The following is a 288358-nucleotide window of genomic DNA, read 5'->3' as shown; positions in this document are numbered from 1 at the left end:
GAGTTCTGAAGGTTTCTTGTGAGTCAAATAAAAATAGATCAGAGAATTTATCATCTATTCAGAAATAAATAAAAATAATAAAAATGATAAAAAATCAAAACCAAAGAGACAATCTGATGGCCTCATTTACAAGAAAAACTTAGAATAAAATGAGAACAGAGTTAACCAATAATATTTGTCTCTGATCTGTATTTTCAAAGTGAACCTCCAATAGACATTTGAAAAAATTCATTTTCATGCAACACAGGTCTGAAAATGACATTAATAATGTCATAATAATAAATTTTATTAAATTTCAGGTCTTTACGGGTTTTTTTCTACATTGGAATTTTCTGTTCTGTCCACCCATTTTGGCAAATTTTTATGCGACTGTCAGGGAAAAGGGCCCACTCCTTAACTTTACCCCATCAAAGAGAGGAATCTTAAAACTTCATGAGGGGACATATCTGCTGATAAATTCTATTCCAAATTGTCCACTCCTACAGAATCTTAGATATTATGAAAATGAGATAACTACTACTACTTCAACAAATTAATTTCTAATTTATATGTCAGAGCCTTAAATTTTCTGGGTTTTCCCAACTTGATCTATCTTTAATGATCGACATTTAAGCAAAATCAAACTAATCCTACCTTAGTATGTGTTCTAATTATCAGGGAAGTCTAGATGCTCCTTGTTTAGGTGGAAGTGGTCTTCAAAATCATTATGCAAATAAAATGCACAAGAAAGGGAATAAAACCAAAAAGATGCTCTATTTAGAGAGTTATCTGCAGCTGGGTACTGGACTTTGCAAGATGGAGAGAGAGAAGGTTGAGAAGTTGTCAGTTCATTCACTTCCAGGCTCACTTGAACAGATGTAACTCTAAAACTGCCTTACTGAATTCAATATGGATTTTAGTTACTAGGAAAATTCCTACTCCTCCCTCCATCTTCATTTTCTCATAGATATAATTGATACTCTGAAGTGTGCTTTGTGCACTGATCATTCCTTTCACATGCTGCAACCAGTGCAATGCTTATAGAGCCTGATAAAGGCCAATGAAGAGTGACATTTAGTTGCCCTCTGAGAGCATTAAACATTTTTATCTCATACACTGAATTCTTTGTTATGGTCAAAACCTAGAAAACAAAAGATTTTTTTTTTCAACTTGAAATTGGTACTCTTAAGTCATTCCTCAAAAATAGCATTATTTTGCTGTTCCTCATGCAGATTACCTGGAAGTTACATCAGGATGATAACAGAAAGTCTAAGTGGCTTTTAGAAATCAAATAAGAAAAATAGGAAGCATACTGCAAGAGTAGATCTAGATAAGAAACCACTAATAAATGTTTATAAAGTCACTGGATCCTCACTTGACCTGCTCTAAAAATATTTACTAATATTAAATGCTATTTCCACTTTTGTGAGGTCAGGCTAACAAAAATAACTTGCTATTCATAGGAGCAGAGCAGGGGAAGTAGCTACTTTGTTCAGTTATATAAAGAACACTATGGGGAGAAATGTCATCTCATAAAAAAGGCAAGGGGTGCTAAATACCCTAATGTTTGGAAAACCCCGTTAAACTGAAGAAACTGGGGGCAAAACAGAGCTCTCTCCACAGGTGGTTATAGATTTCAAGGTTACAGGTGGTTCTTCTCAGTTTGTCATAGGACTTCTCCTACAGCTGTTCCCACTGTACCCAGAGCTGTCTGACAGACAGAACCCCATCTCCAGCATCTACCACCCAGTCTCACAGCAGATCCTTCAATTTATATCACTTTATAATTTTTCTAAATCAAATGCAAGATTTCAATACAGTTCAATGCAGTTAAATTTCAAAATGTCTTTTCTAGAGCATGGTAACACTTTTTGCTTGAAAATACGACCTTTGTTTACAGCAGTAAAATTAAAAATAAGCATTTAGAAATTGGAATTCTTATTTTCAGTTAGCTGAGGAATTCAGCAAGTACTAGCATTTTCCGTGAAAGGACCTAGAATTAAAAGGGAAGTTGACATACTGACATAATAGTCTCGTTTCTGTATATGCCAGAAGACTGAAGCAAGCTTTTAGTTAACAGCCTTGAAAAATGCTGCTAAACACAAATGCTTCTATTGTAATACTCCAGCTATTTTAATTACAGCAACTAACAGAGGTTTTGTGTTTTATGTGCAGCCACACAGTTCATAGTTTGAGCAGAAGACATTTCAGTTCTGAAAAAGTTCACTTGATACTATGACTTTTGAAAAAGTTCTGCAGTTATGAAGATTCCTTATGACTTCTTCACATTTCCAATATTTATTAGAAAAGCCTGTGCCTTCATAGTTGTAAAAGTTTAAGAGTATTTGAACACCTGTTATCAAAAAACTATAAATTTCTCTCAATATAATTTCAAATGCTTCTCTGTAATAATTAGTATATAATGTTTTCTTCTGGATGTGGATATGAAGTCGAGCCAGCTTTCCTCTTTTGTTAGTATTTAATGTCCACTTAGGACTGAACTCATAACTCTATATTCAGCATTCTAATTTACGAAGTCATATTTTTGAAACATCAAAAGATATAGAAAATTTTAAATTCCAGGGAACAAATAAAAGAGGGTCAGTGGGAGCTGTAGAGGGGTTTGATAAAACGAGACAGAAGCCATGGAGCTAGGTGTCTGAAAACCATTCAGGTTGCTAATTTAGGCCCCTCGATTTTTTGAAGTTTATTTTAGGCTCCTCCTTTTTTAAAAAAAGTTTGTATCCACAACTATGAAAAAAACCCCAATCATGTAAAGTATTTCCCAAACATCCAGTCTTACACCAAGAATATAATTCATTAAGTAATTTGAAATTATGTCTTTAATCTTCATTCAATGTTGATAAGTAATAACTATTGTTCTTTTGAGCTTTTCATTTTGCTTTAAGTGACTTTTTTATGATACATTTCCATCTATCATTTCACTTCTAAGACAATGGACTAAACTATGTAAAGGAACCATTGCAGGAGGTTATGAAAACCTATCTAGTAAGAAAACTGAACTAGACTGAGATCTTGGGCATGTAGTAAAATAAATCATGAGCAAATAGATTCCAGCTCTTTTTTACATGACAATCTTTCTCTTAATGATTGGGAGTTATTTTAGGCATGTGGTATTTAGAGCTAAGGAATTTATAAATCCAAGTATCTTGAAAACTGCAGTGAGAGAAAAAGCACTGAGAGATCTTTCCTTTACAGAGAGTAAAAGACCCCACATTTCTAACTCTCCAGCTTCCTATTATCCAAAAAAACATTTTCCTCATTAGCACTGACATTAATTCTCCAGCAGCTGTGGAAGGATAGGTAAAATGTATATTTATCTTCAAAACCTTATTGCTGCTGTTCTCATGAAGCATTCTCTGACAGGCACTTGTTTGAACATCTAGCAAATGATGGGTCATGGCAAATTGGTCGTTAATCAGAAGCAAACGATAACAGTGACAACACTTGGCTCTTGTGTGTTACTTCTACCTCTTTCACCTCTTCCTGCAGCTACTAGAATTCCTGTAGCTTTCTTTGGCATACACAACAGACACTTCATTATTTTCTGTTCTTTATTCCCCATCAGACTTTGGGAAAAGCTGCCATTTGCATTTCATGGGTACAAAACACATGAGCAGACAGGCAGGTATCACCTGCAACCACCTGCCTCTATGGGTTGAAATTTATACATCTATATGAATTATAAAATTGTCCTTACTGACAAGAAAAGGTTTTTATTCCAATTTCTGGGAGCACCTTGCAATGAATCACAAAAAATTTCTTTGATTAGATAAATGTGAAGTTGCTACAATGCTACATATCACATTTACTACAAAGCCCATTTATTCAATATAAGGGAGATAATTCATTTCAGAGAAAGTGAAAAAGATATCATAAGTCATGAATAACACAAAATATGAAACATATTTCTGAGCTGAGATTATATAGAAATATAGCATATGTTTGCCAAACTCAATCCTATAATGATAATCTTTTGGAAACTTCTTTAGAAGATAGTTATTTTTGAATCAAGCATTCTGAGAAATTAGAGGGAGTTGCTACCTTTTTAGAACTTCTTTAAAGTCTTTTCCCTTTAAAACTGCCTTAAAATACATCCACTTAATGAAATCTCGTAAGTTCACTTGCCTGTACTTGATACTTAGGGAAAAAGATAGAAACCAGCTGTATCTAAAACAATCTTGTACACCCTCCTCTTTTCTAAACACCACTGATTTACAGGCTTCTTGAATCAGAGGCCACATGCACACCACAGCTTCCCAAAGAGTCCGCCCTATGCAAGTGCACCAAACCCTTCAGCCACTTGTGTGGACTAGCTGGGCTCAGAAAAGGAGGCAGAGAACACTGGAAGGGGAGTGTACTACAGGACTGTTTCACAACGAGACACAGCTGAACCTGGCAGGAGCTGCTGGAGCACTTCACTGATGTGAGAATTGGGAGCTACACAAAGTCTCATTAGCCTTTAGTCCCTGCCAGCTTCACTTCACAGCTGGCGTGTATCTTCTGCACATGTGTGGTGTGTGGCAGCCAGAGGGGAGCTATCAAAGGCTCTGAATCAAGGGTTATGCTGCTATAAACACAAAACCAGCAGGATTTAGGGCTCTCCACTGAGCTGCATTCAGGCCAGATGGAAGCATACAGGAAGGAAAATCCCAAAGGAATAGGATGTGGGTGCTTTGTTGATCATCAAATCCTCACATTATATTTTATCACCAGATTCTGCCCCACTACTAGGCATTTTCAGGGCTGTGGCATCTTCTAAGACAGTCTCATTTTCAGCCTCATAAACCTATAAAAATTCAGACCTTTCCAGTGTCACAAGTAAGCCCAGTCAGTGAATAATAGCACTGTTGTATCTGAGTCAACTGATCTAATTATTTCTCATGGCTTAGAAGGGATTTCAGACATTCACAGCTGCTTAACACAAAGCATCACCTTTTTAGTATGAGAAAACAGGGTACTAAAATTTCACATGATTATTTCAGCTCAGGCTGAAATGTTGCTGGTTTAAGAATGGTCACATATTTGCAATTCACTAAGTCGTGCTCCTGTCCTCCTCATCCTAACCACTGCTTTTATAATTCATGTTGGTGTTCTCTATAAGGCTCAAAACACATCCAATTCCATGTAAAGTACATCTCTCAAATGTCTCTGGTTACAACTAGCTTTTCTTTTACTTCAAACTTGAGGTAATCCTGAAACATTAAATAATAGCAAATATTGATGTGCAAAATCCTGAAATGTTGATATTATCCAATCACAGCAGTTAGAGATTATACATAGTTCATCTATCACCTCTGCAACAGATTTTGATCTATTTTATGAAAATTTAGGGTTTACCTTTTGCTCACATGATCTACTCTTGCCAAATATGGTGTCTGTAGCTGCAGGAGCATCTAAGCCCATTCTGAGTCTGTGCCTAACCATGCCATTGTGCAGGAAAGAAAATGGTGTCTATTTCCCCTCCCCTGCTGTATACAATCTAGAAATAGGATCCAATATTGAAATTCGTAATAAACATTCACTGATTAGAGTCACAGCTCCATGTCCTTCTCTACGGCAATTCTTGCCCAGAGCACGTTTCCTGCCCGAGGACCCTGTGCTGGAAGAAGGTAGGGGGTTGGCATTGGGATATGTACCACAGGGAAGCTGCCTCCACCTGGACATCATGGGACACAAAAGCCAGGTCTGGTGGAGCCTGGAAATACTGTGACTTAGCTGCCAGCCATAGCTTTGGTACTTGGAAGAGGCCAGAGCTGGCTCCTGCCACAGTTTGGGTTAGGTGGTGGCAGAAACTGGGACCAGGGACTAGTTTCTGTCACATACCAAGCTAATGTGGTAGGTGTGCCATGAATTGAGAAGCTCTGACTTTCAGTGCCAGGGGCTTTTTTTTTTATTATTTGTTCCATAGCCACCATTGGTGCCATCCTGTTCTTCCCAGTCACATTCTTAGATGCATACAGGTTCACTGTCTCCCAGACATCACAGGCTGAGACCACATATTTTGTTCTCAGTATGAATAAGGAATGCTGCTCCGGGCTTGTTTCCCATATCTTTTCTTTCTCTTACTCCAGATCCTAGCTCTCCACTCAGTTTTGCTGCTTTTCTGAAGCTTTTCCAGCTTATCAATGCCTTCCCTATAACGTAGTGCTCTGAACTAAGTGTGATTCTTTAAGTTAGGTGGAATTAAATCAACATGAAGAAACACAGGCCCCATCTTGTTTTCACAGCTGGAATTCTGATAAAAGCAATTCCGAAAAGATTTGCAACTATATTTTGTACCAGGCATAGTGTTCTTCAAACTCAGTTCAACTCAGTTTTGGTGTTCTCCCTCAGATTTAGATTTTTTCCTTCCACTGTCATTAGCATAATTATTTTCTTCCTATTCATACAGACAAATTCCTTACAGAACTCCCTTTTCCTCCAGAGACTTGATTTTAAAAATTCATAACTTTTAGAAATACATTAGCCTAATTCTTTGCCACATAGTACCATTGTTTGCTGTTTACACTTTTTAGTTTTAGATCCTCTGTGCATCTTTATTGCTATTTTCATTGCCTCCAATACTCATTTACATTTTAATTAATTCGTTTCATTTTATATCTTAATTGAGATACCTCATTAAAAATCCATTACATTTCAGAATTAACATTAAATTAATAGAATGGAATAGAAACATCTGGGAAGAATATAAAGCACATATAAATTATCTCCTAATGCCTGACAGTTTTCAAAAGGGAAAACTGATGGGGAAATTCTCAGAGAAAGAACTTTGAAGAACAGGATTGCACTTTGCTCTAAACATATTATCTCTGAATTTGTTCCTGAGATATTTAGGATCTGTGAAAAAAAAAATCCTAAAGTTTAAACAACAGACTTGCCATTCTTTTCCTATGCCTGCAACAGCTGTATTTTAGGATAGTAACAACATTTACTATAAACCCATTGCAGAAAAGGGAAGTGAATGTTACAGATGAGCAGCCTGAAGTAGAATGAGATACAGAAAAAGAGACTTCTGTTTATCTTGGGAGAAGCACTGCTCCATCTAAGTATGTGCAGTAGGAAATAAGGAGTTGAATAGAATAAAAATGGTGGAGATTCATGTATGTATGTATATATATGTATATATATGTATATTTATATTTATATGAGACAGATAGAGAGAGAGAGTTTCCCTGACTCAAAAGGACATTCAGAGATTGGGAACTGATTCTGGGATATCAGCACCCCACCATTTGCACTAGAAAAATTAATCTCTCTCGAAGCAAACATACTGTGAACAACTGTAGGTCGCTGAAGGTATTTATAAATGCTACTACATTTATTTTATTTCGAAAACAACTAATAGGTTGTGTCTTCAAGCAAAATCTATAGATCTTGAAAGATGTGGAAAAGTTACAATAAAAGATTTAGTCTTGACTGTGTGGGAAAGTCTCTTCAGTACATGACTTGATGCCAAAAAATTAAGGCAGGAAAGCCCTGTGGCTTGTGGCATTAACTGCTGTATTTTGCTCCGGCTTACCCTATGTCACTGTAAGAGGAGTTTTAGTACGCACAGCTGTGCACCTTGGCTCCAGGGGAAATTATGCTGGTGTAACCAACAAAGTCTCCCTTGCAGGCAAACCCCTGGTTTTCTGAGGTCTAATGCATGGAGAATAGACATGGCTTCAGGAACATCCTGAACAGATCTTGCCTAAACAGCAGTGTCAAATATCTGCTGGGACATATTAAACTACCTTTTGAATGGCGCACTGTGATCATCTCAATCAAACCCAACTAAGGCAATTAAGTGAATGGCACTGGTCTGACGGCCTTTCAATTTTACATTCCTACCCTTCTTACAGGCAAAGGATTGTGCCTGCTTCCATGAGCAGCGACAGAGAAAATTCTTCTTTCCATTTTCTCGGGCAAATAAATGCTTCTGTGCACTCTTCTTTCACATGTGATATACATCCTTCAGCTTATCCAGGCTTTCCAATGTATCACACATATTTCACTGAAACAGCCACTGCTCTACTGCTCTTAAAATTTCAGCATAAAGAAAACATTAATCATCAGTCTTAACTTGCCTGTAATTTTTTCTTCCCTGTGAGCAAGTCATTACAGTATGTCTGATTATTAGGAACAAGGAATAAACATTTCCCCTCTATGAAGAACAGGAAACAATGTTTGGAGAACAATCAAGTCTATTCTCCATGGAAAAAAAAATGTAGCAATGGGGGAGAGAGGCTTGACCTTTTTCCAAATTAAAAAAAAAAAAAAAAAAAAGAAAGAATTCCACTTTCAACTGAAGAAAAAAAAATTAGCTTATTTATTCATCCAGACTGACCTCTTTTCTAAACATGTATTTCACTGTAAAGTACACTTAAATATCAAGTATAACTAGGAAAAGAAACCAAAACACTAAGAGTTTTGGACTATGTATTTTGCTTTCATCTTGTGAAATTCTTGTTTATATCTGTCTGACATTGTAAATTATGTTTTCAGCTGAACATGAAAAAAAAATGCACAAGATTCAAAGAGAGGCCATTCCCTTACATGAAGCACACATGAACATGCACTGCCACCTGCTCACAGCTGTGGTTTACATGGGAAAGTCAGCCTGAGAAATAATACCAGCAAAAGCAAAGCAACTGCTCTGACCACAGTCCAGCTGAGGTCTTGTAAACATCAACAGATCTCTGTGGTTTGCATTTCGTTCTGCACTTTATTTCAATATTTATTAAATATCAGGGGAAACAACCAAAAAAACAAAACAAAACAAAAAAAACCACACCACAACACCCCAAAAAAGACAAAAAATTAGTCTGGCAGCACTATGTGCAGGGGTACATCCATTACTTAATCAGACCCAGTTCAAAGCCATCTCTTGTGTGTCTCCTGTCACCTATCTCATCCCATTGCATTTGGTACTACACATTTCTGTTCTATTGCACAATCCTTCCCTTTGTACTAATAACTAATTCTTCAGTGTGGGGCAATATGTAATTTTGTTGCCAGAGCACCTAAGGAGCCACAATATGGTTCCCAGTTTGGCCCAAAGGGAGGAAGTAACAGATGCCAATTTTTAACTGATGAACAATGCTTCCCTGTGTGTCAGCTCAGACATGTGGTTTGTGCATCTGGGAGCTAAACACGAGGTTTAAATGTTCCCACTTGCACCCCACACAGCAGAAATCCAGTGGAAATTTTTCTCCTCACCATGCAGTCCAGCAGCTGCACTGACTGCTGCAATATCGCCATTAAAACCCCTGGGCCGGTGCTCCTTCTCTGGCCCCACAAACAGTGCCATAAGATACTGCCACCCCAGTATTCTTCTTCTGCATTTCAGAACAAAAAGCAAATCTGTCAGTCATATGCAGCAATGATGTTGCCAGAGATGACAGTTTTTGTATTAGTTTTGCCCTTTTGGGTGATAATTCCCAACTTACAACAACAGAATCTCAGGGAAGGGAGACAATTTTATTCCTCTTTTTAAAGGGTATTTCTCGATCTTTTGGTTTGGGGGTAAGAAAAGTCTTAGGAAAAAATGAAACATACACAATTGTTGGGGCACAGAAGGCAAGGGGCCACAGCAAGGAAGCTAATAGTTAATTTTCATATTTTTAATTCATTATTTTACATGTGAACTCATTTTTACAAACAAAATCCTGGGGTTCAGACACCTGCGTTGTGGAGACAGTATGCATGCTTAAAGCTGTCACATTTCCATCTCTGAGCTCCCCGCCCTCACGGCTGCTTGACAGGAACAGTGTGGCTGCTCTGATCTTACCTTGACCACAACCAAGATGACAAGAAAGGGCAGCAAGAAGATCTGAACTGTTTATTCAAAGAGGAGAAAAACATGTTGCAAAGGAAAATACAATGAGTGATGCCTGTCAGGTACAAATTCCTACTTGGAGCTCACAAGAGACATGAAACATTGTTCTTTAAAAGGCTTCACACTTAAAAATTACCATGAACTGTGCAACCCTGAAACTCATTGCCATCACACTACAGAGCTTAAAATACAAGAAGATTGATGCATGTAGGAAAATTCAGACACTGATATGCACAAGGATATCAAGATGCTGCAGAGAATTTGAGCTAGTGAGCAGGAAAGGTGTGATGCAGTACCTGCAGCATGTAAAGATTATGGGTGTTTTATCCCAGAAAATAATACTCCATTTGTGCTTGCCAAAGCACTCAGCCTCCATCTGACATCAGACTGAGAGCTTTTTGATTAATATGTGTAGGCTAACCTTTCTGGCACATTTCTCTAAAATTACTGGTTACACTGTAGCCACGTTTCAGATTTTACTCCCTCTAGAACCAGACAGTCTGTTGAATGCACTCAGCAAATAATATGTTTACTGAATTTCATGTTGTATTAAAAAGCTATTATTCAAAGGAATGTTCTTAATGGTTCATTCAGCTCTGGGCAAGGCTCTGCCATATGGGCTGCTGTTGACTGAATTTTCAAATCCTCCTACGCATGCAGCAAAATACCAAGGCATCACAAGAACAAGTTAACTATAAATCTCAGTCACCTTTTCCATTTGCTTGAAACAATGCCGCTATTGGGTTATTTGTAAAATTCCACTTGGGATATAATGATCTTTAGTTCCAACACACCACTGCACTGTCACATATTAACTTTCACTTAAGAAATTAATCTTGCAAACTCAAAACATTTTTTCTATTTGTCTAAGAAATCTCACATCTGGAGGCTACTTTAAAAATATAAGGAGCAAATCCGCCAGTAGTTGTCTCAACACTGAGTACAGAGCAAAAGGCTGATAACCATATCTTAGAGACTTAGCTGAACATTTATCATAAACAGTGGGAATATTAGCATTCATTCATCAATCACAAAATTTGATTAATTATATTTTGACTTTCCATGCAGGTTTTAATGCATATCATGGACTAGATTCCACCTACCTTGTGTGTATTTTCTATTTTTACTCAGTTTTTAAACTGGCTTGTTTGTTTTGACTGTCCTCTACTTGGTACCTCATTTGTAGAGTTAGAGTTACACAAGAAACCAGACCAGAAGCTGGCAGTTGTACTCTTTGTTATTTTTTAATCATACTAAAGAAATTACATGTTATCCAAAAAGTTTACTTTCCATTTTTATTTTTGAGTGATACAAAATTAGGGCTATCTGTGGACTTGTATTAGAGGTGATCCTCCCGGAAAACAATAGCACAGTGGTAGTGACACCATTTCTACTCTGGCAATGTCCAGTTCAGAGCCTGTTTGGTTTGGCACCAACATATGAAGGATTTTTCCATAGAGACCTGCCATAAAGTTCTTGACAGGAAAGACAATGATGGCAGTTGGTGTGTTTGGGAATTGAAAGCTACCAGAAAGAGAGATGCCGTGGTCATAAACTTTTCTAGTTTCATAGGATCATAAAATACCATGGGTTAGAAGGGATCATTGAGTTCAACTCCTGGCCCTGCACAGGACAGCTCCAAGAATCACACTGGGATGTGATGCCTGAGAGCATTGTCCAAATGCTTTTTGAACTCTGTCAGACCACTTCCCTGAGGAGTCTATTCCAGTGCCCAACCACTCTCAGGGTGAGGAACCTTGTTGTAGCATCTAGGCTAAGCCCCTCCTGACACAGCTTTATGCCATTCCCTCAGGTCCCATGGTTGGTCATGACAGAGAAGAGATCAGTGCCTGCTCATGAGGAAGCTGAGGGCTGGAGTGAGGTCTCCCCACAATCTCTTGCAGGCCGAACAGACCAAGTGACCTCAGCCATTCACCACAAGGCTTCCCCCACATTCACACCTCTCTTTTGGACATTCTCTAATACCTTGATACCTTTTTTCTATTGTGCCACCCAAAACTGCCCCCAGCACTCGAGGCTGCCCCAGTGCAGAGCAGATCAGGACAATCCCCTCCCTTGCCTGGCTGGCCGTGCTGTGCCTGATGCCCCCCAGGACACACCTGCCCCTCCTGGCTGCCAGGGCACAATGACTCACATTCAACTTGCCATGACCAGGACTCCCAGGCCCCTTTCCTCAGCACTGCTGCCCATCCCCTTGTCCCCTAGTCTGTCCCTACACCCATATGGGACAGGCCCCTTTCCTCAGCACTGTGGGCTGCCCCATACCCACAGTGATAACATGAATGGCTGCATGTATGCCAAAATCACGATCAGCAAGCACAGCCCAGATTCAAGACATGACTCCAGGCGTGACATGAGATCTGTATGAAACTGTCAGCTGTGGGTGGAAGAGAGAAAGCTGCATCCTGTAGAAACTGCACAGAACTTCGAAGCCGAATTTGACAGTGATGTTGCAGGTCTGAGTGACAGTTGTCACTGTTGTCCCCAGTGACAGGGGACATGGCTGCAAGGATTTGAGAAAAAAGATTAGTATCTTCATTAGACTGGCAAAAATCCCATAAGATGATATCAGGCAGAGGCCAGTCAAAACAAACTGGAGGTTTGATGTTTCAAGCCAGTTTTAAAAATACAGACAATGAGGAACTGTTTGAAACAATGGTGAACTTTCAAGTTCCTTTTATAGTTTGTCTTGAATTTCTCCCAAAAGAATTCTATATTGGTGTGAAAAAATGGCATACAAGAGGGAAAAAAATCTTCCTCGGTTACTGCATTTTCAAAGAACAGCAAAGGATAAAGAATTAATATATATTTCATGCAAACTCCCCTCCTCTCCTCCAAAGTGATCCTCAGCAGCTGTCCATTTCACTGTTGTCTCCCAAAAATTTCATGTGTTCCTATTCTCGCTTCTTTGGAGAAAATCTGACCTTGTCTGAGCTGCAGATGTCCATATGCCATATTGCATATGGGCTGTGCCTGGCCCTGCACCTGCTGGCGAGTACATGGACTTGCCTGGTGGTCACCACATTGTTGGCTTGGTTTCACTGGGCCCACTCTGTCCCTCTGGCTAGGGAAGGGTGACAGTCTCTGCCTGCCTCAGTTGCCAGTCTGCTGCACTCCCGTAGATTCCTGAGATAAATGCATGTGGACAAGCTCATCTTCCAGTGTTCTCCTCCTTGCTCTCCCCACTCCTAGAAATGCAATTCTTTCTCTGTAGCTGGTGCTGGAAACCTGCCTTTCCATGCAAGGATTTCAGCTGAATTGTACTGAGATATGCTTACTCTTGCTCTTGTCTTCTCTGCTTGGTTCCATTTTCAAGCTAACTATATGACAATTAGCCCAGCCTAGACAAACAATCCCACACCTCAACACAAAGAATACAATTGTTTCCCAGTTCCCATGCGGCTGAAAGGTGTCGACATCCCTTTGCATGAAGATTTTGGCTCTGGCAATGTCTGTTTCACAACTGAATGCTCCCTCGCCTCACAGTGTCTCCTTCATTAACACTAAGTTGCTCAGAGAATTTACCTAGCCTTGCATTCACTTCCCAGAGGAGGACGAGGCTCTGATCACTTCTTCCAAAGTGAGCACAAGTTTTCAAGGAGATGCTTTATGGTATTCATTTTCCAGTGGCTGACTTGACTTGCCATGCTCCATTAAGACAGCCTTGTGTACCAAGAGTGCCTCAGAAATGGAAAATCATGTCTTACAGTAAATTAGATGCCATCCCCCCAAAAAACCAAGATTAATTCTTACAGGGTATGTGCTGGCACAGTTCCAAGCAGCTGGGTTTGCACAAAGCAGCCTTTTTTTTCTTTAATAGATTCTGGTGAAGTTTTGTCCCTGCCTGTAAAAATTGCCTATATTATCCTGAAAATAGAAGCAATTGAGCTTTCCCTGACCTGATCTGGAGGAAACATAAGAAGTTCATTTAGTTATGAAATCTATTTAATTTATGCTCTCAAAGTTCATCACAAAAACTTCGTTGAAAATTATTAGGGACAGCAAACCGTGCCTCAAACACGCTGCTAATTACCATCCATTTTGTAGCTATCACCCATTCCAGTTCCTGGGGAGTGCTCTAGAAGCTTTCTGTTGTGCAACAATTGCACAGCAGTATCCAAACCAGACAAAAGATTTCCTAATATACTCCAGTTTCATGCTGGAGAACTACTAAAAACATCTATTTGAATGGCTTTCTGGGATGCAAGGTCAGGTCCCCAGCATCATCATATTGCTTTTTCAAATGCTAGAACACAAGCAAAGCTGTGCCCTAAACAGAGATCCTCATCTTGCATGAAGGTTTTATTCTACAAGGAATATCTTTCAAACAATCACACCATGTTGTGTAGTCAAAAGACATTTAAGGATTTTTTTCAATTGTTAATTAAATTGTTTTCAGTCAGATCAGCTTTAAAATGTTTACAAAGTGAGATTGAAAAGCTCAACCAATGAATTCTGCATGACTGAATTATACAAAAATAAAAAAAACTATAATTCTAATACCGTAATTATCTAGATGTCCTTTTGGATTTTTCATTTGCTGTGGGGTTTTGTTGTCTGGTATTCCTTTTTCCTTTTTTAAAGCCTGTCTTCAAAGTATTGCTCTATTTTTTGATCTTACCTCTTGCTTTTAAACAATTTCAAATATGTCTATAAAACATATGATTTTTAAGGGTACAATTAATTTTATTCTCAAAATTACATGTATTTCAAACCCCCACCAGATCTCTTTATTTGTTGAAAGTGTGATCAAGCCTGGATTAAGGAACTGAGACTAAGGAAGCATTTAACTAGAATATAGAAAAAAGTCTATGTATCCAATGTATGCCTCCCTTTATTTTACTAAGCATCTTAATTTTTGAGCAAAGAAAGACATAGGTGATAGTTTTTGAGGCATTATTTGATACACTTGGAAAAAATAGGCAAATTTTCAGGCTCAGAACCCTAATGAATTGAAATTCAATGATACATCTGTTTCAATTTCTAATGCAGTTATTATTACAGGACAGTACACCAGACAAGAGTCACCATTTTCCCAGGTGAATCAAAGTGCTATCCATATTATATTCAATCAGAGACTTAGCTACACGTACAAACCCGTGCTCTAGCTGTTTGCAGAGAGACATGCAGAGCACCTGAAGTGCAAGAGACGTGACAACTTGTACCTGAACTGGACACCCATTGCCACACAATGTAATTAGGTCTTTCTGCCAATGCTTTTTATATGTAATTAGGTTTTCTGACTACTTGCATTCTACTTTCAGGCAGAAAGAAAATTACACAGAACAATAACTGTGTAAAACCCGAAGCAAGATCTCAGACAAACCCTGCATGCAAACTGAATCTGAATTTGAGTCCTTCCAAATAAACAAGTGTTTCCAAGACTTAAATAAAAAACCACCTGAATGCCTGTAATTTTTAGAGTGCTCTGCTCTTTTCAATCCATCATATTTCCCAAATGTTCTTTTATATATAACTGAAATGTCTTAGATGTGTGAAAAGTTTCATACATTTGAAGTTCTGAACTACATCCAAGCTCCAGGAAATAGGCCCATTTAACAAGAGGTAGATCTGTGTAGGTGTAGATAAACTACTTGACAGACAAAATGCCTACAGCTCTGATGCTAGGCTCTAACACTGATATTGCTAACTACTGAAACAGACTTTTGTCTGCTCTCAGAGCTACAACAAAAAATTATCACTACAAGAAAGCAGCTGCCTGTAGAGATACAGAAGAAACCCACAGGAAAGTAGGAGATGAAAAGGAAATATGTGTTAACAAGAGCCAATGGAAGCACACAGGACCTCACTAAAAGCCTTCTGGTCCTTTAGGGGCTTTGCTTCACAGCCCAACATCCCCTTCTGAGCCACCCAGCTGGCAAGTGTCACCCCTTCCAGGACTTGGCTCCAAATCAGAATGGCCTAATTAAAGATTAATGCTCTCTGACAAAAATAAGTAATTCCTTCCCATGCTTCAGAGAATTCATAAAAATATTTTCATACATTTTCAAGAAAATTAAAGCTGTCTGATTGGACTGCAGCATCAGGAACTGCAGGTATTCACCTGGACATAATCTTGTGATAGTTTCAAAGCTGATTTGAAGCTGTACTGTCATGCATTGTCAATCACTCACTTGACGGGCTTCCAAAGCTGCTATCAGATCCTAAGTCAGCTGTAATTCACAGCATTTTAGGAAATATCTTTCAATAGTAACATCAGGTTCATGCGTAATTTTCTAATTGGAGTTTAAAATCACCCATCACATCATCAAAGTGAAAACTGAAAGGGAAGCCAACCGTTTCAGTGTGCCATACTGTTACCAGAGTACATCTAAAATGGTAAGTAATGAATGTCTTTTTTAAGAACTGTTTGATTGCATTATTTTGTAACTAATTATTTAATTTGATGCAGCATTGAAGACTACATCTTTAATGAAATAGAAATCAAACAAATTACATGAATGAGCCCAGAAAAAGGTATTATGAGCAGGCACTATCAGAATCAATACACAGTTCTATCCTTTGATAGCTTTTCCTCTGTGGTGTCGAGCAGAAACAACTCCCACTTAGTGATTAGAAGTTTTCCTCTCAGAATTCATTGTGATGCCCACACACTTCTTGACCAGAGATTTTGTAACAAGCAGGATATTTTTTCAGATGGATACACTGAAAAATGTCAAATGTTCACAAAGTTTTCCAGCATTTGTGTATTGTAAGAAAATTCACCCACACAAAACTGAGCATTCTCCAAGAAAACTTTCTTGGTTTTAAGCCTGTTTCGTTTATTCATCTTTTCCGTTTTATTTAGACTTAGTTTGCTGCTTTATTTTACTTCTTTGGGTTTTGATTTTGATTGTCTCCTTGGAGCAAAGTGCTTGATGATCCATTTTGTGAATCATAGATCTAACCCACCTTGCTGGGAAGAACAGATTAGCCTGACTCTCAACTGATTGTGTACCATCATTATCAGAAGCCTGAGCCAATGGTTAACACATTCTCTGGGACTGCTGCCATTAGGTCTTCAGGAAATGTTCCACCAGATTTTAAATAAAGAATGACCTTCAGATAAAATGGCTGCACCCAAAAGGTTTAGACATCCTGTTTTAGATAGAAATGTATGTGGATCCGAAATTAACTTAAGATTTCTTTTCTGATGTAAATATTCTGCTATACTTGATCCATACTACTTTGCAATTTGAAACTGCAGCATTATGTAAAATGCAGCATACAGGTTAGCAGCTTTTGAATTGATCTCGAAACCTGAACAAGAACAGAGCTTTAAATGGACAAAAATTTAAGATACTGAATATTTGTATTAATTCAAAGGTGAAAGATGTTTCAGAAAGCACTAATGTCCTTCCCTGTGAACCACATTCACAATCTTTAATTTATCATATCCTTCTACATCGGAGGCTGTTAAATTGGTTTCAATGAAAAATCACTCTGAACTTTATTGCAAAATGTGTAGAATAACATTTGGATTCACAGACCCATAGAATGGCTTGGGTTGGAAAGGACCTTAAAGATCATGGCCCTCCTGCCACTGGCAGTTACACTTTGTTCCAGATCAAGTTGACCAAAGCCCAATCCAACCTGGCCTTGAATGCTTCCATGGGTGGGGCATCCACAGTTTCTCTGGGCAACCTGTTCCAGTATCTTACCACACTCATGCTGAAGAATTTCTTCCTAGTATCTAATCTAAATCTACTCTTTTTCAGTTGGAATCTACTCTTTTTCCATTGCTTTAGCACTACATGCTTTTTGTAAGAAATCCTTCACAGGTGAAAACTTCATGTGTAGACAAGAATATATTCATTTTTCATGTGTTCTTGTGAGACTCCTGGAGAGCATTCACAGGATATCTCTGTGACACATTTTTTCCATTAACTCCACACACAAAATTTTGTATCTGGAGTTAATGAAAAGATGTGTCACACCATGCCTAATCTAGAAATTCAATGTTATCTACTTTGCTTCTGAAAAGTTGATACTAATTTTAGCAAGTATGGAATATATTTGAGGATCATTTAACTTGCTGAAGCACCTTACATTAAAGTTACGTAAAGAATTCTCAAATAAATATCTGCCAGCATAAATGAGAATCAGAACCTCATTAGGAACACATAAAGATCTAATGTGGATAATTTGAAGTTTCCATTTTTGTGAAATCATGCCCAGGGGTGTATTTAAAGGTTGCAAATGTTTAGGGAGGAGCTGGGTAAATTGTGAGAGAATCTAGATACAACCCACCACTACCTAATGTTCCATTAGCTATCTTCCTTCCAAATTATCTTGCTAGCCCCTTTATTGCCTGTGACTCATGATGTGAGAGACATACCACAAAACACAGAACTCTGACTGGGCAATCTCCTAATTTAGCCAGAAGAATATGGTAACAGCTGGATGTCTACATCTAGGCTGGAGGAAATCACCTATTTTCATTGGGAATTAACAGCTGCAAACTTGGCGAAAAGGGTCCTTTACTGGAGGATCCTAGTGGTTTTTCTCCACTGAAAAATAGGAAAATTGCATAATCCATTTCACTCCAGAATGCTTGAAAGGATCTTGGTGACATCTGTTTGCCAAGTGAGAAACAGGAAACAATTGCAGAAGTTTCCCTAGAACTAGAGGTTCAGACTTGAGCCTTAAAGAATTCAGCCTTTGCTTTCACTAATGCAAGGACTTAATTATGGACTTGAAACATATGCATGAGAAGAAAGAAATCTAGCAAAGCTGACCATACAGTGTGTTGTAACACAAACCTGTTGTGGCTCCAAGAGGTTGTAAGAGTGGCCCCCAGGGATGGGGGCTGGAGGAAAGCAGATTACAGGCAGCTACATGAGAAATTATGGCTTCCCTTTATCTGGCTCCCACAGTGAAAGTCATCCAAAGTGCAGGACTTTTCCAGGCTTTAGTCAACGTATAGTGACAGGAAGGCAGGCACTTTATAAAAAAATTTGGTCAAGGAGATTCTCTTAGTTTTCTTAAATATTCATCCAGTCCTTAAAAAATAGAGTAGCCATAATATTGAGCTCCACAAGTTGTTTTTTCAAAACTAAATGAGTATCAAACGACATTTTCAGATCTACAATTCTGAAGTACGCTTTCCTCTGATGATCTGCAGTATCTTCTTACAAGGCTTATTTACACAGTTTTTGGCAGGACTTATCCCCAGACCAAGAGAAAAAATTACTTATTTTGGTTTGCTAATTATACCATTACCTATGCTTAAAATCAGGGAAAGCAAATAGGTTGAAAATTTGACCCTAAACTATATGTGGGAGGCAGGCTGCCAAGAAGTACTGAAAGACATGTAAGTTTTGTTTTCTTAGCAGGAAAGAGAGCAATTGTGAAAGCCTGGGGATATCTACACTGGGTGGTAAAGCTAACAGCAGAAAATCAAAGAAACCTTAGCACTAAGCCAACAGTGTAACAAAAAATAGGAGTCAGCTCTTCATGGCCATGCAGATTATCACTCCGATAAGACTGTGATAGAGGGTAAGAATTCTTTCCCAGTATGGTGTTGACACTGCATAAGCTTTAATCTGTTGTTCTTTGGCTTTTGGATCTCTTGCTTGGCAACACAAACACTAACAAATTGACAAAAGCTGTGTTTGCACATTAGAGCTACTTGCAAACTAGCATTTCAAGTTCAAGTTTGGACATACAAGCACACAAAGCAAAATGAAGTGGAAAGCTGTGATTTTAATGAGGATTTAATCTCTTTTGTTCTTTGACCTTTTGCGGCTCTCAGAATACATCAACGCTTCTGTCGCATGAGTTGCCTTATTGGCTTAGTTCATGCTGATACAGCCAAGCAAGCATTCAAGTGTGACTGCAGTGCAGGGTTTGATGCTATATTGCACTCTGTCTAACAGCAAGTACAAGAGTCTTATCAGCACTACCCAATGGGGTACAAATCCTGTGAATCAGCCCAGGAGGCCCAGCTGTGATCCCTGCAGTAACTCCTGCAGCTGGACAGAAAGAGCCTCAGAGCTCAGTCAGAAAGTAACTTTAGAAGGAATGGCTCAGGCAGCTGGCAGTGCACTGACTCTGGGGGAACCACCAAGCCAGCTGAGTATCTGTCCTACAGAAGGTCTGAGCAAGGCAGAACAGAACTGAAACAGGACTATAACACAATTCTATCAAGTCTGCTTATTAAGAAAACAGAATACTGCATTTTAATGTATCTAATAGGGAAGGTTTTTTTCCCCTTCCCTTTTAGGACACAAAGCCTTCTCATCTAAAAATCCTGCAATGAAAGTCTCCCAGTCAAAAGTGCAGCAGGAACTGAATAACTACAAAAGAAACCTGCTGGAGAAAAAGCCCACGGCAGGAGAAATAAGAGCCACAACAGTGATCAGTCAGGATGGACTCAGCAATATTTTGTGGATTACCTGTGTTAGAAAAGGTCCAACATTATTTCACCAAACTATTAAAGAAAAGAAAAAAAACCCAGTGACTAAGCTTCTGACATTTCTCATAACCATCTCACCTCTCACCTGAGCCCTCTTTTCAAAAATTCAGATGTGTACACTCTAGTAATTATTAAAAAAAATAAATTGGGAGATTCTTTCCAAGCATTTTTCCATCCAAGCTGCAACTGAAATTCTGGATAGTAGTGGTGATATCTGCTATAACATGACCTTATATGGACCTTATATGGAAGAAAAAGTTCTGGTAAGGGAAAAGGATGTCACCTTTGTAGCTGAAATCTGAGAAATTACTGGTATCAATGCTTAATATTGTTAGAGACCACCAAGAGAAAAATTCCTGGTTATTGATCAGCTGCAAAAGAGATTTACATTCTGTAGGGATAAAATGCAACATAAAAACAGCAGGTGTAGTGCTCAGAGTTTTTCATGTAAGTGATTTAGCCCCTGAGGGAGAAAAAGTTAATCCTATTACATTGAAAAAATCAGCAAGATTTAGGAGTATACTGAGTATTCAAACATATAGAGCTATCTAAGTTGAAAAACCTTCATGTTACTGAGTTGTGGCCAGTGAGTTGTGATGGAAGAATTGTCCATGTGATCATGAAAAGAAGTAGAATGAGCAAATGGGAGTTTGGGAAGAGAGCTGCTGCTGTCATTTGGGCCTGATCATATCTCAGATCAAAAGCCTCAGATATCTTCCTCACATAATGAGGGTTTTTTTAAGTCTTGTCATATATAATAGGAGGAATCTTTTAATCTTCCTTTAGAATGATGTTTTCATAAGGCAAGTCTAGCTTTTGTTTGGGTATCACCTCCTTACTGCAACTATGCAACAGCTGTATTCAGAGTATGCTTCAGCCAGTTCTCACTTTCGCTTTTTGACTGCATATTTCTGTTTCAGGAGACCTGACATAGGGGAAAGATGCCAGGTGACCAGAAAAACCCTGTCTTAAATATGGGATACATCCACTTATATCTGAAAATTAAGTTGTGTGACCTGCAGTTGTTTCAGAATTTCCAAAGCATAGGAGCACGTTGGACTGCCAGCCTGTACCATCTGTCAGACATAATCCTCACACTTCAGAAGGCTGGATTTCACACAGTTAATAAATTCCATCCAAATCTCAAAGTGTTTCAAATAGCCAGATGAAGAATATCTCTGATAAGGCGTGCTTGTACAGCTTTACAGACCACCATGGAATGCCATGCCAGCTTTTCCATTGAAGGAAATAGAGATAATGTTCCTGAACAGTGAATGCTGAAACCAAATGATTAAACAAGAAGCAAATTATTAAAATAAGAAGCAGAAGATTAAAAATTAAATAACTACTGAAACTGACATTTTTAAAGGCCCTTATTTCAGTCACATAATGGTACTGATATACCCAGTGCCAGATATAGAAAGGACAATGCATCATAGTAAGAAAAAAAATGTTTCTGCATTTTTGTTCATTTTGCTTTTCCCAAAAGAACAAAACCCATGGAAGTGCTTTTGGAAAACTATCTTCAGGCATTAGAAGGTTGCCATCTGTTTTCCTTCTCTTCTTTCATCAAAGACAAAGCAGACTCACAATATCCCAAGCATCCCCATACTTGCAGATAAAGATAATTCTATATAGTCTTATTTATAAGGGGAAGCCTGAAGAGCTTACAACATTGCATCTGGCTAAATAGCCCTCAAATACTAAATATGTGGAATTCCTTGCTGGATGCCACCCAGCCCAATAGTACATCTCAGACTGTGAGCTGAGCACATGAGCTTGGCGCATTATCTGTGGCCCCTTTCCCTTATATTCTCGAGCAGGCAGAACTGTTGTATTAGAACTTTAGAGGATAAAAGCTTACCTAATTCTTACAAAGTCCATATATAAACTTGCTGTCCTTGAATTTGTCTAATCCTCCTTGAAAGTCATGGTGCACAGAAATACAGGTGGAACAAGCTGGAAGTCTTCTAAGAACACTTGTAGATCCTTCTTGGATCCCATGGATAATGTTTAGAGAACTTACATTCTAAGTTCTATATTCATGCTGCATTTCAGAAAACTCTCCTTATTAATATGTCACTCTCCTAAGGTCTCCCTTTGACCTGAGGGTTCAGTTCTCCAGCCTTTGAGAACACAGATTATCCTAATTGACTTAAATTGTTTTATCTGGAAATGGGATAATTCAGTGAAATTGAAATTAATTCATGCAAAGGTTTCTGTCAGAATTTAGCCTAAAGCATGCAGTAATGTGCAAAAATAAGTATTATTTTAATAAAACAAAACAAACTACTTTGTGTGGGAAAGAGAATATTTAAAAATATTTCAGTATCACTGTGTTTCTCATTAGTCTCTCTTGGATCATGGCAAAAATCATAAACTTCAGAGGCCAAATTTTTTAGGCTACTTTAACTCTGTGTATTTCTCTATTCCACAGGGAGTCCAGTGTCTCTCTCTATTCCTGTGTTTGCTCTCATGGCATGTTAGAAAGTTTAGGAGTCATTGACCAATACTTCTGATCTGCCATAATAAATGGGCATGGCCTTTTCTGCTCAATGTTTGTGTAAGTAGGTGCTGTCAGAATGGCTAAAGAAGGTAGTAAATACCAATGCTGCAGTAACCAGAACATTCACAGCTATGCTGAATCAGTTTAGTGAGAAGCAGTTGCAAGTCTCATGAGTAAATTGCTAGAAAATATTTCTACAGAAAGATTCCTATGATCTGTTTTGGATTGTTTCTATGAAGAAGCAGTTCTTTCTACACAATAATTAATGATCCACATATAACAATAATATGTATTAGTGTTTTTTTAATAGCAACTTGGAGATCTGAACTGAAAATCTGATAAAGATATCTCTTTATTTTGTATATTCCTACACATTACCTGATAATAGCAGCAGAGATTCAAATGAGTCATTACTTGTGAAAACACTGTTACTAATTAAATGACAAATTGACATTTAAAATTCACAAATTCCAAAATAAAATGGAAATTCAATATCTAGTATAAAACTTAAAAAAACATCTGAGTTGTATCACTCTGGAAGTTTAGCACAGATACAAACATATTGCTGTTTTTCTCTACAATTGTCAGTAAAAAACTTTAAAGATTATATAAACACGTTAGCAAAAGAAGAGTTAATCCTTTGAGAACAAAAGTTTCATCTATTATAATATTTTATTTAAACTTCAACTTGTGTATACCCAGAATTGGACTTAGGCTCACAAATAAAATTCTACATGTAAACAGTAAATTATATAAACAGCTCACTCTATATTAGCAAAATTGACCATTTTTAAGAAACAACCCAAAAGTATAAATACACATACATGATTTTCATGTCTGCATACACACACATGAAAGTGTTCCCAGGTTTGCTGCAGGAACCTTGTCCCTTAATGTACCCTGAATCTGCATTTGTAAGTTTGAAACCATGGAATTAATCTGCTTCTTATTTATTTATTTTAATATGGTGTATTATAGAATACCCACACAAAAAAAGAAGGAAACTGCTCTCACAGTTCTCCACAGTTTTCATGTCCTCAGCTTCTGAAACATTTGAGACTATTAACTTGCTGGCAGGCTCCCAAGGAATTTTAAGGCATCTGTGCCTGTGCTACTTATTTTAAGCTCTGTCTTCCAGTGTTACGAAATCTCAAACTCTTTTGAGAGCAAACTCTTTTGACTTTCTTAGGAATTCCATTTCATGTGGTTCTGGCTTTCTGGCAGATTCAAGAATGACATAATCTCATTTTCCCACCCACAGGTTTTGCCCTGTTGCTGTTGGTTACACCCTTCCACGTAATGTGCAACATAAACCTTTGTCTGATTCTATATGTCCAGAAATGGAAGACAGCCCAGCAAAGAGGACTAAAGCACAGTATCTTGGCTTTCTATCAATCACCATAAGTTGAATAAGGCTTCTTTAAGATTTTTCCTCTCAGTTAATATTAGTTTAGCTACAGTGCAGTTCCTGTCAGTCCAAAGTCATGCTACTTCCAAAGGATATGAAGCAATTTCCTAATAAACTTTACCCCTGCTACTGAAGCAGGTATCTTAAATGTAGTAGCAGAGAATAAGCAAACTTAAAGCGGTCCTTTTGTATCTTACTATAGCATTTATGCAAATACACTCAAAAAAAATTACAGAATTCTTCTTTTTCATTTAAAAAAATGCTAGACCTTGGCTAGTATGCATTCATAAGAGCTACTGCAATCATATTTTGCATTATTAACAGTTCTGGATTATGTACCAAGCTCCACAGCAGCAGGATAAAAGCACTTTCTGGAGAGAGAACTAGAAGCAATCTGCAATCCTGTCTCACTGTCCAATCTCACTAAGAGTCTCCTGGCTTATCTGAAGACTATGAGTGTTCACACATGAAATATTGCATGCTAACACAGCATAGGGAGTATTTCTTCACCCTTTGAAAATCTCCAGAAATTTTGCTTTTACAGTTATGCTTTTCATACTTGGTCAGATTTTTATGTACTGCACATCATTGTGGCTACTCAGGTCTCTTGAATCCAGGACTACTGAGAGGCACTGGTTCAGGCCAGCTTCAGGGCAATTTCATAGACAATTACATTGGTTCTTTAAGAGCTGGCACTGCACTGCCAGGCAAAAAAAACCCCATGTATCATGCTCAAAGGAACATTAGTCCATGTCCAGAAGAAATGGTGAAGAATGCATCAAGTTACCACCATAAATGATTAATGATCCAGCCTGGAAAGATAACACATTTCCTTGTCTTTTTTGGCAGTGAGCCAATTCTGGAAAAAAATTACAACAGGGCAAAGTGAGGCACTGACTCGGCATCAGGATGTGCAGTCTAAAGATAGAAAACAGAGTTCTCATGGAACCTTGTCATAAACAGCTACATTCAGAACTCTGCTGGGCCCTCTCCTAAGTTCAGTGTAGCTGAGTGTCGTGCCTTTCTCTCACTCCCAGCAGTGAGGGATAATCTATTTGAACAGGTATCTAGCAGGAAGAAATCTGTGGGATAGGCTAGAAAATGAGACAAACTGATTGTGATGGCCATCATAGAGTAAAATTCACTGCAACAGGAATACCATGTGAAATGTATCCGGATGATTATTTCTTTCTCTAGACTCTGTTCAGAGTTCAAGCCAAAGTAACATTTTTGTTTCTTTAATAATAAGTTACATAAGTAACATAATTTTGTGATGAAAATTATCTGGCTAATCAGTTACAACACTTTTAAGAAAGGGATAAATTGAAAATCCTGTAAAATTCTACCTTGGTGTTAAAAAGTCCAAGGCACTCTAAAACACATCCTCTTAAGGCAATAGTTAAGTTCTAGGAAGTTTAAACAAATTGATCTGTCCTTTGCTGACAAAATAAAATAAAATATTATTTAGCTGGCTAAGGTCTTAAAATTTTACTAAGTCTTTCTAAATCTGCTATAATGAGATCTATTTCTTCTAGTAATGCAATTATTGTTAATGGGTTTTCTGATACTAAAAAAACTGATTTTAGCTGCAGTGGAATTGCAGTTACTTAAAACATTAAATTGGCTCATCCACATTAACAGTGACATGAGACATTTTAGTTTGTCATTAATAACCTTACACAAGCAGTTTCAAAATTCTTTCACACCCTATATATTTTTACAATAGATAAAAACAATAGCAGCTATGAAAGTATCTGACTTCTGCCATTACCTCATGGCAAAAAGATGATATTTTTCTAGAAAGATGGTAGGAGTTTTTCTAAACAGACAGGTAGAATGCGTATGTGATGATAGGCTGTGTCAATTGATATTTTCTTTCTGGAGCATTTCAAGATTAAATTTCTGAAGTGCTTATCCAATCTTCCCTAACAACCACACCAGTGGAACACTTGGGGCAAGTTCTTAGTTTACGACCATCACCCCACAGTGGTCAATCTTAATGGAAATCCAAGCTTGAATTGCTGGCTAGAGCTGAGGACACAGAATAAACCTTTCCTCTGCTGCATTTAACAACTCTGTTGTTAGGAGGTCTGCTTTTTGATAGTACTCTCAGAAAATACTGTCAAGAATTTTGCAAAAAGAAAACGTACTTATTTAGCAGCATATTCACACAAAGCTAAAGCTATTTTTAAAAAAATACCCAGTTAATCAATAGAGAGAAAATATCAGATCATCACCCACACATCAGAACAACTTGCATTGAAAAAAATACATTTCAATGAGTGACTCATGATGAATTGTATACTCCATATTGAACAAGTAAAAACTGCATTTGTCAAAATAATTACTATTGTTAAAGCCATGTTCTCCTCACTCTGTTTAAAATTCCCCCATGTCCAGTGCAAACACTCCTGCATTTAAATGAGCTGAATTTAGTTCTCAGATTTCAAAAGATCAAAATAAAGTAAAAGAAGCTGTTGGAAATGTTGGTGTTTTAGTATACCTAATAAAAGAACAAATTCCTGTACTAGATATGTTTCAGAATATGTCATCAATGTTTCAAGTACTTACACATCTCTTTTCCCATTTAAACTTGCAATAAAATCTTCTACTGACTTCCATGAGGGAAGTAAGAGCAATCCAGCCTAATGTACTGAAAATCCTGTTGCTAATTTCCAAACAGTTTAACAGAAAGAGTGTTCATGGTACCTACATATTACCATATATTATCATTTGGTTATTTTTCATTTTACTGAAATAGAAGAGACTACACTGTGTTGAGCTGCAGCTGACATTTAAATGTTGCTTTTAAACCATGTAAAATTTCTTACTTAAAAGTAAACTTGAAAGTTTTGGGGGAAAAAATGCTATAAATTAAATCAATTTTACCATCAGTTTCTGTTCCATAAAACATTTTTAAAGACTTTCTTTCAGATGGAAACAAGACTGTTTCATTCATTCATGGGCAATACTTTGGCTCCATGTGCATTTATATAAGTAAGAAGAATTTTGGACCTCCTTTCTATTACATCAATAAGCTTTTCAATTCCTTTTCTGCCTCCTTGGCTCTCCCAGTATATCTTGTCAAGGAACAAAGACTGGAGCAACTTCTCACGTAAATGCTGGCTCCTCAGAACTGAAATTGCAGATGCAGGGAATCTGGAAAGGCACAAAGAAATTCATCAGGTTTTGCCATTACCCTGAATTTCAGTATTTATGTTGTGGTTTAGCAATCAATTGTGCAAATATAGGCTGCAACTCAGACAGGAAATCCATGCATGCCTAATCATACGTATGTTAATTGTACCTTTTACAGCTGTGGGATTACTCATACATTTTTAGATACATCCTGTCAATGTCTTGGGCCAATGATATATATTCCAGTTGCTTAGTGTCTCATACTCAAACTGGGAAGAAATTATCAATCCTTTAAAAAAAATAATTTAAAACTTACTCATTGATTCCTTGTAGTATTTTGAAGTCAAGATTGTCCTCATTTCTGTCAAAGAAACCCTTATTGTCTATAAAGGCCAAGTGCCTTTGGTCATGCCTTCTCTGAATGACGTGTGTCAGGTTAATGGCATCCTGATCATTGCATTTCAGCTTCAGTCCTTGCTGCATGCAGGAATCCTCCTTGAGAGGTTTAAATCCACAACAATTTCTGTCTAGTCGATTATAGATCTAAAACAAAGAACAGCAGAGTGCCAAGTGAAAACAATACCAAAGTACTTGGGGCAAAGTGTCACTCTAAGACATTGCTCTCTAACCCAGCTGACAGGAAAGCAAGCTTAGGACAAGTGTAACTGAAGACAGTGAAACAGCATTGAAGACCTGGTCATCATACCTCAAGTACTGCTAAAAGCAATTTCTCAGAGTGTGTATTTTATCCATTTTATAGCCATGATCTGTTATGTCAGTAAAAATTCTTTGATTATAATCAAACAATATTACTGTGTAACTGGAATAACAGGATGGTGAGAACAATTCTATTTTCTTTGTTAGAAGCTGTTTGTTAGGGGGGTTTTTTTACATTTTCTCTGCTGGAGAACAATAGAAATAGCAATGTCTGACACACACAGAGGATCTTCATTTTGTGGAATCTATTAGGCTAACAGTATGCAAAATAACTGAAAAGACCAGCGAGGGGCATAACAAAACCATCAAAAGCTAGGAAATGTAAGAACAGTTTATTTATAATCACAGAGCAGCCTCCCTGTGGTATATACTTTCATGCCATGATGGTCTAGACTATTTTTTCCCATGCAAAACCTCGATTATTCAGCACTCAGCACTCAGCTGGAAAGAATACATAAATCTGGCCTGACTTTGGTGGTGTAAATATTAGGCATCCCTTTTGACTTGGTTGTTTCTGTTCCCTCTCATGAACAATGACAAGAACAAGGCTCATCCAGAGCAATGGATGCCATTTTAGGATAACCATCTAATACAGGAAGGATAAATCAGTCCTTGAAAGTGCTTCTACCCCTTGAGAATAGATGAGAGTAAATATTCAACATTGCTCAGCTCTCCTCTGAGCCCTTCAGAGGAGGGGCTGTGTGGTGGTGTTTTGTGCAGCTTGTTCCTGGGTTGTTGGTTGAGGTTCCTGCCTGTCAGTCTCAGAGCTGCCTTGTCTATGCTTGATGCTCACTGGGCTACAAATGGGGCCTGTAGATTTCACCATCCTTCCTGCTGGCCTGCCTCTCCTCCTGCTGGTCCTGCCTGTCCTAGAGCAGCCTTTGGCTCCAACTTATTTTCCCAGAGAGCAGACCTGCTCCTGCTAACAGGTGTTTAGAGAGTGGAAGTCTGGTCTAGTGCATATAAGACTCAATGAGTAGCTCATCAAAGGTAAATAATTTTCTCTGTCCTTTTCTGTTTACTGTTAACTCTTCAAACTGCTCTAGCAACAAAAGCATTACTGGTCACATAAGCCTTCTAAAATTACAATTTTATTTTTATAACATCCCAGCAAAATGAACCGTTAGAATCCCACCTGATGCAGAACTTTGATGCATGTTGAAATGAAAAGGCCACCTCTTTAATCAAATGAAAGCTTGACAATTGGGGTTGTTTTGATTTTGTTTGGGGTTTTTTATATGTAATTCTATTTCTAGTTGTATTTATGAAGGTATTTGTTTCCAAATATCAAAATTCTTTTCCTGAGGAAAGGAACAGACTTCTCTTCCTCTTTCTCCTTTCATGAGCAGCATTCATTATGTGAAGGCTGTAGAGCCCTTCTTGCTTCCAGTGTTCTCTCTCCTAGGATCTCTTATTCAATCCATCAAAAAAAAAAGTAAAGCAGTCTTTCTTGAAAGACTCCCTTGATGTAAAGACCCCATTCCTTTGCACTTCTCTACATGCATTAAATAGACAAGGAGATGTTGTTCTTACAGACAACCTTTTCATAATATCTTGCACCATTTCAGTGCTAAGACTTAATGATGAAACACTCTGGAATTGATGCATATAGTTTAGCAGAATTTTCTGTCATACCTTTATGTACATAAGAGGTCCAAACCCCCAAAATTAAAGAATCCATTTTGCTTGAGTTCTTGCAGGGGGCAAGTAAAGGTCAAATACTAGCATTTTATATCCTGCTCCTATGTTTTACAGCATTTGAAACCAGAGATTAGGAAGATCTATTAGAGATGCTAAACCTATGCTTCTGAGGGAATTATGCTTAATAGAGAATACTTTTCACATTATTCTTTATTTCTGAATGATTCTTGAACTGCAGATTTTATTTTTTTTAATACAGAACCCTTCCTTGGCAATTTTTTTTTTTTCAAGTTTTCACGTTCTGCTGCTAATAAACTTTGAGAGCACACAGATAAAATTGTAGTCTTTAAGAACAATAAGAGTCACTTTCACTCATTTTTTGGAAAGCATGTTCTTGTCTGTAGGCAACTGGAGATATAAATCACTCTGATACCAGCTATTAGTACAAGAGTAATTTGTCTCCTGTCATGCAAAGTTAAATCCTGTTGTATCTTATTTTAACCAACCACTCCTTCTGAATAATAGAACAGCAGATTTATCGTTCATCAGTTGCTACTCTACTACTTCTTTACTAACTCACTGTGTAGGGATTTCTTTTAAAAAAAGGAAAAATTATCCACTACAACTGTTACCTTGATCCAGATTGCAGCTCACCAAAACCACTTCAGTCACCTCTTGGGGCTGGGGAGGTGCAGGAAGGACCACAGAGTAAACAGAGATTTACAGCTGTGAACACAGTCAAGATCTCTGTTTGGAGAAACAAGGAGTGAAGGAGAAACAGTACGCCTTCCTCAAGGTGAAATAAATCAAGGCAAAAGCCTTTGCTTCCTCTTTAAAAAGAAATGAGTCAGTTAGGTTTCCTGCCTGATTATAAGCTGCATTTTGGATATTTTAATCACAAGAAATAACCAGAAATAATTTCAAACTATGCAAACATCTTTCTTCCCCACTTTAAAAAATGAAATACACTAAAATTACTTCTTCTAAAAATCCTGTGTTTGCTCACATGACTTATGAAGCAGATAGTTGTGTTCAGTAAACATTTTACCTGCAACAGAAAATCAAAGAGTGCCATCTTGGACCATTCATGATGATGAATTCCAGTACAGCCCCACTCAGCTTTGGGAACTTTACCATTCTGCCAGCATTTCTTCTTCAACAGCTGCTGATACTGTCCCCATGTTAGCCTCACTGAAGAATGGGTACTATTATCTGTTGGACTCAGTGAGGAATCCCAGAGAATAACAGGACAGGCTTGACCACCTGAAAAAAGGAAAATTTATCATTATTGTAGCACAATACCGTCAGTTTTATCTGAATGTTCTTTAGACATTGCCTAAATATTAGTAATTATAACATTTTACAAATCTGGCAGGAGAACCAGCCAAAGACTAGTATCTTGACATTCTTTGGTTAATGTTATGCTACATCCATAACCAGCCACCACAGGAATGCAAGCATAGGCATAAATGCCTTCAATATATGGAAAACTTCCTTTGTTTGAAGCAAGAGATTAATGTACAACATCATTTACTAAACCAAACTACTAAAAACTTTCTAGGTAGGTGAAAAGCCTACAATGCCACTGTGAATCAACAATATCATTTCCCTCTGATTCCAGTGAACTGCTGATTTTCAAAAGCTGGAAACTTATGCCAAAGGGGTTTTCTTTGCATAACAGACATATAGACACCACAAATCCTATATTCAAAGGGGATTTATTCTGTTATTTTTAGTATTTTAAACCTATAATGTAAGACTCCACAGCTCTGAAAGGATATCTGAGGATACTAGAGACTGTGAGCTTAGCATGAATAAAAAGCTTGACAAATTTGGGGGTTTTTACCTAGATATGAGATCTGTTTAGTATAGTTGATATTTTAGCCAAATTCTTTAGTTCCTCTGTGTAACGAATATTCTTCTCTTTCCTGAAACTAAGACAGTGGACTTGCCTTTGGGGAATTCTAGTGTTCAGCTTCACTGTGAGAATAAACCTCACTAAAGAACTTAAAATGAGCTTTTCCAGTATAAGAACTGCTAAATATATTTCATATAACATCAAGAAACAGACATATACATCTTATTAGGAAACTCTCCTTTCATTTCTGATGCAATGCTACTGCTGCTTAAACGGCTAAGGACCCATGACTGACTGTGGCTTGTACACATTAAAACAATGAAATCCTTCATATTTGAGGGTGTGTAGACAGAAGATCAAAATATATCTTAGTACAAAGAGGAAGAACCATTTAACTTCAAAGTTTAACTGCTGTTTATTAAAAAGTGTTGGAATACATATAAAGCTTTAAAAATTATTCATATTTATCTTGAAGTTCATCGAACTTAGTCTACACTATTGCACAATTTATTGCATAGTTAAGTGCAGCCTAAATTGTCTCTTTGGCTTCCATGTGCCCTTGGTGACAGAGACAGATCTGCAAAAAAGCTTTTAGAAACACATGAAGGCAAGAGGTCCAGGCCACCTTCTTCAGAAGCAAACCAGACAGAAAATAGCCCATGGAAAACAGGTATCAGTGCCAACAGTGAGGTAAAAGCTGCCAATTGTTAATGCTCCATTTGTAAGCAGCCAGGACTGTGAAAAACAATCTCCACACAGCTGAATCAAAAAGCAACTTGTTCAAAGGATGCTGACTGTTGTAAAACAACAGGTAAGAAGTTATCTTTGCCTGTACCTAGCACTGAAACATGTGCAAAGTTCCATCTCCCATTCACTAAACAAGCACGACAGACCAGCCCCACATGCATCCAGCCCAAGGCCAACTCCTTTCCAAACCAGAATCCTGATCTTCTCTCTGCCATGGCTTGCACACACAAGGCAGTCCTTTCAAAGCCAAGTCAACCCAACAACCCACCACCTCTTTAACTTCCATCCCAGTTGCCCAGTGTTTCCTTGGAAACACAGAATGTGTCTTTCCATTAGGAACATCAATTGCTCTTTCTTTATGATTAGTATTACCTTTATCAGCACACTCCAATCTCTCCTCACTGAAAAAATGAGCTGAGCACTCCTGAAAATCAGTCTTCTGTTCTACTGAGGCAGAGCAGAATACTCTACTGAATAAGTATTTAGGTAACTTATTTGGGAAATCCTACCTGTTTCTTCATCTCTCTCACTCTGGCTCTATCACCTACATTGTAGATGACTTTACCCAAGTTAGATCAGCTATGGACCAGATTTCTCTTCCAAGAAAGTTGGAGAAAGTCTATCTAAGCATTGGAAATTCTCATACACACACAAAAAAGGACAGCTTTCCTCAGGACCTAATCTGAGCTATTATTTTTATATCTCCAGTAACAACTTATGTAACTATTCATGAATTCTTCCACAAATCAAATACATCAACAGTTTTCGAAGAAAACAAACATCTTCTGTCTACCCAAAAAGGACATGATAAACAATAGTAATATAAATACTTGAAAACTATGAATAATATCATGCCAGCTTCCATTAAGATACAAAAACATTTTTAATAGACTAAGGTTAAACACAGGAAATGTTTGAATTTCAAAGGAAATGGGAGCAGAAAAGATGATCCAAAAAAAAAAAACCTTTCAACTCTGTAATATAAATTGGATTACAGGAATATGAAACAGCAGCTTCAGTAAAGAGCTGTGACTCAAATTTTTGACATTTGCAGGAAAAACATGAAGAGGATGAATTAAAGCAGATAGACTGGTCTGATTCATAGCTGCATGAATTGGCATGACCCCAATGAAATCCATGGAGCTTTTCTGATTCAAGCTTCATGAGGATGGGGATGAAGTTGCCTGAACAGTGAAGGGGCTGAAGGTTGTACCTGAACTATAACCACAACCGGGAAGGCTGAGTACATTTCAGAAAAAGCCCAGTGTACTTTGTATACGCTTCTTTCCCAGTTAGCTTTATGTATTAAGACAGAGGGTTACTGCATTTCTGTTTCTGCAGCTGCACCGCACTGAATCTCATCCAGAGTTGACTGGCTTAATTTTATTTTTATCTGCCATTTTAGATCTATATATCTACTTAACTATCCAAAGGCAATCTTCAAAACTGCATTGGAAAGATTTTTCAAAACTCATGCTGGAACCATCTTCCTAGTAATTCATACATATTTTTGAACATCAAAACATTTCTAAAAATGTCTTAGCTAAGTCAAATAAGCTAACACAGATGAAACCTCAGGTTGCTGAGATTAGATCACCTCAAAGTACCCAAACTTCTTCATGTGCTGCTCAGTGATGTATCACTGCATGGCTTCTTCAATACAGGCATCATCTTAGATTTCCACACCCCACATCACTTTGAAAATAAACTGTGTGCTTCTAAACCTCATATGGTTAGGAACAATATTTTGCTATTGCAAACACTACTCTCATCTTGTACTCTGAATTATAGCCTACAGCACTTTCTAACTTCCTCAAAAGAAAATGTTCTCAAACATGCCCAGAAGATCAACACTAAAACCATAAAATGAGGTAGCCAAAGCCCTTTCTCAAACTCACCATTGTTCACTGTAAGGCAGTATATCTCACCACTGTCACACTTGCAGGAAGAGTTTTGTTGTCCATGCATTAGCAAGAAAGGAAAATTTAGTGTGAAAAATGAGAGGGACCAGCATACAAAGCACAATTTTGAGAGTTTAAGTTTCTAGGGAAAATATAAGGAACAGAAACCGAAAGCAGAGAGAAGTTAGACTATTTATTTTTCTTTTGTCCCCATGCACCTCATTGCAATGTTCTGTAGTGTGCTTGTACAAATGTCAGTATTAAGGAATGCATGAAATGTGCATTAGTCTCTCTCTAGAATATGGACTGCATTCTTGCTTGTACATGAACTTCTCTACCCAACAGAATACGGAAAATATGCCTCTCCTACCCCTTTGAGAAGTACAACGCTATGTGGAGGTATTTTAGAGCACTCTGAACGCAAAAACAGTGTTAGGCTTTTATTTTTTTTCCTGACATTGGTGATTCATGTTGCATAATTTTTGATAGGATGGCAAGAGCAGGCTGATAGCACAGAGTATAACACAGAAAAAACTAGGACACCTTTTATGATCATGCAGAGGCCAGTAAAGCAAAACAAGTGCAACCAGTGGAGTTATCACATCATTTGCCTATTTGCACTAAACCAAACCATTAAAGGTGTTACCCAAAGGAAGAGTTTCTTGCATGTTTGGGGACAAAAGTAGGTTCTGGACAAGTAGTGGATTGAGCACACAAGTGCTTATTATTCTCAGTTTAGTCAGACTCAGGACATCAGAAAACCAGAGGGGAAGAGAAGTAGCCATCAGCACACAGTAGGTTCAGTCTCTCAGCAAGCAGTGCAACAAAACTGCATAGCAACAGCTACAGCACCAAAAGCTGAACAAAGAGCCCAGCCTCGTTGCTACTGTCCAAGGAGCCAGAGCACTATCCTAACAGCTGTCAGCTGAGACAGAGAAGCCAGACCACAAACTCCAGCTGTAGCTCAAGCCTGACAAATACTGCCACTGTCCCACCCCACAAAGGCAGTTGCTGAGCTGGAGGCCACACGTGCACTCATTTGACTTAGCTCCTGTGCAAAGGTCATTAAGGTAGGGCTGTGACAAGCAAACAAGGTCACTTATGTCTCTTCTATTCCTCATGTTAAGGTTATGAAATAATGAAGTTTCTTAGTGCTGTAGTATTGATGTGACCATCCCAAAACTCAAGACACATAAGGGTCAGCTCTCATTTAATCCACAATAGACACAACTTTATGATTATTTCTTAGTGTTTTACAGGCTTGTCCTTTTTTTTAAAGGTGTTTGGAGACATTTTTCACATCTCATAGGTAGCAATGCAAGTAATGAATGAGGACTTGTGTAGGCACAAAATCATTCTCTTTTAGACTCCTATGCCCAGCTCAAAGGGCTTTTCCTACCTATACTACTCAGGCTTTTTACATTCAGTCAATTCACTGTAAAAGTATGAGAGAAACAGTACCGTACCTGATTTTTCCACCCAGGATGGAAGATGGAAAAATTAGACAAGTCACAAAAAAATCAGTTAACATTTAAAAAGGTTCACAATTAACTAGGGAAGGGGAGGGCAGCAGACAGGGAACTTGAATACAGTATTTTGCTAGACTTTAAAAAAAATCAGTGTCACATCTGTGGGAATAAGGGAAATAGAACCTGTACAGGGATTTACTAAGCAGTTCTTTGAAACTGCTTTTGACAAAATGAATGACAGTTTTGAAAAGCCTATTTTTTAAGATTTTAATGCTACATCAAACATGTCTTGTTGGATCACATCACAACTGAGGCAAGCTAAAGGGATGTGTCGGGGAGAGAGATATGTCAGCCCAGAAATAGTGTACATTCATACACACATGCACAGTCTCTAATCCTGCATTGCTTGCTTTCCCATGTGAATAACTGATTCACAAAAGCCACTCTAAAAAACTTTACAGAGCCCACCTATCTTTACTTAAACACATATAGGTCCTTTAAATGAGCTAATTGCTCACATTATTTTTAAGAACTATATTTTTGGTCATTTTCCTAACACAGATATTTTCACATTATGCCAGATACAGGCACATAAATAGTAAAGACTCAAGTAGTTATTAGGCATCTGAGTTCCAGCATATTTCCAGGCTAAAGAAATCATGAGAGACAAGGTGCAGCCACTGTTCCAAGTGCTCTGCTCAGCCTTTAGCTGGAAAAAATGAAGTGAGACCAAAATAGTGTTATTTTTCTTCTCATCACCTAGCAACACTCCTCTTGCAATAGGAACCTAGCCAGTTATGAGGAAAAGAAAATTAGAGGGCAGAATGACACACTCTGTCCCAGACAGTCCAAAACATACTGTAAAGTGACAGACAGACACTGAGCAACACAATGCAAATTAGCCTAATAGCAGTTTTCTGAGGTTTGCAGTCCGTCATCTCTGCAGCCACACTGTGCAGAGTTCCCCCAATCGAACTACCTTAATGCCTCATGACAGCTCTGTAGCAATAGAGCTTGCTCCTAAAAATAAAATAGGCATAATCTATCTTCCATGCTCTGCAACTATGAATAATATTCAGAAGCCTCTAAACTGTTGTTCCTAGAGATTCATTCCCATTGTTGTACAGGCTGCCAAGGGGAAGGTTTGCAAAGCAGGAAGACACTGGAGATCACGAGGTTGTCTTCCTGCTGTCAAGACTTAAGAAAATCATTCTAGCATTACTTTTCTTTGTAAGAAATGCAGACTGATATAAAAATATTTGGGATAAGCTGATTTCAAAGAAAAAAATTAACAGAAAAACACAGCTAGATACTTCTGCAACAATTTACTAAAATGCAACATAGGCCTTTTGGATTTGTGACTGTACAAAAATAGGACTTATGCTGCAGACATATTTAAGAAGGCAGCAATTTTAAAGTAGATTTCTAGTTTATATTATATGTCTGAATTCTATCTTTAATTTCACTAGGGGTCAAAAATCAAATTTTTAATTGGAAACTCTATACTAATCATGTAACATATTGAGACATTTACTATATGTGTTCCTTTGGATGATATATAGATGTGTGTAGTGAACCTCAAAATGTACAGCAGAATTCACTGAAATGTAGCTTATTTGGGTTTAACTACCAGAGGAAAGGGAGGTACTTTTTAAAAAAAATTTCTGTTCCCAAGGGGATTAGTGCCATGAAAGAAGATTTAAGCTTCTGCAGGCAGGTTCCTCACCTCACCGAGTAGGTTATCTGACCCTGTTCCTACCACCTGAGAGATTAATTTTTGTGACAAGTTCGAACAGTATTTTGTTAAAGTCGACTCTAAAAGATATGAAGTTTATTTTTAAAAAATCAGAAATACCTATTGATCCAAAGATTCTGGAACCTCTTTCACCAGAGTCACTGCAGACAGTCTGTACAACGTCATGCAATCTACAGATTGTTCTTTCTCTTTTTTTCTAGTTCCAGACTCATATGAAGAAACTGCTACTGCCTCAGCAACTCTACGATATTTGCTGCAAACTTTGGGGTAGTCATCCTTTGGACAGGATAGCTGCACTGCAGAAGTTACACACAGACACTGGTTTTATTTCCCTGACTAACAAAGGGGTTAGTCCTCAGGCTCACAGGAGTTAAAGGGGATGGCTGCTGCCCCATGGCTAACACGGAGCAGGAAGGAAACCTCTGCACCCCACCTGCAAGCTGAAAACCACATGAATGTGTTACCTTGGAAGAACTCTGATCTCCTGCTTACACAAGGTAAGCTCCTGTTTAGCCCCAAGATCCTGTCCAAATGAAAGGCAAACACCTCACTCATGTCGAGAGGTCTTTTGACAATTCCACAGCGTCCTTGGTTACAAGCAGTTCCCGTAGGACTGAGACCTCTTGCAAATACAACCAGGACTGCTTTGCGCGAAGGGACCTCTTGAATGCTCTCTATGGGAGAATCTGCCAGCATGCGCATGTTTAGGATGTCGTCTTTGCTCATCCATGAGGGAGGGCTCTCGCTGTAAATCCTGATATTGCTTTCCTCAGGCTGGAGCTGTGCCTTTACAGCTCCAGAAATCTTCCCAGGTCTCTGGGGACCTCTCTCCCTGATAGCCATTCCTTTCTGCCTGTGTTCATCCAGTCGGTGCTTTCTTGCCTCCAGAGCGATCGCCGCTCCCATTGTGCCCGCGGCATGTGTGGCCCTCCCTGGCTGGTGGGCAAAGGCCTCTTCCCAGCCCATAAAAGCGGCTTTTGGAAAGTGCTGCCCATAGGACAAAGGGGTTGCAGTTTTCTTCCTGCGCTTTGGCTTCACTGTGCCTCTGATGTTGGCAGGCTTGCTGCGCTTGGACCGCAGGGTGATATAAACTACATTGGGTGGCAGCAAGGTCCCATTGCTACCAAGCTGGGGTTCCTGGAAATTGGGTGGTGACAGGGTGCCATCCAGTGGGATGCCCAGAAAAGGAGTTTGAGCTGCATCTTGGAGACTCCTGGAACTGATCTTCTGACGTCCTCCTTTGAGTTGAGGTAAAACATGACCCACCTGACTGACAAGGAATCCCAGGTAAATCACACAGGCAGTGCCCACTAGCAGATTCCTCCTTGTCCTTGGGCGCCTGCAAGTCCAGAGCCTCAGAACCCGTGAGGGCCACAGGCAGCAAATAAATAAGTTTTTGATTTTACTTGGCTGATCAAAAGGGGTCATTTCTCTGGCGAATTCACATGATGAAAACAGCATAAAGTCTTCTGTACATTCCAGCCAGGATGATGATGCATGATTTCCCTTCCCCAATTTCTGTTTCTCCTTTTCCAAGTAGTTTCCAGCATGGGTGATGGACAGAGGCTACTGATATGCCTGGGAAAGTGGTCAGCACTAAGGATGCTGACACTCCACCTTCTCAAACTGTTAAATTCTTATCAGCCACCATAGGGGAAGTGATTGGCTTCAGAGAATGAATGGAGCCAGCTGCGTAAGCAAAGTTTACTGACTTGTAGTGTAAAAGATCTATGTATCTTCTTTGCAAACTGCAAAAAGAAAATAGTAGCATTTCCTTCCATTACTCACACATAGCATCTGTGGCTCTATATCTTTCAGAGAAAAGTTCTAGATGAGACAGTAGTATGCATGCGGGAATTTGTCAGGATACATATTTTACTTTCTCATTACAGTATAAATCAAACACCAAAACTATTAAATACAGGCTCAATTTTCAATCTCAGCTGGATATATTCCAGCATTAGAAGGAATGCCTGTCAAATCCAGATCATTATCTTTTTCTTAAAAGAAAAAGTCTTCACTAAACCTCATGTTATGGAAATGCTGTAAATGATCCAAATATGAATCAGTGACTAGTAGTTAAATATGCACATATTCACTAACATAAAAGTATATTAGCAGTGTCAAATTTCCCTAGTTGACTATGAATATAGTTCCCATAATTCATAAATACACAATAAAATTGAAAGATGGTTAATCCTCTTCACATTTGTGAAGACATAAAAAGAATCTAGCTTTAGTTTTTAAAATAAAATGACAGTGGCTTATATATCCTTTCCAAGAAACAAATAATAAGCTCACATTGTATATATATTGCTATAAAAATAAAATTTCTTACCTATTCAGCTTGACACATCCTTTGTCCTGGTAAACTCCTTAGAGTAATAAAAGTAACTGAGTAAAAGCTGGCATCTAGAACATATTTCCCTTTTAAGTATGGTTCACATCTAGGTATTTCATTGCAAGCTAAGAACTGTTGAGAAGTTAACTTTACTGAGAAGTGCTTGCATATGAACTGCTATAAACTTAGATGAACATCACGTTATAAAAAACCCCAAACCAAACAAACTCCACACACAAAACCACAGCAACTTCTATTTTAAATTCTGCAATGAAAAGTCCTGTGAGGTATGTGCCTTTCAAAAGTGCATTCCATCTATTTCTAACTCCTGAGGGCCCTCTAGTGCACTGCATCCAAATGCACTGCAGAAATTCCCTTTCTTGCATTTAGTTTTTCGGGGTTTTTTGGAGTTTGAAATACTGTCCACCCCCTGGATTTTAGAACTTTTGGGAATCATATATTGTTGTGATGAGAAGTGAAAAAACACATAGCAACTTTTAAAATGCTATTAATCTGCTACTAAACAGCTCAGGAATGTCTGAGTTTGTCTGTCTGAATGTTTGTGCTTTTGGAGAGAGGCATAGCATAGTCCCCGTACAGCTGGAAAAGGGGCAGACAGAAGTTAAGGGCAAACCTCTGACATCTGACTCCTTTCCTAGTCTAAGTATAAAATAATAAAAGGTATATGTTCACTGTAATTCAAAGAATGGAGATATTCTCTTCTCCATAGCTAATACTAAAGGTTAAGAAGTTAGTTTATGCTTCAAAACGGTCCAATATGAATTTATAAAACTTTGTGGGTGTATTTTTTTTTACAAGCCATCACTTATCCTTACTTTTTGTCTAAGTATAGACTGTCAAGTTAAAATTTCAGTATCCGTGCCCATTACCGGTAAAAGAGCCTTCCTGTCACCTGTTTTTTTCCAAATCTCATTCTTTGGAGGAATTGGATTGTAAGAAATCTCTTCATCCACTTCAGTTCTTCTCTCTGTCGTTTTCTTAGTTCAAATTTGACTGATGGGACATATCCCAAACAAAGAGAATTTATTCCAAAAGCTCCAGACAAGTTGCTTGAATTGGAAATGCATCACACTGCAAGAGTTGTTCTCAAATACCCAGCTCCTGCATGTAGACAGCACCTCTCTATTGTTATCATTTACAAATAAGCAGCACCAAAGCACTATACATCCCAGTTACTAACAGCTCTCTCTTCTGCTATAACAATTCTCTGAAATTCTCTGTAATCTATGTAATATTTCTACTGCTTCTCTTTAAAGATTATCTGGAGGAAATTATAAAAGGATATATTCACTTCTCATTTCCTTTGTAGCCTTGAAATCGTAATGTGGTGTACACACTGATGTACAGCGTTAACTGTTGGGTTTTTTTGAGGCTTTCTAAATGTGATAATAGCAATGGTATTTCTTTTATTTTTTATTTTTTAATTTATGTTCAAAAGAGAGAATTCATGCAGTAGTATATTCTTTGGAATAGATGGTGGTAGAAAATCAACTAAAAAGAATACACTATCTTGTTAGTTTAACAGATGTTTTGAGTTTTTAGAAGGCAAAATATCAAGTGACTTTTGTTATTTCAGCCCTTGTGGTGTACAGCTCCAGTGCCCTAGCAGATACCATAAACAAGGACGGCTGAAATGGCTATGGATTTGTCTGGGAAAAAAAAAAAAATCTTTAATCGTGTTTCATAAGAAACAAAGGCAATGGGTTTTGTCCAGGTGAGTACTATTCTTCTTTCTGGAATCATTGTAACCCAAAGCTGCAGCAAAGCACTAAAGGGCACTACTAACCTGAAACAGTACTTTCTCTGTGGTCATAAAATATTTAAGACAAACTTTCAGAATAGCAGTTGTTGTCTGGTCAAAATCTGGCCTAAATTATTTCAGTTTGCTATCCACAGCTAGCCTGTAATGTCTGTCAGATTTTGTATTTGTTCCTTGCTCTAAAATATAACCGTGATATTGCCATCTGCACCCATTAAATTCAGCTTTTCATGTAATTTCTTCATATATCCATATGTCATGGTCAGTGTTGTACCTTCCTAAGGTTAGGAATACAGGAATAAAAAAACTAATATATGAAAATAGCAATGAATGGAAAAGGGGAATTAAAGAAGTATTTTCTAGTCCCTAGGTATAGTTTTTAAATGTGAATGAGTAGATGGATTAACTATTTGCAATTATTTTCTTCCCTTCTTTTGTTTGTTTTGTTTTTTGTTTAACTTTGAAGTTCACCTCCATCTGTACCTGCATTTGAAGAGGTTTTCTGCTGGTGCTAGACAAGCTGCAAAATCTGAAGCAGCTGGTGGCCTGCACTGCTCCTAGCATGAGGTCTCTGGCCAATTTGCAGCGACAGGTGGAGTGTGCCAATGCCCACCAGTCACAAGGTCCTGCATCCTGACTTCTCTTTATCCCTGAGCACCTGAAAGGATGTGGTTATAGACTAGGATCCTTAATGTGTGGGGCTCTTGCTTTCTATGTGTAGGCACTTCAATGTAAAATGTTAACGTTTTTCCTACCACTTTTTTTTCTGAATAAAATAATGCAACACATATACTTGCACTACCTTTAGAATTCTTTTTTTCTGTGGGATATATAAGATTATGATATGGAACATTAGTTTTCTTGGATATACTACAGCTGTACTGCTTCCATAGAGACATTCTGCTGTTCATCTCTAAATGACACATGGACAGACATTTATGCTAAAATGATTGATAAATGGTGCATTCCTAGCTCTACTGAATCCATACAACTGATAACTTATTCTCCAGAAAAAAAAATAAGCCCTTATTATGGATAATGTAGATTTGATTTGGAAAATATGAAGCATTACTTTAGAAGGCTTGTGCTGTGTTTGTAAGATCAATTTGGGCTGCCATCTGGAAACTGTACTTCAAGAGTACAGAGAGAAATATTTGCTTCGTGACTAAACATGCTGACTAATAGTCTGTGCTTTAACTGGTCCGGATCAAATCCTTACAGGGAAATCTGCAAAGATCTCTTCCTGACATCATATGAAAGATTTTTTTTTTCCTTCTTGATTTTGGTTGTCAAACGACACAATGGCTTCCAAACCAATGGTGCTAATTTTTGTGCTTAAGAAAAATAAAGACCTGGATGCCCTGACCAGGCTGTGGAACCCATGTCTGTGCTCCTGGGCAAGTGCTGCCAAAACTTGGGTGCCTTTTCTGGAACACAAGTGCTGTGAGGAGCAGCTGAGGGAGCTGGGGGTGTTTAACCTACAGGAGGCTCAGAGGAGACCTTACTGCTCTCTACAAGCGCCTGAACAGATGTTGTAGGCAGATGGGGGTTGGCCTCCTCTCCCAAGCAACCAGCAACAGAATGAGTGAATATGGCCTCAAGCTCAGCTTGGGGAGGTTTAGGTTGGACATTAGGAAGAATTTCTTCACAGAAAACATTGCAGTATACTGCCTAGGGAGATGGTGGAGTCACCGGCCCTGGAGGCATTGAAGACTGGATGTGACAGCAGGTGACTAACATTGGAATGGACTGTCCAGGGAGGTGGTGGAGTCACTGCTCCTGGAGGTGCGTAAGACGGGATGTGGCACCTGGTACACTCCATGGTCTAGCTGACATGGGTCACTCCACTATCTCCAGAGGTCTTTTCCGGACTAATTGATTCTGCGATTCTTCAGTTACGCTCACAGCACTGAATCCATAGCCGCACTTCCACTAGGGGAGGGAACTGTCTCATCCCCCCGCTTACGGCCGGCAGGACCAAAGGTGCTTTTACCACGACATGAGTGCATTCATTTAATTTTTCTCTTAGTGATTCTTCCCGCCAGACGGGAAGCCAGCACCCCTGGACATCCCCTCAGGCATGGCGAGAGAAAGGCAGTCGAACACCGCCCGGCCCCGCTGCCGGACGGGGAGGCGAGGCCCGCGGGGAGAGGCGGCCGGCAGCGGGCGGAGGGAGGCGGGCCGGGGCGGCGCAGGCGCGGGCGGGAGGCCGCGGTGAGCGGCGGGGCGGGCCGGCGGGAGCGCGGCGGAGTGGGCGCGGAGGGGCGCGGGCCGCGGGGCTGTGAGCGCACGGAGGGACGGGAGCGGGGATCTGTCGGTACGGGCCCGTCCAGGCCGCCTTCCGCCCCGGAGCGGGGTGCCCTAAAACTCGCCGCGGCGCTGAGCCGGGCACGGGGCGCTGGGGGAAGGAAGACGTCCGGCCGGAGCGGGGTCTCGGGTATCCCCTCGGGACGCGGTGCCGAGCAGCCGGGCTGCCCTGCCGGGGCCTCCGGGGCCGAGGGCTGGCCCGGGTCCCGCCCGCTGCAGGGGCCTGCCCCGCTGCAGCTCCGGCGCGGCGGCCTCAGTGGAGCCGCAGCTGCCCAGTGGAGCCCTCAGCTGAGCGTTTTCCTGGTTCCGGGATAGCACTCGGTGAAAACAGTGCCCGAAGAATGTCTTGTGAAAGAGTTCACCTCAGGGAGGCAAAGATACGTTTCTAGAGTTGATCTGAGCCGCCTCAGAACTTACAGGACTGTCCTAAGTTAAGGGTGAAACTATCCACCCTTAATGGTAAATGTGTAATAGGAGAAACGTGCAAGTAAACAGTCAGTGCGACATGCAGTATTTAGAGATACCTACTCAATTAGCAAAGAGGTTCTTTGGAGCCTTAGCAACAATTTGGGCCACCATTGAGGTGGAAGCTCTCAAAGACAGGGCCTCTTGATTTTGTCCTGTCTGCAGAGGTCAGAGTGATGAGTTGCTGTTGCAGTAAGTGAGAGTCGTGATTTGTTGTTGTGGGTGTCATATTTCTGAGGCAAGTGTGGAAATGCAGACCACAACACTCGAATGGGGTGAACCAGTGAACGTAGTAGTAATAGAGCAATGGCTGTTAACAAAATTCCAACATCAAAATTGTACTTTTTCTGCTGCTTGGGAATCCTGAAGTGCCCTTCAGCTAGGGCAAGGTAGTGGAAAAAAGCCTTCAGTAACAGTGTCAATTGCAGTTGTATCTGCTTGAGTTTCAGATAGCACCACTATGCCCTAAGAGTGTAGCAGCTTCAACAAATGTTCTGGTTTGGCATTTCTTACCTCTTAAGTTTTTGGAGGCACATATGCAAGTCCATCTGGCAATAACATAGCATTGAAGAGAAGAAGCTTTTAGTGAATTCTCAGAAGCTCTCTGATGTGGAATGTAGAAAAATATAGTCAACATAATGCTGTCTGGCAATTTATTATTTGCTCTTGACATTTGATCATGCAGTGGTAGAATTACTTAGCTTGGAAGGGAGCTCTGGAGGTCATTGGCTCAATTCCCTGCTTAAAGCAGTGCTGTCATCAAAGTTACAGCAGGTTGCTTCAGGCCTTGTCTGATTAAGCTTTCTCCTGAAGGATTTGAAATCAAGTTGAAAGTTTGGTGTGAAATTTAGCCAAATTTGCCATGAAGTGTCCCAGGTTTTAGAAAGTTACAGAGTTCTAAGCAGGGTGAATAAAGCATACCCTTAGTTAAGTGGAAGTTGTGTTTCCTCTCCACATTTGTGGTGGAGGTGATGATTCTGGTTCTCCGATTGTGCAGAAGTCCTTACTGTGCACAATATAGAGATTTTTGGAAGATGGGAAACAAGCAGAAAAATATATTGCTCTGCAGCACAGTTCTTTTAGTAGATACAAAACTGAAATATTTTTAAAGTAACATTTCTCTGTGCAAAACTAAAAAGACTGATAAACCACTTCAAATAAATAAGTCATTATGCAGGTAAGATACTAACAACCTTTAACATTTGAAGGCAAAAGTGGTGATTCCTGCATTCACTGAGCTGCAGTGTAATCAGCTTTATTTCTACATCCCTAACAGCATGAAAGTCTTCTGTGCATAACCCAACTCCTGTGTCCTACTTGTCCACTAGATGACTTAAATGTATTCACCTAGGGAGTGAAGTTTGATGGAATGAAGAAAGCTGATGTCAGCCTCAGCCCTTTTGTGTATTAATCTGTTCACAGCATGTCACGGTGTATCCTGTGAAGTCAAGTCTTCGAAGAAGTCGTAGCATTATTATTTGCACTGCTCAGTGTCTACAGGTCCTGGGTAAGACACACTTTGTAGAAGAGTCTTAAATACAGTGAAAAGTTATTGGAGAAGCTTGTCTTCTAATTAGGAAAGAAAGATGAAGAGTGAGGGAGAAAAAGATAATATTAATGGAAACAGCTGTGCCATTGTAATGATGTGTCTTTTAAATGTCATCACTTTTTCTCTTAAATACTCAAGTTAAAAATATATCCACATCTTTAAAGGGGAAGAATTCCAGAGGTTAAATTGCCACATTAGTTGTGCAATCAAACTTCTCATCTGCTAATGTAAATAGTTTCAGCAGTCACTGATAGCCCTGCTGATGCTGTGGATAAAAGCATAACCCCAGCAGATACAGTTCTCATTGTCCTAAGGAGTGTGGAGAAGGTAAGACTAGGTAAAATAAGACAAAAGAATGTTCAGCAGCTCATTTCTTGTGCAGAGAGTGCAGTCACAACACCTTTTATAAGACTGGGCAAAATTTCCACCATCCTATTTCAGCTTTTTTTTCTCCAGGCAGTAGCTAGTCCTCTTACAATGGAGGAAGACAAACTGCACTGAGATGGTTTTTGATTCAGTGTAATTACTTTGACCAGAAGATTTTATGTGTGTTGCTATAACAGCATATTAAGTATCCTGTTGCCATTTGAGTTTAAATTTCCAAATGCTTTTCTTATATGTAGTCTTTTAAGTGTTGTAATATGTACACAAAGTTCACATCATTACAGTAGTCCTCAGAGACAACTTTTCTGTCAAAGTTATACTCCATATCAAAAGTGTATGTGTGGCACCTCTGTTGAGTGTAACCTCAAGATGACTATCCTACTTTAGAAAAAGTCAGAGGTATTCTGGGATTAAAACAGTCTTTGCCTTTCTTATTATATGTATGTGGAATGAACAAAGAAATTTTAGAGGCAGCTTTTCCCTTTGCTCCCCACAGAAAAAAGGAACTTTTATTCATATTTAGTATCAGCTAGAGCAATCCTTGTGGTTACCTTATGATTCCATTTTGATCCCACCTGTGGCACCTGTTCCTGATTTCTTGACAATGGGTCTGTTGTAACTGCTTCTGCCAATTAAGAGTTTGTCTAACCTCCTTTTTTGACACACCCCAGTGTGACTCCCCCTGCCCATCGTTGACTACAGCAATAAGGAATATTCTGATTGAGCATCTCACTAAAGCATCAGTGCTTCCTGTAACCCTCCCAGATTCACATTGTCATAACCTTTGAGTGCAACTCTACATTCACTTCTTGTGTCTTCAGACAAAACATACAATGTTGGGGGTGGTTGTAAATCTATTCCTATGTAACTTCATGTTTTATGGCAGATTTTTGTGGACTTCTGCAGTACACTTTGTAGTTCGTTTCGGCTTTTGAGAGGTTGATAAGTCGGGTCCTTTAAGTTTTAGATTTCTGAACTAGGTTGGGATTATTTAATAATCCACATACCTAATTCCACTCTTTGATTTCAGATTCTGCCAGGACCTGCAGCAAAACAACACAAAAAGAGGCACCTTCAGAACAAAGATGAATATCGGGAAAACTTACAGTGCTGTTAACAGCACTAATGGAACAGATCTAGCTATTGGCTTTGCTTCTTCCACAGTAGCTGTCCTTCTATTTGGGACAAACTATGTGCCCATCAAGAAATTTGATACTGGTGATGGTAAACTTAATTATATTCTTTTCTTTGGTTTGTTGTTTTTGCTAACAGGAATATTTTACCAGCAAATACTAGAGTTGCAATGTTAGTTGTAAAAAAAATCATCACTATATTAATCCAGAAATGTTTCATTTTGTCTGCTGTTGTTAGGGTATAAAGCAATAATAGTGCTTCAGGATGGGGTATATCTTTACAAGAGCCTTTTTATAAGTTGTCCACTTTGACAGCGATGGTGTACATGAGAATTTCACAATGGAAATTGAAATGTCCTTTGTTCTGCCTTTATGGGGATCCTTGGATACATAAGGTATTATTTTAAAATAAGGTAAAAGGTGTTGGACTTTGGAACATTGTCTTTCCGTTGTGGACCTAATATAAAAACAAAACTTGAAATTTTAATAGTTTTATTTGGTGACTTGGTAATAGGAAACAATCATTCCTATTTCCTACTTGGAATATTGTCACTTTACTAGGTTTATGTTAAATTTCCATGTGTATATGAAGCATAACCAATTACCAGATCCCTAGATGAATAAATCTGCCATTATGTTATTGCAATATAGTACCTGCATTGCAAGCTGGATATAGCATCTGCTCTTTGTGCCAAGTATGACCCTAATAAGACAAGCTTAGACTTTCAGTGGACAGTCTTAGCACAGCTGGCATAAAATTATCTGGTCTGCCTAATTGACCCTTCAAGAATCTACAGAGATAGAAGAGATCTGTCACTGGCCATCCTTAGTGTCCAGGATTACTGGAAAAGCTTGAGCTTTGAAGTTTCATCCTGTTAAAGTCATCTGTGTTAGCAGCTACTGAGGTGATGGGAGAACTTTGCAGCTACTGAATATCATCTTTGTCAGAAGTCCATTAAAATTTTCCTGTATTTAAGAATCAGGGTTTGTGTAAACTTAGGCCAGCAAAGTGTCTTCAGCAGCTCTGTAGGAAGAATGCATGATAATGAAAAGGTTAACCAAATTATAACCCACCCTAAAAATACATCTCTTGGATAAATTGTGATAAGGTTCCCTGCCATTCACAAAGGTAGTGGCTACCTTTTTGATTTTTTTCTCTACTACTGTTTCAGAGATAAACGTACTCTATTAAGAGATTCACGCATGCAGTGTTCTATAAATTCCCTATTATGTGCATTTGATTTTTCCCCAGGCATGTTCTTCCAGTGGATTCTCTGTGCCTCCATATGGATAGTTTCTTTGGTGGTCAATTTGATCCAGAATTGCCCCCGGTTTTGGCCTCTGGCTATGGTTGGAGGTTTTGTGTGGGCTACAGGTGAGGATAAAGAGATTCCAATTCTTGAAACTTTTCCATATATAAGATAGTAGTTATTTAGTTCTTTAAAGCCTCACCGTTAATGGAACTGTACCCTTATAATAAATACTTATAGTTCTATTATGCTTATTTTGTAAGAGGCAAGTTCACACCAAAAGTAACATTTAAAATTATATGCAGAAAAAGTTAATGTTCAGTTTATTTATTTTTTACTGTATTTATATTTTACTGTTTCTTACTACCTTGCAGCTTCCTAAATTTCTTTGCCTTCCAACCAGGCACAGAACCTAAAGCAAACATATACAAGATCCCATTCTATTTTTTAACTGATTTCAGTTTTGATTTTTGTGTTTCAGGCAATGTTACAGTTGTCCCTATTGTTAAAACTATTGGCTTAGCTCTTGGTCTTTTGATATGGGCTTCTTTCAATTTGCTGACTGGTTGGGCAAGTTCAAGGTAAGTATGTTTTAAATACTAAATCATTAATTAAATAATAACGTAACTAATATTGCCAAGTCTTCATTAATAACTGCAGTGAAAAACTCAGCTGTCAAATCATAGTCATTCAGGTTGGAAAAGACATTTAAGATCATCAGCTCCAGCCATTAACATAACACTGCCGAGTTTACTACTAAAGAGGATTTATCCTATGTATTAAAACTTTTTCCTTATCACTGGAAAGTACTTAAGGTAACTATTTTAGCTTTTTGTATTTTCTCTGTTTTAATAGAAAGAAGAATGCCCAGTGAAGTTACTGAGTTGATAAATAATGTATTTCTTAACGTAAAACTAGTACATATTTGTACTTTTTTCTTCTGCAATCTAGTCTGATAAAATAATTTAGCTTCAGTTTTTAAAAATATTTTTTTTAAATGTACATTAAATTAATAGTTGTTTTTGTAAAGTAGACATAGCTTTTTTGCAAGTCAACTGAAGCACCGATCTAATACTGAAAATATATACTTAAGCAGAATTATTTACATGAGTCAAGACTTCAAAGGCTAGGTTATAATTTAACTATTTGTATGAAGTCAGTGCATCTAAGTGAAACTGGTTAAAATTCCAGGTTTGGTTGGTTTGGAATTGACCCAGAAGAGGTATCAAGACCAATCTTAAATTATATTGGAGCTGGACTTTCACTTATAAGGTAAAAATTGATACTTGTAATGAATTTCTATTATGTAAAATATATATTTAATAACCAACCACCAGGATGATTTAGCAAGAGAATGAATATATGGAAGGTTTTTTGGCAAATCAATTTATACCAAATTTGTGAGCTATCCATACCTGGCTGGTCAGTGTTCATGTAGATACAGACAGTACAGGAGTGAAATGGTTATCCATGAAATTTGGAAGTACATTTTTTTTGCTGGTAGGCATGTTCAAGACAAAGCAGAGATGCACAGATTGCCTCTCTAGCTAGTTTGTTCTAGTGGTCCCCTCTTCTCAAATCCTGTCAGACGACAGACTGACTAGATGAATCTTGTTGAGAAAACCTCAGATTTCTCATCACGCTCCACTCAGTCAAGGGTACAAATCTTAATCTCATAACAACAAAATATGCCACAGAATCCCTTCCCTGGTACCTTGGGGTCCACAAAATGCCAGAGGCTTTGGATGTTTTCCTGTCTGTAATAGCTCTGTCAAGTAAGTCTTAAGGCACACTTCCAAATCCCATGCAGTGTCTTCTTTCAGGATCTTTGGAAGGGCTCTATTCTTTTGGCATGTTTGTTCTTTGTGTGAATGCATAAGTTTTGGTTCAAACACAGAGGAAGGAGGATCTTTGTTATGTAGCAGTGTTCTTGCTTTCCAACTGAGTGGCTGGGAAGATGGCCCCAAATCCTCAGGGCTTTCTGTGAGCATGCTGACAGAATATGAACATAATGCTTTCAGAAAAGGAGGGTGTTAAGAACCTGGAGATAAGCCATTTCTGATTGGTAAGAGAGAGCTTCTGCTTTAGATTCATGATTTTTGTTTCCTCTTTTCTTCTTTTCTAAGAGTCTGCAACTTTGTGTCCATTCCTGTTATATGTGGCACATGATTTTGGGTGGTACTGAGAAAATTGTAGCAGTACTGCTATTCCTGCCTCATGAATTCATGCAGCTCACCACCTGCTTCCTGTTTCTGAGATAGGGTGGAGTGACCAACAGGGAAAGAGATAGTGAGCAAACACGTTTTCCTGGCAAACTGCACAAAGCCTGTGTATGTTGCTCTGTGGAGCTCAGAAGCAGGCTTTTCCTTTTAGCCTCCTGTGTGGAACCTATGTGCATCCTCTGGAGGAAACTCACATCCTTTTATACCTATGTTTACTCCATCAGTAAGAGATTAATCCTCCTTCAAATGGAAACGTTCTGTTTACAGCTAAGAGAAGAAATTCCTAGATCATTAAAATGTTTTCCATAAAAGTAAAAATCAGTAAAAAAAAAAATTAAGAGGCAGATCCTTCTGGTTCTAATTGAATGTATTTACCTGATCTCCTAGAGGCAGGATTAGGAGTTGTAATATTACCCTTTCTTCTCCATTTTATTCACTTGAGGCACTGAGCAGCACTGATCAATGTCCCTTTTCCTTCTGCATGCTCAGTAAGCCCTTTAGCAGCAGTATTCCATCCCTCACATATGATGCAGGACTAAAATTTAACATTTTTCCATGCATATAGTGGCAATTCTGTGCAGGTTTAAGCTGTTCCATGTAGAATTTTCAAGCATGTGTTCCATTTATGTGTGGCTTGGTACAAAAGGGCACTGTTAGCTAAAGCATCTGTTGTTAATGTGATTGTAACTACACACTGTTAAAAGAAGATGTTTCAGTCACATTTCATTAGAAGAAAGATGCATAAAGTGATAGAAACACAGATTTATTTAGTCTACTTTCACTTAAGGTGTTTGTTAACTAACTTAAATTAAGAACTAAAAATTATTACATTTTTATTTTTAATATGTATAATCATAATAAGTTATGCAATTGCATTTTTTAAATACACTGCAGTGACTCTAGGGTAATAATTAAAACAAAGGAATATGCCTCCAAATGAAACTTTTGTCTCTGGACACTAAATGTTATGTCTTTATAAATTGACATGGTATTTATTGGTGTATTTTTCTCTTCTAAGTGCTGTCATATTTCTTTTTATAAAAACTGAAGCCCAGAGTTCTTCAGCTTCATTAGAAAGCACACCTTTACTGAGAGAAAGTGTAAGTACTCTACAGTTGTTATTTTACAGCAGTGAAAATACATATCCATTTTAAAACAAAAAATGTGTTAGTCAGGTTTGCTAGGATTTCTTGTAGACTACATAAAACAACATAAATATGTACTGATTGTATCTTCATCTGTGGATCTTGGAAATAATTTTGAATATTAGCAACAGAAGAGGTATTCTCACATGTTTTTTTCTTGTTTGTCAGCTTTAGATAGCTTAGAAAGTCCTTCTTTATTATGATGGAGTTTATATAAAAGTGTATTACTTTCTTATATGACAAGAGGAAGCAATTTCAATGAAATGTTAGCTGTAAAGCTGTGAGGTGCTTAGGTGAAAGGCCGGGTGTTTGCCACGTTGTAGAACCAGGAGACTGTCAAGAATTGCTGACTGTCATCATCAGCTGTGGCACAGGCTGGAGGCCAGTGAGGGGTACCAGATTGGCTCCTTAGGGAGCCCAAAGTATAGAAGAGAGATAGAGAACCACAGGCTCCTCCTACCATTGTACCTCACTGTTAAGAGGTCAGTGCTCAGTGGCTACCTGAACAGAGAGCCCTGAGAGTTTTCTAGCTGTTCTCAATTCTCCCTAGAGGTTCCAGTCTACCAGACTGAATCACAGAAGACGCTTTAAGAAATTGCACGTTTTAAGAAATTAAACTAAACTGAATTTGCATGAAAACTCTTCGGTTTTTTTGCAGTCTATTAATGTTTCTGAAGATACCACTGAGGACTCATGGGTGAACAAACTTTCTCCAGCAAAAAGGAGACTCATGTAAGTTGCTAACAGTTATTTTGCTGGTGGATAGAAAGTAGCCAGAGAAGATAGTTGAACACAGTGTAAGAGCAGAATTTGTGTCCTGTGGTTTCCTAGCAAAATCACACACAATAAATAACAGGTTTTTACATACTAGTGTAGTGTGCAAGTCTATATATGAATAGTTGCACAGCTATTTGAATTATTCCTTTGGCACTGTTGAATGTGTCTAACCTTACCAATTAAGTATTAGGTACTACTGTGAAAAATATCGTTTGGCAAAGTAAACAGTATCTCAGTAATTACAGAGCTGGGTTTTAGCACACAGTTGATTAGCACCACAGCATAGAAGAAGCCTGTGCTAATGACATGCTTCCAGGTGTGGTTTCCAAGCGAATACAGCTGGAGAAGGCGTGGCAGTATGGTAAGGAGACAGTAAAAGTGCTCCCAAGTGGAAGCAAGCTAAGAAGAAGCCAGTGTGGGGAGTGGACACTGCCAAGAACACAGCAATCTGTGGAGAAGGGGACTGAAGAGGCAATGAACCTGGGAAGTTACAAAGAATATATAGATTGCAACAACAAAGGTGAGGGTGGGAGCATTTTAAATAGAATTTTTGTTTGTTGTCCTCTAGCTCTGCTTTTAAGAAATCCTAGTTAGTTAATGTCCCATGTCATTAATCTGGATTACTGGCTTTTTCAGCAGGAATTGTCTGCACTGCTTGGCTACAAAGTAGAGGGAAACTATGTGAACTATTTCTTTACTAGAAAATAAAAATGTCCTAAAGTAAACTATTTTAATAGCTAGCAATTTTTATATGATGGACAGTTTTTACCTGCGGTGCTGGGCTTACATGTGTTGTCTATTTCCTTATTCATGCAAGGCTATTTTCTCCAATTTTTGTTCTTTTTGAAGAGGCTGTAGCCTGGCTGTAGTAGCTGGAATACTCTACGGTTCCAGTTTTGTACCAGTACTTTACATCAAGGACCACGGAAGAAGAAATGAAACTGTATACACAGGAGCAAGTCAGTTTGGTAAAGGCTAATAGATCACTTCTACTTCATTTTTTCATTGTGTTCTCCTGCTTTTTTGGAGGTATAGGGTGAAATTCTATATTTCCCAATTCTATTCTATGCCTGAAACTATACAATGATAATTCGTCAGTACTTCAGTACTTTACAAATTGTCATAGTCATAGCCACAGCACTCCCTTTTTCTCAGAGGTGAATTACACCACAAAAAACCACTGAGAAACACCCTAAGGGCTACCATACTTAACTCACAGGTATGTTTCTGAAGGCATTAAATACTAGCATTCTCAAAATACTGAGTTTGTATGAGTGGAGAATCAGTTAAACAAGGGCATGAGCTTGCCGATTGCCAACAGCAATAAAAGAAGAGAAGATTGATCATAACTGATGAGGAGAGCAGATATGTAACAACATAAGTAATTAAAACCATGTTGTTTTTTTAAATTTAAGCTGTTTAACATAAGCCTGATTGCCATTTTCAAACAACATTCCCCCAGAAACATTTTTCTCAAGATTCAGGCTATACTCTTTATTAGGTAATGCATGCAGCACCTTGAGAGCAAAGTGCTGCTGAGAACACATAATGTTGCCATTGTCATATACAATTTCTCCTGAATTCTGCAATGTGTATATTCCCCAGCCAGGCAAAACAGATGTTGTCATTACCATAGCTGCCTTTCCTGTTGAGTACTTACAGCTTCAAGGAGACAAGGATCACCCACATGCCAAAGGCTTCTGCTTTACCATGTTGGAAATACTCTCTTAGCACATACAAAGTCTATAAAGGATTTATTATTGTTCATAATTATAGTTATCAAAATTATGATACATCCTTCTAGATTAAAAAAGGATAAAACTGAGCTATATTTAGCTTACATAGTCGGTGCAGTTGTCTCGCCCTTAGATGTACAGAACAAAACAAGAACACAGGAATACAGGAACATAATGACAACTTCTCTTGACCATCTACAATTATGTAAAATCCCCACCCCAGTTTTGTAGCCTCCCCTGAGAATTTTCTCAAGGTTTTATTAAATTAGTTGAGGAATATGTAATAGAGTTCTGAAAATAACAGCATAGAAATACTTAGAAGCCTGTAATAAGGCAACACAGCATTTAGTTGATGTTTAATACGTGTCATTGATTGTATGCATCCACAGTCAGACTGCCAGCTGAGTTCAGCACAATGAAATTTGAATTCTTAGGAGTAGCACCTTTCTGTGTTAGAGTCTATAAGAATGTTATCAGTGAAAATAATTTTGTTAAAATTAATAACTGGTGTTTTTACTAATATTTTGTGATTTCTGTTTCAGATTTAGATTATGTTTTTGCACACTTCAGTGGAATATTTCTTACGAGTACCATCTACTTTTTGATCTACTGTGCAGTCAGGAAAAATAAACCTTACGTTTATCCCCAAGCCATATTGCCAGGTATGACTGGTTTTTAAAGTAGCAATTAATTTCAGCTACTTCTTTGGACCATTTTGCAGTGATTAGTTCAAAAGTTGTCAGTTGGAATTGTGGTTCACCTCTCAAGTATTTTCGTTTGAATTCTTGTCTCTTTTGAAAGAGCACTTCTATTAGTCCTCCTAATTATTTAATGTTAGGAGATAGTGATAACTTTGTTCTAATCTGAAACTAGAACAAAGTGACATTGCACATTTTCAAAAACTGATTGCCGGAGTAGAGAGCACATTGCCCAGAAAATAATGAACTTTAACTAATTTGCTACTTCAGTTGGAGTAGCTGATTTTTATCCTTTGAGCTTTGGTTTAGTTTGCCAAAGCCAGCTTGTTAAAGTAGCTAAGATACTAAAATACATATATACAATTGCTGTATTATGCTAAAAGCATAAAACTTTCATGTGCTGCTGCCTGTACCTTGCTATGCATGTTTTTGATTTGGATTTATTTTTCTAGGGTTTGTTTCTGGTGTGCTTTGGGCAATAGCCAATTGCTGCTGGTTCATGGCCAATCACTATCTCAGTGCTGTTGTCAGCTTTCCAATAATTACTGCAGTAAGTAAATAAAAAATAAGATCTCTAACTAGATTAAAAACGAATAGGTTTTTTACCCTTATTTTTTTTGGAATTGAGTTGAAATTATGATGGGTCTTGAGCATTTTTAGTCAAAAGTATACAGCGCCTCCTCTGCTTGTCTGCCCTAGTCTTTGGATTTTCAGGAACCTGAATGACTGTGACAAGCTTGTCAATGTCAACCAGAAGAATCGAGAGTGTAAGTCTTTAGGTTATGTAAAGCCAAAGCTTTGTAAACAGAATTATATCAATATTAACTATTTGATTGGAATGTTTAAAAGAAGAATTACTTTATGTTTTCATCCCAGGAAGTATATTTTTGTCTGGATGTTTTTGAATTTGTGACTTTTATGCCCTAGTAGTAATTTTGCTTGATACAGTCTAAGGCATTTTTTCTTTTTACAGTTCTTGAACAAACAGAACACATTATGTACTACTGAAAATAATGTTCTTATTCAAATGTGTGAAAATAGATTGGCCTGTTCTGTCTCTGCTTTATTCCTGTTTATGATGTACCTTTAAAGCATAAATTCCAATTGCTAAGTAAAAGTAAACTTTGCATTCACTCTCTTGACACTGCACTGGGTTGGTGATGTGAGGGTGGCAAATGAGAGTTAATAAATATTGAAATCAAAGTTTTTCTGAACAGCTGTATTTTGAAAGCAAACTAATGAAACAGCTTTATCGGTGATTAAGCTTTGTCTCAAGATGCAGTAAGTCAGAATATACTCTGCAGCATGCAATGAAAAAAAAAACAACTTGGGATCATTCTAATTAGAAATTGAAGGATTAATGGAAAGCAGCTTTAGTAATTTAGTTATCAGTATGCCTAAAGGGCAGGGATGTAAAATCACAAAATGAAAAATGTAAGGACAGCACTGATGAGAAACTGCCTTTCTGGACTACAGGTTCAGAACTGCTGCTTTATTTCACCCTAGAGAAAATTTTTAGAGAGGTATTCATCACATCCGTTTAACACTTTGTTCCATTTTTTTGAAGTGCATTCCTCTTACAGTGCACATTATCTAGAAAGTGAAATAACCTCTCAAATAATAGTTGGCAATATCACTAGGAGACACATGTATTCACCCACACATATATTCAGCATGAGACACTGTTTGCTGTCTGTATCTGTGTCGCATCAGCTGCATTGAGGATGAAGAGAGGAAGGTCACTGGCCAAACATCTTTCAAGTGTTTCTCAGAACAGCTCTAATGGGAAGCATTAACAGAGCCAGTTTTTGCTTTATATTCAGATATTTCTCATCAGAGATGAAAATCCAGATCATTGCTCCCTCAGGGGAAAAATTGTATTACCAAGAGTGCCTGGAAGTTGCTGTTGTGTATCACTGTTTGCTGTTAGCCAGGAGACCTCTACAACATTATCACGGAAAATCAGGAGTTTCCCTGAACTGTCTCCCTGGCTGGCTTTGTACTTTGTCCAGATGCCAGCTATACAGGAAATATATCTATGTTTCAGTCTCTTGATACCATACTGAACAATAAAATCAAACTTTGTCCAATAATTAGTCATGCTAATAAAGGAAATGTTAGGAAACATTGTGGACTCTAATTTGGACTAAAGTGAGGTGTGTTATTTGGAGTCTACTGAAAGAACATGTAACAGCTGGAGCAGACTCCACAGTGTCATTTAGAAAGGAGTTTTGCCTACTGAAAAAAAAAAAAAAAGAAAAAAAAAACACGAACAAAACCCACAGTTTCTTGACTCTTTAGCCCTTCCTGAAGGTTTTATTGTATCTTAGTTAGTAAATGTTTCAGTGATGTTCATGCATTTGTCATTAGTGCTTTATTTATACAGGATGGAAAGACCTAAATGTGTTATCCAGACAAAATTCAACCAAGCTGAGAGCAGTAATGAGAAGGAGTAAATTTTATTGAAATGCTATAATATACAAATTAATCTTATTCTTTAGGGTCCTGGCCTTGTTGCTGCAATGTGGGGAGTCCTGGTTTTTAAGGAAATCAAGGTAATGTAATTAGGCCTCTTACCTAATATTTCTAGCTTGCCTCTAGCTCTAGAAACAGCATGACTTGGCATACAGCTGTATCTTGCAAGTATTGCATTATGAAACTGAAAGTGATATTATGCAATACTAAGTTTTCCAAGAAACCTGAAGAACTGTCAACAGTTTTTACAGGAGTGAAGATTTTAGTTCCATAGCTGTATGAGGAGCAGTGGATGTAAATGAAGACTGTGGCACAGCCAGGAGGCAGGAGGCCAGGCACTGCCTGAAGTCAGTTTTCATTGGAGCCAGTTCTTTCAGTAGGACAGGGAAATGAGCAGTTGGCCCAATAACATGTCAGCAAGTAGATTACATTTTTTTAGAGTCAGGTTCAACAAAGGATGTAAAAATGCAACAGGTTAATTAACCTTTGTAATTACAGTGTGATGTAAAGATCCTAAATTGATACAGCAGTGATTGTCTGCAACTGGGTAATTTACTGGATTTTAACATATAGGCAGAAAATAGTTTTCTAGTGGAACTCAAAGCACTGAAGGCTACCAGTTCAATACCAGGTTCTTTTTGCCAATCTATCCAGGATCTATTAGTACCTAACTTATTATTGGAGATTATCTTTCCCAGTATTTTTTGTGACTTTTCATCAGGCATCATTGGATCTAGAAATAGAAGTTCTGTGTCTCCCACTGCAAATTAGCGTTGCACCACAATAGAAGATAATAATGTTCATTATCCAAATCTTTGTAACTCTCTAAGCCTTCGTCCTTTTCATATAATCTCTGCCTAAATGAAACTTAGCACTTTGTTCTACCTTTTTTTTCAAGTGGTATCAATAATGAAAAGATTATATTTACCTTTTTCTCTTCTTTTGCCTGTACAGGGACTGAAAAACTACGTGTTACTGTCAATATCATTTTGCATCATTTTGGCTGGATCACTTTCCACAGCTTTTTCTAAAGTTTGAAAAGGCCTCTGGACCAGTAGATGGTGCTAGCGTTTAACACAAATAGACAGTGTTGGTAGCTCACAATGCATAATTTTCAAAATGTGTGTCCAACATTTACCCTAACTTGCTTCAGCCCAGTGCAAAATGAAAACATTTGGCATGAAGGAAAATCTGGAAATATTTGTTTCTGTTTTTCTTGGAACAGTAAGAAAATCAAAGGACTTTATTAATGAAACCTAAATGATTTTATTGTTACTAATTATTATCTTTTTTCATTCAGGTGCTAAAATTTATGTCATCATAAATTGCAGTTTACTGTTGTGATGTTGGATACTGATTTTTAGTCTATAAAACTGTATGTGTTTGCAAGCTGATTTGTTTATTAAAACATTCTCTTACAAACTTAAATATAAGATACGTCTTGAAATATTCCTTATGAAACTGATAAACATGAAGGTAACAAAGCTTTTATTTAGAAGCATTATTCTTAAAACTCATTAGTTTACATAAAAATGTTGTCTTCCAGTCACTTCAGACTTGTGAAGGAAATAGAGTTCAAAGGGTGCTGGAAAATAAATTACTTTTGTTTCACAACAATTTCCATAACCACCACTAACAGGGACTGTTTATTTTCTTACTTGTGGCAGCTAATATATGCAGAGATGTTGTCTGAATCTCCCCTTACTCTTTTCTTCAGTGCATTAGACAACAGCTTCTGCAGTCTTCCCTTGCTCATAACTTGCTTCTTATTTCTCTTTGTCTTTCCTGATAATAGAATGGTCTGGCTGGAAGGGACCTTAAAGATCATCTAGGTCCAACCCCTCTGCCAAGGACAGGGATGCAATTCACTAGACCAGGTTGATGAGGGCCCCATCCAACCAGGCCTTGAATGCTTCCAGAAGTGAGGCAGCAGCAGCTTCTCTGGAGAGCTTATTCCAGTCTTTTACCACCATCTGAGTAAAGAATTTCCCGTTAACATGTAATCTAAACCCAACCTCTTTCAGTGTAAAACCATTGTCATTTGCCCTGTCACTGTCTGCCTGTATAAAAAGTCTCCCTCCCTTTTATACATCACCTTAAACTTCTGGAAGGCTGCAGTGAGGTTTTGTTGAAAAAAACCATGCTGGTCTCACAGTAAGTGGCTTAGGTCTGTGTTGAACACCAAAACATGGCAGTCGGGCTACAATCTTTCAAAAAACAAGAAGAGGAGCTGTAAGATTATGGGTGTTTTTCTCGATGCAATTTGCAAGCTCTGTTCATAGTTACATATCACAGCTTTTTGCCATCATGTCTTGATATTGTTTATGTGTTTAGATTGCAAACATTTCTTTCTCCCTTCCACCTTTCTTTGTCTGCTCTGCACCAGATTTGTTCTTTGAACTTCTACTGAACCTGCTTTTTCCCATCTTGTGTTGTTTATTCCTGCCTAGGTGTCAGAACTTGCTGCCTGACAGATTTTTCCTCCTCTAAGGCATTTCTCTAATTTTGGTCTCTATGTTAACCTTGTTCTCAACAAGGCAGTAGTGTTTTTCAGCCAGATGTCATCTGCAAATTTAATAAATGTACTCTCTAATTGCTATAAATAAATAATGAAAATGCTGTATGATATTGGCCTTTACTTACATTTTGGTATCTGATACTTCTTTTTACATTTTGGGAACAATTGATTAACCTTTGAGTACAATTTTCCTGTGTCTTGCAGTGCTTTTGTTTAGACAGCGTTCTCAGAGCTTTTACATAACATCTGATAGAACTGTTCAAGTTCAAGGTACATGATGTGTTCTACCCTGATACCTGATATTGAACTGAAAACTGATATTTTTTTCTGTCCAGTACCCAGGTCAGGCACAATTTCTCCTTAACAGACACTTGACTGCTACTTACCTAGCTATTATTCTATTGACTCAGACAAGGAAAAGTAATATATTCACTGTGCTTTTGAAATAACTTGAATTAAATGAGACATTTATTAATTTTCTTGGTTCGGTTTAATATCTTAAAGATCACAGTCTTAAGCATTTTCTTCTTAAATATTCCAGGAATATAGTTCATGCCAGAAACTTGCTGATAGACAAAGAATTGGCAAAACCAAAATACAATATCCTCGGGCTGCTCAGATTTACATATATGCTTTAATGTGGCATACATTAAAGTATGTGAGGTACATACTTTTGACTTATGTATAGTAAATTACTGATGCCTCAGTCCTGCTCTGCAGGAGGTGCAAAGGCAGCAGCAGGACAACCTGCCTTGGGCAAGCAGGTGACAGCAGAGGGGCAGGTCCCTGCCCTGCACAGCTCCTGTTGCCCCCCCCCCCCAGCCCCTCTCCTGTCCAGGGAGAAGCTGCACTCTCAGTAAGCACTGAGCTCTGCAAGAAATGTCCCTCCTGCTTCAGGCAAGTGCTCTGGGCCCTGCACAGGCTGTTCCAGTGCCCCTGCATGGAGGATGGCCAGAGGGTGCGGGTTTTCCAACCACACTTGCCTGTGCCTGGTCCACCTCAGGAGCAACATGGATGCAGGCATGCTGTCAGAGTTTTGAAACTCAAGGCTTCATGGTGTCTGGAATTATGATCACTTTAGGTAAAGAAATGTCACTTTTAGATAAGGAGAAGAAACTTGGATGCAATATTCCGTGCTGAATTAACATATGGTATATGTTATAAACGTTACATTCTGTTCATCATCTCTGTAACAGCAATGGTTTTAAACGCTTAGGATATTAGATTTACTACTGGAAAAAATCCCAACCAAGCCAGTGACGAGTGGGATTTTCTTCTTCACAAAAAAACATGGACCCAGCTCAGCTGTGGAGAAAGTACATGGTCCTGTGGCTGCCATTATTTCCATGATCATGAGAGGCAGAACTACAGAACTTCCACCCTTTCTGCTTTCCGTTTCCCCAATCCTCCAATATATTCTCTGGGATAGATGATCTTACTTCCTCTGCTGTGTCTCTTGAGGGATGCTGTTAGCTTCTAATACGGGCACAGCATCCATCTACTGCACATGATTATAGGAAGCAGTTAAATCTTCCAGGGCAGGAACACCTTTGCGTTTCCTAGTTTTTGTACAAGATCACTGGCCTTCTGGAGAAAAAAAAAAAAAAAAAAACACACAAACTGATGCAAAAACCTGAGCTCCTGTCCATAGCAGTTGCCATGTAAATAAATGTTTGTAGTCTGATGCAGTTCTACAGTTTATGTTGCAAAGCTATCAGATGTGCAGACTTAATTGCTGACTGCTACGGTGTTAATTAAAATTCTTGCTTGTGACAGCTCAAGTATGACCTTTATTAAAATGTTTTTAGAAGCTATCTTATTGGATTTGACTTGTTGATTGCAAGAAAAAAATCCCACCTCTTCCAGTACTTTTCTGAGAAAAATCCCATGTGGTTTTCCAGAACAGTTTTTGTGATGTTCATTTGGAATATGTTGTATAAATATTCCCGTCATTTCTGAGATTTTCTTGGTCTTGATATATCCAGTTAGAAATAACACTGTTACTTCTTTCATGTGAGGATGCTGGATTAACAGCATGTTTATAGAGCTCTTTGTACAAAACAGTCTGGCAGTAACTGAGTTTAGTAAGAGAAAATTCTACAGCTAATATAAATTATCATGGTTCTGTTTATATCAACATGTTTTTGTATAAATGTAAGAATCACATCTCCTGGAGAAAATTAAACTTTCAGATATTTGCTTATGCCTGTTTAACAGCTTTTAAGAATATATTTGAGTTTGCTTAAAGATTTTTTTCTGGTAATACTTTGAGGCAAAGTAGCCTTAAAAATATAGGCAAACTGAGAGTTCCTTTAGGTTTTTGTGCAGTCTTGTGAACCAGAGAACTCAGTGTATCTTTTTTTAGATTTCTCTTACCTGTTTATTTCTTTCCCTGTGTTTATTAACAATGAATATTTTGAAGCTCACTGCCCTTCCAGAGTTTTATTCCTTCATATTCTTAGTAAAAATTATTGTACCTGGATAAATAATTTAAATACAGTTGTTCAAATGTAAACAGTGAAAACTATTTTTTATTTCTATATAAATTTTATATTTTATTTATATCATAATTTTCTTTTTCAATTGATAATCAGGGTTGATTAAATACTATTTCAGCTGTCTGACCTGATTGTTGAGCATACTTGCATCTGGCCTGAAATGAAATGTAAATTAAGATGATGCATGCTAACAATTAGTGTCTGTTTTCTTTTGACCTTGTTTTCAAATTGAAAACTGATGTTTAATGCCCTATTCCATAATTACTGAATGGCTAATGGATTCCACTTTCCTTTAGCTATATGTAATGCTGATAGTGACTGACTATGGAGCACTTTATTTTAATTGCTGAAGTAGTGATTCTTACATTCTTCATGCTTATCATAAAACATTTTTTAAAATCTAAAATATATTCAAATTTTAATGTAAATACCAAACAGTTACTGTGTCTCTTACTGCACCAAAGGGCTTGTTTGAAAGTCTAACCTGAGCGAGGAAATAAAGGGAACAGGACCTGCATTAGTCCTGCTGCTAGCAGTGATTCAGGCAGTCCCCATGCAAGTAACTTGGCATGACCTCAGGTTTTGGTATTCATATTGGAATCAATTCACTGGTATGACATAAACCATACCTAGACACATGCAAGTTACTTCCCACATTTTAGCATTTTTCATGCTGCAGATCTTCTCAAACCATCTCCTGCAGAACTGGAAAACAAACCACACATCTTCCAGGGCCAAAGCAGGGAAGAGGTGGAGAGGAAGAGGTTTTTCACCTCACTACTTAATAAAATGAGAGAAATGGTGGCAGCAATTTTTTTGTTCCCCTTGCTTTGCTGCAGTGAGGGAAACTGTCACAGCACTCTGAGCTAGTCTCATTGAGCCTGTAGGCAAACCCCAAAGGGCATTGTTCATTGACACCATTCAGGGATCAGAATAAAAATGCTGCTGTTTATGGATAGTGGCTGGAGAGAGGAGCACTTGTTCAGAGGATTTGCAGAATGGTGACTGCTCCCCAAAATGGTATTTGTACACCTGAGCTTTGATCCCAGCCAAAGAAGAGCCCTGGGAATACAAAGGCCATAGGTTCTTTGCAGATCCATCCTAGGAGAAAAGCTGATCTATTCCTTAACTGGATGGCAGTATTTCACATCAGGTGATACTCTGACTCTGCAGTTGGTTTTGTGCACAGTTAGTTTTGTGCACAGTTAGTTTTGTGCACAGTTGAAAGGTTGGAACTTGTATAAAAGCATATCATGCCTTGTGTTCCTTGCAGCATACTGTGCTTGTCAAATTCAAAGGAAATGGTTTAGACTGTTGGCTTGTCTTACTTCCAGATGTACTTGCAGTGAGCATGCATGACATCATCAATTGCTGCTTCAGATGTTTGTGTCAAGCATTTTCAAGTGAAGGGGTTGAAATTTAGTCCATAAATCAAAAAACTTGCATTTCTATCTAACTAAAGCTTTATGTGATTAAAAAAAAGATCTTGTTTGGATGTTTCTAGAAGTTGGCAGCATAACACATTATGGTAATTTTTGGTAATGTGAACAATGATATATTTGTTACAGATAAATTAAACACTTGCAGCTTGTGACTTGCAACATACATTGTGTTTTCTTGACTTTCAAGAGGCAAGTCACCACGAAGGTTCTGTTTGTACTCTTCTAACTTTGCAGACATTGAAGTAAAATGCTTGTCTTTTTTTCTTCTTGGTTGATAAGATTGATTGTAGTTTAGAGCCAGATAGATTCTTTTTAACTTAGTGGGCAACAGTTAATTCAATAAAGCAGTAGAGAATTTCACAGAAAGGAGGATAAGCTGAACTATGTAGAAGTATTCCTTTATGGGGTTGCTGATATCATGCCACGCTATTCTTTAGTAGATCACACCTTTTCATGCTTTTATTTAGTAATTGTCATGTCCCTGGCATTTCCTTTTCTTACAGGAAATAGTAGTAATCCAGTCAGACTGATCCAATTAATAAACTTCTGCTATTGAATCTGGATTTCACTCATTGCTCTCATTAAGTGGGTCAAGTTGATTAAGTTATGCCACTACCCAGCTGTTTAATGCTAACAGAAACTTTGCAGTGAAACCAATGGATAGGATTGTGAGGGAGGTTGTGAACTTACAGGCAAAAAATCAGCTACATTAACTTTCTTCATTGTGAAGAGGTCACCTGAGGAAACGGGGGTGGCAGGGGGAATAGCACTCTAACCTGGCACGTTAAGAGCATGTCCCTCTTACTTTTTACCTGATTGTTGGGACAGAACTGCTCTTTTCTAAAACCTTTTATTTTCCTGTTTGTTTGACTTTGGTGAGAAGATTTAGCTTTTTAGCTTTTTTTTTTTTTTTTTTACCTGAAGCTAAACAGTTTGCAAAAATCTGTGAATTTACTGTGCCCTTCTAGGCTTGCAAAGTTATTTGCTGCTTGTCCTATTCAGTATAATTTCCATGCCTTTACAGATAACATATTGATTTTACTAGAAATTCAGAATCCTGGCTGCTTTAAACTCAGTTTTGCATATGAGTTGTTTTTATCAGCTATGCTTTACACATTGCATATAATAATTTTTTGCTGTTTATGACTGGAACTGTTTAAGGATGAGCTGTGTAAAGTTCCATAGTCTCTTTCAGTTTTAAGTTTTAATAAAGTGTCATTGTGGTAACTTCAACATAAAACACAAGAAAATGTTTACTGGGCCTCCATGAAATATGCCCTGACCAGGATTTGGTGATCTCTTGTGTTTCTTTCATGAGGAGGATCAAAAGGAGCATGGTTAGACTCCAGCAAATGGATTTCCGTGTGGTTGGAAGGCACAAAGAGCTGCCATGCCATGAAATTGCTTCAGAATATTTAAAAGAATAAAGCACTTGAGCAAAACTGTTCCCCTCTGTCTTACATTAGTTATGTCTATGTATATGTTGTTAGAAACATTAGTTTTCAGATTAATGGCAACTTGCTGATGGAAAATTAGTCAGAATATCGAATTTTATGGTTACCATCAAAGCATTGCAAGGAATATCACAGATTCAAGTGACCAAGTTACGTGTATCTGCAAATACCTAAAGGTGTAAATATCAATATATGTGTCTAGACATGTAGAGCTACACTCTGAATTAGGTCCTTTTAGTTCAAAAAGATCTGGGAGTTTTTGCATGTAGATACCTGAAAATGTCAATTCAGTGATTAACAGCAGTTGAAAAATGCTAGCATGTTTGAAATTATTAAACAGTAAGTGGGGAAATATCATTGTGCCAGTGTATAGTTTTAATTCACTGATCACTGAAATACATGTTTAATGGATTTTTAAAAGTCATGCAGAAACAATACAATTTTCCTCTTTACAGAATAATTCCTATTTTAAGTGGCACAAGACCCAGCCTGAATTACTGAACCCAAATATGATAACATGTCCATTCATTAATAAGAAGAAACATATTAATAGGGATTGATTAGTCACTATGGCTTATGCAAGAAAAGCTGAACAAGCAATAAGGTTATTAGAAATGAGGTTTGAAAGAAAAAATATTAACTTTTTCAAATAAAGCACAATTAGTGTTTTGAAACTTATTCTCAGAAGATTTAGTACCTATTGGTATTATAAATGGGTTCTGAGGCAACTAGTGAAAAATAAGGCCATTTCTGGCTGTCAGTCACTGCAGTTGATCTGAATTGAATATCTGGCTCAAGCCTTTAAGCCACCTGATTTTCTGAAAGAGCTATTTCACAAGAGAAATGTTTTAGTTCCAGACATAATCATTTGAAAACCAATATTTGCAGACTTCAGCTATTCTACTATGTATACAGAGCATATGATATTAATTTCATTAAGATGATCATATAAAGTCCATGGCCAGTTAAGCACATAAGCACCTTTTCAGTGTAGTTTTTCAACACCTCTCATTATTTGGATATTCCCAAACAGTGCAAATGTCATCGGTAGTACTGACACCCAATGCTTAAATTAGAACCTAAACTTAATCATTTAAAATCTGTTTACAAAGACCAAGAGCATTAAACTAAAAGTCAAAACTTCAGTAAAAATTCTCAAGTATTCCTTCTAACACAGAACTTTGCACTAAGCAGAGAATGTTTCTGACAGGTATCATTCAAACTGTACTGGGCCTATGAAAGGTTACACTGTTTGCTTTGTATCTGCTGTGGCTTCTTTCATGCTACTCACTGCACAGAAATTCTCTGTGGAATTATGTGATCTCTTAGTACTGGTGGGGACTACTTTTGATTAGGGGTAGTTGTATATTTTTTTTCAACATCTGTCCAAATTTGTCACCATGGTTTGTGTTCATTGTGATGACGTGCACAAGGAAGAGGAAGTCAAAAGGCAAAACTCCAGAAGACAGTAAAACAAAAAATGTTAGAGAAATTATTGAGAAAAGCAGAAGGAACAAGCTAGTAGAAATTTCTGTGATGAGAAATAGAACATTTATATAGGACTCCAACTAGAAGTACAATGAGCTTTTAATTAAGATGTGGCAAACAGGCAGAAATTCCATCTGTACAGAAAGTACAGATGACAGATCAAACAAGGGGGAAGATGATTGTCTTTCCAGTGCAGTAATAAAATTAAGAAGCACTGAAGTTGCAATAACAGTTTCTGATTATCTGAATTAAGAGGACTCTGAGCAACTCACTTTGGCATATTGAGCCGATTATGCTTTTAATTTAGGGACTGTGGAGTGTTTTAGCATAGCCTTGCTCAAATAACGACTTGGAATCTATCTCTTGCCGCCTTATACAGTGTAGTACCAGAGGCTGAAAAGAACAGTGTACAATTTTACCTGAGAATGCTTTCAGTATTTCTCCCCAATCATTGCAATGTGTCAGCAGTATAACTTATTTTCCTAGTCACTCAAGTAATTATTCCATTATTTCTCTGTGTGTTTTCTCTCAAAATAAACATGACTTGGCAAAAGTTTCCATTGTGTATTCATTTTGAAATCTGTAGGCACTAAAGCTGGCTTAAAATATTTGAACCTATTAGAGAAAGGACACAGTAGAAAAGAAAAATGGTTTAGTCTCCTTATGACTACTTGAATGACTATTAGAAGCAAATTAATTTAGAAAAAGTTTCCTTGTATGCCACTAAAAATATGAGTCCATAGTTAGGTCATATTTCTATCAGTTTCATAAGGGAAATAAATGCTATACTACTTTAACAGGAAAATAATCTTTCAGTTTAAAGTATAGTTCATAACAATTAGTATTGAACCGAGCAACATGCTATGATTTTATTGATAAATCAGTGTCCTAACATTATCATTTATAATATATTTTAATATATGTTAATATGTTTTTAATTATAATATCATATTATCATTTAAAAAAATATATAGCTTCAGGGAAGAAAATACTTCTACTCGTGTTGTGATGAAAAATCTGCTGGGTTTTGTTTTTTTAAATATTTGAGCCTAGGCCCAGAGCCAGGACCTGGAAACAGGAAGTATGCATCTATATACCCTATTGATGCCAGTTTGAAGGGATTATCTTATTTTCCAGAATCTTGCCTTCCACTTTAAAATGAGATTTGAGAGATTTGAGAGCATGTCCTTCTGCTGGAGAAGTGTCACAAGAGGATCTGAATGAGCTGTGTAACAAGCTCAGCAGTGGGTGGAATTGCAGCTGTCCAATGGTGTGCCCACAGAAACTTGAATAAGGGTAGCTAAACTATGCCAGTCTTTACTGGAGAGTGAGTCAGGTGGACAAAATGTGTGTGCCCAACCTGTTCCTGCATTATGGATTGAAGTGCAAGAGGAAGAAAAATAATTTAAGAAAGGATATTCTCAAAGGCATCTTCACTGACATGAAGCAAGGGCAAGGTAATTTTAAGGAGTAACAATGTGCTTTGATCAGGAAATTATAAAAAATGTCTTTTAGTAGCCAGGATGCTTTGAACTATTCTGTAAAAGGTTCTTACTTTGACCATACTGATGTCTGTAAACTTGGGCAGCTGCAAGGGTGGGTGCTTTCTCTCTCTGTAACCATGCCCCTGTGCAGCAATGACTTGTACAGGAGAGAGGAAAGAAAATCTGAGCTGCTCCTAGAATCACTGCCTGTTTCTGAGATAAATATTAAAGACAATTTTTTTATCATATTGCAGCAGGTATCAGAATAAACCAGTTTTTCCCTTTTAAACATGGATAGAAAAAACTCCACTGATTATATAGCAACATCATCATCATTGCTTTTTTATACTCCCCTTTAATCTTCTATACTTCTACATTTTACAAGACCAAATAAATGTGGTTATCTCCTGCAACACTGATTTGATATTTATAATATGGTATAAATTTATAGTGTAAAAATTTTTTGATCAATTGCAAATACTGAAGATTCAGAGAAATTGTCATCACCTGAGCCAAGCTGTCAAATTGTTTAATAAGAACGATCCAAAACACCAGCATGAAATGTTTGGTTCAGGGTGTATTTTGCATTTTTTTACATTTCCCATTTTTATTTATCTCCCTATGGAATAAGATCTAAGAAAAAATATAGATCTATATGTAGACTTGAAGAATAAATATACATATATAAAGAAGATTAACCTATTTTCCTGCATTAAAATTCACAGCAGTGAAAATATGCATAGCAGTGTTACAAATTCACGGCTGTCAGTTGTCATGAGCAGAGATTGCTGATGAAAGTTTCTCAAAAATAAAGGTAAAAATCAAAGATGTCTTATGGCAAACAGCCGTTGCAGATTAACATCCTGTGATGCCGTATCATACTGAGGAAGAAAAATTATTCTGGTTATTCTAGTAAGATAGAAAATTGACCTAAGAAAGGTATGGTTGGACTGTTCAGGTGCTAGGAAGAGGAAAACTTTGGGCACTGTCCAAAGAAATGTATGTAGGAATTCATTTTTTAAATGCTTCTTCAGAAGAGTTTTATGTACCTACCAGAAGACATTTCATCTGAACTTTCTCCTTTTCAGCAGCATGATCTATGAGCAAGTCAAACAAATAGAGAAAGGAGTGTTGCTCCTGGATGGTTTTGCTTTTCAGTCAGATTGGATCAAGGTATCACTGCCTTGTAATGGGTTTGTGACATCTGCAAAATACTGGGAAAGAGATACAAACATGCTATGAAACTTCAGTTTGAACAGAGTAATAAGAGTTTGGCTTGGAGTTTTTTTGCATTTGATATTGTGGATGGGTGTGTGTATATGAATAAAACCTCTTCTAGCCCATAAAGAAATCCCCAATTTAAGTTACTTATGTATAATTTTCATATTTTATTTTTTCATGCCAGAATATCTCCTTACAGCAAAGAATCAAAATAGAGGAAGAAGTAGGGAGGAAACTCATGTGCTGTAAAGATTTGCTGAAACTTCTAAAATGCCTAAACTTAAATGCAAATTTAAGTTGTTTTCATTATATGTTAAAAAAAAAAAAAAAAAAAAAAAAAAAAAAAAAAAAAAAAAAACACCACCACCACCAAGAAAATCCCACCAAATTTATTTAGATACAAAAATTTTTGTGCTTAACTTATTCCAAAATGCTGCTGCAACTAGGAAAGTGTCATGGTGATAAGAGAAAAAATGTTACTGTAGCACAGAAGATACAAATATTATTCTTACATCAAAGCATAACAGAGGCTGTAGATGAGTACAATAGTTCCATATTATAGTTTTATAAATAATATGTATTTATTATTTTATTTATGTAGGAATCCAACCACTGGCTGATAATTCTCCTTCTTGGATGTTTTTCCTGATGGAAAACTGGTTCACAGCAGTGCAAAAGGGTCAAGTGTCAGAACACACAGGAATAGATCTGATGTTATGAAAGCTGTGCAATATACTATGATGTACTTTAGGCAAATCTTGATAAGACTAATAGGGAGAAGAAAAGCCTATTGTTCTGCAGAAATGTTCAGTGCCATTCACCTTGGAGTCTAGGAGATCCACAATGTTGGTTTGGTAAGGTGTTTATCCATACCACCTGGACAGAACTGAGAGTGTATCTTAAGATTTTGACTGATTTTCCTTCTAGGAAACATGGAGGGAAAAGAAAGAAAGAAAAGGAAAAACACTTTCCTACTTTTTTAGACAGAACATATTCGAAACCAACAGAAAAAATAGTGTTATTTCTGCTATTGGCTAACTACTGAAACTGAAACAAATGAAAGCTAACACATGAAAGAGAACACTGTTTACATTTTTTTCTTTAGAAAAGAGAGGCAGCTGCAAAACAAAAGACATTCCCAGGTAAAAGATGAGCTAAAACTCAAAATGCCATCAGAAGAAGGACGTCCAACTATTAAGCTCTAAAATGCCCTTTCTCACCCAAAAAGCATCTCAAGAAATGTATACATTAATCTTGCTTCTAAACTTTTCAAAGTCATAGATTCCCAGACGTGTTTCTCTGCAGGATTTTCCAGTTCATTAGCTTTCAAATTGTTTCGTTCCATATAAAACATGAATTTTAAATATGTGTAAATTAAAAGTGCTCTTACAGTGAAAAACATTTACTTCAGCAGATTCTCATGAATGGAACATGAGCAATTATCAGAGCAACATCATTTGTGCCGAAAGTCTTCCTTAAACATACGTATTTCTGATTTCCTCCTCCATTCATCTTCACCCAAAATTCACTTCTATCATGAGCTAATCTTTTTGTTTGCTTGGTTTCATTTCTAGGCATGGAGTTTGGATTAAGATCATTTAAGAAGATCTAAGCATTTAGGAGGACAAAAAAATGTGCTGGGGAAGTATGTGGGGTTTATTTAACTTCAGTAGAAATAGGGCTTTTAAAACAAAGTGTTGTTTGTTGAGCTTCTAACCAATTGTTTGATAGGAAAGCATGGCAAAATCATCTGTTAAGGAAACAGCATTTTAAAGATGAAAGCTCATAAAACAAGTATTAACAAAGAGGAAAACATGTGAGATCAGCCTTCTTATATGATTCAGGAGAAAGGAGATGTTTGCTGGGGAAGTTTAAAGTGTTGCAGGCTCAGAGGCCAAGGCAATTTGGGATTTAATCTTTGAGAACAGTTGACTTTCCTCTCCTCTCATGGTTTAAATCAATTAAATGAAAGGATATAAAATGAATGGGCATAGTCTTTTTCAAAGATTTCAAATAATTTGTCCTGTTTAGGTGACACTCCCTTCAGTTTCTTTTACTTCTGGCCCTACCTCACTTTCTCATTTGCACAGTATATGAGGATCCATTTTTAGACTATCATAGAAGACATCCTTACATACACACTCAAAATTCAGAGGTTTCTTTTTGCTCTATACTTTTCAGATGTTTCTTACATGAAAAGTTCCTTTATTGTAAAATATAAAAACACTTGTGTCTTTATGGTAAGAGAATAAAGATCAGTATCCTTAATATTATTTGCTTAGAATAATTTATCTAATGATTATTACGAAGATAAGTTCTTATAGGTCTCACTCATTTCTTTTTAAAGGAATGCTTGAATTTTTGGTTGGGGTATAGAATAGCTATGCTATAAGGCTTTAAAAAGGTATAAAATTGCAAATACAGATTCAAAATTCTAAATTTTTGCAAATCAGGGACAAGTCCATCTAAGAATCTTCTTATCTAATACCTCTTTCATTTAATTAATAAAATCAAAACAGTAAATCTAAACTATCACCTCGAAATCCAACTCTCTCTAGATGTATAACACCTGGGTCTATGTATTAGCAAATTACAGTAAAAGTGATAACATTTCAAGTAAAAGAAATGGGAAGACACTTTTAAAAGGACCATCTCTCTGTTGATGGCTGAACATCATGTTCTTAAGCATGTTAATGGGGGCGCACTGAGGAATATTCAGTGATTTTGTCGTCACCAAAACTACCAATAAAAAGTAAATAAGACATCATCTGCAATATAAAACAACAACAACAAAAAAAAATAGACATGTGCTTTGTGCACATTTTAGTCTTATTCAAGATCTAATATAATCTTTTTAATTTTACCACCCACCACCCCTCTAAAGTAAACAGTTACAGATCCTGAGGTAAATAGAATTCCCTATAGAACTCTAATATTTTATATTAATGCTAATGTACCTTACCTGTGGGCTGGAAAGGTAGAAAGCCAGGTATTTTATTGCTTTTATGCAATTTTGTATTTTGAAAGAGTTTATTTTGAAGGGATGAATAATTCCCAAATATTTTGTACGGGTTATTTTTAAGGTGGGATGACCTGATAAAGAGGAGGAGGATTACTTGAACCCAACATAAAGAAAAAATTCCTGGCACATCACATTCTTTTCTAATGTGACATTTAACAATGTTTGATTGCTGTGCTTAAATGGCCAAAGTTATTTATATAGCTAATTATTATTATTATTATTATTATTATTATTATTATTATTATTAATTTTGGCTTCAAATTTAAAAATTAATTCAAAGACATCATTACTGCATAGCCCTTTGAATATAGTCTAAGGTCTTCCAGCTGCCTAAGCTTTAGCATTCTACTCCAGCACCTGTCACAAAGCATCAGTCTCTGAACTGCACTTTATTTAGACACTTTATTTCAGAAATGGATTTTTGTTTGTGGCTGTTTGAATTCAGCTCACAAACTGGGATTCTGTTACACCTTGTGCTCAGGCAAATTAACATCTGAACAATCTTTGTTTGTTGATCTACAGAGTGATTCATTACAAGCTAGGAATCACAGTTACTTCTGGCAAGGCTCCATATTGTTAAAGTGTGCCTTGCAGTAAGTAGAACTGCGGAGATAATTACAATTTGAAACTTGAAACTTTAAGGTTACTTTAGTACAAAATACAAGGAGCTAGCTGAGGTTTGGAGGCATTTATTTGAATCCATGAATAATTAGGAATGCTCACGTGCTTATGCAATTGAACTTATTCAAAAAAAGGGTAAATATCATCAGGAAAGTAACTGGGAAGTAATTTTGTCTCCATTATGCTAGGTAAGTAATGAACTAATAATCTCGTTCTCCCAGGCCATTATATGTGTCTGTCTCAAAACATGTTTGCACCTGTACAAATATTGTTCTGAATATACCTTGGGTCATCAGAAAAATGAAAAAAAAAAGAAAAAAGAAAAAAGAAGACATTTCCTAAGATGGAAAATGGTATAACTATTACTAGGTGAGATTTTTTATTTCAGGAAAAAAATTCTTTTTCCTGCTTTTAATATGTTCACATCATAAATACAGTAGAATTTTCTTAATTGGTTTTGAGAGTTTTAGAAAACTCTTTCTAATGATGGAATTTCTTAGATTTTAGTCTTCTATTGAAAGGTATTCTGATAAAACTGTTAGATGCTAAGATGAAGTTATGTTAAGAAATTCATAAGCTAGAGTTACACAAATGTCTTTGTATTTTTTTTCCAGGTCTCTAAAATAATTTCAAATTTAAAAAATAGGGTAGCTACTCCCCCATAATAAAGGAAAACAAATTCTTTACAAAACTAATCTGGAAAATAATTCAAGCCTAGGTTTTAATTGTAAAATTAATGTCTGATTCCTATCTGTTTAAATTCCATATTGTGTCACACAAAATGATTTGCAGACAAGGTTATTTAAGATGCTGAATTAGGATGCACAAAGAGCAGCGTGATGGGCTCCAAACTCCTCCTCCATCCCTGGAGCAGGGTTTGTAAGGGAGCCCTGTGGTTCATCTCTCAGGAGCCAGCAATGGAGAAAACTTTCTCAGCAGGTTATTTGACCCTTTCTGGAGAATTTTCTTTCCTCAATGTGTTACTGACTTGCTTATTTCTACTGGCAAATCCTGTGCCTGTAAATGTTTCACTGGATGAATATTCTAGGTACTAAAAGTTGTTCTCTCTAAATAACTATAAATTTTATGTGCAAGAAGCAATAGTGAATCGTCTCAAAATAATTCTTATTTTACCCTCTTTGATGTATCCTTCCACCAAGAATCTCATTCGGAAATGATGGGGAACTGAGCCTGCATTACCATAGTAGGTAGTTCCTAAATTGCTGTTTTGGGGATCTCTTCTTCCACTACATAGCCAAATGGTGCATTTTCAGGAGATTAAATAGACCCATCCTACCCTTTCCAACATTAAAAAAAAAAAAAAAAAAAAAAAAAAAAAAAAAAAAAAAAAAGAGAGAGAGAGAGAGAGAGATTTTCCACTATTGTTATAAATATGTTGCTGTTAGGAAGCATGTATTACTTAGTTTCAAATGCTGCTGGTAGAATTGGCAGTTTAATAAAATGTTTGTGCAGCTTACTAGACTAAAGAACACAGTATTTAATTTCACTCTGCGAGACAGAAAAATACTTTATTTAATCATTGCACCAGAAAGTGTAGCCCACTGGGAAGGTAAACTTGCAAGAGATATTAAAGACTTTACTGCAATTCTGTGAAAATACAGTGCTTCAGTCCACAGATAGAGATTGTAGATTTTTCCGAGAAAACTTAGTATAAATTCTATATGTCGATTATGAGTTTATTCATTACTAATTTATTTCTATAAGGTAATGCACTATGAATAAGCAGAACTGGACTAGAAGCTATTCTTCTACCTAGCAGACATGATGGGACCATACAGGAGAAGAGGAACAAAACTAGAGATAATGAACAGAGACCTTTAATGTGCACATAAAGTGCTAAACAAGCTGAATAAATCTAAAAATAACAGAGGGCTGACAAGAAGATCCTAAACAATTTAACTTGAATTTATGCTCAAAGTTGTTCAAATATCAGTTTATTGATCTGGAAAACTAAGACCTTCTCAGATAGAAGGAGGAATGTGACCACATATTTTTGTAACAGCAGATTATTTTATTTGTGATAATGTCTTCAGTTAAAAACGGGAATTAACAGTAACATGTTAGCATTAAATTCAGGAAAAGTTAATAACATTAGCAGACTACTGCTGCATTTTGCCAAGTGTAGGAAAATCTGCATGTTCATGGACTTTTTTCTCTTCTCAAATTAAAAATGTTTTGGCAACTTGACCAACCCTTTTTCTAGTTTCTTTCTTGTCCTAAATCCTACATTCTTCTCAAACCATTCTCCTGACTTTCCTTTAATAAACTAAATTCTTTGATGCAATTTCCTTATGTTACCACATCTTTTTAACCCCCTAGATCCAACCTAAATTACCCTAAATGCTCCTGAGTGAGCTTTCTGCTGCAGTCACCAGGAAACTGAGAGTATGAAGCTGTCATGAACGCAAAATGAATTTGCTCAGTTTGGTCAAAATACAGTAGAACAGTGCATGTGTGCAGGAGTGTTTGGCAACAAGGATAAAATGAAGTAATTGACACACTTTGCTCATAGAGTTGATCTGCTTAAATATCTTAGACATTTTCAAAATGAAAGAAAAAAGTTAGAGTACATGAGAAACCATAAGCAGAGTTTTGGATGTGTTAGAAGACCCAGGTAAGCCCTGGCCAGCCCTTGTTCCATACAGTGCCAGCAGATATTCCTTGTCTGTGAGATCTGGAGTCTCCAAAACCTTTTAGGTTCACTCTCTGCAGCAATCTATGCAAGGGGATAAAAAGAGCAGAAAAATGCAAAACAAACAAACAAAAAAACATATCAGAAGCCTGTTTTTGCAGGTCTCACATTATGTAATTAGGACAAGGTTATTTCTGTGGATGGGGACAGAAGGGGAAAATGGCCTGGAATGGGCAGCTGTGAACACTTCTCAGAGAATTCCATTGAGAAAGGGTCAAGCCTCAGTGGGCCCTGTGTTTCCTGATGGTTGGTTTCAATGTTTCTCTGTGGTTACCACAGTGACATCATTGTTTTGATGTGGTTTACTAGGGAAAGTGACTTGTTCTTGATCCCAATTATTCATATTGTATTCGTTTCTGTGTTGTCATCTCTTTCCTTTGTTTATTTAAAATTAAATTGAATAAATTAATATTTCACAAACATTTAAATTTAACTGTGCAAAGAAATACAGAAAGCAAGAACCAAAAAAATGTATATCAAACAACAACTTTGAATTGCTTTTCCAGAATATGAGGGAAATTCAAAACTCAGAATTATAAATGGTCCGTTTGCAGGTTTTTATAATGCAAAATAGAGGAGAAAAGCAAATGTTGGTAGATGTGCTTGTCCAAGTCTCTGCAGCCTGCATTAGTTTAGTACTTCTTTACTGACAGCTAAGTTAATGCAGCAGCATTAGACTGCTGTGGGGTTTAAAATGTTGTGGTGCTTGTTCAATTGAATTACATCAGCAGAAGTCCTTAAAGTTGAGAAGCTGTACCAGCAAAACTACATTTTTCTCAGTAGGGCTCACAAAAGTCATTTACCAGATTGGTACAGTGTGATCTTTTTAATACACCCTCATTTATACCAAGAATGTTTTGTTTCTTCCATACCTGACTATGCTGGCATGGTAAAGCACAACTGAATTGAAAACATTTAAGAATACAAATGCATACTATTTCTCAACCTTAAAAACTCCTGTGCAGGCAGAACAATACATTCCATCAAGAGCAATTTAAGCAAGAGGCATGTCTCCCCATATATTTTTTTTATTTCTATTTGCTATCCCCAGCTCAGCTTACAGGTTTTTTTTATTTGTGATAGTTCCCTTCAAATATTATTATCATTTGGCTTGTTGATATTTATATTTTTAAAGACAATTTTGTTTCTCTAAAGGAGATGCCTGTAAAAGAGATTTTATCTACAGAAAGATAAGGACAGAAGGAATGTTTCTTCTTCTTGGTCCTTTGAAAGGAAGTTAGCTTTGAAAAGTCTTATTGCTGTATTAAAGATAACGATGCAGACTGTTAAATCACAATTTGATTCCTCAAGGAAAGTTAATTAATCTTCAAATGCATTTTAATCACACATCCTATGCATCTCAGCATAGCTCAAGCATTAAGTACATGAGACATTAACTTTTCAATAAAAGGTGAAATGAACAAAATTTAACATTTGAGAAGTAGGAATTTTAATCAAAACTACGTTAAAAGGATATAGTGCTGGACCTCCAGATGACCGGGTTTGTTTCAGATCAGTGTTGCTGAACATTATTATTACCTGACAGCTGCTCTGCACCAGCTGTACTGAGCTACTGGTTACAGTTCACACCCAGTGGACAAGGCCCTGGGCAGTAATTAACGAAGTGCCACAAGTCCCTAATTTACCTGGCCAGTGGGGCTACAGGTCAAAGATCAAACTAATACCAGAGGGGCAAGACCCATAGGCAGGATAATCTGTGCTGCCTTTCCCTGGGATGCATTTTCTCCTTCACAGCTAATATCTTGGATTTTTTTTTTTTTTGAAAATTTGCACAGAAACCTTTCCAAGGAACTTTGAAAACTTTCAAGTTAGATTCAATTCCCTTGAGAAAAGTACATTCAATTTGATGTCCATTACAAATAGACCCATTAACTAAATTCATTTGCTCTAAACAGGGACATTTCTACTAATGCTTGCTCTTTTGTTGCTTCTTATGATCTTTCAACTATTTTAAAGACATGCTATCAGTATATTCTTGTTAAAAGAAGCAATTTCTGAACCCTGAATTTGGTTAATACCATGTCTCTGTTTTAAAATGTCACTTACAATGTACTTTCTTTCCCCTTGCCAGTTTTTTTTTCCCAGTGTAACAATTTTCTCTGACATTTTTAACTCAATAGCAGGAATTTTCAACTTTGAGGTCAGTGACCTCCTCCTTTGTAAAAAGTCAGCTTTCAACTACTTTGCATTTTAGTGAAATAACCTCATAACATTTTCCATAGCAAGATGCTATGATGTAATTGCTGTTGAATTATGATCACTGCAAGATATTATGAACAAGAAAAGCTAAACAAGCATAGTGAAGTAATAGCTAAGCATATTTTCTTTATATAAACAGTCTATTACAAAATTTCTCTGTGTGCAGGTTTTCCTTTAATAGGTATTGTACTACAAATGCATGATGTTGGTGGAAGATATGTTCATTCTGACAAGACATGGGATTATTTAAATTGATTATTTATTAACACTGCTGTTCCTTTAACATATGGTTAAAACTTTGTCTCCATTAACAGCTGGAAAACAGTTAATTACTTTCTCATCCACATATAGAGACAATTAAACTAATGGCTATAAATAAGGTGCCTGACAAACATGAGGCTTCATCTCTTCACCTGTGCCCTGCCAAGACATTTTTTTGTAGGCTAATGCTGTGCTTAGGAAGGTTGTTTTTCACAAATGCCCCTTCACGCAGGTTGTTTGGTTGCAGCTCTTGGAGATTTCACGAGCCATCTGATGATTGGTAGGTATTATTTTGAGTATTATATTAATGATTTGGGGTTTACTGTACCGTTGCTTTTGCTTAGCTGGAATACTGAGAGATTTCAGTTGTAACATTATGCCTAACATTCAGCTAGGAGCCTCCTATATTTTGCATACGTAGTGCGAAGAGCTTGAGAACTGTTTGCTGTGCACCTACAATAAAAAAAAATATTGACAGCCATTATTGGCTTTCTACTGTTCCTTCAAGAAAAAAGATCAGGTATTTCAGGCTACAAGCTAAGAATGCATTTAGTATGAAAGCTACTTAAGTTGGGAAATTAAGTGCCATTAGACACATACAGTGGTTCCTTAAAAACAGAAACAAAACAAAAAACACCTTATATTTTAGTGAAAGAGAATTCTGCTGATAATTAATAATTATAAAGCCACTCTATATCTTGAATCTCGTGGTTCTGCTGAATTTAAATCCTGAGAAAGATATGATGGAATAAAATACTTGTCTCAAAGAGGACAGTCTTTGAGAAGAATGAATTAAAAAGAAGTTATCCAAGATGCTTTCCATTTGTGCTGCTTGTCATGCAACATCTTTTTTTGCAGATTGCTCTTTCGTAGTTTTAAAGAGGTGGGGAATGCTAATCCTGTTTGGCCAGAGTTTCCCAGAATGTGCTTTCTAGGACTGCTTTAAACAACTTCTGATATGTACCATTTAACAAAAGGTAAACACAGTGATTGTCTTAGACTGAGATTCCTAGGGCATGTTATGGCTAAATAGGTGAAGGAGAAGGAAATATCAACATTAGAGGAGATCCTTCTGCAAGGGCTTTTGTTTTTTTTCTTTTTAATCTGATGGGAAATGTAAAATAAACTGTGCTAGGCTTGAATTCCCAAATTCTGTGGATATCAACAAGAAATTATGCAGCATTATTGATTTCAATGGCTTTGCTGCAGAGGAAAAATTATTTTTTTGCAAATACAACAGCGAAATGCTTATCTCCTGAAGGAAGCCTTGCAGTATATAGAAAACATCATGGTGTTTGAGGATTTTATAAGACTATCATTTTATTCTTTGTGAGTGAATTTTCATTTTTGGTAGATAAATATCTACCAGTCAGATTCACATAGGAGAGAAATTCCAAATTTTATTTTCATGTCTTTGATATGAGGGTTGGCTTAAGGCTACTCTGATGCCATTCCAGTTATTTCATTCAATGACAAGCTACAGAAAGGTTGTTCCAAAAGTGAAGACAGCTATAATTCAGTGATACAGTCATATGAGAGGGTCCACAAGCAAAACTGAAAGACCAAGGCATAGCACTGCTTGTGTTGATTGCCAGCGTTAGTAGTCCCCTAAACCATGAAAAAATTCAACAAACAGAATAAATTTCTTCTGTTTTCCACCTGCCAGTTTATTAATTTTAGGAGGAAAAAAAAATTAGTGGTTTGTGATCTGAAATATATGATGTGGAGAAAAGCTTTCATTCTACAGACATCTTCAAAGACAAATATGAAAGATAACTGCTTGACAGAATGCTTAAATTAGCTGCACATAATCTAAAACTTCATTAGTTAGTATTCCACAAATCAAACACTGTTGAATGCTTCCACAGAAAGATTTTGTGATGCAGGGAAGGGGCAAGCTATAGAAAATGTTTTGATCCTCAATTAAAACAGTATTGCTTTGCAGCATGTGATTTGGGCATAGATATGTGAACAAATATGTTATTTTGAACAGCTATGGCAGAACAGTTTGAAAAGAAAAATAATCTAAAAGTTGGACAATATTGCAAATATTCATCTCTTGAAAAATAAGGCAAGAATAAAGGATTAAAACAATGAGAAATAGATTTTTTTTAGGTTCTTTTTTATTTATTCCATTTTCTAAGCAGAAGCAAACAATTTGTTCTCTAGAGCTCTGAAAGGTTAATCACTTGCAGGAAAATAAGGATGTGAAGAATATCTAAGTCATAACAGCTAAAAATGTCAGATGCCTGGGGATAAAGCAAATATTTCAATGTTTTTCAAATCACTGGCTATTGTGATTTTTTTGAACAAAATGAAGGATATTATTTTAAATAAAACATTAGCTTCTGCATAAAGGGTACTGTCAATGGATACAAAGAAAACAAATCAGTTTGGAAGTGGTGAAAGACTGTGACTAATATTCAGCTTTTTAGTGAATGAGTGCAGCAGGCAGGGACCTGCTCTGCTGTTGGAAAGCACACTACCATGCATGCCCAGCAACAGGCAAGCACCAACTGATTTTTTTCAGAGCTGCCAAGCTGTGAGGCTAGGTTCTGTAGGAAAAGGCACTCATAAAGTTCATGGTTGAGTGCATTCAAAGGGTGTTATAGGGGTTACCATCCCTTTCCTAATCATCTTTCTGAGCAAGGAAAAATAACTGGATCATTGCACATAGAAATCTATTTTCAAAAGGTAATTTCTCCATAGCAGGTTTTTCTGGGTCTTCCTCAAGATATTTAAAGGAGTGGTTTTCAAAACTTGCTCAGAAATCCAAATTTCTGAAGTGAGTTTGCATCTGAACACTTCATTCAGGATGTAATATTTCACCTCTAACTTAGGGGCAAGGGGCAAATGAAGAAATTTTCGAAGTTTATAAAATTCCTGATATATAGTCTCTCATTACCCTTTTCAGCGGATTACTGTAGTTGCTTAAGCTTGTCCTGGTGCTGAAGTCAGAGAATCAGTACCATATTTTAAATATTTTGGGTTTAGGGCTCAAGGATGGAACAGTATTTAAAACCTGAATGATTATTTCAGAATGCTGATTCTCTACTTCTTGTAGCAAAAGATATAATAAATAGTGGTTAGTGTTGAGCCTCCTGATTTGCAATATGTAAGTGCTTTTGATATTGAAAAGTCTGGAGATTAGTTTTTTGAGTCTTGCTTTTTTTACTACTTTCTTTCTGCTAACTTATTTTGTGTTGCTCTCTGTCTGCATGACTCCCATGCCCAAAAATGCATACAAATTTGTAGAAGCTGGTTTGAAGAAGTGACTTTTATCACTTTATGATCTGCAGTTAAGTGATTGGAAGAGATTGCCCAGGTGGTAAATTCAATTTCAATGAAACACCTTCTAAATCATGTTCTGATTATACACTCCAATCTGTTTTGTAAGGCATGTTCCTGCTACATTTTGTAGCCTGCTTTCATTGACTTGCTCCCTACAGACAAGTCAATGGTGTTCCTGTAATCCAGGGCTGTCCTGAAGCAGGCAAAAAGAGAATGAGGTTTTGGCTGCACGCTTCTCTTTGGTTGACAGTGAAGGCATTAAAACAAAGTTGTTTCACACAGTACACTTTGTGATTGAAACAGATCTGTTGCTTAAATGACCTGACCTCTTTCACAGTTGGGTACAATTTGGTTTATTTTTTGAAGGATTGTATCTCCCAGGGCACCATGTTCTGCGGATACACTAAATGATCTGTCCTACATTTTAGATGTATCAGAGCCAGAGTTAATTAAAATACATACATGCTGTGTAATGTAACAACAGCAGTGAGGCCAATCCTGGCTCCCAAGGAAATTATCTATGCTAACCAAAAGTTATTTTCTCTCTACACTGTGTAGCTGTTTCCTTTATTAAATTCACTAAAACCATTTTAAGCTTTGAAGTTCTGCAGCTTTTTGGCTGGTGTTTTCATCAGACATTATTCATCCTCCTAAGGCATATGTTCTGCTTTCAGAGCAGATACAGGCACTTCTCAGTAATTTATTCCTGTTAAAAATTAAATTCATTTAAAATGTTTCGTATTGGCAGAGCTGGAGATGATAGTCGTCTTTACTTACCCCATGGCATAAACTGTGATAGTGTCAATTTTTCTTTACTAACCAAATCTAGCACCTGTGAGATGATGGTTTGTTCATTATATTCTTAAATATATGTTTATATATATATAATATTCTTCTTGTATCTTTCTTATCTGAAATAATGTCTTCTCCTCTTACCATTATTTTTAATGACTTAATATATTTTGCTATGAATATGCTTATTCCTATTCTGGCTGTGAAAGTTTATCAGACAACCTTGTTTCTGTACAGATAGGAAACTAGTCATGGAGATGGTTCCTTTCATTCTCCTATGAGCAAGTAAAATGGATTCTAGGGTACTGACTTCAAACAATTTGGTCAAGAAATTTGAGGCAAGGGTTCTACAATGAGGACCATGAGATTTTTGAAGCAGTACAGATACCATATCTAGGATTTCTTCAATGAAAATTGCCAGTTTAAATCTCATTTAAAGTCGTTGAATTTTAACACCATCTTATGAAGAATATCCAAATAGCTTTTTAAACCAGAAAATGCTGCTTCTTGCTTTGGAGTTATGCACAATATTTCTAAATTGTATTGTGAGGATAATGTTACATATCTCCACATACACATACAAATAAATTGTTCTTCTCTTTAGCCCAAAGGACACAAAATTTTCAGTGCAAGAATTCAAATGTGCTGCAGAGGTTTATGATGGATAAAATAACTTTGATTCAGTTTGTCAAAGATGCATAGGGTGTCCACATTTTTAGAGCATCAAATACTTTTTGGATTTATTTTGTGGGGTGCACTTCACATTAGACTCCTCTTCTCTTTCAAAGACTGTTAGTAATAAAGCAGCTTTATAGGTTTGGACAAGCATTTTCCACTGCTCTCTTGTCCCATGCAATAATGTCATATTAGAACATCCAGAGAAGTAACAAGTACATCTTACATCTTGACCATAATTAGTTTTCTCACCTCTACCATGTCTGAAAGATAGAGGGTTTCACTCCTTTTTCCTATCATGGTAGAAATTTTCCTTATACCTGTCCCAGTCTTGCACATGACCAACATATGTTCATTTATTCTCAAGGCAATACTGTCTTATTGCTCTTTCCCTTCATTAGTGTTTAATTCAGCAGATATATCTAGAAGAATTAAGTTTATTTCCCTTGGCCTTCACTTTTTGTATGCTGAATTGTACCACTTTCTTTTCTGTCCTATCATAAGAACAAACTGTGGATCCCTTCTGACAGGTGTTGTAGCAGTCCTTTTCAGTTTGAACTGACATTGCTTTAAAAGCTATTGCACAGATGGAGTTTCTGGTTAATATTTTAGTTTTGTGTTCATGATGTAAGGGAATTTTTGGCGGGGTGTGTGAACTGAGAAGTGGACTGCAAAGGAGGAGCAATCCTAAACTGAACTCACTGGACTCTCATCTGAGAGAAGTTGAAGAGGGGAAAAAACACCTCTCGAGAAGTTGAGTTAGGAAAAAACCCAGGTATTGTTTCAAGGCACTTTGCTTTTGTAATCCTGTAACTCAACAAGGGCAACAGAGCTTTCTCCTGACCTGTGATCCTGGAAAAAAACTACATATCTTGAAGGATCCCTGGTGGGGAAGAGAACTTAAACTGAATGTAAATAGTTATTTGGTCATCTCTTAAAAGAGGCCAAAATATGTTGCAAATACTTTCCTTAAGAATAACTCTGAAAAGAATGCCACAGAGCATTTGTAGTAGAAGCACCTAGTTCTCTTAGTTGTCAGAACTGCTGCTTGTAAACTGAATCTTGACTGCTTCAAATGAGATCTAGAGTTCCAACAGACACAAAATCCAGCTTTGTGTACTTGTGTTTTTATTCAGGGTAGCCTAATAGGAGACAGAATTCTTGTGAGTCTTGAAATAAAAAGAAGCAGAAACTGGGTGTGCTGACCTGAATCCATAATTAACAATTGTCCATTCATGGAAAATTATACTGAACTTTCTTGGCCTTTTATAAGGCAACTGGCATACTTAGGCCTTCATCGTAACTTAGCTCTTCTAAGTTACTCTAGGGGAGTTTTGTTACTCTAAGGGACTAAGTTACTCTAGGGGAGCAAAAAAGATTGTGTCCTAAAAGGAATTTATGGAGGCAAATTTTTAGTCCTCACAAGAGACAATAAATGGGTAGTATTGGGCCAAGTATCAGCTTATCACTGGCAAATTCTTTTGCCTCTTTCTCTCCTCCAGCCACTTCTCCCTCCCCTAAAAGCAGATCCTCAGATTCAGAATTTCCTGGCATCACAATCGAAGGTGCAGCTTGGAGTTCTGCAAAGGCATTCTAGATAGATATGGTATGAAATTAGTTGCATGGAGTCTGAGAGTTTAAGAGCAAATTACAGCAGTGTAATATCTCTGTAAGCCAGGAAAGAAACAGAACTAAAGTGTGGCTCAGGCAATGTGTTGGCTGAACCCTGGCAGCTGCTGAACCTGCCCATGAGCCATGCAAGCATCTATGGAATGCCAGCTCCTCCCCTCTGTGAGCACTGGACACAGTGTGCGCCTGACAGTCTCAGCTCTAGTTGCTTTAAAAATAGAAAAAACAAACCACCAACTAAAAATGTACTAGTCTTTTCATACAGAATGCTGCTGTGGAGTAGGCATCAGGCATCATTTTCTGGTGCTTACTTTTGGGATAATGTTGCCTGCTGATTCTTCTCTACCCACCCTGTTTTTTGGGATCTGAGAACACTAACAGCCCTAATATTTTGACCTTTTTGGCTTTTCATTTCTGAAGAGCTAACAACAAATGCTTTTTCTCTCATCTAAATCCTTCTTTTCCAAGAATCTGTCTTCTTTTTTCCAAAGAAAATAAGCTGTCTTCTTACTTTATAAACCTCTCATCATCCTCACTTTTTTCCTTCTGGACTTTGTATTGGCCATTTCCTTTGAGAACATGTTTCAAACACACCCAGTCTTGGCCCAGTTATATCCCACCAGCATCAACTGGAATAAAAGAATAGCCCCTTCCTCATATGCTTTTTAATATACATCAGTGTCACATTGAGATTTGGGGGAGTTTTGCAACAATCTATATGTTTTGAAGTTTTTGATTCATTCTAACACCAGAATTTGTCCTAGATTGTCAGCACCATGTTGCACATATTTAAAGCTACTACACAAACCTTGCCTGTTTGCTCTCTATATGTGCATCTCTTTTATTATTTAAAATATTAAATAGTGATATTCATGTGGACCTGTCTTGCTCCCATGGAACATCTGAAGGATGTTTGTTTGCTTTCCTTTAGGATGAGGCACATACAATGACTTTGTGCAAATCTTTCTGCTTGTTTATACAATTCTCCCTGACATTATTAAAAAGTCTCTCCACACACAGAGTGTAGCTGAAGTTGCACTGATCATTCTGAGTTTGAGATAGGTCCTTTTAAGGAGCAGGTATGAGGCTTCATTAAGACATAAAAATTACAGAAATAGACATCAGCTCTGGTAGTGGTTAACCAGAGGCACAGTGTGGGAGTACCAATATTCAATCAAACTTTGTCTTGGCAGCTGCTTTTTTTGTTGTGGCTTTTCATTGGTTGGTTGGGCTTTTTAAGAGTTAGGATATGTGATGCTTTGGGTAATGAAGAAATTACGAAAGAAAATCAGATTATTGTGGGTAACTTACTCTTTTTATCTCTCAGTACGTCAATATCTCCTGTTTTTTCTAGATTTGCCAGTAAAGTCTGTGAATAATGATAGTACATAAGGACGTGTCTGCAGCAAAGAGGTTTCAACAACCAATGCTTCTTGTTCTCTTTATAAGAATCACTTTTCAAGGAATTTCTCCTTTACTATTACACTTATTTTCTGATTAGATATATAAAAAGCAATTCTACATTGCTTTACTGAGAATTCTTATCTGAACAGATTCCTACTACTTTAGGAATAGTAGTAATTGAGGAGACTTTACTGAGCTCAGACTCATGGAGTCCTCAGCTGTGCATCAAAGGCTATATTGTTGTGGTGCCTCAATAATTGACATTAACAATAGTCACTGCAGGGACAAATGGGGTTAAGATAACCTTCTGTAAGTCTCCTATTTATGAAATTTTTTTATTGTTTTTCTATAGGAGTTTGTACTAAATCAGGTACAATTTTTTAGAGATTCTAGTTGAGGGGGAAAAGTAGTTTTGAGTTTCTCTTTCTGGAGTGATTGTGATTGAAATGTAAGTTTTAGCTTTTGATTCCACCAGAGCGTGAATGATCATGTTGATCATTCCCAAAACTACAAAATACAAAACTACAGTTGCTCAAGTAATTCCAAATTCTCTCAACTTTGGAAGACTTGGAGCTCTCGACTGCTCCAAGTCTTCCAAACAAAAGCTGGTGTAATTTTTTACCTAATCTGCTTTTTATTTTAAAAGGAAGAAAACTAGCTCACATACTTTAACTTTATCTCTATTTCTACTTAAGGGTTAATGATATTTCCATCTTTCTGGAAATTGCATTCTTCCCTCAGTTGAACTTATAAGCAAGAGTTCTAAGTTCAGCTTCTTTGCTAATCATCAGTTGTGTAGGATTTTTTTTTTCTCAAGATCCTTAATTGTAAGTTTCACACTCAATATGCTGAATCTGATAATGAATTATATCCATGCAATTTAATGTTCTTTATCAAATGTTGGGGATTTAAAAACTAAAATAACCCCATCAGAATTCTTGCACTTCATGTCTTATCTTGAAAACTTTCCATTTTTGAAGAACTAATAGGGCTGTGTGTTTTCTTGTACTTTGTCAAACATCTCAGAGCAGCACCACTACAATTTCAAGAATCTTAAACCATGAAAGTGCTGTCATCTGCTTAGTATCATCATTTTATGGGGTTTTAGCACAGAGGACAGTTTCCTGGGAAAATGAATATGCAGTTTTAGCCTTGTTTGCCCTGTGAATGTCGAAGTCTAGTTTGAACTAGATTATGGTCAATGGTGATGGTTTTCTATCACCTCTGACAGAAACTTGATCCCACTTCTGTGAATGATGTTCAGAATTTTACTGCACTTCTACATATTGCTTAGCTCACTTGTTCAAGACTGAGAGTGTAGTTTTGTAATCCCTTGCCTATCCTGTTTCATGAAATAAAATAATGAATTTCATTCCACTGGGATTAGTTGGTAACAACAGCATTTCTACAGAATATTATGCATTCTTAAACAATACAGTACTGGCTTTAGCAGATTCTGCAAAACCAACGTGCTGCATAATTCCATTTTTATAGCTCTGCTTTATGCTTGAAATGGAGGAAATATGATGCCACTTTTGTTTATTTCAGTAATTATTCAAGGATCTTAAAGAGTTCACTGGAAATATCTTCTGAAGGGTTTGCTCTTCCTAGCCAGTTACACTCTGCCCAGCTTGTTTTGTCATGCTTTTGGGTAAACAGCTGAATGAGGATGTTAGAAGATTAAAACCTTCTCAAGCAATTCCTCTCCACGTGGTATGGCTCAAGGAGACAGCTTGATCCCAAGCTGTACAGGAGGTCAGTGTCATTACAGTAAAACTAATAAAAATAGTTAATAGCTAGACACTATAGGGATGGTTGTATTTCAAAATCAGCCAGGCAAGAATGTGTCAGTGTTAAAAGGGATATTTCTACAGCAACAAGGATGGTCAGCACCTGCAATGGAGTAAAGCCATCCTGTTTACCAGGCACAGTGCCAGATGACTCACTGCTCAGTTGTGGGCTTGCTATCTGGTGTTAACCTCTTCATATGCAGAGATTAATCCATGTGTTTTAGCCATTTGCCTCTAGTGTCTTTTCTGTTTTAAGCGTGACATCCCTAAATTAATACTCAAATAGTAATACCAGTCCTAAGTAAAGGCACAATTACTGGAGATCTCTCTCAAGTTTCTGTCAGAGTATCATAAAATTTTAATTTGTTGCTGGAGATCAACTAGTTACTGCCAAACTAAAAGTAATGGAAGAGATACTGTAGAACAAGAGGAGTTGGAGAAGTTTTTGGTCAAGTTTATCTCTTCAAATTCTCTTTTTTCAATAATCTACACAAAACTCATGGATTAAATGTGTTTGCTTTCTTTTCCTCTTCCTTCTAATTGGATTTGGGTTTTTTGGGGTTTGTTTGTTTGTTTGTTTGTTTGGGGTTTTTTGTTTGGTTGGTTGGTTTGGTTTGTTTTTTTGTTGTTGTTTTGTGGTTTTGTTGTTGTTGTTGTTTGGTTTTTTGTTTGTTTGTTGGTTGGTTTTTTTGGCCAATGCTTATCCCATCTTCTTTTATCTCAGCAGGAATAATCTGAATTGTTTTCTCCTGGAGTTCCACTCAGCTGCAAATCATACTGAGCAATTCTTTATCTTATGAGAAATGTGAATGTGTTTCATGTGCTGTGTACTCTCACCAAGAAAACATTGTGCTGCTGAACAGTGGGAATGCCTGGGAATGCCCACCATACTCTTGCCAGTCTCTCATTTCTCTTGTCATACAATTAAGTCTTAAAGAATTTTTTTACATAGGTCTCAGATTAATTTAAATATAATAATCTGAATATAATTGTGCTGATTTTTTTCCCCCATATTGTGAGGGAAGAGTTCCCAAGTAATTTTTCTTTTTTGGAGGGGAAAGGGAGGAATCTGCATCTAAAATATGATGTGTTGTGCAGAGAATTATCTCAAGAAAAATACACTCACACTTCCTTGTAATTAAGAGGTTCCACGAGTTGCTCCGCTCTTTGGAAGGCACCAGCCTATTTCTGGGTGCTGTTTGTTTTCTCTGTAGGTTGCCATGAGGGAAATACAGCCATCATCCTGCTCTATTCTTATTTTCTTTGTGACTGAAATTCATTTTTCTTTTACATGTGCATCAGAAGAATATGCTGTTTGCCCTTCTTTTAAGTTCCAATCTGTCCTAAAAGAAACACTAACAAAGTTCAAATCCTTTATGGTCCATAGAAGGTTTTCTGTCTCAGTCATTCTGTCACTGCAATTATTTTCAACTAAGGGACATCAACTCTTTTATTGATAACTTTTGTTGACTGTCCTGCTTTTTACTGTGAATCATATGAGCACTGAGTGAGAGATGTGAAATATAAAGTGAAGATGATTTTAGATTACAGAAACTGGAACTTAAACAAAAAGAAAAATCAGGCAAGACTTTAAGGTCAGTTTGCCACTGGCTTTAAAAATAACAATGCTACAAATCTAAGTTGAGCTCCCTCACCGTGATTTTTTTTTTTTTAATTCACAACATAATTTTTCCTCTATTTCTGGACATTGCTGCTTTCCAAAACTCTGGTTTAGTTACCCTGCCCCTGTACATCCTAAGGTTCACTGCTGACAGTATCATGAGTGAAGCATTTTTCACTGCTACCACCTTATGGTCATTCGGGGTTCATAAATCACTTCTACAGGACAAATCAAGTGAAGCAGATAATTCAAGGCTTTCAGGATCATTTGGGATTTTTTTTTCATTTCTGAGAATTACATGATTAAATCTTGAAATAATCATACCTCACTCAGAAGGAAAATTCCCTAAAGAAATGCAAAATATCTGTATGTGGTCCAAATGTAATTTCCCTTAGCTGTTCTGATCATTTCAGACAGGTCAGTCGTCTTCCCTTCTCTCCCCTCTGTAAGCCCACAGAAACTCCTTTTTGTCTCTTTCTGAAATTGTGTCACAGTCCCTGGCTTGGTTTTACAGACTTCTGTTAGGAAACTTACGCCTCATTCTTTCATTCTCTCCCTAAGCACTAGAGTCACCTTCCCAACTATCTCAAAGCTTGAGAGTCTTGAAATAACAATTCTTGAAGTCCTGATTTAGCAGGTGTCACCTTTGTTCTCCTTCCAAGGAAACACCACCATTTTCTAGGGTTGTAATAGGCTGGACAATTTTCCCTAATTCCTATTATTCCATTGCACATATAAATCCTTTTGACAAGTGTCAAAGATCTGGTGATCTCTCTCTTAGCTTGGTTTCCAATAGTGAAAGAGATGTGACATGCAAGGCTTTGCTTGATTGCATTAATAAATAATGTATTCGATAATCTAGCAGTTTAATATCCTCCACCAAAACTAATAAAATGCACACAGGTGATTCCTTTTTAGCTGACAATCCTGTGTGTTACATTTTCAGTCATTTTTTTAAATAGTATTTTGTTATCATGAGGAAAAGAAAAAAATGTGTAATTTAATTTTATTCCATGTTTAACCTGATTTTACAGTGAGTTATCTTAAAAGAGACAATCATCAATTCTAAGTCTCTGCATAAGAAAATGAGAAAAGATATTAAAATCATGTCTACAGTCTTTAATGGGTAGATATAAATGTGCTAATCAGTCTAGCTCCAAATCCATCAAAGCAAAAGTACATCAAGTAGCAGAGGTTCATAAGGTCTAGATAAAAATCCCTTTCACATATTCTGTTAGTCTATGCATATGAATTTACATTCATTAATAGCTTAAATATGCACAAGGAAAATGGATTCAGCTCTGGGCTATTATTATGAGATATTGTGGCGCATCTTTTAGAAGAGAGTAATTTCAATATCTCGCTATCTAAACTCAGTACCTGAATAACTCGACTTTAGCACAACACTCTTAACAGTGTCAGCAGCATTTAGTTGGTGTGGAGGGACTTCCTTTGTTTGTCTTTACATCTAGGGGTGCTTTTGCAACATATAGGTGAATATTAGACTGCAAAAAGAGAAGATAGAGCACCCTTTATTTCCATATGATCATCCAGGAAAGCATGTTTGGAATCTCTTTGTTAGAACTTCATGCAATAAATTATGTATGATGTTGATTATATCCAAATATTCAGGTTACACATTAAAAATATATAAAAGAAACCCCGCTGTGACACTCACCTCAGCTTTTCAAATTTGAGATTATTCTGGGATATCACAAAGATGCTAGCTGCCCTGAACTGGTCAGAACTCCTTCTAAGACTAGACCTGCAGTGTCCTGGAAATCCTACAAATGTATCTGCATTGCAGTAATGTGAAAAATCCTTCTTTGCATCTAAGTGCTACTTTAAAAAAATGAGATTATCCATACCTGAGATACATATTATAGAAAATCTGAGAATAAAATATCATCCATTTATCACAAGACCCTTTAAAGAACTTTGATGTAATAAGGGACTAATAGCTTTTTTTTGCTGTCACCAACACTCTGCCTTCTATCTCATCTTATTCAATGCCATTTCATTTTACAGTCAGGCCAGATGCTATGTCTTCTCTTCTAGTCGGAATAGTATTTTCCTGCTCTGAATAGACCAGCTCCCAAAGAGTTCACATCTACGGAATTATTACCTAATGGCTATTTCAACAGTGTCTGGAACGATACAGCTACTTTAGACACTGAGTCATGAGGGCAGCTTCCCCTTCACTTTCAGGTTTTGGTGAAATTTCAGGAGACAATTCTTGGCCAAATCCTTTAATTCATAGAGAGGAATTGCCAAACGCAAACTTAATTCAGTCAGTCTCTGTTCATGATCTCAAAATGTCATGGAACTCAGAAGGAGTATCATAGAATTATAAAATGGTTTGACTTGTAAAGGGCATTAAGAATCAACACCTTCCACTGAGACACTGAAGGGAAAAAAAAAGAATCCTGTTCTGCAGTTAAAGACCAACTTTAGAAAAATAATTTGGTTTTTATAATATTTTCAAATATTATGCTATTGTAATTCTTCTGACAACACTAAGAGGTAGCCTGTAGTACTTAATGCTTGAATGTGGCCATTGCCAAGTGGCAACTGCTCCTACATTCCTTTTTATAATGTTGTTTGCATATGCATACCATATCTCTCTATTAACTACTCCATTGTATATTTTCATCCTGTATAAGCAATCTGAAGAGGGCATGGTTAAGTGGTAACAACCAAAAAAATCAACTACACAAAATTCCATGTCCCCTCAAGCCTTATGTCTTGTATAAGGTAGTGGTTTTTCACTAATTTCCCTTTGAAGTGCTGCTATAATACTACAGATCAGAAGAAAACCTAGGAGGTGAGACTTGGAAAAAAGAGACAGCAGAGATCTGAAGCTGATGGGAGCTGCTCTCTGCTGTGATTTTTTTTCATACAAAGCATTGGTACAAAATAAGTTAGCAGTACTATTCCAAAAAAATCCAGTGATGCTATGTAATGCTGTTTTTGACAGATGAGCCTTTCATAAAAGTAACATAAAACCTGGTAGTTTCATAGTGGAAATGGGACTTACTAGTTTGCTCGGTATTAAATTTGTAGTTGATTTTCTTTTAAAACTCAAAGCTAAAGTTCCTTTCAGGAACTTTCAGATATTTTATTTATTTCTTTACTCTTTTACTTTCATCTTAAAATCACATTATAGTTTAACATGCAGCTTTTATCCACTTATGAATCAACAATTCATCTCCTATAATTCTGGGGATATGTCCCAGAGAAGGGCAGAGCACAGGCCACAAAGTTTTCCGGGACAGAAAGCTCAGAGCCCAAGAGCTTGCAGACCTGGAGAGGGCTCTGGAAGCTTTGTTTTCTGTGTGATAATGCAAGCCCCTCCACAGAGGGTGAAAGAAAACAAGGGGGGAAAAATATAAGAATGTACGGGTATAAAAGCAAGACAGCATGGGAAAAGGGGCAACAGGGAAGAATGTTTAGGCATTGGTAAAAACCAGGAAAAGAGAAAAAGGGATTAAAATTTAAGGGAGTAGAATAAGAAAAAGAGGAAATGGGAAGGAAAAACAGGTTTCAAGTTTCACTTGAAGTTTTCCACTGCTATAAATACTCTGAGATCTATAACAGAGGTAAGAAGAACAGTCTGTGACCTGGTGTTTGGGACTCAGAGCTGAATAAAGGGAAAATTAATCACTCATGAAAAACAAATGCTTCATTCAAAGGACAGAATTATAATAAACAGCCACATTGGTCACTAGATACCTTGTGCATGCAAGGCAGGCACAAGCCTTTATCTATAAGCCATTTTGTTAACCTGTTATTAACTTTTGACTGTTGGACTCTGAGAGGCAATATTAAGGAGGGAATAGGAGACAAGTCTTATGTACTGTGTCGGTGCCAATGGTTGTGCAAAGCTGTTTATGAATTGCAAGCTGGCCAAATGGCAGCTATGCCTGCACTTTTTGCTTTCTCCCTCCCTTCTCCTCATGCTTTTTAAGGTTAGCAATTGCACAGCAAATAGACACAGCAGAAGGATTTATTTACGGAGACCACAGTTTCATAACTCCTCATTAGTTTTCATTCCTTCTGAGAATATTCAGTAGATGTTGCAGAAGGTCAATATCTTCTGAGAATAGTTCAATAATATTCTCGTCCCTCTGCTAAGTGTCCTGCACCCCTAGACATCCAGCAAACAGCAAGACAGTTTGTTAGAGCGTGCTTTTTATTTCACCTTGAGAACTAGGTTGTATTTTGGAGTGAATATTTGTTTTTACACTCATAAATCCCACATTTAACATTCCGGGGGCAGAGGGGAGGGAGGTTGGGCAGGAGTATCAAAAGTATAAACCTTAAATACATTTTTTCATACTATACTGGTGTTAAACCATATTTCAAAACATTGTGTTAACATGCAGCTGCTGAGCTACACAGTATTTAATGCTAAGCTTTTCCATATTTCAATGGGGTCAAGAGAAAAAGAAGAGAAAAATTAAATAGTTATCTTCAAAGCCCACCTTGCATAAAGCCAATATGTGACCTGAAGGCTGCTTTGGGGAAGTTGATGAATAAAAAGGATGAGAGTTGCTTATGTTATTTCGTAAAGTTTAATGAATTACAAAATTAAATATACACGAATAAAGAATATTATACTAGTGTTGGGTATGTGGAGAAATAGTGCAATATGTGCATTTTCATAATGTTGTATGACCTCAAACCATAGAATTATGCACAGCTTTTTATATTGAAGTATATGTCTGGCTTGAAACATGTGCATAGTTCTATATTATTTGAAGAACTCGGGATATAAGGAACCAAGTAAACATTAGAATATGAATTGTGTAAAAATATTTTCAGATAAATGTTTGTTGCAACTCTTCATCTTTATTAGCAGAGACATGCTATTAAGTGTAGTCAGGCTAGATTCAGAATCTGGAAGAAATTGAATACTAGGAGAGAAAAATATTAGATCTTTTATATCCTAACCATAAGATAGCAATCAGGGAGGTTATAATTCAATTCTTCAAAATATGATTATACATTTTCCCTGGAGTCAGATGAGTTCATAGAGATGAATCTTTCATTCTAAGAATGCCTTGAATGTGCCTGAATATTTCAACCTGAGGTTCTTGGTATTCCATTCACTGTTGCACCAAAATAAAGCATAGATCACAACTATATATACTGAAAGTCTTCATCACCTACAACCACTACCTCTATTTTATTGAAAAATGGAAGAGCTGTAATTACTAAATGACATTAAAATTATTATCAACACACCTTGCAGAGACAATAGAATGAATATTGTGCTAAGATTTCTTAGTTCACTTCACAGACTCATACAGACACCTGACCATCATTATAGTAAATTACCAAAGCCGAGAGTCTTTGTCATTTTAATACACAAGCCTTTTTTTAATACATGTTTTGCCTTTTTCAGTCCCAGGACTATGAACTGCATCATACCACCTTTAGAGAACTTTCTGGGGTTTTTTTTGTCTGGCTCTACAAAGGAGAAGAGGAGACAAGGTTTGAAAATTTAAAATGTAGTGTAGAAGTGTAGATAGAAAAGCATTCCTGCATGAAAGGTGCTGTCTTACATGGCTGGTGTGGTAGACAGAGATATCACTGAAATCAAAGATGAGTTCTGCTCAGCTAAGGACTGGCAATATGTTACTCCACTTGTGCAGGTGACAAGGAAACAGAAAACAGAAAAATCTGTTATAAGATGAAATTCTATGGAAAGATGGAACAAGCTGCAAAAAATAAAAAAAGGCATCTGTGCAAGCTAATCCTATTAGGTATGCTTATAGTAATAGAGAAAGGGGTTTCATTGTCTAAGGGAAAATTTGAGGTAATTAAGAGATGTTAATATGCACTGAAAATGATGATGTGTACCAGAAGGAAAAAACAGAATACTTACGTGCAACATTAAATAAGGCTTCTGAGTGTGAGAAAATTTTAACAGGTAGCCAGAAATTCAGAGGAAAATGAAAAGGACAAGGTTTTAATCTTCTCTGATTTCAGTCCCTTGACTTAGTCTGAAAAATTTCAGAGACTTTAAACAGAATTTCTTGGATGAGCAAGAGAAAGCATTATTCCTCCTGGCAAAACTTCGTGTTAATTATGAGATAAACTTTGGACACTGAAAATCTATGAATGGTTTAGCAGAAAAGCAAGGCTATATTTTTGTTCCCTTTACTTTTAATGATGTATTGACACATTGTATAGCACTGTGTATATTTTCCATACACTGCTTCAATGAAGTGACTTAAGGGAGAATCTGAAATTAAAATTCCTGTGTAAATCATTCACCTTCACCTCCTATGCCTTTATGTGAGATTGTAAGTGAAATCTGGCAAGCCAAATGCTGCTAACATAGAGATGGGTGGGTCACATATTCAAACCAGAATTCTTTCTGTTCATCGGTTATGATAACAAGTTTTAATCATATCCTCTCTATATGCATATTTGCCCATGCCTGAGTCAGAATATAGGAAATCAATCTTTCCTTCTTTCCTTTTTTATCTTAAGCCATATTTATGTGCTGAATTATGAGCCCTTTACAATTACCAGTTTCATACACTACTAAGTTAAGTTGATTGCAAACAAAATTTATCAGTCTACATGTCTAAAACCTATATATCCTATATATTCTTGCCATACAAATAACTAACTTGAGATCATTCTTACTATTCTTTCAATAGGCAAAGATGTTATCTTCAGAAGAGATAGTCATCATTGTTATTCACCAGTAAAGTGAAGGAAACTTCACCACCTCAGCTAAATAAAACAATAAATGTGGATTTGATAGCTACTTTTGGGACCATCACAAACATCTGTTTGTACTATTGTGTAGGTGTGTGTGAAAAATTATTGCTCTGGAAAAATGTCTGCTACTTTTATTTTAAATATTGGCAAAGAAACTGTATTGTATTATATTATTAGGCACTTCTTATATCCAGAAGAATTTAAGTTCTACTCTATCTAAATTTGTGCAGCAAATGTAAATTTATGAGTAACTTTGAACAGGATTCTGACACAGAGCTTGAATTTCTATTTCCCTAAGCAGATGGTAGAAAAACAGTTGATGTGGCCATCAACCACAGGCATGAGGCTTTGAGGCTTGTATCTTTTCCACTGCTCCCAGTAGCTGTCCTGTAAACTGCACATTAGCTCCTGTTCTCCCTCTGAGCAGATCATGGAAGCTCTTAGGGAGTAGAGTGGAAGATTGGTCTTCTGGGCTTCATCAGAAAAAAACTGCTGCTTTCCATCATGAGAGCAACAAACACAGTTTTATTTTGGACCCATGTCGGTATTCCCCATTCTTCAGCCTACTGTGGATGAGTAATGTTACAGGAACAGACTGTTTGAGGAAGTACTTGCATTACTCTCTAAAGTGTTAGGTGATATCAGAAGCTGTCTACTACAGGTGAAATAAAACACTTTTCAAAGCAAGAGCCTTTATTTGCATATCAGTGAAAGGACAGTTAATCAAAATTTACATAACTACTTTAGATTTAAAAATATTCAGACAAACTGTGCAATTATCAGATGCTCAGTATTCCTGGTTCATGATCTTTCCTTTTAATTATCTCTATTACTGGAAGCTACTCTCTTTAAGGTACATTCTGATGGCAGACACTGCATTAAACAGTTATTAGAGATCTATAACTGTGAGATAGTCACTAAATCATATGAACTGTCAGTGACTTGAAGCAGCAATTGTCCAGAAAATACAAGAGAAATCTTATTGCAAGGGATGCCAGGAACACACTGAAGGAAATACTGATCAGAAAATGGTTTCCTTCAGACCTTTTCCTGTAAGACTTGAAAATAGAATTATTTTTTCTTCAATGGCTTTACATGTTAATGTAAACAAATTGTGCAAGAAGTAGTTTAAAAAGCTTTGCTTTTTAATGGCCCTTTAACTTTGAACTGAAGACCCACATGAGTTTGGGATTTTGTACTCTTTATTTCATGTTTCCTCTGTGGTCTGAGATAATTTCATCACTTGCATGTCAAGGTGGTGCTATTTACCTTTTAATTAAACAAGAAAACTGTCTTTTAGATCTTAGTAATAGTAAAAATATGTAAACAACTCATAAATATCTTCTTTCCAGGTGTTACCTCATTGCTCAGACTAAAGAAATGTTAAGTTTGGATAATGACATGCTCTATTACTCAAAATTATAATAAAAATAAGAGATTTTTAGAATAACCATTCTACATTATGACAAGTGTTGAAAAGAATGAAAACATATTTAAGAATGAAAAGGAATAAGATATCTGTGAAATTCAAGTAAAGCAGAACAAAACAATGTATTCATTTGGAAGATAAATTTTAGTAGATAATATTTTCCTCAGAATATTTGTTAATTAGTGTGAGAGAGATATCTATATCACCTATCCTGTGAAAATTAAATTACTTACATTTTAAAAGTGATTAGTATTCATCATAGATGCTTAATCTTCTTACTGATAGCAGTTCAGTGCAGTTTTTCATAAACCATATTGTTAGTAATTTCGTTGTAATAACAGGCTGAGACACATGGTATTCTGCATTTATGGAACCACTGAATATTTTGTGATTCCCTATTAAAAACAGCACAGGTACAGAAAGATTTTAAGCAGAAAAATGCTAAAATCCTGAAACAATCTTAAAGTGGTTTTTTTTTTCTTCTCTTGCTTCTGTTAAGGTGAACAGAGTAGTCATGGGGTCCAGTTGAAGCTTCAACCACTAAACCCAGCAGCTGGATCACGGTAAAGGTTTGAATCAAAGATATCAAGTCATGGTGAGTTGATTTTTGCTCATTTAGGAAATCTCATTAAGGAAATCTATAAAATTTACAAAGGTAAGAAAAGATTCTATGGAAAAGACATGTAAGTAACAATAAAATTTAAAAAAAAGTAACAGCACAGTCTCTTTCTTGAGATGGTAATAAAATTAGAGAAGAGTGGACACTATTTTCAGTTAGTCTTATACATCAGGACAACATAGTTGCTATTTTTCTGTTGAAATAATGCAATAAAAATCAATTTTATCAATGTTCCCTGAGTTCATAAAACTGATCTCTGAAATTTCTGTACCAAGGAGGCTTTTTTTGCTTCCTTAGGATGATTTATATTATGTCATATTTTAAAAGAATATTAAACAAAGTGAAATTTCATTAATTCCTTTTGTTATTAAAAGAGTATATTCTAGAAAGAAAGCAAAACAAAATCAAAGGATTTCACACATCTGCCAGAACCAAAATATATTTATCTATTTGAATCTTGATCCATTAAATCTGGAAGAATGATCAGCAAACACTGATGGTCCATCTCTGTCAGTGCTGACTGTCCATCATTCTGAAAGACAGACAACACAACAACATTTCTTGGTGGCTTTTTCTTCATTATTAGGGTGAATTGGCTGATGAAAATAGCTGTGCAGGAGAGCACTGTGCTTTTTAAAAAAGAGTCCAAAGCAGATCTATTTTCTGCTTCTACAATTTTATATTGTTGCCCATCTGTGTGCTAGCTAGAACTTCATGGGGCCAAATCTGATTGTAGCATCAAAGTCATAATTGTATCACTTTTCCTGCTGGAAAAGTATTGCACAAGATGTAATCTTCTTCATTCTTGTACTGAAAGGGTGTGTTCTACAAAAGAAACAATTTTTAAAAATTTTAAAAAGCTGATCTCCAAGTAACTCACTGAAAGAAACTCAAAAATTTGTTCAGCTAAGTCACAGCAGCTCATGGCATTTTTCACTTGCAGACCCCAAATAATTTCAAGAAAACTTTAATATTGTTGCTGTGGTGGGTCCTTGGGGAAGCAACTGCGACCAGTAACGGTCATTCCATTTTTTCCCTACTATTTCCCACTCTTCGTTTTCACTGAGGTCCCCAACAAGGAACTGAACAACAAACTAGCATAAGACACCTGCACCTCCTCTGAATGCCCCCAGAAACCAATTATTCTTAAATAGAAAATATAACTAATGACTTGTTATCCTTACATTCTTTTTTTATTTGCTGTTAAAATAATCACATGCACCCAAATATTTTAAAGCCTAAACCTGAATAAGTCATACTACTCAATGTATACTTTGAAAAGAACTTCAGTTAATTCAGTTGGCCTTTTTAAGCAATATACTTGATTTAAAGGTAGTTCCGGGCAAAAGCTTGTGTAGTTTCCAATTCATGGAGACTGTGATGCTTGCTAAACAGCAATTCTTTCTCTAGGAAAATACATGTGGAATGTAGTAAAGGAGGCCATAAGTGGAGAGAAGCAAAAGAGAAGAAACATCACAGGAATGCTGAGATGGTTGTTTTCATCAAGCAGATAATCTTGAGCCAAATTGAAGGCAGTCTGGCAGACTTAAAATAGGATGCTAGCAAGAATATTTGGTGACTATGAGTAAAAATGTAAACATCAGGCTTCAGCAGTCTCCAGCATTTTATAATGGCTGTTTAGAACTTCTGGGAGTGCATATATAGAAGCTAGCTCCAAGTACCCTTTCACAGCTCCCTATAGTCAGTAGAACTTTCCAATAGAATGAAGAAATTTGGATAATCCTTGTCAGTTTCACTGAAAACACAGGAACATGAGGTTCCTATAACCGACATCTAGAGTAGGTGCCTAAATCTAGAATATATGAATTAGCTGTTTCTGTTTCATTAATTTGTTAGTTTTTTTCTTGCTGTTGTTGTTGTGGCGTTTTTTTGTTTGGTGGGGTTTTTTTGAGAGAAGGAGCTGGTGATGATACAAGGCAGTACAAAGAAACAGTCTTCTCATTGTTCCTATACATAAGTATAGGAAACCTGCTACCCACATTTTTTGCTCAGCTGTATTTGTTGTCCAATCAAGTTGTGTGGATGAAACATTTAAATTGATCCAATGTCTTTGCTCTCAAAAAAAATGGATTTAGAGGCCAGTAAGGATTCTGTGACTCAGTTTCATCTCTAGCCTCTGCACTAATAATAGGAACCTCTAGGTATTGCTCTCTGAATCATTACAGAGCAACTGAACATCCCTTGATGGCCTTAGTCAAGAAGCTATAGGAGGGTCACATTTGAGTTTCATAGGCCTTACTGGTGTGCAGAGTTCTTATGACAAAACTTGAGATCTCTTTAGAAGTGTCATGTGAGAGCAGCCCAGTTTTTTAGGACTGTTGTTTGGGGAATTTACCAACCAAATGGATGGCAAGGATGCTACATCCTTAAATGTAGGAAGAAATGCTGAAAGTAGGGATTTCCACTTTAACTCTGTCTAGACTGACAGTTCTTTATCAAGGCAAGCCTAAAGGCTGTTCTATCATCAGGAATACTTACTCACCCCCTGTGGCCCACAACGTAAACCTAACCAGTAACCCACATAAGGCTTGGCAGCCTCAGAACCATGTGCAGGTCTGTGTCACTGCTGCAGTTGTATTTACACCCCTGTGAGGTGAGCCTGGCACTGTTTGAGGTGGCACACATCAGCTGATTCCACATCCCTTCCAACAGAAGCAACAGATACAGCAACTGCACTTGGGAGCCACCCCATGCAGATGCCATGGAAAGTCCATGAGCTTTTATGAAAACCACTGGACAGCACCCAACAGTAGGAGCGTGAGGAAACAAAGCACTCGAGTAATGGCAAATGTTTTCTCTATGCCTGTGGCATGCTGCATCTTCCAGTGTCCTTGTTCTAACCAGAAGTGAGGCTCAGGGTGCCAAAGGAAATGGGAGCAGCACGTAATCAGCAGCCACATCACATGGGGAGATTTTGAATGATCAACTCCTATGTCACGTGCAATTTTGCTGATCTTGAAATACGGCAAAATACACAGTACTAGCACATTTTGGAGCTTTTAAAGATCCTGCTGATTGTATTTTTTTGTCCCCCTACAGAGAGGGAACTGCCAATCTGCATGGGGCATTTTGTTCCCAGTTAATTTTATAGACCACGTGGAAGGGGGGCTTATGTCCTTGCTGAATAGAATTTCAATTTAAATGTAACTCTCTGCTTGTTTAGAAATGTGGAGTCACATTTAATTGGCTTGCATTGATCATTTGAAACTGCTTATTAGTTTAATGCAGTGTTTTGACAAAACTGTAGCCTTCAAATAAATGGAGAGTGAGGTTGCTACTGGCAATTGTATTTAAATTTTCCATTTACCAATATATCGATTTATGAAAAGCATATTTATAACCCCAAAGATTTTCTGGGATTATAACTATACACAGAAGTAGAATCTCAACAAAATTAAAATGTGGAGGCTGACAGAAAAGTATTACTGTTTCTTCTATTTGTAGCTCTTAATCTGGGTCCCAACGGAACATTAATGGTTTTGAACAGGGATAAGAGCAGCGCAGCACTACTAGAATGGAAGTCTGCAATATCCCTTATAGGTAGTTTAGCATTTATAACAGTATACATACATACATTTGGTATTACAGCACCAAAGACAAGTAAATTAGTTCCTCTATTTGTATAAAGGTTTTTCAAATCTGCTGACTGTTGTTAATGCAGTGTTCAAGTAAAAATTACCTTGCCAGTTTATGAGGAATTAAATATTTTGCAAATAGCACCTGTCAAAGTGGGAAAAAAAAAAAAAAAAAAAAAAAAAGAAGAGAGAGAAAAAGTACTGCTTGACTTGACTTGGACTTCCTTTGGTTTCATTCTCAAAACTTTGGATGAAGAAGGAAAACAAGACCTGACTGATCTGACTATTGCCACTGGTACATCTCAGGAAAAGCTATAATACACAGAGCTTTGCTGAAACCAACAGGGTTTGTTGATTGTTTCCAAGGGAAGGAACCACTCCCCTGAAGTCACAGGCTTTGCCTGTGCTAGTGTTCAGTAACCCCTTCATCATGCTGTCATAGCAAAACTTTTATATTTAAGCCTTTGAGGTATATACAAGGGAGAAAATACTTCTTGCTGCCTCAGTGGTCTAGTTAATAGGCATTATCAGAGCTCTTATCGTGGTAAATTCTGCTTCAAAGTAAACTTTCAATAGCTGTGTTGTGGCTTGATTAAACTTGTTTGTTCTATTTTTACACCAGCCTTGCCTGCTGGTTCCAAATATATTACACATTCACACCTGAAGATGCCCTTATTTTTTCTTCATCTCTTGTTCACACTTTTAATTGACAACTTTTGAACTATTGAGTAGCAATACCCCGAAGTTGCTATGTGGAGTGTACTAAATTTTAGCTTGTGGTTTCATATACTGAGTTGGACTTTTGCTGAAAATTACTTTTAAATTCCACACTGAAAAAACATTATTTTGGGGGGAAGTATTTAAAATAAAGGAGCAGAGTTTTCCTAAATTCTCAGTGGCATCTACACAGCATCTGTGAATGGATGCAATTCTGCATTTCAGTGTTTGCCATGCCATGAACTATATATGTTTACATGACATTTCTGGCTTTTATGAAGTTGTTATAATCCAAATAAAGTATGCATGTCTTAGCTGTAAAGTACTCAAATTCTCATCAGGCAATAAGTTATAAATATATATTTTTTGTTCTGAAATGTGGTCTAGGGCTTCTGTGTGCCATTGTGATTCCAAATGGAAAAGGTACTTATGTAATTTTTGGCCATGTGGATAAATGAGAGGAATTTTGGAAGTTTTAAATCTGCAAACAACAGCTGAAAGGAAGAGGGAAGGAATATAATGCACATAATTCTACAGAAATTTTCCCCAAATGAGCCTGAACTGTATAAGTGTAAAACATAGTTTATATGGTGTTTTCTCTGGTCATTTATTCTACTGACTAACCATCCCCATTATGAGAAAGTCGTGCATTATTTCTTGTTTGTGCTTATCTGGCTTTCAGCTCTTCACTGCTGTTTCATATTACATCTTTCTCTGCTATATTAAATATCCCATTAGTACTCAGCAGACATAACTGCAGGAAAGTGCTTATAACCTATAATCAAGTTACCTTTTGAACTCTATTTTGAGAAAGTAGAGCAAGCAACTCACTAAAGAGATTATATTATTTTTTAGCGTGTTCTCATCATTTTCTTCTGGTTTTTAACTTCCCTTTTCACTAATTTAAATTATTGAAACTGTCAGGAGAGTAGGTCAAGTATTCATAAACCTGTATGCAAAGATAATCATTAAACTCTGTAATTGATTTAGCCAGGTGTTCGAGGCACTCTAAGGTGAAGATCATTGGGCCAAAGCAGTAGAAAGAGGTTGGACTTGTTTACATGTATCTCAAAATGTTCTCTACTTACTTGCCTATATTTGTTACTCTTATGTTGGCCAGCTGATCACTTTGAACTTTTGAGTGAAAACATCCAGATTAAGATAATTAAAAACTCTTAAATGGTATTACACTACAGAGACTTCACTAGATATTTAAAAGTAAGCACAGCCTTAATTTTGCCCTTTCTTTTAAGTTATGTGTCCAACAACACTTGTTCCTCCTGATGTCCCTTGCTAAGGGACACCCTGGGTTTGCACCTTGGTTTTGTCCTTTGGTTATTTGATTTTGGTCAGCGTGCCTGATCTATAGCTTTGTAAGTATAGATCCTCTTTAACAGTCTGATTTCACTTAAATTTTCTGTACATTTCTTTCCTGCACTAGAGAATTAAAAATAACTGTTTAAACCTATCTGATTTTTTCACTACTCTGCCTTTCTTCCCCCAGAATAGTATTGTTTACACTTTAATTCTAAATACTGCATCGCTAAGGACCTGCCAGATTTCCTCAGGGTTTTTTAGATCAGTATCCCAGAAGACTTCACCTATGAAACCTCTGATTTATGAACTCTGCTTTTTGAAGCCTGCTATTTTTAATTTTTTGTACTGCACCAACCTTCTGAGCCAAAGCTTTCCCACAGCTGTATTTTGTCCAAACATGTCAAAAGTTTCAGACCAGTTTGGGATTTGTTAAACCAGATGCAGATGCTATAAAGAAGAAATAAAAATCACACACGTGCAATAAGCATGCAGGGAATAATGACTGCCTAAAGGTGGCAGCTTTTCAAAGGATTTTGTGATATTTTTTATTTCATCTCATGAGGAAATAAACAGGAGGGTAAAGCTTGGCCCAAAGAAAAAAATTTGTGCACCACTGCAGCCAAAATGCAATATTTTTAAAGCACATGCAGTAATGCACACAGGTAAAACCACGTGTCCATAATGGGAATCTTATGCCAAAAGAAACAACAAATTAATTTAAAGCAAAACAAAAAAAAGTATTTCAAAAATTCTTCTAGGACTGACTGCCTTGATTTTCCATGACTTTCCATGATCCAGCCATGAATAAAATGTCTGGGAAAAATCTTGTGGCTTGCTTAAAATCTTGTGACTTTTAGTAAAAATTACCCAGACTTGTAACTTGCTGGATGGTGAGATATCCTAAGAAGGATTTGACTTGCAGTATTTGTCAGTGAAAGGGATTCCACAGAAAGAGAATGAACAGATAGCTCAAAGTGTAACTGATGTTGGTTGCAGCAGTGTTAAAATCTGTATATCTGATTTTAAAACCAGGTAGATATTTGCATGGATTCCCATCATGGGTTTAAATTGCAGGTTATAAATACTTTTTTTAAAAGGTACAAATTTCCCACCGTGTTCTGCAAGGACACTAGAGTACCTGCAGCTGTGCTCAGTGTGGATGGTTTGTATGCAGAATGCCTTCTTCTTTGGGATTTTAGATTATATTCTCTATTATTGGAACACAACTATTTAAGCTAAAACTACTTCAGCACACAGTTATTGATTCATTTTTTGCAATAGAAAATTCAAGGGGTTTATCTATTTATAGAGAAATAGAGACCTTGAGGAAGAAAACACCATGAGACATTTAAATGATAAAGCATGAGAAATACAGTAATTGTTGCTTCTTAGAATTCTATACATCAGTTCCTAATTATTTTTTTTTTAACATTTGGGCCAATTACAGAAGTCAGAAAAGGAGTAATAATTATTAATCTGTTTTTCCTCAGAGATCTCACGATTAAAGCTGATGTCTAGAAATGTAGAGAGTCAAGACATACATTGAATTGTGTGAGATCAAAACCTTTAGATATACACCACATCTTTTAAGTAAGCAATAAAGGCTGAAACCAAAAACTGTATCAGCTTTTTGAAATCCTGGAACATTTACACAAGTAAAATTCATTGCTAAATTGCTGTTTTCAGGACACTGGAGGTGCAGTTCATTATCTGCGAGTTTTATTTGATTTTACTTCAACAGAATGCAGAATCAAGGTATTCATCTGCCTGAGCCCTCTGAAGACTCAATTTCAGAGCACACCTGTAGGACAAAATGGAGTCAGACTCCATACAAAATATAATGATAGCCCCTGCTGTTTCCTGTAATATGAGCATGTGTCAGCACCAAGCAGTACTGATCATGTTGCCTCCTTTCATGTCAGAGTCCAGCGTTTAAGGCTTTTGAGCCAGGTGAGAAAAATTTCATTCAGTGCTCTGATGCCTGAGGGATCAAGGGTAACAGAATGAGCTGTTTCTTTTAATGAAGCTACATTCCTGAACAAAAAAAAAATCCCACACCCAGCCAGAAAAAGAGCACAAAACACAGCATGTCACTACAATTCTAGCTGCTCAAGCACTTGTCTAGAATTTATGTTTTATTATCCCTACCACAAAAATATTTCCTATAATTAACATAGGAATCATCCTAGAATAAAATACAATGCCAGGCTAAATGCATTCTTTGATGTTATCTTACTCTTCATTAATATATTGATGAATTGATTCAATATTGATTGAATATTTATATTCTCAATGATATTAGAAAATTCAAGAATATTGGAAATAAATACCATCAAGAGGAAAAATAATTTTTATAGTATTACTCAGCCAGACTTTTGGGGAAAACATCAAATATTTTTACTTGAAATGCAAACCTGTTACTTAGTCTTGCAAACCTGCAAACTTCAGCTGCGTTTCGAAATAAAATACAGAAAAAAAATAAGAAAAAAAAACCCTGGACCATAGGTCATAGCTTCCTATGGTTTAACCATATGTTCTGCATGTTTACTTTGAAAAGGTTACTCCATTTGTATAACTCCCAGGGCTTTAGAACTGTATGCTCAATATTGAAATCAATTTCTCATTTTGGTTCAAGCTGCTCATAGAAACATTGATTTATTTTTGTTTTTAATGCACAATTTAGCAAAGGAAAGGAAGAAAACTCACCTACCTAAAAAAAACCTCTGCTAATATAAGCTCCTTCACAATAGGGTATCAGCTGTTCCCAAACCAAACATGATTGCTCACTCATTCAAGCAATTTTCATTTCATTTTTCTCAAAGCTGCAGTATTAGATACAGATAAATTTTATACTTATTTGCTGATCACCTCCAATGTGTATCTGTGTAAAATAACAATCTAAACAGTACTCCAAACAATGAAATCAAAGTCTCACGGAACTTAGGTCCAAAATTTTTACCAGTATTATGAGAATGTTATGATACTGATCACTTGTAATTATGTACCAATGACCTTGGGTTTTCTGAATTTCACAGTTCCCTTCTGTCTCTACTCTGGTATTTGTAGAGTGTTTCAGAAAAACAAAACTAGAACTGTAAATTAAGGCATTATATAAAGGCACTGGATTGGAAACCATACCTACTTAACAAAATGTGGGTTCATGATAGAGAACTTATTTTCTGACAACAGTGCAGTGGCAAACTGTGAATATGAATAGTCTTACAAATAATGTCTCAAATGCATTCTTCATTTCAGTGGTTCCCACCTATGATAGTGTCTTCTTATATCATGTATTTGGCCTCTAATAAACCCTGCTTCCTCATACTGTAACTCTCAGCCTCTCCCTCTTCACTTCTTTTGAGTTTTGGGAGATGTTATTAGTTTTTTGGGGGTTTTTTGGCGGAGGAGGTTGATGTTCACTTGAACATATGTTTGTCCCACATGTCTAATTATTCCTTTTCTTGATGTTAGGTTAAATATTTCCTCAATTCAGCTTTTTCCTTGAGGGGAACATTGTGGGTTCACATGTAAAGGCATTGATGATGAGTAAGCAAACAGTTCCGAAGGCTCTTGGTGTCCACTGAGGATAATCTCACTCCTGGTGATAGAGAGTCCAAATGTATTGCCATTCAGCTACCACACATCAATTTCTCTGACTTTAAAGCTGACTTTGATAATTCTCTAACACAGAGGTTTCATAGCTGAGTTACTGAAGCACCTTCCATTCTCAAAACTTTATATACTGTATCTTTTTAGACTGCATTCTATCAAAGTGGTACTTAATTGTCAATGTTTATATGTTTGGCACCATCTCATGTTCAAATGTGTAAATAAATTCCTAGTGAACATTTTAAGAACTTTACGCTTTTGATATTCAGCTGTTCATACTTGGGAGGTCTGCCTTTTCTTCTAGAACCTTAAGTGCTTAAAACAAAAAATTGCACTGCCTCAAATATGAAGGACAGAGGTAACTTGGAAAGAGTCATATTGAGAAAGCAAGATACAGTTCGTCTTTCATCTTTCAGTCATATGCAATTCCTATAATATTCCCAAATGGTATAATAACTTACCAAAGCTATTAACATTATACCTTTAATCGTACACAGTCATAAAAATACTGTTACAATCTTTAATCAGTCAAAAGACTGGAAATGGCTGGTTAGGAAGATATATCATTAGCAAAGCTTATATGTTTGGTTGTTGTTTTTTGGTTTTTTTAAATGTACTTTCAACATTTCAGCAGCAGCTTTGAGTCAGGCACACTGGTGAAGATTATTTGATTTAGTCAAAACACCCAGCTGGAATAAACAGCTGGGGAAAACTAGGGAATGAGGGAGGAAATGAGCAAGTTTGCTCTGACTATGGCCTCCTTCCACACCAGCTGTAGAAGGACAGCTGGGCAGGGTCACCAAAGCACCCAGTGGCAGAGGGTACTTTTCAGAAGAGAGGAAAGCATTTCAGTGAGCTCAAAGCTAAATTACTGCTGCTGTACACCATTGTCTTCAGCCAGTCTACTGTCCCAGCCACAAAGAAAAGACATGTAAGGGAAAAAATAGTCATCCATTAATCTCTCCTCTTCTGTCCTCTTTTTTCTTGAGGAAAAGTGACACTCATTCTCTGTGTTGCCCTCTGTGGCTGCAGCCTAAAACGTAGCAAGGGAGCTATGAGCACTCTGCAGCTGGGAGCTGTTACTAGAGCCAAATCTTTAGCTCTAAAATAACTTGGCAGAACTGATTTCTGTTTTTCTGTTTTAAGACTCTTGGTGGATATACATTTCCACAAAAAAAAAAAGTTTCTGCACTGTTCCTATAGTAAAGCCCTCCAAGTGAGACTATAGCTCAGTTTTACCGACAGAGGAATATCCCTCCCCTTTCCCCAATGCAAGTGTCAGTAATCCCAGCTTAGCTGCAGCTGTGCTGATTAAAAGGCTCTGGAGAGGGAAGTGAGAAGTCAGGAGGTCCTACAGCAGAGGTGCCTGCATAGTTAGCCTGGCTTATTAGGTCAGTGTCCCAGCCTCTTCAGGTTTTGTGAGGTAGTCCCTATTAAATCTCTGTAACTGTGAAATGGGAAGAGTAATCTCTATCAAAAAATAGTCCATTTCTACAGTACTGCTTGAGGCACAAGTATATGAGATAGACAGATAGATAAAGGGACTGTAGTACAGCTTAACATTTGGGAAGAACTGCTGTAAATGAGGTCTTTTCTATCTTTCTGTGCTTAGATATTCTCGTGCTTCTCTTAAGAAGTCCTTTAGTTTGCTTTACTCTGAACTCAGGAAACCTGGATGTAGGTGTTAAATGAGGAATATACCCTCTAAAGGTAGGAGTTGTTCTGTAAAATACGAATGTCTTATTCTCAGTTTTACTGTCTGCAATGTATGCTGAGAGAGCTTTGAATGCAGTGCAAATTAAATATAATTAAGCCAGTTATGGTCATTTTCACAGCTAAATCTTTTGGATTGTAGGATTGATGTACACAATAGAGGATTTAGAGTTTAAATGCTGTGTTCTGAAGCCTTATCCGTACATTAGTTATTCACATAGCTGTAATACAAAGCCTGGATTTCGGTCATCAAATGGCTGAGAAAACAAGAGTTGTGTCTTGGGCTGTCATTGCTAAGTATGAACTACATAATCTTCATGAATGCAGATGGCAACATGGGTCTAGTTTTACTTTTACTAGGTTCATCCTACACCTTTTTGTGTTTCACTAGAAACACAGCCAAACAGCTGACAATCTAGTCAGTACTTCCAGCTGAAAATTTGCTTTACCTAATAAACAACTCCTAGTAATAAAACCACCACTGACAGCAATTGTCTGGTGGGTCTTCGATTTGATGCATGACATAAAGCATCTTTGAAAGCATTCCTAATTAAACCAAGGAAAGTTCCAGCATTAGCAAAGAGCAGAAGTATATTTGAGATCCATACTTCTCACTGCTTGGAGAAGCATGGCAACAGGTAGATTTTGACTGAATCTATCTGCCTCATGTAGGCTAAAACTTAGAGACACAGATTCTCTCCTACCCACACTGCATCTGTTTGAAGCTTATCAGTTGTAGCATTGAGCTAGTTTGGTGTACACTATTTGTTAACCTTCAAAGGAGTAGCTGTGGCCTACAGATAAGTAAACCTTTTTTATTCAAGTTGAAAAGGAATTCTAAGTTATTTCCTTTGCAGTGGATTTACAGCTTAGTGTATTTTTATTTTTAATAATGACAATTACAATGGTGATGCATGCAGCGATGATTTCTTTACTTCTGTGTAGTTCCTTCTACCTAGCATCTAATTTGAACAATAGAAAAAAGACTACAAGATGCTGGAACTTCACTAGAAACTTATTTGAAACTGTCTAATAATTGCAGTTATTTAATTCTTAGTTCAAATTTTTATTTTGAACACTTTGTCAAAGACACATGAGATGACTCTTCTTGATGGCAAATGGCAATTATTTGGATCTAATGAAACATTAATACATTCTGTTGGTTTGTGGTTTGGTGGCACAATGTCTGTTGAATGTTTGGAGGGAGTTGACCCCACTTATCTGACAATCAAGTTCCTTCAGTTTAGATAATCTTTAGACTAAATTTTAATTATAGAACTGCTGTAGGTAGAAATAAAAGCAAATACTGACCATCCCAATGAAGTCCAATGTCTTCTCAAAACTGAAAACCATGCAATTCTGGTGAGTTATTTCTTTGCTGTGCAAGGAATTAGTCTATAAAGCCTATTGTTTTCTTGAAAAGAGTTCTTAAACACCAGCATGCCATAACTTTTGACATTTTAGTCAGGAGGGAAACACTTACTGCCTTTCTAATTTACAGACATGTTTCTTCTAATAAGAAGTGAAAATGCATTCAAGTGAGGTAAACCAAAACTGTTTTTCAAAAGCTGGTCTCTCCTCCTTTTTCTGCTCTGCATTCCATAGTTCAGCAATGTGTGTGTTTGTAACTCCAGCTTCTTGATTTAAATAGAATTACACTGAGAGAATGGGCTGGAAACTGCTGCTGCTTCTTTTTGTGATAATATGAATATTAAGAAGTTTAGAAGAGGGAAGATCTCAGTGGATTTCCCAGAGAGCAAGCATTTATTTGCAGCAATATTAACTTTAATGAGTATCCTTGTTAAAGGTTCTTGAAAAAGAGGAAGGCTGAAAGTGACAACTCCCACTGGGGCTGAGCTTCAGAAAATGTGTGTGAGTGGTATGTACCACATTTTGAGGTTTTCCCTGTTTACTCTGAGGTAGAATATCTTTGACTTTTGTAGTGGTTCAGATTACTTTTTAGAGAAGCAGCTTGCTTGATTTATTATATCATCAGGTGAAAGGAACTAGTCCAAACACGTGTATTGTTCCTACACATCTCAAGTAGTCATGATAGATCAGAAACAGAAAGCCACAGAGGAAACTATACAAGAAAGAAAATCGTTTATTTAGAATGCAAGTTCTGTCTCACCTTGCACTGAAGAGGTAAAGCTTTAATTTTGCTTTTCCTTGAAAGAATATTTCACTTATTATTCACTTTCTTGGTTCAGTTTCATCTTCTATTTTCTCACCTTGGAAGAGCTTTTCAGCTCAGGCGTTAGCCCTAGAGTATGTAGGATAGGAGTTAGATTAAATCTTAAACAGTTGTTTGAAGCAAGTGTGATCTTAATTGATATGCTCAAAAGCTAGTCCCCACCTTATAAAAGAAATATTTTATGGTTGTCTAATCCTTTTGATCCATTTTTGCCTGAGCATTGCCTATTACTGGTGCTGTTATAGTAGATGTCAAAGTATTTCTTGGGGTTTCCATAGCCAACAACTTTTCTGTAAACCCCTCTCTGTTCTGTATTCTTTTATGTCAGGAATCAAGAGACTGGCAATTCATAATGTCCATTTCATAGACAACTTTGCTATAGAAACAATGTGGACTTAGATTTCAACTGTGATAAAGATTTTTCTCATTTTCTAAATTCACCATTTTGTGACTGTTCACATATGCACATGTTTCCTTAGTCAGAGGAGCTCTTTTCCTTCAGCACCTGACACAGCTGCTCACAGGTTACCAATGCTTTCTGACCATTGGCAACCTGACAAGCTGTTGAATCTAACAAGCTTTAAAAAAAAAAATTAAAAGTCTTTGAGTCCACATTAAATTTAACTCCTCTCTCAAGTTCATCTCAACTGACCAATTTGTTTTGAAGCATGTCTTGCTGTGCTGCTAAATGTTAGCCTTCACATCATAAAACAGATTTTAACTGTGTGACTGTTTATGTAAAGGAGAATGCCATGATCTACTGGTGACAGTAAAATCAAGGGCCAGATAGGAACGTCTCAAAGTGTTCAAGTAAGACAAAAATCTGTGAAAAAAGTTTTTATCATAAAGAATATGTTCTTGGACACTCCTCTTTGTTCTTTCAGACTGTTTTCCTTAGCTGTAGTCCTGAAGAGTGGTTGGTGTGTTGAAGTAGTAACATGATATTGGAAATAAATGACATTGTGCATTTTTCTATATTTCAGTGAGTGTCTGGAATGCTACAAAGGGACTGTATTTATAAATTTCACTTCCCCCTAGTTGAAAAACCTCCAGTTTTTTATCTAAACTACAGAAAACATTTGGTTTCAAACAGATTTGACTAAATAAAACTGTGCTTCTCAGACTTCTTGCAGCATTACAATTTTAGGAAGAGAAAAAAAAAGAGAGGGGAAAAACGATTGGACTATTGATGACAGTTCTTGGGACCTGGCTGTGTTTTGTGCAGCAGCAGCAGCTTTCCCTGGGGCAGAGCCGTGTCCATGCACAGAGCCCAGCCTTTGCCTGCCACAGAGCAGATCCCAGCCTGTAAGGCAGAGCCTGAGACAGTGCGATCCTGGAAACTTTCATGTGTGCCAGAGAGGGGGGAGAGAGGGAGACCTAGAGCAGAGGCGAGGAGGGAGGAAGGCAGGCAGAGAAGGGAGCTTGCTTCACGCACTGCTGGAGGCTCCCAGAGGCAGACTGTGCGTGCAGCACTCTGCCTGGTGTGCAATTCAAAGGACAACGTTCATTGACTTTATTCATTGAATCGCTGAAGGACAGATATGACACCCAACTGCTGCTTCTATATGCTCTTGCTCATTGCCACCAAGGGTAAGTGTCCCTGGCTTCCTTTCTTGTTTTGAACATTGCAAAGCAGATAGCTGATAAACTTCAGGAGCTGATTTCATTTAAAAACCATGATATCTCAGTGTTATTTTACATTTCTTGATGTCAATTATTTTTAATAGAATCCAAGTGTAATGCAGTCTCTCAAGGTTACTAGCTACTTGTCAGGATCAGATGTTTTTGCACTTAATGCCTTGAGAGTTACTAGTAATAGTTATGAGCTGAAATCTAAAAATGAGAAAGAGGTTAAACATTGCATAAATACTTGCTGTAAATATTTATTGAAGGTACCTACAGAACTGACTTAAATCAGATGCCATGAAATCTTCATTTCAGACTCAGTTCTGTAGTTTGAAATGATACTGTGCATGTGCTACTAGAAGCTACTAGGTAGCTCTCAAAGGGCAGAATGTGTTCAGGTAAAAGGAATTTTTAGCACGATAAGCAATATAGCATACAAGAGGGAGACTGAATTCAATGTTAGTTTTCTTTCAGATGCAAATCACTTCAGTGTGGTGCGAGTTACACTGGACATACTGCTTACTTTAGTAATGTTTTCTTCATTTCATTTGACTACCCTGTTTGTAAGTGCTTCTTATGACTTGGTAATGCTGTCCCTGTGAAGCTGCTGATGCTGAAAACATGAATGCTGAGCGTTCCCAATGATTTCCATTTTCTGTAGTTGTAATTATTATAAATTGCTTTCCTTTGCACAATGTCAATGCTAAAATAGTGTTTCATTAATGGTGTAGATGAAAATAGCTACTCTTTATATTATGAACAGTTTTGTTAAAATAACAGGAGCAAAATGTTGGATTCTGACATCTTCCTCTGTATTGTGCAACAGCTTGTTCTCTTTCCTGCTTTTAAATGAAATCATTTTGGGTTCATGCATTCATAGCATGCTGGTTAAGATAAGATTTGTAAGGGGTATTGCCCCCACTCGAAGTTTGGGAAATAGCTCCATACACAGCTATTTTTCTAGTTGCAAAACTCAGTGAAATCAGTGGAAAAACTGTAAGCAATTCCTGTATGTTTCAGAGGAATACATAATTGCGAGCTGCATGCATAAAAAAACCCACTATGATATTAATGTGTTTGGAATTAAGAAAGCTTTTATTCTGCATAATTGGAAGTACTACTTTAAATATTGAATTATAGCTCACAGAAAATGCAGGTGCATATGAAACTAGACTTTGCTCACAGATTTGATACTATGTCATTATTTTTGCTAATTATTTTCAAGAAATTAAGCCTTTCATATTACTGTTTTCTATGCTGAAAGCATTAAAACATGGAAACATTCATAAAAGATGTACAAATTGTTGCTATAATTGCTGTTAAATTCATCTCTGCTATGGAGTTTATAAAACATATTGGACTATATTAAAGCATACCGTAAAATAGCATAGTAGGTGAGGACCGTGAATGACTAGTGGGCTACTAATTATGATGGCCATTACCTTTTTAGGTATATACATCATATATATAGTGATGAATATAAGACAACCACATGGCTCAATATAGATTTGTTAAAGTGAGAAGCAGTGAATTCATGGATTAAAGAACATTCATGCCTGGAGTCTCTTACACCTGTTAGTGCTCCGTTTTGCACCAAAGTTTCCTCCTGCTTAGGGTCAAATCTCCTCACCTTGCTCAGTGCACAGATTACAGCTTCACTGCCTTTTGGAGTTTTAGCCAGCAATGCAAATTATAACCACACCTACAAGCTGGCTGATTTCATTTGCTCAATAGACTTCAGCTCTGCTCAAGCCTTTAGGTTAGCTGGTATTAAACATTCTTGGAGGAAATATAGCTCTTCCTAGACATTTTGGGGTTTTGTGGACTGTTGCTAGTTCAGCTGCATTTTGTTGTGGAGGTTTTTATGTTTGGGGTTCTTAATTTTTAACTTCTATGAGGTCACAGATCCCTCTAACACTTTAAAAAGTAAAATGAGAAATATACAGTGTACAAAAGCTACTAGTTTGATTTACCCAGCTCCATTCAAGCTGTGTCTCTTTAGTTTTCCATTCAACAGCTGAAGTTCAATCACTTTTTTTACTCTCTTCCTTGAGATTCTTCATTAAATCCTTTTTTTATATATGATAGACCTTCCTCTCCAAAATCTAAATAATCAAACTAATTCAAGCAACTGAGCTTTGTATGTACTGGCAACCACCTTACTGTCTTCCCAAGTGGAATACACTATCCCAGGTAGAGATTTCTATGAAAACAAAGCAGCATCTGTATAATGACTTTTGTCAGCACAACAGCAGTGGTTGTAACATGGAGACAAGTAAATTCAGACTCCAGCTGTGGAACTGACAACACTGATGGTATAGCAGGATGAACTTCTGCCTGGTGGGTCACCCCCCTTGCAAAGCAATCAGGTCACTTCAGGTGTGTGGCTTGCAGTGCACGGGCTGCTGCTGCATCTTTTCTCTTAGCAAGATAATCAGGTGTAATTGCTGCAACCACGGTAGTGCACGGTTGTGCCTCTAGCATCCCTTTGATTGGCTTTCTGGGGACAAAAGCTATTTTATCCTCCTGGACCTTGGCTAAGTGACAGGATCTCGAACAATTCATTTATCAATCATTAAGCAAAACAGAAGAACATTAGTATTGAAAAGTATTCAAGGTGAGTTTCAAGAGGGATTTGGCAGGCTCATTGTGAAAAACAACTACAACTCTTACAATTTTAACCCTACCTGATGTTTCCAATCCTATTTCTTCTTGTACCTGCTGTTCCTTTAGCCTCCTCTTTCTGTTCTCCCCTCATATTTTTTTTCTTCCTTTACCCTCACTTTAAAATGCCAAGGACAACTCTCTAAACCATCTGAATCTCATTGCTTGTTCTGGTACTTCATGCAGGTGACAGCTGTTTTCAAGGCCAAGATCTTTTAAACCAAATGCTTTCTGTCAGATGTGGGAAAGAGACAATCCTGAATCCTTTGGAAAATTACAAGTTTATGACTGTGCTCCTGTTTACATAGTTTATAAAATATTTTAAGATTCCTTCCAGATTTGTGAATAGGAAAGTGAAATTAACTCAGCCTTTGCACAAGCTTGAAAAATCATTGTGTAATAATAATATTTGATTATTTCTTTCATTTAATTCAGGCATTAATCTTTCTGGCTTTCCTGTAGTTACAAGAACAATGTGAATCTTGTGTGAATATATATATATATGCATAACATGAAAATCAGTATTTTTACAGAAAATCGGGGATGCAGGCTAGATTTCCTGAGGAAAATTTGCTCTAATATCAGTTAAAGGGTTGTGAAAAATCTGCACAATGGTAAACTGAAGCTTTGAAAGTCAGATCCTACAACTTCTGCTTGGGCAAGAAAGTTTTCATCTCTTCTTTAATAGCACCAAGAGCTACCCAAGTTAAAAACCTGCATTGACTGTTTATAGCAACTCTACCAGACTCTGACCATTTGCTCTGAAATTTTGTGTGCAATCTGTGGTCCTTGAGCAAGAAGACAAGAAAAACTTTACCAATTTTTTTTCTGAATATGAGGAATTCGTATTTTGCCTACACTGATCAGTTTGGATAATCTTGTAAAAAGCAAAGAATTTTCTTGAACAATACTTTTGAAGTATCCCTCTATAATATCGCTGTGCCTGAGAGACAGTCCTCTTCTGATGAGCCATCCCACTAGAGCTGATGAGGCTGCTCCAGCCTGGTTGCAGTAAAGTAAAAACAAGCTTTTCTGATAGATGTTACTTGTTGCTAGAGACCAGTGTGACGCTCAGAGGATCTGTCACCTGCCATCTCAGCACACATTTTCGGTTGAGTGCCATGACTTGGAAGCCATCAAATCAGACTTTGAAATGGCTGATGCAAGGCTGGGAGGCACAGGAAGCTGAGAGGATCAGGAAGTCATAATTGTTGTGTCTGAAAGAGGTGAAAATGTATTGGGAAGGACTGGAAAAGGACAATGAAAGCAGAGACAAAGGGACAGGTAAATGGGACAATGGAACAGAGAGCTGAGGGAAAAGACTAATGCTGCTTAGAAAGGGAAAATGGAAATCAGGAGGACTATTAGTCTGGGAGAGGAGAGACTCAGGAAAGGGATGTGAGAGAGGGACCCAGCAGGGAACAGTAAATTAATTAGAGGAGAACGTCAGGGAGATCTGAGAGAGGGGAGTGAGCATCTGAAGTCAGAGGATGGTGAGATCAGAACTAGGCTTCCATACAGAAAGAAGGGGATGAGATGATGGGAAGCAGGTAGTGATCAGACAAGAAAGAATGGGAGTGAAGTCGCTGGAGTGAGGCAAAGATGAGCATGAGCAGAAAAAGGAGCTGTGCTTGGTAGGGTGAGCACTGTGTTACAAAGCCAAAATGAAGCCCAAGATTGCCCTGTGACCTACTGACTTCTTTCAAAATGTCTCCTCCTGAATAACACCTCTGCTCAGAGGCTGGTAATAAGTGCTGTCACATCACTCTGCCCTCTCAGAAAACAAAGGTCTTTAGAGGATCTGAACAAGTGATGCAGCATGGTGTCCTGTTGTAAAATGCTGCAGGGAAACTGATTTCCTCTTCTAATAGTTCATGTTACCTAGATCAGAGAAAGTTATTAATTTTGTAAACTTAGTGCTTAGGAATTTAGGCATAGGACACAATCTTAATTTGTGCTATGTAGTCGTACTGAATTTTCTTCTTGTTATAACTCCACAAAAACACATGCTTTACATCCTGCTTTAAAAGGATGAATCAAAAATTATGCTGAATTATCTTGCCTGAATGACCCATGTTCATTTGCTGTAGAAGATGAAGGTAAAATGTGGATGAGGCTGGGGATCACAAAATGAAGGCTATTACATGAAGGCAACTAAACTCTGCTGTGGAAAACATTTATCTTCCTTTTTCTCTCTCTAAAAGCCTTGCACTGATCCTGAGGGATCTGTGCATGTGAGATCACTTAGCAGAGTTAATCCGAAGAGGATGTTAAATCACCCAGTCAGTCCCCTATAGCACAGCTCGTCGTGTTCCACCCCGCTGTTCTGTATCAATCCCAAGGCTTTATTTGGTCAAAATGTTTCATCTCAGTCAAGTAATTGTTTCCTCCAGAGAAGAGCAAGTGTCAATACAGCACTAGGAGTGGGAGAGGCTGTACAGTCACTGAGGCTCAAAGATTTGGTCAAAGCAGGTGAACATTACCTCCTTCTCCTCTGTTCTGCAGAAGAAATAACTAGCTTGACCTGGGAGAGGAGACTTTTCCCATTGCAGACCGGATCGCCAATATTATGCTCAATGTAGGGAAAATGGCATGGTGCTTGGAAGGGTGGAAGTGGTATTTTTAAACTTAGAGATATATTTTTGCCCTGGTTTGTTGGGGGTTTTCTCAGTTTCAATTTTAAAAAAATAGATAGGAATACATCAGCTCTTCTTTGGAACAAGCTAGGAGCAGCATCCCTTAATGAAAATGCCTGCATCATAATTAAAGCCAAAATTTGTGTGTATGGGGAAGAAAAGGACTAAATTAAGGAATTTAAAAGCCACATAATTGAATGCCTCGATTAGACTGGAGTACTCAATAGCAACACAGTTGACAAAGACGATCTGCATTTTTAGAAGTTTCATTCAAGAAGGCCCATCTACCACAAAAATCTGCATCTTGACCTCACTTTCTGGACTCCAATTCCATGTGAAAACATGGGAATTCACTGTTATGTTGTCTTACCTAGAAATTATAGGCACTGGTTTTCAGACACTAATTCTTTTCTAGTGATCAAGTAACACTGCAAACACGCATTTATGAACCCTGCCTTTTCTTCAGTATGGATTCTCAGCATCATGCAGAAAGAGTACAGCCACTTCCTACTTTTCCAAAAATGTGTTAGAAACAGGTATTGAATAGTTGATTTTTCTACATCCCTAAGACTTAGATGTCACATGAGGTCTTTTTTTTTCTTAATATGGTTTAGCAAAAATTAAATACCTTGTACATCTTTCTCTTCTATCATTATTTGATTAAATTTTCATCTTTTCTTTTTAAATATTTCGTTTACCTATTCACTGCTTTCACATGATCGTTTAATTAGATTGTTTTCTTGGTTTCTAGGTCGGTTCCACAGAGCAGTCTCTCACTGCTGGCAATGAGAAAACAGTGTCAGGAATAGACACCATCCTCTTTTAGGTATAGTGGCATGAAAGGAGGAGAAGGAGGGACTATGGACTATGTGGAGGTTAAATCCACAGCAATCCATGCAAAAATATTGCTTAGGCAAAGTGCATCCAAAATGGAGCCACTTGTCTGAATGCTGTTTCTAGTTATATTTTCTAATCTGGATATCCAAATTTCCAAATATGTGACTTTAATAATGTTACATTTCTTTATGTACATTAATAAATGCATAAAATCTACAAGTGATAATTTAAAGATGTGTTGCTCTTAATCTGCATGCACATTTTGATACAACCTGCAAAAGAAGAAACAAGTCAGATACCTCTGGTCATGAGGTCCAAGCAGCTGGATTACATGATCTCAGAGGTTTTTTCCAACTTAAATTATTCCCCAGTTCTGTGGCTTGACCAGCTAATATTATTCACTTCAAGAAAGTCAGAAATCTTATTAACTTGAGATAATTTCTGTTTTATGCACTTAACTGGAATGTCACAAATTTTAGTGGTGAGTTACGTGTACTCACAGTAGAATTCAACTGAGATGAGAAAATTTGTGATTTTTAAATTGAACAAAAGATTAATGAGTCAGAATCCAATGATATTGCATTTATTCAAGCAACGTTCTGCAAATTGATTTTTTAAAAAATAGTTCTGTGAGCTCTTAGAAAACAGATTTGCTAAAATACTTTCAAGTTATTTTACTTCAAAACAGAATAAAGGGTTCCATATTTTATAATACTTCAGGAGGGTGGAATCTCATAGGGCACAGGGCACAGCCACCTCCCAAATCTGAACTTGTAGTCATATATTGAATTTAAATTCTTAATAGTAATAAATGGTTCTTAGTAATAAAAGTATGTGAATAAATAAAATATATCAGATAATCCTGTCTCCAGCTCACCAAGACATAATGTATTTTCATTGTTACAAGATTTATCTTGAGTGTGCTTCAGAGCTTCACTTCAAATTATGCTGGCTTAGTTCCATTGTAAGGATTTTTACTGCAATCCTTTTAGTCTTTACTAAAACCACAATGAAGGGAGAAAAAAACAAAAGGAGAAAAAAACCCAGATTATGTTTCGTATTTCAAATACAGCATTAGGGCTCCCAAAGCACTTTTTCCTCTGTCTGGAGTCCTAGAAAAAGCATAACTGAGATTGTTTTTTAAATACTTACTTGAGATTGCGCTACTTGGGAGAAGAGGACAGATAGTGGAATCTGAAATTGTGCCTGATGTGTAGCTTACTTAGTTCTAGTCACTCTGTGGAAAATAAGAGACCAGAGAGCAAAAGAGGATGGAGAAAGAGAGAATATTCCCCCACCACTGCCTTTCAGTCCTTTTCCTCAGACTATTTGGGCTGGCTGTTCTCAAATCTATTTTTCTATCATCAGCACTGCAAGATGCTCGTTCTGCCACGTTGTTGAAGTTTTGTGGGGTTTGTTTCCCCATCACAAGAACATACCAAAGTTGGAATAAATGGCATAACTTAGCTATAACTTCTGTTTTGTGGTCGAAAGTGTAGATACTCAATAGGAGAAAAATGGAAGACAGGTTTGCCATTTTTGACAGAAGAAAAGTTAAGAAATGGGTTCTGATCTTTTAGGTTGTTTCTGCCTTGATGACATGTTAATGATACCCAAATAATTCTTCACTGGTTCTGCTCTTTTGAAAATAATGTGTTCTCAGAATATCCTACAATCTGAATATCAAGAAGTAATTTCATCCCCCTTTCTCATTGCAGCTTTCTCTTAAGGCTTTCCTGCAAGTGTTTTCTGTCTCATCTGCTGGATTTCTTTTTACTTCTATGCATGAATGCACATGTACACAAACTTCCTCCTGTATATGATATAGTGTCATGAAGTCACTTAAATATGCCTTTTGTTTATGGGAACTTAAGAGAAATATTACAAATGTCTGTTGTTTGTTAATTTAAATAATTTAGTTTTCACTGGTCAGTGTTTCACTTTTGCTTACTTTATGCATGGCTGACTGGATTAACTTGTTGAAAGCAGCAAGCCTGAAATGAAGTTCTTTACAGTAATCTCTAACGACTGTCCCTATGTATTGAAATTAAGAATGCTGGTTTACTAGATGAGGAGAATGATTGTTGCTTGAGGGACACCAATTTATTGATAAATATCTGTCCTTAATCTTTTTGGCTAAAGTAAATTTTCAATTTTTGGATTGCTCTGATAAAAAACAACCAAAAAAAAAGAACTTTAATTGCCTTGCTACTGAATATAAGATACAAAACCAAATGTAATATACCTGACAAATACTGCAATAGAAGAAAGCTTTCACCCTAGGATTACAAAACTTCAAAAATTCCAGGTATGAAGGTCCAGAGTTCTTTTTCCATTATTTTTTATTGCATGTGTTTAAATCATTAGCTCATAAATGCTGTGTTTCAAATGAGGGGGAAAAAATTACTTGCAACAAATTTATTTTCTCTTTGGGGCTCAAAGAACCAGGACAAACACACTCCATGGTGGTTATTAGAAAGAATCAACTCCTGGGAGAGGAGTTTCTTTTATTTTGATGGCAAACCATTCCCTTTCCAGGCCTTCCAGGTGGGATGGTACTGACTAGCATAGGGTATTTAACACGTTTGGATTGCTGCCTTCGTTTCTGTTCAGTACCTAACACCACTTAAACAAAACCTTAGTGTTTCATATGGCCACCTTTCTGCTTGATATTGCTCTGCTGTGAAAAAGAAATTAGGTAAGCTGAGGAGTTACACTGATGCAAAAAACACAGGGGCAAAGGAAAGCTTACCTTGATGAATTTTCTACTGGAAATCATGTCAGAATATGGAAATAGAACTTGTTTCTAAGCAGAAATAATAGTCAGATATCATTTAAATTCTGTTTATTTGGGGAGAGGAAGAAAAGGGGAGGTGGAGTAGTAGAAAAGTTTTTCTCTGTTCATTAAGTTGTGTCTGTTAGACATTGCGATGAACCCTTATCCTCTGGGAATGTCCTACAAAATTTGACTCAGAGGGAAGTAATTTTACTTCATATTGGGGCTTTTAGAGGTATTATCTCTTTCAGTTCTTTATGCACATCAGAATCTTTCTAGTCTCAGTTCTGTGCAAGCAGAACAAAATGACAAATTAATAAAAGGTATAAACACCAAATCCTGTTGCAAGGTGCCATGTCACCAGTCTGGGTTGTTCTACTGGCAGTTCCTGGCCCTGGAGTGGGTTTATCTGGCACTTAGACAGCAAGGATCTTCCAACCCTGTAACTGGATTAATTAGACCGAATTATCTGTGGCATAACTAATAACTAGTGACACTGTTGTGAGATTGGAGGTGATATTTTCAAAAAGATATTACAAATTTTCTGCTTTGGAAAATGCTTCTGAAATGAAAGCGTTGTGTAATCCACAGCAAGATATGAAAATACTTTACGAAATTAAAATCCAAGATAATTACCAGATTGGTGTGCAGCAGTCATAATATATGCACCATTTTTACTAAAGTCCATTGCACTATATTGTGTCTAATGGAAACAGACTTAGCTGTATTCCTAGTTCGCTAAAGAAAAATGTAATGCAATAAAACTGAAGGTGTATTTCTTATTGCAAAAGTAACAGCTAAATATTTTTAAAAATTGCTAGTGTTTTAGAAATTAATCTGTCATTCTAAATAAATGAAACTGTGTCACTTGCACCCAATCAAACCTAAAATTAAAAAGACAATGGCATATGCAATACATACATTTAGAAAATGTTATAGACTTCAGGGCTGGACAACTACCTAAGCAGAGGAGCAAATTACAGAAAAGCAGTGTGGTGATAAAAGTTTAATTCCACTTCTGTGAGTACATTGTACAGATATTTCAATCCTTTAGGCCACAGACACTTTGCCTCAAGGAGTACTGCTAAAGAACCTGTTGCCACTAGACCAAGGTCTGTTCTGTTACACAAATTTTGCTCAAGGTTTTACTCCAAGTGTATGTACATTGATACACACTTGGAGTAAAACCACACATTAAATACTGAAGTACAAGTGTATAAACTCTGTTTTGTTCTTGTATGAAAGTAGAATCTATTTTCAATATGCTATTTATAGACAGTTTAAAGTTTAGTTTTGTTGACATTTAATAATGTGAGATTCCTGTTACATTTTCCTAGGTATCACTAGAAAACTTCTCCTAAAAAAAATTTAGGAGAGTCTTTATTGAATTACATGATGGAAAAAATGCATTCTCACAGATAAAGTTATAATAAGTTAAATTAAATTATGCAGAAGTTAACTTTTTATGTCTATGCTGAAATGAATTGGATTAACTTCATCCTTGTCTCAGTCATGTATTACTCAAAATTCACTTGTTTAGTGGGAAGAAGCTGAAAATTCTGAACAAAACCAGGAAAATTAATCTAAGAATGAGCTTCATCTCTTCATTGACTTCTACATGTTGTTGTAAGGGTCAAATTCAGACAAAAAATTATTTTTAAAAAACATCTTTTAAGTTGTATCTTCTTTTTTTCTGTTATTTGGTGATTCAAATGCACCTGATCAAAGTTGGTCAGTCACTAGTGACTTCTATTCTTTGTTAATAATAAATTAAACATCTTGTAAGCTAAAAGTTTACAACTATGAATTAATTTATAACCTTGTTCTGATGATTCATCTTTACAAATTATGGTGATAGGCCTGTGGGGCCTGTTCTGTGTTATGCAAAAGGTTTTTCAAAGTCATTTCACATGCCCTTAATATACCTTTCAGAAGAAGGGGACGTTTTTTTAATCAACTGTCGGCTTGAAGTATTCAAGCTAGCTCAAAAATTACAGGTGAAATCAATTTTAACTTCAATATTTTCTGAGTTGATTATGTTTTATTTGGACAAAACATTCTGTATCAAAGCAAGAATATTTTCAGTCTTCTGTTTCTCCAGCCCATATCCCATGGTGTCCAGAAGTACAGCAACTAAAAAAAGTTATGTAAGACTAGAAAAGTGCCACCACTTTTGCATGAGTCTCTCTGAAGAACTTGGGCTTTTGTAGGTAAAGTAATTTTCCATCAGAAAAATACAGGGTGGATTCTTCAGTACCACAATCATTCTTTGGTTCTTGGCATCTAAGGAGCTTTCTTAAAAAGCAATTGGATGTCCTCAACCATTCTGAACTACTATCTCACTCAAAGTGAGGAAAATCAAGTTCTCTTATTTGGCTGATGGAATTCATGAGTCATTTTGGATTCGTGACGCTGGATTTCATGTTATTCAAATTCTTGAAAGCACAAGAATATTTTCCTGATATTATGATGCCTTTATTTGAATCTATATGTGACACAGTTGAGACTGATGTGACTATTAGGTAGCAGGCAATGAGTAATGCATTTGGTTAGTTTCAGTGCTCGTGACTCAGTCCCATCAGCCCAGAACTGTTCCCTTTCCAGGGTCATGCTTCCTTGTTTTACAGAACCAATGAGTAACTGTGTTAAGCCTGTGTTCTTATAGTGCATATGTGCCTTATTTGGTTTCTCAAACAGCACTTGGGACCCAATCACTATATTTCAAAGAATGCACAGAACTAGCAAGCCTAATGAATCAATTTAGTTGGAAGCCAAGCCATGTTGTCCTGGGAACATCTTGTTCTTGGCTTTCCCAAACGCGTTCCTTCTTTCGATTTCATTTTATGACTGCATGAAGAGGGGCTGTCATGTCCTTTCCCTAGTGAGTCTGCATCCATGCAACAGAGGAAAAAGCCTTACCATCTGTACTAGATGACAACCCAACTCATGCTTATTCCTTTAGCAAAGGAAAACAGAGTTAACTTAATCTTGTATTTAAAGACAAGCAGGGAAAGTTATCCACTTTCTTTTCCGCAGATGTCTTATAGCAATAAGCATCTCAGAGTGGCCAATCTGGACAAGCTTAAAAGGTGCATGACAGGAATTCTTGTTTTCTTTTTGAAAATTTGAGATGAATTAGGGGGATTGCAGGGGACCCTAAATACAGGACAGTAAGAAATATTTAATTTACAGTATCAGGAACATGTTGCTAAGTAGAACGTCTTTCTGTATTGACAGAAACAAGCTTCAGAAAGAAGTTTGTTTGTTGTTTTGCTGTTTGTACTGATACCAGTTCACCTATTTCTTTTTACCTTGTTCTTGAAAAATTGCAAATATTTTAATATTTATGCTGAATGTTATGAAAAAAAAAATTTCTGGCACAGAATAACTGAAATGTATGCCATTATCTCTATGTCACAGGAAGGCAGATTATTTTTTCTACAAGGTATGCAACGAAGAGGCTCTTTTACTTAGTACTTGTAAAAGCAAACCTCCTCATAAGTAAGTCTGTCAAAGGTTTATCACTTTTCATCTTCTTTCAGCCGCTAAAAAAAAGGACAAACAAGATACAAGAACAGTGGTTCAATTTTTTCATAGTGGAAAATCAATCAAATGTAGAAAAGCCAACAACCACATCACAAAGATGGAGTGATAGATCATTATCTTGGCATGGTGAACTCCAATGTCAGTAAAGTCTGTATTTGCAAAACAATAATTTTTAATTGCCATTGTTGCAGTGCTATTTTATCCATTTTCATCATATAAAAGACCAAAATTTGATTTCCTCAGTCCAAAAGATAATTGTTTGAATATTATGTAGCATTTTACAAGAGTTTTTACTGTCTTATCTCCTGTCTACCTTTGTCAGCTTTACCAAATATTTCCTCAGAGAGTTGAAGGCTTTTCCATACATAAATCTCTTCCAATCAGCAGAGTCCAAACATATGTCTTTTTTGCATAAACAAAGTGATGTTAACAAGTCAGTGGACAAAGACCAGTGCTTTTACTGATTTTATAACTAGGATGAAGTTGTTGAGTTTTGAAGCTGTGTTATCTCCTTTCCCAGGCAGATATTTACATGCCAGGGTAATCCAACATAGCACAAAATGAGTAATGCAGAGATTCAGAATAGATAACATCAAGGCTATAAATGTACAGAGAATTCAAAACATTGAACATCATGAGGGACTTATTATTTGTGGCAAAGTACAGATTTCTAAAATGCAAGAGCAAATTCATTAATTAGTTCAGGGATTAATATTATTTGAATAATTAATAATAGTTTTTGGAACATGCTGTGAAATTCCACTGAATAGTACTGTGAGAAGATAAAGTCTTTCATCTAAAATTTAAACTGCATGGAGATCAGCCCCTTAAAGCACAAGGTTCAAATCAGTCTAAATATGTCTCTAGTGTGTAGAATAAAAAGCTTGATGAAATGTGAGAGAATCTTTGATGGTCTGTTTGGGATGTTTTCATTTATGGTGATTTTTCCCATACTGATGTCTCTTACCAGATGGTTTGGTAGGTACTCAGATTGAAACAGGAAACTGCACTTAAGGGAGCCTCAGTTGCCTGCTCAGCTTTTTGCCAAGAAAGAGACTTAAGACACAAAGTACTACACATGTACATTGTTTGCTTAACATTATGCCTACATAAGCTTTTTTGCTGCTTCTTTTTGGGTGGGACAAGTTAATCATAATGTTCTGAATACAAGCACAGAACAACAGAGAAATTTATGAACAATATGCAAGTGTGAATTTACTCTGTAATTAGGATGTAGCTTTATTTTTGGTATCTATCTGGAAAAGTCTTAAGGAGCTAATGCTTTTTGAGTAATTGCATAAGTTATATACCTGTAGATAAAAGCAGATCAACTTTTCAAAATCATTCAGTGATGGTTAGCTGGAATATATGACTTTCTATGCAGGGTGCTTCTGACAGCAAGGATAATTCTGTACATAAAGAGGATATTTATCTCAGTTTTCTGCAGCTACAGTGCTAACATTTAAATTTTTCAGACCTGTAAACATTGTCAAGGGCTTAACTGGAAGAAAGTTCTTCCACGAGAGATTTTTTTTTTTTTAATTTTTTTTTTTTTATGAATCTGAAGTACTTAATTGAATTTCAGGTGATTTCTATTAGTCCAAGAGAAAAACGAGGGCAAAAAAATCAGATGTTGTCCAAGAACATTCCTTGTTAATCTGGGAAAGTTGTGTGAAAGATTTATACTTCGTCTTTGAAAATAGCCTGGAAAAACAGTTGCATGTTTCAAAATTAGCAGTTAGCTATCTGAGCAAGCATCACATTACAGTTAATAAAGTTTGTAGAGAGTATTTGAAGTGTTCTAAGACAGCAATGAAATTTAAAATAGAATTTCTATTTGATTTTTGGGGTTTTTTATAACAGCATGCATTAAGTCAAATGGCAGCTCTAATAAGGAAGCCATACTCCTTTTTGAAAGTGCTTCAAAAATTAAATTAGCAGACCCCTGCAGAAAGGTACTAGGTAGGTTTAGGGAAACTTTGGAAGTGCTGAACACTGGATAGTGTTCTGTTCTGATGGTGCTTTTCTCCTTTTCCAAAGTATTCTGGACTGAACAAATTCAATTCTAGAGTAATTTTAAACCCTCTCCATAGTATGCTCTTGGGAAGAAATTGATCTCGTACGACAAGAACTCTGACTTGGCATCCTGCAATCCATTACAAGAGCACTAGATCAGTCATGCTTTCTTGGAAAAAAAAACAGTGATGGCAGAATTTGTCCCTCAGGTGCACTGCTGGGAATGGTAAGGCATCATGCATCTGCACATGTGGGTAATTGCAGCTGCTGCAGCACAGAGGACTGGAGAACAGAGGACAGGCAGAGTCCACCAGCTGCCTGCCTGTCCCTCCTCAGCATCCCTCTACCTTTCCCCTCAGCACTGCTTGAGTTAAGTCCTGTGCTCTCTGAAGTTCCTTCCTACAAAGCACGGGCTCAGCAGAACAGGACCTTATCTATTCTGACCAATATCTCCACAGTTTTCGGATCAGACTGACAAGTCTTTTAAGGATTCGTAACTGGCCCCTTCATGATGTCTTACTCAATTTTCAGCAAAATTGTGTCACAGATTTGATCTTTGTTGCCTTGTTCTTTGATCCTTTATCCAGTCACACCAAGAAATTTCTTAAAATTAGAATATAATCAAACATATATAGATCTGACTTTGTATAAAGGGACTTATCTATCTGGGTCTAAAATTTCAGCACAAATTAATGTCATAGAATGGTTTGGGTTGGAAGGGACCCTAACGATCATCTAGATCCAACCACCCCTCGATGGGCAGGAATACCAATAGCTTGTCTGGTATATTACCAAAAATAGCAAAACAATCCTTTAAAGTAGTGGCCTTATGTAATTTGTCTTCTATAATTACCATTTTGATCTTATTCTGAGGATGAATAGGGTGGAATTAGCTGTTTGCTTTATATCAAAGGAAATTTTAATTAGCTAACAATATAAAATATTTTTGCCAAGTTTAAAAAGTGTTTCATATACTATTTGTAATTTCATGTCTAGTGAATTAATAAGTTTTTGTTGCTTGATATTCACATTCAAATGTAACTGAGTACTTACAAAGGCATAATATCAAATACCTTTAAACACATCATAAAATAAATATTTTTTTTCTGTTCCTATTTAGTCACCTGTGACTCTTTGGAAGATCATGTTTCTGGAGATGGCACCAGGTGCCCCCTGGGCTACTTTCCATGTGGCAATATCACCAAGTGTTTGCCCCAACAGCTGCACTGTAATGGTGAGGATGACTGCGGGAATCGGGCTGATGAAGACAACTGTGGTACGTGGCTGTGACTTTTCTTTGTGCCTAGCACCTGTAGTCACTGAAACCCAGGCAGTGCTCACAGCAAACAGGAGGCCGTGGAGTGCCAGGAATAGGAAAGTTGCATGTTTTGCAGAGGGTGCAGCAGGTCTGCTTTAGCTGATAAAGCCACCCAGCAAACCATTTGCTAGAGAAAGAAGAATGGGCCACATTTTTCTTTGTATATGGTATCAGCTATCAGTATCCAATTTTTTCCCCGCTTTGAGCTTCTTTGTACATATCATTTTGATGTCTACAAATGGATGTATGTGATCTATCAAAGACTTTTTGAGGAGAGGTAGGTTTGTGCTCCAACAGAGTTTATGAAAAGCTTAATGTGACTTAATGCAGGAAACATAATTTAGCAAAATTTTCAAGGTTTTTCAGAAATTATTTATGCCCTAATTTGGGAGAAACATGTGAGTCTGTGACTGTACTGTGCAAGCTGGGCTACCGGTGGTTGAAAATGTAAAAATCCCAGAGCATACACATGGTCAGGTCACTTGTGCATGCTGTTTTGGTCCTTGTCACTCCTCGTCCCTCTGGATGATAGCTGTGATCTTGACTTGGCTTGTAGGCTTTGGCTTTACTTCTACTGCAAATCTGGTAGGGCCAGGGCTTTGCATGAGCACTTCCCTGTCCATGCTGCTTGTTTATGAACATGGCCCTGGCACGGCTTTTGCCTCTGCTGAGTAGCATCTCTCATGCGGTGTTTGGACACAAGTGGTGGGATAGTCTGGAAAGGGACCCCTGTATTCTGTGAGGAGAGAGCTTCACCATTTGGTTGTGAGCTAAGACTACAGGGAGAGAAAAGCAATCCTAACACATTTTATTTACTGTGATTCTCACCTTGCTTACAGCCTGGATATTTTTGGAAGTGCTTTCCAGAGCTGCTGATCCATGGCAGAAGGGAGAAGTAGGCTTCCTATTCCTTAGTAGTTTTCGTGTAACCATGGAGGACAGCCAGGGGCACTGTGCCCTGCCTCACACTGCCTCCAGCTCCCCTGAGCCAGGCAGCTGAACTGTTTGTCTGTCCCAGACAGGCACATCACCATCAGATCTGTGTGGGAAGAATTAAAATATTAGGTGAAAATTCCAAGCTATGTATACTGAATTTCAAACAGAATATGGCAAAAATATTTTTTACCAGGACTCTCACCAAAGTCAACGAGGTTTTGAAAGTAGTTGTTCTCATTAATGTGTGTATCTATGTGAAGTACCTTACTATTATACCTGTGCAATTTCAGTGCCTTACTTCCTATAGAAGTAATTCTAAATTCTATTCCCATATAATGAACCTGCACTATTTTGTAGTTTTACCATTTGCTGGTGCTGTAAACCTATATTATGTTGTAAATAATCAAAATCTTGAAGAAAAATGGCTTGCTATATTTTTCTGTAGTCATCTCGACCTACAGTAGCAGAAATTGCCAATGATGATGATGCCCTTTCATGTTTAAGAAGTCCACAGACAATAAACACTTGCTTTATCTATATTTCATTTCTGTACAGTACCACAATATCCATCCATCATACTAGGGCTTGCTGAAAGATGCAGCTTAATATGAGGCTAATTAGGATATACACAGTTTTGTAATGGAAGGTACAAGACAGTATAGGATCATGGAATTGTTTAGGTAGGAAAAGAAATTTAAGATCATTGAGACCATTAATCAAAGAGCCCTCTGCATCTCATCCTATTACTGACAGAGAACTGAGGTATTCTTGGATCATGAATAACCAATTTCAAAGATTCAATTAGAAGTATCATGGGTTGTCAGTGAGCAGGAAGAATGCTGCAAGAAGTGATTTAATACCAAATCCTGGAGCAATGAATAACAAAGTCCTTAGTAATGCCTTAGTGTTATTCTATAGAAATGAACATGCAAGACAATTCAGCTGTGATATTGAATTCTCTTCCATGTATAGTAATTCAAGAATTAATTAGCCTTGGTTTTTGAAAACCTAAATTACAAAAGATGAAGAGTCAATGTATTCATACTGGGAAAAATTATGCTACTGGTGTTTTTTCTCGTATTTGACCCCCTCTTCTCATTTAGAAATTCATTAATGTAATATTAACCAGTAATGTTTTCTCAAAAATTGGCATTGCAGTCAAACTTTGTTGTACAGGTGAAGAAAGAGTCACTTCTTTGTCTGAGTGTATGCAATGTCCTGATTTTCTGCATGACTCCACATATAGTAAGTGGGGGACTCCCTATGGGGTAACTCTGTTTTGTGATTAGTCAACATACTTAAAATAGAAGAAAAGAGGTCTCAGTGATTAGTTCCTGGGACAGAGAAAGCATCTTTTTCTTTTCCCCTGCCATTCCCAGGATCACTTCAGTATGCCTGCCTCATGCCAACAGTTATATCTGGCTCATTTTCCCCTTTTTTTTTTTTTAATTTACAGCTAGTTCTCCATTGAAGTCATTGCTCTTAGTTACAGAAAATTAAAAATTAAATTCTTCTAGTGTAGTAGTTTTTTCATGCAGTGCCATTGGAAGTTTCAATCTTATCCACAAGGTATTCTGATTAAATAGCTCAGCTTTTCAATTCCTGAATACTTTTGCATCAATTTGCAGAACTTTGAGGTGACTAGTCTACAGGATTCAAGCCAACAAATGTGGGAGGGGAAAAAAATCAAGGTAGACCCTCTAAGGAGTTCAGAAATACCCTTTCCCCTTTCCTTTCCTCATGTATTTCAAATGAAACTAGGCAAACCAACAGTGTCCATACTATTTTCTTCAGTAATGATAAAGCACTATTTCAAGCCTACAGTAAAACCAGCTGTAAAGCATGGAAACACAAAGCAAAATACGTCATTAGATGTTTCACTCCAACTATCTTGTAGTGGTTCCTCTCTTCTTTTAATGAACAAATTTGTCTCATTCCCCACTTCGTTTCTATAAGGAAATTATAGTTCTAATATTTGTAAGATTGTATTTGTAAGAAATTGTTGTAGTCTCTGAGATTATTTGCGGTATTAATCCTGTTTCAGGCACTGTGTGCCTGGTAACAGCAAAACATGATAATGAATATTTCAAACTAAACCAAATCCTCACTGAGGGATGTGTTTTCAACTGTGCTGTAATCACTGCTCATCTCTAGCCCAGACACATGGAGATTGGCTTTGTGGTGCCCTCTTCAGTTCTGCTTCTTCTTTCCCTTCCACCACCCTCTCCACATCCAAATAATAAACATAAAACTAAGATCCAGAGTAGTGAACATCTCAAATTAGGATCATAGGTAGAGTTGGAACAGACTCAGACTGCTGTGTTAGTGCTTAACCCCAGGGCATGGATATCCTGCTTGCCAGCTCAGCTTCAATATTTCTTCCCCTTCTGGAAAAGAGTGAATTATAGCTGTTATTTCATAGTAGAGTGAGGCCACTCATCTTTGAAAACTCATGCATTTGCAACCTCTCCAAAATCAATAAAATACTGTGTGTGATACCCTAATGGGGAAGAGCTTGAGGCAATGTAGTAAACTGCAATAAGAGAAGGCAGCTGGTAATTTATCATGCCCAGTGATGGGAGACTCTGCTTGAACTATGGCTGGATAACCTTAAATGTGCATGGAAAATGCAATCTTACCTTCTGAACTTGAAAATGTAGTCCACCAAGTAGAAGTGGGTATCTCTGCAAATCTGTCCTAATAATATTTTTAAATAAAAATAATTCAAAATTTTGTAATGGTTTTTTGCTATGGTTTTGAGAAATTTCCTTTTTTAGACTTGAGAGAGCAGTAGAGTTTTCTCTGCTATTCTGATCCATGCTCATCCTGGCTGAAGTATCAAGTTCTTAATTAGGCTGAGGGCATTATGAAGCAATTTAGCCTGTATCATGTTTCACTTGGAGTTATTTTTGTGTCTATTTGCAAAATTCAAAATGTGTAGGGAAACAAGACATAGCCATTTCAGCATCCTTCTGTGCCCAAAGCTTGTTTAAAAATCAAGTTGGCAAAGCAGAGCAAGTTTGATACTGTTTAGCCGTACTAAGTTTGATTCAAACATAGTGGCTTCAGCCTGATTTTCCAGGGAAAAGCTTTTCCTGTTTATTTACAGCGCTAAGATTTGATTCTATAGCTACTTGGCATTTATAGGTGGGAGGTTAGAACTTTTGTTTTCTTCACTGCCTTTTAAACCTGAGCAAGGATAAAAAAGTATAATCACAAATTCTGCTCCCATAATGCCGTGGCAGTGTTGATGTGGAAATTGTTCCTAAAATAAGTAACAAATGTTTCTCACATTGAAGACATTGCTGCTGCAATATGACTGTTAATGCAGTCTAAACAATCTCTAGCCAAACTCTTTGATGTCTAGTGGCATACTAAACATGCCAGGTATGTATTCCCAAGTACAAATTCATGGAAAGAGGAGTTGCGAGATCTCGGCCTTCACAGTGATGTTTAACAAGACAAAAACAAAACTAATAACAACAGATAAAAACAAGAGTTGATTAATGCAAAACAAAAATAACAGAACAATATTTATGATGTAGATTGGCACTGAGCCTACATGTGTTTGTCTAGATGAACAAAAATAGACAAGCAAAATATTGGAAAACAATATGAAAAGCTATTCATAACATAAATGTACTCCATGCATTTGGACGACGACAGCTAACACTGTCAGTAATGATCCATGCTTACTTCTGTTTTCAGAATATCTAGAATAGCTTTAGAAACACACAAAAAGTGTTCTTTCATATGCTCCTAATTAAATATTTATATATTTAATTAAATATTTAAATTTTGAAACTTACACTTTTTTTTTTTTTTTTTTTTTTTTAATCATCTGATATGCCTTCTACTTAGAGGGCTGAACGAACAAGTTTTTGTCCTAGATAAGGGTCAGCTTTCCCTGACTAAAATTATCCTACTACTGCATGCAGTGATAAAAGCACAATGTTCTCAGTCAAACAACTTCTGTGTAATTATCTCAGCTGGATACAGCACTGGATCAGTTGCCATTTTGTAGTCATAACATACTAATTAAAAAGTGCTGCAAAGATTGTTAATGCAAGTAAATTTTGAACCACTGAGAGACTAAATAAGTATTTTTCCTGTCTGATTTTCAAAGACCTTTGTTGCAATATTGTTCCTCCATATTCCATAATTTCTGCTGAGTCATCTGCACAATTTACCCATCAGAACTGTAAGTTAGCTGTGCTGTTAATAGGATAGCAGCTTTTGGGGAGAAGCCTCCCAGTAAATTGCAGTGAAGCGTGCATCTTGTTTCTTGTTTCAAAACCACCCATCAACTGTCAAATTTAGCTTGGGAAAAATGCAGAAACATATTCAGACCTCAAATGTATTGGGCTTTCCTCTGGACTTTATATCCCACCTGGCCAATTTGAAAACATACTTTACAAGTCTGGAAGACTGAGATTAATCCCTATTGCTCTGTCACTAATATAACTAATGCTATGTGTCAGCATCCTGTAGCTACAGGTTCAGAAAATCAGAAAAACCTGTAGCTACAGGTTCTGAAACAGTATGTAAAGTAGAGGTGCACTCATTTCTTTATAAATAATCCTACTCTCAGATTTACGAGTTTTTCCTAACTTCCATTAGGGTTTGATAGCACACAAACATGCAGTTAAAATCTATACAGTTATTGGACTTATTATGTTCTGTTCTAATTTAAAATGCAAACAGTATGACTGATGTGATATCTTCAGTCACACCACCTGGCTCATGAAGCGAAGCCAAGCTGAGTGAGAGCTGACCTGGAAAGACTTACCTAAAATCAAAGGAGAGGCTTCCACTCTCTTCAGTGAGCAAGTTTTCCTAAGTTAGGAAACTAATAAAAAGCTCATATGTTTTAAAACCCCAGAGTTTTTTACTCATGTACCAGCCTTCCTCAATAGATCTGGAAAAGACTGGAGACACTGTGCTATCAGAGGGGTTTTTTTCACTTTAGATGAAGAAATCTAGATTGTGCAACCTGTCACAGAAACATCAGGTATAATATACAGTGTCTTCCCATGCAATTTGTGATATATAGATTTCATAAATAAATGCCTTGATCGTTTTTGTATCTCAAACTTAACTGGTGGTGGAGGTGTATTTCATTTAAAATTAGTGTTGCTGTTGTATCGTACTACTGAATAGCTCTTCTGCTCCGTTTCACAACTTGTTGTTAATATAGATTCTTCATAATTACTAATACATTTCTAGAAGAAGTGTTTATGTGCAAGTAACACAGGTATAAGTCCTACTTAGAATAAAATGTATTTTAACATAAGAATTATGTTAAACGTAAGAATTATGTAGAATTATTATATTAGCATAAGAATTATGTAAAAAATGCAAGCACCAGAATTCTTACTAATTTCAAAGCAAAAATCACACACATTGGCCCTGATCCCTTGCACCTCTGCAAACCAGACTCTTTTGCCATAAATGGGACATTAGAGACCACTAACTACTGTTACACATTTGACTATGCTTCACATAGGAGCAATAATAAAGGGAGAATGGAAGAAAATATGTGCTAGTGTTTAATTCTATATCTTTTTTTTTGTATCTTATAATTATGTAGAGTGGTTGATGGAACAAAGTAGCCTGAGCTATTTTGAGAGCACAAGTTTCTTCAGTGTTTAAAAATTTGGCTTCTGGACAATTTTGCGGATAGTTCTGCAAAACTGTTTTTTTTGGCAGCTAGGCAATGGTTGCAGTGTGTCTACATTTGTTTTTTAATCACAGTGTCATAGCCACATTTTTCCAGTCTAGTGAAGCAAGAACAGGCATGCAGATTTAATTTGTTTCTGACTCCAGAGGATTTTTTTCTCTGGCTAAATGTATTTACTATTGTGTTGCTCTCAGCCCTAAGAGTTCTCTGAACAAAGGACAACGTTCCGCTCTCCCGTTGTAAATTCACTTACAGACGTTTGTCACACACAGAGGTTTCTAAAAGAACTGGGGCAGGGAGTGGCTGTTTGAAGCCTTGCTCCTATTTGCCTCTAAAAACACAGACCTCATCTGTAACCGTGTGCCACACGGTCACCAGGTGACTGACTAAAGTTACAACCAGCTCTTTTGAAAAAAGGGACCAATAAAAATTCAACAGGATGAACATAGTAACAATCTGTATAATGTAATGCTGGTTTTGTATGTGTTTCTTTGAAGGTCTATAATCATATACAGAATGATTGCAGTTCTGTAGGTTCATTAAATCATCTTCTAGATTTCCATAGCAGAAATCTAAATTTCTGTGGGGTATTTCAAATCATCTATACAAAAGATATATGTTTTAATGTTACAAGATTGCTCATAAGGGATGATAAATTTCATTTTGGTCTCAGCACATTGCAGAAGACCTTGATGTTTTTATATTTCAAATTAGTACTAGTAATGAATAATGTTATAATTGGTCTTCCGTTTTCCTGGCATGGCATTTTTCCCATAATTCTTAAATTACAATTTGAATGTATGAGGTGCTATTCAGTTTTGAGCCCTGGATAGCAAATTCTGTTTGTGAAGCATAAAGTAAATATTTGATAGTCAATAGTATACTCAAAAGGTATCAAATACCTGGGAAAAGATAGGATTTTCAACATGGAAATTTTCATATATGGCCAAATTTCATTGTCATTGCCATCCCTCCACAGTATATGGCACTGAAATAATAAGATTTACTCTGATGTGCAAATATCAGCACATGGATTAGCTTTGCTGAAATTTTGAGGGGTTTTTATCAATTTTGCTACTGCAATTTTTAAATATTGTTGGTAACAAAGAGGAACTTGCATTTCACTATACTTATGACTCTCCTAGTCTCCACTGTAATGGCTTACTGCCAAGGGAACTTCCAAGCGACTAAAGTTTTTATAGATGTATCCATGTTATTAGATTATTTTAATTTTAAAAATTGAAGATACTTTGAGAAAAACAGAAGATAAATTCAGAATAATTCCCATAGATTAAAAACACTGTTATAAAACTAGAAAACTCTATGAACATATTTCACAGGAATAAAGATGAAGCATTGAGAAGATGCTTATTTTTTGGAAATTTAAACCTTTCTTAAAAGTTGCATTTGCTTAGTTAAGTTGCTTTAAGATCATAAAAAAACTTGTGTAAGTATGTAATCTAGTTCATCCAGAGAACTGTAAACCTTATGCAAATAATTTGTTCTCTGTCTGGTTTATTATGATTGCATTCTCACATTTAAGCAGACAAGCAGACAAGCTACATGCAGATTGGTGTGGAGTAACTCACTTTTGAATTGATTGATAACATGTCCAGGTCTAACTTTTCCTGCTTGGATATTTAAACTGAGACAGTGAAATTCCATCCCAACCTTGCCCTCCCTCCAGGCACCACAGCCTTAGGTCTTGTAAAATCTCCGTGTGGTTTTGGTCTTGCTGTAAGTTATGAGGCTGTATCAGGATGCCTCTGCGGAAAAGGGTAATTTTATTCCTTAATCTGTAAATATTTTTAAAGGAAATTCTTCTTGTCTGGAGGACACAGGTTTTCCTTGTACCAAAAGACACTTCCATGAAAAGCCTGAAGTCATTTCTTACAGCAAGCAAAAGTTGATTCTAGCAAATGAAGAAAAGAAATATGTCATACGTTCATGGGTTATGAACAACAGAAAAGGCAAAATCAAAGGGTGACACCATTTCTCTTTAGAGTGTTTATTCATTTAGTTGATAATATTTCTCTGTATAATACCCATGAAGACATGGCTGAGAGAAGGAGGAAGTCATAGAGAGTGTATCCTCATCATAAGCTCCATACTAAGAGATATGTCTTTAACTGAAAATAGATGACACTTTCTTGTGATGCCACTTTCACTAGATCTGTCACGGAAATGACTACTCAAATCTGTAGTTTGTCAGGATTAATATGCTCTTTCTCATTCCCATCAGAAGTGGTAATTGGAAACTTTCGGCAAGAGCATATTAATCTGTAGTCAGATAAATCCAGTTTGCCGCTACTTATTTCACTTATCCCATGCCGAGGAAGATTTGATGATGTCTTGTTTTCTCAGATCTCTTTTTTTTTTTAACAGGACCACAGCCAGCAGCTCATCTATTTTAGAACTGGCTCAGGGTAAAAGTAATTTCTCATCTGAGCTGTACTCCCTCAAATGATAGATTTGGGATTTCGAGACCAGTACTATTACCAGTCATTTCTTAGTGTTTGGAGAACCTTGCCTCAAAAGATGTAAACAGGTCACAAACCTTCATATAAACTCTAAACGACCAAAAAGTGATTTACAATTCTGCCATTGAGTGTTTCACCGAATGGTCATACCAAATATAGTTATTTACACAATACATTTTTTGGGGATTTGACAAACCGGTTTGGATAAAATAGAGACTGTCCCATGCTTGGGCACAAAGTTTGGCCCAAAGCATATATTTCTGGAGGTCAAAAGATGTTTAATAACTTGTTTTATTATATACAGATATGCCTTTTATTTCTAGTAGAAAGCATGCCATAAGAAAAGCCCATTATTTAAAATGAACTTACTAGAAACACCAAACAGCTGGAATGATTGCAGTACAAAATAATCCATCTACTCTGTGAATTTTTCCTCTTCTGTTTTACGGCCACCCAAAACTACGCAATTGCCTCAAGACTTCCTCAGAAATGCTGAGGAACCTCCCCTTTGTAGCAAACTGCTCCATCATTCTTTTTACTGTGGGAGGCACTTCTCGTCCTTTTTGTCAACAGATGTGAAATGCATTGATGGTCACCTCTTATACATGCTTTGTCATGTGATAAAGCATTTTAGAAGTACAAAAACATGGAATAAAACCTCATATATCCAGTCCTTAGTGTCAGAACAGGAGGGTTAGAGTTTATGGCTCTTAACAGCACATTCAGAATCCGCAAACAAGCGGTTAGTTGTCCAAAACTTTCTGTGAGCATAATTATGAATTAGAAAATCCAAGAGTATTTTCGTACCATATTCCTGACTGCAAAGCATTCATTTGGTATGATTTATACTTCAAGAATAATCTCATTTTTAAACCATTTTTCCAAGTTTCTGTTTAAAAATCTTACCTTCTCTGTGTATGTTGAATGTTGCTGAGTCCAGTCATACAAATGAAAGTCAGTGGACATTCTCCAGTTAAATATTCAGGAAAAGTGATAGAGAAAACCTCATTATGGTCTCATCTACAGGGTAGTAGGCTTTTAAGGCCCTTGCCACTTGACAAAGGATCTGTTCTCACCACTTCATCAAGTTCAGATTCCATGCTGCAGGCAGTCCTAAAACTGAGCTTCTTTTGAGCATTTAAAATAGGCTGGTTTGCCAATACCTTTCATTTTGTCCCAAATGCATTAAGCTCCTTCTGAATATTATCTTAATGATCTGAAATAGCAAAACTGCTAATGGATCAGAGCATGCAAGGTGCTCTTGAGGAAGTTAGTAAAATGTTCTTAAATGTTTTATCAGGTCTCTCTTTTCTCTCACTGGAGCTATTCCTGAAGACAGGCACTTAGGTTTGTTTTGAATCTTTCATCTTTTCAATTTATGCATAACAAACAAATAACTAGGTGAAGGATAGTTTGCCTGAAGTTACTTAATCTTTCATAGCATCATTAATCAGCACATATAATAACACATCTTTTCAGCTTAGGCAGCAAAGAGGCAAGCATCTCTCAAAAACAGCTTCATCTGTAGGCAGGTGTCAGGAGATGCTTTCAAGGTCATTTCCCTGCTTGTTTAAGGAAACAACAACTGAGATGTAATGTGAGGGAAAAATGAGAAGCCATTTCAGAATGAGAAAAGTTGCAAAGAGGAGAATATTTTTTATTTCTCCCTGCCTATTTTGAAGCCTATATATATAGTAATAATGCTTAGTTAAATATAAAGGTTTATAAAGAAATGTCCATGAGGAATTATATTTTAAGTATAACTAAACTATTAACCTGTGATATTGCAGGGGTAAATACTATTGCTAGTATATCATAAAGGTGAATCTAAGACTGTAATTACTAGCACAGCATAGCCATCCTGAGAGTTCTCATAGAAATGTTCTTTTGCAGTAGGATCCTTAAAGTGTTCCTCTTTCAATTGTCATGGATGCTTTGTCTCATCAGCTAGTGAGTGCCATCCCAAAGAGAATTTCTGCTCCTGCTGCATGTTCATTAAAAGAGGTATATTAAAAGCTAACATGAACACTCTGACTTGAATATGTTACACCAAGTCCCTTCTTCACCTGAAAAGCAGTGTTCCTCTGGCCTTCATCTAGATTTTCACGAAAAAAATCTATAGGTTGTGATAGTGCAAGAGGTCCCTCTGTACAAACTAGTCAGAGTCATAGTAATCATAGTAATCAAAGTGGCCAACCTGCATGTTTAAGAAAGCATGAAAATACAGTTCCCTCTCATTTTTAGGCTCCTAAATAAATAAAATTTTCTGAATTCACAACTATATTTTTCTGCGTGACTGTCACAGCAAGTGCTGTTATTGATGGTGTAATAAGTTGTTATTTCTATGCAGCTCATGTTGTTTGTAGATATGTATAATTAAGCAGCTGTATAAAAATATCTAATGGTGTACGAAGTGCTCTGGAATAAAAACCTGTATTAATTAGACAAAAATCGATGCAACTAAATTGGATGAAGACATTTCTACCTTCCATTTCTATTTTAATATCTTCTATTTGTGGTCTGTTTATGTTGTATGGGGTTTTTTTGGTTTTTTTTAGAGGACAACAATGGATGGTCTCTGCAATTTGATAAACATTACACAAAGGACAAATACAATAAACTGAAATCTCTGTATGCATTTCAGATGAAGACACTTGAGTGCTGTAAGTAATTACAGATATTATTTGAGTAATTATTAGTGATGATTCCTAGAAAGATATATAGAGAAAATATATGCTTAGTAGGAAATTTAGTGCTGTCTCATTAAGAGCAAATCAGAACTAATATCTCAAATTAACAAATGCTAATATGAAGCTAGTTTCATTTCCATTAAGGATGATTCATTTTCTGCAAGAGAAGTGTCAAACATATTTTAATTAGCATATGCCAATTAGGAGAGCAATATAAATGTTTATCTAAATATGCTCATACTGCTGGAGAGACCATGGAACTGGCATATATTTCAGAGTGAAATGAAGGCAATATTGCTCCCAGTTCACTTCTCTGTACATCAAATGAAATTTGCAAACCCCCTCCACTTATGCAGGTCTTTGTACAGACTTTTTGATTCTGCTGTCTACTATGATGAGCAAAGACTCCTTGACCCATTTTTCAACCCATTTTCACCCACAGAATTGTACTCCTTCTAGTAATAAGAGTCATGAATAATCTAAAGAACTGTTGCAAAAATTCCATGCCAGATTCCTGTTTATCATGCTTAAGGTTCAAGAGCTTTTACACGCTCTTTCGCAGAGGTAATATAATTTTTTGTGTCCCTTTATATTTATTATTAGAGTCCTCCCAGGTCTAAATCAATTCTGTAAAAACATGTGCCTTAATAATATGCGAAGAGCCTGCTATGTCTGTCTTTGTGCTCGTAGTTCTTTTGTACAATATTTGTTTTCTCCGTGTCCCATCACAACACACATCCCCATCTTTTGCCCCAGCCATGTTCTTGTTCTCCTGCAGTGGCTGGTGATGTGCCAGCAGAGTGTACCTGCCAAGGGCTGGAGGTCTTCTGTGATGCTGCCAAATTACGTGCTGTCCCATCAGTCTCTTCAAACATAACCATAATGTAAGTAGAGAAGTAACCTGGTGTCTTGCTCTGTTCAGGTTTGACTGTCAATCCTACAGCTTTTTCACAACTACAGCCTTATAATTATGATCAGCTGATGCTTGTCACTGTGTCTCCATGTTGGCAAGTACTTTAATATTTTAACTACAGATTTTCCTTACATAAGAGGGGAGAAAAGAAACTAAGAAACTCTGTGAACTGATCATTTCATATTTGTAACAGTGACTTGAGCTACAGTTTCAGGATATCTAAGAAAATCTACAAAAGAAATTATTCCTTTTAAGACACAATGCTTAGAACCTGTTTCTAATTCTTTGATCCTGCCAATATTCCTCGTCTGTGTTTCTGTCTATAAAGTCAATAACCTTGAACTCAGTGGAACTCCTTGCTGGAGCAAATCTTTTTAGTTCTCATTTGATGTCTCTGAATATGCTATTATTTAAAAGGATTTAATGTGGGCTGAGTCATCATGCAAATGTGTATGTGTAAGACAAAATTCTTTTTAAGAGATCAGAATATGGTTGATGTGCACTTTATTTGCATATTGCTGTTTGAGAGTCATTTTTAGGTGTGGTGAGCAGGGAGCAGCCATCTCATGTCCTTACCTGAGGATCTCCCCCATAGATCCAGGCCATGGATCTTTCCTTTTGATACCAATCTGTATTCACATGTGGCTGAAATTCTCCTTGCTGGGTCCACATTCAAATAGTGGAACACTTCATAACAAAAACTGATGTGGAATGTCAAATGTCTATTTAAATTGGCTTCTGGGTTAGGGTTGAAAAAGAATTCAAAAATACGGACTGAGTTCTAGCTGGACAAAAGGCAGTGGGTTGGTTCAGCTGGCTTTCAGGCTAAATTCTCTTCTAATCAAACCACGTCCTGAAGGAATTTTGTTCTTGATAGGACACTTGAGTGCCCCAGTGGAGATGGGACATAAGGACACATGAATTGTGAAAAACACTCTATATGCAATTGAGGTTTGAAATTAATCTGTTGTTTAGAGTCAGATAATTTAATTCTTAGATTTAACTATTATTTTGTCAGTTTTTCCTGGCCACATGGATTCTTTTTTATTATAACATATTTTTCTTACTGTTTAAATAGATACAATCATAGAGAAAAACAGGAGTAACGTGTTCAGATAGTTTCATGTTGCTTTGTTATTTAGCAGTGTGAGAGCTGCCCTTATTAGATAACAGAAGCACTGTAGGAACCTGGGACAGTAGTTTTACTGTATGCATTCATTCCTACAGGTCTCTTCAGAGGAATCTGCTGAGGAAACTTTCTGCTGATGTTTTCAAGAAATACCAAGATCTTAAAAATCTGTAAGGGAGTGCTATAACATAAAATACCTATCTAGTGCCTTAAATATTCATCCTTTCCTTCCCCTATATGTATCTACACAGAGCTTAATATTTAAGTAACAAAAGTATGATTTGTCTCATCCTTTGGTACCTCATGTATACCCTGTTTGGCTCAAGTACCTTGATTTGACATCTGTCTTTTTGCAAAACTATTATTTCTGCATATTTAATGGTTTATGTTTATAGATTGGTTTACACCAGAAAAATACTGAAATTTAATTTTGTCTGAAGGATGTTACATTTATAATAAACAGTAATATGTCAAAATCAATTAAAGTAAGTTAATAGATTTATTCTGAGAAAAAAAGTTTGGAAACTCCAACTTCCCATTATCATGGGAAGCTCATTCCCACGACACATGGTTTTACTCCTAATTATGTCTGGTATTGATTTGATAATGTCCAACACGTCAAATTACTATGGCAATACAATACTGTGTTATGTTTTTCAGTGTGTAACATACATGCTATTCGAAAATCATAGCCTTTAAGAAGTTTTCTTTATATAAAAGTTGTGAAATAAAAATTAAATGCAAAGTCTAGAGTAGGGCTTCTATGTAACCTATTCAAAGTTCTTTCCTGGGAACTGTGCTACACTGCAGCACCACCTTGTGTTCTGAAAGTTGTCCCATTATGACCCTAAAATTCCTGAAAGGTAAGTCTTCACTAAAAGAAATTAATCCATACCTATCTGTAGAAAATATTTGTTTCTAATATCAACTTCATACCCTTCTGATTGATAATTTTACATTTTCCAAATTTTTGACAGAAACCCATTTTGTAGGAGCCAATGTATGATTTCTTACTGCTTTGTAGCAAGAATGCATCTAGATGCTTCATTAGCTGGAATTTGATTTAAAGGACTTATGTTTAGGTATTATTCAGAGAATAAAGTTACAATGCCTTAAAATTATTTGAAAAAGACTTGGCATTTAAAATTGATACTTTTCAACTCATTAATTCATCAAAGAATATAAAGAAATCCAGAATTTTGAAAAATAGCATCCTTAGTTTACAGAAGATTAATAAGATTTGCTATATCTTTTTAAATATATTATTGTACAAATGCAATATTTTGAGAATATTCTCTGGTACCACCAAAAAAAGTCAGAAATTATTTCAACTTAACATTTACTGTAAAATTTTGGTTGCAGCAGAGGTCTAGGTAAACACGGAGATCAGGTCACACAGGTGAGCACTGCAAGGTTAGGACCTAAGCAAGGAGGTTGTAAAACCACTCCACTGTTCATCTTTGGCAAAGCAAGCATCCATGGGAACGATTTTTGTAATTGTGCTCTTTGTGTGAATTTCTTTAAAAACTACTTTACAATCTTCGCAGCTACAGCTGTGAAATGGTTATTGCCAAATTCAAGGTGTTACAAATATGATAGCTTCTTTTAAAGTATCAAACACATATTCAGTTTAGCTGATAGATTTTGATTGGTTTCTTATGTTTGCTTTAACTTTGCTTGTTTAGAGAATAAATTGTTTTGGGTTTATATCTTCTTAGGTATCTTCAGAATAATAAAATCAGAGCCATATCTGAACGTGCTTTCAAAGGTTTATACAACTTGACAAAACTGTGAGTATTGCTTTTAGAATATTGAAGTAAAAAGCAGCAGGCAGAGCTCTGACAGTCTCTCTCTCTCTACTTGATTCCAAATTAGGAACTTGCAAAGTGGTTCAAAACTTTAATTCAATGACTGAATTGAGAAAGCAAAGACAGATTAGGACGTCTCTATGCAAGTTTATCTGGCAGGACAGTACTTTGAAAAGACAAGCTGGCTCCATCCTTCAGTCCTGTTCCCCAAATTCTCAGAAGGGAAGAAGGAGGCAGTATATTCTGGTAGCTGTCCTGCAGAAAGCCAAAGAGAATGAAGAAGGAGAAAAGTGAAAGCAAGAGCTTGTGATGGATGAACATTCTTTAACACAGCATTTTGGTTTATAAATATAATACCAAGTAACCAGTATAGGTGATGAAAGGAACACTTTTTTCTTTACTTTGCAGCAACTTTTTGAAAGGTGTTTCTAACTTCTAAGGGAAATGCTCAGTGAAAGATACAACATATAAATTGCACTGTTTGCTTCAGAACTTTTACTGCAATATTTTCAGAAGGACAGCTACAAAGCTGTAGCTTTTATTCTTTCCATCACACAAGTGTGGCTAATTATCTGTTATTGCAGCTGCTGTTATTATCTTCCCAGATAATTTATAGTACCCTTCCCCATTCATTTTCAGCCTTTCTTTTTCCATTATTTTGGTATCTACATTTATGACTAATATCCTTAACAAAGACTGAATGGGATCCTGGAAACTTTCACGGAACAAATCACTCCACAGAAGGAAACTGGAAAGAGTTGAAAATATGACACAGTGAAAATATTTATCTGGCTGTGCTTTCTTATGGATAAGACAAAGTGGTGTACATAATTGCTCTTAAAAGTCTCACTAGAGAGTTCTGCCCTGCTCGCAAACAATGGCATGAAAATTACCATAGTAAAAAAAAGAAAAAAAAGAAGAAATTATGGACAAAATAGGAGTATCCTGGTAAATAATTAAGAGAAAATAATCTTAAAACTCATTTTCTTGTGTCTGCTGTTAAATAATCATTCCATTCATTCGTCTTTGGTTGGTCTTGTTTTAGATACCTGAGCAACAACAAGATAACGAATTTGGAGCCTTTTGTCTTTGCAGATCTCCACAGACTTGAATGGCTGTATGTTGTTTTCTTATTAGTATATTTATTTACTTAATAATTAATTTAAATATATATATAAATATTTTGATTTTTTTTCATTTTTTGTGCATAGCATTACTTTACACTAGCTAATAACTAAGGAACTCTTGTTACACTGTGCAAGGTAAAAATGCAGTTGGCTTTGGTGAGAGCAGAAAATAGTTCTAGAGCCTTAATAGCTTGAATGAGTGATGACTCATAACAAGAGTAGACAATATTTCTTAGTAATTGCTTGTTACAAATTAATATATTAAATAACCCAGGTTCTATAAAACAGTAGATACATTTTTGGGCAGATCTTTTCCTGTAAACAGTGCTTAAAATGTCCAGGCAAAATTACTGTCATAACAATACTGGCTTATTACTGTTTTTCAGAGAGATTTTGACTAATTTATTAAAAATAAGCAAATAACATGTCTTACACTCTTCTGCATATTTGGGACTGCTGGATTGTCACATAATACTATTAGGTTGTGCTACTTTGTTTTTACATAGGATCTATTCAAAGTGTCTTGATCAAAGGATTTAAGAGCCTCAATGGAAAACACTTTTTCTAAGTTGAAAGAAATTATTTTCTCTAAGTTACTGTTTCTTAAATTAAATTTTTCTGAAAGGAAATTAATCCAATTAATATCTTAACCTGTCAAGGAATAGTATGTTAATTTTTTTAAAATTAACTGGACTTTTGAAGAAATTCACTACAAAGCTTGTTACCTTTTATTCTCTCTTCAGTTTAAGACTGAAGTCAATTGTCCATCTGATACATATTTTGCTGTAATTTATAGGATAATTGAAAACAACAGAATAAATCGGATCTATCCATTAACATTCTATGGACTCAAATCCCTTATTCTTTTGTAAGTATAAAACCAGATTTAAAAAGGTGTTATTTAAAAGAACAGAATAGGAAGGGAGGGCATATGCATATAAAAACCTGTTTCCAACAACTGTGCTTGTCACCCCAGAGTGCTGGCAGGACACCTGCAGCTTTCCCTTACCCCAGCAAAATGTGCTGTAGTAGGAGGATTTTGGCAGCAGTGGATAGGCAGTGTCGGGAAAAGTATAGGGAAAGGGGAGGGGAAATTATAAAAGGTGTCCCTGAGAGGGCAGGGTCGAGGCAGCTGCAGCACTGGGTTCCAGGTGTCCTCCAGAGCCATGGAGAGGTCCCACAGTCCCTGGCCCTGGTGGCAGCCTGACCCCTCTCCCCAAGACCCTGTCTATGATCTGCCACTGCCCTCTGCAGCCTGAAAAATGAGAGGCCCTCTTCACCTGCAGCCCAGAGGGAAACCTCCCTCTACATCCCACTTTGTCCATCATCCATAGAAGTGATGCTCTGACTGAATAGTAGATTTGTATTGGATTGCTACATTTCATTTTAATAGCAGTGAAATCGAGTGAACATCTTTCCTTTGCCTGGTCATTAGCTAGCTAAGGATAAAATACTGCTGCACAGAATGCCACAGAGAAAATATGTGAAAGCAAATAATACTGCTTTCAAAATTATTCAAGGTTGGAATGATGTTTTTTTCAGAAGTACAAAAGAGATTATTTTTTTCAGTAATATAACTGTGCAAATATAACTATATTATTCCTCTTGGTTTGTTTGTTTGGTTTTTTTTTAGAGAGATGATGAATAATTCTCTTGCTCGTTTGCCTGATAAACCACTGTGCCAATATATGCCAAGGTTAAACTGGCTGTAAGTCTACCTTACTTCGCTGAAAAAATACTATTTTGTTGTCTTTGTATGGCACTTTCATGCTACTTTTTCTTATGGGGTGCTAGATCTTGCAGAGTGCATGTTGGGTGACTGGAGGGCTGATGGCCTGAAGTCATCAGTTAAGTGTGCAGAAGTATTATATGACTGCCTCCCATTCTCCTCTGTGTATTTAAGTTCTGGTAGTATTTTTCTTCAATTATCTTAGAATAGGTGCCTGACTTTATTTTCAACGATTGATGGGGTTCTTTTATATTTCAGAGACCTTGAAGGCAACCACATCCATCACGTGAAGAATGCCACTTTCATCTCCTGCAGCACTCTAACTGTACTGTAAGTAATTGGATATGCTAGCTAGTCAGACTGAGATGTGCTCATGCTGAACAGTCAAGTGATTCATTCCAGCTAATACAGAAGTTTCCTGAGTATTATGGTTATTTATCTCTTGAGGATATTAAATTAAAATGTTTGGTTTGAAGTGAGTACCCCACAGAATCCACTGTTTCTATTTTACAGCAAAGTTCAGCATTGAAATATGTAACTAGACTTCACTGAAGAGACTTTTGCTGATACTAAGATTTAGAAGTTTTCAGTATAACCTTTTTATTGGAGTCAAAGATCTCAAAATGAGAATGAGCAAACATACAAAATACATAGGTTGTTGCTTATTTTGATTGGTTGGTGGGTTGGCTGACTCATCAATTTTAGAATTTTCTCCAAAGTTTCTTCAGTGATGATGAAAATCTCTTCTACTTTTTGGTTAATCAGTAGGCTCCACTCACTAGGTGAGTGTCACTTTCAATTTTTAACTCTTCTGCAGTATCCATGTCCTTGGCTTTCTCATAATTTTTAAAATCCAGGTAGTTCATTTAAGAAATAAGCTCACTGGGGGTGAAATAACGGTGAATGAACAGTTGCATAACCATGTACCTGTGTCTGAGATATGATTAGATCACAAGCCTTCCAGCCCACTTAATCCTCCTCCTGCCCTCTGTCAATTTACACTAGCCTTCCATGGGTGTATGTATGTGTGTATGTATGTATATGCAGGAGTATAAGCATGTATGGGATATATAGGCAAAAAAGTTATTTACCAAAGGATAAAATGGTAAACTTCTATATGCAATTAGATTGTTAACTGAATTGGGCAAATATTGGAAGATGCAGAGAACAGAGAACTTTGAAAGTTTATAAAACCTTATCTCCAAAATCAAACAGATCGAAGGAAGCAACGTAAGTTTGTTTTATTCTTTCAGGGTGATGAGACGAAATAAAATCAGCTCCCTAAATGAAAACAGCTTTTCTTCTCTCCAGATGTTAGATGAATTGTGAGTAGATTTCTTTTCTTACTTGTACAAATCACACAGTTCTGTGATTTATATTAGAAATATCATTCATCATAAATTCTATTTCATATAACATTCTCTGGGTATGGCATCCTTCCTTGGGTTACTTTTTTAGAATATATACTGAACAGGAAAGAAATAATCAATAAAATACATCATCTGTATCAATCAATCAATCAGTCATTGAGGCTTTTCTCACATTATGTTCCCTGAATAGAATAATATTAATTATTCTCGTATCACTATGTAATGGTTTCATGTTTGCCAATCTCTGTTTCCCGAAATCAGTGCAGTGAACTGAGTGCCTTTTCTGCTGTGAGATAGGGTTAAGAGAAAAGCAAAGCAGGCTCAGACTTACAGGGTATAAATATAGATTTTTAACACAAACTAAAAGAAGAATGATAATCAAAATTAATCCTCCAAAAACTCTTCTTCCTCCCCACAACTGTTCACTTTCTCATTAAAAACATAAAGAGACAAAACCTGTGACTTTCAGTCAGTTTACTACCCATAAAATAGTCTTTCATCAGTTCTAAGGTCCTTACAGAGAAGTATTTCTCTTTAACTAAAAACGAAGCTGTGTTAACCCATGGCACACTACAGTCCAGGTGCATGTGTGCCTTTAGTGTCTTTTAGACCAGTTTGACAGCTTTGGTTGGACTTGAGACCTTTATTGCCCTGTTGTTAGGATTTCTGCACAGTGAGTAAAATGAAAGGTAGAGATAAAAAACCAAAGTAAAGATGTGCTGTTTAGCCCATGTGCCATCATGAAGCAATATGTTTAATGAATTTGTAAGCTTCTACAAGCCAAAATAATAGTATTTTACTTTCTTTTTGATGGAAATAAAATAAAAATAAATTATGTATCTACAGGTATGTCCAAACTAATGAGACAAAGCAAGATCTGATAGATCTATCTTCCCACCTTGTTTTAACATCATCCTTTTACAGTCCAGATTTCTGATAACTTATAGAATAAATAATATCCTATTCAGCAAATAAAATTGTGTATACTGAAACTGCAAAACTATTCAGTAAAATTACTGTGTGTAGTAAAAATTTACTGTAACCTGTGTGTTTCTGCAGAGATTTGGCTAACAACAAGATTGAATCACTTCCTCCATATATATTTAAGGAACTAAAGGAGCTTTCGCAACTGTAAGGATTCTTGTTTATTATTATACATAAGTGTATATTCCTCATTTGATATGATGCTTTCAGTCCTATGTGTCAGAAAAGAGAAAAGCACATTTGTTTGGATGCATCATTTAAGTTCCTCCTAAAAAACACACCTAAAGCAATACTATATAGCATTTTGTCCAGAATAATTTTGTAAAACATTTGCATTTTCATTTCCCAAAAGACAGCGTGTTCAAATTCTACCTTTTACTAGATCTTGTTAGTATATACAAGATAAGCTATGCCAGCTACATCATGAGAAATTAATAATTGCATGGGAATGCTTAATGTGATACCAGGATTAAACTGTAAAAGTAGATTGACTTCGTTTTTAGAACAAGCTGTAAGGAATGTAGCTAAAGTAACTTCTGTTTTATTTACAGGAATCTTTCTTACAACCCCATCAAGAAAATACAAATAAACCAGTTTGATTTTCTAATTAAACTCAAATCCCTGTAAGTATCAAGTTTTTATATTTTGACTGTATTTTTTTTTTTTGTGTGTGTGTGTGTGTGTGTGTGTGTGTGTGTGTGTGTGTGTGTGTGTGATTATGCATACCTCCCTCAGTAGGACATGATCCAGAATATGTTTTGTAAGAAATTTCCCCTGAAGCATCTAGGGGGAGTTTTTACATGTGCACTAACACAGCAACTCTACCTTGAATTCTGCCAGCAGAGCTCCTCCTAAAACTCTGAGATATCCTGCAGTAGATTGAAATACATCTTTGCTGGTCACTTCACACCTGAAGTAACCCCCTTGGTGTATAGCACAGCATTGGTTCTTGTCAGACATCATTTTCGAAATCAAAAACAAACATGGTTTGTTTTGGAAATGACCCTTTAATGTCTTCTAGTTCAACTCCCTTGCACTGAGCAAGGACATCTTCAACTCAATCAGGTTGCTCTGAGCTGTGTCCAGCCTCACCAGGAATGTTCCCAGGAATGGGTTATCCACCATTTCTCTATCCTCCTATTCCATTGTTTCACCACCTATTCATAAAAGAAATTCTTTGCAATATCTAGTCTAAATCTACCATTTTTTAGTTTAAAAACATTACCCCTTGTCCTTATTGCAACAGGCCATATGGTTGTGGAGATTAAAAAACAGACCTTTTCTTGGACAGAAGTGCAGTAGGAGTTTATGATTTGGCTTGATATGATTATGTGTGAGCTGTAGCCAGCAGTATACATACCTTTGTTGATCGGACCAGCTCCCTCACAATGACTGGAATCCCCCCGCCAAATTCAACCAAATTTGGTAAATGGCTTAAGAACTGAAAATACTAAATCTGTCTAAGTGTCATGAAAATAAGCAACTGGGTACAGAAAATAATAACCAATGACCTCCTTAACAGTCAAGCTACAGCATGACTTAATCCTTTTATCTGTTATTTAACACCAAAGAACTCAATGATCATGGTCTTCCACATTTTTTTAGTTAAAAATTTTAAATCTTGGGATAGATCAATAGGCAACTGCATTTTGGCAGTTTGTAGAACACCAGATTCCTCTTCATCTGTTTGAAATAGTAAAAATAGTTGGGGAAAGCACTCCCTAGGGTTCCTTGCAGCACTTAAATAAAAGCAGCTCGCTTCCATGTTGGGGCTTTCTCATGTCTGCCAGCGAAACTGCCCACCAACCAGCATCAACTAACCAGTAAGTCTGTACTTTTCTCCATTCTGAATGTGTTCAGAACTTACACAAGTATTACATTCAAACTTTTGAACAATAAATCCAAGTAAGTCTCCCCACAAAGAGATCCAAAGACCCCTGACCAGTTGCACATCTAACCAGAGAATGAGATGGACTGGAAGAATACAGTTCTGAAGTTCTAAAAGAACATCTTACAGAATTAAATTTTATTGATGTAGCACTTCAAGGAAAAAATATTTTTGCTTTCATATATATATATATATATAATAAACTTTAAAATAAGGAATCCCACATGCGTGTCACAAAAAATTTCATGTCATTTCTTACATGCTATGTTCTGTGTCCCAGATTCCTGCTGTTTTTGATGATATGAAAACTGATTTCTTGGGTTGGTTTGTTTGTCCAGTAAAGAACTCCCTGGGAAAAAAGAGAGATGTGCAAAAATATTACTACTAGAACAAGTTATTATTTTCCCAGAGATGATGAAAGAACATCACCAGAATAGTACTTTGAAAGTGTGACATATTGAACAGATATTCATGAATTCTCATGACTGAGAGCAGCACCAAGGGTTTTCCTCAGGAGTCTGGAAGAACCGCGAACTTATCAAAAGTATTTGCAATTCCTTTTTGTCCCACTTCAAATTTTACACAGACTTTTTGGTCAAGTTTCAGAAGGTTGACAGATTAGATGCAATTAAAAATCTTCTCTGGTTTCCTATAATCATAAAATCACAACTAAATGCTCATAAAAATTGTTATCTTACTTGTGAGTTTCTGTGGCCTTTTATTGAGAATATATTTTTACAGCAGCTTGGAGGGCATTGAAATTGCAAACATCCAGAGGAGAATGTTCAGACCCCTGAGAAATCTTTCCCACATGTAAGTAGATTATTTTAGAAAGTTTGCTTTCTTTGGCCTGAATTTTACAATTATGGAATACTGGTTAATTAAAGACAAAGGTATAAGAAAAGCAGCACATGAGCAGTTGTTGAATTTTGCTGATTTTTTATTTATATTTCTTCTTCCCGAATATGTTTTCTGAGTTGTTGCTAGTTAGTTTTGATATTCTGACAACCAATCTAGAATGATCTCTCATCTGTTTCTCACAACCAGATATTTCAAGAAATTCCAGTACTGTGGATATGCTCCTCATGTGCGCAGCTGCAAACCCAACACGGATGGGATCTCCTCCCTCGAGAACCTTTTAGCCAGCATCATACAGAGAGTGTTCGTCTGGGTTGTGTCTGCCATTACCTGCTTTGGAAACATTTTTGTTATCTGCATGAGGCCTTACATCAGATCGGAGAACAAGCTGCATGCCATCTCCATAATGTCTCTCTGCTGTGAGTACACTGTATCTAGAGTACCTTTTTAGTCTGCTCGTGGGGTGTATGGTATTTGTTATTATATTATAGTGCCATATTTCCAGCATTGGATTAACTCTACTTTCGTGATGTTGCAAACAAAACCACAAAATGCTGTGGCTTATATACCAGGAGGTCTCATTAAATGCCGCCTTTGGTAGCTGGGACATTCCAAAGGTTTCATATGTGATTTTCGTGCCGTGGAAATTCTGTCAAATTCCCATTTTCTTCAGCAAGAAGAAATAAAATTCCAATATTTCAACTACCCACAAATCAATATTTTACTATGCATTTCGCATAAGTAGTGATTTCTGCATGTAATTATTGTGTTCACATATTCTAGTCTTTGCACAAACAAAAGATTGTTTATGCAAATATAGAAAATAAATGTATTCTAGCTCTCCAATATTAGGAATTGGGGCAGTCTTTTTTATTTTAGTCCTGAAAGCAAGACAAGTTTATGGATGGAGTACTTGGCAGTACAATCCTGAGTCTCTCAATACAGAAGAGTATATAAGGATTGCACAAATGCAATTAGATGCTTTTTGAAAGGTAGTTGTCAACATTACATAAAATTTTTGCAACATTTCTAAATACAGTATGTCAGTGATTTTGAAACTTGGTTTTTACCCTAGAAACAATCTGAATACTGAATACTATGCAAAATTTTTTGCAAAATGCCCAAGAAGCTTTCAGTTCTATGTTGACAGGTCATCTCCCCTTACTAGTCTTAGAAGACTATGCACATGAGTTTTGAACCAGCATAAGGTGGAAAAAAATAAACTTCAAATCCAGCAGAGATGGCCTACTTGAAGAAAATTATCTTAAGCCAAATGTTAATATAGAAATAAAGAAATAAGATCTAATAAAAAAGGGTTGCAATAATATTTCTATAAATAGAGTTGTATATTTTTCTATTTGCAAATCAATTTTACCAGAGGTTTAAAAAATGGAAACAAGTATGAAACATAGCCTGGGAGTCCAAATGAAAAGGAAAACAAGAAAATGAAAATGTAATATAAAATTATACTTCCTTAATTGTAGTTCATTATACTTCCTTAATTGTAGTTCATAATAACATTCCAGATGCAATATTGATTTTATATCTATGTATTAACTAAATTGTAAATAGATACTTACATGTATTTGTGTGTATGTGTCTGTTTTCCAATATACATGTACAGAGAGAATGGGAAATTCAGATGTGTAAATAATGATGTTAAGCACTGTGCCCACAGGTGCTGACTGTCTGATGGGAATATATTTATTTGTGATTGGAGCTTTTGATCTTAAATATCGTGGAGAATACAACAAGCACGCTCAGTTGTGGATGGACAGTATTCACTGTCAATTGGTTGGATCGCTGGCTATTCTGTCTACTGAGGTGTCAGTCTTACTGTTGACTTATCTGACTTTGGAAAAATACATCTGCATAGTTTATCCTTTTAGGTGTTTGAAACCCAGAAAATGCAGGACAATTTCCATTTTGGTTCTTATCTGGATAATTGGGTTTGCTGTTGCTTTTATCCCATTGAGCAATAAGGAATTTTTCAGGAACTACTATGGCACCAATGGCGTCTGTTTTCCTCTTCACTCAGAACAATCAGAAAGTTCAGGAAGTCAGATTTACTCTGTTGTGATTTTCTTAGGTAAGTTGCATTTATTCTTTATGTATTACTAGAGCTGCAAAGGAGCCACGTTTTCAAACAAATAAGATAGCTGCGATGTTTACACCTCCTTGGATTTAGATGCTCCAGGAAACATTAAAGACTGTTTCCAATATAATAAATACTTTACTGTATTAGTAAATATCTAAGTTAATATTTACATATTACTAAATATCTAAATTAATTATCTTAAAATGCATGAAGGGCTGAGAAACTAGAAATTATTGACCATTTCGTTCATTAATTAATAGACTATGATAGGGAAGTAAAGCAATAGTAAGGCCAGAGAAAAAGTATTTAGTTTTAATCAGATGGTAGCCATTTGCCAGTTATCAGTGAATAAAATGAATACCTGAGTAGAGGCAAAAATTCAGTCTTCAGATGAGGACAGACTCAGATTTTCTGGCCATTTAATTCCATGGGACTAGCGGTTTAGATTAAATATTCTTCTTTATTACCCAGACTGCAAACGGGTGATGTAGAATTGCCATTATGATTTTAAGGTACAATTAATTTTAACTTTTAAACAGGTGTAAACTTGGCTGCTTTTATCATCATTGTGTTTTCCTATGGGAGCATGTTCTACAGTGTTCACCAGACAGCTATTATGGCTACTGAAATTCGGAATCACATTAAAAAAGAGATGATCCTTGCTAAACGTTTTTTCTTCATTGTATTTACTGATGCACTATGTTGGATACCTATTTTTATTTTGAAACTCCTTTCTTTACTTCGAGTAGAAATACCAGGTATGTCCTTTCTTTTATGTGGCTATTTCAACAGTGCCTACATGAAATGTTTCTTCTACTTCACAAGAAAAATAATTTAATGAAATTAATTATATTGCTGCAATTAACTTCATGTTCTATGTCTATATAGATGTACACACAATATAATGAACTATATACTTCTGCTATTTAATTGAACTCTATTACTATAATCATGAAAGATTAACCACCTTTGAGTTACATAAAAAACTCCAAAATTCAAATCATTCAAGTCTGTCTGCATATAATATCTATAAAGTGTACAAAATATATTTGAAAAACAAGGCTGAGTTGCATTGGCTTTTCCCATTTAGGACTTTTGCTGGTTCTGTTGCCTAAATGTCTCAAAACAATGTAGTATTTTTTATCTTGATTTAATAATGTAACTTATTCTAAAATAACTTCATTTTACAAGCTGGTATTTATAGTTCAACTCACTAAGTTACATAAAGCTCTGCTTATCTTCTTCATGCTGTGAATATATTCCCATGTAAAAACAGTGTAACCCAAAAGACTAAAATGGCACTTTAATTTTTTTCCTTCTCTTTGCAATACCAGTAGATGCCAGAAAAAAAGCCTCTTCATGAGTGGCTTATAAACCCTGTTAGAAAGGACATGTGAGCATGAACAGAACAATTAGCAAGAACAGATTCAGACTCAGTGTACAGATGTATGTCGCAATATTACATTGGCAAGAAAATGTTTTAGCTCAGACAATTTTTCCTTTTGTGCTGACCAGGAGGGTTGGAAGTTGAGATTTTCAAAGTTTGGACTTGCATCTCAAATGTCTGGAAGTTACACTGATTATGTCAAATGTTCAATTACTTTAAATCTTTTAAAATTCTTCTTCAAAAAGCTATCAAACCACATACAATATTTGAAAGAAAATATTGTGAAAAGTAGAAGCAGCTGTATTATAAGTCAAGAAACCTTGAAGAAATTTTGCGGACTCACAGGCTGATCTTGTGTTCAGCAAATTTATGTTCTGTGGTAGATGAAGCAGATTAAGCAGTAATTACTCATTACTCAAGACATGGCAGCTAATTGTCTGAATTGACACAAATTGTAAACCTCATTTGGTAGCATTTGCTTTTTGTCAGTGATACATTGTAACTGTTTTAAACTAAGACAGTGTTAAAATAACAAGCAGCCCCTTGTTTCCGAGACTGTAGCCAATGTTGATGGGTGTCAGCAGGAATATCTTGATATTGCAATAAAGTTGTAAAGTTGGAGAGGGGCATGGGAGTGGCGTCCCGGAAGGAGAGAATCAACTAAGTTTTTTGTCCCTCTTGGAACAGTTCAGTAACAGTTTTATAAGTAAAACAACCCAACGGAGGGCATCCCACTGACAGCTTTCAGCACTTTAATCCTGTCCCTTCTCTGCCTGCCCCTCAGGTAATTTATCTCCCGAACAGTAAAGGATAAGAAAGGGTGCTGTAAAGAATGCACCGACTGACATAGGCAGACAGCGAGCACAGAAACTCTTACCAGCAGGAAAGGAAGGAAATTAGGAATATGTATACAATGCTCTTTTTCAGGGGACGGAATGGAGAAGTCCTGGCACAGAAGAGAAAAAACAGGCTCTGAGGGGATACGGGGAATGGGGGATAGTTTTACAGGAAGACAGAACATCAGAGGCATCATTAGGGCTGCATGTCATCAGTCCTATGAAGAGGATGGGAGCAGAGATCACAGGAAGACATAAGGAGCAAAGTAGAGACAGAAAGTTTTGGGGCAAGAAAAAGGGGCTCAGCCAAAGCAAGAAGTCTGTCAGGGCAAACAGAATGCTATGACATAGAAAAGAGGGATAAATGGAACTACTGAGAAAATAATAAATGTCAGCTTTTGCAGGGAGTACTGGAAACAGAGGGAGATAAGAGGCAGTCCAAGTGTAAAAGAAAAAAAAGAAAAGCACCTGTTGTGCCAGGAGCTCAGCCTGACAGCACATGACCTCCCCCACTCACCAGGAAGCTGTGCTGCATTGGCATCAAGTGCCTATGCAAACTAAGGAGTGCAAACACTGGGATGCATATTACAGCTGCCTTTCTTTTTCCCTCCCTAAGGTACCATAACTTCTTGGGTGGTGATTTTTATACTGCCAATAAATAGTGCTCTGAATCCTCTTCTCTACACTTTGACTACACGACCTTTCAAAGAAATGATTCATCAGGTTTGGTACAACTACAGACAAAGAAGATCCAAACGAGGTAAAGGCAGCCAGAAGCCCTACGGTCCGTCATTCATTTGGGTAGAGATGTGGCCAATGCATGAAATCACGCCAAAGGTTGCGAAGCCTGTACTTTGTACAGACTCTTCTGATGCTTCAGTGACTACACAGTCAACGAGACTAAATTCATACACCTAATTACATTCTGAATCCTCACGGTGACATCGGCACTGTTAGCTTCACATCTGTGGGCTTGCTGCTTTACAGCCATGAGGAAAATGAGGAAGGTGTGACATCAGGGCTCACATGAACCACTGCAGGAAGAAGAGGGAGCCATGTGTCTGTTTGCAGGTAGAACTGGCATTTTACCATCTCACAGCAGTACCTGACATTTTGACAATTCATCCTAGATCAGAATGAAATATCAGTTGTTTGTGGCTGATAACAAGCCAAGAGTGTGGGGATAAAAAAAAGAATTGTCATTTGAAGCATCTCACCCTGAAAGCAGAATGTTTCAAAATTGTCTATTTATAGGGAAGTGTGTGTGTGTGTGTGTGTATTTTCTTTATTCATTTTCTTTTTTTTAAGTTCCCATTTAAGCAGCTGATTTTTTTTAAAGACTTTATTGGTTTCCTCATTAAGAAATGTATTTTCTCCTCCTAAAAAGTTTCTGACTGGCTCTATTTAGGCTTCATCATCTCTTAAAAAGCTTTAAGGGGCAATAGTCGTAAGAAAAACATCTAAATTTCATAATTAGGTCAGTTAACTATATTTGCCTAAGCAAAATAAGTGAAAATTAGATTCCTTTTATAAATTTCCAGAGTATTTCACTCATGTAGAGGCAATAGTGAAATTGTAATGATAGTTCTAATACAGTCACCGGGTTGGACAAGGTCTTGATCAGCCTGGTTTACTGGAAGGTGTCCCTGCCCACGGCAGGGAGAGGCTGGGACTAGATGATCTTTAAGATTCTAATTCAGGCAGAGCCAGAACTGTGGTGAAGAAAAAAATAAAAAGGAGAGGTTTGAGTTTAGTTTTGTTGTTTTTTTTTTCCAAGTGAGTGTCCCTCACTTTTAACTGTGGCAGTTTCCCCCTTCTTACTGTGGAAAGACTGGACTGAGTAATCCCAGCATCTTGCTGCTGCTCTTTTCCTCACTTTTCTTAACAGGCCACCGAAAGTAGCTCACCACAGCTTGCAGACTCCAACGAATTGCAGTCTTAAGATGTCTCTCTATGTACAAATAGAAAATTATCAGTCGTAACGGCTGTCGTGATATCTACGTTTTAATCACCTTGTACATGACTGGATACATTATAAAGTAATTTAAATACCACAGGCATTCAGCACTTTTTGAAGCATTATTTTACTTCCTAGAATCACAAGAGTAAAATAAAAAATATCCTGTCTGAAACAATCCCCTAGAGGCAGTTCCTTCACACATTGTTACTGAAAAGAATCTTTTCTATTATGAATTATTACAACTTCCCTTCTTCTTTCAGTACCGTATTCAGTCTGATGGCCTAGAAGCCCAAAAAGGTAAAAAAAAGCTTTTTTTTTTTTTGCGTTGATTTGAAAGTACTTTAAGTTAAAAGATAATTCCAATGTTTGCACTTAACTTCTTAACAGTATAAGAAGTAGAATTTTGAAAAAGTGTGACTCACACTTCAACTGTTTACAGAACTTTGGATTATCTTGAAACTGAAGATTGTTAAGCATCTTGTTTCCCCTGCTGTATGTTCTACTGAAATAAAATATTATCTGCTGAACAAAATGACTTCTTTTCTAAGCTGTTTAGCAATATTTTGGGTTGTGGGGTTTAAAAACACCTAAGCAAAATCCTGCCACGTGGATTGCCTTTAACTAGGACAATTAGAATTTAATTCAGTAGAACTCCTTACTCTGAGGGGCCAAGCCCTCTCAAGGACTAACTGCCTTTGCTGAGATATGCAAGGATCCCTGACCTTGCCATTACTTGTTTTTCACGACATGTGGTTATGGTTATATTCACTGTCATCTTTGTTTCTATCAGTAACACAGCAATAGTCAATACTTCAGAATTTTTGCATCATCTTTATTGTTTTGATAAGTAAACTACAGTGGGTCTTTCTCAAAATCTTCTAAGTAAAAATAAGGCCTGCTATAAGTCATGGCAGAGTCATGTTCTCCTGTAGCCTGCCATTGCATCTCACCATTACTTTTTTACACAGTGCCTGGTGAAGGTACAGGAGTGTCAGGACAGCAATTTATTACAGATCAGCCATCTTTCAGAACAAAGACTGTTTCTATTGACAGTAAGCTCTAGTCTATCAAACTAGTCACTGCTTAAGGCAAAGATAAAAAACAGGATCAAAGACTGGAAAAGCTCTGATGTGCTTCCCCAGCGTTGGGACATGTCACAGATTCTTTTCTAACCAATGGAAGCTTTTACTTATAGTTCAAAATAATCCATCCTATCACTAAACAATGCTGTTAAACTTCTACCCTGCAGAGATATATGGTCCATCATAAGGCACTTTATTACAACAAAAGGTAGGGTAAAATTGTTCGCAGTAATAAAAGATCTTGCAAAAAATAGTCTGCGGATTTATAGACATACATTACAATACTGCTAAAAGATTTGGCATAAACAATTTTTCGACAGCTCATAAATAAGCCACAACTTGCCACATTATCCCATACTCAACATGAAGAAAAAGTGTGCATAACAAAAAATTGAAGTTAGTTGATGTTTCCCTGGGGTTGGCTGGGTTTCTGATGGTGACAGCTGTTAGAAAAGGAGGGCTGACAATTCTTTATCATAGGACACCACTGCCCTAGCAGTAATGACTTCCGAATGTAGCATAATACTAACTTTGTACCTACCACGTTAGCACAAAAGAGAGAGAGAAAAGAAAAAGAAAACAAAAAAAAAGTCTGAGATCGCTTGAGCTTCAACGAAAAATCTAAAAGTCAAAACTGATTCCCTAAGCAAAGTTTTTTTTATTCGGTAGGCTAACATTAAACATCCATACACGAGAGCCCTCAAGTATTTGTGAAAGAATTCCGGGGGAAAACAAAACTCCACGTGTGCTTCCTGAAGCGAAGGGGACGGTGGAAGAGCAGCGGGGCCGGGCGGGCGGCTGGCGGCCAGGGCCAGCCTCAGCCGCTGGGCTTCAGGGACTCGTAGCCCTCCCTCAGCAGGTCCCGCCACGTCCTGAGGAAGCGGGCGTTCTCCGAGCACCTGGTGGCCAGCTCCTCCACCTGGGCCGACACGGCCGACGTCGCCTCCAGTATCTTCGCCAGCGAGCAGGCGGCCTGGAGGGACGGCAGAGAGGCTGGGGGTCACCGGCGCCAGCACCGTCCCCAGGGTGCCCCGGAGCCCGCCCGGGGCAGCGCGCCGCACTCACGTCGCCGATCTGCATCTCCACCTCCTCCAGCAGCTCCCGCGTGTCTCCGCCGGGCAGCTCCGGAGACCCCGACCCCTCGCTCCTGCAGCGGACCCTCCGGGGCTCGGCGCCGGGCGATCCCTCGGGCACAACGGCGGGCGGCAGCGGTCCCGCCTCGGCCATGTCCCGCTCGGCTCTCCCGCGCCGGGCGCGCCTCCCGCCCGAGCGCCGCCCACGGCACGCCCGGGGCCGCTCCCGCCGAGCGCCGCCCGGGCCGCGGATGGGCTGGCCGCGGCCGCCGAGGGCGCTCTGGGAGCTGTAGTCCTGCCCCGGTTCGGGGCGGGGCGCGCTCACCCGCGGCCGGGCGCGCAGGCGCGGCGGGGCCGGGGCCGGCGGGGCGTGCGCGGGGCGGTCGCGGGAAGCGGAGGGTGCCCGGGGCCCGCTGCGATGCTGCTCTACCGCTGCCCGTCCGCCGGCCGAGGTAAGGCGCCGGGGCCGGCTGGAGTGCCTTGCCCGCCGCCCGACCAGGACTGGGCTGGGCCGGGCCGGGCTGAGGGGGCCGCTCGGCGGGGCGGGTGGGGCCGGCGGCTGGCGTGGTGCCGAGGCGAGCAAAGGTCGCGGCTGGGTCGCGCCGGTGTCCGGGCGGACGCGGGGCCGGAGCGGGGCCGGCGGGCCGGGAGCCCGTGACTCCCCCTGCCCGGGGCCCCTGTGCGCCCTGAGGCGGGAGGACAGCGCCGTGCGGGAGCGCTGCCCGCGCCCCGGCTCCGTGGTGTTGACCTGGGTTATTCACCTGCGGCGGGGTGAATGGGCGAGAGTTCTTGAGCGACACTAGGTGTCACCTGCTTTAAAGGCTGAAATAAAGCAGTGGAACGAGTGCCCTTACTTGGGAAATAGTTAAGGAGACAGCATCCGGACAGCTGTTACTAAAGAGCTGCTGCAGAGTTTCTCCTTGGAGATTGCCTGGTTCTTGCAGGCGTTTCCCATCGCTCCCAAAAGCGTCTCGCTGGGGCAGACTGTGCTCTCGCTGGGGGAGACTCTGCCCGTCCAGCGTTTGCACCCACCTCGGTTATTATCAGATGTGTTCGGAGCAGAGTTTCACTTCTTTTGCATATGTGTAAAATAACTGATTTATTTTTGGTATGTTGTTTGATTCATAATACCATCCATTGTGGTCAAATTAAAAAAAAAAAAATCCTGAAAGTTAAGCTAAAGTTTCATAATACATATGTATAAATGTAATTGTTATCAACCTTATAGAGTACTTGTTCTCAGGTCCTGCCTGGTTGCAGGTAAAGGATAACTAAGAATAGTGAGGTGATATGATAATAGCTTTTACGTTATGTTGGTTGGATACAGAATTCATGTTAAGGAACCAACATGGATAATAGTTGCTACCTGGTGTATAGAGACCTCTGCCCTAACTTCACCAGGCAGGGTTATGACAGGATGTTTGTCCTGGCCTTGCCAGTTGCCATTCTCAACTAAACATTTCAGTCAAAGCACGCTGGTGACTTTACTTACGTAGATTTGTGGAAATACTCCGCTTTAAATATGGAATCATTCTTCATCCCTGAATATAGAGAATACTTTAAGGAAGGAATAGTATTAGTCAAGGCACATTAGTTCACAGACTTTTTAATTATAATTAGTTTTCATACTAACGATACTAGGTTTTTTAATACAAATCACACACATTTATTATTTTTTTCTAAAAGAGGAAAATTATGATATGTAATAGGTCTCTGAAAAGAGTCCTGGTTTGATAATTTGCAACTTTATTTTTCGTCCATTTGCTTTCACAGAAATTCTAATTTGTTCTCACAACAATTACTGTATCTGCAGCAAAGGTAAAGGTTACCTGTATCTACTATTCCTAGATTTGGCTAAGCACACTTGAGTTCAAGTCTGTGCTTTTACTGTAGACCATGGCATGTACTTTAGATGAACTGTCTTATATTAGTAGCCCAAGGTGTGTGTCTCAACTTGTGTTGAGATTTCAGAGCTAAACTTGCATGTCCTGTTTCCACCGTTGTTAGGTCACTTTTAATGCAGTCCAAGATAAACTTTTTGAAGTTCAAAATTAAATTAGAACTTAAAACGTGTTTCACTCGTCTGTACTCAAGTTATCCTATGTCAGCTGTGCATGGCTGGCCTGTGTACTGAGTAAAGAATGCAAAAGGGGAAGCTTCTTTTTTAGCTTCTTTTTTTTCCTGATTAAAAAATTACACAGTATACTCTTAACTTGAAAATTTAAAAATCCATATTTATTGTTCCTCATCTTCATATCACCTGGTAACCCTTGAGGGGCAAGCTGTCATACTTGTTGTGCTACTTGCATCTCTGAAATTTTGAAAAATTTGGAAAACTCCTGATTTGACCAAGTTGTTTCTGATTTTTGCAGCACGTCAGTGCTTTCATGCTCTAAAGTTGATCAAGAAGGATTGCCTTCAATCACTGCGTGTGTCACGATGTGCCTCTACTGCCTCTGTGCCTCGCATAACTACACATTACACCATTCATCCTCGGGACAAAGACAAACGATGGGAAGGTAAAAACATTGCATTCTTTAACAGCTATGCTTTAGTATTATAATTATTATTATTATTATTATTATTGTTGTTGTTGTCATTGCTGAGTTTTAAAGACACTAGAATGTGTTGCTGTTTTTTCTCTTTGTGGAAATTCTCTACACTTAAACACAGTACTAATATTTCAAATTAAAGTTTTGCTTGCTATCTCTCAATGAGTGTCTTTAGTGCTATAAACTAGTATCAGAAGAAACTTTATGCTTATTTTTGTAAAGAAAATATACATGGATCTTTTGGTTTAGTGATTATCACAACAAAATTTAGTTCTGCTCAATATGTATCCGCTTGGTTTTTTCAGTTCTTCTTAACATGAAGGTTTAGGTTTAGTGAGAGAGAGGTTGGAAGAAATTGGAGACTGGCTTATATTATTATCGTTTTATTTCTATTGAAGGGGTAAACATGGAAAGATTTGCAGAGGAAGCTGATGTTGTCATTGTTGGAGCAGGCCCTGCAGGCCTTTCTGCAGCCATTCGACTCAAGCAGTTGGCTGCTGAGCACAACAAAGAAGTGCGTGTTTGCCTGGTGGAAAAGGCCTCTCAGATTGGTGCACATACGTTGTCTGGTGCTTGTCTGGAGCCAAGGTCCTTAGAAGAACTCTTTCCAGACTGGAAAGAGCGAGGGGTATGTATGAGCATGTAAACACCAAAGTTCATTATTAGATTGTAATGAACTTCATATATGACTCATTCTGGTATGTGTTAGTACCTGCTACCATTAGTAATTAGTACCATTTTAAAATACACTGATTGAACAAAACAAAAATGGGTTTTCTATTTAAATCTTTTTAGTTTGTTTCCTGTAGTTGAACAATGCTAAGTTTTCTGTCTATGCAGATATGCTGTTGCCTTTGCTCTTTCCTGTAGTAGCCCTACTGCATATACACAATATGTCTGGTGCAGCCTGGGGTGCCCTGCACTTACTTTTGCACTTTGTGCAAGATCCAGCTCCTGTGTACAAGCAGGAAGGTGTTTGGTCCTTACCAATGACACACTTGCTGGATCTGGACAGTAGCTCTTTGTGGAGATGGCACACTGACTTCTGTGCAGACACTGTGGTGCAGCAAAGGCCTAAGATGATTTTAGGAGGGAGGTCCCAGAACAGCTATCTGACTTGCAGCCAGCTGCCCACTATCACCTGAGGGCTGCAAGAAGTCAGCTGTCAACTCTTTGGTTTGCCTTATGGTGATAAATCTGCAGGTTGAGCTGCATTCTTTAAAAAGGTCTAGAATATTGATATAGTACAAGCCTCTGTACAATAGATGTTATTTGCAAAGCCAATTTTTTTTAACCTCAGTAGTTGTGTTGATTCTTGCCTGATGACTGCCTCATAAAGTACTTTATCTTCTCTCTTGTGATACCTTCCTATAGAAGTGCTATACTAAACCTGTACTCGACTGCCAGTTTGATTGTTTGATTTTGTTGTTTCTGTTGGATTGGCTAAGAAAACATAACTCTCTACTTCTTCTATTGTATTTTTGTAGGCTCCACTTCATACGCCTGTAACTGAAGACAAGTTTGGAATTTTAACAGAGACATCTAGAATTCCAGTGCCAATTCTTCCAGGTAAAGTTTTGTGAGGGAGAAGAGAGTCAGCTTCCTCTGTGTCTTTTTGAACTTCTCCATGAATCAAAAGAAATTTGATTGAGTGTAGCAGCGAATGTCTGTAGAATATAACAGGTTTCAGAGATACACTCTGAGTAGGTGATGGCTCTGATAATACATGAAATTACCTTGAAGATCATAGCTGTAGATGTAACATCTGCTCTATATAGCTTTGGTTATTTTGCTTAGTGTCTGATGTTTGATATGTGTGTGTGTCTTTTTTTGCCTAGGACTTCCGATGGTTAACCATGGAAATTACATAGTACGTCTGGGCCACCTTGTGAGTTGGCTAGGTGAACAAGCAGAAGCTTTGGGTGTTGAGATATATCCAGGCTATGCAGCAGCCGAGGTACTGATGACATCAGTGTGTGTTTGTGAAAAGTGGCTTTGGAACCCCCTTCAGTGTAGTCATGAGCATTTGTACATGTGCAACATTCCTTTTAACTGATACATATTGTGAAAACTGTGTTTCTCTGTGTAAATTCCCTGGCTCAGATCCAGCAAAGTGCAAGTGGATCAAACAGTATGTGAATAAATACATAATCTTCATGTTTGACCATTAAAGTCATAGTGCTTAGAAGTTTTGCTTTAGAACTTGTAGTGAATACATTCAAAGTACAGTTTCTTTACAATGTTGTTTGTTTGTTTAAATATTTCCAAAGGTACTTTTTCATGAAGATGGTAGCGTGAAAGGGATAGCAACTAATGATGTAGGCATTCAGAAGGATGGAGCACCTAAAGTAAGTACCTATCTTTCCCATAACTAGAGGTCTGATTGTGGAACCTGTGATACATCTGCTTTTACTGCCATCAGTAGTCTTGCTGCAGCATAAGAAACGTTGAAAAATTCAGTCCCTGTCCTCCCTCTCTATTTAATTAGATTGATGACCTGTGAAACTTCTGGTCTCAGAACATTGTAAAATTCTTCTGAGATTAGTAGAAAAAAACTTCTCAGAAAAGTTGTCTTGAAGGAGATTATCTAAGGGTGTTTTGGCATATGTGAAATCTGGAAAGAACTGTAGGAGCTCCTGGCAAAAAGGTCCAAAGGTGAAGTAGAAAGCTTTAGTCCATCTGGTAAGTAGCAAACATGTAGGAGAGTGTGATTCTGGCAGGTTTGGTTTTCTTGATATTTACAGCTGCAGTTGCACTTGCTGAGAGTCTGTCTACCTTGTTGGGACAAGGTACACACTGAGTATTTATACCTTCATCCTGGTTGGTCATGTTTCTCCATCCAGAAGTGTGTGTTTATGAAAAGGGGCTTTGGAACCTCCTTCCCCTGCCCTAAGTGTCAGACTTGGATTTTCTGGTTTTTTTGTGGAATCCAGAACCTACCCTAAGTGTGCTGTTTCCCTGTATGATATGTTGGGACAATGTGGCACCTCAGAGTTACTTGGAACAACTTTCCCACACAATTACTTGACTACATAAATTAGGAGTAAAAGTTTTTTCTTAGCATTTACTTTCTTTTTTTATAAAGTTTCGTTCTAGCTTCCTAGAGTTTCAAAGAGGTATTTACTTTCACATAGAAGTGTGGGCTATTTCTCCCCCCTTAAGGCAGGGAGTGAGAAGAAAACACTCTTTCTTGTTTTGAGAGAATACAGCCAGTGGAGGAGTAATGCATTTTTCCAGTGTAATATTGTGTATCTCCTGTAGGGGACAGACATGCTCTCCTTTTCCAATGCATGCTTTGTCCTGAAGGTGGCACAAGTAATGTGTGCAGCTTCTGCTGTAATGAAGCCTCATTGGGAGTTTGAGTTTGTTTTAAGATGGGAAAGAACAATTTTAGGTGTATTTCTTAACATCCTCAAAATACAGATTCATTTTTTCATTTTTTGTTCTGGGAGAATGTGTCTCAACTTATTTAATGACATAATGAGTATGCCTCTACTGCAGGTTTTTTTTATTGCACTATCACTCAATTCAAGTATTTTAGTTGTCAGTTAGGTCACCTGGTATTACCTCCAGTTCATAAAGGCTCAGGTAAATAGATGTAGTTTGTATAACCTACAAGGTAGGAATATCTTCAGTGTGTTTATACAGAGCCTAATCAAACAGACTGTGGTTAATGAAAAGATTTTCATTTGCAGTCAGCACCAACCAAATAAAAATTGCAGAGGTAAAAATACATTGTAGGAAGTTGCATGTTGATTCTTGTGTAGATATTGGAGAAGGTTGTTAACTATGAAGTACAACTCTGTCATATTACTGAAATGTTTCAAATGAATGAATTTCTAATATTTAAAATGTGGAGTTGTAGTTAATTTGTTTTATATAAAGCTACTTCAAAGTGGACACTATATATTCAGTAGGTAACTCTTGTTTAGTATTTTGTAAAATTCATTCATATTCCCATTGCTAATCAGGAATTCGGAGAGTACAAAAGATTTCACAAAATCCTGTGACTCCTGTTTAAATGTAATTCTCAACTAGAGGGAACATTTTCATATGTAACCTACAAGCAGATTGCACCTGAGAGACAATTCAAAACCAAAGCAGTAATCTTCTTTTGAACCGATGCTGGCTTACTTGAGATGGTTTAACTGGGTAATGCTGGAGAGCTTAATCCAAAACTGTTTTCCTTGTCTTTTTCAACATGAAACTTTCTGACTGAAATCAAGCTTTTTTGTTATAAAATTTTTAAACATAATCTATATTCTTGCCCAGTGTGCTCACAAGTGCAGGTGATGTACTCATACAGCACTATGCCAATTCCCCTTACCTAGTTCTCAATCTCATTGTTGGAATTTTTAATGAGAATTTTTATAGTTATTTTTTATTTAGTTTAATGTTATTGTATGTTTTAACATGCCAGATCGGAGTAATGGCATTATTCTGGAATAGTGGATCCTTTTGGGAGCAGGGGTGATTCACGTTGTTCAGATACGGTAGTTCTGCCTAGTCTGTCTTGTGTGTTGGGGCACACACACAATGTTTATTGTAATGTGACTTCATGAGGAAAAGTTAAAGTGTGAGTTACAGGTAAGGATTCTTTGTCTGTCAGAGTTCCTTTGCACCTTGTGAATGAGCAGATTTGATACAAATATCCTCTGATCTGGAAAGAGTCTCTTTTTCAGTGACCAGTGGGGCTGTGGGGCTGCTTCACTGGAATCTCCTTCCAAGGCTTGTCAGGGGTGTGTCATGGTTAGGTGGGAAAGACAACTGAACTGCAACTATAATTTTCAATGGTGTGTAGGTTCTGAGCTGTGTTACTAAGTAGTGAAAAATCACTTTATTACTCTCCATTTTTTTGCTGTGAGTTTGGTATGGCACAGACCTAACTACTGATGAAATGCTGTACTTTTGCAGGCTACCTTTGAAAGAGGCTTGGAACTCCATGCTAAAGTCACAGTCTTTGCTGAAGGTTGTCATGGACATCTAGCAAAACAGCTGTACAAAAAATACAATCTAAGGGAGAATTGTCAACCCCAGAGCTATGGCATTGGATTGAAAGAGGTATCACTTGCATAATTTTAACAATTAAAGGAAATACCATAAGACTCTTAGATTCTATTTGCTTTCTAACTAATTTGTGTAAGACATAATAATTAAAGAATTTGAGTTACGCTTTCAGACTTCAGAATCTTTGCTGTTCTGAAGCTGATCAGAGCAGATGCTCCCTGAATGTCATGACTGTTCGGCTGCTGCATCTCTTGTTGCAGCATCTGTTATAACTAGAGGTACCTGTGAATCTGCTCTGTTAACATTTTCAAATCATGGTTGTTTGTGAAATCTGTTTTCTATACTTGTACTAAATGAGAGAGAGATTTGCGCTGCCTTATTTGCGGAGGGGATTAGTACATGAGGAAGGAAGGAAATACTTTATATAGGCTTTCTGTATGTTAGTGAAAGAGAGAGAGGAGAGCTGCCTCAGATAATGAGCCATGGTCTCTGAACCACCTTTTGGATGAGCCTTTCTTTAAAAAAGCCCCTCCCTTAATTGAGCATATAAAATTTGGATAGGAATGAGGTTTCCTTTCTAAAATATTCCGTATTAAGGAAATATCACTCATGAAAAAGAGCTGTATTATTTTAGAATATGTTTAGAATTTTGACCATAACATTCTTTATAACTTTAGTATGTGCTTTCAGCTACAAAATATTTGTTAAAGTATTAGTTTACACTTCTCCAGTGAATAACCACTCTGTAAATATGACATAATCTTAGTTACAGTGTCTAATACTGAAATTGTCATTAAAGAAGGGTTTTCCTGTAGAGTTCCCTTGCTTCCAGATGAGGCTGTCTGCTTTAGCAAATGGTGCAGTCCAGTAAGAGTGAATCTGAAGTAGATGGTGCTGATGAGCTGATACCTGTACTATACAAGCCTCAGGTTTATTTTTACTTTGGACTAGCTGTCCCGTGATCTAGTCCCATGGACTGAGTGCCCTCTCATGACTGGAATGCTTTAGATGAACTTTTAGGACCTGTCCTTTAGTTTCACATTGAAGGAATCCAGTTTGTGCCTTCCATGGCTGCTGTGTGATGTGAGTCAAAGCACATTAGGTGAGAGGAATGAGAAGTCCCACTCAAAAACTTTTATATAAACTGGAACATTACTGTAGATGTGCCCTCCATGCTTGAGCTGATCTTATGGTGCTCAGTTGCCCTCCTGTCATTAGACTGTGCCTGGCATATACCTCCATGGTGCAAAGATGTTTTGTGAAATGAGCAGAAAACAGACTCACTCCTGAAAACATGAAAATGCTTCTCTGAGTTCACCATGGGTCACTGGAGCACTGGAAACATCTGGGAGACAGCAGGGACAGGACAATTTGTTTGACAAAAAATATTAAGTCAACTCAAGCATATTGCTTTGTCCTGACCTTGAAAAACCCACAAGATAATTCATAGAATCGTGTGAAAAAAATAATACTTTCAAATTAAAAATTCAACGTAAGTGTTGCATTCTGTGGCAGAAATATCTGTCAAAGTCACTAATATTAGGAGTCTTGTAGTTGAATGAAAATATTTGGTATAGTATCGGAGTCTCCGTCACATTTTCTGATACACAACATTTAAAGAAAGAGACATTGGGGAAATCTTAATTGGTAATCCAAAAAACTATACTGAACAGTTGGAATTTTGCTGTAGGAATTTTTGTATGGCTAAATTAAGTTTCTCCTATATGTAATTGTGTGTTTGTCTTATAATATATTATTGAAAGGCCATTACTTTGCAATCTGAAGTAATTTTTTGTTCATCTTCATTTCAGTTATGGACTATTGATGAAAAGAAATGGAAGCCAGGAAGAGTGGAACATACTGTAGGCTGGCCTTTAGACAGACATACATATGGAGGATCCTTTCTTTATCACTTAAATGAGCGTGAGCCTTTAGTTGCTCTTGGATTTGTGGTAAGTGAAATTAGTTTTTCATTTTTGCTTGTTGCTTGATCTTCATCTTATGCAGTTTCTTTTCTCTGTTTTAATAAAAAAATGTAAACACAAGAATAGGAACAAACCAAATTTAGTCTTTTCTCAGTCTTAAGTGTGCTTATACCCATATAAAGGAAGGCTAATTTGTCATATTAATCTGTCTTTTATCCATTGTCTTTTATTGAGGCCAACTAGAAAACTTACGAATAATTTCTTTGCAAACCAAGCAAATTTTGGTAATGGCAAAACCAAATGACTAATCAAAACTGTGCTCAAAAAATTCTTGTAAGTTAGGAAATCTAAATCACATGCTCTTTGTACAGTTCCATTTCCTAATTCATGTGTCAGCCTTGTGTGTAACTCCACTTTTCGAGAGAAGCGTATAAAGTGGAAGCAGTGTAGTGCTGCAAGCAATATCCCTTTAATTTCTGAGCTCTTCGCTTTGTTTTTGATATTCTCCACCCCTCTTGGCATTGCCCTCTTTAGCAGCTGCTCTTCTGAATTGGGCAGGCAGCTTCTTCCTGCTTATTGCCGCTTTATCAGAAGCAGTGAGATCACTAGAGATAGTCTGGTGTCATTCTGGCAGCCAGGTGATGCCAGGAGCAAGGATTGGAAATATTCTCTATCACCTACAGTTCAAAATGAAAAATTCACTATTTACCCTGTGCACGTGCTTCAAAGCAGATGTTGTGAGAGGCAAGCATACAAATTGGATTTTGAGCAGCATGGGACTGAGCTGACACTTCTGCCTCCTATATTTCAGAAGATTTGAGAGTGTATGGAAAAACTCTGGTTTTGTCTAACTGTTTTGTAAGAAGCCTTGAAAAAACTTGTTAGCTTTCTCAGACACACATTCTTGTCCTGTACAGATTTGCAATATTGGAATTAATAAGTACATACAGTAGATATTCAAATTCTGTTTGATTCTAGAAGGGCTGAGAGCTCTGATCCTCACAGAGAATGATAGGTAGTCAATAATGTTCATGTTTTCTCCAGAGAGGAAACATCCGCTTCTGTGTGAACAATCACTTTTTTGTCTTTGAACTTTATACCTATTTCAGTCAGAGATGATTCTTATGGTAGTGTTATTTCACTTTTATTTTGAAACTTGTTCATTAATTTTGTCTTGTCAGCAATGCAGATGCAAGCACTGCTCTAAAAGCAGTGAGCTGCCACAGATACCAAAGTCTTGATTGCTGCTGACTCATGATGTATTTTGTTACTTATCTCCAGTAAAGCTCACAGGAACCAGAAATAATCCCTTTCTCAAAAGAGAAAAATTCGGCAAGGGAATTATTTTTAAGAGTATCTTACAGATGGGAAACGCAGAGGATATATTTGGGCAAATTCTCAAATGTGTAACAATCCTGGGCATCCAGCCCACTAGCAATCTTTTTTACCCCATTTTCTGCTTTCATCATTGCTCCCCTGTGCTTTATTACAATGGCTCACCTAACTGGAAATTATAATCGACTACTAAATAATTTGAAGAACTGTTTAAAGTATGAGAGTGCAAGGACGTAACAATTAAAAAATAATTGTTTGCCTCTTTTTACAGCTTTTTTAGGGCAGAGGTATGAAATACAAATTTAAAACAAGTTTTGCTGCTTATCCCACCCATTAATTCGTGTGTAATTTAATCCTTTTTATACCAAAGACAGCTGAAAGGAGGTTACAGTGCAATTAAATATTTTCCTATTTCAGGTGGGGACAAGAGCAGACTTGTAACAGCAAATTTTCAGATTTGCCTCTGCTGTACCATTAATAGAATATATTTTTGCCAATAGTTTAAGTAGAAAGATCCCAAGGTTGCTTTAGTACAAAATAGATTTAAAGATTTGATGTGATAATCTGCAATTGTTTTAATTTCAAATTTTTGTTGAAGTTTCATAGCTTACTTTTATTAATGTGCATTTTTTCCTTTTTTCAGGTTGGTTTAGATTATCAAAATCCCTACTTGAATCCATTTAGGGAATTTCAGAGGTGGAAGCACCATCCCAGTGTACAGCCTACTTTGGAGGGTGGAACAAGGATTGCCTATGGTGCCAGAGCGTTAAATGAAGGTGGTATCCAGGTAATTTTTTTCATGAAGGTTTTATCTTGGAGTTTTCTCTAGCCATGTGTTTAGTGCTGTAGATTTGGGCTGCATGCTGTACCAAATGTTTTGCTGGACAGAAAAACCTTCTTGTTTTGCTGGGTACTGGCTGCTGAGATTTGCTAGACTTAGGCTCAGTCATACTGAAAATCTTCTGACCTATTCACTTTGAATAGGTCAGAAGAAATGAAATACAGACATGAAATACAGACTCACAGAAGTATTTAGATTAGAAAAGACCATTTACATCATTGAATTCAATAGCTAGGCCACCACTGCCAGATCCACCACTAAACCATGTCCCTAAGTGCCACATTTCTATGTCTTATCCAGGGGTGGCAGCTCAACCACTTCCCTAGGCAGCTTGTGCAACTTCTTGACAACCCTTCCTGTGAAGATACTTTTCCTGATACCCAATCTAAACCTCCTCTGGCACAACTTGAGCTACTTTCTTTTCTTCCTATCACTTGTTACTTGGGAGAAGAGACTGACCCTCACCTCAGTGCACCCCCCTTTCATGTGGCTGTACAGAGCAACAAGGTCCCCCCGAAGCTTCCTTTGCTCCACGCTAAACACCCCCAGTTCCCTCAGCTGCTCTTCATAAGACATGAGCTCCATGCCCTTCCTGAACTCTTTTGCCCTTCTCTTCTCCCTTCACTGCAGCACTTCAATGTCTTGTGAGGGGTGGAAAACTGGACTAAGGATTGAAGATAGAGCATGACCAGTGCCTACTCCAGGGGCATAATCACTGCCCTGGTCCTGCTGGCCACAGTATCTGTGATCCAAGCTAGGAGGCCATTGACATTCTTGGCCACCTGGGCACTCACTGGCTCATGTTCAGCTGGCAGGACTCCCCATGTCCTTTCTTCTGGGCAGTTTTCCAGTCACTCTGCCCCAAGCCTAAGGCACTGCATGGGGCTGTTGTAACTCAAGGACAGGACACTGTACTTTGCCTTACTGAATATCAGTATAATTGGCATAGATCCATCCTGTCCAGATCCCTCTGCAGCAGATCAGCATTCCCACCCAGCTTTGTGCTGCCTGCAAACTGAGTGAGGGTGCACTCAATCCCCTTGTCCAGGTCATTGATAAAGATATTAACCAGGTCTGGCCCCAGTACTGAGCCCTGGGGAGCCCCACCAGTGACTGGTTGCCAAGTGGGTGTAAGTTTTCATCAGCATTCTCTGAGCCCAGACATCCAAAGTTTGTTACCCAGCAGAGTGTTTGTCCAAGCCATGAGCAGCCAGTGAAGTGGAAGTTATATTGCAGTCAAGTATGTTCAGCAGCAGAGATGGCACAGACAGTCTTTTGTTTTGCCTGGAATCTTGGGGAAGACAGGGTAGTACCACTGACCTGTTCCTGTGGGTTCTTCCAAATTACTTGTTACCCCAGCAAAAGGAACTCCTTTTCAGTGGTTGAGCCTTAAGTCACTGATGGTGCTGAAATTGTAATGTCGTTTGGCAGGTAGATATTTACCTCTTCAAGTACAAACACCTTGAGTTTCTTTCCTGCACAGCTTTGAATTTCTGCTTTCTTGGGAGGTGGAGTACTTTGTTCATTTTGTTAACTTAAGTAGTGTAAAAGGTAAAATTTTGAATATGTATTCATCAAGACTTAAAGTCAGTTGAAAGGGCTAGAAAAGTTTGCAAAGAAATGGTCTGGAGTTTACATTTAACAGTTTTAGAGTACTTTCAACCTGTTAGCTTCTCATCTTGAAACACAGGGCATGGCAGTATGTTCTGTACTCCCAGATCCATCTTCCAGATGCTCCTTTCAGTTTGGACCTTAAAACTAGCCTGAGTGTTCATGATTTGCAGCCTGTGTGTGGGCCCATGTCACTCAGCCCTCTGACTACTTTGCCTTTCCTTTCTGAACCTCTTCTTAGTATAACTGTGGCTTCACACAGTTTTTACAATACCGGCAGAATTTCATCACAGCGTCACTTCTGTCACAGTCATGTGGAGTTTTACCCCAGTGTGCATTCCTGGCACTGAGTCATGTGGGTTCAGGAAGCAGCTTCTTGATTACACCCATGCTGCACATTTAATCAATCTGAGCATTGATTTTGTCCACTCTGCAGTGGAAATATGGCATATCACACTGTAACACAGCTGTGTTACTGGGTTATTTCAAAAAACACACATAGTCATTGAATTTCTGGCTTTGGTGAAGTAGCCAGATTGTGACTTTAGTTGCACCCTCCCTTTACTCAAAATCTGTAGCTGACAGAACACAGTATTTTTAAAGTCACTTACAGACATTGTGCTAAGTTACACAGTAGAGCTAAAGATCTTGCACGTCTCTGCCTCATCTTTGGACATCTTTGCTGGATTTAAACCAATATGTCCCTTACTTTGCATTGTTCTTAATATAAAAGTATGCTTTGATTTGTTGGTTTTTTGGTGTTTTTTAATTTCCTGTAGATAGATTTGTCTAGGTGATCATGAAGTCACTCTTTTAAAAGACTTTTTTTAATACATGGCTTCAGTAAAAAAAAGCTTTATTGATGATTCACTTAGGAAGAGTTTTAAGATTAGCTCTTCTTTTGCATGTGTTGCTTTGATTAATAACTGTAGCAGTCTGACTCATTTGTATCACTGTAGTCCAGGAATATTTCCTTATGTAAGTCATTCTGTAGCTCTACTTTTTGATTTCGGTAATGGAATTGCATTTGTGTATAGAGTGTATAGAGTTACCATCAACCTCAGCTTTTTTGTTATAGATAACCTTAGGACCATGATCTTCAGTCTTTAGCATAGAGTGAAGGGGGAGAGAGTGCATGTGTTTTTTAATGTATGTGGAAGGATCAGAGTTTAGTAATTTAATCTCTATAGCTACTATTTTTATGTTTATTAAAATTGCAAAACAAAGCATTTAAATTCCCATTTACCCTCTGTTTCTTTTCTATTTTATCAAAAACTCTTGAAAGGTTAAAGAATTTTGTGGGGGGGAAAAAAGGTGTTGCAGCTGTTGTATGCTATGAATATCAGGGAAAAAACCTTTATACTGACAACCCATTTAAGTGTCAAATATTAGGCTCACTTAACAGATTTTAAGCCTTGATCTGAGCTAAGGGGAGGAAGAACATGAGGTTTCTTGTCTGCCAGCAGGAAAGACTGCAGTGAGCAGGTGTCTCCTCCTCTAAAGCAGCCTTGTTTTGTGTCTGTATCTCAGGGGCATGATACGTTTCTTCCACTAACTGTGAAAGCAGGCACCAAGTGCCATAGTACTAATAATGAGAATTACTACCAAAGTTACAATGTGTACTACCTTTTGTGTTACATGACTCATCTTTAATCTCATTTATTCTTTAGCAGTAGTTGGGTCACCGTGTGCATATTACATGAAACAGCGGTTGCAGAAGAAAGATCACCATCTTTCTATGCAATTCAGAGAGTCAGTCAGGAAGTCTTTCTATGCTTATGTCAGTGCTATACCATTGAATCCTAACAGATAACACAGAATGGCTGTTTTGTCTGAAAAGAGAGAACATCCTACATGCTTAATTCCTTTGAAATAGTGCTATGTAACTGAACTTAAAACTTCTCCCAGAAAAGTAAGTTGTAGTTGTGTTTTCAGTCTGAATCACCTTTCCTATGAGCCAAATCACTAAGTCTCTGATAAAACAAATTGCACAAAACACAGAGGAAATGCTGTGCAATATAACTTTTTTTTAGTGATTGCTATATGACTATACAAAGGTAAGCAGTCCTGGGTGACTAGTAAAGAGGTAACAATTGAACGAGCAGAAGAAACAAAACTTTTTGTTTGGGTTCTCTTAAATTCCAAGGGATCTATTTTTTTGACATTTTTCATGAAATTCTACTACTTGTCTAGTATTTAGGTTACTGCAAAATTAATTCTTTCAGTTTTAATAAAAGCAGGATGCTAGATTAAGATGTGCTGCTCAGTACTAAAGACTTTAGGAGGGAAGGGTATGTTCATGATTTGCCTTCAGCAATTTGTGACTTAGGCTTTGATCAGAGCTTTCTGCTCAAAGTTCTACAGTCAGTCTGCATTTTGAAGCTGTTCCTGGTCTAAAATCTTAATCAGCTTGATAGTTGAGGTATAACTTAGTTAATATAAGTGTATAACACAGTATATTAATACTATTGATCTGATATTTGCAAATTATCTTGGCTGCGTTAGGTTTGTGAGTTGACCATACTCTATGACATTATGTTTACAGATTGGGAGGAAGATGGTGATTTCCCCCAAAATGTATTTGCTGGCTGTGAGAAACTTCTAAAATAAGGAGGAGAGGGACAGGCATGATAACATTGGGCACTTTCACAAAAAAAAGATTAGTGGAAAAAAGCACTGTGAGGTGAGATGAGATGAGTACAACTTACTGTGTTGAAATCAGTGTAACAAATAGGGGTTTGGGTTCTTTATTTTAAAGAATTCACTTGAGGTTGAAGGAGGAAAGTCATATCAGTGGGTGACACTACTGGAGTTCTGCTGCAGATAAGGCAGCTCAAGAGAGGATATAAGGAAAATGTCACTTTCATACTCAGCACATGTACAATGTCTGTTCCTATATGCATACTGTACTCAAATTCCATGAGTAAGTGGAGTAACTGGTGTATGTTTAGAGAGTGCACACACCAAGTCTGAAAATGGAAAGGACACTCAAGCCTTATGTCAGTTTAATTTCCAGAATGTTATTTTCACTTTAACAAACAGGAATAAAACAACCACCTTTCTTTCTGTTTCCTCTTCAGTCAATACCCAAACTTACCTTCCCAGGTGGTTTATTAATTGGTTGCAGTCCTGGACTCCTGAATGTTCCCAAGATCAAAGGAACACATACTGCAATGAAAAGTGGCATGTTGGCTTCAGAAGCCATTTTTAGTCAATTAATCAATGAAAATCTCCAATCAAAGACAATAGGTAAGATCACTGTAATTTGAGTTGTAATTACCTTGTGTTTAATTAGAACCACCACTAAGAAAGAGCAGTAATTAATCTGGCTGAATGAATTAGTTGGAAATGTGAATAAATCGTGAAATGGGTGTGTTTAAAATATATTTTATTATTTACTACTGATAACAGAAAATTATTTATCAAAGAAATTAATATTTGCTCAGTTATTCATAAGTATTGATCCTACTGCTAGAAGCTCTAATGACCATCTGAAAAGCAAGCTTATGCTTCCTGTGTAAGTAAACCAGAAGTTTCATTCCTACAAACACAATGAAAAGTAATGCTTTATGATTCATGTGTTACTGAAAGCCTGCTGAAACAGGAAAAAAAGAGTAGATTAAACGCAAGCAAAACAGCACGAGATTTTTCAAATTTGCTCTTACTGTTGTTAGAATCCTGTTTTCATAGGTCGTTTTTTTTGTCTTTTAATCTTTTAGTCATCTCAGTTTAAGACTGTGGATTTTATTTTAGACATAATACAAGCACACTGTAGTCATCACATGGTCCTGACCACCTTGTAGTGATTTGTTTAAGCCTCAGTTGTCCCCTTAAATCTGTAATAAAGTCTGTAGAGAAAGAGAGTATTAAAACTTCACTGGCTCTGGAGATAAGACACTACAGCCAGGTGCCACATGATGATTCATTTAGAAATCTCCTCTCTGTACTGATGGATTCAGGCCTAATGAGCTCTCATGCAGCTGAAATGCACCATACACAGAAGGTGTGCTGAACAATTAAAACTTCAACTAGACGTGCTAAAATGCTTAGAATCCATCTGAAGCTGTAAACACTATTGGTGTGGGTAGTGTGCCACTCCTGTTTGATTATGGACAGGTTTTATATGCTGTTTTCCAGTCTTGTCAGGACTTGACTTGCTACAACCCACTTTCTTCTCTTTGCAAGGATATTGGACTTTATGGGAAATACAGACTGAAGCATGCTTTTCATATAGACTGGCCTATATAGTAATGGAGAGTGGTGAAGGGAAAGGTCTCAAATTTCATTTGAAGAACCATTATTTTTTAAGATAATTACTTGACTTCAACTGCACTGTGATAGATGTGTCAAGTGTGAAATGTCTAGTATTTGTGAAGAATACAATCAAAGAGTTTAAATTGAAAATTTGCAGTCAAATATATTTCATGAATGTGCTGATTACAAAGGGAGGAATTAGCTAGCCACTGTCATTATCCATTGGGCCTTACCCATAGTTAGTGAAATGGGACTTTGGTTGCAAAACTTTGGAAAAAGCTTTTGAACCTGACATTAGAATTGCAAATCTGGCCTTGGATCACGGGTAGACTGTCCTGGTCAGCACTCAGATTCTATGAGCTGTTTTCCCACAGAGGTGCCAGTGTAGCCACCTGTCTGGTTATTCTTTGCTGAGGTTTGAGGCAATTTAATGCTGCTTTTGGCTCACTTAATAGAGGCTACAAAGGAGCAGTACATATTTGCCAACAAAACAGGTCTCTTGATTGAAGAGGCATGCTGTCTAGTATATTCCTAGCTTACAGTTCTGAAATTCTCATTTTGCACATTTCATTGCTAGCAGTTGCTTTTATTCAGCATTTATTTTTTTATTTCAAGGATAGTCTTGATATACTGTAGGTACCTAACAAGTAATCTACTGCCTTAGGACTTGATGTGCAAGAATATGAAGAGAACCTAAAGAAATCCTGGGTGTGGAAAGAGCTGTATGCAGTGAGAAACATCCGACCATCCTGCCATACCATACTTGGTGTGTATGGAGGAATGATATATACAGGCATATTTTATTGGCTGTTGAGAGGAATGGAACCATGGACATTAAAACATCCAGGTAATTTCATTATTTCCTGAAGAAGATTCTAAATTTCAATGTCAGTCTTTTCTGGTCTTAGTTTCAGCTAGTGCACACATGTCCTGTGGTGATGCCTTAAAGTATACAAAAGAAACGGGAAGTAAAGCACTGAAGCAGACTTTGTTGTATTAGCTACCACACAGTGTAAATTAAGACATTAAAACACTGTTTAGTATAATTTGATTATACTATACAAAATAGTTTTTGTCTTGTGAAAAAGGCTACCTTTTATGAAGTACCTCATTCTGATGACAAGGGAAGTTAAAACAGCTTAGTTAAATTGGTCTTGAATAGTGGCAAATTGCAGTAATTCTATACTGAAATTTATTAAAAATATATTTAGGACCAGATTTTGCTCAGCTCAAGCCAGCCAAAGACTGCACTCCAATTGAATACCCAAAGCCTGATGGAAAAATCAGTTTTGATCTCCTGTCATCTGTGGCTTTAAGTGGCACAAACCATGAACATGACCAGCCTGCTCATTTAACTCTCAAAGATGACAGCGTCCCTGTGAGCAGGAATCTGGCTGTATTCGATGGACCAGAGCAAAGATTTTGTCCAGCAGGTAGGTAACAAAAACGTGTGTGTCAGCTGTTTCTCCGGGATAAAAGACTGAATACTTTAGGAAGGGTCCACCTGGCCTACTGCTTACTTCAAGCATTCTATCCCAATTTTCCTCCAAGAAGGAGGTTCAGTTGCAGGTCTCAAAATATGTTAGCAGTACTTCTGTGATGAAATAACTGTTAACTTGTTTAAAGAGAATTAAATCACATTAGTAATACACTTCCCTCATTACACTTGCTGGTAAGTAGAGTATACAAGCAGGTTCAGCCAAGTGATAGCTCCCTTCTTGTCTTTGCAGGAGTCTATGAGTATGTTCCTCTGGAAACAGGAGAAGGATCAAGGCTGCAGATAAATGCTCAGAACTGTGTCCACTGTAAAACATGTGATATTAAAGACCCAAGTCAGAACATTAACTGGGTAGTACCTGAAGGTGGAGGAGGACCAGCTTATAATGGAATGTAAACTAGCAGGAGATCTATTCAGTGACTTCTGATCGCCAACAAATATGTTGGAGTATTTTATGCTGCAGCGTAATTGATGTACAGCACTGATTTGAATGTTAAAAGAGTTTGAGACTAATGTGCCATTCTGAATTTTACATATGACTGTTGCATTAAATGGAAAGTTGGTGCCTTCTGGTTAAACCCTAGCCTTATTTAAATAGGACTTCTTTACAGGAGCTATATGGCAGGCAAAAGTTCTTATCAGGACTGACAGAGAAGACTTGGATCTTGGATTTACTGCTGAAGTTCAGTGATAACAGGAGCCATATCCAGAACTGTGCGTATGGTGGAATAATTCAGTAATAAACCCACCTTTAAAAAAGTATTTTCTCTCTCTAGATTTACATGTAATCATACCTGGCAGTCAGGGAAATAGATTGGTCTAGAAAATTGTCACTGCTTTAAAGTGTTACCACATTTTGCATCAAATTTACAGTTTTGGCTCTTTTCCTGGTGATGATAATAGAGAATATCTATTATAAAGTGGTTTAAGAAATAATACTTGCATCTTCATTGTGTGTCTACCAGCATTTTTATTTCTTACAAGATATCAGGCCTGGTCTACTAGGAACTATGAAAATGCCTAAATTCTCTTTGTGTGAAACCAAGCTGCTTGGGAAGCACTATTAAGCTGTGAAAACAACCACCATGGCTTTACACATTAGAAAAACACCTGAGTTGCAAAACACAAGTTACTACAGCTTAAAAAAAAAAAAAAAAAGAAAACCACATCACCTTTGAACAGTTTGTCTTTATTATTATACTTTTGTGTTGTAAACACTGAAAACTGCAGCAGAGGGCAAATCAAAGAAGCAGCTCCATTTATCCTTTTGCATGAGTTAGTGCATAGATTTAAATGTTATGGGGGAAAAAAATCAAGCAAACATTTTAGCATAAGCTGCTTTCTCTTTCTCCTTTTGGGCTTTTATCTTCTGCTTGATTTTGAGTGTTTCCGTCTGGATAGCTGCTCAAAAAGAAAATGACTGAGTTACAGTAATCTCTTTACATTAGGTCTCCTCATAGGTTAACACCAGGTCACTGCTGGAACTTACTCATGTGATTTCATAAACGTGCATTTAATCTTTGTTTAGGTCAGATACTAGCAACAAAAGCCTTGTCCCTTGCTTTGTCTCAACTGGTAAGGCAATCACATAGAGGAGTGTGTAGCAAGCAGGGTATTGGTGCCAACACAGAACTTAAGGAGCTAAAAACCTCACCCACTTAGAGGAGGAAATTAAGCTAGTAGGAGCCCAGTAAGATACAGACATAGTTCAAGAGGACTTCTGCTGACCTACATAGGCAGGTCTTCCAGTGCAATAGAAGCATCACTGCTGTATAAAATCAGCTTTTCCACCTCAGTGGTTCTGTGCTCAGAACATCAGTGTTTAAGAAGCTAGCATTTTAGGCATCACACTGGTATGAATTCCAACTACCCTGGATACTTTAAATTCTTACAGGAATTTTAAAAGAAACAGCTTATTTTACCTTTGTCTTCAGGGGCTATTTCATGAGCCTTTTTAAGATCAGCCTTAAATAAAAGAAAAATATGAATTAATGATCTGACAGAATTTTAAATTTAAAAGGAAAAAAAGAAGTGATCATTACCAGTGCTTGATCGAGATCTTTTATTCCCTGCCATCCTTGAGCCCGTCTGTAGAGAGCTTTAGTATTTGCTGGATCTATTTTAAGAGCCTGTAAATTTAATAAAATTGTCACATTAACATTTCTTATACTTCACAGCCTCCCATCTCCACAAATGGCACAATTCACACCAGCAGACAATCTTCACAGTTGGCTTGAGGGTAAGCTGTCAAAACATTAACTGTGTAAAAAGGAATGCTATAATGCAGCACACTGAATAGCAAGTAATCAGCTTCAGTACCACTGCACCAAAAGTGGTCTTTTGTGAAGGATGAGCATACAGGAGGCCCAAATGGAACAGCTGTGTGTGTGTGTATATTTAGATAGCTGTCAAGACTGAGGAGTTGCTGCAGTTCAAATTATCCTAACCTTGAGTCTCACAGGGCAAGTCTCTCTATTGCAGCTCCTTCCTTCGCACCAAAACCTCCTCAAATTGCATCATAAATAAAACAAAGAGATTTCCTGTAAAGATTTTTTTCACTGTGGGCTAGAAAGATCCATGCAAGCAATCCATCTCATCATGCTTCAGGAACTTTGCCAAGTTCCAGTCATTACGCCTCTTTTGAGCTGAATGTTTTCAATAATGTGTATATGCCAGCTCTAATATGACAATATCAAAATAGGAAATACAGTGGCTGGGCAAAGAGATTGTTCCACTATTTGATTACTGTGATTATTTTTTCAGAACACCTCAGATAATTTGGTCAGCTAGCTGTTACCTTATCTTGCCTTTGAAAATCACATTTTTATTGCAGTTAGTTCTATAGTGTGTCTTTATTATTTTTAAAAATATAGTTTCTCAGTGTTTAGAGGAATTGTCTTCACAGCAATGTGTTGCTTTATTTTTTTTAATTTATTAACTTTAAATCATCAATAGTAACCATATTTTTTTTAAATCACTTGGGTACTGGCTGTTAATACGAAGGAAGTATTACTGTGAGTGCTCCTCTTGATCCATCTACTATAAAGCCTTCAGCCTCTTCTGTGGTAAGAATTAGTTGTCTGGACTGTATACACAGAGGTAGCATTCTTTGGTTTTACCTTGACCATTGTGCTTACAGCTATTTCAATGCAAGGTTGGTTTGAACACGTTCAGCTGTTCATAATTCATTATTTACACCAAACAATGCATGTATTCCAGGCTGTTAATTTAAATTGCTTTTGGCCTTGTGAAAACATAAAAGAGAAAGTGTATAGTTTCTCGTTAACAATTACCTAGAACTTTATTAGCTAATTTTAGGAAACTGGTGTTCTGATTAAAGCACTGACACAGTTACAAGACATAAGCTAAATACCTTACAGAAGTCTATTATAGTTATAAAGTTGCCTTTATCTAACAATTATTTAATCTTAAAAAGAAGAGAAGTGTGATTTTTTTCTTCGCACAATGGCAAGTATTATTAGTTGTAATAATTTCTACTTGTAACACTTTTGTTTCAGTTTTTCCCATTTTCTAGGTGACACATATCACATTTTACAGTTTTCCTATTTTCTTCTTTCCTCATTTTCCATTTGTCCATTCTGAATGTAAGTTTATGAAGGTTTTCCATTATAAGCAGACTAGAAAGCAAGACAGCTTTCTAATGACCTCACACACACACATTAGCTGAGACTCCTGCTTTCAGCATGAAGCCCTAGGAGATGCTGCTCAGGATCCTTTGCTACCAGATAAGAGCATTCTTTCCTCTGTTTCCTTCAAATATTATGAGTTTTACTGAATTATTTAAAGTTTCCTCGAACTTACTAAATTTGCACTATGTCCATGTTATGGTTCATTTTTTCCTTTAATTCTACTGGTTTTCTTTTATTCCATATTTATCATTACCTTGTTTCTTTCTTCCTATGCAGTCATTTCACCCCTAAGCCTACCTGAAAAGTTAGTTATTTAGTTAGAAAGTCCCTGCCATGAATAAAATACAAGGCCATCTAAATCCAGAGGCAAATAAAACATTTTCTGATACTAGTCTTCCAGATAAAAGTATTCCTCTTTCACTTAACACAGTTTAACTCTTTGTAATGTAAGAAGTAGCTCTGCAAACCAAACTGACAATGATGTGCATTTTTCCTGGCAGTAAGCAACAGCCCTCTTTTGTTTGTTGCTAATGATTCATTTCAATTTCAGTATCTTTTTAAAAAGCCACATATTGGAAAGTTAGTACTAACTTCACCATGAGCTTCTACTTGTTTACTTTCAAATCATAAGCTTGTCAGAAGACTTTTTAAGAAAGTTCTGTAGTCTTGTCTGTACAGGGCAATTCTTGACCAAGATACTGAACATTATGTTTACCTCTGAACAGCTCTCAATGGCTCCCTGCCAGTCTGACAGTTTTAGTTTGCAAGCACCGATGTTTAGAACACAGGTCAAAGCAACAGTCTTTAACTTGGGTTTGTCTGCCTCCTCTGCCACTCCTTCAGAAGCTTCTACATACCTGCAGAAAAACAGATTCACACACAGCAAGTCTTAGTGTTGCAACTTCCATTTTGTCCTGGCCTCCTTAGCTGTCTCTCCACAGATACGTGTGAACCGGCCTATCCACACTACTTGTAAAGCAGCTTCAACTATTACAAATCTTTATTAAACTAAATACATAAAACCCACTCTAACAAAAACCAATTAACTCACTAAGGAATATTTTCCTGTAACTCTTAGTCCTCCACTGTACTAGCATATTCTTTTTCTTAGACAAAAGCACCGTTCTACTACAGGAAAACATTAGAGTTTATCCGAGTTTACTCTCAAAAAACATGTTGCTCATCAGTGCCAAAAAATCAACACCACCACTGCACCTTCCACATTCATGAGAAGCTTCATCTCCTCTTGAGTTGCCTCAATAATCTCTTAATTAGCTTAGGAACTGGTGGGTAAAATCTGAAGCTAACTTTACTTTGTAAGGGAGTGTGGTTTATGAGCATTAGTAAAACCACCTTCTTCCCACTATCCTCCTTTCATGACTTTTCCTGAACCTTAAAACTGACCCTGGTTCAGGATGGAGCCACAGCAGTTACTACATCTCTGTTTCGAAAGCAAATTTCTTAATTTATAATAATGCTGTCTGGTTTTTATTTCCAGTGCCAAAGGTCTGCTGTGGATACAAAAGTTTTAACTCCTTAGTGGCCTCTTTGATAGAACTTCTCTGAGTTTTAGATAAAAAAACAAAAATTTTGCTTGCATATATATTCACATTTTAAGCAGGCCATCAATTAATGTAGTCTTTGCAGATCAGTGCCTATGTAAGTTCACTTTTTGCATGCCCTGTCTTTTTTTGTTGTTGTTGTTCATATACAGCATTTGGATCACAAAAATTAGCAACACTTAAAAAGTAAATTAGATGCTTTGTGCTTGTAAATTAGATGCGGTCCCAGTGCTTGTTCCACTTGCTAGGCATCATGCAAAAGATGAGAACCAGAAGAAAGAGCAAACAGTAAAAAGGTAAGGACAGTTATAACACAAATGTTCAAAACAAATGGAACACATGTTATAATATTTATAAATCACACCAAAACATAAAAAAACCCCTGCAATCGTTCTGGAAATAAAATTAGAGCTTCCAAGTCAAAGAATTCAGTGAAGTGAGAATCAAGGGAGATAATAGGAAGTAGTAGATTTTTTTAACAAAAAAAGGTGTCAACTCTAACATATAAAATATTTTTTTTAAAGAAAGACTAAGAAGCAATAAAACAAGAAAAAGAACAGATTATAATGGTTACTGTAGGTGAAAAGAAGAAGTCAGCATTGTCAGATAGTGTGCCAGGTAAATTGTACCTAAGCCATGGGATATCCTGGTAAGAGCTACTCTATTCCTATCTGTTCTGGTGAAGTGCCAGCTAAAGGTCACCATCCTACATAAAGAATTAGATTCTATGATACAATAACAGGGCATGTCCATAAAAGTATGGCCTGTATGGAAGAGCTGGAGAGATCAGATTTGTTTAGTCTAGAAAAATTACTATGATTTCCACCTACAAGGACAAATAAGCACCAAAGCAGCTAAGACAGGAAGAGCCTTCACTGGGTGTCCTTAAAAGTGAGCAAGACACCTAATTGGAAGGGATGGTGTAATTATACCTGGCATTTACCTAAGAATGGGGAGAGAAGATGGATAGATACTACACAAAGGTCCTTAAAGATCCATTCCAGCCTTTTTTAGATACAATTTCCAAAAGGTTTGCATAGAAATCCTTTTTACTTTGGGGTTTCTGTTTCTATGATGGGCTTTTTGAGGGCAGGTTGAGACACTGCATCTTGGGCTAGTATCTGTAATTAAAGGGTTCATTTTATGGTTCAGAAAGATGACGTTTATTTGAAACCCAGTCTGCTAAAATCTCAGCTGAAGCATTAAATATGCCTGGGTTTTTTTCTTTCATTATTGTTGCCATTGTTTAACCAGTGATCATTTAGGTCAGGAGAAAGGTCAGTAAGTATAACTTTGTTTTGGGGAGATGTTTATATACTTAAAGCAAAAAGCATGAAAATATGAAAAGAGCAGTATGGAAACAAAAGCAGAAAGACTATGGTTTTGAAGGCAAGTCTGAATTGTACATCGAGTCAGGATGACAGTATGGACCCTCAGAAAAAAAATAGTAATGAATGAGTAAGGGCCACATTTTATTTTTTTAACTTACCAATTTCCTAAACGTTGTAAGCTTTTTATAAATCACAGAAAAAGTAATTCCCTTCCTTGCTGTCCATTAATTACCCTGGATACTACTTTGCTTTTCTTCCCAGGTGTGTACCTGGGCACAGTGAGAGTATTATAAAATAATTATTTAGTCAGTTCTAAGCAATAGTTCCTGCCTACAGCTCTTACTTAGCAATGAGTAAAAGTACTTGATTCTTTAGCTAAAAATCAACCATATGTTTTCCAGATTCAGAAGGCTCTTGGTTTAAAAAAGAAAAGAGCACTGCATCAGACACCTTTTAAATACACAAATCATTGTTTAATAGGGGTACTAATTTGAGTTACAGGAACTACCTGATTGAGTGATGAGAGCCTTACCGTAAACTTTTACTATACTTTTTAGCTGCCATTGCCCAATTTTGCGATTTGAAGAAAGTATTTCCTATATTCTTTGTATCTTCTGCTATGGCCACAATCTTGTCCACCTAATAAAATAGATGGGAAATATAGAATATGAATGTATTTAGGAAGGAAGTAGTGAGTTAGCTAATGTATAACAATACAAGCCCAGGCCCATCCTCTTTGAAGGTTTATAAAACCTCAGAATAGAAATACTCCAATTTTAGACAAAATACTACCTTTAAACCACTTCTGTAATATTCTCTACTTTATGTAACACAAGTGACTGAAAGATGAAATTCCTAGTGGGTTTTCTACACTATAAATGGTGAGAAAATACTAGAGAAGACATAGCAGTCCAACTGTCTTCCCTAAATGCTGCTACCCACACAGAGCTATATATAAAGGTGTTGTCCATTATTCAAAGAAAAGAAGCTATGTTAACAATTATTCAAGTAAGACTTTGTTTCTGATGAAATGTTGTCTTCTGCTTCTCAGAACTGTATCACTCATGTGAACTCTGCACATTCTCAAACTGGAAGTCATACCAACACAATTCTCCTTCCCTCTGAACACTTAAAGAGTATCAATGGAAGGAGAAAAGAACAACTGCCTGTCTTTGTCAAATCCATCACTTCTATTTCCAGAATTGTGTACACTTCAAGTTACTTCTCCAGTGGCAATAATTAGTTCACAATTACTGCTGTCTATTCTACCCTACTAGAATCACTAATCTTTGCAAAAACTGATCAGCATGAGACCAGTGTCACCATGGTTTCTGGTAGCTGGTTTGTATGAACAAGTTTTAAGTTGAAGGGCACAAGCAACCTGCCAACTTTGATTCTGCACCACATCAACCTCTATCCAAAAACATTTTCCTAAGTTGAAATGCTTCTCAACAGCCAAGGAGTTTATTTTCTAGCTCAAATGGATTTTTACAATTCTATCTCTATTTGGAATCTACTCATGCAGCCCCCTTTTTCTTCCCCCTCTCACAAATCACTGTTTGACTTACACAGTTTGTCTAGTTCACCTTCATGAGACAGTAAAAACCTACAGAAGAGGTGCTTTCACCTGTCTGCTCCCTAACTCCCAACAACAGATCTTACTTCAGTTTGAACAATCTAAAAGTAAACAACTACTGGGAATTAAGAACAACTAGCTCTGATGTAGTAAAAACCTTTTAAAAAGGCTGATCCTTTATTTCTAATAAGTGGGTCAGAGTCTGTTAAAGGGTGGGTATTTTAAAAAGTGTGTAGGTAATAACACTAAGTTAGTCATCTACAGGATGGAGTTCTAGTAATTGCAATTTGACATTACAGCACAAACAAAAGTAACAAGAAATCAAGAACAGAAAATAGGTAACAATTTTAGGTGAGGTTTTAGTTACTGGGGGAAAAAATGGGCTGCAATTAGCACTGAAAAAAGAGAAAACGATCCCTTCCCACACAGCCTTCTCTTTCTTAAAATGGAATGTCACCATTTAATCAGGACCTCGATCCATTCTTAAGAAAAAAAGCTTAATGAACATCATCACAGATACCATGTAACTCAGATTACCTACAAGTCTTGCAATCTGTAAAACACCCAAGAAGAAAACTACTTACATCTTTTAAGTCTATATCTGAATCTTCAGGAAAATCTGGATGAGCATCTCCAGATCCATCCTGGGGAGTAATTCCCCAATCATCTCCTTCCTTTAGCTCTCCACATTCGGCGATGACACACAACTGAAAAAATGAATTGTAAATAGCAGCATTGCTTAATAAGACAATTTTTTAAAAATCAGTAACTTCCAAGTGCTCTTTGAAATTTTTGAAATTCCATAAAAAGGCTTTCTCATCTGTTGTTTGGGTGCATTTATTTCAGAAACCCATCACATCATTAGCCTATCCTCATCAAAAGGCTTTTATCACACAAAGTGTTGCGTTCAGAGGATCAGCATTCCAAAAACACTAGACCCACGCTTCACAGAGAGGCTGGAGGAACTGCCAGCAAGCTAAAGTGCAGCAAAACACAAGACATGGAAGTTCTACTAGATTAGAGTAGAGAAGATGGTTCTTTCTTCAACTGCCAAGTCTTTTAAAGTTGGAGGTATTAATTCATCAAACACCCACAAACTGCTATGACCTCCACACCAATTGCTTTTTCAGAAACATGACTTGTGACATAAAAATTATAAGAATTATGTATCATTTAGGTGGGATTGTGAATTCCACCTTTTAATTTCATCCCCCATCCTACACTTCTAGCAAAGGCTTCCACCCTCTCAACTGTTTTGAACAATAAATGGTTTGTGCAAGGGAAATGTACAGTGCAAGAACAAAAGCCTCTTAACAAGGACAGTAAAATGGAAATTACCAGTTAGTAAAAATAACTGACTAATACTTAATAGTTCTAAACATTACACCAAGCATTAGAAGAAATGATTATACATCATATAATGAAATAATAAACATCATCCCTCAGTGCTTTGCATTTTGCTTACCTTAGCAGGATTTTCTCCTTTTACTTCAACGTTTTCTAGTATTTTAACTACACCCATTCCTTTGATCACTTGGCCAAACACCACATGTTTCCCATCCAGGTGAGGAGTAGGCACCGTTGTAATAAAGAACTGAGAGCCATTAGTACCAGGTCCTGCATTTGCCATGCTCAGCAAACCTGGTTTATCGTGCTGCATTGAGGGGGAAAAACATCACCATCAACATTTAAAATACGTTATAAAACCATGTGGACGATTCTGTAAGGCTGATCATAAACATAGCCAGGACAGCCGTAACAACTTGGTAAGCCAGAGAGTTACATACAGGTGGAAACTGATTTTACCTACAACTGAAAAGGGCAAATGCTCAGCTCTGGCTCTTTACCTGCTCCCCAGCAATCTAGCAAGCACAGCCATATGTGTGACTTAATGCTGTAACACCTGTCTGCTGCTTCTACACTCCATCCCCTGCACAGCTGCTGAGTTTAGGCAGATCACCTGAGAAATGAGGGAACTTCCTCACTGAATTATTTAAGACCACTGGACTTAAGAAATGAGGCTAAATACCGCTGAAACCAACTTTAATGCTGCACTGCTAAGATGGGTACGTAATGTGAATTTTATAAGGGCTACTCACACAAAGTATGGTGTAGAACTGTGGAGTTTAGAGGACTAAGGTCTTTAAAATTTATGGGTTGGTGATTTTGTTTGGGGATTTTTTAATCTCCTTCACTTTTCCTAGAGGCACGGTTTTTAGTCTGTTGAGATTTTTAACCATCTAATTATCTTGCTATTTAGGGGCCTTAAACTAAAAGGAAACTGTTAAACAGCCCAATGTAAGAAGATACTGTTTATCTTGTTTCTTGCAAGTACTTTTTCTTTTTTTGAACTAAGACTTTCCTTGTCCTGTTAGATTACTTAGTTTTCACCCATACTTAAAAATGTGGTTTTCTTACGTGTTATGAATGTCTTGTTTAACTGGCACAACCCAGCCATGAAGATATTATTCTCCTCAAGTTGGTCTGGTTATTAAGTGCAAGGAACTCCATTTAATATACCAAGACACTGGTACACATCTAAAGCAATCAGGCTGTGGTACTGCTAAGAAACTTGATATTGTGGGAAGGAGAGGACAGGCAAAATATTACAATAGAACAGAAAACACAGAACCAGATATAAGAGCTCAATGGGAGGTTGATTAATTTGAGATAATGGTCTGTGCCTGGTGTATTTAAGCATCTGTTTTTTCCCTACGCCCTCTACCAGTTCAAAGAAGCTGTTGTTTTGAAAATTGTTTTCCCACACAGTTTGGATTTCCATGATGGTAGGGGGACTACCATCTTGCCTGAACTGTTCATATGGTCATAAGGCACAAGTTGGGATCTCTTCAGTCAGTGTGGGGCTTAGGAACTCTGGGACAAGGTCCTACAGAGATTCAGAATCACATCCAGCCAACAGAAAACTACCGGAATCCTGGCTTTGTCTGTTCTAACCTTGAAACTCACCCTGGGAGTCAGATGGCAAATGACAGAGGAGCCTGTGTTCCAGAGCAAGAAGGCAGCTGGTAGGACTGCAGCTTCCAAAACAAGTATCTCCCACTTTGCATTGTGGTTGCTAGCAAACAAGTTAAACAGAAGGATTGCCCCATAGCGGAGTTTTGTAAATACCATCTGAGGCTGGTCACTGCTTCACTGCCCATGACCTATAGATCTTACCTTTCCTCCCCCTTCTCATCCCAGTTACAGCTAATGCTAGACAGCAATTGTTTGTAAACAAAGAAAACAAGTAACAGTAAGTTCTGGCGTTGCCTTACACCTGCAGGTTTACCTTTTGTCTGTAAAGATGTATTGGGGACAAGTTGGAAATTACAGAGAACAGTCTGGTGCCTTCAGTCTCCCCACTTTTACACAATCCCATTTCATCTGGGACCAAATCTCAAGGTTAGCCCCAAATTATAAGAGTTTCTATTTATAAAGAAAACTGTTGTCACTCATGAATTTTCTTGCTATGTTTTGAAAAACACTGCAGACAGATGGAGTGTCTTTCCCATTATGGTTTCTGCTGTCATTTTCTAAGCTCATAAAGCAAGCAAAAAAATCTGGACAAAATCAGATTCTCTGGCCCATCCAAGGCTTGCAAAACTATGTCATAGTAACAGTGCTTGGGGTTGTGCAAGTTGGGTGTTCCACAACAGCAGAGCCATTATTCGGAGAAGCGGCATCAAAAAGAGCCTAGTGGGATTGATCTGAGATGATATGGTGACCACTGACAAAAGTTTTGCAGTTTACTGCAATTAGCAACAGTCCATGCAACCAGCACAAGAGCAAACAGTTCCAGTGTCCTCAAATATTAACAAAAACAACTCTGTTTTCTGAGACAGTGGGTGAGAACACTGCAGGGCTGCTGGATTAAGTGCAAGAGCCACTGCATTTCTACTCAACAGACATTTAAACTCCCAGTAAAATCCTAACATACTGATAGATAACAAGAATCAAGCACACTCTGTACAGGATCCAAATGGTTTCTTCAACTCATCTCTGGCACTTAGACAACATTTGTTAGAGCTGAGAAATACAGAAAAGTACAGAAATGGGAATCATTTGTATCATGCTTAGAGTTACCTCCAGATCACAAAAAACAACCAAAAACTTAATGACACAAAGTCATCCTCAGAGACATGATCCTGTGACAGTACCAAAGAGCAGACACTGCTAGCAGCAGTGCTTGGGGCACCACCTGAGTGTCAGACTGCAGAGCACACAGCTGGAATTATCTTTATGATGAATACTGGAGTCACATTTCCAGCTATTGCTCAAAACTTAAGTCCCTTAAGGGAGCTGAGGTTTTTTAGCCTGGAGAAAATAAAGTTCAGGGGTGACCTTATCACTCTCCACAGCTACCTCAAAGCAAGGTAGGGGATAAGTCTGTTCTCCCAGCCATCAGCAACAGGATAAGAGGAAATGGCCTCAAGATACATGAGAGCAGGTTAAGGTTGGATATTGTGAGGAATTTCTTGACAGAAGGGGATGGGCTGCTGAGGGAAGTGGTGGAATCATCACCCCTGGAGGTGTTCAAGACCTGACTGTATGTGGCACTTAGTGCTATACACTAGTTGACAAGGTGGTGTTTGGTCAAGGCTTGGACTTATTGATACTAGAAGTGTTTTCCAACCTAATAGACTCTCTGATTATGTGAGCCTGATACAGAATTTTGATATTTGATTAGTGAAGAATTGCCGTATTTTCTTTTCCTAAAATACCATTTGGGGGCAAGTACAACTGCAGTCGGGGCTTTGCTTTAACCATGGGACAGTGATGTCTGTAAGTTTTTTAGTCAGTTTTGTTGAGAGTCCCACATATGCTGCCATATATAACATGATATGAAAATGGTCAATGTCAATGCTGACAATTTTTATTACTGCAGCAGGAGTAACATCACTGAAACATCACAAACCAAACAGAATTAGAGTTTTCAGTAGAGTACCTGATAATGAAAGTTTTCGTCTTCAAATTTTTCACCATATATACTTTCTCCACCTGTGCCATTTTGGTTTGAAAAATCTCCACCCTGAACCATAAACTGCTTAATAACTGTAAAATAAAATAAAATAGTTATAAAATGTATCAGCAAGGCATAAAAGGCAGGAGGGAAAAAAAAAAAAAAGTAATTCTAAGATGAAAAGCAGTCCTTGTCACCAGCATCTAAATGGAACCAAAATCCATTTTTTATTTACCAAGTGTCACTTAAGTACTCCTTTTCAGTTATGTCGAGATCACTTGATATTGAAACCTTTACCTGAGATTCATTTCAACTCTGTTTACAACTCAGAGTAAAGTAGTTTTGCAACATTACTAGCAAATTTACTATTGTCAGTGCATGGTGAGAACATGTAGTCACTAGAAGGATCAAAGAGTGAAAAACATTCCTTCAAAAACTTCAGTAAAGTTATTTCTTTAACAAGTACTTAAATACTATTTAATATTATTTCAAATATTTATGGTAGAAAACTTTTGTGACCAATAAGAAAATGGAGGATTTCACAGAACTTACTTCTGTGGAAAGGACATCCTTTATAATGGAGAGGTTTTCCAGTGGTAGGCCCTGTTCCTTTTTCTCCTGTACATAACGCACGGAAATTCTCAGCAGTTTTAGGTACAATGTCAGCAAATAATTCAAAGACAATCCGTCCAACTGAAATGACAAAGAGAGAATGAGACATTTTTAAGTCTTGTCCTTGGCATGGTGATGTGTTGAGCATTATTATGTCAAAAGAAATTAATGTTTCAAGCTTTATTATTATTTTTTTAATTTAGATTGTTCAATTTCCATCTTAGGGTTGCTCCATAGCAATTGCTCACAGAGTTACATTGGGTTTTTAGCAAGGTTATTACCAACAGTGAATTCCCCTGCCAAGAATAATGTAGGGGAAATAGAGAGATTCTGCAAAAAACGAATGAAAATGTCAAACGCATTTTCTGCCAAAAAAGGTGTGTGGGAAATAACACACACATGTATTAAAGCCAAATTATGAATTTTAATATGCACAATAATGTCAATTTTTGTAGTTTGTTCAATCAAAACTAGATACAATACAGAAAGACTGTTTTGTGGAGACTTTTAATCCATAAAAAACCTTATGCCAAACACATCCCTTACTCCTCACTCTCTTAAACTGAATTTTACTAAAACACAGTGGTACTTAATATGCATACAAATAATGGCTATTTACAATTAGAGACACCACAAGCAATTGTTAATGCAAACCTTTTCATGTTTTAATTGAAGGAAATTAAACCTGAGTAGCTAACAGATCCTGTAATAGCTGATAAATGGATTCTGTGCCGAATTGTCATTCCTTCACAAACTGGCTTCTCACAGAGCTATTTCTCACTCCTAGCAGCCACCATTAGTTGATGCTCCGGTTTTCTCATCAGCCTCACAGTCAATTAATTAACATAACTTCGCTCTACCGGAAGATAAGTGTAAATATATTGATTCTAATTAATACAGGAATGAAAACAAATTAGACAACTGAAAGTCAATAAAAGGCAAATCATCTCACAGACTTTCTTCTTTTATTCTTCTGAGTACCAGAGATGATTAAGTGAAAAGCAAATTCCTGACAAGATTTAGGCAGTCCGTATCTTTATCCATTTCACCTTTAAATTTTTTTAAATCACACTTTCAAGTAGTACCCCAGCTAACCTGCTGTTGTTTCCTTATTTCCATTTTGACCGTTTGCCCAGATTTTCGAATGACCTCTGGCAGCACTGGCGCTGCCAAGAGAACCAGGGCAGCCAGTTTCCCCGATCTTTCACCGCGCAGCCCCCCACAGCCGGCGGGGCAGCGGGGCGCGGCTGGCCGTGCTGGGGCAGGCCCCGGCCACGGCGGGGCCCCAGGGCCGGGAGTCGGGGGCGGCCCCGGGCGAGGCCGCGCTCGGCACAGCGCAGCACGTGGAGCGCGGCGCGGGAGAGGCCGCGCACGTGGGCGGCTCCGGGGGCCGGGGATGGGCAGCGCCGGCTGCCATGGGAACGGGCGGCATGGGGCAGCGCCGGCGGGCGGGCCCCGACCCTCGGCATCACCCCCGCACGCCGCGGCCGGGCGCCTGTGCTGCCATGTTGCCTTTCTCGCCACGTTCCTGGGGCCTGTTCGCTCTGGCGGGGGAGGCCCGTTCGCGGCGGGGCCGCCCTCCTCCTCCTCCCGCCGCCGGCCTGTGCGCTCGCAGCCCGCAGGGCAGCGCCCGGCCCGGCCCAGCCCGGGATCCCCCCTCGTCCTGAACGCCGCGGCCCGGAGCCGCCCCCGCCGCTCCTGCAGCCCGGCCCGGGCCCCGCGCGGTCCCAAGGCGCCCCGGCCCGGGGGGCTCGCCCGGGTTCCCTCGGGCCCCCTCCCCACCTCGCTCGCCCCCGATGTCCACATCGAAGAAGGTGCGGGGGTTGCTGGCCTTGCCGGGCCGGGCGACAGGGGTCGGGTGCCACATCCCGCAGCTGCCCGCTGGCGCCGTGGCTCCGCCCGCTCGGCCGCCCGCGATCCCGGCCGCCGCGGGTCGGGGCCGCCCGGCTCCTCCCACCGGCGGGGGCGGGCGGCCGGGCCCCCGGAGCCGCGAACCCGCTGATGGCTGCGGCGCCGGGCCGCCCCTGGTCCTGCCTCGGAGCGGCCTTAAGCCACTCGGAGATAGTCCGCTGAGAAGGAGCGTTGCTTTCTCCAGGTTATACGCACACACATGGCCTGGAAACAGGGGGAGGGAAAGAGATTTTAGGTTTTGTCTGGGTTTATATTTTACGAGAGAGATGGCAGGCTGTGTGAAAAGTAGTGATCCGTGGTAAAATGGGCAAATTGTCAAAAGTGACTGTTATCCCACAAAGGTTTAGAAATGTACAATCACTCCAGCCTTCCTAAGGCTGTTTTTGAAAACAAAACCATGTTTTTGTTTTTGAAAACAAAACCATGTTTTTGTTTTTGAAAGCAAAATATGGTTCACCCCAAAGGATGAATATCACGATAATTGCTCCAAGGCAAATTCTTCTGGACATTTGTATTGACCAACGGACACAAGTACTATCAACACACTTAGCTGGAGTGTAGAATCAAGGTGTAGATTCCCAAGCAGGTGAATGGTTCAACATGGCCACATCCTGTACTGAATGGCATCATGGAGGCAAAGTACTTGTGGCAGAGATAGAAGGGGCAGGAAAGTGCCGGGGTCTGACTCCTGCAAACTTATAGTCCTTCTGGGGAGGCTGCTGATCAAAATGAGCCTCTGTATATCTTGGACTCCTCTAATCCATCCCAGAAACTTCTACATTCATTCTTTGATTCATTTTGTTCTCCAGAGGCTTTCCCCTGTAATTCATGTCTATATGTTTGGACTTGAGCTTCAACAAGCTGGTTTCCATCTCTCTCTCAGTATGTTGTCAACATTGGATATGTCAAAGGGCAGTTGTAATTCCCAGATTGAAAGAAAATATAAAGTAGCATTGATATTAATAACTGCAGTCCGTATACTGCATTGTAATCATTCCCACACATCTGCACAGATGTTGGGTAGGAGAGGTGATTGGCACAGAGCACTGTTACACATTGCATCTGGGAACCCTTAACAGAAGGAAAAGCCATCTGCTCCCATCTGGGAACACTTACGTGAGAAATCAGTGGAACCACACTAAAGCATTTCTCTCTCTGAGCCAGGTCATGCAGCTGTGTCAGGGATTTCGCATGCTCCACGATGTCAGAGGCCACCAAAGCTTTGAGTCATCTGTAATTCACGAGGCATTTGGCCACGGTCACTGGCTGAGATATTTTTATCATCACACTTGGCTGAGGTGCAGTGGTATAGGAGAAGCAGTCTCACACCAACAATGGGCACTTGCTGCCCAGTAAGCCAACCATATCCTGCACTACATTAAAAGCAGTGTGGCCAGGAGAGCGAGGGAAACTATTCTACCCTTCTACTCTGCCCTCGTGAGACCCCTGCTGGATCCACCTCTGGGGGTCCCCAGCTCAGGAAGGATGACAACCTGTTAGAACAAGTCCAGAGGAAGGACACTAAGATCATGTATGGGATGAAGGGATAACTACTGCACGACCTCTTCTCTGTGGAAAGGGTGAGAGAGGTGTGATTGTTCAGCCTGGAGAAGAGTAGGCTCTGGGGGAGAACTTGATGCAGCCTTTCAGTGCTTCCGGGGGCCTGTAAGAAAGATGGAGACAAACTTTTTAGTAGGGCCTGTTGTGATATGGCAAGAGTTTTAAACCAAGAAAGGGTCAATTTAGATTAGACAAAAGAAAAAATGATACAATGGGGGTGGTGAAACACTGGAACAGGTTGCCCAAAGAGGTGGCAGATGCATCATCCCTGGAAACATTTGAGGCCAGGATGGGCAGGGGTCTGCACTACCTAGTCTAATTGAAGATGTCCCTGCTCATTGCACGGGGGTTGGACTCAAAGGCCTTTAAAAGTCCCTCCCAACCTAAAATATTCTATGATCTCAGTGAGTCACTTGCTAGCCAAGTGAGTAGAGTCTGGAAGAGATTTCTGTAGCAGGCATCAGAGTAAAGTGTGTGTTGTTGGTGTGTGTCCCCCGCAAGAGCTGTTGGCAGCTTCCTCTCAGGAAGAAGTAGTGATTCATTCTTCCAGTAGTAGACCTATTCAGTCCCTGCAGATTTTTTTACTGGTGAAGTTGGAATAGTCTAGATTCTAGATGAGTAATTCTTTTTACACTTGTTGCTTGGAAGTCCTTATGTGCAAGGTCCTTTAGAGGTATAAAGAAAGAGGCATCTCCATGATAATTTGGAGATATGAGCTGAACAAGAGAGAAATCAAGTGACTTTCTCAATGTCAGCAGCAGATTCTGGAATATATGTGAGCTTAATTAATATCTCCCAAGTAGTGCAGTAGCATAATTAGTTTCATATTAATTTATTAAAGTAATTGACAGATTGTAAAAAACAAGCCTAATGTGACTTCTGTCAAGAATATACTGAGCAATTTCATGTTCAAATTCATGTATTAAATTACACACTGAATTTATATGCAAATAAACTCTTAAAAGGTCAGACTTCCATTATAAAGTCCTCTAAAATCTGTTTTCAAGCAGCGAAATCATCCCTGTGTTCCTCTAATCCTTTGTGATCTTGTAATTTTAAAATATTTCCTATCACCAAAATACCTCCTATCTTTTGACATTTCCAGCAGTTTATGTAGTAAATGCCTGTAAAGCAGTACATTGAAAATACTCACTGTAACTGAATTGTCTGTTAATTTTTTAATTCACCTATTTATTTTCCCATATATACAGGTTTGGCTATCCAGTAAAATAGTTTGAGTATTATCAACAGATAAACTTGTTGTGAGTGCCAAAATCTTGAAGCAAATGGCTTCAAGTACAGATGTCCCTTCCACTAAGTACATCATACTTGCTGGAGTATGACCCTGCAGCCTAATTAAACCCACAGATCATCCCGTTATAAAATCTTTGGTTTTACCTCTTTTTCCTTTTCTGACTAAATAAGCTAGCAATCATTGATAAGTGCATAGAAATGCATATGTAATTCTAAAATTAGTACTCTGATGGAATACGCAATAAGCAAATTTATTTCATAATTATTCTAGCCTGTCAATTTGCATTCACAAAAGAATAAACTGTGAAATAAAGATTATTTATAGTTGTTGCAGATTCTGTTAAGATGGATAAATATGTATACACAGAGACTAGGATTTTTTTTCTTTTTGTTTTTCTTGCCTTTTTTCACCTTTAAAACTGTATTTGACACTGTAAAGAAAACAGAGGCTTAAATATACTAATTCCACTGGAAAGTGAATTCTTTGGCTCAGTGCAGGACTGCCTTGTCTAAGGATATTAAAAGCCATTTTGCTTTGTACAGGAGTAATCATATGTGAGGTTTTCATTGGATGGAGCTGCAGCTTCAGAATATGGTGGAGTACTGATGGGATCCATCTGACAAGCAATTGAAGCACATACCTCATCAGCTTTTCAGAACAGCTATCAAGAAGCTCCCAACATGCAAACATTCTTGGAAAGGATGCTTTCACTGCTGGCTGTAAAATAGAGCAGCCACTCAGCCATCCCCGTGCCGTGTGACACACAGGGTGCATCATGTGCTATTCCCATGTGACCTGGCACATCAAGCATGTCACCTTCATGAGAGACACATGAGACAGGAAAAATAAATCTGGCTTTTCACCATCAGGTTTATTGTTACCCACCTGCACCAAGCCTTTTTCTGCATAATATTGAATAAAGAGGGCCCAGATTAAACTCATACTGAGCTGTTACTAACTCTGTAACTCAGATTCCTCTAAGATGAGTTGAAATGCAATGTTAAACAATGAAAGAACCAAATGTTCTTGTCTGAGGATGTTTTAAAAAGAAAATTTTCCACACAGAGCTGACATGACAGAAACTGAAAATAAAGTCATGCATTTACTTGTCACTAACTTTCAGATATGCAGATTCCTGAAGAAATGGTTAAGAACCAAGCAAGAATAAGCAGACTTTTTTATTATGTATTTTAGGTCTGCTTAAAACATGTTTTTGATGCCACTATTCAGAGTAGTGCTTAGGACCTCAGGATGTGGCATGAAAGAGAGTGGTTGTAACTTCTTGATAACAGTAGAAGATGGCTTGTAAGAAGAGGCCCAAAGTGTCAGCTAGCAGGTGGTCACTGCTGCAGCATTGTAGAGTATCAGTTTTGTTGCTAAATTCCTGCCCTCCATTTTGATACAAATGTATGTCCAGATATTATTGCTGTTTCATGTAGATGCGTGTTTATCACAGTTACCACCAAAAGTTACCAACTGAAATATCAATTATGATGACTGCAGTCTTTCTTATGTAGAAAATGTTTTTGGTCTGCACCTAATGTGTGTGTAGGATGGAGTCCAAGGTAAACTACATCTGCATGGACTCAAAGAGTGCAGCCAGCAAATAGGCAGGCCCATGGCAGATTTCACTATTGAAAATCCAGGACATGAGGATTTCCAGCTAGACTTTGGATGGAGTCCTGGACAGGAGACTTACAATTTACCAATGCTAAGAGCTTTGTTGAGAAGAGGAACCAAACCAGGTTCTAAACAAGTGTTTAAACATTCACAGGTGTGTACATTTTCAGGCTCTTCTGGAGAAAAAAGTAGTGTACCCTTGCTTTAGGAAATTTGACAAGATACTTACGTACAGTAGTGATTTCAGAGGACTGCACCTATCACCTTCACACAATTCAGTTCTCTCCATATTACTTGATATTTATACTTTGGTGATTAAAAGAAGACATTCCTCATCTGGCCATTCTCTTTGCTTTCAACACGAAAGACTATTGAAAATTAAATGTTTCATAACATACATCAATATTTCCCAGAAATTTTGAAACAAATTAATATTTCCCTTCAAACTGGTTTTTAACTGAATGTGTGTTCCATGTAAAAGACACTGAAAATGCTTATCTGTACGTTTATCTGTTATGGCAACCCCTTTGTGGCTCTGTTCAGAAGTTGGGGAAAGTTGCTGCAGCAACAGCTCAAGTTATGTAATGTTTCAATGAAGTATGAGTAAGCTGGTTTGCAGGGGGCTGCGATACCAAGCTTTCCTTTACTGTCAGTTTCTATCTCTGCTTGTGAAGTGAAATACATTTTACAATAGGCTTTTAAATCCTCTGTGGAGAGTAATTTAGATTTAATATGCTAAATAGTAAAAATAACAATATGCAGAGAGAATAATTTTGAGTATTTCTTAATATCACATTTTACTTGGCATGCTTGAATTTGCATTAAAAACTAGATTTTATTTATTTTACAGAATCAAAAATGTAGCTGATACATTGCAAAGTGTAGCAAGACTTACCTGTGTTCATGTAACCTGAACAGCATGAATTACCACACTAAGCAGCAAATTATTAACAAACATCTTGGATTACCAAACTTTTTGTTAAATCTTCAGAGTTTACCTATTCTGGCCTCTGGCTTCTCTTTGCAATACCTCCAAATCCTAATTCTGACAACAGAGGTTTGGGAGCATATTGAATTTATGCATTCAGGACTGAGCAGAGTGGAATGAAAGCATCCATAAAGGAACTCAACAGTTTGTCCAGGTATAAGTGATGGGGAGGCAAAGTGTGACTTAGGAGATTTGGCTTTTAACCCTACCTGTCCTGGCTATTAAACCTGGCTACATTTTCAGGAGAGAATCTTTAGAGAGATTTATGTGCTATGAAACACTGATATGCTTTTTCAAGCATTCAGCTATGCCAGGATTCGAATGATCCTTTTTATATATTGTCAGTTTCCTAACAAAGTCCCATCTATTTCTGCATTGAGAATCTGGCTCTTTTTCTGACTGAAGTTTAAACAACTAAATTGTGCAGAGAGCACATAAAGAGTCTGACCCTCTGGCAGAATATCAGTTTTTTTGATTTTAAATGCCATTTTTATGTCCTGTATATCCTAGAAGAGTGAGGACTGTAGATGCACTATCTTGCTCTAAATGATCTTTGCTTGACAGCTGGTATGGCTTTTTTTTCCTTACATCTGCTCCTATTTTGCACCTTGGGTTAGTGAAAAATCACTGCATTGGCTTTGTCAGGTGCTCTTTATAGCCCAACTCTGGAGTGTGACAGGGCTTTCTGACTGTGAAAATCATTTTGGAGTCCTTTGCTGCTTCTGCTGGGTTTTTGGGGGTTCTTGTTGTTGTTGTTGTTTGGGTGGGGGTTTTTTGTGTGTGTGTGCTTTGGTTGGTTGGTCTTTTGGGGGTTTTTGGTTTTTTTTTTTTTATTTTGTTTTTGTTTGTTTGTTTGTGGTGGTTTTTTTTTTTTTCAGAAATAGCCTTCAGAACACTAGTGTCTTATTAATATGTTGTTATCAATTTCAGTAGTGATGGTAACACACATTAACAGAACACACTGAGAACTAATCTTGCACTGAGCATTAGGCAACATGAAGGGTGCATTCACATTGCTATTTGTGAAGAGAGTATCCAAATTGTCTTCACTGACTTTGTGTTGCTTCATAGTTTGGAGTGGCATCCAGGCATACAAAGTGGATCATTTTCAGAAGAAACTAAACCACATATTTTTTAGAAACACATTCAGTGTTCTTCAACCACTGACATACATTCTGCTAACAGGAGCAGACTGCAACCAGTCCAAAATAAATGGACTGGTAAAATGTTTGTGTAAAATGTAAAATGTTTGTGGTGTGGACACTGGGAGACAACTGGTTGTTAACCTCTGTTTCTGTCCCCACAGGTCAGCACTCCTTGCTAACACTGATGGACCTTAGAGGGGCAGCCATGGTGTTTGCAACTTTTAAGTTTCTCTGGACTGTTCCTTGAGAAATGCAGTCCAGTGATTATTTCTGGAGCTGGATGCCTAAATTCTCATTTGTGTTGATTACTGTGTCAACTATGATGTCATTTATCTTGTCCAGCGACACCCTGTTATTCACCTTTCTGTGTGCTGTCATCATTGTACCCTCTCTCTTCTGTCCTTCGGCTTTGTTCGAGTGAATTGATTCTAATGACTGGGGGGGCAGTAACAACATCTGGGCTGAAAGATTTATATTGGGTATTCAGTCTCACAGAGGAAGTGGTTAAAGCCCTTCTGGGAATGGACCTCCACTGAGCATTACAAGATTCAGTCTGGTGTTGTCAAGGGTGCAGCTGATCAGATTATCAGGCCAGTAGGCAGTCACCTCTTATTTTAAAGAGAAATCAGCTTCTCCAGACAATGAAAGGCTGACTACAAAATATGTTCACCACCTCTTCTACCACTACTGGATGCTGAGTTTGCAGACAACTATTGTAATGATTCCTTACAACTATTATAATAACCACTATTCTCTATGTCTCATCTTCCAGTTTCCTAAAAAGAGCAGGAAGTTATCGTGATTCTGCTTCTCTTGGGGTTTTGGGGGGGATTTGTTTGATTTTTGTTCCACCATAGTGATTTAGCTGGTTGAAAAGGAGCATTTGAAGTCATATTATTTTGGTAGGTGCATTGAGGTGTCATCCTGCTGCTGGGCAGAACCACATTAACAATACTTTTCCTCAAATTAAACAAACATAAAACTCCAAATGATACCTAAGTACTGTAGCCTCATCTAATTACTTGTGAATAGAATAGATCTGTGTGAAAATAGATCCAGCAGACCTACCTTCCTGCAAAAATCTTGCCTGGTCAAACACTAAAGTAGAAGTTCAGATTCTCTGAGGGAATTGCAATACCTCTACAATCAGCTGCCAGGGAACTCTCCATTACAGATATTCTAGTCCTGGCTAGGGAGAAAATCACATGAAAATTTTCCTGGACCAATGACAAACTGGTGCATGGAGCAAAACAAGGGATGTGAACTTCCTGAAACCCAATGGATTTTTTGTCAATCTGTGGGTTTGGCTGGTGCAAGAAGGATTGGAGGGCACTTGGACACCACATTCTGCTGTCAACCCAAGCGAGGGAAACAGCCACTTCTGATGCAAGCAGTGCTTTGTTTGTTCTTGCTTCATGGCACAAATATAGTGTTGTAAATCACAAACATGATTTAGGTGTGTTTGCACACAGGGCACACATGCGTATGCAAATACTGTTTCATCTGTAGAGAAATGTATTGTAAAATACACATTATCTATTTGTGGATTAAAAACTCAACGTTCTGTCAATGTGTGCTTGCAGCTGAGAAAGCCAACCAAATCTTGGGCTATGTCAATGGCAGGGTGGCCAGCAGGTCGAGGGAGGTGATTTTCCCCCTCTGCTCTGCTCTGCTCTGGTGAGGCCGCACCTGGCGAACAGATTGCAGTTTGGTTATCCTGAACATAAGGAGTCGGCACCATTGGAACAAGTGCAGAGGAGCACCACAAGGTTAAGAGGACTGGAGCACCTCCCATACGGAGAGGGGCTGAGAGAGTTGTGGCTATTGAGCCTGGAGAAGTTTGTGTGGAGACCTCATGGCAACCTTCCTCTATCTATAGGGGTCTATATGGAAGCTGGAGAGGGACTCTTTGTCAGGAACTGTAGTGACAGGACAAGAAATAATGGGTTCAAACTGAAACAGGGGAACTTTAGGTTAGCTATTAGAAGGAAATCCTTAACTGTGAGGGTGGTGAGGAGCTGGAACAGGTTGTTCAGGGAGGTATTCAAAACCAGGCTGGACAAGAGCTTAAGAAATCTGGTCTAGTGGGAGATGTCCCTGCCCATAGGAGTGCAGTTTGTGACTAGATGACCTTTAAGGCCCCTTCCAGCCCCTTCATACGGATTCTCCGGGCCGATCTATCCGCGCACGCCACTCACGGGAGACGGCCACTCGCCACACGCGGCCCGGGCGGGCCCTGTCCCTTTAAGGCCGCCTCCGCGCCCTACCACGTGCTGGGGGCGGGGCGTGGGCGCCGCGCAGCCAATGGGGACCGCCCGAGGGGCGCGGCGCCAGCGCGGCCCCGTCCCCATCTCCGTCGGCCGGCGGCGCGCGGAGCGCTGCCTCGCTGTGCCCGGTGCGCGGCCGGTGTCGGCACCGCCGGCCGGGAGCGCTCGGGCCCTCGGTCGGGTGGCGGGTGGCCGCCGGGAGCGGCGCGGCTGAGCGGGCCGGCGCCTCCTTTCGCCTCTCCTCGCCTCCGCGGAATGCTGGGCGGCTCCGCAGCGGCTCCGGGGATGCTGCCGCGGCCGCCGCCGCTCGCCGCCCGTTGAACCGCTGCGAGGAGCGCGGCGGGGCCGCCGCCGGGCGGGGCGGCGGCATGGCCCCCACCCTGCTCCAGAAGCTCTTCAACAAAAGGGGCGGCGGCGCGGCGGCCCCCCACGGCCGGGCTCCGGGGGAGGGGCCCGCCTTCAGGTGAGCCGGGGCTATGGCCGCGGGCCCCGGGGGCTGTGGCCGCGGGGCGGGGGGCGGAGAGGCCGGCGCGGGGCGCAGGTGTGCCGCGGCCCCCGGGGGTCCCCCGCGCTGAGTTTCCGGGGGAAAGGGGGTGCGGCGGCAGGCACGGCCGCGCCGGGGTGGCTCCTCTCCCGCCTTTCCCTCTCGTTGGAGCTCTCAGCCATTTTCTGCGCGAGTTGGCCGTGGCACGCCCGGGAGCGCGGGGCGCTCGCCCCTCGGCGGCGATGGGGGAGAGGCGCCGGGCCCCCTGTCTGGCGTCTGTGTGTGGTCGATGTGATAACTCGTGCCCGGGTCTCATCAGCGCAGGAAAATTAGGAAACGTATTTAATTAACAATTAAGAATTGTTGTGACCTAAATACACGTGCGCAGTCTGGTGACCCGCTAAGCATTAGGCACGTTTCACTGCCCCCTGCTTTTGATACCGCGCATACTGAAAGGTGAGGTTAACTAGCTATCGCTGCTTCAGGGTTTATGTGTATTGCCTTTATATGCTGCTAATTCTCTGTGTAATATTGAACTATTGGTGTTTTCTGAACCTTCGGGGACAGCATTTTGCTCAGGCTGGCGCTTTGGAGCTTTGTGCGTGTGACATCTGTGCTGCTCACAAGACCGAGCGGGCCGGTGAGCGCAGTGACAATCACATGCATGCCCGGTAACCTCTGTGCCTGTTTTTCTGTGCGGCATGAGTTGACTGGTCTTGTGATCGGATGGTACACAGGGTTGAATTGGAATCTGGGCTTTCACCGCTGAAACTACTAAGTATGGTGAGGAAGAGCAGTGGGCAGTATTCTGGTCCACAAAAAGCCATAGTGCCGAGTATGAAACATCACAGTCGTGGAACGATTATAATTCAAAGATGGTCTTTGCGGGACATGGCCATTTGTGTGGCTAAAGTTGAAAGATCATGGAAAACAATGGTGTAAGATGAAAATTACAATATATTTGGGTTACAAGCTGATTCCTTTGAAAGATATTTGACACAGCATTGGAGCTGTATTTGTATTCGAGAGCAAATCTGGTAAATTTTGTGAAGCTGCGGAGTGTATACACTGTACTCCTAAGTGTTGGTTACTTTTGTGTAACAGCTACTTACTTCTTTTAGCACTTATTCACCTTATGAGTTAAACATCTCCTTTAATATGGAAGAAAACAGTTTTCTACATTGAAACTGACAGTTCCAGATTGACTCTATTATTTTTCATTGTACTTAAAAGTATTCTGTGTCAGAGACCAGTGCTGTTAATTCTGGATTATTGGATTGTTATTGGATTATCAGGTATCTCCACGAAGGCAGATTCCTTGCACAGTGTGTTTCCCCTTAAAATCAGTAGATTATTCTATGTGGAGTATTAGTGAAGTTAGGGGTTGTACTTTTTCCTTATTCCTGTTTTTTTCAGTAAGATATTCCACACTTGGTTTTCAGTTTGAGTAACGTTTAAATGATGTGACACTTCACATAAAAGCTAATGTAGTGAAAATACTGCTATAGGCACCCTTTACTCTTTTTATCTTGTATTTTTCTTCATTCCCTTTCTGTCTGACTTTTTTTGACACACCTAACGTTCATAAAATTATTTGAAGTATTTTGCATGTGAATGGAGGGAGTATTTTTGCTTGTTAATATTAAGCTTCTTCCTTATGACTTTTAAGTATGCTGTAGTGCATTTTCTTTCTTTCCAGTGATCTGTTCATGGATCTGCAAGAGCATACTTACAGGGTTATAGAAGCTTTGCTGCAATGCTTTTAATAGACTTTCTGTTCAACAGTAATCTCTGTTTGAGTGGGGAGATGTGATTTGATCTAAGTGAAGTAGGAGATAGAATCCTTTGGTAGCTTCTGTATTAAGCATATACCGCTGGTCAGTGTTGGAGGCAAAATGGCAGAATCATTTTCTAATGACATGACTGTCTTTTTAGGGATTTTTAATTAGCTTTATTCCTTCCAGGTTTTGGTTAGTGAGGTCCCTCTACATTCAACATGTCTTGCAGTGTTTAGCTCTGTTAAGGAGTCCTGTGAGACCAATAACTGTCTGTATCCTTGGACTTTCAATTGTTATGAACGCTTAAATATATTCCCACACCCTCCTTACCCTGAACAACAGAGGAGTCACCAAAAATCTGTCTAGTAGATCGTGCTCTCTCAAATTAATGTAATTTGACAACTTTTTTCAACTTTTTACGTTGTTGGGAAGCTTTGTGTTTTCTAGTTTTCCCAGGAACACCAGGAAAAGTTCTGTTACAGAGGGGGATCAACCAGGCTTGCAGTTTGCCTGTAACAAGTACTGCATGTGCTCATTCTGTTGTGCACTCTCCTTTAATGGGAAGTAATCTTGGCCAGAGCTTCATACTGCTTCATCTTCTGGGCTCTGAAGGAAACCTCAAGCTTCAAGGTCCATGCTGCTTACCAGGATGAGCTGGCACAGCCTCAAAGAGCAAGAGACATGGTGCCTGTAGTTGAATGTGGAGCTATAGGAAATGATTTCCTGGGTGCATGAGTTATTAGCATATTAATTTGGCTCAGGAGTGTTCCTTTAAAGAAAACCTCTAAATTGTCTCCACTAACTGCACTTTGGCTCACAAAGCCAAGTGGCTTCAGTACATGAACTGGATTCCTGTTGGAATGAATGAAATTAAAAAGTGTGTTCCAGCCACTAATGGGTATTCAGTCTCTGGGACCATACTACAGCTGGTCAAAGGCAAAACTCCAGAACACGTATAGTGTGGGTGTCAGGTCTTTAGCACCGATTAATAAATACACTCTGTGGAGCTAGTCTGGGCTGCACTGCATGTTCACATGAGCACAACCCTTACCTGCTGGGTAAGGAGAGTGTAAACATGAGGTGTAGATGTTAATACAGAGCTATTGGGATAGTAGGACTTTCTACTGGCCCAGGTCTTCCTTCAAGATAATGGAAGTATGACGTGGTAGAAGGGTAGTAGCTAGAATTAGAGTATAGCTTAATTCTTTTTTTCACAAAAAGAGAAGTTATAAACAAACTGGAGAACAGACATGTATTAGTGAGATACTACATTTGTTTAAAGCAGTTTTGTATACAGACTTGGAGCTTATCTTCTTTTTTTACTGCTGCTTCTTGCTTCCCTTAACTGAAAATATCTGTGTGTGTAATACATATGTAAAGATGTGTGTGTACACACACCCTTTTCAACACTGGAGGCACTTGAGTGGCTGTAATTGAATATATTTCTTCTCAGCCTCTGAGGCTCTAGGAAAACCCAAATTACTTCGTGTGCAAGCAGTGTGTATTTATATGGATAAATTCCCCTAAAACTTATTTCCTTATGAAATGTCACTTCCTTACAAGATTGGTTTAGCATAGTTTGTACAAATTTTTGGGGTGCTACCAGGGTCATGTACTCAGCGGAATCATAGATCTACTCGTGTTGGAAGATCCTCTTCCTTAGAGATCCTCTAGTTCCAACCACCGCTGCCTTAGACAAGGACATCTTCCATTAGACCAAGCTGATGAGAGCCCCATCCAACCTGGCCTTCAACATTTACAGGAAGGGGGCATCCACTGCTTTTCTGGGCAAACTCTTCCAATGTCTCACCACACTCACAGTAAAGAATTTTTCCTAATATCTAATGTAAACCTATTCTTCTTGTTTGAAGCCATTCCTCCTTGTCCTGTCACTAAATGCATTTTGAAATAGTCTCTCTCCATATTTTTTATAGGCTCCCTTCAGGTACTGGAAAGCAGCAATTAGGTCATCCCAAATCCTTCTCTTTTCCAGGCTGAGCAGCCTCAATTCTCTCAGCCTTTCCTCATAGGAGAGATGCTCCATCCCTCTAAGCATGTGTCTCTCCTCTGGGCTTGCTCTAACAGGTTAATGTCCTTCCAGTGCTGGGGACCCCAGAGGTGCATGACCTCCCTCACTGCAGGTGGGGTCTCAGGAGGGCAGAACCCTGTGGCTATGCTGTGTTTGATGTTTGGCTTCCTGGGCTGCAAGTGCACATTGCTTGGCTCATGTTCAGCCTTTCACCCACCAACGTTCCCAAGTCCTTCTGGGCAGGGCTGCTCTGAATGTGTTCATCTCCAGCCTGTGCTGATACCACAGGTTGCTTTCACCCAGGTGCAGCACACCTCGCACTTGGTCTTGTTAAACCTCGTGAGATTCCCATGGGAACCTTCTTGATCTTGTCCAGGTCTTTTGGGCTGGCATCCCATTCTTCAGGTGTGCAGACAAGCACAGCTTGGTGTCCTCTGCAGATTTGCTGAGGGTGCATGCAATTCCATCATTGATATCCCCCAAGGAACACCACTTGTCACTGGTGTCCATCAGGACTCTGAGCCATTGACCACTGCTCTCTGTATGTGGCCATTCAACCACTTCCTTAGCTATCAAATAGTCCATTAACTTTTAGAGATTACATAGAGTATATAAGCACATGTCTCAAGACTAGAATGTCTCAAGTGCTAAACGTATTTGAGTAAGGCCACCCCTCAATACCTTAAGGAAATTGGATGGGTTGCAGGTAATTTGATTTTACTTATAATTGGTAGCAGTTTTTCTTTGTGTTTACCTGAAGAAGAGATTTTCCATCACTGAGATTTAGAAGAAATTTTACATCACTGCTTTTCTAGACTTTTCAACATAAAGTCTGAGGTTATCCTTAAGCTGCAGGTTCAGACTTCACCTTCATTTCAGTCTCTGATTGTTTGATTCAGTTTATCTTTAATGAAAATAAATGTCTTGGAGTTTTTGTAAGACTGCTTTCACTACTGAATATGTAATTTCTGTATTGCAACCTGTGATTAAGTTTCTTTGATATTGGTATGTGTAGAGAAGAACTGTTGTAAAGTAGGGAATAACTTCATTTTATATGGGGTGGGTTTTTTTTCTTTAAGGTTGTATTATTTCAGCTGTGTCTGAAACTTGCATACAGTCTATTTCTTCAGCTTTAAGTATCAGCTTCTCCTTCTGGTGTCTGTAATGGAACGGATGTCATGTTGTTGCTGCAGGATATCTATCTGGTAACAGTTTGTTAGCTTTGGTATATGAGATCATTTGTTTGGCAGCTGGTACTAGTGATTCCGTTGGTCATAGTGCTGAAATGCTTGGTGAGATCCTACTTGCTAAGCATTATTTCACAGCATTTATTACCAGCCTGGCAATGTTCCACCTTCTGAAAAAGGAAAGAAAGCAGTGATGAGCTTGGAGTCTGCTTGTATGTCAGTTTGTTCAAATGAAACACTCCTTGGAATGTTCTTGTGACCTAACTAGGTTTTATCTTGATCTTCTTGCAGTTTTGTAGAGATCCACACAGCAATAGCCCTACTGAGCACATATATACGTCCTCATACATGGAAATATCCATAAACATCTGGCTGTAAACCCTTTGAAAAATATTTGAAAGAAAACTCCTGTTTTATATGCTGTAAAAAGGCAATCCAGGAAAGGTTAAAGAGCAGATCTAAACCATACACCATTTCATAGACAGCTGGGGATGAGCCTTAGGCTGCAGTATTACACCTTTGCACTGGCGTTAGTCTTTCTTTCATCAGTAAAGTGAGCTAAAGAATAAGTTCTTCAGAAAGAGATTTATTACAGGCTCACTCAAAAATACAGCCTAGAGAGGAAGTAATTCAAAGTATGGTCTTTTGACATGGAAACCACACTTCCAGCCTGGGGCTTTTTTGATGGTAAACAAGCCCTAAGTCCTCTGGTTTTGAACTTTGCAGGAACTAAGTCCATTCTTCTTCTTTAGTTTTTTGGATCTCCCCTCCAAGTAAACACTATTGTGACTGAACAACCCCTTGGTTTCCCCTAGCTTTGCTCTGAGTCTAGTTCCATCTCTCTTAAAGTTGAAAGAAGACACCCTGGTTTTTGTTTTGGTTTTTTTCTTTGCCACAAATAACAAAAAAAATGTGTGGAAATGCACAAGCTACTGACATTCTGAGAGGGATGGATATACCTTGGTTACTTAATTACATGAAAAGGTGCATTATTGCCTGACAGTCAAATGGGTTTTGCCTGTAGCCTATCTTATTTCTGATTTACAGATAATTTATGCATGGAGTTCCATGCTTTGATTCTTAAATCGGTGTGCAGTTGGATAGTAGGTTCTTGATTCCTTATTCTTAGGGCACTTTTGCTGTTGACATGTCCAAAAATGGATGAGTACTGTGCCACGTACTGTAGTCAAAAGTGATATGGAAAGTGATTTGAGGAATAGTAGCAGCAGAAAGCCTTGGAGGTATCTTTCCTTTTTAATGGCACAACTTAATGCAGGAAACACTGCAATTTAACATGGCCATGTTAATGCTGTAAGGGAGTACCTGTTGACATAAATGGTGTGATGTGGATGAGAAAATAAAGCTGCTTGGGGCTGAAAAATGTGGACAAGCATTCATAAAAGTTGGATTTGTGGAGAAACATATTAAAAGCTGATGCAGAGCTTTGTTGCCAGTAGAGGCTGGCTTCATGTAAACTTACATAAACTTTGTAACTTTTCTTATGTAAACTAAGTTAAAGTTACAAAATAGCTTTATTAAATTTAGGGGGAAGGAAGGTGGAAGAGTTTTGACAGAAATATTTTAGTCATTAGTCATCATGTCATCCCACTTTGACGTTGTGGGATGTAGGTGTTTCCAATGCTGGTAGTGGCCTTCAGCTGTTACTTTGGTTTGAACAATGAGTAACAGCAGACCAAATGCCCTGCGACAGTCACAGTGACAAAGTAGCTGGGGGTCGGGGGTGGGGCAGAAAATGGAGTAATTTTTCTCATATAATTAATTCCTTGTTCTGACATTTCAGTATTATTGAAGTTGCTGAGGACTTCCTTTGCAAAGAAAATTCTTCGGATTAATGCTCAGTCTATGTGCCTCAGACCTTTGTGATGTACCTGTTCCTTAAAGAATTCTTTCTGACACTAAGAGTCATGTACTTTGCACCTTAGTGATGTTCATGGATAGTTTCTGATGAGTAAATTCAGATTTGGAGTCATGTGTTTTGTTTTATATTTGTCAAGAGTTACTTCTAAGTGCACCCTTGATTAGGAGCACACTGTTGTCGTGTGTGCAGCTTAGATGAAGCGTTATGAGAAGAATGTTCTTAGGCTGTCCTAATTACCAGTATTTGCTGTGTGAAGGTTTCCATGGGTACACTTCTTAGGCAAAAGATGAGGAATGCAGCTCTGTATGGTGGTGGTTAACAGGCTTGCTAGAGAGAATGAGCAGGGAAAGGAGGACTTTGAATGGGATACTCATGTGAAGACAGCAAATATCTGTCTGCACTTTTTCCGTTTGCTTCCTGTGATAGTGTCAGATTACTGCTGATCTGACTAACAGGCATGGACACGGTAGTTCACCTTTGCCTGTCATGAATCAGCTCCTCTGTGTGTGCTCTGCCTATGCTGCTTCTTAATCTTCATGCTCACATTCTTCTCTGTTCTGCTCTCTCCCCACGTTAACAGTGCCTTTCTCAATCACTCCGGTTGCCCTGTTTGTCTGGGTTTGTCACTTGAATACGTTAGTAATGTAATGTTTTAATGTCCAAGGCTGAGGTCACAAGACATGCTCCAGTGCAGGCTACAAGGCAAAGTGTTCTGAAGCACTGAGAGGATGAGCTTAGGAGTTCTGGCAACAGTGAGTGCTTGTGTCTTCCCCACATTGACTAGGGTGAGTGCAGTTGCATTTACCTGACAAGCAGCTAAAATGTCTTTAGTCAGTCAGCACACTTCTGGATATTGGTGAGATTCTTAGAATTGTACTGATAAATCGTCAGGAGGGCTTTACATCACACTGGCTACTGTTAAAACTGAGTCATGATTCTGCTTCCATGAACTGTGCTGAAGTGAAACTTGAGCTGTGTGTGATGTAATTACTGAATCAGTATGGAGCTTTCTCTGCAGGATGCTCTCACTTCAGTGCAGTACAGCTCAACTTTTCTTCTCCAAGGTGCTCGGTGAAATTCTAGATGTGCTAATGAAATCAGATGTATTAAGTAAACAATTGACAGTATTTGTTTATTTTTCTAATAGAGATGCTAGCAGTCTGAATTTGGTATTAGCACTTTCAAATTAGAAATCTGAACACAGTAGTACTTAATTTTTTATAATGGAATCAGGAAGTTCCTTGCAATAACAACTCAGCTTTTGTTTTCTCTGAGTTTACTGACTTTTATGAAAGCCAGAGGCTTGAATGAACTCAGTCCTCTGAATTTCTGTGTAGAGTATTTGTACTGAATTCTGAATCTGGATGTTATCCAACACCTGCAATTGCCCAATGCTTCGAGTTGGATTTGTTAATGCACAGCTCCAGGAGTACAGAAAATCTGAGCAGAGTACATTAGATGAAGTTTTTTAAGGAAACCCCAGAGAGAAGACCGGACAAACTGTTGAATGCATAGTTCTGAGCAAGTTATTCTTAAATTATTATTATTATTATTTCACTGAATGTAGATAATTTTACAGAATGTAATATAATTTTGTAACGTTAAAACCCTCTGTGATCTGGAAAAGACAGTTATTGGAACTTTTTGAAATCTGCAATTCACAGAAATTAGTTTACATTCAGACAATTTTTTGTTTTATCTTCTGTTTTTCTTTGGGGGCACATGAGCTGGTCCAACTACTGCTGAACAGTTGAGTGCTTGTTTCTGTCACATTTGCTTGCCTTTCCTTTCACATTCCCGCAAAATGACCTTATAAAATCTTCACATTTAACACTCTCCTCTCTAACTTGCACTCTAAAATGGGTTGTACTTTTTAGGACAAAGTGTACTGTAGGAAAGGTCATGATCCTTTTGTTTCTGAAGTGTCCTCTCTTGTTTAACAGCTTGGGTTGAATAAGGTGGGCGGAGATCTGTGAGGGTGCTGCAAAGGAAGGTGTAGGCACTAGGAAGAAGAAATTTGATGCAGAAATCACTTTGTTCAGCTGTGGAGCAGCAGGGTTAGTCCATGCACGTGAAGGCTTGGTTTTGGTGAATGACTCCAATGTTACAAGATGTTGCTGCATTCTCCTGTTCTGTGCTGGAATTGGGTATTGGCTGGACATTTGTCACTTCCACAGCAGTGTTGATAGAACAGCACTGAAGCCCTCTCAGTTGTGTCTGTGTAAAGGTCAGTGATAGAACCAGCTCTTCTTACAGTAGTCTGTGTTAAACTGTCACAACATGCAGACATGGTCATGGAGGGCTAATCCTCAGCTGTGTTCAGACGGCTGGAATAAAGAACAGAGATTTGGTGGCCACTTCAGTTCACTTAGCAGACAACCACAGTAACATCCATCTTAGCTGCTACTTGATCTTGGCTTTTAGCCTGGAGGAAGGTTGCTCTCCTGTGTTAGCCACTTGAAACAGCTTTGGGAGTGGAACCTCTGCCCTCCCAACTGTTAAAAGTGTTTCTAGAACACATCTAGTTAAAGAGTTGGAATAACTAACCCTCTCTCCTTATAAAGGTATTTATGAGATTTGCCTGTGCATGCACATAAATCATGCTTACAAAGCACTAAAATTATTTCAGACACAATTCTAACTTTGGGAGTGGGTGAGTAATAACCTAATGACTTTGGTACTTGGGAGACTTGGGGATATATGTCAGTCACCTCCTGTGGACTAGATCACGGTACAGTTGAGTTCAAAAAAGTTCAGGTACTAAATTTCTTGTGTTCAGAAGTTCCTGTAAGGAGTCTTACAGACAGGGATATATTTGGGAATGCTTTTGAATGGAACTGGGGAAATAACGTATGTTTGAAAATAACTATTTGTCTGTCACTTTATGGTAGCACTTGGTGGAAATGCTGTAAAATGCTTATGTATAGCTGGACTGGATAATGGGTGCAGGGATAGGTATGCAAAGAACATGAAAATACAAACAGAACAATGTATTTTGTATTGAATATGGGTTTTTTGAAACAATCAGCCAATGAACCCATGTGCACGTTGATAATGCATCTGCCCAGTTTCTTTGTTTTTAGCCAAAACATGGCTGTGTGGAGTGCCAAAGATGACTTGAGCCTCTGAATTAAACTTTGTTTACTTAAAGAAATAATTCTCTGTTTGTATTGAAATGTGTTAGCATGTGAACTAGAAATTTGATTGAAATTTTATTTGATTTTGACTTTTTGTTTGTGTTACTGAAGCACTCACAGTTGACTTAGTCTTCATTAGAGTTGTATCCTTGGTTCCCATTTTAACAGAAAGTGAAAAGAAGGTTTTGTTTGTAATTAAATGAAGTTATCCTGAATCTGTAGTTGTTAGGATGTCTTCTAGCAAGTCTGCTCTGGTAGACTTCATCTCAGAAGTAAATCAGGTCTGTTATAAAGGACTTTCTTGTACACTTGTTTTTCTGCAGAATGCTAAAGGAGCTTGACCAATTTTTACCTTCTGTTGAGGAGAAAGCTTTCTAATTTGTCTAAATAATTGCTACATAAGCTTGCTGACTGAAATTTGTTTGCATCTATCAATGTACAAATCATTCTTATTGCAGGACAAGGGTGCAACTGGATTTTCTGTGAGATTCCAATTTTTTTTTTTTCTTAAATATTTCAGGATTGATGAACTGATACTTGGCATCCAAATGTTAGGATGCTCCTGGGTGTGGTCAGCCATAATTATGTACAAACCTGACTGGATAAACTCCTAAGTCTACTATAATGCCAGTGTTTTTGAGAAAATGTTTGGGATCCTATGTGAGTAGTTTAGAGTGGTTGGCCTGCTTTAAGTAGGGGAGACTGTTTCATAACTTAATGACTATTTATACATTCAAAGTCCTACGCAATTGGTGGTAAACAGAACGTAAGTCTTCAGCATAGTGGCTTGCAGCAAGGGTAGGTTTGCCCATGCCAGTCAGCTGCAGGACTGTGGTTTGTTTGGTTGGCTTTGTGTGTAGTCTTTTTCATTGAGAAGGTATATGGCATGAGTGATTTAATTGCCATGATCTTATGCACACGGTTTCTCCTTCCCTTTCCAGTGGAACTTGAAAACAAATCTGTCAAAGCCTTCAAAATTTAGTTCTAGTTACTAGAAAGCTACTTTGTGTGCTGTCTACAAGTGAGAGTTAAGGAAAGTGTTTTGGATGGAACAGACAAATTATCATAACAACAACAAGAGGAGCAAAACATATTTTTGGCTATAACTAGTGAAAAATGCCGGAGCTGACGTTATATCCGTCCATGTTATCACTTCATTCAATCTAAGTCAGGATTTCCTGGCATTCATTTAGACCGAAGCAATGGACTTTGCTGTTCATGCTATAGCAACTTTTGGGTGATCAAGCGTGGCTCCTTATGCATATGTTCTTTCCCATATTCTTGCCAGGTGGTAAATCAGTACTGTCTCATAAATATTCAACTTACTTTTTCTTCCTTCCCTTCCTGGTTATTGCAGACTAACTTTTCAGTTGCAATCTCTGTTTTTGAAGGATCAAAACACATCTTGTTCTTACAACAGTTTAACATAACCATTAACAGAGATCTTACCACTATTATGTTAGCTGGTCAAAAAAATTGAGCTGCTTCAGCTTTCAGCAGTGTTAGAGAGCCAAATCTGATATCTTTTCATAGAATAGGAATTCAGGAGGTAAATTTTAATTTCTTTTTAAGTCAAGCGATACTGCTGAGTTTGTGCTTTTGGGTTAGATGAAACTGACCCCTTCTGAAGCAGTTTCTTTTGGAAGAGGGACGTGCACTTGCCTCTAGCTCTGCTTGAGAGTGTTCTTTTGTACAGTGGGAGTGCGTGTTCAGAACAATGATGAGAAATGGGGATTTGCAATCTTTCTGTGCCTCTGGAAGAGAGTACCCTAAACTTCTGTCTGTAAGGCTTGAGAAAGTGCCATGTCCTCTGCAGTTCACAAAGCCCTCTTGTGAATATAGCCTTTTCATAGTAGAAGTGGAGGAAATTTGTGAAGAAGTGGTTGCTGTTAACATGCGGGGGTTTTTAGCTACTTCGAGTGAAGGTGTTTGTGTGTGTGTTATAGCAGAAAAAATATTTTTCATTTAGCTAGGAAAAAAAGATGTTAAACACCAGGAATTGTTCATGTCTCTGTATCTATGTATTTACTTATGTCCAATAAATAACCTTTTTTCTTAGTAAATTTTTTTCACATTCTAAAATTAATCCTTTGAACAGAGGTTTGAAAGCTGTACGCAAACTCTTTCTGAAATAAAAAAAGAATAAAATATAGAACATAGGGCTTTATAGAGGAGGGAGAAGGAACAGGAAAGAGCAGGCAACCAAACCCATGCCTCAGGATACCAGCCCTAAGGTGTGGTGATGTCTGTCTTGGCCTGCTCCCTTATGTAGGAGATAGTGAGGTCTGAAATCTCTCAGTGCTTTTATACAGCATTGCAACAGAGTAAGAGCTAGTACAGTGTTATTAATACCAGATTCTGCCTTGCATTGTTGCTCAAAATTCTCCTTCAGATGTACAATGTGAAGTTCTTCCTTGTGTTCAAGAGAAGGTGGGGAAAGGCAGAGGCAGGATAAAAGATTTCCCTTAATCTCATTTTCTGGCAGAGGCAGTTCCCAGACGTGCCTTGGCAGTGTCTGTATTTAGTAGCTGTGTTCCTGGCTGCTGGCCCAGTCACATGGCGCCGCTGGAACAAGTGACACGGGAGTGATGCATTAGCTGAGACCCAGCGCTGCATGCCGGACGAGGTGGGGTGGGGTGGCCTGGCCCGGCCGCCTGTGCCCGGCCATGCAGCAGAGATGCTGGACCCAGCACTGCTTGCTCCTGGATGGCCACTATTTGGCTTAAGCTGTTTGGCTGCAGTGAAAGCTGGAAGCTGCTTATTGTAGGTGCCTTGAAAAAATAAACAGGGAAAGAAGCAGAGTCAAACCCTAGAGAGTGTTAAAATTCAAAGCAAGTTCTTTGAAATGGTGGAGATCATCACTATCAAACAGCTTCTGCAAAATATTTGACTTTGGGTCAGCTGAGCTCTCCTGACCGTGAGAAGCTGTGGAGATGGTGGCAGAAAGTGGGATGGAAAGGGGGAAGTTGTTTGAGACTAAGCATGGCTTTCTGTATGGAGGAAAGAACTAGATGGTGGATGGACCCAGGGTGCTAACCTTACTGCAGACTTCACTTTTCTTTGTTTAAAGACCTAGTTTAACAAAAACCGCACTTTTCTTAATGGTAAAACACAATTAAATGCATGCCCTTTTTCGTGCAATTACAAGCCTTTAGCTCTCCTCTTTGCTAATGAGGAATTCCACTTCTGGAGCTAGCTAGAGAGCGCTGTCTCTGTGCTGTTTGTGGTCCTACTTCAAACAATGTACTCACTGGGTGTTTTCTTTGATTAGGGTTTTGTTTTACTGTGGGTTTTATTTTTTAATTTCTACTTTATTTCTGAGATACTCTATGACAGCTAGCTTCCAGTCTTCAGACTTGTAGATAAACCAGTGAACAGTGATTCCTGATAACTTAGAGGGGTTGAGTTGTGACACACTGGTTTAATGGGCTGCTCTTTGTTTGTGGAAGGCTGATGTGTGCCCTTCATGGTGACTCCCAACTTGCCTAGATCTGTTTGTTAACCTCTGTCAGCAGTGTGTGTGTGTCTTGTAATTTCTTTTGCATGCCTGTGATGGTATTGCTTTGTAGCAACAAAGATGATGGAAAAAATGCTTCCAGCCTTACAAAAATCCAGTATATTGTCCTTTCCTAAGTAGGGAATCTGTGGAATTCTAGCTTTTCAGTGAACAAATATGTCCAATATTGTTTTGGACTTCATAGAGGAACACAGAATTATCCTAAAAAAGAGTTACCCTTCTGTACAGTGATTTGATACTGAGAACTTTGTTTCTCCACCAGAACTCTTTCTTCAGGAAAATCTGTCCTGAGAGAGAGCAGTGCTCCGAGTAATACCTTCCTTCACTTGTTGCGTGACTAATCTGCAATGTATCCCGCCTAACTTGTGTGAAGCTAGTAACTATGTATCATGCTTGAACAAGGTAGTTCATTTGAGGTTAATAGAGCTTTGCCTTATTAGGACTACTCTAAGTCATTGTGGAAAAGGAATGTGGTGTGGCATCAGCACAACTCTTCCATATCTGAGGTTGTAGAAAGAGAAGAAACAATGCAGGGTAAATGATTCAAATTAGGAGGGAGGATGGGAACCTGTCTTCCACATAAGCTATTCAATGGACTAAAAGAGGGAAAATCATTAAGCAATCCAAAAGAGATTCCACTTCATCTTTAAACATGTGTTTTGGCACTAATCCTGAATGTCTGGGTCTAGGCATTTTTTGTGTATTGATTGTGCTAAATGTATGTTCTGCAAAAAACAAATGTTCACTGAAACAGCAGATATGAGTCAAACTTTTTTTCCTAAGCTTCTGTAGTCACTTCTAAAAGCTGTTTAGAAAAGAAAACCTTGCAGAGGTCTCTGAAAATATTCTCTTATATTTGAAAACAGTACTTAAGTTTTAGTGGACAGCTTAAGTTCCAGTGGACAGCTGTAACAAGTGGATAGCTGTAACAGAAAATTATTCTTAACTACATCACATATATTTATTTCCTCTTTTCCTCACCCTGAATTTTCTTGCTAAAGTGTTACCTTGAGTTCAAATCATTTAGACAATTGTCTCACAGTGAAGATGAAGGACAGGAAATGACCTACAAATAGAGTAGGTGACATGCTGTCACATAGCCTAGAAAAAGAGTGATTAAACTCTGCTTCACAGAGGATTATATCTGCAGAGCAGGACTTCTTCCATTTTCTGTATTATCTACTTTATGGACTCTGCATGTTTTCTATGTATAGATTTATGTATTATTTTGTTGTTGTTTAGAAACTGTTCTTTGGATTTGCAGTGTTAATTCCCCAGGTACTTTAGGATTTATCTTATTTTACAGATGATTGCATTTACAGATGAGGTAGTGTTGTAAAGCACATCTATTTAGCGAGCTTACAGGAGTTTCTTGTTTTAATGTCTGATGTGAATTTGATAGTTTGATGAACATTCCAGAATTTTAGTTTGTTTGGGGAACAGGTAGTACAGAAGTGAAGGCTATGATTTCCTGATCTTAGTCAAAATGCAATATTTCACTTATTTCGTTTGCACTTCAGAGATGACTGGTGTTTAAAGTAGTCTTCCTCAAGGAGTTGAGGGCTAAAGTTGTCCTCTCCTAGATTGTTTAAATCATATCATATGAGAACAGGCCAAAGATTTCACTTATTTGCCGCGCTTAGGAGGAGCGATTGTGATCCAGAACTTGTCACTTCTCTGGGGATTGAAGTGGAGCTGGTTCTTCTTATTGCTGTAGGTTTCCCTCAGCAACAGAGCGAGTTGTTCAACCTAACCTTGCTCTAGTTTTTTTCCTTCTCTTCTGTCCAGTTTTTAGAGGTTGGGATTAACTGAGATTACAAAATCATTCTAAGGGTGCTGTGCTTAGCAGGTAGCACGTAGCACTGGATTTTGAAATCTTCTTCTAAGTCTGCTGCTGGTCTGGTTGACCATTAACAAAGTTATTTTCCCTTTTTAACCTGGAAGGGAAATTGCAGTAGGGCTGTTATCTTATAAAATGTCTAAAATTTTACTGATGGGGAGAAAGCCCATCATAAGTCATGAGACATGTGAATTGTGAGCAGATACGTCTGGATAACTTTTTTAAAGCAATGATGGGGAAGAGAACTTTGTTCTGCAGTAGAATTACCAAAGCCTAACAGAACATCCTGTGTGCAGCTTTGGTCAGTGCAATACTAGAAAGATACTTAAGATCTCATAGAGTACCCAAAGGAGGGCAACATGGATGGTGAAGGGCCTTGGGGAGAAGCCGTATGAGGAATGGCTGAGGCCACTCAGTTGTTTGAGCCTGGAGAGGAGGAAAGAGAAAAGACCTCATTGTAGTTACACCTTCCTCATGTGGGGAAGAGCAAGGGCAGGCACTGCACTCTTCTCTGTGGGCACCAGTGACAGGACCCAAGGGAATGGCCTGAACCTGTGCTAGGGAGGTATAGGTTGCATATCAGAAAAAAGTTACTCACCTAGAGGGTGTTTGGACACTAGAATATACTCCCTAGGGACGTGGTCACAGCATGAAACAGAGTTCAAGAAGCGTTTGGACAATGCTTTGGGGCATGTCTGACTCTTGGGGACTCTCCTGTGCAGGCCCAGGAGTTTGACTTGATATTCTGTCTTCTGTGATCTGATTCTTTTGTTCTGTCCAAATTTTTATGTTTATTTGCTCAGGAGTATCTTATTAGATACTTTTGTCAGCAGTATTGCCATTGAATTATTTTAAAAGGCACATGACTATAAATTTTCATCAAGCAACTGGAAGTCTGCAACAAGCCTTTTCTCATTGTTTTCCTTCATACTTTTTAAGAAAAGCTTTTCAAAGTACTACTGTCAAGTTCTTGTCCAAGTATAAGTAGTATTTGTCCTTAGAAATAAAAGCATTACAGTGTAGAATATCTAGTGTGTTTCTTGGTGTTGGTAGTTAGGTTTTTTAAACTGATTGCCATATGGCAATGATGACAGATTCTTACTTGCTCCTAAGCTATATGAGGTTGCTAGGGGTTGTCAGATGACACTTGCTCACATGAGAGCCATTAACAGGGTGTTGTAGCCAGTGTTAGAGCAACCTTGCAACTAAGGGCGAGTCACTGCAAAAGCAACTATGCTCTCTTTTTTTTTTTTTTAAGAGGCCATATGGTTCAGTCTTGTGACTACATAATTGCCAGCTACCTAAATCACATACCAGGAAACAAACATAGCTAAAGTCAATATTAGCTGTTGTATCTGCTACAGCTTTGCACCAGGCTTAGTAGGAGAACCTCTGACAGCAGCAAGAGCAAGTCCACGATGGCTTCTGAAACCTGAAAGTCATGTCTGTTCTGTCTGGAATAATTGCAGGAGTACATTAGCTACAGCTGTCTTGTATTAATGGCTTATAGAATATATGAAGATTACTTTGCCTTTTTTCCCCTCCAGCTGGAAATTCAGCAGACTGTGTTCCTTTATAGGGAAGAAAGCTGATGGTAAATTACTGTTGTTAATGGTTGATCGATAGTGAAGAAACCTGCTTGAGGCTGTTTCTCTTCAGCAGGAATTTAGTTTCTTTGAGGAAGCCTTACAAGAGGATTTGTAGCTAAGAAAATGTGTGGGGGTACACCAAAAACTGCAAATGGCACTGGGGAACAAATAGAAAGAGCAAGAAACAACGATGTACCACTTGGAAACAATCTCTCTTGTACCAAATTGGATGAAAGAATTAGAAAGTCTTTGAGAGATGAAAGTGTCAGCTGTGTGAACAAAGTGACTAGACTGCTGCAAAACAGGTATGCATGTAACTTTTTGGATGTATATGATTTTTGACAAAGAAAGGCCGTTTTAATGTAACACTAGATTTATAATAATGTACCTGAAAGGCTATTTTGTAAATAATTGAAAAAGTTCTGTTAGAAGCTTATTCTTGATGATGAAGCTGACAAACTCAGAAAGTCTTTCCTGTTTGAAGCTGAACCAACATTCTTGACTCTGATGTGTAAGATTTATGTATATGCAAACTGAGGCAGAAAGGGTAATTGCCTTTCTTTTCAATTAAGGTTAAATAATCTTACCTTCTCTTTCTAGTTTCCTAATTAGTTTCCCTTATTTTACTGTTTTTTGCTACCTCCTGTGTTAGTGGGTCAAGTACTAACAGTGTGTGGAGCTGACAGGAGAGAATGCTGTGGACTGGGGGAAGAACAGAGAGGGAAACCCTCTGTTTTACTTGTCAAGTTACCTCTAATTCAATTTACTTGTTACCTCTAATTCAAGCATTACATCAGAGTAATCTGAAGTGGGAATAGTGTTTATTTAACTTTTGTGTTGTCCTTTTCAGACATGTGCCAGCATGTCTCCAATGTCTGACTCTTTATAGCTATGTAGCTGTGTTGAAAATATGGTTCAGGGTGGCTTTTTCCAAGTTCTAGCACCCAGGGGTGTTAGAATTAGTATTCTACATTCAGGGTTGCTGGTCTAAGAAGCTGAAAAATATAGATAAATATACAGGGATGTTTAAGCCTGTTTGGTTCTTAAGCCTATATGTTGATGTTGCAGTGAAGGAGTGAGGGATTAATCACTTTCAAAAACAGTTTAAGGTCAACCGAAGTAGTTTTTGAATATAAGTGAATAGGTCACTCTTCAGTTATTGCATGCATGCTGGTAATTATAAAGGTGAAGCAAAAGCTTTCTTTGTAAACATTAGTGTTTGGAAATCTGTATTAACTGAAAGTATTTATTCAGGGCAGAATGAGGCAAATTTTCTGTGAATTTTTTCCAGGAACAAACAAGTCTGCTTTCTCCTAAGTAAGAGAGATCTTGTGTCCACGTCTCATTACTGTAATTGAAGAAATGTTGAACAAGCCAAAGGAAAGTAGCTTATATGTACATGCAGGAGAATATAAAGCAAGCTTAAGCTTCTCTGGGGACAAAACTTTCCAGGGTATCTGTTAGCTGTTCCAAACTTGTGGCTTTCTTTCAGGAAAAAAAACCCCAAATCCATAGCATTTTACTATCTCTAGTATACCTGGTTCTACTGTCATATGAACAGTGGCAGCTGGATTTGGTTTATTTATTTGGACTTGAAGATAATGTTTATTAGTTCTAACATCTTTTGCATACAGCAAAGATACAGTCTGAAGGTGAGGCTGGGTAAGCTGACCTGTTCAAACAGACTGATGGCGTTGGAGGAACCACTTCTTCCTTTGATTTTTGACATCATGCTCTTGTCCTTTTCCCCCTTCTTCTGGCTTTGGCCTTTCAAGTCCTTTTGGAACTGGTTCCCCTTAGGGAAGTCAGCTCACTAAGCAGGCAGAGAACTGACTTGGGAACAAGAAAACTCAATTAACATCCCAACTAGCCTCTGGACTTACTTGGAGTGTATCAGCAAATGTTTTCTTTGTGCCCTTTCCTAAAGGTATATAGTTCCACGGATGAAGTGAGTTAGTGTAAGTCATGCTGCCACCAAGAGGTGCAGGTTCCACTGCCTTCTACTTCTTTCTTTGTCCAACCATGTTTCTGATCCACTTTCGTCTGCTTGGACAGACTTCTGTTGCTGCAGAGAATTCAGTTTACCTATAGAAAGGTCCAACAATTACCAGAGCAGACACAAGTAACAGTAAAGGTCACATAGATACAAAAAGGGGTGAAAGGATATGTGGGGCTCTTACTTTTGTGGTCAAATAAGAAAACATGTTCAGGCAGAACAGCTACATTTAACCTGAAATACAGACATATACACAAGATCACATCAATTTAGTTAATGTGGTTGATTTTTAAGAATATGCAGGATCTGGCATAGCTAAATCAGCAAGAAGCTGATACAGGGATAAGGAAGTAACAGTTTAGGGTTTTGGTTTTTACACATGTGAAAACACATGTGACCAATAAATCTGTGTATTGTCTATTCTTCAACACTCTGCTTTTAGGAGATTGAATACTCCCACTGTCCCTGTTTTGGGGGATCTGTGTGACATAATCTCACTTAAACAATAAAGGGTGGAAGTACTGTAAGCAGTGCTCATCAGCTTTTGTGATGGGCATAAACATCTCAGTCATCTGACTAATCTTGGGTCTGCTGCTGGATTCCAAGTGGAAGTAATGAGACTACGTAGACTCGTATGCCTGTATAAATTGTCCATAGATATGCTTGATGTTATCAAATGAGGATCTCTTCTATAATAGGTAGGTCTGCTGCAGGAACTGCATCTGTAAGCAATGGCATCATTAAAACATAAGTTTTCTATTTGGTTAGAAGTATAAGAAGCAGTAGCTGAAATTACTTCCCTAGATTTGGTTTGCTAGTCACATAAAGCTCTGTATGATAGATTTTATATAATTTCTTAGGTCATTGCTGTCTGGTACTAGAGAATCTGTTTGTAGTTCTGACAGATTGCAGGAATCTTTAGTTCTAGCATGCTGTATGGAAAAGGCTGTTAAATTGGCTTCTACTTTAACATAAAATCCAGTTCGTGTCTTATACAGAAGTCAGCACTGCATGAACAACATGAGGTTTGCTTTAGTGCGTGATGTGGGAGTTCATTTGTTCATAAGGAAACCTGAATCCATGCAACCCAGCCTGCATGCGATCCTGCATCAGAGGGCAGATGCAGGGCTAGACTGGCTCAATCTGTATCTGAACATCTGAACTGAATCTTTCGCAGTTTAGACTTGCATGCCTGTGGTCTGAAGTATGGATGCTGCTGTGCCAGTCATGGAGATAAATAAGGCTTTGCTCTTGCATAGAATTTAATCTAAAGCCATAGAGATGTACCTTTCCTTTGCTGTTAAAGGAAGGAAAAACCTGCAGCCTTTTTAAGGAAACAGTGTAGTAACTTCTGGTTGTCTGTTGCAGTAAGTAAGTAAATAGTTAGCTGTGTAACTATTGGGTTACACGGAAGAGATACTGAGTTATCTGATACTGAGGAGTATCCTATTCATGTGGCAAACTAGGATGAAGTGTATTGATGGCTCTGACTTCTCTTGCATTCAGTGTAACTGGATTTTGTAATAACATTGCACAGGCAGTAGGCTGAGAAACTAGTAACAGACTTCTTAAACAGATGGTGTAGTTGCAGCTCTCTGTGTAAGCAAGGTGTGTAGGATCTTTGTTGGGCAACTATCAACAATGGTATCAGGTCTGGTCTCATGCAGGTTAACGTAATGCTGTGAGTGCCTTTGAAAGGAAAGGCTTGAAAAGAAATCTGCCTGGCACTCTCAGCAGTTCTGGAGGCAACATGTTAGATACACATCAAGAAGTTTCCTCACTGTGGATGGCAAAACGGCCTCTAGCATCATTCCATGGTGGGGAACCTTGCATATTATGTACATACAGCATACTTGTATCAGAGTACCTTACAGTGAAAATAAGTATGTGGCTTATTCTGTCCAGAGATGTTTAAAAATAGACCTCCAGACTGAGGTCTTTTGGGTTTGAAAAAGATTCCTATTTAGGCTTGTTTTTTAGCTTTGTAGAAAGAGCACAAAGAAGAAATTAAGCTGGCTTTACTTAAAATTATTTTAAAATCACAAGTCTGCAAATGTACTTCTAAAGCAGTTATCCTGACTCTAGCAGGATTTGATAGTGTTTACCTCACTATTGATTTATGGATGTTGACAGAGCAGCATGGAATAAAAGAAATAGCTTCATAAATTCAAGTCTTTCATCTGTATAGGGGTTTTATGCTGTTCTCTCAATTATCTCCTTTCCATTTCTGTAAAGCACAGTTTGGGCAAATTCCTAAATGAAACCTTCTTTTGGGTGGAAGATCAGTATGGCCTTGACTGAAGTCTGTTATGCAGTTTGCTAAACCAACAACTATTAATAACACTTGTACTCTCACCCCCCAGGTGCAGTCCATCCAGGTCAGGGCTAGGGCAGCGTGGCTGAGCATCAGTGCTCTGTGGCACTGCTTTGTGCAGTAGTAGGTTTTTTCCATTGATTTCATCTTGTCATCTACATAACTCAAAAAGTGTTTTCTGTAGCTGAAGCTGACGCCAGGCAAATCTCCATGCTCGGATGCAGACTGACTCCTTTTGAAATTAGGAAATGAGATTTCTTGTCATTGCCACAATGGTCAGTTTGGCTCCCTAGCCCCTGTGGTAGTGCAGTGAGGCAGGTCGTGTGCCTTCGTGTATCTCAAGAATGGGCAGATTCTGGTTTGAGAGAATTATTTCACTTCAGGTTGAAGTTCAAGTATCTCTGTTTTATGTGCTAAATGATTTTTATTGTAGCTGGAGATCAAGTCTCAGCAATCAGTGGCTGCTCTGTAACCACTGAAATGTCTCAGAAAAGGGGGGAAAAGGAATGGAACAACATAAATCTTTTCTATCAGTTGCAAGACTTAAATTTTGGGAAAAATCTTAACTTACGTTGTCAGGAATGGGTCGAAAGGAATTAGGCTTGTATTGTTTAGAGAAGGAAGAGAGACGGTGTAAGCCTTGTGCTTTCCGGAGGCTGAAGTAGAGAGGATGGTAATCCATTGTGTTTTATTGTCACTGGGAATATTGCATAAAATACTACACTTAACTTAAAATAAGGATGATCCAGGCTCTGTACAGAGAAGAGAATAATAATAAGAGTTAAGGCTGGGAGCAGATTGCTGAGACAGTTTTATGTTCTCTTTCTGGAAAATTTTGGAAAAGGATTGGATGAAAATTGGTCTGGCTTTGCCTCCCTTTTTCAGTGACGCTGAGCTTAGACACTCCTTTGGAGTTCCTTTTTGCTAGGGGCTATATGATTTGCACCTTGGATTTTGTAAATGCTAAGTAAAATATGTCTTTGCCTAATACCTGTCTCTTCACTTAAATGAGCCTGCAAAGTAAACACACTATTTTAACATCTTGTGTTTCTAATCTGTAGCTGGTCCTCTTCGGAGTTTGACTTGAATGAAATCCGCCTGATAGTTTACCAAGACTGTGAGAGGAGAGGCAGACAGGTCTTGTTTGATTCCAAAGCAGTCCGCAAAATTGATGAAGCTGTGGTTCAGGTATGAAATGTTAATTTTGCTGTTGTCTTACTGCTCTTTTGTTTTCCTTTAAAAAAGCAGTTATTTTGTTAAGACACTGTCAACTTCTTAATCTTGTGATCTTTCACTGTGATAGCTGCAACAAACGTGTTGGGTTACAACAAGCCTATGAACATATCTGATATTCGGTATTTATAATATAAATATGGTATTCAAACGTAGCAATCCAGATTTCCTTTCAGGCAAAGAAATCTGTTTCCCTTTAAACTGAGTATTCCTTCAGCCTTTCTAATGTTGACTGGGTCTGCTTTTGTTGTTAGCCCTGCCTGTACAATCCATTTCAGTGATGTTCACCATGTGTCTAAAGGTGCTTTCTTTGCTTTGGTGTTTGGAATAGGAAAGCTGTTGTCTTTATTTGAATTAAAACAACTTCACTGGCTAGCCACATTGTATTGTGTAAGCATGACACATGGCGATATATATGGCCATGTAAGTTTTGGTGGCATATAGAAACAAGAGCAGATGCTGTCAAGATGCAAGTTCTTTTTGCTGCTCTCCAAGCACACAAATTGTGGAGTAAAGCTTTCAGCAAACTTAAGTCATTTTAAGATCAGTAAACCAATAGTGGTTTTGGTTTTCTGGTAGTTTTGCTTGTTTTTTCTGTTGCCTTTATGTTTCTCTTCTACATTGAATTATTTCAAATTTTTGTTTGTTTTGGAGGGGTTTTTTAGAACCAGCAGCTTCAGCTTATTAGACTAGTATGGTTTATTGCAGAGCTATATATATGTATACACCTGTATAAGCCTTATAAGAACAGTCATAACTTGTAGAACTTAAAAAGATGCCCAAAAGCAGGAATCTATATTTCAGTCACACTGTAAATATGCTATTGTGCTGAATCAGTAAGACTGATGAGCATCATCAGCTGATGTCTGATCATCTACTTAAGAGCATAAATGGGTCAGACTGGTTGTTAATCTTGCTTCTCCTCTTCCTCCACCCCCTCCCAAAATCAAGGTCATTACTTTGTATCTGAAGTTGTTGTATAGCAAACAGCATCTTAGCAAAAAATACATTTCTGGCTTCATTTAAATATTCAAATTATTCCACTTGCTTGAATACTTTAGCTGAAAGTTGACTACAAAATGTACTATCAGAAACTCTCTATGCAACACTGACATGAAACAGATTATAACCTCTCTCATAACACATGATACAGGCTATAATCTGTTTTCTAGCCAGACACTAATCTAGGTACCCTCTTAAAACAGCCAAAGTACTTTGAATACCATGCAAACACATAGACATTAAATTGATTTTGGGTGTTTGGTTGTTCTCATTCAGCAAAACTAAATCTTGATTCATTTAAAATTAAGACAAAATTACTTTCAAACTCAGTCCTGTTTAGTTTAAAGTCGAGGAAGCATATGTGTGTATACTGTGTGTTTTTCTGAACTACAGTAAGGCTTATTCATATTGAATATTCAAATACATGATTTGTCTTTAACCTGTTAATTCTACCAAATGATGGATTATTCATCCCTTTTTTTGGCTGGCTGTTCTTTTGTTTTAGAAATATTTTAATCATTTGGGGAGCGCAAGTTATAGGTGATCTGAGTGATTAATTGTACAAATGATGACAGGAATTTGTTTGTAAGAAACTCGAAAGCTGAGATTTTGCTAACATAAATTTCAGCACATATTGCAAAGAGTAATTCATAATGATTGGGAATGATCTTCCCATGAAAGTGACTAATTACTCTGATTATATTTCACTCCTATGAAAACCTATCTGACTGTGTGAATGTGAGAGCAGTTCTCCACTTGCTCGGATGCTGGCATTTAAAAAAATATTTTGAAACTGATACATATTTTTTTAACCAAATAAGAGTATTCTTTATTTCTGTTGCTTTCCTGTAATTTTAAGAAGATTCTTGCCATGATATCTTTACAAATGGGAGTTTTCTATTTACTTTCATAATTTTTATCACATTGTTTGTTTTGACATAGAAAATGGCCGATGAGGCTTCTGTAAAGAGTTCTGCCAAGAACTGCCAAGCAAGTAATGGGAACAACGTTTCTTCCCATAGTCCCTCTATAAGCTGTATGCAGAATATCAAAGAACACATACCGAAGTATCAGGTAATGTTTGTTATTAGTTGCTTTTCCTCCCAATTTTACTGAAGAAGTTAGTTTATTATAGCCTTCACATAGATTCCTTGAATGACTTCGACTTCTATTACATTACAGCTTAATTTGAACCTTGAGATACCTACTCTATCCTTAGAGAGTTGTAGAATAAAAACATGTAGGTGCATCTTAACCTTTTGGTCTATTATCTTTCAAGGAGTTGTGAAATATATCTAATAGCATTTTGTCATAAGAACGTTGTAAGAAGCAGTATACTGTTCTCTGTTCATGTCTGCTTATGGTTTAGGTCAGTTCTGAAGAAGCTGTTGAACATGATCTATTAAGAGTCCCTTAAGTCTGTCTTACTATAACGTTAAATTTTAGGTACTCTGGCTCTTTCATAGTAAAAGCGTTAGTTAGCATTTCACCTAGAAAAATGAAATTTGAAGCATGTATAGGTTAAGGTGGAAAAAGAAAATAATTACATTTAACTGGAAAATTATTTTCTTCAGAATTAATGAACTTCTCTTTGTATTTGCTATTGATGATCAGTTTTTGAAACAAAATAAGTAACTGATCTGAAGACTGCATTTCTGAGTGTTAGCACAAATCTTTTTCCAATAAAAAACATTTCCATGAAGCTTTCTACAAGAGCGGGGAAGGTGAGTTCACTCATTTGAATAAGGAAGGCAGTATATTTTTGGGGATCCAGACCGCAGAATCCATCTCTCGCTAACATTTACAGCTTTTATCAAACACTCTATTATATGGGAATGGCTATTTCTTTGGAAATGCAGTAGGTCTTTTTTTTCTCTCTTGCCTTTGGAGGTCCCCCTGGGACAAGGGTAGCACTGCTCATCCAGTGAGCAAAATGCAGGATTTTTTCCTGCTGTGCTTGTTAAATGCACACTGTGTGCACACTGATCTTATTCTGCATGGAAAAGATAAACTTTTTTGTGTTCTCCATTCCAAATGCATCACTGTGGCACTATGTTAAGTTGAAATAGGATGCCAAGTTATTTTTGACTTTGCTGTTTCCATCCATCTTCTTGTCTGTGTAGTACACCAGACCAGCCTCCGATGTCAATATGCTGGGAGAAATGATGTTTGGCTCAGTGGCAATGAGTTACAAAGGCTCCACCTTGAAAATTCACTACATACGGTGAGTGTCCTCTTCTGTGATACACTGTCTTGTCAGCCACTTGGAATTGATGACTCACTGAAGTGACTGTTTATCCTTTCAGCTCTCCCCCACAGCTGATGATAAGTAAAGTCTTCTCAGCCAGGGTAGGAAGCTTCAGTGGAAGCAACAATAAGTAAGAACATCTTTTTTTATATATAATTTTTTCCTTTTCCCAGCCAGTGCGGTTGTCTGTCTTTCTTTCTCCTTTTGTAGTTCTGGTAGAAAATTGGGAAGGCAGTTGTGGAAAAGAACACTCTGAATAGATCCTAGTCAGGCCAGCCAAGTTTTTAATTAAAAAAAAAAAAAATCTCCAGGTTTCTATTTCTTAATTTGTCTGGGACATGCAATAAAGTTCAGAAGTTAGGTGCTTTGGACAATCAAAACCTTCATCTTTTCCTGCTGTCAGAAGGGTGAGGAAGGGATATGTTGAGACTGCTTTGTCCCCATATCCCACTTCTGTTTCCTTCAACAGATACACTGTTCTGTTGTACCTCCTCCCCAAAAATGGTCAAGTATGAATAAACTGCATCCCAAATGTCATAGAAAGAAGCTTCCAGTAATTCAAATATAAAAAAATAAATGCCTGTTTGCTTTCAGTTTCAGAAACCTACTTGTCCTTCAGTTTGGTGTGAAGTTAATGTTCAGCCTTCTTTTATAAAATGAACCTAAACTTAAGCTAATATTAATGCCTATTGATCACATTCTAAAGGAAGACTGGCTTTCCCCCCCCTGTTTTAGCTTGCAAGATAGCTTTGAATACATCAACCAAGATCCCAGCCTGGGGAAGCTGAGCTCCAATCAGAATGGGTTGGGAACCTGTCGCAGTGGAAGTAATTTAGGTAAATATTTCCAGGTTCTATGTCTTTCTGACAACACAAGGCCATCTGTTCATTCAGTTTTGGCTTTTTTTTCCCAGTACATCACCTCCTTGGCTTTTTTACTTTTTAATTTTTCCCTCCATTTTTTTCCATTTTCTCTACGTTGCTTTTGTTTCCTAGGTGTGTTACAGCTGTGTAGCAGCAAACTGCTGCAGGGTGTGTCTGAAGGAGGTCCCCTCCGGCTCATCCGCAGTGCTTCTTTCTTTGCAGGTTTGTGTGGAATGCCAGCCACAGTGTAACCCATCCATATGCACACACAAATCCAGCTCCTTCTGAATCTTTGCAGGACATGCATAATTAGTCTCTAGAAACAGAGGGCTAAAATAGTGACAACACGTGTATCTGGCATATACTTAAAAATATGTCTTCTGAAAACATGGTTAAATTACTGTGTTTAATTGAAAAGGTATTTTTATGCAGTGTTTTTAGAAATGAATTAGCTCTTATGTTTCTTAGAGAACTTATGTTTCCTGGCTTATTGCTGGTTTCTTGCTAACATGCAGGTGTCTTGGTGGTGTACAGCTTTTTCTTTTATCTCTTGCTATTTTTTAATTTGATGGCAGACATTCAAAATTCTTCAGCTAAGTCTGGGAAGCTTTAAGGGTTTTTTTCCTTAAGCAATATAAATTTCTTTAATTCTCAAAACTTTAAGCTACATAAAGTCTCCTTTTACAGGCAGAATGATGATCCATGCAGGTGGGTAGATCTCAGGCCTAATTACTTCTGTTAATTGAAAAAATGTGAATTAAAATATCAATGCAGTTTCTTCACAGCCTTTGCAAATCTTGCATGCTCTACAATTTGAGTAACTCTGCACTACTAACACTTTGATGTAATGTGACATAGGTTGAGTATTTCTGACTGTGAGGCTTTGTGGACAGTAAATCTCAGCTTGGCAAGTGAAACAGAAGCTTTTAATGGATCTTGTGCTAGCTTATTTCATTATGATTTTTACCTGTGTTAAAGGACAATCTTGCATGCTCAGAGTTTACCAAGAGTGACAGATGAGGGTACCACCAGCCTTCATTTTCAAAGTATATCTGATTTCTGATAATGCAAACTGTATCCATATTCTTAAGCTCCTTAGAGATGTTTTTACATTTACATTGGGGCAAATAATCTTCCTCTAGTAACATGATACTCAGCAAAGGCTACTGTTTGCTGCCACCTCTCTTCACACCACACTGATTTTGTGCAACAGGACAGGATGTAATTTTTTTGGTGTATGACCTTTAAACTTAAACATTTTTCTAAAATGTTGACAAATACTATGATGAATTATGTAATATTTTCTATTGACCTGCTCTGTTTGTTTTAGCACACAGCACACCTGTTGATATGCCTAGCAGAGGACAAAATGAGGACAGAGACAGCGGCATTGCTCGGTCAGGTATCTGCTGTCTATCTTGTTTGCCTGCTTTTTTAATTGTTACAATTCTTTGCTGCAGTGATTCACTTGAAGTATAGACACCTCATGACCTGTAAATCCATAATTGTTTTTATCTGCTAGGTGGTTTGCCTTCTGCATTTGCCCCAAGCCTTCATGCAAACATATTTGTAATTATATTCTTTGTTTACAGCCACCATGTTTTAGATTCTTAGCCAATTTATAATTTGGAGGAAGAATTGGTTGGAGCCTTTCCTAGTGCAAATGAAGAGAAATTGGTTTTTTACACTGAACAGAAAAAGGAAGACCAGAAGTTCTCCTGTCTATTGTAATGGGAGTGCGGCAACTCTTGGGAGAGAACACTTTTTTAATGAGAATAAGATACATTTTTAGTAGGTTTTTGTGGGGACAGTCTGCTACTTTATAACAAATGAGTGTCCTCAAGCAGCAAGATTTATTTAAAGTAGTTGTCTCTCCTGTTGCGAGTGAGTTGTGTGAAAAAGATCAGCAAACAAGAGCAATATTTATGAGAAATTCTTGTTAGAATATGAAGAAAAATATTTAACCAGCACTCTTTGTAATTCATTGTATGTGGGATTTCTTGCTTTCTTCATAGCATCTCTGAGCAGTCTTCTGGTTACTCCTTTTCCATCTCCAAGCTCTTCATCATCATCTTCTAGCAGCTACCAACGTCGTTGGCTCCGAAGTCAGACAACCAGTTTAGAGAATGGAATTATTCCAAGATGGTGAGTGTAGCACCCTTCTTCTTATGACGAGTGTTTGGCAGTAATTTAAGCTAAACAGAGCTTAAGCCTCTTTTCTTTAAAAGTACAAATCTTGTTATTAGATGTTCTTGACTCGGACTATCTTTGTGTTATGTAAGATTGCCAATATGAAAAAAAAGTTTTGGTTGAATGTGAACTTCAAAGCCCAATTTGGAATATAATTATTTTTATTGAATACATAGGCAGTGTGTAATTATGGTGTGAATGTATAGGCTCTGTATGAAGCCATATTCTGAAGAATAGATTAAACTGTTTCTGAAGGAGCAGAGCATCCTGTTGAGATGAAAAGGACTGTAACAACACTGCTGCCATAATGATTTTATACTATGATGAAGTCTGACTAGTGAGCAGTTAGTGAAATTTTGGAGTAATAGCCCATGACGACTCTCTTGGCTGGTACAGGATGTTCCTGATGTGACTTCTGCCAAAACAGGAAGAAAAAAAGCTGTGATCAAAGAGCTTGGCTTCTGGTTTGGAATTTTATTAGCTTTTGTAGCTCAGTGGCATAACAAAGCATGGAATGCAGCAGAGTTTTCATAGCTAATAAGCAAATTCTTCTCTTGTCATTTGCAAAATAGCAAATGGTTCTTGATTATCCTCTCTGTACTTATCTACCTGTAACCAGAGATGGAATGGAGTTAGTGGAGACCTACAAGAAATTCATGCTATTTGGCCTGTCTCCCTTTTCAGTTAAGAGAAGTATAAAAGCTGCCAGTTAAAATGTGTAGTCAGTAAGGAATAAAAATTAAACCCTGTTTGAAAAGACTTCTTTCCCTAGTGTTAACCAACACTTGCAGCTTATTCTGGGTATTCTTAGTGTGAGTCACTTTTAACATGAAGAATTGTGCTATGGTGCTAATGTAGCAGTCATGCTTTCTAAATCACACTTGCAGTTGAGAGTAAACTGGTTGCTTTGGGTAAACTGAAGTACTTTTTAGTCTAGTTTCCTAAAGAAATAAGGCTGATAGCAGCCCATGTAAAAAAGGTTAAACACCTAGGCTAAGTTAGATCATTTTATCCTAGCTTAAGAAGTAGCCAAATTTTCACAAGTATAAATTTCTACAAAATGTTCTAAAAGCTACAAATTGTTTAGGAGAAAGTAGCCTCTTTGGGCTGCTTATTTGCTGTTGTCAGCAGGGGTGTTTGGGTTTTTTTCCCCACACTGGAGAACCTACGCTGGGGAAAGATACTGGAAAAAGCACATCACTGTCTAGTACTATTCTTCAACTGGAACTCTTTCTAAGCCAAAAAGCCTCTTCAGATACTTGTTTTCTGGTTACTTGCTAGAGGAATAGTAGGCTTCTGGTTGAATACTTCAGTACCACAGATTTTGCACCCCAGGTTTTTACAGCCAAGATTCTACAGTCTCTGTGATGTTTTAGGCAAATAGGTCAAAGAAGTTGAAATGTCTAGTTGGAACTCCACATAGCTGGTTGGCAAGCAAGCTAGATTAGCAGTTTTGTTGAAAAGGCTTCTCTCTTAGATCTAAATTCTTCAATTTCTATTCCTGGGAAGCAGCACAAAAGTTTCTGATGCTTCTTAGATGCTGACTGACCATCCTTTTCCGACTTCCTTGGGAATTTCTGTCTCTGTATGCAAGTTCCTGAAGTTCAGATGAGGTTATGTTTTTGTCTTGAACTCTGTTTTCCCACAAGCTGTTTTTTGCTGGGGTTTAATTGTGTATTTTATCCTGTGTTCATGGACTCATACCTCTGTGATGAGAATTTTTTGTATATTTAACTTTGTCAAACCAATTAAACTGTAAACCACTTATTTTTAGAATGGCTTAAGAACGAACGCTTAGCCCTGAGCCTTTCCTTTTCTTAATTGCTTCATAGTGTTCTATAAATACTACAGACTCCATTTCAAGATAATTCTGATATGAAAAGACTTCAAACTTTTAATTACCAGTCACTGGTATTGCAGTCCTAACTTAAAAGAAACTCTAAACCCAAGATATTTCCAGATGAGCTGCTGCTCAGAATGTCTCCATGGCTTTTTTGTCTTTTTTACCCTTTTCTCCTATAATTTCTCAATAGATTAAAACCCATTATTCAGTTGAAGTTGCTTCCAACAGACATTTTGTCCTTACTGTTTTACTTATTTGTGTGTGTGTATGTGTGTGTATATAAAAACACCATGCTTTTTCAGTGAAATTGATCAAGACTTTAAGCAAGAAAAATTAATAATTTTGGAAATCCAGCCATATCAATATCTAGCACTAGAAAGCTGGTATTTATCGAAGAACAGGGTGAGGGAATTGCCACCCTTTTGTATAATCACAGTAAAACTTATGCTGGGCTGTTGTTTGTGGATATCATCCATCAGTTGCCTGTGCAAAGCAGTAGCTTGGAATTTACATCAGGTGGCTATGGAACTTGACTTATGATTGAGTCTTGAAAATCTCCAAGGATGGAAATTCCACAGCGTCTCTGGACACTGCTGTCCCCTTGACTGACCGTTTTTCCCCCATGTGACGTTATCTGCAAACTCACTGAAGGTGTGTTGTGATCCACAGACTAGGCTGATAACCAAAACATTAAGCAGTATTGATCCTAATAGCAACCCATGTGTAATATGGAAGAGAAGAGGCATAATTGTTGAAAGAAATGTGGCAGAACTATCAAGGAAATAAACAGAACTTGGAGAAATAATAATGGTTGTAAAATAGCCACTGGGTGGGTGGTTTGGAGTTTTTTTCCTGGTATTTTTACAGTTTTAAGCAGAAAACTAATCTTTCTAAGCTGAAGTCTACACAGCTTTGAGCTGGGCAAACATGTATTTGTAGGCATCAAGTTTGTGTTTTCACAGTAATTGCTAAGTGGTGACATTTTGTCTTCAGTTAAAATAGAAAGTTTTATTTTCTATGGTTAAGTGCAAACATCCATCTTAAGATGCCAGAACAGTGTAGGTAGTATAGGTTATGTTTCCCAGCTTCCTTCATGAGCAGCAGTCTAGATTCAAGAGCATCATACATATGCTGCTGAGCACCTAGAGAGGAGCTCTAGTGCTGGATGCAGTTCATGGCTCCAAAGTTACCTTTAACCTTTTTTGGTTATGATTTTGTGTGGTGTATCTCTGTTCTCTTTTCTTCATCTCCCTGAAAGATAAATCCAGGAGGAAGGTGTTCACACCAGGCCTCTGTGGGGATTGTCTTCTCTTCCTATTTGAACAGGCACAGGGTTTATCCATGAAAGTGTCAGGTATCCTCTGTTCAGAAACATGTGATAGCAAAGCCTTATGTAGTCAGTCAAAGGAGTCCTACAAATTAATTACCTTCCACTGTATAGAGAGCTATGGATAGAAGCTGAATTATCTCTCAGTACACAGGTAACTGTCCTAACAAATCTGTCTTACAGGTCCACTGAAGAAATGTTTAGTATGGCTGATGAAAGCTGCAGCTCCAATCCTGCAATGGTTCGGAGGAAAAAAATTGCAATCAGCATAATCTTTTCTCTGCCTGAGAAAGAAGAAGCACAGAGAAACTTCCAGGATTTCTTTTTCTCTCACTTTCCTCTTTTTGAGTCTCACATGAACAAGCTGAAATATGCAATAGAAAAGGTACAGAATACTAATTTGGCATAATGTGGAAAAATGTCAATCAGAATGAAGTATTCTAGAATCTGATAGATGAAGAGTGGGAGAAGGTGCGTGGTTTCAAGCTTGCCTCCCTCCTTACACATGCAGTCTTGAGCTTGAGCCCAGTGTAGGAACTCAGCATTTGCTGAAAGAGGTGCAGTTTCTTTTCTAGACAGAATTAGAATGTAGAGTCTTATGCTATGGGTGGTTTTTCTTTCCTCCTTGCTGTATTTCACTTAGAAGTTTTCTTGACTCCCTGGAGACTGTGGAAATGATGGTACTCTATCCTTTCAGGTAGTGTCTAAAAGAGAGGCACAAAATATTTGTTGCTGTCTTCTTACTCTTGAAAATATTCTCTTCTGTCCCCTTGCCTAGTATTTTAAGGATTGGTCTCCTTTGAGGTGGAGGGAGGTTGGCATTTGTTGCTGCCCAGAGTGGCTGTATAGGATTTGGGCTAGATCTTAGTTATTTTGACATGTTAATGAAGTTTAAAAAGATGAAGAATGAAAATCCTTTAAGCAGCTGTTTTGTGTCTTTAACTCTTAATCAAGGCCATGATCTCATGTAGAAAAATAGCAGAATCCAGCCAGAGAGTGCAGGTTTATATCAGCCGTGTCATGGATGCCCTGGGAGAATTCAGGTGAGTTGATGGAATTCTGAATTACAAGGAGAGCGCTTTTCATACCCCTTGAAAGAGATTTGTCACTTTCAGTTATATGCAATTGAATGTAAGGTCTTGTATTTTGACATTCTTGAAGTTAGCGTGAATGCATCTTCTGCATTGGGAAAATGTTTGCAGAGTACTTTAGCATAACCAGCTCAGCTGTTTTCCAAATGAGAATGAAAGTAGTTGTATTGCACTCACATGTTCCTGGGATTGTCAGTTAAAGTCTAAACATCTCATGAAGAGCTGGCTTCTGCTGATGTCTGTACAGTCGGGTGGATTGATGTACTTGGGCAGATAGATGTGTCTACTCCTAGCCATAGATGCTGAACAATGTAATTGGCAAGAAAGTTGCAGTCAAAAGTTCTCTTTTCCATACTTGAGAAAGGATGGGATGGTCAAAGGCTAAGGAAGTCAGCCCAGGAGAGAGAGAAGGCTTTAATGGAAGGGAGTTTGTGTAATATCTGGAATGTAGAATCAAATTCATTCAATGAATAGAATAGGTTCTTCTTCCCCTCAGACTTATTTCTGAATGGTTTCTCTGAATGAGGTTCACATGAGAAGGCAAAAAAGGGAAGCCAAATACGTAACTCATATGAAGACACTGGGTTACTGATAGTATGAATTAAATAGACTGGTGTTCTGGACACTAGTAATTACTGGAAGAGTAAAAACTCTCCCGGTTTGTTTAGTCTCCTGGATCTTACAAACAAACGAACAAAAACCCAAATTAAAATCTGGACGACAGAAGAGGAAAGAGGCTACTTATATTTATTTGCAGAATTTAAATGTGCATGTTAACACTTATTTTTTGGGAATTTTCTTTGAGCAGAGTTACCATCTGGAACCTATATTCTGTTCCAAGGATTGCAGAGCCTGTGTGGCTTAATATGATGTCCAGCACCCTGGAAAAGAATCAGCTATGCCAGCGTTTTCTTAAAGAATTTACATTTCTGATAGAACAGATCAACAAAAATCAGTAAGCTTCCTCCACTCCTTTTTCTTAAGAAAAAGCTTGTGTGCTTCCCAGTGCATGAGAATATGTTAAAGCACTTAATGGGGTGTTCTTTTGCTGGTGTTACTTAGGACATGCTTTTTTTAACTTTCTCCTAGGTTCTTTGCTGCTTTGCTGACTGCCGTGCTGACATACCACCTGGCTTGGGTCCCAACAGTGATGCCAGTTGACCATCCTCCCATCAAGGCCTTCTCTGAGAAGCGCACGTCCCAGTCTGTGAACATGCTGGCAAAATCCCACCCATACAACCCTCTCTGGGCACAGCTGGGTCAGTATGATTTGGAAAGCTTCAGATTTTTCTATAACAAGCACCTCTGTGCATCCACTCCTTTGAGATAAGGGCTACTTGTGATCCAGGTCACATTTCCTGTTACCAATAGGTGTCTTTTGCCTGATTAATCAGAGCATTTGGAGGCCTCTTTGCATGTCCTGCTTTTTATTCGTGTTCCTTGTTGACATCCTCTCTTTCACTGTCTGGTTGACTCGCACCATCTTAACACCTCTAGAACAGGTGCTGTGAATGGTCTGAGCAGTTTGGGAAAGAACAAGACGGAATAAACTGGATTGAGAGCATATACTTGGGCCTTGGAAGCCCTTTGTAGTTGAAATTGGCTACCTCCCTTTGTCTTGTCCTCCCACAGCTAGGATGGGAGAGTAGGGCAATAGATCAGAATTCTGGCAACTGGCAGTACCTCCATTCGCTTATTGTTATATGAAGGGACTTGGGGCAAGATCTTTTTTTTCTATGCTCTCTGTCTCAGGCTGGTCTCTACAAATATTTTATACCTTGTAAAATTATCTTGATACAGGGGACTAGATAACTGATGTTAAGTGAGTAAGAGAATGAAAGCTGAGAAAGTAATCCTGTCTCAGTGGTAAATATTTGAAAATTCCTCCTCTTCTTGGCAGCAGATGAAAATCTGACATCAGACTACCCTTTACTTTAGCTGATATGGTATATTGCCATATAAAATAACACACATGCACACTGAGGCAATGATGGTATTTACTCTGTGATGCTGGTGCTGTTTCTTCCTAATTGTCTCAGGCTTCTTATTCTCAGTAATCTCTGTGAGTGATTTGTTAGTTTACCAATGTAGTTGAATTGTTTCCTGGTTTAAGATGTCTTAAACATTATGCAGAGGTTAGGCTGAAGGGAAAATTAGAAGTGTGTTCGTGGTGTTGAGGATGAAGCCAGGCCTGGAGTTACAAAAACCAGCTGGACTGGAGGCGTAAGCTCAGTAGTAGCTCTTGTGGTCGCTCCCAGAAGTCACCACTGGTGACTAATCAAGAGTCTGTTTCTCTTTTTGTCTTGCCAAGTTCTCAGTGCTTGAACTCAAAATGCTGTCTGATTTTGTTTCATTCTTGTAAAGCCCAAAAATCTGTTGCTGTTGTGGATGCAGAAACTAATTGTGAAAAGTGAGATGTTGCCCTCTGCTGGTCCTTTTCTTTAGGAAGAGGGAGGAAAATCAAAAAAATCAAGTCTTGGTGCTTAAAAATGGAAATGACAGGATTTTGATGTATCTATCTTTCCATCTTCAGACCTGTATTTTCATTGCATATTACGTATCAAATGCAAGTACATACTGATAGAATAGACAGTCCCTTTATCATAAGGACATAATGTCTCTTAAAAATCAGCTTCATTCTAATGATACTAACAAGTATTAGTATGTTTTGAAGATCGTAATTTTGACTTGTACTCTTATTAGTATTTATGCTAATAAATACTAATAAATAAAGCCAGTTGTGCAAATGAACTTGAAGCCTGAATCTGATTTCCATAGCAGCTGTGCTCAAATCAAAAATAAGACAATATATTCCAGTTTCATTTTCAAATGGATTCTCCTACCAGCCTTTGAGATGAATTGAGAAGTCCAAAGCCCGCTTTTGGCTCCTGAGGAATGAATTTGCTGGCTTGTTAGGTCCTGGGGTTGCTTGCAAGGGTGTCCCTGAGAGAAGATGGCACCACTGATGCCACCACCCAGGAGCCTCTCCAATGCATCACTGGCATCATGGGAAGTGGCATATCTTAGGAAGGGAGACAGTAAGAGAGCCATGGAATTACTGTCTCACTGATCCTTATTTTGTAGGAATGGAGTTGGAAGCCTTAGTCCTTTTGTGTTCTGTACAATGAGGAAGAGGCTGGACATAAATGTGCTCTTTGGGGTTTTCTTTGTCTGCATTAGTACTGAAACCAGAGGCCCCCTTGGCCTCAGAAGAAACCTTTCTGAAGCCCTGTTTATCACTCATAGTATAGTGTTGCTTCTTGAGGTCTAGCACAAGATCCTGATGGCAAGCTCTGTCCAGAACAGAATTTGAGCAGCCCAGAGGAAGGACTTAGCACCTGAAAGCAGTCTGGTAGATTAGCAGGTAGCTGATGACGCCTCAAGGTAGAGAAGCCTGCTTTCCACACTTCAGGTAGCTGAAGAATATTGAGCTTTTGTGGCTGTCTCCCATGTGCTGGTGAGATCAGCCATAGTTTGGTTAAGCGAAGACAACTTAGTGAGTGTTCTCTCTGATGGGTGTCATGTGAAGACAACTGGGTTAACTCCTCCTAGGAATAGATACTTCTTGAGTTAGCTATCTTTGACACAACAGGCATGTAAGCATTTCCTTACTTAGGTTTCCCTCCCCTTATGTTTACTTCTAGAACTCCAGAGTAGGAATCATGTAGCTGATGGATGATTATAAGCAGCTGAAAGATAGTTGCAACTGTCCCAAAGAAATATGTTGAAAGTAGGATACATACGACCTTAGTTCTGTTAAAAAGCGATTCTTCAAGATAAATAGCAAATAAGTTGTTCTTGGGGAAACTCAGATGGTGATGTAGTAGTGCCTACATTTCATATTGCAGTTGTGTTTTGATTTTCTACTTCTCTACTGCCCCCTGCCAAACTTAAATACTCATGTGAGTGAAGTTGGCTCCCACATACATAGCACGTGCCTTGCTCAATAGGGTAGTCACATGCCTCTTTTTTCTGAACCTCATTTATTAAGCTAATATTTATTATATATATATATTTTTTTTTTTATCTTAGTCCTGAAAAATGTAATTAAGATTTTTGTCTGTGTAAAAAAGCCTGTATAACAGAAAGGTCACTGCACTAAAACAGAAAAACCTTGACGTGAAAGAAAATTAATAGAAAAATAGAAAATAATATAGCTGGCTTCAGAGTTTTGCTGGGTCTACATTCTCTTTTGCCCCCTCTTGTGTCAGTTTGCAGGTGATAAGGTCTTGTAAGCAAGCATTGTGTAAATTAAATCTTAGTGGCTCTTAACAGAAAATGAGTAATAGCAGCTGATTCCTCATAAAAACCCTTCTGGAGAAAAGCCAGGTGTAAGAAGCATTCAGGGACTTCCTTTGTTTTCCTTTGTCTAAGACTTTTATTAATTTACTGTGGAAGAAATTAACTGTCTAATTGTGTCCATAGTAAATGCTGTTTTTCAAAATGCGTTGAGTTTGAACAGTGTAGGTTGTATTACCATGCAGCATAAACCTGTGCAATTTTTTCTTTCCTGCATAGGTGATCTCTATGGTGCCATAGGCTCTCCAGTTAGATTGACTCGGACTGTTATTGTTGGAAAGCGCAAGGAGTTGGTGCAGCGCTTGCTCTATGTTCTGACTTACTTCATCCGGTGCTCTGAGCTGCAGGAGAATCAGCTGACATGGAGTGAGAAGGCTGGGGAAGGAGAGCAGGTGCTAAATGGAAGCAAGATCACAACTGCACTAGAAAAGGGAGAGGTAGAGGAATCTGATTATGTGGTTGTCACTGTTAAAAATGAGCCTGCTCTTGTGCCTCCAATCCTACCTCCAAAGAATGATGTAAGTAAGAACAACAGTACTGCAGAGTGGGTGCATGAACCAGAAAGCACTCAGGCTGTCCCAGTCTCTTCAAAAGAAAAGGGGGAAGCAATAGGAAAGGCCAATCAGACCTCTGAAACATCTGTTGACTGTCTAAACAGCAGTTTTTGTAAAGGAGCAGCTGATGGTAGGAAAAGAGCTGTCACTGATACAGGAATTGTATCCTGCCACTCTGAAGAATCATCTAAATTAGAGGATACAATGGACGTAAAGAAAAACAAGAACCAGAATGAGAGAAAAGTGGAAAAGCAGTTTTCTAGTAGATCATCTGCCCTACCTTGTCCTGAAAGGTCTGGCCACAGGAGTTCGCACTTAGAAAAGGTCACTTTTCAGATTGGAAGTTCAGCATCACCAGAGTCAGACTTGGAAACTCATAGAAGAGAAATGGAAGAAAATCTGAAGGCATTAATTAAAAATCCAGAGGTGATCCATTGTGCCTCAAGTTTCACAAATCTGACTGTGGATGCTTCTCAGAATCAAGAAGACAGCTGTGAAGCTGCCTTCATACCCATCAGTAAACATAATATTTGTTATGCACAAATCCCACTGTGTGAGGAAAAGGAAAGCATACTTAACCAACATATGGAAAGTAAAGGAACTGAAGTGAATTTAATTAACTCATTATCCAGTGAACTGCTTTTGCCCACGGATAACATAGAAACTGTAAAATTGCCTAACATGAAAGAAAATAGAACTTTATGCTCTGGCAATCTGGAGAACTATTCTTCTGACTGTGTAGAAGCAGATTCTGCTGTCAAACAGGATTCCCCTAAAGCAGGTGCTAAAGATGTCCCCTATGGGGATTCTGGAAGGAAAACCTCCTTCAGAGTTGAAGGAGATATTCCAAGGAATGAGAGTTCAGACAGTGCTCTTGGAGCTAGTGATGAAGAAGGTGATTGTTGTATCCCTGATGAAGTGCATCATGATAACATCAGCAAACGACTTGAAGAATTTGCAGAAGTGGAACTTCCTTTGCCAAGGTATAGAAGTCTGATTAATTTAAAGCTAAATGGAGTCAAAAGCTGTAGCTACTTTGGAGTTACGTAAGGTTTCAAGTCTGAAATCTTTTGGGATCTTGACTAAGTTCCTTGCAAACAAATTAGTAGCAGACAGTGATGTGGTTAGAATTCTTGTAAGCAGATTTGGCAGAAAGAAAACAAATAGAGCAGGTTTAATAAAGTTTTATGACAAAGGTATTCTTTACATGCCTAACAAAAGGTGATCAAACTTTTTATGCAAACTGAAACATTTAATGTTGACATGTAGATAGAAGATTTGAGGATTAGCAAATCTTTGCTTAAAAAGCAAACTGTCTAGATTTGACATAATTAAATCAAATACAGATTTGGAATAAGCATGGGCATGCTGTTTAAAGTTTTTGAGCATTACAGGTGCACATGATGTTTGATGATGCTTAAGGTCAGTTTCTAGACTTACCTTAAGCATGAGAATTGAAGAAAACTCAAATTTAGCAAAATTGTAACCTGCAGAACATGAAGTTCATACATCCCACAAACTCCAGTGCATGTAAATTTGCTTATTTGCAAGTTTGAAGAAATCAATACATTATTAAACTTCAGCTTTTAAAATTCTTACTTCAAAGAGCACCAGTACATGTTTCTGGTGTGAACATTTATGTACACATGGAGTACAACTGTTGATAAATATTTGTAGTAGAAGCAGGCATGACTTTGCATTCATGCAAAATCTGAATGCAGTTTGTCAAGCAAGAGTCTTACCTGCTTTGTATTTTTGTATTTCAGGTCAAACACCATCAGCAGTCAATGTGTGAAAAACTTTGGAAGATCACTTCTGGGTGGTTACTGTCATACATATATACCTGATCTAGTGCTGCATGGAATAAATAACGATGAAAAACTCAAGCAGTGTCTACTAGCAGATCTACTTCATGCAATGCATGTGAGTTAAATACTGAGTCAGAGTAGGAGTTGTGATATTACTGAAATCTACAGAAGCAGGTTATTTCAGTAGGTTAATTTTTTTACTTACCTGTTCTGAACAGCCACACCTACTATGTCTTTTTTGAAAGATCTAAGCCCATAATTCACTATATGCAAAGCCTGTTCATGCAAGAATCGTGTGCTTTCCTTTATTACTTTTAAAGCTTTTATTCAAAGATTAACAGAAGGAAGATTGCTTCCAACTTCAAGTTACAAACAAGGAAGAAAACCCTTGAGCTTATTTTTTACATCACAATAGCAGACAAAATTACCTGTATTTCAGAAAAATTACATGCAAGTTGAAACATCTTATTTTGCCACTTAGTGGCATGTGTTGCAGGTCAGGTAAAGTCTTGTTGAAGCCTGTATGATACTAGTCTGTAGCAGAAATGACTGACTACAGAAGATAATTGCATATAGATAAGAACTTTGCTTTGTTCTTTCTCTACTGTTAGTACTCCTAAATTATAAAATTTATTACTAACCTTTCTCTGGAACAACGGTGTGACCTCAGTATGCAGTTTAAAATGCTTATCTAGTAATTGTCAGCAGCTTCTCTCTGTAGCAATTAAAAATCATCCTGTTGGTATGACTGCAGGTACTACCCAGAACAGTGATGTGTATCTGTATTTTTAAGCAACATCAGATTGGTCTAGTGTGATGCTGGCTTTTCTTTGGTGGGTGACAAGTGGACCATGGCAGCTCTTGCTGCCAGGAGAGCCAGTGCTCTCCTGGGGTGCATAGCAAGAGCATTCCAGCAGGTCAAGGGGGGTGAACCTGCCCCTCTACCCAGCCCTAGTGAGGCCACATCTGGAGTGCTGTGTCCAGTCCTGGGCTCCACAGGTCAAGAAGGATGAGGAGCTACTGAAGAGAGTCCAGTGGAGAGCCCCAAAGATCATTTGGGATCTGGAACATCTTACTTCTCAGAGGAGACTACACTGAGAGGGGATCTCATTGATTCATATAGATATCCTGAAGGCATGTGTCAAGAGAATGGTGCTCAGCAACGGGACAAGGAATAATGGCCATAAACTAAAACAAAAGAAGTTCCGTCTCAGCTTCTGAGGAAGAATTTCTTTATGTTGAGGGTAGCAGAGCACTGGAACCAGCTCCCTAGGGGGATTGTGGAGTCTCCCTCTCTAGAGACATTCAAAATCTACCTGGACTTGTTCCTGTGTCACCTGCTCTAGGTAAAGGGTTGGATTAGAGGATCTCCAGAGGACCCCTCCAACCATAACGATTCTGTTATACCCTGCTTGATTGTGCGTAGTAAAATCCCTCTCGTATCTCTGAAACATTGAATGTACTTTCACCATCACTGGATCACTGTAATTATTACACTCTTCATTTTGAAAGAAACTAATCTCTTCAGTGTAGGGGGAATACATGAAAAAAAAAATAAAATGGATTAGTGACTTTCAGTCACTAATGAAAATCAAATGTCTCGATCAAATTGGCAGATGCAGTGCATGCTGCTGAATGTAAATCTTGCACTGAAATTGGTATTCCTTGTCAGTTTTTGAGATGTCTTTGGTTCCCTAATGGACAAAAACATGCATTGAATCACTTTCTTACTTGCTACATCAGTGTGAATAAAAGTGGAACCTCAAACTGAACTGTGGAAATGTATATGAAAGTATCACATTAATGTATTTTGTTTCTGTTGCAGCACCCAGTGCTAGATGAGCCCATAGCAGAAGCTGTCTGCATTATTGCAGACACAGATAAATGGAATGTACAAGTAGCTACAAGCCAGAGAAAGATGATGGACAGTGTGAAGTTAGGCAAGGATGTTCTGGTTTCGAGTCAAGTATCAAGTCTGTTGCAGTCTATCTTACAGCTTTACAAACTCAACGTCCCAGCTGACTTTGTAAGTATTTCTTTATTGAAGGCCAAAGCTAATGGAAATTGTTTAGCTCAGATAGCAAACATAGAGTTCTGTAACCTGTGTTGCAATATCAGTGAACTAATGCTTGATATAATTCAGAGCTGTTACAACTTGTTGTAAAGAATCCATGCTACAGTCCAGCAATGGATACTGGTTTGCCTGTGATTTTCATTAAATAGATCAGATTAAAGTTAATGATTCTAAAATACATGTGCCAGAACTTAAGTTGTTTAGGCAATTTTAGCATGGTCCTCATGTGTTTATGTTTAAGGCTCTTACATTTGGTTTTTAATTTTTTTGTACAAGTTCCATACTTCTCTACTCTGAAAGTTGTTGAAGTGTCTATCTACCAAATTCTGGTTCTGGCAAACAACTTTCTCTTCAATCCCATGCAGTGGATGCCTCTTCTCTCTCCCCTCCAACTAACTGTGCCTCTGTTTGTTTACTTGACCCTTCCACTTTATACATATTTTAGCAAGTGCTGCCTTGGGTAGCTTTGCTAATGGCTCCATAGGATTGATGAGATGAGACACCTGGGAATAGGAGGGTTGCAGCAGGGAATGTTACTTTGTCATGTTGCATATTCCCTATCCCACAGCATCCTTTCCTGTCCTCATTTGTAGTGGAGTTCATCAGAGCAAATCAGTAATGCTGGTTTTGCTGATTACAACAAAATTACCCACAAGTCTGACTGCAATAACTGTAATTCACTTTTTAGCATGTGCTTGTTGGTGAGGGGAGGATGGAGTGTTTTTTTTCAGTAGTCACCCCTTTTCTAATCAACAGAATTGATTTGTCCTTCAGCAGATGGCCTTGAGAAATTCTGTAGGAATCCCATGCAATGACTGCGCTAGCATATGAGGATGTAGCTAAACACTAATAGTTCTAAATAGTATTGGTTGGCATTGTTTGGGGTTAAATTGGTGGTATTGATTACACTAAGTTCTTCAAGTCAAGCATTAGGCAAAATATGTAGGTACTTTTTTGAGTGTTTTCTCTGGATTCTTCTGGGCATTGAAAAATATGCAACTATGGTTGAAATTGTATCCTAACTAGTGTTAGCACAGTCATGCCTTAAATCATGCCATTTTTAAACTGAGTAGTTTATTTTGCAACTGAAGTGTGCTTTCCAGTGTTACCTTAGCATTTGTATATGCAGTTTCTATATGGTTTGTGTGGTTTGGGAGGTGTCTGGAGGCAGAATGATTTTCAGGGTTTTTTATTTCTTACAAAAAGGCGCTGTGAAGTGATGATGCAAGTAGTTTCTAAGCTTTTCATAATTGGTGTTTGATCATTCTGTCGAGGGATTTTGCAATCTGCTAAACCAACGTCAGTGCATGGAAAAGCTAAGTGTTCCTAAAATCTAGGAGAAGTGTTACATTTTCGTACTAGCATTTCAGTTGATTTAAATTTGGATAGAAACGGAAGTATTGATGTACTCATATCAATCAGAGATGACCACAATGCAGTATGTTTGAAGTTTCCTTTAGGAGTGCATATATCTTTACAGGCAGTTACTGTTCAGATGAATAAGTATTTTGGGGGTTTTGTGGTACCAACAAAAAACAACCCAATTTGAGACCAGATGAAAGGCAAGTGGTGATATCTTTGTTGTTCCACTTCAGACTGATAGCTGTGCTGCAGAGAGCTTTCCAGTATGCCCTGGTGAGAGGAAAGTGCTGATTGCAACTGCTGCATTTCAGCAATATGTCAAAAACTTTGCCTGCACCTTTAAACTCAGTTTAAGCTATTCATCTATTTTTAGAAGTTACTTGGCTTTTTTTCCATTTGGTCAATGAGAGAAACTGCAGAGGACCCTAATATAAGAAAAATAAAAACTTGTGGACACTGAACAAATTGGGTTAATATATCAAGCTTGTGGGGAGAAATGTCTTTTGATGCTTTGCTGGTATTCAGAAGGAATAGATCATATGATGTAAACAACCCTTCTTTTAAAATAACGTGGGATTCTTCCTTGCTTGCTCCCTCATAACTCTAAAAAAATAATAAATCTGTAATTCTTAACACAAATACTGGAATTGAAACAGATTGAACTGCTACTTTGTGATACAGCTGCATGCTCCCCTAAATGTGCCACTGAGAAAGTGCTCATAGGCTTTTTGCATGAGGGTTACCTGTCATGGAAAAGATAAGAGTGCTGGCTTCCCTTTTGGCCAGAATCAGAAGTGTTATGATTATAATGAATTGAGTGAAAATTTGCTTAAAGCAAATTGATCAAACTGTTAAAAACTTTCTGCCTTTCCTCCATTGGTGGCAGTGATTTTACTGTATTACCATGTAGCACGTTTTTTAAAATACCTTATTTTCCATTATTAAGACTTGATATTAGCTCATTGAAAGAATAATTAAACATTGTCTTGCTCCAGATGATCAGAAAAATACATATTAGGCTGCCTACAAGCCTGAGTCCTTCTTTTCTCATTAGACTTTTAATTAACAAAACTGGTCTCACTTGTAATACTTATGGTTTTCATTCAACTCCAGTACATGGGATGATAGCCTGAAGCTATTTGCTGCTACTGTTTCTAATTGCTGTCTGTGCCTTCTAGATGATTATATGTTTGATAATGTGTGGTTCTGCATGTGCTTCCTGTTTTCATCTCCTGATTTCAGAGAGCTGAACTAATTTAACTTTTTTGAAGTGGTCATCCCTGTGAAAAGAAGGAGTATATCAAGTTTGAATGTACCTTTGCCCTAGAACAAAATACCTGATAAGACTTCCTACCTACTCAGCTTGTGAAGACATGCTGCCTGCTGCCCTTGTCTTGCCAGAATAACTAACCCCTCTCTCTCTCCTTGAAGCCAAGGTTCATCTCCTCTTTTGTAGTTGGTATATGAGAAATTGCCATGAATCACATGACTGTATTTAAAAATAAAATGCATTTCTAGCATTCCATTGCTGGAAGAACAGTGGAATGATTAAACTGAGGTTTCATCTTGAACTATTAACTTTTGGCAATCAGCATCAAATGTTGAAGCAATTTTAAACTAGAAGTACTTAGGAAGTATGAAAACAAATGCCTAAAAAGGATTTGTAACTTAGTTGCTACAGAAAAGCAGTCAGCAAAAGAGCTGTAGTTCTATGATGAATAAGGTAGCTGTGTCTTCTACTTCCTCAGTCTTAGTTTCTTGAATGGCACCAGAGCCTTAGAGTTAGAATGATAATTTTAGAAACTGTTGTCTTAACCAAGTCTTTCAGAAAAATAGTACTGACTTATAACAAGGACATCTTGATCCAAGAATTCTGCCTTAATGCGTAGTAAGATATATTGAGTGGTTTTGAACCTCATTAAAACTGTTCAATTCAGCAGGAATACAGTGACTTGAGTGGAAATAGAGGTGCAGTTTGTGCAACAAACTTGCTGCCCAAGACAGCTGGAATGCCCCACTTCTATGAGGGGTTTCCTCTTTGTGGGTTAGTGTAACTTTTTAATGTTTATAGCACAATTGTAATAAATCCAATTCCTCTTCTAGATTTTGGAGTGGAGGCTTAGTTTATCTTCTGAGATAGAAGGTAAAGCGATGTGCTTGCATTTCTGTAATATTTGCATGTGATTGCAAAAGCTGTTCTGAGGTTTTTGGTCTGTGTTTACAGTGCATAATGCATCTTGAGGATAGACTGCAAGAGATGTATCTCAAAAGCAAAATGCTTTCAGAATATCTGCGAGGACATACAAGAGTGCATGTAAAAGAACTAGGAATTGTATTGGGGTGAGTATTGCAGGTATCAATCTTAAGCAATGACAAAAGTTGGGCAAGTTATTTTTCCTTTTCATCTGGGTGTTGACAGCTTGTTCTCATGAGGATTTGCTTCATATTTGACACTCCTCTTTCATGTGCTTAATAACTTGCAAAAATGGGTTCTACTGAGCTATCTTGAAATCAGGAGGGGATATTTATACAGCAACAACAAAATAGTTGCCATTTTAAAATCTTTAGAATTAAGAGAGTTTGGATTTTGGTCATTAGTAAATTATCCATGCATTCATACACACTCTTCTGTGATCTCCTTAATGGAAACTTCATCCCAACAAATACTTCAGAATTTTTGGAATGAAAAGGATGCATTTTTATCTTGAGGGATGAGAGGGTCTCAAAAATAAACAGGTGTCCTGTTCAGCAACTGTCTTCTAATAATAGTACTTGATGGCATATAACCTTTAGAGATCTGCCTGCTCACAGCAGAAAGGGAGGAAAAAGTAAATACACTTTCTCAAGATGTTTTTTAGCACTTTTGATTAAATCTAATTTATTTTTTTTCCTGACTGTTCAAGATTTTATTCTCAGAAATGTAGCTGTAAATAGTGAAACCCTAAACCAAATATTTTTCTCTGTGTGTGAACACGTTAAATTTATATAAATATATACAAGCATCCTGGCCTCTGAGCAGCTTCACATTTGGAAATAGTTGGAAACTGACCATTGCACTTGAGAGATGTTCCTTGAACTGTTATTGCATAATAATTAATCATTTCAGCTTTTGGTCATTTTTGGTAAGAAAGTGCTCTTATGTAGTGGACTGAGTTGTATTCAAAACCTGAAATGCATAATCTTCAATAAACTGATACTTAGTACTTTGCTAAACTGGGCTTATTGGTGCCTACTCACTGGTAAGGCTACAAGCTAAGGCTTATGGTTTAGCAAATAAATAGAAGATCTTTTATTGAAACCAAAAAAGATTGTGTAGCACAGAATATAACACTGCTATCTTTTGATTAAGTGCTAGCATACTTCTTGGTTTTTGGCATTATTTACCTACCTTTGCTGGTATTATATGATTATTGACAGTAAATAATAATTAAACAATGAACTTACTAATAGCAAGACACTTCCAGTTTCTTTAAAGTGGATGAAAAGTATCATCTTGTATTTTTCTTCCCAAAGTGACTGTATATTATTTTAAAGTCTCTTTTTTTTTTTTTTTTTTAATTTCTAGGATTGAATCCAATGACTTGCCTTTGTTGGCTGCTATAGCAAGTACTCATTCCCCATATGTTGCTCAAATACTCTTATAAATTAAATTCTCAGGATAGTCATTCCCTTAAAGTCCAATTGTGAAAATGGGAATGTTGAATGAAGAACAGAGGTGCCAAACACTGGTAAAGGGGAGCACTGATGAAAGCAGGTGATGACTGTATGCTCTACCATCTTCCGATTCTGATTTCAACCAGAAGTTTTATCGGAGGACTTCAGTTTACATAACACAAAAGGCATTCAGGTTTTTCTTACAATCTCACTTCTGACTTAAATCAAGAGACTGCATCCTTGCATTTTTATTTTTATTCAAAGGACAAAAGTTAACACTATGTGGCAGACTGGGTGCTGCCATCCAAAACGCTGCTCAAAACCATGAAGTACCAGTTAAAAGAACAAGTGGGTTAGAATGGATTTTGTGATACTATGCTTGTGAGTGTGGTGTGGTGTATGTTTCTTTGCTGGGGAGGAGGAGGAGGAGCTGTAAACTCTGTATATAGCATTCCTATACAAAAGTGTATTAGGTGGGACGTGATTTTCTTGCAGAGCATACGCGTGATTTTGTACAGTAGAAGTCATGGGCTCAGAACAAGGAACCTGGATTCAGCAGCCAAATGTCGTGGGGGAATGGAGGTGTGCATGAGGTTGATGTGACTTTTTCCTTTAAGGACAAGAGGTTGAGAGCTGTGGCTGCTTCTGTTTTAATGAGGAGGCATTCAAATGGGCCCATGGCTACAAGTGGAATGGAATGGACTTCCAAGAGAGGGATTTTGTGGGAAAGCCTTATGGAACTTCTGCTACAAGTTTACATTTGTTGCTGCTGCAACTTCAGTAACTGTTGATTTGCTGTATGACTGTGGTCCTGGGAACTAAACTTATCTTGGTGTCATCCAGTATTGCTATCTCCAAGGAGTATGAATTTGAAAAGCTTCTGAATGATGCCAGTGCTGTGAGCACGTGTCCGTGTGCACATACACCAAACAATTGGCACGAACTGAAGACAATCATATTGGGGAAATACAAGACAACAAACAACCCCCACCAAACCTTTAGTCAAGTATTACTTTTTTCCAGCTACGAGTTGTCACTCTGAGTAGGAATAAAAGAGGAACATTGTTTGAAGTAAAATGAAATGTAGGGGGCAAAACCTAATATTTGATATTACTCTGAATGTTTGCAATTACCCTTTTTGATTCTACAGAAATCTTGAACTATCATACAGGTGCCTTTCCTTACCAGGTTAACTACTCTGACACCAGAAACTTCTCCACTAGTTGATACTGGCCTTTGGTGTTTCTAGAAAGCAAAATAAAATTTTGTACTTCACTGTTTTCACGTGGTTGATTAAAATGAATGTAAAAAATACTTTTTTTGCATAAAGCACTGTTAAGCTGGATATGAAACTATGGACCAGACTGAGGAGAGAACAAAGGATCAAAACATTCTTAAATGGAAAACTCAATGTTGGACTGTTCTGTTGTGAGCCGCTGTGAATACGGTGTCTGTAATTGTCATCTTGCAAGCAAATTTCTGGCAACACAATTGCTTGAAAATAGTGAATTCTAATAAGAAACTCCTGGTCACCAGTTGTGAGTTCTCCTTGTTGGTGGTTACAGATTTTTAACACTGAAGGGACACACTTTTATTAAAAGTGTTTTTATTTCCTCTACCTTGATGTTTGGACTTTTCTACAGTAAACTTTCAACAATTTGAAATAATGAAATGTGCTTATTGTGAATTGTTTAAATGTGATGGGGGTCTTGATTAACCTTGTGTTGCTTTTTAAGGGAAATAGGTAGACTGGCCTACTGTGAAAAGAGGTTGTTTCCACGTGGAAGGATACTTAATATTCTGATACAACACTGCTAAAGCTGTTCCGTCTATGCTGGTTTTCTGACCTGACATTCCAAATGTTTCTTTTATTGCATTTTCATACTTCTCCCTAGTATTCTGCCTAAAAAGGCTAAAATCTTTCTATGGTTCAGGTTTTTTCCTCCTGCTTTATAGCTAAGCAAACTTTTCATATCTTTGGTCTGTGAATCCTATCTGCTGGAAAGTAAACTTACCTCTGCATATGGCTTTTAGCAGATGCCATTTTCTATTTCACAAGGTTAAAACAAAGTAAGAACCATAGAGCAAGTCACTATTCCTAAACTACCCTCTTGATGGAGAATGTGTGTGTGCATGTGTAAGATCATGAAACTGCTTCTGAGTGTATATAGAAATCCTCATGTACTTTCTCTATTTCTTGTCACTCTTAAATAGTAGCTGAGATCATTAAAAGTCAGTCCAGTTCTTTTAAAGTGGGATTTTTATCTGAAGACTCTGAAGTTCTTCAAAGAAATACATGCTAACATAAAGATGTGCTTTTGTTATCACAGAGTTTAGTAAAGAGGACAGAGATCTGCAGACATTCAGTGATTTCAAGATTAATACCATAATCAATAAAAGATCTGATTTTACCACATCAGCTGTTTTAAAAAAAAAAAATCTGCCTTTGGGCAAGACATCAGTTAACTTTGTGGTGGCATGTGAGCCGATGGTCAAAAGCACTTGTATTTTCTTCAGCCCAGGCTAAAACTTTATAGTTCTTGCTGCTTTCTCTAACATTTTGCTGCTCTTCAGAAATTACATGATGAACTATTTTATTCTCACAGTTTTAGTTTTGGGGGAAAGAAAATTCAAAATGAAAGCTCTTTTTAACTTTAAAAGGCTTTAAACTAATGAAAGCTAATTGCATATTTCCCCCTCTACCAAATATACTACCTCAGTTGACAGGATTCCACTTTCTAGGGCTTTTTTTTGACTCGAAGTCTTTAACTTGTTTTTGGTAGCATCTTGATGTTTATGTAAATTGGTGTGGCATGACAGGGCAGTAAGTATTTACAGATGTGTTTTTTAGACATTTTTAGGGCATGTTTCTGGTTTTATTTTAATAGGATGAAAAGTGATATGAATGTACAGCTGTGTTGAAAATTGATAATGTAGCTTAATTTTCAAATATTCCAAAGTTGTTTTTATCAGTATTATATAGGTTTTTTGTAAACTTTAATACATACTTTCTTGGTTAGGTGGGAGTGCACAGTCTTTCCAGAATCCCACATAAATGCAGTTTACACACTGAAATTTAAAGAATGTATGCTGTTTTCAGGCAAGACTAAACACAGGGGAGGAATGAACTGATAAATTGTAGAATTTAGTTGAAAATAATTCTTTACCCCAAACAATACCAAGATTTAAACAATTTAAGTAGGTACTCTCTGAACTAATCAACACAACTTTCTTTTGCCCCCAGAAAACTAATAGATACTGATCCTGTAATTCACATTTCTCATGGCTTCCTCCAGAATTATAGATGGATTTTCCCCACTCTGTATTATAAGCATCTTTACTCTTAAAGTCAAAACCTCTTTTCAGATGCATCAAACACTTGTATATAAGGTTTATGCAAAATGATCACTTACTCTTCAAGTATAACTTCTACTTCAGTTAAAAGCACCCAAGTAAAAATTGAGACTGAACTACTGAATAGTCTAGACATTTTCCTTTTTTTTTTTTTTTCCTTTTGGGAGGGGGCGGGGGTTGAGGTCAAATGAGGTAATTTGACATACATGGCAAGTTTTTCATAGTAGAAAAACGTGTGTTGCTATTGCATGTTTGGAGAACATAGGCTTTTTTAGGAATGACTGAATACCAATGTCAAACTACATGTTTTTTTTCTTATAGTTGTTTATGTATGCTATCATTTTGGTCAATTTCTTTGCGGCATTTGGTGCAATAAACTTTCTGAAATCAAAGTTGTATTTGGTATCTTCCTTTCTAAAGCTTCTGAAATAGCTGTTATCGTTGTAGCTGAGGTCTAACAGCGTGTGGACTATTAGATAACCCATTAGCAAAGTAAGTAACTATTACAAGAAGTGTCTGACAGGAAGGCTGCACAAAATTTAGTTGAATACTATTGTCATCCTGGGAAGCTCTATCCCAGTTACATGTGAACAAGTGCTCTTACACTATGAAAAATGTGGGCACAAAATAGTGGAAAATGAAGACAGTGACTGTTAGAATAGGTGGGGCAGAGGTTCCACACACCTGTGTGGCTGATAGTTCTTTCCATAAGCATTTGAGCTATTGTAAAAACATGTTGCTATTAGATATTAAATCCAGTTTCTAAAATTGCTCAACTGAACAGGAGTGACCCATCATGTCTACTAGATTATGAAAATGGTTAGTGCATTTGATCTGATTTAGTTTCAAATAAAGAGGTTTTTGATTTCTCTCAGATCTTCCATCACCTGACTTTCTATTTAGTATTCTGAAGCTTACTGAAAATCTGTATTTAGAAATTAAAACGGAAGTGAGATGAGATGATCAACTGTATTTGTGCTGCTTTGAGCAGGGCTGAGTTAATCTGATTTGTAGGGTCTAAGCATTTCTTACTTATAGACTGAAATGTTAGCTTATTGGTCAGGTAAAAAGGGTTGGAAGTAAGAGAAAAAGCCCAGGAACTTTGGCATCAAGGACTTGATATTGAGGAGAAAACTCATTTCACCTGTCTGTTCTTTCCTCCTATCATACCATCTGCAAGCTGCTAATTCTGTGCCTTGCTGTTGTGCATTGAGTCCCTTATAGTCATGTGAAATGTGTTTGCTGAATTAAAAAAGTGCTGCTGGGTTAACATGTCTAATTTGGCCCAAAGGGGCAAGGAGGGAGATGGGATGCCTCAGCTGGGAACAGAAAAGGAGTGAGGCTGCTCCAGTCCCTGACCTTGGATACTTGTTAACAATTGGACTGTCTTGGTGGTTTGTGCAGTTCATCAACCTGTTTTTCCATCCAGGCCTTGTAAGACCCCATGAAATTCCTCTACTTTGATATCACTACTTTAAAACAATTGTAGTTAAGCTGCTGATCATATCAGCTGGTTGGATTTCTTTTTAAAGGGCACTTAGCCAGCCTCTCAGAATCCAAAGGTTTGGGATGGTGGCAGGTTAGGAAGAGGGAGATGCAGAGGCTGACAGACATAAAATAGCCAAACACTGGGAAAGTGCGGAGACCTGCATTAATGAATACTTACATGGTGTGGCTGAGAAGGTGGCCAAAGAGCTTTTAGAACTGAACTGCAAAGGAGAAAATAATACCTAGATTTATTAGAAAAATCCTCAAACTCTGAAGTCAGATTCCATGATTTGTTCAGAAGATGTGACTAGAAACAATACAAATGTTAATAGTGAACAAGCAACTGAACTGTTTTCTTGCTTATGTAAGTAGCAAGGAGGATCACAGATCTGAAGGAGGAGTTCTTCTCATATACAAAAATGGTTTCAAGGCTACAGCAGTAAACATGAACTATATTCCAAAACAACTAAGTCTTGTGCCAAAATTCTGCTAGTCTTTCTCACTTTTCTCTCTATTTGAAAACGCAAATATAGCAAAGCTTCCTCCTGATGATTTGTGCACCTTATCCTTTGGTTTTCTGTACTTACACCTTTGAACAGAACAATCAGGACTAAACATACAAAACAGAATTTTGGATATAAAGGACACAAAGCCAAGTGACAAACCATGAGACTGTGACCCTGTGTGTAAGGATTCTGATCCCATATAAAATTAGCTTAAGTGGACACATGCTAGTAATCCACATGCTGGAAAACTACTCTTATAATAGTTGCAGTCAGTTGTCTGTCTGGCACAATTCCAAAGGTACAACAGTTTAAGCAGTACAAGTAGAGTAACACTTTGTCTTAAAATCCTAAAGGTCAACACATGGCTGGAGGGCTTAGGAGTGACAGTCAAGTACTCAAATATAATTTCATAAACTGGATTTTTTTTTATTTTCCGTTTGGAGCTACAAAAGAGATTCCACTGTGATCTGACAAAATGGTGTTTGAGAGAGAGAGACTTCCCTGAGGAATGCGTTTCTCACCAAGGAATAAAGCTCCCTCTACTATGGACAGAGAAATGGTCATGGATGCGAAAATACGAAGTGATACTTAGGTCTGCTTGAGATCTTCCCAGGGTGGGTTTGTGTGTTCTGATAAGAGTGCCATAGGGTCAAGGGCTGGGGTATTTTGGCTCACAAAAATGTTTTGCCTTCTATTGGATTGAATTCCAACCATGCATATAACAAAATTGTTGCAGATAAGTCTGTAGTGTTACCATTTTAGCTCTCTTTTGCTACCTCGTCTCTTTTTCCCTCGGCAAAATGAGCCTGAGGTTTTTTTTTTTTTTCTATGTGTGTCACATAGATGTTTTAATTTTTCATTTTCTACGGTATTGCATCATCTTATTTTTCTTTTTAAGATCTGTACAAGCCTTGTTAGCCTCAAAATGGTCAAATCTAAAACAATTCATTTTAGCTTTCAAAAATATAGGGGAATGTATTTTGTTGAACTAGTTGTGTCATTCTGTACAACATCCAGCTTTTTTGACCTTGAAGCACAACCACTCTGTTGTGAATGTGAAATTATAAATAATGTTTCCAAACCATCCTATCAGCTCCTCCTGCCCTCTCTAAGGGACTGACTCATGTAAGGACACTGCAGTCCTAGTGCAAGTGCCTTAATTCTGTAAAGGTTTGTTTCAAATAGAGAAATTAGGCCTTAACTTTTGATTTGGAGAGCAGAGGTTCCTGGGCTGCCTGCATCATTGCAGCCCATTCACCATGTGGGTGAAGAGAGCCTAGTTCTGCATTGTGGTCCTGTTGGTCATGAATATTGGGAGCAGGCTGCCTGTTGGGGGGGTATAAAACAAAAATGGAATTAGCACTGAGAGAAAGCTAGCTGTTTTCCTTTGCCCTTTTGTTACTGCAATTGCACTTCTGGCAGTCTCCTGTCACAGTCTGATGTCCCTAATGTGGAAAGGGTGACCGAACCCCAAGGCTTGTTGAGCAGGGTGCTCTGGATGCTGACCTGCTCCATTGCCAAACCCATGGGCTGAGCTGTGCCAGTACAGCTGGGGCATAACCACAGTGAGTTTGTCAGGCATCTGGTATTTAAACCATTTATGTTACACCGAGCCATGGCTGCTCCCCAAAGATAGACAGCTGCCTCTGGTTTGCCGTGTGCCATTTTCTTCCCGCAAGAATGCAGTAGTCTCTCCTGTTGCTCAGGAGTGGGTAAACACCACAAGCAAAAGATGCAAAGCCCATTTGTAATGTTGCTAAATAAATTCTGAGTCTCGCAGGTAATTTGTTGGCTGCTGGGAGTGGCTGCAGGACTAGCAGTGCATTATTATATGTTTGAATTAAATAAGCTCTGGTGGCTGCCAAGTGCAAGTGCTGATGCTCTTGATATATAGGCAAGCTGGTAATTAGAGAAGGCTGTTCTTGTCTTCATAAGGCCTCCTGTCCTCAGCCTTGTGATGTTTAGACCATGTTGCTGCGAAGGACCTAATCTCACTGGTTCATCCCTGGGATCATACTAAACTTTTTAGGGAAGCCAGCTTTCCTCCACCCTGCCTTGCTTCACTTCAAATTAGTATTCTCTCTTTTCTTCTAAATATACAAAGCTTTTTTGGCACGTCTATTTTTGTGGCCGGCAACTGCTCTGCCAGCCCTAAAGAAAGCTGGTATGGGCTTTGCGATTCGTGCTGAAATTTTAGATCTTGGTCTAGTTGGAGAGCTAAGAACTGAATGGTCCCACCCAGGAGGCAAAGCGTTTGAAGGAGAGCTCCCTGGGAATTGCTGTCCCACGGAATCCAAGCAGCAATCCAGCAATCCGCACCTGCAGTTCGTCTCACTTTGTCTTGCTGAGTGTTGCTAAGTACCATTCTTTTCTTAACAATCGGGGTCTGTGCTGAAAAGAACAAAGATGTTAATGGTCTGGGGTGAAGTCACTGCGGCACCAGCCTGCCCTTTGCCGTGTGACAATTCCAATAACTTGATGATTGTTGGCTGCCAAAGCTCACACTGCTGCCCTTCTTAGAGCTGTGACGCAGAGCTGGGTTGCATTGTAGCTGAAGTTGAAATACGACTGTGAACTTTACAGCGTGCTGGACTTGCTCAAGTTAAACGCAGTTTTACATACTCTGCGATGATGTATAGCACAGAGCATCCTGACAGCGCAGCCTGTCAGTGTAGCACAGCCCTCTGCAGCAGTAGTGAGATCATCTCTGGATTCACTAAACCTGTTTCTACTCTGTAACACGTCTTTATCTCAGCACCGTGCTGGGTTAACCACACTGATTAACCATTCCTAGATCTTGACTAAGCTTGACTGGTGGCAGGTGGGGAATTTTTACCCTGTGTCTGTGGCTCATCATAAAATCAGCTCCTGCTTGTTTTCTCAGCATTCTGGTAATTACCGCTGTTCATGACAGAAGGCTGGGGCAATTGGCCAAAGGTACTCAGGGATACTGTGTCAAAGGTCAGTTAGTACCTGCTCTTCTGAGTCCTCAAATAACTACTTCAACATGGAACAGTCCTACTGGCCAAGCTGGGCTGGGGGGATGCACACATCTCCCTTTTCCCTTCCTGGCGATGGCTTTAAAGAGGCAGACATCACGTTTGGCATTCAGACATATCTTTTGTGAAATTTAAAAAGAGAAAATATGTGCTCATTCTTATATACTGTGTACAATTACAATTCTGCCTATAAGGCTAGTTCAGCTAAAGTATCTGCCACATGGATGCTGCCCAATAAATGTATTTTGCCTTCCTGAACACCTGCTTCTTTGCTGTTATGGATCTTTATTTTTTGCTTTAGATGCATGACTTATGTGGGAAAAAGTAACTCATGACAAGCAGCTGAGCAACACTTCAGAAGACATAGCAGGAGTCAGTAATCACCCAAGGGAAGCACTAGTTTTCAGAAAAATAAGGCAGAAGTGAAGGATCAAAGTCTCTGAGTGAGTTCCTTGTTTGAGGCAGTAGGAAGGTGTTACAGGCAAGCCTGTGGATTGTACAAGATGTTAACTTACTGCTTCACAGAAGCAGCTAGTTTTTACACATTGGCGTGCAGGTATCTGTGATGATGCTGTGCTGTGGCAGTGCAGCGTGTTTATATTTGTCCATTTTGATATAGAGAATCTATATAGATATATCTATATAGAGGTATATTTGTTGTGGGTTTAAACTATGTGAAAGGATAGGGGCAGGAGGCAATATATAAATGTGCAAAAAAGTAAAAATATAGGTCATAAATGCCATTTGACTCTGTACCACTGTCTGAGTTCTTGATTCAGTCTTGGTGCTGCTTGTTTTAATCCATGTGGTGGGAATCCAAAGATGAAAAGCAACCGTGACCAGACAAGATGTGACTGTCATTCTCTAAGGGGATAAATTGCCATGGCAATCCTGGCTGTTGCTGTTGGGGAGATGGCTGATTTTGACCAGCTGCTGGGTAGCTGGAGACAGTGAATCCCCTTGGGGATAAGGTGCCTTTTGGATAATTAGACAAGCGTGCTAACTGTCTCAAAACAAAGGCCATTAAATGATTTCTTCCTGCTGCTTGAGATTAAGTAATGGCTCTTGTAAAAGTGAATGCCTGAGAGGCACCACCAGTTTCTAAAGGATAACAAATGCCAAACCCAGTTGGAGACTGAGTTTTTTTCCCCATGTCAAGGGGAAGAAATGCAAGGTCTGACAGCAAGAGAAAGAGAAGGCTGGGTGCCTGCTATAGGAATAGTATTTATAGAATCCCAGAAGAGTTTGGGTTGGAAGGGCCTGTAAAAGGTCTTGTACTTCAACCCCTCCCTGCAATGGGCAGAGATATCTTCAGTTAGATCAGGTTGCTCACAGCCTCACCCAACCAATAAACAGTATTTGATCTTTGTGCTCATGATGAGGATGAGGTTGGATCACTCAGCAATCACCCAGTGCAGTTGCTCCTGCCAGCACAAGGCAAGTGGCTGCAGCAGCGAAGAAGTCTGCTTAAAGCATTGATGAAACGGGAATCTGGGGCAGTGTTTCAGCTTAGTTACCAGTCTGCCGCAGATCCTTTGTGTTTGCTGGTGGAAACATGCCCTTACCCACCTGCTTGCAGTAGGGGTCAGATGAGAGCTGCTACTGTCACGTCTTGAGAATCCATAGCTGGTTGTAAGGATGAGAAGGAGAAGCACGACTCCTCCTTCCAGGATCAACTCCCCATTGCTTCAGCGTAGCTGTAACAGGAAAACTGCCCCCTGAAGGGCTGGTGAAGTACCAAAGCTACAGCTGGCTGTAATACCAAAACGTGTGTTTTGTGGGACCAGTGCCAATCCTGCTCCTTTTCCCCAGCTGCAGTTAGTGTAAAAGCTGGTTTCGGATTGCTTGCCTAGCTCTAGATTGGCATCAAATAGCTCAGCTTTGCAAACCCTGTTTGCTGTTCGTGGTGTTTTTATCGGACCTGATTGTTATCCTGCCGGAGACTGTCTAAGGTAACCTATGGAAATACATCCCAATTTCTCCCTTCCTCACCACAGAAGCACTGTGGGAGGGTAGTTGTCATTATTTCTGCCCTTAATACCATGCTAAGAAGAGGAGTAACTCCTGGAAAATTCCAGAATATATTTGTTCTGTTTCCATTATTTTCACTCTTCTCCCTGGCCATTACAGAGCATTGTCGGGGACGTGGGGCTGGCACTGAGCATCAGCAGGAGCAGGAACCACTTCATGCGAGTATCTCCCACAGCTGTGAAAGCTGCAGAAGGGCATTGTGTAGCTCTTGTTTCCTTCCAGAGTGGAGTCCCTGTTCTGTGTGAATTATGAGCACAATTGTCAGTGCTCCGAGCACCGGCGAGGGAAGCTGCTGATAAATGAGGTGCAGTAGCAGCAGCTGCAAAATCGCTGTCCTGCTGGCTGGGGAAAGGCAAAGTCATCAGAGAATTAAGATGAAGTGCTAAGCATATTTTGCACTCAGAAGGCAGTTCCATAGGAATTAAAAGGAAAACACTGCCTTATAGAAGTTTTTCTAACTTCTGCTGGAGCTACAGCTGTTGTTCTTCAGGCCCAGTATTCCTTCATGCCATGAACTGCCCCCACACAGCTTCTTCAAATAGGATCAAAAGGGTCAGCTGGAAAAATCTATAAAGAGGTGGAACAATTCAAAGAAGAATGCAGAGGCTTAGAGCAGTGACTGCTTGGAAATCAAGGTCAAATTGTGCCTTAATAGCTGAGTACACCCAGGAGTTCAGATGTCTTAAATCAGATGCTAATGGTCATGACTGGGTAGAAGACAAGAGCCCACATGTCTTTTTAAACTGCTGTCTTGTGCTTGGAAATGTGGCTGTGTGCCACAAACAGAGAGTAAGAAAATGCTGTCTTCCTCTTTCAAAGCTTTTTTTTTTTCTCTCATGAGATGGAGATTTCACACTAGCCATCCTATAAAAAATAGTCAGTAGGGAACACTAAAGTGGTGTTAGCCACTTGGGCTGTGCTGTGTTTGGCACGTTGGAATGCCACTGGTACTTGGTCATCTTGTTGATTTAGAAGAAAGTTATACTAATCATATCAACCTCAAGTTTGTTTTTCAAACTTCTACTTCAGTGCGACTTGCTCTCAGTTATTTTGGTCATGTTTCTGCAGTTGAAGACATGTGACTGTTTACACCTATTGCAGTGTATTTTTGAAGTGCAGCAAATCTTTAGTTTCTGTGGTTTTCTTTGCAGCTAGCTTCCCTCACCCCAGGGAACTGGAAGCTATTAAAACACGCCTTTAAACCAGCAGAAGGAATAGAGCTGCCTTCTGCTTTTCACTTCTGCTGGCCCCCAATGTTGTCTGGGGCAGTAAAAATTCAATTTAAAATTACTTGTAGACCAGCTACACAGGTGAACTTTGAAACACTACGACTTTGAATTAAAAGCATTTTCTACCATAGGTCTGACACTATGCCATCCTCAGATATGCATAAAGAACCTGGCAGAATCTGTTTTGCTGAGCAGCTGACTTCTCTCTGGTCAACATAGACTTAAGTAGAGCTTTAAGACTAATTCTCTGTCCATTTCTCACCTGAGGTCAGAGCTGGTGAGAAACGAGGAGAAGGTGAACCCTCAGGTTCTGAAATCAAGGGATGGATCTCTTCTAAACCAGCTCTTCTGAGGAGCCAGCCCCTGTGTCGGGCAGGATATGGTTTTCTCCCATGAGTTGTGTTGGTGTCTGCAGGGCTGCAGCAGAGCTCTAGGCTTGGCCTTGGCCTTTCTGCCACGGATCTCACACCTGGGCTACAGGATTTCCTCCTGCCCCGATAAATCCCCCTTGGTGGCCCGGGCGGCTCGGCTCTGTCCTGGCACAGGGACGGGCAGGCCGGCGGTGGGCTGCCGGGGACGTGTGAGCACAGCGATGATTTACTCCTTTAACTTGACAGGTCGAGGCTCTTTCACCATCTCTGTCTGCCCGGGGATTGTGAAACCTCTTAGCACACTGCAAAATGCCTCAGCTGTAGTAATTTCTCTTCCCCAAAGGTATCATAAGGTGAAAAGCCGACCCCTCGGCCCTTGGTTCAGTGCAGCTTCCATGAGGCTACAGGGCGCTATGTGGCTGATTCATTTCTCTTTCACAAGACTGCCCGTGCTGTGGTACAAAACAGAGCTATTCCCAGGGGCTGGTCTCACTGAGGTTAAATATGTGCCTTCCTTTATCAAACTGCTTTCTGCAATTTCTGCACGTTTCACGAGAGGGTTGTGTTACTGGTGAGTAAAATTTACAACCAGAAACCTCAGGCCCTTGAGAAAACCAAAGAAGAGTTGGAAGGAATTACTTGTGTTCCAAAAATGAATTTTTAGGTGTTCTGACACGCAAGTGTAACCGATGATAATGGCAATGACTCTTTTTAAAATAAACTCCTCGCAGCTGAAAAATGTGGTCATTCCAACAAGACAAGAAGGCTTAACCTGCAGAAAAGCTTAACCTGCAGCCAGCAGTTTGGCTGTTCATTAAACTCCCTTGGCCAACAGGCTGGATTTGTGCTGTCTGACTGTGACAAATGTGCTTGGTGCCACAGTGATGTCACAAGCCTGAGCCAATGATGCTGATGGCTTCCAGCTGGGCTGCTGAGTGCTGGGAATACCACAAGCCAAGCAGATCCTGGGTATGGTGGAAGCAGTGTCCAAAACCTAGCTCATCGCTAATGCCTCCTGTCCCAAATCCATTATTTGTCAGGAAAATGTTGACCTTGTCTGCTGTATCTCAAGCACAGCAGCCTTCTGGTCATTTTTCTGAGCTGACTGCTGCAGTTGGCTCAGCTCAGGGAGACTTTCTGTAGGGACTCTGATAGTAGTTGGTGTTCACTATTGCAGTTGAAATCTGTGTTACTGGAGAAGGTCTGATGTGACATTGGCTACGAGATAGGAGCCAAATTTAGGAAGAATTCTTGTTCTGATGAGAGGAGAAACCCTAGGGTTTAATCACTGCAGATTGAGTGATACTAATGGGGAAGTTTTCCATCCTTTATGTTAACAATGACATGTCGTGCTGTGCAAAGTGCACTGATCAAGTTACTCTGTTGTCTTACTGGCCAGAATTCTTTCTTTGCTAACCCTACTCTGTCTGTGTGTTGTTGGTATTTTTTTTTTCTCATGTTCATTTTGGCATATCTGATATTACACGGCCAGCTTTCCCAGGCAGGTACCTGGGCATGATTTTAAAACTTTCGGAAGGCCACAAACAGATTAGTTACCTCTTTCCATTTACCGTCTCAGAAGGGAAACTGCTGAGACAAGTTCTTTCAGGAACGTAAATGACTGCCTTTGTCTATGCTACAAATGGAGAAACACAGATAAATGCCACCCATGGGAGGCTCCTTTGGAGACTTTTCATGTCCAGCACTTTTGCTTTGGATCATGTATTCCAAGCCAACAATGTTTTCATACCTGAATAAGGAAATTAGGGATTTAACTGATGAATACATGCACGTATGTTCAACAAATCACATGTGTGTTAGAGGCTCATCTGCAGTGCAAGGCTTGGGGATTACTGGAGTGCTTCTTCCTGGTTTGGAGACTGGACTGGAAGGCAGCAGAAGTCTGACAGTAAAACCTTGTTTCTCGGGCTGCTAGGTGTAAAGAGGGCAGTGTGCTTTGTGACCTGGCTGTGACAGGGTGTCCAGGGGAGCAGAGCTCAGCGTGTATGTTTGCATGCTCGAGTTTTTGAGAATTCTGCTTCTTCCCTTGGCATGAATGCTCTTCACTCACCTTTTTCACTTCAGAGGGAATAATTACCAATGTTTGTGGGTTTTTTTCATTTGAGGTAGGTAATGTGCAAACCATGGTGGCACACCCAGGCTGCAGTTTCAGAAAAATTTGCTTGAATTTAGTGTTGATGAAAATCTAATGTTCCAACTTTGAGTCAATGCGTCATGTGTCAGGCTTTCAGCGCATTAAGTTGCCAATACCTATAATAAAATCCTTATCCATCTGGCTAGCCTTAGCCATAAAAAACAACAGAAAAATCTCAGCTACCATCCAACTCTAAACCTGTTTTCTTGCTGAACCAATCTGGTTGTATCATATGCCATTTAAAAGCTCATATCAATAATAGGGATACAATCAGTGCTTTTGTTTGAATATTTTGCCACTTAGAGCACTATTTTTCTCTCAAAATTTGCCTTGGAAAAGAGAGCATCTATTATGATTTTTTTCCTCAAGTTGCATGGATAATTGATGCTTAAGATGTTCATAAACAAACAAACAAAAAAAGCAACCTGTGTGTAACTGATAGGATGAAGATTTTATATCCACACAGCATTTATTCTGTAAGGGGACCAGAACTTCTAAGTTGTCAACTCTGTTGATCATTTTCTCTCTTCTTGTACTTTGCCCAGCACTCAAATCTGATTGTCTTTTAGTGCTGCTGCTGTAGAGATTTTTTATTACATTGAAAAATAAAATTAAATTAAAATCAAGGTTTCAGAAAGCAGCATTCAAAGGCAGAATATGAGGGGAATGAGAAAAAATATTTTTCCCTGTTGGGTTTTGTAGCTGTTAGCTAGAGAGCAGAGGCATGCTGAGGTTCAAGAGATGTCTGTTCATTGCCAAATTCTGAAACAAAGTGTGAGAGAGGACTGGTTAAAAACCTCTTAAGTTCTCACCTCTATCTCTCCACCTTCTGCCTTGTCCCCTCCTGCCTTGCAGCGTTTTTCTCCATCCTCTGCTGCTGCTTTTGGTTTTGGGCTCTTCTACTCTCATCTTTTCCCATGATGGTCACCTTCTCTCTCCTTAGTATTGTTTTCACACCTTCTCATCTTTAGATCTGTTCTGTCTTTTGCCTGTTCAGGGGGCATGGAGCACATGCAGAGTTGGTCATATTCACTAAACTTAGGTGACAAATTCTTAGAGATTGCTTCTGAGAATGATGAACTCTGTGTCCCAAGCTTTAGGGCTTGGTCAGGTGAAAGGTCCAAAAGCAAAACCTTCTCATTCTGGCACACTCAAGGAATTTCAGAGGTCCTTTATGGAGTTACTAGGTGTGACAGCTACCAAAAGCCATTCCTTCCACTTGTTTTTTGTAGTGTAGGGAAGGAAACATACTTTTGCATTCCCCAGTTTCTGAGGTAAAAATTATCCATTAGAGGTGAATCTTTGAAAAATTAGACTATACATGCATCAAATTTAATTGAGTGGTTCCTTTGGAAAACATGTAAATTTTTAAAAAATAGTTCCTTAAAAAGTAATTGTAATTACAGGTGCTTCTTGGTAGTAATGTTGAAATACAGAAACCTGGCTTCTTTTAAATGTGCAGGACAAAAAAAAGAAAAGAATTATTATCACAGGTGGTACTATATTTCTCCTCATTTACCTGGACTGATGAGAATTCATTTTTTTGCTTGGACAACATTTTAAGAAGACAAAAAATTCAGCCAATACAATCAGCAAAATTCTTCCCCTTCATTAACTAAGTGCCCAAGAGACAAATGAACAAAAAGGTAGGTTCCTGTATTCAAGGGGACGTTGCCATTAAATGATGCAATAAATTTACCCCTGGGCTAAAAACAAATTTTCTGCTAGCATAAAAGTCACCTTTCAGATACATTGGAATTTTTACAGGGTGCAGGCTAAAATGATGGGAAATAGCCCCTAAGAGCTATGGGCGAGATCTTGCAGAAGTGGTGTTGTAGCTGTGGTGATCTTCACTCTGTCACTGGAAATAGGCTGCAGGGACTGCAGTTATTCAGGTGGAGAGGAGAAGCTCCCTGAAATGCCAGGTTGTCTTTAAGTATTGGAAGTTTAGTATGAACTAGCTGGCTTCCAAATAAATGCCGTGGAATGTTGTGCACAATTAGGTAAACTGCTAAAACTCATAATTATGAAGATAATTGTTTTTCCCAAGGAGACTCCTAACAGTGCATTTCCCATATGTTATCTACTTCATGGGACTGTATGTCTTATTTCACGTGTGCCTAATTTAAAATATTCAGTACTATGTATTTTTAATTTATAGCCAAATATTTCAGCATCTGAGAAGGTAGGTAAACACTGTTTGCCTCATTTTTGTAGCCAAGGCAGCTAGGGAATAGAGAAGTCAAAGGTTTGTGATATGATATATTGGCATTTAAGCAAATGACTAGCAGCCTCCTCAAAACTGAAAGCATGACCTTTTGTGAAATGGCATTCTTTTATTGAACAAATGTGTTTTTAATGTATTCTGTTATAGCTGCTTGCTGTTGTGATTATACGAAATTGAACTGCCTTTCGCAGCAGCGAAACCTACAGTGGAAACAAAGGGACTGACCTGGTTTTGACTCTTTATTCTCTTCTGCAAATCTGCAAATGCATTTATTGTAGCCTGTGCAAATCAGTTGCTGCAAATATTAAATCTCAACTTTTACGGTTTTGCTACAGAGCAGCCTCTAAGTTGTGAGTTAGTAACAGGAGAAATGAGAGAAACTTGAGCTGCAATGTTTTAATGATTTTTTAAAAAAAGTAGAAGCATTTAGTTAAGCCAAGTAAATCCCTATTCATTTACTTACAATTTTAACTCAAACAATAAACCAGCAGTGGCTGAGAACAGGTTTTGTGGGTTCCTTGCGAAACCCCTTCATGAGAGAGACAACATCCTCTTTCCCTCAGCTGAAGGCTGAGAAAACAGCAGCTCAAATTTCTGCTTGTACCAAAGCCCCAATTCTTGGTAGTCCTGCAGCAAGAAGTGTCAGCAATTGTAATTCCTGACATTTCTAACTTGGACGAGGGGACGGAGAAGGGTAGATGAAATCTGTTTACTTTAGACAAAAATGGAAGGTATGTTCATTCCTGAGAATGTATCAGCAGAGGGCACAGGCAAGAAAATAATTTTGGTAGTTCATTGCTTAAAACACAAATATATTCCAGGTCTTGAACAGAAAGCCTTGAAGCTTTGAGAGAGTGTGCAGCTGAAAGTGTGAGATAGGAAAACTAGCTTCTCCTTTGGGCACAACACTGTGTACAGTGAGACCTGACAGCTGTGAGCTGGAACTGCCACCTTCCTCTCTGAAGATGTCCTTGTTGTGAGCCATCTTGCTGCTGCTCTCTTCAGTGGATGTAGCTGAGTACATAGGCAGAGCTCAGAAGAATACCTGCTTGACCTTATCACTAGCCTTGCTTACTTCTGTGGAGGGAGAATTTGCTGAGAAAGTAAACGACCCTTTCATTACAAAGAACTGCGAGATGTTAATTATTGAGAAATTCATTATTCCTTTTTATCTTAAAGGAAAATGCCAGGGAAAAAATGCATTAAAATTGGAAAGGGAAAGACTGTCTTTAGTAACTTTTGGATTAAAAATCTGGGATAGGCTATTCTATTAATACACATGGAGGGAAACAGGCAGGCAGATAGACCCAGCAGGGACTCCCCAAGCCACTTGTGACCTTGAAATCCACTTAGCACACGCTTGGGTTGGTGGTTCCTGAGTCTGTTTATGAGGATGTGTCTTCAGAGCATGTCTGGCTTTGACAGATCCTTTCTCTTCCTCTTCCAGAATAACTCACAGCCCATCCAGGGAGTATCTCCATCTCATGCAATTGTAAGTGACCCATGCATAGGGAGATAACAGCCAGCCTTTCCTACAGCAGCCCTGTGATGGCTGGATGCAGTTTGGCAGCTTCTTGTGTCTGATCCATAGTGGATCTGAAACTGAACTTCACTTGTTTTGTCACCTTCTTATGTTTGTGTCTAAACTGAACATTAAGGAGTGATGAAGAAGGGTGGTCTGGTGGTTAAATGTATTCAAGTGCCAAAATAGAACAGGGAACTTTTTCTGTCTCCACCGCATCCGGGGCCAAGGACAAATTATTTAAGATGTCTGTGTCTCAGAGTTTTCCCAAGTCTAAGATCAGGATGAAAGGCTTCTCTGGGTTAGTGAATAACTTGAATGCTTTGATTCCCAACAGAAAGAGGCAGAGAAAATCTTAAAATTATTTCCAAAATTATAGTAAAAATAGATAACCCCTAACTATTCTGCCATTGGCTCTTCTCCACTTTGTCAGAGCAGTTCTGATTCTGAGTTTAAAGAGGGTGCCCTGCGCATCACAAAAGATATACAGAGTCAAACAGGAGTCAGTCTCCAGCTTTCTCTGACTCCTCCAGTGAGCATTACAGTGTTAATGGTGAACAGCAGAGAAATGGCATATTTACTCATTCTGATTTCACTTGCTGTAATGGGAGGTAATTCTCCTGAAGTCAATGGGATTGCAGTGGTGTAAGAGCTGTATAAATTTCTCTGCCCTCAGGCTGATGACAAAAATTGTTTATGACCATACCATAGCAAGCACATAAAGAAAAAGCCTCAGAGCAGGGTAAGATTCTGTAAACGAAATAAAAGCAATGTATTTAGCAGATGAGCATTTAAGATGTAAGGGCCTGAGGAAGTCTTGCTGTTTGGCTGGTATACAGACCTCTCCCCAGTATTTTGCCTTTCCACCCCAGCACAGAGCTTCAGCTCTTCTAGAATCAAGCTTCCCTCACCAGCCATCATCTACTGGCCAAAAAGATTCACAATCAAGCAAAAATGTTTAATCCCCATAAAAGATAGATGCATAGCAGTGCATGCATGCTCAGTCAGTTCACAGATGACACCAAGTTGGGTGGGAGTGTTCGTCTGCTGGAGGGTTGGAAGGCTCTAAAGGGTCTGGACAGGCTAATTATTATTGGATTAATGAGCAAAGGCCAGCAGTGAGGTCCAACAAGGTGAAGGGCTGGGTCTTGCCCATGGGTCACAACAGCCCTGTGCAGGACTACAGACTGGGGGAAGAGCAGCTGGAAAGCTGCATGGCAAGAAAAGGACCTGGGGGTGCTGGTTGACAGTGGCTGAACATGAGCCAGTGTGTGCCCAGGTGACCAAGAAGGCCAATGGCACCTGGTCTGTGTCAGCAATGGTGTGGCCACGAGGACCAGGGCAGTGACTGTTCCCTTGTACTGGGCCCTGGTGAGGCCACAGCTCAAATCCTGTGTCCAGTTCTGGGCCCCTCAGTACAGGAAGGACACTGAGGTGCTGGAGCATGTCCAGAGAAGGGCAGTGGAAAGAGATTGTAGCAACGTGGGGGCTAGGCTCTACTTCCAGGTAACAAGTGACAGGAGAAGAGGAAATGGCCTCATCTTGCACCAGGTGTGATTTAGATTGGATTCTGGGAAACATTTCTTCACAGGAAGGATTCTTAAGCACTGGAACAGGCTGTCCAGGGATTGAGTCACCAAAACTGAGGAATTTTAAAGCCATGTAGGTGTGGCACTTGAGGATGTGTTTTATAGGTGGACTGGGCAGTGCTGGGTTAATGGTGATCTTGGTTATTTGGTGATCTTAAATATCTTTTCCAACTTAAAATTTTCTGTGATTCTTCAGTTCTGTCCCTGCTGCAGAGCAATAGGATCTGCTTTGGTCTGAAGGTAGGGAGGCTTGAAAGAGAAAGGAAGGCAGAGTTCACACCTCCCTTTCTTTGCAGCTGCTCGGTCTTTTTTCATCTAGAATAGAGGATTTGGGTACATTCTACATACAACTCACCTGATTAACTAAAGGGGATTATATTAATGCAACTTTGAGTGTAGAAAGTCTTAATCAGCTTTAATTTTACAGGAGCATATTAACTGCAGTGCTTTTTAAATTTTTTTTTTTCTTTAAATGATTGCAAGCATGTCCTTGGAGAAGGTTGCAGCAGTTTTACTGCAACAGATGAAACTTTTGTGATCTTTGTGAAGGAAACCTCCATTTGCTAGTTTCACACGCTGGTCAGAAAAATCCATTTTCACTTCTTGAGTCAAGCCTAGAGATATCCACCCGGTAAACTAGGGTAAGAAACAGGTTATTCCTTGGGAGTAATGGACAGCTTGTTCCAGGGATCTGAGGCTGGAAGTTCCTCATTGGAAAGCTACCAGGAAAGCTACCAGGAAAAGAATCAGTGCTGGGCTGGGAGAGGGTGACTGGGAGATGAGGGAAACATTTTTAAGGTATGCAGGGAATAAGTAGAGCAAGCCCAGGGAAGTGGTTGGGCTGGGGGATGGTCTTGCTGATGGATGCTTAAGCAGCTACATCATCAGTCCAAAGTATCTCAGTTACTAAAAGCTGCCTACATCTTAGTTATTTTCTTTTTCCAACAAGGAAAATATTATGTCTTGTGGGAAGTCATGAGGATGACATATGCAAGAACGTTGCATATTTGATCACTAATCATATAAAGTAAATATCTTCTAAATATTTCCAGCAACATCTGCCCTAGTTTAACTACTGGTTTATGTTGCATTCCTTTATGGAATAGTATCCCATAAAGTGGAGTGAGTGTCGCTGCCATCCATTACAGGAATTAAACTTGTGGGTTTTTCCTGCTTGTTGAAGCTGAATGCCCTTCATCCTTTAGAAAGTGCTTTCTTCTCATTTTCCAACATTGCATAATTCTGATTGTCCAAAAATTTCAGTGCTTGCCTGTGATCTTATATACTTAATATTTAGCTTGGACAAAAAGGGAGCACAGTGAGATAGTGATTTCACTCACAATGAGGAGGAGAATGCAGGAGGAAAAAAAACAAGCCTGCATCAATTTAAGAGGAATGCAACTTTAATTTTCTGGAGGTAAAAAAATGAAACCGAATACAAATAAACAAAAAAAACCAAAAAAAAAACCACAAACAAACAAACAAACAAACAAAAAACCTGATCACCCATCTTTGAGCCAGTAGAAGACATTGGCTTCATACTCCAAAGGAGGAAAAAAAATCAACAAATGGCTTAAAACTGAAAAGAACAAACAACAGCAAAGAAGGACGTGGACAGAACTCCCCCATAGATGAGGCCACTGAGACAAGGCATATTTGTCCTGTACTAGGATATATGGATTATATGTGCTATAATAGGGAGTAATGTATTAAGCAGGTATATGTGTTGGCATTTTGGAGGAAAATATTTCATTTTTACTGACAGGCCCTGCCTTCTTGGTAGATTTGCCAAAAGACCAACTATTTTACAGCAGAATCTACAATGCATAGCAATTCTGAGCAGAAGTGTAGGTATATATCACAACTGAAAGAATTCCTTTCTGTCACTGAAGATACAACTTCTTTTAGAATAAGGGAAATAAAGACAAACTTCTGGTGTTACTGGAGTAGAAGAATTCCACCAGTTTTAAAATGTTCTGGATGTGAATTCTCTGTGATGTTGAATTATGCAGAAGAGTTTTTTGAGACTATGAAGTACCTGCATATATTTGTCCTTGAACTACCTGTGATAAAGTCAAAATTTTCACTCCCAAGCAAGAGCAACCCTGAGAAATGCAAGCACCTTACACCTCTGTCAGTTCTACAAAGAAACTGAGATGTGTCAAATCCTAGTTTTTCTATTAAGATGTTTACCCCTCCTGTATCATCCCAGAAATATCTCTTGTCCAAGTTTGGATATATTGTAAGATGAGAGTAGCTGAAGTTGTGCAGAAGAAAAAAGGTTGTGAGGGTGATAAAAACTCCACAATTTCATAATAAGGCAGAAGATCCAACATAAGATGAGGCTAATCTGTTTTACTGAGATGTTGTCAGCTCAGTCACTCCTGTGGCAGAAGTTGTCCTTGTCCATGAAAGGGGTAAATCCTCCTACTATTGATATAAGGATTGGAAAAGAGTTGTTTAGCATTTCAGATCATCAGTGAGAATTTTGACTCACTCACCCAGGCAAGAAACAAGGAGAGGACACCTGTGTGGGGCTGGTTTTCTTTGTGGGGTTTGTTACCCCTGGACAAGGTCGACTTGTTTGCTGATGGTCCTATGTTGATTGTCTGTGTGCTATCAATGTAAATCCCCTCACTTTTCATCAACATGGAAACCAGTAACCTGGCATTGCATTGCTAATATTCCAGCTTCTCTTTCCTGTAAGGGATGTTGGACTCAGGAGTGAGAAAAAGGGTAATGGGCAATGGAACTGAAACAGCAAATACAACTATGCTTTTTTAAAAAAAGAAAAAAAAAAGAAAAAAAAGCTTAGAAGTGGACTCTGCAAATCAGAGATAACAAGACTGACCTAAAGATACAGAGTTAGTTTCCATAGCAATGAAACCTATGAGTTCTCAAAATAGTCAAGTCTCTATTAGGCTAGAAGCAGATAAAAATAATTTGCTTACATAAGGGCATGCCAGATCTCAAGCAGCAAAGAGTTCGATTTTAAGCACATGAAGATAATGGGTCTCCGTATGTACCTGAGTCTTCTATTTACCTGGGAAAAAAATACTCTTGGTGTGAAAAAGAAAAGTGCCTTTAGGTCCCTAGCTGGCTCTTTTTCAACCCTGACCCCGTTGCCCAGGAACTTTGCTCATTCTACTGTTTTGCTAACTTTAACAGATTTTGGGTTTTCCCATGGGACAGATTGGTTCTGTTTCACCAAGAACAAGAGACAGCACTGAGCATTGCTACTTCCTGCAGACTCCCTGCTACCTTGGAGGGGAACTTAGGACCCTCCACCTCATGATTTGGGTGAGATCAGATACACTGACAAAGAGGAAGGAGCTCTGAAAATAGGTGTGCTCATTAGGTAGGTACAGGCAGGAAATATCCTTGTCCCTTCTTCCCATCTCTCCAGCAATGTCTAGGTGGAGTTACAGAGACATGACCAATGTGCACTGCCTTTCCTAACCAGAGACCCTGCAGCATTCCAACTGGAATGGTGAGAAGGGAATGAGAAGTCTCTGCCACTGTACCAAGGAGATGTGTCTGGCCATTCTGGTGCTGGCCCAGCAATGCCACGCTGGTGTTAATTAACCTAACATAAGCTGCATGTAGTTCACTTGGAATGACATTGCAAGGGCAGGACTACAAATTTAAAATGCTTTTATTCTCTATTTTCAGTTGTTTTGCTGTAAAAAGTCATAGGATGCTGTAAAAAGGCATAGGAAGCCACCAGTAAACATGCTTGAGCTAACTCCTTTTGTAACCAGTGGTACTAAATCATATAATAGTCTGTGAGGCTGATGTCTGAGGACATCATGTTCCTTTAGAAAAATCTGAAATATGTTCCATGTACTCCATGTAATTCCATGAATTACAGCAAAGTTACTTAACTTAAAAAGGCTTTTTGCAAATTAGCACTGTTTCCAAGACTGAATAGAATCTGAAAAGAATCTTGACTGAAAGGTATGTCAGGGGAAGCAAAAAGCCAATGGTGAAAAATAATCCCCTAAATATTTCAGGCAGTTTAAAAAAAAAAAAAGAAAAGAGTGTTAATGACTCTCAGCATATTGGGAAGACCTAATTTAATTTTCTAATTGTGCAACCTTTGTGAGACACTCCATCACTCCATTAGCTAATTGAATGCATTTCATTTATTTGTATCCAGCTTGGGTGACTTTGTTTTCCTATCTACCTTCCTGTGGTGAAAAGCAAATAAAATATTCCCTAACAGCAAATTGCTGTTCCTTTGTTCATATATCAATTTAAACTAGGATTACTTTCCAAGCACTTAATAAGGTGCATGTCTTATGAGTGCTTTATAAAAATGACAGAGCTGCAACTCTGCCTGGTGGTGCTGGCTGTCTTCCAGTGATGGACTGAAGGCACAATGGGATCACAGATTTTATGGGAGGGATTTTTATGTTGTAGCTTGTCACCAGGCTACAAGAGTCTCAGCAACACACGACTATAATAACCAAAATAAGCAATAAGTTGACAATGGCTTCCTACTCCCAGCACATGAGGAAGCATACCCATGCCACATCTTAGAAAGCAATTATAGCTTTTGGAGACCATTTGGAGACCAGCTGGTCCATCTGTTCCTGGTGATGCTGCTACTACCAGCAAGGAGGAGTCCAGCTTGGAGGAGCTGCTCAGGCTTTCCCTTGGGTCTGTCTCTCACACCCAGTTGAGCTTCTGGCACTACCTTTGCTGTTCCAGGGTGTGCAAACAGGCAGTGGGAAAAAAAGAAACTGCTTAATATTCTGTGAGAGCTCCTTGTGCTGTGGATCACTGTGAGGAGAAGCACAGTCCTGAGGGCAGCAGCTCCTGTTTGCAGCAGACAGAGGTGAGCACAAAGGGGAGGGAGAAAGAGGCTGAGCAGAGCTGTGTCTGTGTGTCTGTCTGCATGGCCTTGCCTTCTCCTGCAGCACACCTAAGGCAATGCAGAGACGTGGTCACATCTGCTGAGCAAGTACTGGACACCTTTCCACAGCCCTGGGAGCAGCTGGGCATGTTTGGTGACCTGCTGTGACTGTGAAGGCACTTCAGTCATCACCTGCTGCTTCCCAGGCAAGTTCTAGGAAATTTGGGCATTTCTCATTTTCCAGTGGAGGTCACTGCCTTGCATACATTAACATACTGTATTTCCCTGTGGTTCTTTTTGGGGGAAGGTGAGAAGATACAATGAAATTGCTTGGGCAATCCTTCTTCATAAGTGCCCCTAGTTTGTTTCACAGCTCTGTATTTTACCTGGATTATGAATACCTCAGCAGTCAAAGCTTCTGGTTGTGGTAAACCTCTTGCACTCATGTATTGCTGGCATGGTCTAAGTTGTTTACACATGCATGGTTTGCTGGAAGAGCTCTGCTACTCTCATAAGGCCTTTTTCTACTGCCACACTCCAATTTCTGTAATGCATTCCTAGCTGCAGATGATTATTAGTTTATAAACATGAGACATCTTTCAAGATGTATTAATCAGGAAAAACTGGCAAAATTAATTCACATTGAAAAAGGAAATGTAAAAGAGTGCTCTCTCTTCAAAAGGGATTAAATATTCTCTAGAGAGCTCTTCTAGCTGCTTAAAATCTATTGTTGTTTAACTCTGGAATACTTCTATGGATTTATGACAAAATATCAGCTAAATACTTTATTCTCAATGGTTTTCTGCAGCAGTGGGTGTCAGTGGTCTCATTAGATCTGTTGAACTTCAAAGTCAAGTATGCCAATAATTTGTCTATTCCAGGGATTTTCAGAGAAGCTCTTTGTAGGGCAGTAATCAGAGCAAATGTTAAAAAAATTAATGAGTGGTTACCATGGACTTTGGTACCAATGTGTTGCTTCATCTTCGGCAGCCTGTCAAATCAGTATGCTCTGCACAAGAAAAACACAAATGTGGTACAATGTTAACCTTAACACATATGTGACACCTTCAAATAGCACTGGTAAAGAAGATCAGGTCCATTTCCACCTGGGAAATTCAGACAGAGATGTGACTGTGAAACTACAGAATGTGAAAAATGATAATCACTAGTTGCTTCTACATCATGCAAGTGTTGCAGAGGCAGTGGGCTTGGCAGTGGATTACTCCTTTAAAATTTCCAAAAAATTATCTAAAGAGGTAATAAAGCATCAGGGAAATGCCTTCCTGCAGAGTTTTTAAGCAGAGGAAGAGTAGCTGAAAAAGTATGGAATTATTTGAAATGCATCTAAAGGTCACAAATGAAAAACAGAAAAGGGATAAGATCCAAAGTACGTGACAGACTGTACCTCTGAGGTCATGGGACACAGATATAGCCAGGATAGCAAATATCACTGTAAATAAGTCAAGGTTCAATTTTCAGTAATAAGCTGTATTTTAAACTTAACTTGCTTGAGTGAGATAACACATGTATTACATTTATCTTGGGGAGAGAAGCAGCAGTGCAATGTATGTGTTTGTCAGCAACACTTTGAGTAGTCTTTATTTGAATTCCTGTCATGCTTATCTGCAGGCAGGAATTGGACCATATGTTGGTAAAAGAATTGCTACAAATAGCTGAATCAGAGGCTCAACAGAACAGGGTAGCTTAATTGTTCTCCCTGAGTTCTTTGCTTTTCATCTTACTTGCTCAGTGTAATTGTTCAGGTCCTGTGCAATCAAGCAGACATAGATTAAGCAGTGACAATTGCTCAGGCAATTTCTATTTGCTTATCCTACAAATCTCAAGTTACTTCTGATTCGTCCAAGCTGTACATAAAGCAGTATCTGGACAGAGCCTTCAAACTAACCAATGTCCTCCTGTTTGTCTACCCATTCACAGCTGTCTTTCTCTTCATCCTCTCTCCTCCTCGTTCTCTCTGTTTTCCTTAGGATGGTACTAAAACAATTGTAAGTGTCTGGTGGCATATTTCAACTGCTGAAGAATTTAGACATGCACTTATAAAAATAGGCATCCCTCTTCCCAGCTAAAATCTAAAACAAGATCAATTTGTGGATCAGTGCAGGACTAGCAATTCTGAGCATCAGGGATGCTTCTGCTGCAAGAGGAAATTGGATTTCTCTCCTGCAGGTGTCACAGCCCGGTTAGAAACATTGTGAGGAGACAGCTGGGTAGACTTTGGTGCTTGGACTCAGGCACACAGATGGAGATGCTCATTCACATGGAGAGGGCCTTGCCAGCACTTCTGTGGCTGTCACAGCAACTCACAGCACAGAAGGGGACCCAGACCCTTTTTCCTGTGCTGGGCACTGAAAGCTGGGTCCCCCCCAGCTGCCCCCTGAGCTGGCTTGGCTGACAAAGCTGGGCACAGCAAGGCAGCCTGCACTGGGATGTCTATCACAGCAATCAGTAGGGGTTATGTTTTATGGTGGGTATTTTTTGTGGGCTTTTATTTTTCTTTTTTAACCCTGATAAAGCATTTTGAGACATGAGGAGAAATGATAGCAACTCTGTTTTCCCAGACATGTCAGAAGAAATAAACGAAAGTTTTTCTGCACTTTTCTCTGTCAGACATGAACAATTCACTGTACAAACTCTAGTAAAAGGAACAACAGCAAAATACTCTTAAAATTTTGATTTGGTTTGATTCCACTGTGCCATTTGCTCTGAATGGGGATGATTCCTGATTGTGGGCAGGGGGTAGGGGTTAGGCTCCCAGGTCATTCTGCCTATGCAGCTCAAAATACAGCTCCAGTGATCTTATCTATTCCCTCTGGACAAGCTGTGTGTGTTCAGGCTCAAGTTCAGAGTGAAGTGCCTCAAATCAGTTGAATCCGTATTGCCTTCAGGGTCAAAAGCTCAAGTCCCCGACACCACCTACCTCAGGCTTGCCTTTCCTTGTCTGGACAGGCAGCTTGACTATTTCTAGAAAATGCCATCAACACCAAGGGCTGGGGGATTTGGGCTGAGCGTGAGGTCAAAGCCGACACGACAGAGCAATTAAATAATCAGCTTCTGAAATCAGAGGCTATTAAACATCTGCAGCCCAGACAGCACGGTGAGTGGCGTGGAGCAGTGTTGAGGCTGAGGGTCTATTAGCTGAACCAGCAGCTCCTTCCTCCAAAGGCAGGCGGTATTTGAGAAGAGCAGATTATCTGCCTTCAACCCCTCTGCCCCACCATGGCCATTAGGTGTGGCAGGGCAGGCAGGTTGTCCTCTGGGTTGGATTTGGACCGTGGGTCACAGTGCAGAGCTTTCTGTGTCAGGACAGGGCTTATCTCCGTGAATGCATTTAGATTGTTATAATTTGATTGAAGCTTAATCAAGGTGGCATTTTAAGGGGTCTTGTTTTTATGGCCCTAGCTGTCATGGAAACAAGCTCAATTAAGAAAGAATAAGCTAGAGTAAAAGCCAGAAAAAGAGGCAAAAGACTGTTTTAATCAGTAACTTAAGGAACTCTGCTCCTTGGGTCCAGTGTTGGGTTTGTCAGGAACAAGGCTGGGCAAGACAGCTGCAATTGCACACAGCAGATTAACCCCACATTGCTGACCAGCAGACCTCATTGTGCAACTTGTTTAGGCTTAAATACCCCCAGTCCAGACACACAAACTTTGTGTTGAAGTCTGTTATTGTTTTAAAATTAAATGTGGCTTTTGATACCATCTATCATTTTCTTTGCTCTCAGTAAGCACTTGTGCAGACCTACAAATGTGGATGGCACTTCACTGACCAGGGAAATTGCTTCCCTGCAACAAGTGCTCAAGGTGATGGAGAGTGAGGGCAAGGGCTTCTTGTGGTGGGATTGCATAGCATGAAAGCTTTGGAGGTGGGAGTGCATAGCCCTTTTGCACTGCATTGATTTTCAGTTTGGCTATTTCAGAAAAAGGCTGGGAGATTATTTTTGTATTATTTTTAATTTACTGGAAAATAACTCATGCTATTTAAGGATTTGAGTTGAATTTTGCAGAACATTCAAATGGGAAAAAAGAAAAGTGTTGTAAAGACAGTTTCAAAAGGTCTTTTCTCTTTTTCTCTCCTGTTTTGAAGGAAACATGAGTGGTTTTAGGTTTCCAATCCTAGGAAAATATTTTTGGTTTAGTTTATGCAAAATATTTTCTCTCCTGTGTTTTCAAATTGACTGGCCAAATACAAATAACAGGTTCTTTCATCCTTGTTTGTGCAGACAAAGAGACTGTCCTGGGTCTCTGTGTTTTAATGAAGGAATTTTCTTTGCATTTATTCAAACTGATTCTTGTCTGTCTTCTATCAGAAGAGCTACTGTATTCTTTATTGTGCAAATTACACCGCACTACAAAACAATATTTATGTCTCTACAAAGACATTATTTAAAGCATCATTTATAGAAATTATACTCAAGAAACCAAAAAGCATTTGTCTACAGAGAGAGTGCATTTGTTTGGTGCAATCAAGGAGACAAATAAGGGTTGCAAAGTGTCATCTCTATGGTGACAGCATTAAGGCCCTTGTTCAGCATGCAGTCTGCTTTCACTTTCAAAAATTTAAGGGTGTTAACACTGGCAGAAGCCCTGTGAGCCAAGAATTACCACTTTGTACAATATGTTTGAAAGCATTATTCTAGTAAGCCTGGGTGTTTTAAACACACTTGGTTAGAATATCTCAACAGTGTATCTGTGTTGTAGAGTAAATATAAGCACTGTGTTTTATCTTAAAATTCGTTAAAGATCATAAGATAAATAATGAGCTAGAAGGTTTTTTTTTTCTAATAAATTGTTCTAAAAAGCTATTTAACTTCACTAAGCAGCTTAAATTGTTTTTATTTTAATCTCTGCTGAGAGCAGTAATGCAGATCAAAAATGAGAGTAGTGAAATTTGTTGATGCTTAGATATTTAAGAGAGAGACCTGGAGTCTATGTCTGCTATTGATTTTACATGAGGAAAATAGTTTAGATCCATTTTAATACTAGCAAAAGACCACTTGGAAGTACAAAGTAGGCCATAAAATCTACAGACTGTAAAAAAGAAACCCCATTGAATACTGAGGGATCATTTATGAATAGACAGCTGATAATGGAAAAACCCCTGTACCAGTATGCTAAATTGAACTTTCCTTTGTCACGTAGGGGGCAGGGGGCAAGGCAGGAGGACCTCTGGTCACCTATGCAGAGCTCAGATTTTGCTGGCCTCTCTCATGGCCAGAGCTGAAGGATTTCAGGCTGCGGCAGCTCATTTTATGCAGCAGCTTCTCCTGTAATTGAGAGACACCTTACATCTCCCTCCTCTGCTACTGAAATCTGGACTGTGTGCTGGCACACAGTTCTGCCCTGGGATGTACCTACTCACATTGGACAAGTCTATCCCAAAAGACTGCTGCTTCCTAAGTAAGTACACACAGCTCTGCACAAGGGTACAAATTACCCCTTAGTGCTCTGCATTGCTATTGTTTTGGTAAGAACAAAAAGCATTTGGGTGCATGCTGGTAAATTCAGAGAAGCAATGTCCCAAATACAGTATATTTGCACAGCACACACCTCTTCATGGAGGTTATTCACACGTGCAAGACATACATGCAAACCCTCATTTGTGTTTTCCTAACTTGGACTCACACCAGATTCATTTCAGCCAGAAAAGTTTTTTGAGTAATGGCAGGAGATGTTAGTCAATACTGCCTGGACAGTGTACATCTTCCCTGTACAGACCTTGCAGGGAAATTATCAATGAAGATTCAGAGTTTGACCTACAAAATTGGTGTACAGCAGGAATGCAAATTGGATATATTGAGGGATCAAAGGTGGCTTCAGAGGGTCTGAATGCTGCTGACTTTTGTCTCTCTGCATTACTTTGTCACAGAGATCAGTCCCTAGAAATTAATTATTTATCAGTTTTGAACCAGATATCAGTTCCTTTCAGAGAGGTCTGGTGCAGTTAGGTTTATTTTCAACGGGTAGTTAGCTCAGTCAATTAGTTCCATCAGCTTTTTACACTTCTACCTGCAGCTCTTTTTTATCCTGTTACCAAATATATTCTTTTGTTTGTGAGCAGTTGTGAGTAGGAGGAAAACAAACAGGGAGAGTTTCATCTATTTCTCTTCTCTGCATCCAGTGGAAGGATCAAATAAGAAAGTCTACCCCTCCATCTTGCTCTTCTTCCCCCTGGGAAAGGTAGAGGGGGGAGATAATCTCTTGAGTGTTTGGGAAGAGAACACCAGATGCCCATGAGGGCCAAAAAGGGCAGCTGTTTAGAGCTGATCACCCTGCGGCTGGTCTTTTCTATTTGAGGGAACTCCTGGTCAGCTACAAATTCAATTTATCCTTAAAACTTTCCTCAAAGGTCTTCAGGAAGCATGAGACCCCTTAAGGCCAAAAGCTGAGTTTTGTATGAGCAGATATAAGTCATGGCAAGTTTTATAACTGTAGAAAACTGAGGCTGAAACCAGACTCTGAAAGATTTGTACACACACTTTAACCCTGCTTACTTTGTCCATGGGGCATGGGTCCTCACTTCCAAATTCACTCCTGCTCTTTCACCAACTTCCTGGGTTACAGCAAATGTTATACAATGTCCTTCAGCTCCCCAAAATTATTTTTATTTCCTTTACTTCAGAAACCAGTGCATATGCTGTTCCATTCATTTTTCTAATCCCAATTATGCCACAGTTTTCCAGTTCCCAAGATTTCTTATTTCTGCTTCCTTTTCCTAGCAGCCTTATTCTGTCCTTGGGAAGCCTCCTCCCTGCCAAGCAGGCTCATTTTCTCCCAGGAGAGACCAATTTCCCTTCCCCTCACTGTGCCCACTTAATGAATTATGTCTGTTTTCAACATGGTGTCTAACAGGCAAAACCCATGAATAACTTATATACTTCCTTTATTTTAGGTGTTTTAAGAAGGGTATACTTGGATGGACATACAGTGTTCAATGTAGACATGCTGCAGCACATTGTAAGCACACCTTAAGAGCTTAAAAAGCTTGTTTAAGAAAAAGAAATGGTAGTATATTTTCATACAGCCCTAAATAAATCAAAACCCTAGCCTATTTTGGGCTTTTAAAACTACTATGCTGTAAACATAACAATGTTAAATCTAGCCATATCATCACACGGGAATTTGCATGCACATGTGTAAGAAAAAATGTGATGTATGTCATATCCACATATATACATTTAAATTATTTCAGGAATCAATTCATAGGACTTTTTATTATAACCTATTGCAAACATGAATTCAACTGTAACTAGATGTGCAAGAGGTTCAAGGCAAAGACTAGGACAAGTGGAATGAGGAAAAATTTAGGGTGTCTGAAGCCTGTTATCTACTTCCGCACCCCATGTTCGGTATGAGGCTGACTAACATGCAGGTTTGTATAATTACCAGGGTCTGTAAGCATCTGTGAGCATACAAACCCTGTGGGATTCTGGTCACACAGAGACTGCAAACCTGATGCTTTGTGTGTCTCTGCAGTGTTTGGGAATCATCCAGACAGGATCACTTCATGGCTCATATCACATTAGACCTCGCTTCCTCCAACAGCTCCTGCTGCCTCTCTGTCTGCTCTAGTCATGTGGGAAAATGCAGCCCACAGCCACTCAGCCCCCTTGAAAGCAGACATTGTATGATGCCATGTAGCTTGCTGTGGTTTCTAATCTATCCACTGTATTTTCTCTTGTTCTTTCCTTAGTCCGTGCTTAATCTTGGCCATAAGGATGATTCAGAAAGAAACTGCAAAGCAGAGCAAAACCTCTTTTCTGCCTTCTGCAACTCAGGTAATTTCATAGACAAAGTCTTTCTCACCTTAATCTGTGCTCCACTCTAGAAATGTTTGCTGGTGAAGTCGCTGAGTTTCCTCACACACCACCCAATTTTTCCAGGGTAGTGATGTTTGTGAGGTGACACATATGAAGGATGGGGGCTGGGCACCACAAATGGTAGGCATTGCTGGTGCTGCCTATCACTGGAGATGTCTTTCCTGTGGAGGGAATATGTTCAGGTTTCCTTGCTCTATCATGTATAGCATCTGGGTCTAATGACAAAGAAGTCAGAGAAACTCACTATTTAAGTGGTTTTTGCTACTAACCTGTTTTAGTATGTTTTATTTTCATTTATCTTACTTATAAAGCAACAATTTTATATAGCTGTTACACCTTGCAAGAACATTGTACTTGTTACACCTTTTGTTAGAGTGTATCTCCAGCAGTGAGGGTCACATACTCCTTTTTCTTGCTCTAAAAATCTGGATATTGAAAAAGTGGTGTGCCATGAAATGAAATTAGTCTCCAGGTAAAAAATAACTTTTTGTCCTTTTTAATTTGTTGCCCACCTGTTAAAATGGTGCTCTCAGTTTTATTTATATAAACATGTTCAGGAAATGAATATGTATTGGCTAAAGATATGCATTTAAAGTACCTTTTGTTTACTAAATTAGATTCCATGATTTTATTCTAATCCACAATTAAAGTGGCTTGAATTCAATTTAATTTATCTCAATGTCAATTTAAAATACAGAATATGAAGTCATTTTGAATAATGAAACCCAGCAATTTTAAAAGACTTTTCATGTCATCCAGAGATGCATCTACAAGGAATTTTGGTACAGAGATATGAAAAGGTCTGGATTTATGGAATGAGACACTGTTTGGGCTGATCAGGTGCACAGCAAGAGGGTACAGTGTAGGAGAAGCAAAATAAAGCTGTACTCTCCATTGCTGGTGGGACATCTGGCTGGAAATCCTCACAAATCCCACCCAACCTAAGCACCTGAGTTTTCTTTGGTAGCAAGAGGGGAGGCTGGAGGATAAGGCACAGAGCTGACCTCAGAGTTTCCCTGCTGCTCAGGTCCACCAGCATCTTCTGCAGCACTGCTTCATGGTCAGCATTTTTGCAATGGTATCTTTGCAAGGAGCCCTGTGCTCTTAAGGGTCTGGATGGGCTAAATATAAATAAGTAAATCACATCTTTTCTTTAGCAACATAGAGAGCTAGAAACTTAACCTGGAGGATGGTGATTGTGAGCTGTGTCTCTGCCCTGCCCTGACAGGACAAGAGAGTTATGGGAACTCATAAATTACTAAAGTCTCTGTAGCATCAATTTACAGCCTGAGATTAGTATTGATATTTTTACTGCCAAGACTGGGGGCTGTTAGAGCTTGACAACACACAAAGGCAGATTTTTGCCTTAATGGTTATTACGAAGCCCTTGGATAATAGCCCCAAACGAGATATCCCAAATTCAGTATGACCAAGTGGTTGAGATCATGATTCTCTGAGAGGCACAATCTTGTTACCATTCCCATCATCACTTCTATAATTGAGAATTTATAATGATTCAGCGTTTGAATATAATTTAGCCAGACAAACCTCACATAGATTTCCAGCTGAGGAGGAAATATTTTTGACAGAAGTATGGAGTTCTAGAAATATTGCATCATTATAGTGGAGCACAGGTCTTTCTTTGGACAACAACCAGAATTCCTTCTGCACTGCCCTAAAGCTTTGTCACACAAAGAGAATGTAAAGCATAGTGTGGATTCAGACTTCTGAAAAAGCCACAAGCCACATTTTTAGTCAAAAGGAAAAACATTGTAAGTGTGCTGAAAAAGTCTCCTACTGGAGCAGCAGCTGATGTTGCCAGATGACTTCATTGCTGCTATAGAATTAAATCAATTCCCTGCTGGTTTACTGATATTTATGCCATTGCTTTAGGTAGCAGAGCTGTATTGATCCAGAGGCTGGAAAAAAATCATCCTCCAAACTATCATAGTTATCACAAAATAAAAACAAAAGTGAAAAACAGGAGAGTGAGATTTCACCGGGAGCTGCTCTTGAAAATGCGTGAAGCAAAACAGGAACAGATAGGAACTTATTTTGTGAAGCATTGTAGAACCAGAATAGTTTCTAAGTTTCTCAGTTAATCATACTGAATTTTCAGGTATAGATAATACTTGACTCCTATTCCTAGGCAAGGGATTAATTTCCTAGCCATACAGTTTCTCATGATGCATATTAACTGAAAACATATCACTTATAAAACATATATTGTGTGCAGACACAATTAAGACAAAGATCACTCCAATACAGTTCAGAGTCAGACCAGCCTCCCAGTAAAAGTCAACAATTTTGTTTTGACTGTGTTGCATTAATAGGGAAGGACACTTTTTAAAACTGGATTCAGTCCTGTTCAGCATGGGGCTAAAATGTAAGTATAGGTGGTCCATACAATGCTTCCTTTAACATCATATCCATCTTTCCAGCATCCTATAGTCAGTAGCTGAGCTCTGAGGAGCAGCTACTACCTGAGTGCACTTCTGAGTTAATAGCTGATGCACGGCATGGTTCCAAGGCCTCTTCATTAATGGGTCTTGCTAATTTATAGCATTTTCCAGCGTTATTTAGAGATTGTGAGGAAATCTTCCTAAGATTGTTTCACTAATCTAGTTCACAGCACAGCCTTGAAACAGCCACATTAGCACAAGTGCAGAGGCAGTGAACTGTGCCATAGGTGCAATACTAAAAAGCAAGAACCTCTAAAACTAGCTTTGCTGCCAAGAGAAAATAGAGCTTGGATTTGTGTCCTGATTTTTCCATCAGATTTATTATTTTTCACCTCTGTAGTCTGAACTGTCCTGTAACTGTACATTCACCTTTTCAGAGAAGAATCCACACTAATTGCATGTGTTATTTTTAAGTCTGGGCTTCAGAAGAAACAATGTATTTCAATAATTGGTTGAAATTGAGTTGTAATTTAATAGAAAGCCAAGCAGTCTCTCCAATGCATCCCACTGTGTGATTAACATTCTGTAAGGAATTCCCTCTTGTTTGTTGTACAAAAAGCAAAGTTTAGACTTTTGTTCCTCCTTGCAGAAGGAAGGGAACGGGTAAACAAAGGAAATCAATTATAAATGTTGCATAAATGAGGATGAAGATAGAATATATGTGTCATTGGGAAAAAACCTGGCTTGATTCCCAAGGGCCTGACTACCTCTCAACACTTTTGGCTGTTTTGGCTTAGCAAAGGTGTTTGAGTGGGCTATTCTTGGTCAGATAAAAAGAAGCAGTGCTGGCAGCTCACACACTGTGCAGACTCGAAATCTCTGCAGTGTGCTCCCTAGCTGGATCCAGATGCACTGATTCTCCAGGCACAGGAAAGGACATATTTATTTGATCAAGCTTTTGGAGAAAGCTGTGGGTATATTCTCAGAATGATGAATGGAGGAGATGATAGTAAGAATGTCAGTTATTTCAATAACACTGAGACTGACATTCCTTTTGTTTCACTGTTACTCCTGAAGTATTAATTATAAGCTGGACATTAAATAGTATTTATACTAATGTAAATAAATAATCATAGAAATCTGAGCAATCTTATTCCCCAGTAAGCACATATGCTAGGAGGACATATTTAAAAGCACAGAACCAAATCACTGCTAAACACAGAACCACTGCTTAAATTTACAGCACCCTTTAGGGAATCTCCTACTCTCTCAACAACAACAGAAATAGTTCATTCTACTGGCCAAGCAGTAACTTCCAGATGGCATTAATGTGACCAGCTGAAGCTGGTGGTAGGGATTGCTACTCCTGGTGAATATAGTTGTGCATATTTTGTGTAAAGTTTCAGAGAATAAAGGCCAGTATTGACCTTGTCACTCTGAACATCTTTAACCTAACTTAAACCATATAAATATATAGCAAATGCCATGAGTCGCTCTTGGTATTTCTCTGATTAACTCTTTTCAAATTAATTCCATGTGTGGACTTTTGTTTTTCTGGAGTTCCTGGTTCCAGTTTAACTGAAACCTCCCAATTGCTTTCCAGGATAAAATGGCCACAGCTGGTGTTATCTAGCAATAGCTATTTCATGATGGCTTAATGAAAAGCATAAGCAGGCCCTAGACATGTGTTTACAACAGAGCCTATTAATTTCCACACAAGCTGAAGGTACTCTGTGATTTTGCAGGAAGACTGAGCTGCTCAGAAAAGGTCCTAGAGCCCTAGGTGATTTAGAATCACTGATAAGAAGGTTTTCTATTATGTTTTTTAAAACTGCTAAGTCAAGCCAG

At 38.3% G+C, this 288358-nt stretch overlaps 7 protein-coding genes across 10 annotated transcripts; 4 read left to right on the top strand and 3 right to left on the bottom strand.

Moving 5' to 3' along the window:
• Positions 1 to 26537: 26537 nt before the first annotated feature.
• GASK1B (golgi associated kinase 1B) lies at positions 26538 to 39990 on the bottom strand. Its single transcript, XM_066317656.1, has 5 exons — positions 39738 to 39990; positions 37864 to 39147; positions 30717 to 30931; positions 27627 to 27853; positions 26538 to 27331 (listed from the first exon to the last, which is right to left on the bottom strand). The coding sequence occupies exons 2-5, from the start codon at positions 38858 to 38860 to the stop codon at positions 27124 to 27126; spliced, it is 1647 nt and encodes a 548-aa protein (XP_066173753.1). The 5' UTR covers positions 38861 to 39147; positions 39738 to 39990; the 3' UTR covers positions 26538 to 27123.
• A 7265-nt stretch (positions 39991 to 47255) lies between these two features.
• Positions 47256 to 60654, top strand: TMEM144 (transmembrane protein 144). Of its 2 annotated transcripts, none has more exons than XM_066317655.1 (11): positions 47256 to 47449; positions 48611 to 48733; positions 49090 to 49189; positions 49800 to 49880; positions 51849 to 51930; positions 52634 to 52707; positions 53602 to 53720; positions 55031 to 55150; positions 55639 to 55736; positions 57688 to 57741; positions 58616 to 60654. In XM_066317655.1, the coding sequence occupies exons 1-11, from the start codon at positions 47311 to 47313 to the stop codon at positions 58697 to 58699; spliced, it is 1074 nt and encodes a 357-aa protein (XP_066173752.1). In that variant the 5' UTR covers positions 47256 to 47310; the 3' UTR covers positions 58700 to 60654. The 2 variants fall into 2 exon arrangements, with proteins under 2 accessions (XP_066173752.1, XP_066173751.1); XM_066317654.1 differs by having other exon boundaries at positions 47261 to 47449; positions 53602 to 53711.
• Positions 60655 to 128593: 67939 nt separating this feature from the next.
• Positions 128594 to 158358, top strand: RXFP1 (relaxin family peptide receptor 1). The gene is made up of 18 exons (XM_066318448.1): positions 128594 to 128621; positions 128959 to 129114; positions 140811 to 140915; positions 141721 to 141826; positions 143083 to 143154; positions 144703 to 144774; positions 145838 to 145909; positions 146716 to 146787; positions 147553 to 147627; positions 147907 to 147978; positions 148902 to 148973; positions 150078 to 150149; positions 150554 to 150625; positions 152632 to 152703; positions 152938 to 153167; positions 154427 to 154837; positions 155386 to 155604; positions 157686 to 158358. The coding sequence occupies exons 1-18, from the start codon at positions 128594 to 128596 to the stop codon at positions 157985 to 157987; spliced, it is 2280 nt and encodes a 759-aa protein (XP_066174545.1). The 3' UTR covers positions 157988 to 158358.
• Positions 158359 to 159361: 1003 nt separating this feature from the next.
• On the bottom strand, positions 159362 to 161448 carry C4H4orf46 (chromosome 4 C4orf46 homolog). Its single transcript, XM_066317653.1, has 2 exons — positions 161177 to 161448; positions 159362 to 161084 (listed from the first exon to the last, which is right to left on the bottom strand). The coding sequence occupies exons 1-2, from the start codon at positions 161336 to 161338 to the stop codon at positions 160929 to 160931; spliced, it is 318 nt and encodes a 105-aa protein (XP_066173750.1). The 5' UTR covers positions 161339 to 161448; the 3' UTR covers positions 159362 to 160928.
• An 81-nt stretch (positions 161449 to 161529) lies between these two features.
• On the top strand, positions 161530 to 180969 carry ETFDH (electron transfer flavoprotein dehydrogenase). The gene is made up of 13 exons (XM_066317650.1): positions 161530 to 161636; positions 163557 to 163703; positions 164135 to 164364; positions 165224 to 165305; positions 165575 to 165693; positions 166007 to 166084; positions 168651 to 168797; positions 170555 to 170695; positions 172647 to 172790; positions 177536 to 177704; positions 179374 to 179556; positions 179921 to 180142; positions 180440 to 180969. The coding sequence occupies exons 1-13, from the start codon at positions 161603 to 161605 to the stop codon at positions 180601 to 180603; spliced, it is 1860 nt and encodes a 619-aa protein (XP_066173747.1). The 5' UTR covers positions 161530 to 161602; the 3' UTR covers positions 180604 to 180969.
• A 406-nt stretch (positions 180970 to 181375) lies between these two features.
• PPID (peptidylprolyl isomerase D) lies at positions 181376 to 195824 on the bottom strand. Its single transcript, XM_066317651.1, has 10 exons — positions 195681 to 195824; positions 193839 to 193979; positions 193272 to 193378; positions 189792 to 189980; positions 188911 to 189033; positions 187283 to 187389; positions 184573 to 184714; positions 182250 to 182336; positions 182130 to 182172; positions 181376 to 181608 (listed from the first exon to the last, which is right to left on the bottom strand). Exons 1-10 carry the CDS (start codon positions 195763 to 195765, stop codon positions 181520 to 181522), a joined length of 1113 nt encoding a protein of 370 aa, XP_066173748.1. The 5' UTR covers positions 195766 to 195824; the 3' UTR covers positions 181376 to 181519.
• Positions 195825 to 204986: 9162 nt separating this feature from the next.
• On the top strand, positions 204987 to 255688 carry FNIP2 (folliculin interacting protein 2). Of its 3 annotated transcripts, XM_066317647.1 has the most exons (18): positions 204987 to 205107; positions 227456 to 227582; positions 229572 to 229703; positions 230753 to 230853; positions 230936 to 231007; positions 231613 to 231713; positions 231873 to 231962; positions 233071 to 233142; positions 233756 to 233885; positions 237284 to 237485; positions 238055 to 238143; positions 239000 to 239146; positions 239281 to 239450; positions 242710 to 244027; positions 244811 to 244967; positions 246678 to 246878; positions 250513 to 250628; positions 251854 to 255688. In XM_066317647.1, the coding sequence occupies exons 1-18, from the start codon at positions 205013 to 205015 to the stop codon at positions 251930 to 251932; spliced, it is 3399 nt and encodes a 1132-aa protein (XP_066173744.1). In that variant the 5' UTR covers positions 204987 to 205012; the 3' UTR covers positions 251933 to 255688. The 3 variants fall into 3 exon arrangements, with proteins under 3 accessions (XP_066173744.1, XP_066173745.1, XP_066173746.1); XM_066317648.1 differs by lacking the exon at positions 231873 to 231962; XM_066317649.1 differs by lacking the exons at positions 246678 to 246878; positions 250513 to 250628; positions 251854 to 255688 and adding an exon at positions 245173 to 245637.
• Positions 255689 to 288358: the final 32670 nt, after the last annotated feature.

The sequence above is a fragment of the Sylvia atricapilla genome, chromosome 4 (genome assembly GCF_009819655.1).
Source record: "Sylvia atricapilla isolate bSylAtr1 chromosome 4, bSylAtr1.pri, whole genome shotgun sequence".
Taxonomy (NCBI): Eukaryota; Metazoa; Chordata; class Aves; order Passeriformes; family Sylviidae; genus Sylvia; species Sylvia atricapilla.
This window is presented reverse-complemented; position numbering and strand designations above follow the sequence as displayed.

What these genes read in the sequence shown, in the direction of transcription:
- TMEM144 (XM_066317655.1), top strand. Translation starts at nt 47,311, where the DNA reads ATGAATATCGGGAAAACTTACAGTGCTGTTAACAGCACTAATGGAACA. An exon ending in GCTGGACTTTCACTTATAAG is followed by an intron (nt 49,881 to 51,848) that starts GTAAAAATTGAT and finishes TTCTCTTCTAAG; the next exon opens with TGCTGTCATATTTCTTTTTA. An exon ending in GCTTTCCAATAATTACTGCA is followed by an intron (nt 55,737 to 57,687) that starts GTAAGTAAATAA and finishes CTTATTCTTTAG; the next exon opens with GGTCCTGGCCTTGTTGCTGC.
- GASK1B (XM_066317656.1), bottom strand. Translation starts at nt 38,860, where the DNA reads ATGCTGTTTTCATCATGTGAATTCGCCAGAGAAATGACCCCTTTTGAT. An exon ending in GAGATCAGAGTTCTTCCAAG is followed by an intron (nt 30,932 to 37,863) that starts GTAACACATTCA and finishes TCCTTTTTTCAG; the next exon opens with GTGGTCAAGCCTGTCCTGTT. An exon ending in ATACTACAAGGAATCAATGA is followed by an intron (nt 27,332 to 27,626) that starts GTAAGTTTTAAA and finishes GTGCCTTTCCAG; the next exon opens with ATTCCCTGCATCTGCAATTT.
- PPID (XM_066317651.1), bottom strand. Translation starts at nt 195,765, where the DNA reads ATGTGGCACCCGACCCCTGTCGCCCGGCCCGGCAAGGCCAGCAACCCC. An exon ending in AAGGAGAAAATCCTGCTAAG is followed by an intron (nt 189,034 to 189,791) that starts GTAAGCAAAATG and finishes TCATTTTTTCAG; the next exon opens with TTGTGTGTCATCGCCGAATG. An exon ending in AAGTATAGTAAAAGTTTACG is followed by an intron (nt 184,715 to 187,282) that starts GTAAGGCTCTCA and finishes GTTTTTCTGCAG; the next exon opens with GTATGTAGAAGCTTCTGAAG.
- RXFP1 (XM_066318448.1), top strand. Translation starts at nt 128,594, where the DNA reads ATGGGCAGGAATACCAATAGCTTGTCTG. An exon ending in TACCAAGATCTTAAAAATCT is followed by an intron (nt 143,155 to 144,702) that starts GTAAGGGAGTGC and finishes ATATCTTCTTAG; the next exon opens with GTATCTTCAGAATAATAAAA. An exon ending in CTCCACAGACTTGAATGGCT is followed by an intron (nt 145,910 to 146,715) that starts GTATGTTGTTTT and finishes TGTAATTTATAG; the next exon opens with GATAATTGAAAACAACAGAA.
- ETFDH (XM_066317650.1), top strand. Translation starts at nt 161,603, where the DNA reads ATGCTGCTCTACCGCTGCCCGTCCGCCGGCCGAG. An exon ending in CTGCCCGTCCGCCGGCCGAG is followed by an intron (nt 161,637 to 163,556) that starts GTAAGGCGCCGG and finishes TGATTTTTGCAG; the next exon opens with CACGTCAGTGCTTTCATGCT. An exon ending in CAAAGACAAACGATGGGAAG is followed by an intron (nt 163,704 to 164,134) that starts GTAAAAACATTG and finishes TTTCTATTGAAG; the next exon opens with GGGTAAACATGGAAAGATTT.
- FNIP2 (XM_066317647.1), top strand. Translation starts at nt 205,013, where the DNA reads ATGGCCCCCACCCTGCTCCAGAAGCTCTTCAACAAAAGGGGCGGCGGC. An exon ending in TTGATGAAGCTGTGGTTCAG is followed by an intron (nt 227,583 to 229,571) that starts GTATGAAATGTT and finishes GTTTTGACATAG; the next exon opens with AAAATGGCCGATGAGGCTTC. An exon ending in TGAAATATGCAATAGAAAAG is followed by an intron (nt 237,486 to 238,054) that starts GTACAGAATACT and finishes CTCTTAATCAAG; the next exon opens with GCCATGATCTCATGTAGAAA.
- C4H4orf46 (XM_066317653.1), bottom strand. Translation starts at nt 161,338, where the DNA reads ATGGCCGAGGCGGGACCGCTGCCGCCCGCCGTTGTGCCCGAGGGATCG. An exon ending in TGGAGATGCAGATCGGCGAC is followed by an intron (nt 161,085 to 161,176) that starts GTGAGTGCGGCG and finishes CCGTCCCTCCAG; the next exon opens with GCCGCCTGCTCGCTGGCGAA.